Source organism: Nothobranchius furzeri, chromosome 17 (genome assembly GCF_043380555.1).
Source record: "Nothobranchius furzeri strain GRZ-AD chromosome 17, NfurGRZ-RIMD1, whole genome shotgun sequence".
NCBI classification, from domain to species: Eukaryota; Metazoa; Chordata; class Actinopteri; order Cyprinodontiformes; family Nothobranchiidae; genus Nothobranchius; species Nothobranchius furzeri.
The window spans coordinates 34,274,815-34,505,080 of NC_091757.1; the positions used below are offsets into that span (position 1 = coordinate 34,274,815).

Below are 230,266 nucleotides of genomic sequence, written 5' to 3' on the forward strand. Positions count from 1 at the left end.
CGCCGCTCCTGCACATTTTCTGTAAATAAAAGAACAGCCCTTCTGTTTTCTCTTCACTTTTATAAATGTAGATATGTGGGAAACTACAGAGATAATTTAACTAGCATCTTCAAATACAAACTACTTTCATTTACTAACATCAGTGATTACAAAATTACCCGAGCATCTGTGAAAAACGATAAAGTAAAAATGCAGATTGGGAAAAAGTCTAAATACTATCAACAGAAACATTAATCTTCAGGAAGTGAGCTACTGCTCTCCTGAACCTGACTGATAACCAGGAAGCTCTCTGTGGTTGTTTGCTCTCTCACACACCACCTCTTTGGAACATCTCTGGAAAATGTCACGCCTGCAGCGGATGTGCGAAAGTGTGACAAAACAAACGCATGATTCTCCTTCATCTGGGCACAAAGGTGTCAAGGCCACATTCGGTGCCCTGAGCCAGGTTGCTTATTGGCCGGGGATGCATCGAGACATCTCAGACTACATCCAGATCTGTTTGGTTTGCTGTCAGTTTCAACCAACTAACCCCATTCACAGAGCTCCTCTTCAGAGCAGGGGGCCGTCCACACCCTGGTCGGACCTGCAATTCCATTGGGTGGGGCCCCTGACCAAGTCCAGCCGAGGTAACAAATACTTCTTGACCGTGACCTGTGCATTCACCAAATGGGTTAAATGTTTGCCAGCACCTAATGACACGGCTCAAACAACTGCTATTCTTTTGATGAACCACATCTTCCCCCGGTTCGGTCTCCCTGCACGTGTTAACTCAGATAGGGGAACTCACTTCACCTCTGGGGTGCTGGAACATCTTTGGTGGATGATGGGTGTCAAGGCCAATTTTCTCATTGGTTATCAGCCCCAATCTTCCGGCCAGGTGGAACGAATGAACCGCACTGTTGTCTGCATGTTAAAGAAACACGTGTCCTCTAATCACACAGACTGGGATGTGAAGCTTCCTTTGGTCCTTATGGCCATACAGGCCACTCCTCATGAGTCTACAGGTGTCTCCCTGTTTGAAATGATGACGGGTAGACAAATGACCCTGCCTCTTCACCTGCTGTATCAGTCAGTTCAACCCGCTCCGGCTTACACTAACGAGCAGTATTTGCAGGACCTGAAGAACCATCTGCCTGCAGCGTTTTCTTTTGCACAGACAAATCTGGAGAAATCAGCTGAGGGCAGGAAGGCTTATTATGATCAGAAGGCCTCACATTCTGAACTCAACGTGGGTGATGAGGCCTGGTTCTACATCTTCTTCGTCTTCGTCTTCATCTTCCTCCGCTTATCCGGGTCCGGGTCGCGGGGGCAGCATCCCAATTAGGGAGCTCCAGGCCATCCTCTCCCCGGCCTTGTCCACCAGCTCCTCCGGCAGGACCCCAAGGCGTTCCCGGACCAGATTGGAGATGTAACCTCTCCAACGTGTCCTGGGTCGACCCGGGGGCCTTCTGCCGGCAGGACATGCCCGAAACACCTCCCCGGGGAGGCGTCCAGGAGGCATCCTGACCAGATGCCCAAACCACCTCAACTGGCTCCTTTCGATCCGGAGGAGCAGCGGTTCTACTCCGAGTCCCTCCCGAATGTCCGAGCTCCTCACCCTATCTCTAAGGCTGAGCCCGGCCACCCTACGGAGGAAACTCATTTCGGCCGCTTGTATCCGCGATCTCGTTCTTTCGGTCATTACCCAAAGCTCATGACCATAGGTGAGGATTGGGACGTAGATCGACCGGTAAATCGAGAGCCTGGCTTTCTGGCTCAGCTCCCTCTTCACCACGACAGATCGGCTCAGCGTCCACATCACTGCAGACGCCGAACCAATCCGCCTGTCGATCTCCCGATCCCTCCTACCCTCACTCGTGAACAAGACCCCGAGATACTTAAACTCCTCCACTTGAGGAAGGACCTCTCCCCCGACCCGGAGGTGGCAAGCCACCCTTTTCCGGTCGAGAACCATGGTCTCAGATTTGGAGGTGCTGATCCTCATCCCAGCCGCTTCACATTCGGCCGCGAACCTACCCAGCAAGAGCTGAAGGTCAGAGCTGGATGAAGCTAGGAGGACCACATCATCCGCAAAAAGCAGAGACGAGATTCTCCTGCCACCAAACTCGACACACTCCACACCACGGCTGCGTCTAGAAATTCTGTCCATAAAAGTGATGAACAGAACCGGTGACAAAGGGCAGCCCTGGCGGAGTCCAACCCTCACTGGGAACAGGTCCGACTTACTACCGGCTATGCGGACCAAACTCACGCTCCTCTGGTAAAGGGACTGAATGGCCCTTAACAGAAAGCCACCCACCCCATACTCCTGGAGCGTCCCCCACAGGGTGCCCCTGGGGACACGGTCATAAGCCTTCTCCAAATCCACAAAGCACATGTGGATTGGTTGGGCAAACTCCCATGCCCCCTCCATCACCCTTGCAAGGGTATAGAGCTGGTCCACAGTTCCACGGCCAGGACGAAAACCACATTGCTCCTCCTCTATCTGAGATTCAACTATCGATCGGACCCTCCTCTCCAGTACCTTGGCGTAGACCTTTCCAGGGAGGCTGAGGAGTGTGATCCCCCTATAGTTGGAACACACCCTCAGGTCACCCTTCTTAAAGATGGGGACCACCACCCCGGTCTGCCACTCCCTAGGAACTGCCCCCGATGACCACAAAATGTTGTAGAGACGTGTCAACCATGACAGCCCTACAACATCCATAGCCTTGAGATACCCAGGACGAACCTCATCCGCCCCCGGGGCTCCGCTGCTGTGTAGTTGTTTGACTACCTCAGCAACTTCTGCCCCCGAGATCGGACAGTCCATCCCCAGGCCTCCCAGCTCTGGTTCCTCCTCGGAATGCGCATTGGTGGGATTGAGGAGCTCCTCAAAGTATTCCTTCCACCATCCGACTATAGCCTCAGTTGACGTCAGCAGCTCCCCATGCCCACTGTAAACAGTGTGAGCGAGTTGCTGCCTTCCTCTCCTGAGGCGCCGGACAGTTTGCCAGAACCTCTTTGGAGCCGATCGATAGTCTTTCTCCATGGCCTCACCAAACTCCTCCCACGCCCGAGATTTTGCCTCGGCAACTGCCACTGCTGCACCCCGCTTGGCTATCCGGTACCTGTCTGCTGCCTCCGGAGACCCACAGACCAGCCACGCCCTGTAGGCCTCCTTCTTCAGCCTGACGGCTCCCCGAACCTCTGGTGTCCACCAGCGGGTACGGGGGTTGCCACCACGACTGGCACCGGCCACCTTACGACCACAGCTAGCAACAGCCGCCTCGACAATCGCAGAGTGGAACAAGGCCCACTCGGACTCAATGTCCCCCACTGCTCTCGGGACGTGGTCAAAGCTCTGCCGGAGGTGGGAGTTGAAGACCGTCTTGACAGGTTCTTCTGCCAGGCGTTCCCAGCAGACCCTCACTATGCGTTTGGGTCTGCCAGGTCTACGCGGCATGTTCCCTTGCCATCTGATCCAACTCACCACCAGGTGGTGATCAGTTGACAGCTCCGCCCCTCTCTTCACTCGGGTGTCCAAAACATACGGCCGCAGGTCAGATGATACGACTACAAAATCTATCATCGACCTGTGACCTAGGCTGCCCTGGTACCAAGTGTACCGGTGGGCATCCTTATGTTCGAACATGGTGTTCGTCATGGCCAAACTGCGGCTTGCACAGAAGTCCAATAACAAAACACCGCTCGAGTTCAGATTAGGTGGGCCGTTCCTCCCAATCACACCCATCCAGGTCAAGCTGTCATTGCCCACGTGAGCATTGAAGTCCCCCAGCAGGACAATGGAGTCCCCTGATGGAGCACTATCTAGCACTCGTCCCAGGGACTCCAAAAAGGGTGGGTACGCTGAACTGATATTTGGCCCATAAGCACAAACAACAGTCAGGACCCGTTCCCCGACCCGAAGGCGCAAGGAAGCTACCCTCTTGTCCCCCGGGGTAAACCCCAACACACAGGCAGAGAGTCTCGGGGCTAACAAAAAGCCAACCCCAGCCCTCCGCCTCTCACCCGGAGCAACTCCAGCAAAGTAGAGTGTCCAACCCCTCTCCAGGTCTCGGGTTCCAGAGCCAATGCAATGTGTCGAGGTGAGTCCGACTATATCTAGCCGGTACCGCTCAACCTCTGCCACAAGCTCCGGCTCCTTCCCCGCCAGCGAGGTGACGTTCCATGTCCCAAAAACTAGTTTTCTTGTCTGGGGATTGGACCGCCAAGGCTCCCGCCTTGGTCTCCCACCCGATTCGCATTGCACCGGACCCTTCATGTTCCTCCTGCGGGTGGTGGGTCCACAGTTGGACGAGCCCATGTATCCGGTTCGGGCTGGGCCCGGCCGGGCCCCATGGGCAAAAGCCCGGCCACCAGGCGCTCGCTCACGGGCCCCAACCCCAGGCCTGGCTCCAGGGTGGGACCCCGGTAACCCTCCGGGCCGGGTACTCCGACTCTTCGTTTTAACCGCCATGAAAGATCCTTCGAACCGTTCTTTGTCTCACCCTTCACCTAAGACCAATTTGTCATGGGAGACCCTACCAGGGGCACTAAGTGCCCCAGACAACATAGCTCCTAGGATCATTAGGGCACTCAAACTCCTCCACCACGATAAGGTGACGGTTCAAGGAGGAGTTGTTCTACATCTTTGCTCTCACCCGGAGCAACTCCAGCAAAGTAGAGTGTCCAACCCCTCTCCAGGTCTCGGGTTCCAGAGCCAATGCAATGTGTTGAGGTGAGTCCGACTAATTCCGGTCACACAAAAGCAACCTCTGGTAAACTGGCTAAGAAACTTTTGCCGAAGTGGTCCGGTCCATGCCGGATAGCTGAAAAACTCTCCGGTCGTGTATCAGGTCAAGATCACCGAAGGAAACAAAGATCTCATTTATAAGTGGGTCCACAGAAATCAGATCAAATTACACAAGGGTTCCGCCAATGTGGATGACGCTACCACCCATAAATCTGATGACCAAAACCGAGTCAACTCAAAAGGGGGGTGAATTTTCCATCCGCTCTCGCTCGGTTCTCTGTTTCAGGTCCCACAAGTTCTGTTGTGTGTGTGTGTGTGTGTGTGTGTGTGTGTGTGTGTGTGTGTGTGTGTGTGTGTGTGTGTGTGTGTGTGTGTGTGTGTGTGTGTGTGTGTGTGTAAAATTCATGTCTAAACGTGACATACAGACTCGGATGACTCTGTTGTGGTTCTGCTGTGTTCATAGCAGTTAACAGTGAGTAACTCCACTAACTGTTATGTTTACTCCAAATTCAATTATCATTTATTTTTCAATTCCTAGTGATTTAGATAATTTTGCAATTTTTAAACACTAAAAGACTGATTTGAGTCCATTTTATACTTCATTTTATCTACTAATCTCTAATTCCCACTGTGGTATATTCACATATAGGTTTGATTACTAACACTGATTTACATTTAAGTGTTTCATCTTCTTTATATTACTAGTAACTATATTATTGATTCATTTACAGAAAAGTTCACAGATATATTTCTGCATTATTTCATTACAGCTGATTTCTTTTCATCATTTCTGTTATTATCAATTTTATTTAGATTTTACCAGTTATGGCCTACAGATTATTTAGCCTTCTGTTTTGATAACATTTTTGCTCCAAGCGTTGATTTTCCTTAAACATATTATAGGGTTATGGTCATTTTGTTCTTTTTGCAACACTTTTCCTGTACACGTAGTTTACTGCAGCCATTTCTCTCACCTGAACTTCGTTCACATAATCTGCTTCACATAGCACATATAGGCACATATAGTGCTAGGTTTATTTTTGTTTGTCAGCTTGCATCAGACCCAGTCTATGTGTGTCTACATTGAAATGCCTTTGTCTGCTCTTCTCCCCTGGGTTCGCCTGTGGCCCTCGCTTCCTGGGAGGACCTCTCTCCACCATCGCCTGATTCAGCTGCCTGCTGCCTGGGGGTTCGGTTCGTGTGGGTCTGGACGTCCTGTGGTTCCTGCCGTGCTTACGGGAGCCTGGACCGTTCCCTGATCATCTGTTTCCTTTCCTGAGGATCCTGATAAGTGGATTACTTATTTTTTTAAGTTTGAGGAGCTACATTGACTATTCTCCGGTGTGGGGGGGTTGCTTTTCTCACTCCAGGGACCTTTGCCTGGAAACTAACCTGCGCTTCCTCAACTGAGTCCCTAGGGCCTCTGACTTGTTCCAACGACCCGTGGTTTCTGCCAGTACCCCGTGTCCTTGGAAAGGGGGGTTCTGTCACGTCCAGCAATGGTCAGTTTTAGGTACAGTCTGACCTTTCAACATCTATTCAACATCTGGTCAGAAAGGAGACACAACACTGCATGTGTTCCCTTTAAATGAGCCTGCCTTCATACCAGCTGGGACTCACAGACTCTGCAAGTCTGAAAAATAAACAATAACTTTCTTTCCCAAGGTCCCATCTGGTTGCGTCCACAGAAGGAAGAATTCCAGCTCGAATCAATTGCTAAATTCAAGAATCGTCATCGTCGTCTTCCTCCGCTTATCCAGGTCCGGGTCGCGGGGGCAGCATTCCAACTAGGGAGCTCCAGACCGTCCTCTCCCCGGCCTTCTCCACCAGCTCCTCCGGCAGGACCCCAAGGCGTTCCCGGACCAGATTGGAGATGTAACCTCTCCAACGTGTCCTGGGTCGACCTGGGGGCCTCCTGCCGGCAGGACATGACCGAAACACCTCCCCAGGGAGGCGTCCAGCAGGAGGCATCCTGACCAGATGCCCAAACCACCTCAACTGGCTCCTTTCGATCCGGAGGAGCAGCGGTTCTACTCCGAGTCCCTCCCGAATGTCCGAGCTCCTCACCCTATCTTTAAGGCTGAGCCCGGCCACCCTACGGAGGAAACTCATTTCGGCCGCTTGTATCCGCGATCTCGTTCTTTCGGTCATTACCCAAAGCTCATGACCATAGGTGAGGATTGGGACGTAGATCGACCGGTAAATCGAGAGCCTGGATTTCTGGCTCAGCTCCCTCTTCACCACGACAGATCAGCTCAGCGTCCGCATCACTGCAGACGCTGAACCAGTCCGCCTGTCAATCTCCCGATCCCTCCTACCCTCACTCGTGAACAAGACCCCGAGATACTTAAACTCCTCCACTTGAGGTAGGACCTCTCCCCCGACCTGGAGTTGGCAAGCCACCCTTTTCCGGTCGAGAACCATGGTCTCAGATTTGGAGGTGCATTCAAGAATGATTTCTTAAATCAATAAGAACTTCTTCCATGACTTATAATCTAGATATTCATTCAATAAACATTTGTTTATTGCTACTTACAATCATTATATTGTAATGAAATGCTTCATTAATCTGTGTTCAATAATTGTCATGTTATGTCTACAGAGACTGCCATGTGTTCAACATGTTTAGACAACGAGGTCCTCACACCTGCACTCACACAATAACAAGTAAGGTTAAGTTAAACTCCAACACATAGAGACTTTTAAACCAGCCAGAACATCCTGTATCATGAAGGCATTTTTCTGAGTTGTCTTGGTAACATTTCTCAAACTTGTCAGCCTCTGATTGGCTGTGCAAGTCATAACATCAAAACCTTAAAACTGGATCATCTTGAGTGATTCAACAGTTCTAGAGAATCCCTCAGACCGGCCATCTGTAGTAAACCTATTTAACCGTCAAAGATTGACACGTCGTCAACACCTTTTTTGCAAAGCTGGTGAGCAAACAGTTCCTGCAGAAACAAAACTGATATTGTTAGACTCCTTAAGAGTCCGCCAGACGCACAGTTACATCCAGCTGTTGTGACGACAAGACATCTCTGGACTGAAGAGTTGGTACCACGGCTTTCTACAGCCCTCCGGTGCCAGAGATCAGCCGACCCCTGCGACTTTCAGATCCACCAAGAGGGTCTCTCAAAAACAGGTGAAGTAGACATGACAGATTGCGTCTGATGTTCTTCTGATGATAACAACTTTATAGCTTAGAGCAAACCAAATTCTTTTCACCAGAACTCGGCTTTCTTAGATAAGGAAGCTCTGACTGACATCACATTCTCACATAGGTTCCTTCATCACGTTTAGTTACATCCACTCACAGTAAATGCTTAGTTAACTAGTCATGTTTTAATTGTTTGCAAAATAAATTCTCACTTTTATAAAACTGACCCTTTCTTGAAATAACACAAAGTGTGGTTAATCACTGAAAACGCAAAGAACCTAGATCTTCTGAATTAAAAGGACTTTACGGAGTTTTGAATTTTTAAGCGCGCGATTGCCCCCTCAGGCCAAAAGCGTAACGGCAGCTTCAATAGGAGGCTCGTGCACGAGGCGCGCATGCTGTACGTGCACACTCCTGAACGAAAATAACAGCTGAGACAGTCCCTTGTGTGTGTGTGTGTGTGTGTGTGTGTGTGTGTGTGTGTGTGTGTGTGTGTGTGTGTGTGTGTGTGTGTGTGGCCTGGAGAACAGATGACAGGAGAACGCACAGCTAATTAATTAAATAATTTGGTTCTGTACCTTTCTCTTCAGCACAGCCGACAAAGGTTTATGATGGGTCAGTCTCCCTGCATGCTCAGATCATTCCCTTCCCTTGCTTGAAAAATTGTTCCAAAATGAAAGTTGAACCCACATCTTTTTTATCTGTGAATTCAATGCCGTTCAGCGAGTCTCAAATAAAAATTGGGCAACTTACTGTAAAACATATACCATTAATGTAAAAAAGAAATTCTAAAACAGCTATGTTTACGTCCAGAGTCAAACCCAGGTCTTCTGCACGAGAGCCCGAAGCCTTACTAGGCGAGCTAAAGCACCAGTGGCATTTCCTGTGTCTGTAACATTTATATGCTTGATGACAGCTGAAACAACATTCAAAGAACGGTTCGTAAACGCGCATGAAGCAGCCTGCTCGAACCGAGCAGCTCTCTTTTTCTGTGATTTTACAATAAAATGGGCAATCACAGTAAAAATGCCAGGGCTCATTCTACAGGACCAGGGCATTGCAGGAGAATGTATGAAGAAGAAATTTATTATTTCTATACATGTTTTGGCTGTCAAACTTCCATAATGCCCCTTTAAACCTAGAATCTTCTGATAATTACAATAAAGACCTTGCAGGTTGATATTTTATATTTATATATCATATTACATCTTCCTGGTCATAACAAATAAAATCATCAATTTGCCTACACTACACATCTGTCCCTAGTTCCATCATGTTTAATGCAAAACCCAGCATAATCTGCTTTGCCATAATTATCTTTGATCTTTTTTTAATACCATTTTTGCCAGTGTTTCAATAATTTTGTTTTGTATATTGTGAGATGCGTATTTTGCATTTTCTGGGACGTGTTTGTTTATTTCATTAAAGCTGGAGTCTTTGGCCAGTGTGTAGTCAACCATTTTTAAGAACAGTTCTGCAGAGAAATCATCACCACAGGAGCTTTCCACAGTTCATTTACTGCTAGGAACTGAACTACTTCTCCAATTGTTTTTACATGGTATCTGTTTTTTCTTTTCGATTTGAGAAGCAGCACCCGACGAGCCGCCTTCTGCCGCTAGTGCCTTAGCACTGTTGCTAGGTCTAGAAACTAGAAACCTACGCATGTCGACTCGGTTCACTTCAAAAACAAAAGAAGAGAACGAGGCAAACTAAAACCTTGAGAAAGAGTAACCAAATAATTCCAGTGACCGACAGCAGAAGAAAACTTCAACCAGTGGCTGAGCTCAGATAACAACAGTGCGTCTCTGTGTTCTGCTGCTGACTGTCTGGGAGCGTGTGAAGCGAGTGGCACGACAGAGAACGAAGTGCAGTGGCTGGCCACACCCTCCCTATGCATCAACCAATCAGCAGCTACTTTGAATGAGAGAGCGAGAGAGGAGGGCACTCTGACCCTTTTTCATCAAATCTTTTCAAATTTGGGATTTCTACATGTCATCGCATTTTTTGGGGGGGGGGGGGGGGGCAGTCACTATTTTTAGGGGGGCATTGCCCCTCCTTGCCCATGCCTACATCTGGGCCTGTTTGGGGTGACTTGCTCTTTAACATCAACAAAACCAAAGAGGTCGTAGTGGACTTTCGGAAGCAGCCTGACTTGCTCATTCTGTTGGGCAACAGTTGAGAGTGTACTGGCATACTCCATTTCTGTGTGCTGGCTGTCAGCAGCAGACAAAAATAGTCTTCAGAGGGTCAGCAGCAGAAAAGGTCATCAGCTGCTCACTCCCACTCCTGGACTCAACCTCCACCCAAAGGTGTCGGAGCAACGACTTTTATTACTGACTTGTTTGAAGCCTTTTAGCTAGCCGGGTTTTTCCACTTTGACTCCCCACAGTTCACCAGATCTAACGCTGTAGAGCCTATAAAGTTGTATTTGTGTTTTTAGCTTAGTGCTGGTTTTTGAGAAAAAATGAATCACAAGAGAAAGTTTTTTTTGCTAACAATAAAATACCACAGTTTAATCTTTGAAAGAATTTACAGGAAGTGTTTTTACTGAGAAACTATCCCTTCTTCTCCTCGTTCGTTTCCTTAATACTGATATTCGCAAGAAATAAAAAAGCATTTACGATTTTGTTTCCAGCTTCTTTGTGATAAGTCATAGAAGATGGCACAAATTATTTATTCAGAACTTTTTAGCAAAATCCCACAACCGCACGTGTCCTTGTTGCCAACGCTAAAATGCTATTGTTTTATTTGCAGGAATAGCTGAATAGAATATACTTTATTACTTTCATAACAGGAAGTGTTTTAGTGTGTTTCCACTCCTCCTTCTTCTCCGTTTTCTTCTTAATATTAATATTCACAAGAAGTAAATAAAAAAGATTTTTACAGCTACATTGTGGGAATAAGAGGCAAAATGTTCTTGACCAGAAACAAAGTGAGGTTCTCAATTGGCTCCACTAGAGGGCGCTAACATCACCTCACACATTTCACGTCAATAAAAACTCTGAAGCCTTTTTTTGAAAGCTTGGGTTTTTATTTTGATCTCACACAACCATAAATAAAGTTTTATTTGTTTTTAGCTTAGCTTCAAATTTATCAAGATATGTTTAAGATGGATTATAATTAAACGTGTGTTCGTTTGTCGTTTCATAGTTTTCACACAAAACTATTCCCGTATAGAACGTCTTATCGATACAAAATTCGGTGTTAATGATCTGCTTTATGTTTGTTTTTCCTCCCCAAATGTTTAGTGTATGCGTAAAGTGACGCAGTACAACGCACGCGAGCAAATGTTGTTGCGCTGTGCGCTTGATTTTCTTCCCGACGTATCTGTGTGGGCGGTTACTTGAATGTTGACAGGTAAACGTTAGCAGGGCTTAGCATGATTTTGAGATATTATGGCGAAGAGACTGTCTCCCGTGGCAGATGATATGAGGGCAGCAGCTAAGTTTGCTTCAAAAGATAGAGCAACGGACATATTAATGAACGTATTTGTTGTTTAAAGTGGCGTAGTGATATTTGCTAGTAGTGGACGTTGCTAGTCTCGGCGCTAGCTGCGTTAGCCTGCCCCTGCTTAAGGCTACAAAACCGTCGGCTTCAGCTGAACTTCAGCCCTTCACAAATGTCCGACATCGCCGAGATGAGTCTGCCGGCTGAGTGGGGAGACGACGAGCGAATGAACTTTCTGTTCTCGGAGTTCAAGGAGAACCGAGACGTAAACACCACAGACTGGGACAGTAAGATGGACTTCTGGGTGGCTTTGATCCTGAAGAGCTGCAGGGAGCGCGGCTCTGTGCTGGTCAACCTGCAGGGCCTCCACAAGACCTTCCGGAGGAAAGAGAAGTCCCCCCTGGGCTTGTCAACAATCATCCAGTCCATGGCCAGGTAACTGTGGGTGTCAGCGGTGTGGCTGTTGGCTGTCAGGTCCCCTTCTAATGCCTGTGTCTTACCTTTGGACAGGTGTGGGAAGATCCAGAGGGAGCCGGAGTTTGCTGCTTCTGTGGACTGTGGGTGGGTGTCCTGGAGTGTGGGCATGCTGCTGGTGAAACCTCTTAAGTGGACCTTCTCCACTCTCCTAGGAGGTGGCCGGGTGCCTCTGGAAGAGTCTTTTGTTGTTCTTGAACTAGTGAAGGTGTGTGTGTGTTTCAGGGTTTGATTTCTGTACACCTTGGTCACCCAGCTGGAAAAAGGTGTTCACTTTCGCAGAGCTTTCCTGTTTTTACCTTTTTGTCACACTTAAATGTTTCAGATCAGACAACAACAACAATAGTCTGTGTGAATGCAGAATGCAGCTTTCAAATGATGATTTAATTTATCAAAACCAATCTGGCCCTATCTGGAAAAGTAAGCGAAACCTGAAAACTAGCTATAACTCCAGTTAGTGGTTGTAACAAGTCTCTCACACCATGGGAGGAGCTTTGTTGACTGATGCTTTTCAGCATGAAAGGTCATTTATGGCCTTGTCCTGTAGCGCCCTTGAGCTGAAGGGGACATACCGACAGACCTTTTCCTTCAGGAGTTTCTGGTGGAGAACTGGATTTATGGTTCCATCAGTTACCAAAGTTATCCTGAAGCAGCAACAACAAATCATCATGTTACTTCCACACCAGATGGAACGGGACACACACCTTCCAGAAAGTTTCACTTTTGTTTTATCGGGCCACAGAACATGTTTGGGATCATCCAGATGTTCTTCTGCCTCTGCATGGTTTTGAGTCAGCAGATGTTTCTGCTTTAGATCTCTCCTACGTAGGTAGCAGTTAGTTTTTCTCACAGGGCAAGGTTGGTGAGAGTATATTTTTCTCTTCTAATAAACAAAATCACCATTTAAAACTGCAGCTTGAGTGTGGCAATAAAAGCCAAATAGTAGAAATATGTAAGGAGGTGAAAACGTTTAAAGCACAAACCAAGTCAGCAGTTTTTGTTAAGAGTTGGTTCAGAGTTCAGCACTTCAATTCTAACCTGTTTTCGGCGCAATACATTACATTTGATCATCTGTTAGATTTTTAAATGGTTTTCCAGGAGAAAGCAGCAGAACTACTCGGGGTTTACCAGAGCAGTGAGTATTCCAGCTGCCCTGTCGTGTCATTTCAAGAGCTCTGTAGTCTCTCTTCTGACATCTGTGCTGATGAGAGCACACTCTGCATGGCGCTCCTGCAGCTGCAGAAGGACAAGCAGGTCATAGTTTCCTTACATGAAGGAGAGAAGGTAAATCTGTCACTGTGAATACAACTGTTTTCATAAGAATGCAGGAATTATTATTGTTATTATTATTTTGTTCTGCAGATTGTTAAATTCTGTCAGCCGGGACAGGAGCGTGTGTCTGCTCTTGGTGATGTGGACATTGGCGTCTACCAGCTGCAGCTCAGTGAAAAGCTGCTGGGGGAACGCGTGCAGAAGCTGAGCCTGGAGGCTGACCGGTACGATATGGACGCAAACCTCAATCAGGCATTTGTCCGCATGTCATATGTTTGATTGTTTTTTAGATCAAATGGATGAACTGAATTCAGTGCTACACTGACCTGCTCTCACTCAGAATCATTTACACGCAGGTGCCGAGAGGAGGCCAGACTTCTGCTGCGGGAGGGGAAGAAGTCACAGGTTATTAACGACGCTGCGTTTACAAACAGAAATAAGGATGTAACCGAATGCATCTGAGTAGTTTGTTCATGTGGTCCTCCATCTGTGTGCAAGGCGCTGAGGTGTTTGAGAGGCTGCAAGAGGCTAGAACAGAGAGCAGACAGCCTGCTGGCCAAGTTAGAGACGATCAGGGGGATTCTGGACCGGATCGCTCAGTCCCAGACTGATAAGATGGTAAAGAGCTGCATTTACAGTCCCGCCCACAGCGGTGTCGTCTAATGTTGATAACTAAGGGTTCTGCTGGGTGTGTATGTAGGTAGTGCAGGCGTATCAGGCTGGAGTGGCCGCCCTCAGGCTCTCTCTAAAAGACGTGACTGTGGAACGTGCAGAGTGCCTCGTGGATCAAATACAGGAGGTGTGCGCATGTTATTTTAATGGTTAATCATCTCTTCTATTTATTCTGAGTTTTTTTTCTACATTACAAACAGCTATGTGACACTCAGGATGAGGTGAACCAAACTATTTCCAGCGGTGTGACAGCTGCAGGTACGTGTCTGTGTTTATCCGTAACCTACCCGTAAACATCCCAGTGTTGGCTTCTGATGCTTTTGTCTTTTAGACGAAGGCATGGACGAGTTGGAGGAAGAGCTGAAGTCTTTGTTAGATGAGTCGAAGCCAGATTTTGTGTCCGGTTTTCCCACGGTTCCGACAAAGGTTCTGGGACCCTCCAGCGATCTGGTACTCGGCTCTCTTCCCGCCGTACCTCACGGCAGCTTGAACACTTCCACTGGCGAGCTGGAGGACGAGCTGAATCGGTTAACTCTGACAGATTCAGGTTGGACACGTTCCCATTCCTGTTTCTCTCCCTACCAAGCCCTTGGGGTTAACCTGATCAACTTTCTGCTTTCAGGCTTCCAGCAGAAGAAAGTGAAGTCACCAGAGAAGAGACTGGAGCCTGCCCAGTGACGGTCAGCGGAGATATGATGGCTCTGGAGATCTCCTTCAGTTAGCTTTCAAAGTCCATATGTTTCCATTCAAGTAAAAAATATCCCTTAATAATTGAAATCAGGGTCAAAACAAAGCACCTTATCTGCTTTTAATTAATAAGTGAATACATTTACTGTGGAGGCATGCTAAGTCAGACTTTTAAAAGTATAAACTGCACATTAATTATACTTTTACTCCAAAAACAGGAAGACTGTTACTGAGCCTGACAGGAAAACAACCAAATTAAAGGTTCATAGTTAATATTTGTTTCTGTATGTCAGACAGATGTGTAAAAGTGGCCTTGTGAACTGTACATAAAACCTAAATAGTTAAGAGAATGCCAAAAGATTGATTTAAACTGGGTGTGTCTGTGCGTCTCACCTGTGAGAACTTAGAAACCTCCCTGAGGACAAGTTCATCAAACATGTTTGTCCAAATAAAATGTATTTAAATCCCTTCCTGCTTGGTGTTCTTGCACTGCCTCAGTCGAGCGCCTCTATCAGAGCTCTGTAAGGAGGCAATTACATTTATGTAGAATGTCACCGCTGTCATAATGTTGGTTTCTTCTGGTATTAGAAACAAATCTCCAATGATTTATTCTAGTAAATAAATAAAAGCAACTATAATGCCCTCCTGGTGTTATGCCTGTTTTAGTTGTGAGTATTAAAGTCACACTAGGTTACAATTGTGCATTAGTGACCTTAGATTTCTGAATCTATTTTAATCAGAGGGACCTCTACTGGCTGCTGGTGGATTTACTGTCTGATGAGATTCACCCTCATGCAGACTTTTATTAGCAGGGTCTGAGGTGATCCGAAGATACTCGAGTATTTACCTGGATGATGCTGAATAATCTGACCGGAAAAGGGTGGCTTGCCAACTCTGGGTCAGGAGAGAGGTCCTACCTCAAGTGGAGGAGTTTAAGTATCTCGGGGTCTTGTTCACGAGTGAGGGTAGGAGGGATCGGGAGATCGACAGGCGGATTGGTTCAGCGTCTGCAGTGATGCGGACGATGAGCCGATCTGTCGTGGTGAAGAGGGAGCTGAGCCAGAAAGCCAGGCTCTCGATTTACCGGTCGATCTACGTCCCAATCCTCACCTATGGTCATGAGCTTTGGGTAATGACCGAAAGAACGAGATCGCGGATACAAGCGGCCGAAATGAGTTTCCTCCATAGGGTGGCCGGGCTCAGCCTCAGAGATAGGGTGAGGAGCTCGGACATTCGGGAGGGACTCGGAGTAGAACCGCTGCTCCCCCGGATCGAAAGGAGTCAGTTGAGGTGGTTTGGGTATCTGGTCAGGATGCCTCCTGCTGGACGCCTCCCTGGGGAGGTGTTTCGGGCATGTCCTGCCGGCAGGAGGCCCCCGGGTCGACCCAGGACACGTCAGAGAGGTTACATCTCCAATCTGGTCCGGGAACGCCTTGGGGTCCTGCCGGAGGAGCTGGTGGAGAAGGCCGGGGAGAGGACGGTCTGGAGCTCCCTAGTTGGGATGCTGCGACCCGGACCCGGATAAGCGGAGGAAGACGACGACGACAATGCTGAATAAATGCATCATTACAGGCAGACTCATGTGGAAGAAGCTTATTTTCACTGCAGCACAAATCGTCACCGGTGGATTGTGACCTAAAGCTCTGCATCTGTATAAAGATTTAAATGATCACATTTAATGTGTGTGTGTGTGTGTGGGAGCTGGCTAGGGTCCTCGAAGGAAACAGTCTGGGAACCACTGACCTAAGGGACTGAATCATGGATGGATCGGCTCATATGGATGAATATACACAAGAACATTCTTGATTAAAATAATAAAGTAGCAGCTGCTTTTGCAATTCTGGCTAGTTTTCACCAATATGGCTGATAAGCAATCATTTAAAATGTGGAACAAATACGAGCTAATGCCTCCATATCTGATCTGGAAGCAGCTACCGATTGCACAACTAAATGGACAGCACCCTGATGAAAACCCTTCAGTACTGGGTTTTCTCCAGCAACTTCAGACACGTCCGGTTTCTACCAGCAGATGATCGGCTCCATGCTAAAGGTCATCTCCTTATTTTATCTTTGTTTTGATAGTTACCTATCAATCGCAGTGACATGGTTATTTTACTGTGGACGCTTAAAGATGTTGATGCAAATCCCACAAAGGGGTTCTGTTAGTTTTCATCCCATGCAAAACAATCCAAACGTTTTTGTTAAACTTGTTAAAAAAAGACAAGTAATCAAATCAGAAATGTTATAAAAAGCATTGCTTTATTATATCGATGACATGTCATCTTATTGTGAAAAGCAGGCTATTAAGAGACGTAATCACACTGGCGGTGCAGTACCTACAGAGTATCTGAGCTGCTGTGTTTTCTATCTTCTTCTATATGAAACAATAATTTAAAAAAGAAATCATTAGAAATTCACAGCCTTTCAAAATGACAATATCACAAAATCCTGGTAAAGCAGCCTTTTAAAAATGCCCTTGTATGACAAACGGCATCAGTGGATTTTGTTTCAGCCAAAGTCAAAATCTCCCATCAAACTTCATCATTTTTCTCACACTCACACGCACACACACTCGTACACAAAGTTCATCGTCAGTTCATTTAGCATTAACACACATCTGCTGGTTTCCTCCAGTCAGCAAAGGAAACGTTCAAACCGGCACCCTGGAAAAGTTCAATTGTACATGATGCAGCCTCTACCTACGGTTATATGATACAGACATCAGGAGCAGACGGACATTCTAGGAGGTTCAGCTTCGTTACCCTAAGCAGCTGCAGACATGGTGCAACACTGCCTTGGCGTGTTCAGCCTCGTTGAAAAGATGGAGATATGTAACGTCCTCACAGCTGACCGTTACGGCAGGCACTGATGCAGATATTTGGCTGGGAATTAGTCGTGTGCTCCACAAACGACAAAAACAAAAGAGAGGAAAATGCAAAGATGTGTATAGTACAATCTGAACAGTTGAGACACATTTGGCATGCTTTACTGTGAATTAGGGAATAAAAAAACTCCTGGAACAGCACAAAATGATATATTTGTTTATAACGCAGTGTTGCATCAAAAGCAGGCTACACAGTGGGTCAGGCTCCGTAATGTTCATGTGGTCTACTTTGTTTACACTAGGATCAGATGCATAAACAATGCATGCACACAAAACCCACACATACATAAAAATGCTGTTTCTGTATGGAAGACTGCAGCGTGCATCATTCATCAGTGGCTCATGGTTTTAGAGCCATCCTCATCGTAAACGTGAAAATGATCTGTGTGAATGGGGGTGGGTGGCTGTCGGGTGACTTTGGAAGACCTTGTTAGAGACCTCAAAGCGAACAGTGAATGGAGGATTTAACAACAGCCACAAATCATCTCCGTTTAGAGAGTCAGAGAGAAAGTCAAGCGACTGGCTGCGAACAACAGCATGTACAACTCAAACCTGACGAAGCTCACAGTGCACACGCCCCAGAGCTTCACCACCAGGCACTCATTAGCACAAGCAGTGTGGAAGATTTTGGTTTCAGTCACACTTTTCAAATGAATACGATTTGTCCTGTTCAGGTCAGAGCTGTAGAAGACTCGGGAATCGGTATGAATCGGTGCATCTTTAGTTCAGTCACAACAAAGTCAGGATCTCACCGAGCTGGAGACACAATATTGTGGGAAAGAGTGTAAATCTTCATTTGGACTCAAACTGATGCGGTACACACCACACGTCTGTGTTGCACCTGATGAGGACATAACAGCAGCAAACAGTTTGTGACATTCGTACTAACGCTCCTGTCCCAACTCAGCCATAGTGTTCCACTTATGTCGTTTTACCTTCTACCGCGTTTCCAACTGCTTCAAAGGTCTGCTCACATTTCCTGCACTGTGCGCCTCGAGGAAACGAGATGTGTTCGATGCAGCCTCGACACGTCTGTCAATGTTTTCCAGTGAGGTACAGCCATCATACGCCTGCTTATACATCTGTGGTTATTTACACCAAAGAAGCCTTGTTAAGTGTTTTCAGCTGACTGGTGCAAAAGCAAAGCAGTGCAAAAGTTCCTTACGTTCCTAGATCGGCTCTCCTGACTAGCTCTTAGCTTCTCTCTTCTTTCTCCCAGCTGTTCTAACAGCTGTCTACTGCAGGTAAGACACCGGCTCTTCACAACTACTCCACAAAGTCGGAACCATCCATCCGAGGTTGGAACCATTAATGAAAGACTGTTGGATCTTGGCTCGTGTGCAGCTTCAGACTTTGAAAAGTAGGAGTTGCCAGATTCCTTCGTTCACCTTCCCATTTATCCTGAATCAACTCAAATCCTATTGATTTTCAACTCCTATTTTTATGTGTAGTTAGTTGTTTTTATGTGCAAATAATAAAATCTGGATATCGGTGTTCATTCACAAAAAGAACAAAAACTAGAAAAGAAAGGAAAATGTTTTTGTGCAAATTTATAAATCATCAACAATATTGAATATAAGAACTACAGAGTTTTATGCATCTGGTCCTAGGTGTGTGACTGCGTTCACATCTTAAACTGTCCTGTCAGCTCCAGAGTGCTTCTGCACAACCTTGTCCTCGTTGACCTGGTCCACAGCCAGGGTCTCCAGCTCTGCTTGCATGGCAACAGGAGGGGTGCTGTGTGAGATCCGATGAGCCACTCCCACGTGAGCTCTGTGCTGACGATCCCGAGCCGGGCTGTGGCGGGGACTTGCTGTAGCACCTAGAGGAGGGATGGGGGAGCGATCCGAGCTGATTGGAGGGATGACGGCAGGTCGCTCACGCACCACCTGTGGTTCTGGAGACTTTCTGCCTGCCTGCAGGAATGGCGTAGGGTCAGGCATGGCATCAACAGTTTCTCGTAGAACCAGCCGCCTGCCGTCCGGGCCCAGGCGGTATACCTCGGTCAGCTCTGGGTGAAGAGGCTGGGAGAGGCTCTTCTTCATGCGGCGGCGAGGCGTTTCAGGCTGCTTGTCTTTAGCGGGTGGAGGCGTGGGTTTGTAGGAGGAGATGGGGCTGACATTAGGACTTGCCTCAGAAGAACTGCCAGCTAAAAGCTTTTTTTTTGTAGCATGAAGTTGTGAGGTAAGGTAGGCGATGGTGCTGGCTCTTTGCTCCAGCTCTCCAGACAAAACAGCCAACTTATGGCTCTTCATCTTAAGCTCCTCCAGATACTTCTTCTCCCTCTCTTTGATGGTGTTTTCCAGAACAGAGATCATGGCATTCTTTTGCTCCAGGTCCCTGAGCAGCTCTGTGTTCTCTTCCTCCTTCTTCTTCAGCTGGGCCTCCAGCTCCTCACACCTCCTTTGCAGCTCCCTGCATCGTTCTTCACTGCTGTCTGAACACACAATCAAAACAAAACCACAGATGTTGCATACATGTAATAAAAACAGCACATCCAGGTCTAGACCTGGACCTGTCCCCACAGCCTTTCACCTCATGAGTTTTAAAGTGATATCGCTTTATGGTAAAAAAAAAAAAAAACGATGGATGTTTATCTGTTTTGGTCAAAACGTCAAACTGTGATGTTTTAAGTGCAGTGCTTTCTAAAATGTAAACTCTAGTGTGACCGATTTCCTTCATCAGTATATAAAACAGACAGTCAGCTGATGGAGACGGTGTGGTCTGGTGGAGACCCATTTACAGCAAGCAGAGAGCTTCTGTCTCACATTACAGCTATGCAGAGAACCACACCTAACCCCCACCTTATTGCAGTGTGAACACACACACACACACACGCGCACACACACACACACACACACACACACACACACACACACACACACACACACACACACACGCACGCACGCACGCACACACACACAGTATTGTATAAGAAACATGGAGCATATGTGTATTAAGCACACAGGAGACTTTTTTTTCCTTCTCCACTATACGTTTCACTTCTTAAACTCAGAATCCAATCAAACAAAAGGATGATGTTAAAATGAGTATTGCATTATCCAGAGGGGGTGCATCTGCAGCCCAGCTGGCGGCTGTGCATTAGTGCTGTGACAGATAATCTCATTTCCTGCACTCAAATCTCTCAGATGTCCCATGCCAACATGAATGGAGGCCTGAAGAATATGGATCCAGTACAGCTCTGTGGAAAGTCCTAGAACACTGGTGATCTTGCTGTGCTGTAACTGGGCCTGAGGCGGACCAACGATATCACATTAGGTGTGTGTGATCTTTAACTAAAACAAAGTCAAACTGAACGTTTCTCACACATCAGAAGAAGGATGGAGGGTGACAGCGCTCACAGCCAGACAGCCATCAGTTACCGCTAGCATCAGATTAAATCATTAATAAGACAAAAGTGATTCCAGTTTTTGTGCCTTTGTTCCCTCCAGACAATTCCTGCCTCCAACATAGGCTCGTATAACCACCTACTCACCAGCACTAGGGCTGCTTGGGCTAAAAAATCACAACAGAAATTATATTGGTCATTAATCTTTAACTCAGAATGCTGCAGTCATAAAACGCCCCCAACATCCACAGAAAGGCTCACTCTGCAGTGCGCGCACACACACACACACACACACACACACACACACACACACACACACACACACACACACACACACACACACACACACACACACACACACACACACACACACACACACACACACACACACACACACACACACACAGCCATCTTTATTTTCTCTGATTTAAAATTTCAGGAAAGGAAGTGTGAAACTTTGACCTTGTGAAGGGAAGACCAGTGAGAGCATGCTTGCCAAGCTGAATGTGAAAATTAGAATATGTTCCACAGATTGTTTGGAGCCTAAATTAAAATTAACAGAACAGCCCCAACCAGCAACCTTCATCATATTTATTAGAAATAAAGTGATAAAATCTATAGACTCTGAAGAAACTAACTAAAAAGTTACTTTTGCTTATAAATACATTCACACCTTTTTATTTCTAAGGATTTTTCCTGCAGTGTCAAAAATTGTGATGCGTATCACGTATGTTTGTCAGTAACACTACTGAGTGTTATACTATTAGGCCAGCGATAAATACATCTGAAGAGTTTTCTTCATCAATTAGGAAAAAGTAGGTGTTTGCCAGTCTGTGTGTGTGTGTGTGTGTGTGTGTGTGTGTGTGTGTGTGTGTGTGTGTGTGTGTGTGTGTGTGTGTGTGTGTGTGTGTGTGTGTGTAACAGCATGAGCTCACCTGAGGGGTCGGAACTTCTCACAGTGAGCTCATACGTCAGGTCTGTGATGAGGAAAGATGAAAGTTACTCACATGTTACAGGAAGTTGGAAAAGCTCAGCTATCAAACACAAACCTCCTCAGACAGGAGCAACTCTATGTTTTGAATGAAAATAATCAGTGTTTTTATATATCAAAGTAATAATTATGTTGCAAATTATCAAAGGAGTTCTAGAATGTCCCAGTTTACCACCCAGGTAAACCAAGCCAGAGCTGACCTGTGCACTGCTGCTGTAGCCTGCGGATCTCTGTGTGCAGCCCCTTCAGTGTGCTAGCATGGTCCTGCTGCAGGAAAAGCAGGTTTTTCTGTGCGCTGTGCAGCTGGTTTTCCAGTGTAACATCGACAGAAGCCATGATGGTTTAAGTTCAGACCAACGACGACTCAGAACCTTGACATGGAGATGAAAGAAAGAGCAAAAAGATGAAAGGAAAAGAGAGTGTTAAACGTCAAGAAGACATGTTGTTAGCTCTCTCCTATTCAGGAAAGGCACCCTCGGTTTTTCTTTATATAAATAGGAATTGTAAATGGTTGTGCTACCAGAGTGTTCAGCAAGACACTCAAAACACATCCCATTTAAAAGGGACGAGCCCTGATCACACCACAGCACATGACTAATGCAACCCCCAACTGTCTCCACCTCTGGGCTCAGGAGCATCCCCATCATCCCAGAACAAAGGGCCCAACATGGTGACCCACCCTAACCCTAACACACAGAATGGGCTAGAACAGCCCTGATCCATGACCTGTGTCTCTCCCTCGTCACCTGAAGACACACGCCTCATCATAGCTGCAGCAGATGAGCTCACAAAGGATTCTTGTAATTACCTGAACAGTGATTTAATCATAAACGTGTATTTCATAAAGAATTTAAACTTTTTATTTCACAAAGACAGCCCTTCCTGCCACACAAAGATTCCATTTAGGATTTAAAACTTGACAAGTAACTATAATCTCAAAGCTTAATGTCCAGGGTGAGTATTCATACCTTCCTGTCTTCACAAGATGCCCTTGTCTCCTTCACAAAACCACAAAAATAAAGATTCTCTAAGTCCAATGATCTCAACCCTGTCAGACTCCACTATCAGAGAATGCACATTGATCCATGCATAACGCCCCTCCGCTGTAGAGACGCCTCTCTCTGCATACATAAAACATCCCAGAGCGTCTCACTCTTACATCATCAGCTCACTTACATGAATAATACATCCCATGACACCTGGCAGAACATGCTCTGTAGTCTCAAGGGTAGTCCAAGCATTTTTTACAACTTTGAGAGGAGAAGTAAAGACACGCTTTTACTGAAACCCAGAGTGGTATGAACAAATGCAGCCAGTCGTATGTCAGAAAGGGGAGGGGATAATCTATTATTGATGAGTAATGTGGAGCCCTTCCGGTAAACCCTGAGCTGCAAGCATATCTGTCATCCCACCGCTTTCCTAGAATAGCTCAGAAAGCTTTCCACTTGCAAAGACATGACCTCAAACAACTTCACCGCCAACATGCCAGTATTCTTTAATGGGGACACATGCAAAGAATAGAGGACAACTTCAGTGATTTTAAAGCAAACATGAAAAGAGAAACAGTACCATGTAAGATGCCCATTTTCTTATTTGTTCTTAAAATGCGGTTGTCTAATTATGATTTTATTAATTAAGTGAAAAGTTATCCAAATCAGCCAGGCCCTATGCATGAAAAGTAAACTTAGCTGGTTGTAACACTGTGGACCAGTAGGTGGAGCCGCTCAGAGGGTAGAGCCAATCAGAAGAGTGGGACTTTGATCCCATCGTTCCCGCTACATGTCAAAAAGTCATCGGTGAAGACCGAACCCCATAAAGCCACCTCAATCTTCAAATTAGGGGTGTTGGTGTGATGGTGAATGCAACTTGTTTAACCCTCCCACTGTCCTAATGGGTGTGACCCCACAAGGAAAGTGTACCATTGAACAGGGTTGATGGTTTATCCCTTGGGTCCATGTGGCAGGGGTGAGGAGTGAGCACCACCTCACCCCTGCCACGTGGACCTCAAGGGATAAACCATCAATCCTGCTCAATGGTCAACTTTCCTCTCTGGGTCACACCCATTAGGACAGTGGGAGGGTTAAAGGCACACTTAGCAGTTTTGCTTGCTTTTAGCACCCTCTAGAGTCCGTTATTAATTCACTGTGGTGGAACCTAAAGTGAAACTTATCTCCTCGCTGTGCATTTGTCTTTTTAACACCTTCATGTAACTGCTGAAATGTCTCCTCGGCCTTCATTAGTGTCTACAGGACTGAGTCATCACTAAATCAAACAAATCAGCTGTGTTCATAATCTAAAACATGCAGGAAGCATGCCAGAAGCAGACTCCAGCTTCACCATGCCAATTCCACTGCACTTCACAGCTCCCTCCACCAGTAGGGAGCAGACTGGCAACTCTGAAGTTGCAAGTGTGGTATTCTGGTCACAGTGAGCAGTGGGGTCTGAGGTAATTTTCATTACCTTGTAAAGCAGGGGTAAAAAAATTTGAGAATACTGGCCTGTTATAATTAACAGGCTTCTGCAGTGCCTGGTGAGCTGCTGCATAGGTGACTCAACCACTGAATCAAGTGTGTTGGAGCAGAGAAACCACTAAGACATGCTGGACACCGGCCTTCCAGGCCTGGAATTGAATACCCCTGCAGCAAAGGGTAATTTTAGCACAAACACTCAAAAAATATTTTTAAATATGAAAAGGTTGCATTGTATCACTTAAAGTGGTTGGAGAGGCTACAAAAACACTCAGTTTATTGACCATTCAACACCTTTGGAGGCTGTCAAGCATCCGTGATAATTGGTAATGACTCCATGTCATCACTGTGAACGACTTTTGCAGAATTGTTCTGATTCAGAAACAGAGTTTTGCAGCACAAATGGTCTATTTAGTGCCAACAGCCAGACATTATCCCGTCAATAAGTGAAATCGTCACTTGAAAATGCATTTTGTCTTCACTTAGGTTATCTTTGACTGCTACTGAAATGTGTTTGCTGACATGAAATATTTAAGTGTGAGGAAAATGCAGAAGCATTTGTGAGAAGGTGAATACTTTTCACATCTCTGTACACCATCAGCATTTCCTCATAGGGAGTATAAATAATCTATGAACTGCAGCAGCATGAAACATTAGCAAGCAGCTTCACAACAAGTCTTTTAACTTCCTGTAATGAAGCCGAGGCTTTTGCAATAATAAAACGTGCATCCTGCATCCTTAGAGATAGATCACATTGTAAAATACTACTGAGTTTTTCTTCTTCTTGTGCATTTGTGGAACAGATGTTGGGTAACAGAAACCCTGTAAGGCTGGGAAAACACGAAACCACAATCCTCTCAACAACAAAAACTATAAAACAGTGACAATTTAAGGCTGACATTGGGATTAGGACGTTGCAAACACGGGTGAGGGAAGGGACGAGTCATGCTTTAAATTCAGCACCTGCAATGCGGACAGCACCCTGACATAAAACCGTTCCTGACAAGTAGCTCCCAGAGGACTGTTGTTTCATACGGGTCTGTTCATGAATGCAGCAGCATCACTCTGACCCTAAATCCTTCACCGTGATCAAATAATACATTAATATATCTAAACCCGAGCCTGGTGCCTAGACAACGACGAAACGTAAGAGGCCATCTGTGCGCTTAGAGGGGTCGTTACAATAGCTGCCTTGCAGCTAGCTATCCGGGTTCCCAGAGCTAGCAGAGATCAACACACTTACAGGAATGGACAAGGCACAGCTAAACCGGGTCTGTGAAATCATTCAGCAGATAAAGATTTTAATAGATTACTTGCAGAACTGCGCACATATTAGTGGCTGTACGTTAACATCTGAGGTAAATATGTGCTTATACAACAATTCGTAGGTGAATGCCTCCACAGTCAGCAGCTGTCGAACCTGCCGATTTGAAAATGACTAATTTAACAACAAGAAAACAAATGACGTGAGCAACTACACATTTCAATAATGGCGTTTTAACTGTCACCAAATTAAGTGTTGTGTTCATACAGGTGAGATACGCTGTGACGCTGTTAACAGTGGCTAGCTTGATAGCTAATGCGGTTCTACAGCATAACATCACACAGACGCCTACCTGAAAGCTAGTGCAGTTGATAAAACGCCGAATGTTGTCGACGAAGACGAGCAGCAGCAGCTAAAAGCAGGTTACACAGCAGGGCATGTCGGGGATGCTGCGAAACGCTCGTGAGGGTCGGTGAGGGTGGCTGTGTGTCGATTCTCCCTGGGCTACTAGGCAAAATAAAGCGATGCACCATGGGAAGCCAGGGCAAACAGGCAGACTTATCTAAAGATATTCAGACGCCATTATTACCTCTGTCCCATCACATTGATGGTTACGATAAAAATGTTACAGTTTAGATAGAAAGAAAGAAAAACTATTAGAACCTTAAATGCGTTGAAGTGCGAAACGTTCCGAGTGAGATACCGTTTGTCGGGGATAAACGTCGTCACCATAGCAACACACTATCGGGGTTGCGCCATCTAGCGATAGTGTTGGAAACTGCAAGGCTTTACTGTAAAGACTGGCATGGGCGGAGATCTTGGGGGGTGGGGGGGTGGACAAGGGGGGACACGACCCGGGTTGTGTGGATATATATATATATATATATATATATATATATATATATATATATAACTGTGTTATGCTGTGTTTCTAGGGCCCAAATGAAACAGCAAGAGCAGCATTTGTTTGATATGTTTCTTCAAATCAGTTTTCAATGAAAACAAACCTTTAATTAGTTTATCAGTTTATTTAATTAAAGGATAATTTTTTTACCATTTATTAGTTTGCGAGTGATTATTTCCTTATATAAAATAAAAAGTGTTATGGAAATCAACCTGGCCTAATTTGAAAAAGTATTTATTTATTTATTTAGTCTATCAGTGGTGGAATGCAACAAAGTACAAGTATTCAGTTACTGTACTTAAGTACTCATTCTAGACAATAAACACAATCCCAGAATACTTCTTATCCACCATAAACAACATTTTAAACCGTACATCCAATTCACTTCAGAAAAACCCCTCAAATGCTCTCTGTGAAGAATTTCCAGCCCACTTCAGAGGGAAGGTAGACACCATCAGAAGGTATATTTTATCCTCCTTAAGTAATAAGGTTTTAGATAAATCTAAATGGGTGTCTATACCAGAAGAAACACTGGACAGTTTTATCCTGGTCGAAGCTGAGACTCTTGATAACGTTTTCTCCTTAGTGAGAACCACCACATGTGTTCTGGACCCAATTCCAACTTCATTTTTTAAACAAATCTATGGATCTTTTAGCATTGAGATTTTAACTCTGATGAATTGCTCCCTCCAGACAGGGGTCTTACCTGCTGCCTTTAAAGGGCGGTGGTGAGGCCCCTGTTGAAGAGCAATTTAGATTTTAATGATTTAAACAATTATTGACCGGTATATAACATACTGTTTTAAAGCAAATTTTTAGAAAAGTTGGTTTAAAATCAACTAAATGATTTTATAAACACTCATAATGTCCTAGAGAACGTTGAGTCTGATTTTAGGGTGAACCACAGCACAGAGACGGCCCTTTTGAAGATGATTTTAGATTGAATTGTGACAAACGGAAGGCAACTGTGTTGGTTCTAACTTCTACTGGATCTAAGTGCTGCCTTCGATACAGTAGATCACACTATTCTTTTAAGTCGTTTAAAACAGATCACCCTCTCTGGTGCTGTCCACAGATGGTTCACATCCTACCTCACAGACAGGACTTTTATGGTGAATTTAGATACCTGTTCCTCGAGGGTCCATTGGATTACATGTGGTGTGCCCCAGGGTTCAATTTTAGGCCCATGGCTTTTTAACCTTTATATGCTTCCTCTTGGCGGGGTCATCAGGAGACATGGAGTCAATTTTCACTGTTATGCTGATGATACAGTTGTACATCTCCATGCCTCCTGATGACTCTTGGCCAATGGATGCACTTTTTAACTGCATTTTAGACATCAAATCCTGGATGGCAGAGAACTTTCTCCAGCTCAACCAGGACAAAACTGAAGTTTTAGTCATTGGTCCTCCTGAGGCCCAAACTTTTACCGAAATTACAATCTTTGTCTTTTAATCCTTGTGAACAAGTGAAGAACCTGGGTGTGATTTTTGACTCTGAGTTGACTCTTATCTCTCACATTAAAAACATCACAAAAATAGGTTTTTATCATCTAAAGAACATCACCAGAGTCCGCCCTATTCTCTCTCTGGCCAATACGGAGATGCTGATGCATGCTTTTATCACCAGTAGAATAGACTACTGTAACGCCCTGCTTTCTGGTCGTCCTAAATAGAGCATCTCAGGTTTACAACTTCTTCAAAATTCGGTGGCACGTGTCCTGACGAAGACCAGGAGGCGGGAGCATATTACATTGGCTCCCCGTATGTTTCTGGATCAATTTTAAGGTTCTTCTGATGGTTTTTAAGTGTCTTCATGGTCTTTGGCCTTCTCATCTCTAAGAACTGCTTTTACCACATGAACCCTCACGGCCTCTGCACTCATCTGGCAGGCGTCTGCTGGTCATCCCTAAAGTCAGAACACACACTCATGGCGTGTCATGTTCTGGTTTAGTTTTCAGACCCAGGACATTCAGAATCATACACGGAGACTGGATGAAAGGAATAAACAATATTTATTAGAAAAGGGTAACTGAAGGAGCGCCGTCAACGTGAGGCGAGGGTCAGAGTGAGGTCAAAGTGTGGAGGTTGGTTAGGGGATAGTGGAGGACGAGGAGGGTGGTCAGGCCTGAAGTGAGGGTTGGGCTCAAGAGGGGAATCCAGATGAGCGAGGGTGAGAAGCTGAGAGAGGGGCGGTCAGGTTGAGCGGGGAAACGTGGTCCAGTGAGATGATCCGTGGTTTATGGCTGACGAGGTGGTGATGGCGAGGATACCTGAAGACAGGGAACAGGAATTATAAATATGCAAAAGCTCAAGACAAGTGCAGAGATTTCTAGTACTCGAGAGTTGGCTTGTGATCTCAGGTTGGTGTACCAAAGTGAGCAATCATCCGGCGAGGTGATGTCATCTCCCTGCTCCTTTTACACACCAACTAGATGACAGATTGGCTGCAGCTGCCTGCTGCACAGTGCCACTCACCTGCAAATAAGCACTCAGAGGTCATGAATGAACCACTCACCTCAGACCATGACACGACGAGGCGTCCTTCCAGTATCATGGCCCTCGCCTCTGGAATGAGCTGCCGGAGGACCTCAGGGCCGCAGAGAGCATTGATGTTTTTAAGTCCAGGCTCAAGACCCACCTATTTAGGTTAGCTTTTATCTAATTATTTATTATAGTTTTATTTCTCATTTTACATGACTATGTTTTATTGCTTGCGTTGCATGTTTTATATCATTATATTTTAGCACAGTTTCATTATTTAATAATATTATAATTTTACTGTCCATAAGATTTAATTTATTATTTATTTTCTTACTTTTGTCATTTATATTAGCTCTATTTCCTCTGTAGGGGCTCTCTGCCCGGGGGGCGGTGGTCGACTGTTGCTTCCTGGGCGCTCTGAGGTGGGGGGTCTATGCTCCCCCTCCTCTGAGTACTCTGGCTTAGTTGCTGTGGAAGACCTGATGCTGCCAGGTCAGACGGCTCCTCTGATGGCATTTCCTTGCCTTACCATACTTGGCTCATCTGGACTCAGTCAAATACAAATTTTTACTGGTGTGTGTGTGTGTGTGTGTGTGTGTGTGTGTGTGTGTGTGTGTGTGTGTGTGTGTGTGTGTGTGTGTGTGTGTGTGTGTGTGTGTGTGTGTGTGTTAATGTTTAAACTGTTATGGGAATTTGGGGTCATTTTAATTCTGTAAAGCACTTTGCTTGAAAAGTGCTTTATAAATAAAATCTGATTGATTGATTGATTACATTTTTCTTTATCTATACTGTGTCCTGTTGTACACATATGGCAGGTCAAGACAGTTAAACTTACTTATCTACACTTTTTATTTTATTTACACTTTTATTTTATTTTAAGTTAATTTGGAAACACCTTCATGCACAACACGTGTGAATGTTACTTGAATACTTTTACTTTTTTACTTGTAAGTACATTTGGAAATTCTTACTTAAACAATTTTACTCACGTTTCTTACTCCTTCGATACTTTCACTTTTACGTAAGACATTTTCAACCCCTTGGCTATACTTTTTCATGTGGAAAAAAACAAATCAAGCACTTCTTCCACTACTGTCTAACACTAACATTTGTTTAGGATTCTACTTGTGACTTTCACATGTCCTGTCTGTCTCTCAACCAGTCACAACCTGTCTGCTCCCCACAAGGTGGACAAATCCCAGCTCTCTGACTTTCTTCAAGCCTCTGCTGGATGTTTCTGTGCCAACACTGAGGCGAGCCTCATCAGTGTTTCTGATTTGATTTTCTTCTTTTCTGTTTCTGCAGGTAAGTTACAATCAGGATGTGGGCTAAACTCATCATTACTGAGAGTACCTTTGAGAGAGCCTTTTGCTCTTCATAAGGGTCATGAAATGGTAAAGAAAAACCTGATGCAGGTATTTATTTATTTGTTAATTTACTTGTTCATCTATTTTCTGTTATTTTTTATTTATTTGTTCATCTTTTTTCTTTTATTATTTATGAATTTAATCATCTTGGTACAAAGGTATGAGTGAGGTTCACTTGGGCAGAAACCCAAAGTGTTTGATGACGACGATGATGATGATGATGATGATGATGATGATGATGATGATGATGATGATGATGATGAATAAGCTGTGCAGATCCATCAGGGATTTTAGGAGTTTGGGTGGGAAGTGAACTGGAGAACCCAGAGATAACCCTCCATGCATCACAGAGACAGAAATGATTTGATCAGGTGATCTTTTTTCAAAGACAGAACCCTTGCTGTGCTGCAGGGTTTTTGTTTGTGTTGGTCCTTTTCCTTTCAGCAGAGAGAAATGCATCCAGCTGACTGATGTTGGTCACAGCTGATGTTTGTGCTGTAATCAGCTGATGCCTCCTACCCTGCAGGTCACCTGCTTCCTTCTCTTGCTCTGCTTTCTGAGCTCTAAACTGGGTTTTGAGTTGCTCCACTTCTTGTTTTATACTGGTTATTAAATGGTCGTGTCTCTGATGACAGTCCTGCACCAGACTCTGTGCTCTGGTCAAAGCAGGCATCCTCCTCCTTGTGTTGATGTAAATGTATCCAGCTGCTTCCTTAACTCATCATGCTGCTCCTCAAGAGCAGCATCCTCCTCTTCCTTTGAGTGGAGCTGGTCTGACTGTTGACCCGAAGCTGCAGTCGGTGGGGTCTGTGCAGCTGGAGGAGGTTGGTCCATCTCATTGCTTTGTGGCTACCTCAGTGATTTCAGGAAGCACAGCAGAGATTCTGGGTTGTTGGCTGAAGGTCTGAGCTGTTGGTGCTTCAGCTGTGTCTCTGGACAAGGTTTCAGGGATTGATGCTGCAGCTCAGCACCTTTAAGGTCTCCGTGGCAGTGGAGGGGAACGAATGTACCTGAGAATGGGCTCAGATTGTGTTTCTGCAGATGTTTCAGGACTTTGTTGGACTGGGGTTTGAAGAGTTGTTTCTTCTACTTTGCCCTCAGGAATCTTTTTAGGCCTCTGTGTCGGTTGTTCTTGATCTCTCACAGATCTCACTCACATGCTTTTGCAGCTTGAGCAGAAATGCTGGTTTCTAGAATTTTAGGTTCATCTGTTGGAGTTTTAGGCTGTTTTGTGACTTCTTTTTTGCTGAAATTTGGAAATTCTTCATCAAGCAGACTTTTTCCAAGGTTGGACTCGTCTGCTGCAATCAAAAATTAAATTGAAGGAAACTGTCTGCATTAGGTGCTGGAAATAAAATCCCTTCGTGCTGATTTAAACTACGTATTTTCAGTCTTACAGTAACTCAGACACTTCTGTAGATTTTATTTCAGTCTGGGCCATTTATGACTTTTTAAACTCTGTAGTTAAATAATTGTTTTTCAGGTAATCCGTAGGAAAGGACCTTCGAAATGCAGATTAGTTCACTGAACTCACATGTCTAACCAGGAATACATAAAACTGGACAGCAGAGAGCAGTGTTGCACTTCTACTGCTGGTTAACATTAGAGGCTGGTTCAGGAGTAAAGGTCTCCTAAAGGAGAACACTTTAGAAAACCTTCAAAAACAAGGAGTCTTCAGTTTTGATAAATCCACACATCAATTAAAACAATCAATGAATCCTGATAAATCAAAATATGTAGACAGAAAATTCAGAATTATGAGCATGCATCTTTGGGCCTGGTAAGCCATCCTGTCATGCAGAGCAAAATCATTTAGCTTTGGCAAATGACGGTCTAGACTCTAGGCTTAGCTTCGGCTCTCAGGTACAGTTGCATGAAATGTTCTGCTGCGGGAATTTTTTCATGCACTTGTGAGAAATATCTTCAGTGAATCTGTTTTCTAACAAAGATTGCATTATGCAAAGAAAAACTCAGATTAAGATTTAGTAATATTGATAGCTTTCTGGGTTCACCTTTCAGAAATACCCAGAAAAGTCATTTGGGTTGTTTCTGTGTTTCAATATTTAATCTCAGATCTAAATTTTCAGGAGTAAAAATTGATTTTTGTCTGATCTGTGACACTTTTATCAGCACATTTGTGACTGAGCTTCCTCTGAACTCTGAGTCTAAAGTCGTACCAACCTGTAAAAACAGAGACCCTTTCATTCCTGCCCCAAATATCCTGATAAATTACTTCTGGCCTGAGAAATCCCACGTGATGCAGGTTCAGTGTAAATCAATACAAACTAAAAACAAAAGCATTTCTTTTCATTCCCAACCTGAAAACCAGCCTCTTGAGTCTGTGGAGTAAATGGAGTTATTGTTCTCCAGAAATGGTCTTTCATCTCTACCTGTCTTTGTCCTGTTAGCAGCACAGATTCAATTCTTCGCTTCTATTTACCTTTAGTGATTCTGGCACACTTCCCGGCTGCAGCCCGGGAGCAGGGAAGTTATTCTTGCTCAAACAGAAGGGAGTTGAAAAATAAATCTCCAAACAGGATCCTGTGAGATTTGCTGAGCGTGCACCATAACCATATTTCACAACAGGTAGTTAAATTAGCTCACTGAAAAGGACCAACCCAATAAAAGAAGCAGGTTTGAGTTTGTCTAACAAGGAACTCTGGTTGGAATCAAACTGAGAAAAGCCCTTCACACACGGACCAGAGCTTCTCAGGTGTGCACAGTCAGATTTCCTTTAACAACCTGGCAGCATTCATAAAAATGTCTCTCCCGAGCCCGCTGCTGCCATACAGATGAGGGTGCTGGACGCCTTGGAAAAGCAATAAGAGAGAGCTATTAAACTGCTATTTCTTTTACAACGTTTTGGCACAAAATCACAAATTACTGAGATCCAGAAGAATGAATTTATGCCATTCATGAATGTGTGTCTCTGGTAAAGCTGCTGGATTGCGAACAGATAAAATCACAAGTGAAATGCGGGCACATGGAGCTGTTTTACTGCCGCTGCTCTGTCACACTGCCAGCACAAACACTTCTCAGGTTGTAACAGTTTTACAGTTGTTATACTGGAATTGGCAAGGAAAGAGCAGCTAAAACTCTGAAAAGCTAATTTAATTTTCCCAGACCTTCATTTTTTTGTTCTTATTTGTCTGACCAAAGAAAAACAGTCATCAACGTATATCGTTTACAGCAGCCTGCAAGTGTTGACTTAATAGTTTCTACTACTGTGAATTACGAAGCAAGTCAAAGATGTGTCGCATTTCTGTTATAGTCCAGGCAAGATGAATCTATTGTTTAAAACTTCTGATGTTAATTTAGATGTTTTTCACATTATTTATTTGTTGTAGAGATAGCCCTGTCTATATTAAAGGTACAATATAAAGAAATTATACGGCTAACTATTCACAAAACAGTCGAATGTCTCAATCGTGTTAGAAGGAAGGTTATTGAAACTGATTTCCTTCTCAGCTGGCTGGAGGGTTGGTGGCCAAAGAGGGATGTAGTCTTTGTTTTCGATCTGTCCCGAGTCCTGCATACTTCCTGGTTCCAGGGCCAATCATATGTGAGCCCGCGGGGTTGCCAAGACTGGCAACAAAAAGTAGCAGCGTTGAGCAAAGAATGTTAGCCAGTAACAGAAACAAGCCACAGCTTATTGTTTGTTCACGAGGGAGGGAAAGCTGAAGCAGCAGATGGATGGGAGGATTGGTGCTGCTTCTGCAGTGATACGTGCGTTTTACTGATCAGTTGTGGTGAAGAGGGAGCTGAGCCAGAATGCAAAGCTCTCAATTTACCAGTCGATCTACGTTCCTACCCTCACCAATTGTCTCGAGCTTTGGGGAGTGACTGAGGTAGTGTAGAGATAGGGTGAGAAGCTCGGTCATCCAGGAGGGGCTTAGTAGTAGATACGCTGCTCCTCCACATGGAGAGAAATCAGTTGAGGTGGCTTGTTCATCTGGTCAGAATGCCTCCTGGACGCCTCCCTGGGGAGGTTTTCCAGGCACCTCCGACCTGCTCTGTCTCCTGTTGGGGGCAGAGTTTGAGATACCCCCACCCCCACCTCCTGGTTCCTTGTCTTACCTGCACATAGGAGAGCTGTGGCTGCAAACCCCGGTCATCCTGGGTGTTTTCATGTGTTGGTTGTTTGCTCTTTGACAGGTTATGCTGAAATGTAATTTAGTTGTACCGAGGCGCTGGTTCAGTGACGATGAAGTGATTCTGAAGTGGCCGGGGAGAAGGTAGTGTAGGCCTTTCTGCTTAGGCTGCTGCCCCCGCGACCCGACCCTGGATAAGTGAAAGAAAATGGATGAACGGACTCACCTTCACTTGTCACCTAGAATCCTCTGGCACTGATCCGTAAGAGGCAACAGTTGCTCAGAGCGGACTTGTTTATTTTGATACATCAACTGCAGTACCCACATTTGACCACAGGATGCCGTTCTTACTTCATGCACCTTTAATTTACTGATAAACCACTGATAATTAGAGAATAATGGCTTCATAAGGCAAATAGAAACACACATAGTCCTAAAACAAAATATTTAAAAAACTGTTTTAATATTTAACTTCCTCAAATGTGTTCCTGCACATAAGGAGATATGTTTTGCTTTTACAGTATTTGTGCATTGTAGGAAAATCATTTTGACTAAAATTGCTATAAGAACGTACAGAACTTTCTCCCATGAAGCCATTTGAATATAAATAAAAGCATGTGTCAAAAATATCTTGGATTAAAGGTTATTTCAACAGAAATCAGCAACTCTGACTCAACTTGCTACTGACCAAACATTTTACATTTACTAGCCGACACCACCAAGGTGAACACAGAGAGGAAATTAGAGCCAACGTATCCTGACGGGCAGACCTGCTATGGAGGCATTTCTCCACCTCTGCCAGAATCTCTCTGCCTGCTCTCTAATGAGGCTGGACTGCAGGAAACGCTGCTTTCTCTGCCGTTTAAAAGTTAATACATCTGGCTTTTATTTCTCACAGTCCAGGAAGAGCAGTGTACTCATTTAACACATTTAAACACTAAATCACTACAATTTTTAATACAAATTTTGGATCAAGTTTGAAACTAAAATAAATAATTTAGTAAAGTTCTACATTATTTTAACAGACATCATCTGAAAAATATCTAAATATGTTTAAACTTACAGTAAATTATGATCTATGACCATACTTTTAATGGATAAAGCAATTAAAGTTTATTCTGTGAACATTCAGCGTAAGTTACCACAGCCTGCTCGTCAGCCAGTGAGCATTTCTCAAAAGCAGACGTTCCTTTCTTGGATTCAGAACCGTCATAAAATCCTCTGAGCTCTTGTTTCAGCCACCTCAGCTGTTAACTCTGCACCACCATGATTGCTGCTCCATGATCCAGCTCAAATATTCTCTGTTTTTCCAGAGACGGAGGAAACTGGCTGCAGGTTTCCCCTGTTTGAAGGAGAAATATTTCATTTGTTCTGCTGACTCGCTCATTTCTTGTGCCAGCGTTTGTCCACCCTTAAACTACTGATGGAGAATGCAAAATAAAAAGGTTCTCAGAACACTTAACAGCAGAAACAGCTGAACATCTGCCATAAACAAGCACCTGCAGGTTTAAATGGACTCTATCATTCCGCCCATATGGAGAGAGAATGCTGGAAGCCACATCCACATGCATGACATTCCCACAATCCTGGCTGCAGAGAATCCCAGCTAACACCACACTTTTCCAATCTATTGTCAGCCAGCTGGTTGACAATCATGTGAATTTATAAAAGAGAGCAAACTCAGACCATCAGCTCATGTTTGTGGAAACAAATCAGTGTTCTGAACTAATCTTAGGAAAAAAAAGACGCGTCGAGGACAAAACAGCATAAAGGACATTTAAAAAGCAGTTCTGTCCAAATGAATGGGACAGTGTTGTGTTTTGTGTTCACAACAGATCACATGAACAAACCAGTGGGTTAAAGAAGTAATATGCACTCATCGGCCACTTTATTAGATCCACCTTATAGTACCAGGTTGAACCCCCTTTTGCCTTCAGAGCTGCCTTAAACCTTTGTGGCTATCATGCTCTGTGCTGAACTCACCATCCTTGTCTGATCTTTGTTTGCAGGTGGGCGTGTCCGGAGAGCTCCGCTGTGTCTAATCAGCTCATCAGCGGTCAGGGGATTTAAGGAGCGGCGGGACAACTCGCCAGTGCCGGATGATACTCAGTCTTGGGTAATTTCTAGACCCCTGATCTTTCCTGAAAAACAACCAGTATCTGTTTGCATGCCCGTTCTTGCCCTTCTGGCCATTACAGTTTTTCTCAATTGTTCACACACATTTTCTGGTACTTGAGACAAAATGACCACAACATGTAACCAATTCACCAACCCCCTTAACCGATTCTGCTAAACTACAAGCACAATTCCTGCTTTGCACTCAAATTGCAAATCTAAAACACACTTTTTGCAAAACACTACACACAGTTCTCTGCTGTTGGCACAATTTTCATGCAGAAAATATCTTGTTTTCACAAGGAACACACTGCTATTCAAATATGCACACGGACTCATCACAAGGGCAAACGCCCGTCACACAGTTTCACAATCAGCAATCAGAGCTTTAGCATAAAAAGGCAACAGGTGAGCTCTTCTGTTTTGGAGCAATGGATGCCAACATTGGAAACAGAGGCAGAGCCAGAGGAGTGAGAGTAAGGGAACATCACAATGTGTGCAGCGCTTGGCTACCATGGCATCATCCATCACCGAATGCTACCCTTGACCCCTACAACTCCGCCCATCTGATCACATTCCTGGACACCCTACACAACACACTCATTCCACCAGATCAGGTAGATGGTCCAGAACAGCCCAGGTACGTTGTCATTTGGGACAACGTAAGTTTCCATAGGGCTGCTGTGGTCCGTAACTGGTTCAATGGCCACCCACGCTTCTTAGTTGTTTATCTCCCTCCATATTCTCCATTCCTCAATCCCAGTGAGGAATTTTTTTCAGCCTGGAGATGGAAGGTGCATGACTGACAGCCACAAACCCGTATACCTCTTCTCCAAGCTATGGAGGACGCATGTGGAGATATAGCAGCTGATTCTTTTCATGGCTGGAATCGCCATGCTAGGAGATATTTCCCCCGCTGCTTGGCCAGGGAAGACATTGCTTGTGATGTGGATGAGGCGCTGTGGCCAGACCGCAACAGAAGAGAGGATGCAGCATAGTTTTCTTTTTTACTGTAACTGTATACAGTACATTCTTCTGTTGGATGTAGTGTATGTGTGCAATTTTGTGTTGGTTGGAAATGGGACATACATTGTGTACAATGTTTTGCGGGGAAAATAAAATAATTTTTACCATGTATTTGTGTGTTCCGAGTGCAAAAACAATATTCTGAAATATTTTACAACACATGCATGTATATACTGTCTGTAGTAGGTATAACACTGAACCAAAAAGGCTTAAGTCATTATGATGAATGGAGAAGAAGAGTTTTCCATTCATCATAGTGTTTTACATTGAGCACATAAGTGTTCTGCTGATTCTCATAAATGGGATCTCAGCCAAGGGAGTGGACTCATTTATAGTTTAGCCTTACAACACAGACATGAATAAATTATGGTACCCAAACATCCTCCCAGAGTGACTCCTCTAAATCATTATGAACAGTTCGGTGATGAACGATGTATTTTCCAGCATGGGGGAGCTCCGTGTCATGACACTACAGTCAGAGTAAGCAGTTTGGTCTAATGAAATATCAAAATTTGGGTCAACTTTGGACCAGAAGTTGACTGCCAACATGTTGGAGTTGATCTGCAGAGGTAGTAAAAAATAAGGACCAACAAGACAAAAATTGACTCTGCATAAATGTGTGAAACTATCAGTGATCAGAAGATCAACAATGCCATCACCGACCGCAGGTGTTCTAGCTTGTGGTGTGACAGAGTGTCACTCTAGAGTCTAGAGGGATCAAAGTAAATAAACAGCTGCTGTTTATGGACTTTAGTGTCTGTGTGATCTCTGATGGCCTCAGGCCCACTGCAGTCAAGCTGAGCTACTCATCTTTTAGTGGAGAACTCCAAATAAAACAGCGCCGCTAAGCCAAGCAAAACCCACTACAGAACTATTTCCCACCATCTGTGTGGCCAGACAAAATACAAGGAAACCATTTGTCTCAGCCTTACCAGATCAAGAAACACTAGATCAGTGAGATTGATGAAAAGAGCCAATCAACATACTGTCAGGACTCTTCCTAAAGCTGCCCACTTCCTCTGTGGGGAAAAGTGAAAAGCTTCACCTTTAGCCTCACGCCTGTCCAAGCCGCTTCAGAAGCTCGGCGCAGACAGGGTATGTCTCAGGAATCTGTCTGAACTCAAAGCATTTGCTGTGCAGCTCGTGTCTTTTATTTTCTTCCCACCATTTGAGTCAGACGCACTTCCCCTTGTAGCGACAACATCCTGTGTTTCCTACACGGTTACAAGACCTTCCAAGTTCTTTGTCAGGTATTCTGCTCTTGTGCTGCAGTGACTTGCTGCCAGGATCTCCCAGAGACTTTCACTGCCCAGGAATGTTAGCAACAGGGACATCTCCCTTTTGAGAGGCTGCAGAAGCAGGGTCCTCAGGGCCTCATGGAGGGGACAGTGCTTGACTGTCCTCTTTTATGGAGTACAGAAGAAGAACACAGGACACTCTCACCCAGCTGCTCAAATGGAAATCCAACACGGGCTGGACTCTGAGAGCAGTCGGCACAGGAAAGCCACGGATTACAGCCTCCACTCCCACAGTATCCTCAGTCACACCACCGCCATCCTTGGCTGTCTGTCAAATCCCTCTCTGCAACTAATAAAGTAAAACCCTTTGATTGTCTCAGAGTGAAGGAAACAGTCCAAATGTGAAAACAAAGAAACTGTTTATGTTACTGTTCTTGATCAGATTTTTTGTTATAATTTCCACAACAGCTTTAACAGCCAGTCAATGCTGAGCCGAGGTTCTGCAGCAGAATCCTCCTGTGCACATTCTGCTGTTTAGTGGCAAATGTGTGTGAGTTTCATTTCAGAACATTCTTTCCATGCCGTACTTTCATTCAGCCTCTGATACTCATGAAACACCAGACAGCGCCACTGCGTGTGCAACGAAAACAGTATGTATCTGCCACTTAGAACGACACTGTGCCAAAATCACTCAATCAACCACATTTTGGTTGACTGATTGCCTTTTTTGATTTGAACACAAATTAACCTGCATTTTGCACACATGAGCTGTATTTTTTTTAGCTCTGGTAGATGGTGTATCTCTTCTCTGCTGTACGTAAGTAAAAAATGAAATGAACAGACACACCTTTACATAAATCGCTACAAGAGAACCAGAGCTCCTGGTGATTCAAGTGCTTGGCAGCATCTCCCAGATTTAGCAGGAGCGAGTGACACCGTTCTGACTTGCACCTCGAAATACCTGAGAGCAATACTAAAAAATAGCGATGAAGCACAATCTTATGGAGAAATTGTGATGCAAAAACACATTCTGAAGAATAAAGATTCCAGCTGACATGGGGTGCAGCCACAGCGGGGTCTGTGAAACCCTGCTGAGAGTGGGCATAGGAGGAGAATAGAGAGAAGACCTACCGGTGGATGTATGGATGGATGATTGTTTAGGTGGATGGATGGATGGATGGATGGATGGATGGCTGGATGGATGGATGGATGGATGGATGGCTGGATGGATGGATGGATGGATGGATGGCTGGATGGATGGATGGATGGATGGATGGCTGGATGGATGGATGGACGGACGGACGGACAGATGGATGGGTGGTTGTTTAGGTGGATGGATGGTTGTAACGTTGTTTAGGTGGATGGATGGATAAATAGTTGTTTAGGTGGATGGATGGATGGATGGTTGTTTAGGTGGGTGGTTGGATAGATGGATAAATAGATGTTTAGGTGGATGGATGGATGGATGGATGGATGGATGGATGGATGGATGGATGGATGGATGGACGGATGGATGGATGGGTGGTTGTTTAGGTGGATGGATGGATGGATGGATGGATGGATGGACGGACGGACGGATGGATGGGTGGTTGTTTAGGTGGATGGATGGATGTAACGTTGTTTAGGTGGGTGGATGGATGGATAAATAATTGTTTAGGTGGATGGATGGATGGATGGATGGATATATAGATGGATGGATGGTTGTTTAGGTGGGTGGTTGGATAGATGGATAAATAGATGTTTAGGTGGATGGATGGATGGATGGATGGATGGATGGATGGATGGACGGACGGACGGATGGATGGGTGGTTGTTTAGGTGGATGGATGTAACGTTGTTTAGGTGGGTGGATGGATGGATAAATAGTTGTTGAGGTGGATGGATGGATGGATGGATGGTTGTTTAGGTGGGTGGTTGGATAGATGGATAAATAGATGTTTAGGTGGATGGATGGATGGATGGATGGATGGATGGATGGATGGATGGATGGATGGACGGACGGACGGATGGGTGGTTGTTTAGGTGGATGGATGTAACGTTGTTTAGGTGGGTGGATGGATGGATAAATAGTTGTTTAGGTGGATGGATGGATGGATGGATGGTTGTTTAGGTGGGTGGTTGGATAGATGGATAAATAGATGTTTAGGTGGATGGATGGATGGATGGATGGATGGATGGATGGATGGATGGATGGACGGACGGATGGGTGGTTGTTTAGTTGGATGTATGGATGGATGGATGGATGGTTGTTTAGGTGGATGGATGGATGGATGGATGGATGGATGGATGGTTGTTTAGGTGGATGGATGGATGGATGGACGGATGGATGGGTGGTTGTTTAGGTGGGTGGATGGATGGATGGAAGGTTGTTTAGGTGGGTGGATGGATGGATGGTTGTTTAGGTGGATGGATGGATGGATGGATGGTTGTTTAGGTGGGTGGATGGATGGATGGATGGATGGTTGTTTAGGTGGATGGATGGATGGATGGTTGTTTAGGTGGGTGGATGGATGGATGGATGGTTGTTTAGGTGGGTGGATGGATGGATGGTTGTTTAGGTGGATGGATGGATGGATGGATGGTTGTTTAGGTGGGTGGATGGATGGATGGATGGTTGTTTAGGTGGATGGATGGATGGATGGTTGTTTAGGTGGATGGATGGATGGATGGATGGATGGATGGACGGACGGATGGGTGGTTGTTTAGGTGGGTGGATGGATGGATGGATGGATGGATGGATGGACGGATGGATGGATGGATGGATGGATGGACGGACGGATGGGTGGTTGTTTAGGTGGATGGGTGGATAGATGGTTGTTTAGGTGGATGGATGGATGGATGGATGGATGGATGGATGGACGGACGGATGGGTGGTTGTTTAGGTGGGTGGATGGATGGATGGTTGTTTAGGTGGATGGATGGATGGATGGATGGATGGATGGACGGACGGATGGGTGGTTGTTTAGGTGGGTGGATGGATGGATGGATGGATGGATGGATGGATGGACGGATGGATGGATGGATGGATGGATGGACGGACGGATGGGTGGTTGTTTAGGTGGATGGGTGGATAGATGGTTGTTTAGGTGGATGGATGGATGGATGGATGGATGGATGGACGGACGGATGGGTGGTTGTTTAGGTGGGTGGATGGATGGGTGGTTGTTTAGGTGGGTGGATGGATGGATGGTTGTTTAGGTGGATGGATGGATGGATGGATGGATGGATGGATTGAGTCTATAAAGTGAAGTTTTACCAAATACAACAGTGAATCTGCCACAACTGATATGTTAAAATTGTAACTGTACTTCAAGCGCTGCTTCTGAATTGTGGCTCAAGATATCCATTTCAACAACAAACTAATGAAAGTGGCCTGGATGAAAAGGAATGACTTTTATAGTCAATTGTTGTAATCAAGGAAATTTTGTAACTCTCACCTGTCCACAGGTATTTACTCCATGCCTCATGATCTATCTGCTCCAGCTGTCTCAGATCTGAAGAGTTCCTTCTCCAGATGTTCAACAGGTTTTCGATCAGGGATCTTGGAAGATCTCTTCCAGGGTTTGGTTCAGATCCATTGTTGGTGTTTCTAGCTGTGTGTGTGTTGAGTCTTTGTCTGTAAGAGAAACAACGACCTGAGGCTGAGACCAAGCTTTCTGCACTTCAGGATGTCTTGATAGTATCATTGGACCCTGACCAGATGCAGCAAAGCAGAACCAGAACAGAAATGCACCTTATCATATTAAGTGAAGTTCTTTTCTTTGCATTCTATATTCTTGTCTGTCTGATGTTTGCAGCTTACAGGTGAAACAAAAAGCAGAAGAAAATGGAATCAGACCATTTTTAGGGTAACAGTGAAGTTGGTGTATTTGTTCACGTTCCTGGCAGCTGAAGCTCCTGCTGGCAGGTTGTCCCATGTCTGTTAGCCCTCCCAGCTTCATGTTTATATTTTGGGTTTCTCTCCTTCTACCTCCTTGTCCAAATATTTTCCAATGCCACTAAAGAATTTCCTAATGTTGTTGAAGCAGTGGAGCGATCATATTCAATGAGCAGAAACGTGGTTTTTCCCCTTTCAGCTGATACCTTCTGAAGAGTCTACTCAGCATTTTCCTATCTTTCCTTTCATCCTACTGCTGATCCCCAAACTAACTGTATCTTATTGTAGGACTGTACGGCGGTACTGAAGCATAAACACAAATAAATGACTTGTTTCTTTAACCCACTAAGAAAAATCTCTTCAGGATCAACTTGAATAATTTCTGTGTCGAGCTGACAAGCTATGGCTAAAAATAAATGTGTGGTGTAATGCAGGGCTTCCTTCAGGACTATTTGGTTTTCTTCCAGGTGGGCTTTGAGTGGGTCTGGAGGGGCCCCGTCCTTAGCCAAGTAAAACTCCTGCATTTTTTAGACATAAACAAACAAAAGCCACACAGTCTGGTCATGATGAGGCAGTGAAGGTGTAAACCAAATGACCGGAGTTTGGAGAAAAGTCTCACAGAGGTTTAGACATCACTCAGATCAGATAAAGACTTGGTTTCTGTCTATAAACATTAAATAAAGTTAAGTCTTTAATTTTATCTAATAAAAGTGCTGCAACGTGCTGGTTGCTCAGCAAGAAGCAGCTTTGTCTCACAGCAAGGAGGTTGCAGGTTCAAATCCCAACTGTGGGTGTTAGCATGCTCTCCCCATGCTTGCATGGGTTTTATCCTGGGGCTCCAGCTGACCAGCTGACCAATAACATGCACGTTAGGTAAGTTGTCTATGGTTGCCTGTCTCTGTGTGTCCCTCTGATGGACATGTGGCCTGTCCAGGTTGTCCTCCACCTCTCTCCTGGTGACTGCCGGAGTAAGACAGCGGCTCCCTGTGACTCTAATGAAGAATAAGTGGTTTTGACAATGAGGGGATGAGGAACAATTAAAAGACAAGGATAATCTGAGAAAATACAACATGCAGTTTTTTGTATAAAGAAAAAAAAGTCGGTCCAAACCAACCTGACAGTTTGTAAAAAATGTTAAAGTTATTCTCGTTAAACCATATGATTAACCAGATTATAGAACAACATGAATGAGGCTAAAAGATATCAAAAAGCAACACATCATGCCTCTTTCTGACGAAGAACAAAACTACCCAGAACAACATCTAAATTTCTGCATGCCTCACTTGGTTCAAGTTAAGCTCAGCTGGAGGCATTCAGCAATTAGAATTTTGAATCTTTGAGTATTTCAGTGTTGTGTTTTCTTGTTTACTCTTTATTATCTTCTCTTCTCCTTTTTTGCTCCTATTGTTTTTGTAATTGCTGCTGTGAAACCAAAATTTGCCAATTGTGGGACAATAAAGGGATTTTCTATTCTATTCTTGTCATGTTCTGTGGGGGAGATGGCAGACCATGTGTGGTGGTGGGTTTCAGGAGGCAGAAGAGCAGGCAAACGGATGAAAAAATAAAAATATGTTTAATTGTAGACTGGGAGCGACAGGACAAACAAACATGCACAAACGACAATGATCCGACAACTGACAGGAGCAAAGAGGGAGGTATATATACACAAGGGAATCAGGAACACATGGGCAGAGTAATGAGGGACAGGTGAGAACAATAAGGTTAATCAAGGGCAGGAGAGACACAGACAGGGAGGCTGGGGCGGATCATGACAATTCTATTCTATTCTATTCTAAATTACACCCTGGGAGAGTTCCAAGGAGAAAACCAAACCTCAAAACTGTCAAAGAACATCTTGATGGTTCCCAAGGAGATGGATAGATCACGGAAGTTATGTTTCTGGAGGAAATGCAAATCTACTTTTCAGAAAAACATCACAGCAACAATGAAACACGGTGGTGTTGGTGTGATGGTCTGGGGCTGCTTCATGACGTGGACCACTTGCTAAAATTGATGGAACCACGACTTCTATTCTCTAGCGGAAAATCCTAAATGAGAAAATCTGACCCTCAGTTTGTCACTTATGTATTTATGAGATTTGTTCCCACACCAACATACAGTCAAGGCCGGATTATAATATGGGCAAACTGGGCACAGCCACAAGGGGGCCCACGCGAGCAGCAGTCTTTTTTATGTATTTATTTTTTTGTGCAGCAGTCTTAACGTTGGAGAAACAAGTTGACAAGTAATTAAAAACATTTTCTAAGTTAACACACATTTCTTTTAACAACGGTAGTTTCTGCATCTTTACTGTTCCCCAGCTCCTTCAGCCCTCTCCCCCCTCCCCCTGCGCAGCAGCCGCAAACTCACTGATGTGCCTGCAGCCTCTCAGAGTCCCTGCTGAGTGCTGATCTAAACATTGAAAGAATCATTTCATTTTCTGTTCCTCACTTCTGATTATTTTCAGTTGTGTCTGTTTCTTGCAACCACCAGGTACAAAAACGAGTTTGTTTTTTATTAGACTATTTTTCTGTCCTGTCTGTTAGTTATCTTCCTGCATCACCTCTCAATCCTAAAGAAAAACTGCCACCTGGCTTCATATTTTTTTCACCTCATGAGTTACCTTTGAACTGCAGTTAAAAATGATCTACTGACCGCAAAAATAGCGGGAGTGCGCGCCGTGTGCGGGCCGCACCGGTGAGGTGAATTCACCAGAGGAGAAAACGGATGATGCGCCCACTCCACAGCAGCGAAATGCATCAGGCACAAATAAAAGACAGAAAGCATGAAAGGATATGAGCCGACATGAACGATCGCGTGTTAACTGTTTCTGAGGTGGCGACACTTTGAGAATGTTACTGTGGCCGTGCTCAGGACGATCAGAGCTCTGCGCTAGGGGTTGTATCAACTAGTCGACTTCACTGCTCTGTAGTGACTTTTTATGACTTTCATCGACTAGTCGCTGTCACGTGATAATGATCGAGAAGATGCAGTCCTTGGAAAAGACAGCAGGTGACGAGCCCCTGTGCGTCGGGAGGCGATGAGCTGTGCCAGAGCGTCGGCATCTGACGCCCGCCGTAAAACGGACATTTGACCGAATTGTGAGCTTTACTCTCTTGCAATTTAACCTTCCCCTCACCCCCATCCTAACCTTAACCAGCTTGCGCATGCAAAGCTCTGTTGGTTGACGTGCTCCAGACATCTGCGTCCTGAGCACGGCCATAGTAATATTATCAAATTAGGTGTCACCACCTCAAAAACAAATTTAACACACTATCGTTCATGTTGGCTCATTTCCTTTTATGTTTTGTCTTTTATTTGTGCCTGATGTCCTGTTTGGAGGAAGGCGTCTAACCCAAGACATGTAGAACACAACACAGACCAAGAACGGCGTAAAAATAAAAATAATTTTATTTAGTGAGAAGGAAACTGAGGATGCACAGAATTGTCTGTGGCTGCTACTGCTACGGGAGCTCTGCATCTGAAGGAGGGAGAACACTGGTGAGCAAAAGCTTAGTTCCTGAAGTCCATTTCTAATCAGAGTAGTTCAGCAGAACTTACAGTAGGACGTGAGTTGCTGGCTGGAGGAGGGGGCAGGTTGAAAGCCGGGGGGAGAACAAACACAGGAATCCTGAAGGAGGGGATAAATCCAGAGTCAGCTCCTGGCGGTTAGCAAAAATTCCAAAATCTAAAATACCAAGAGCAAAAACACTACAAGTAACATTAATCCTAGAGATCCTAGAGATAAACTCGAGTGGCTGAGTACTACCAAGCTGAGGCAATCTTCTGGCGTTGAATTGTGTCCTCCATCCACCTTAAGTAGGAAACACCACGCTGATTGCTGATCAGAAACAGCTGGGCACTCCCTCTCCTGGCAAGAGACTCAAAGATGTTAAGGTGAATGAGGAGTACTCACCCCGGCTCATGACACCGGACGAGTTTCGCTGCTGTGGAGCGGGCGCATCACCTGTTATGTCCTCCGGTGACGCACCTCACTGATGCGGCAGGCGCGCAGCACGCAGTCCGCTGTTTTTGCGGTCGGTAGATCTTTTAGAACTGCAGTTCAAAGGTAACTCATAAGGTGAATATATATGAAGGCAGGTAGCAGTTTCTCTTTAGGATTGAGAGGAGATGCAGGAAGATAATAAACAGAGACAAGACATAAAAATAGTCAAATAAAAACAAGTTAGTTTTTGTACCTGGTGGTTGTAACAAACATACACCATTGAAGGTAATCAGAAGATAGGAACAGAAAATGAAATAATTGTGCCCAGGGGCCACTGCAATGATAATCCGGCCCTGCATACAGTGTAATGTTTTTATCGTAATAAATAAAGGAAACTGTGACTTTGTGACCAAGTAAACAAGTCTAAAAATAATAGTTGTTATTGAGCATGAATTATATATTTTTATATATGAATCTTTGACTTGTTTAGCAAAATCTTTGAAAATATCAGATAAATTATATTTCAAAGTCAAAAATTTACTAAATTTGAAACCATCAAAAAAAGTGATTATCTGTGTATACCACAAAATAAAATTTGAAATGCATGATAAACTTATTTTACAAATGTTTCTTTTGTGACTAATAAATAACTTCTTTAGCATCAAAGACTCATTAGAATTCTTGTCTTTAGGCACATTCTCACTTTTCCCACACTGACTGTCCACTGTTATGCTGACGATACTCAGTTATATTTATCCATTAACCCTGATGAACCTAATCGGTTAGGGAGTTTACAGCCCTGTCTTGAAGACATAAAAAAATTGGATGACTTTAAACGTTCGGCTTTTAAATTAAGTCGAGACGGAAGTTCTCATCTTTGGACTGGAACTTCAGAAAAGGAAATTGCTTAGCCAATCACCTGACCTGAATGGCATTACATTAATCTCCAAGAACAAAGTAAGGAACCTTGGTGTTATCTTTGATCAGGACATGTCTTTCAAATCCCATGTTAAACAGGTTTGTAGGATTTCCTTTTTCCACCTTAGGAATATTGCTAAGATTAGAAGCATCCTTTCCAGGAGTGATGCTGAAAAACTAGTTCATGCATTTATTACATGAAGACTGGATTACTGTAATTCATTACTCTCAGGAAGTCCACAGAATGTAGTTAAAAGTCTTCAGCTTGTCCACAATGCTGCAGCTAGAGTTCTGATGAGAATTAAAAAGAGAGATCATATCTCTCCTGTCTTATCTTCCCTACGTTGGCAGCCTGTTAAATTCATAATAGATTTTGAGATCCTTCTTCTCACATATAAAGCTCTTAATAATCCAGCTCCATCATACATTGGTGATCTGGTTGTTCTATATGTTCCTAACAAAGCATTTCACTCTCAGACTGCAGGTTTACTGGTGGTTCCCAGAATATCTAAAAATAGGATGGGAGGCAGATCTTTAAGCTATCAGGCTCTTCTCTTGTAGAACCAGCTGCCAACTTTAGTCTATGAGGCAGACACCCTGTCTACTTTTAAAACATTTTTATTTGATAAGGTCTGTGGTTAAAATCTGATGTTTGCCTAGATCTGGACAAGTGGGGGAGTAGAGGGAGGTGGAGTGTACAGTCGGTAAAGACGACTCTCCCTTGCCCTGCCTTCAACATGCCTCCATCTAAAAGGCTAGGTTATCCAGAGTTATCTCTGTAGTTATGCTGCTATAGGCTTAGACTGCTGAGGACATACTGGCTGCCAGCAAAGACAACAACATTTCATCATGGGGAAGAGGTGGAAATGAACAAACTAGATTTACTTGCATTACTGTAATTAAGCAGCCTTTTTGTGTATTTACACTTTTTCAATCATTTTTAAAGTCTGTTCTTTTACTTTACTTTTTAAGAATTGTACTTCAGTACATTTTCAATCATATTCATCACTGAGTAAAAAAATTATAGGCTTAATAATAAATTTCAATATTGCACAGCATCGGAACAGAAAGAGAGACACCTGCATGAGAGCCGTGTCTCACCCATGGGGGGTGTACACTTTTTTTATAATGAGGACATTAAACAGCCACACTTTTAGTTAAAAATCTCCAGTGCAGTCCCTGTGATGCAATCACTGTTTACACCCTCTCTCCCTCCCTCTCCTGTTGGTTGAAACCCACACCTTTGCACACCGGTGTTTCATCAGTACTCTGCTCAGTTTGGCAGCCGGACTCGGTTCTGTCTTTGAAATGTGTTTCCCCAACTGTTCTGCACGCTAGCGTCAACAGAACATTTAGCGCTTCTTACCGACTGATTCCCTGTGTGGTCTGCTGATAGAGCAGAAGACCTGCAGCCTCTGTGAGTTTAAACATCTTGTTTGTGCAAATCAACACTTACAGTAATACTGGAGCTAATTCAGGTGTAAACATTGTGCTCCATCCCTGTGTGTGTTTATCAACTCAGAATCTGCTTCTTGATGCCACAGATATGTGAAGATTTAGCCAGTTTGTTTTACCCAAGAATGAGAATAAATTATTACAAAAGCAGTTAAAATTAAAGTAAGTAGTAATTCAAATGATTTTAAAATAATGCTGTGTGTGTGTGAGTGCGTGCGCACGCGCGTGTGTGTGTGTGTGTGTGTGTGTGCGTGCGTGCACGCAAGCTAGCGTTTTGGTTTTGCACTTAGCTGTAGCCATCCTTATGCTGGCAAAAAGAAAGTGACTAAGTAACTTTTACTTTGAGTACATTTTATTTATGATACGTTTAACTTTTACTTGAGTAAAAATTTTGGCTAATACTTTCACTTGTACTTGAGTAAAACTTTTGAACATATCGGTACTCGTACTTAAGTAGGACATTCTAGTGCTCTTTCCACCTCTGACCAGGGCATTTCAGCCTTTTTTTCTTTTTGATAAATATGGTAAAAATGTTTCAGCGGGACGACAGTGAAAGGTCTGTGGAAGAGTATAAACTGTGGAACTGGGGGTAATATTTGTGTGCACAGCTGGCACTTTTAAGTATATTTACATCTGCATGCTTGACAGATTTGACTTCGCAGTGAACAGCTCTCGGACTGAAGGGTGGCTGCTCTGGAATGTTTCAAATACAGACTATTGTATTTGTCTTTCTCTTTAAACCCTGTTTTTATATGCTTGTTTGTTCAACCGCTGTTTAATTAGGTGAATAAGCACTAAATAAAGTCTTTTTTTAGCCTGTTCAGTGACCTGTTTTCACCTTCATAGGGCCATGAGTTGTTAAAAGGTGTGATTAACTGAACAAAAAAAAAAACCTTCTCGTGTGCTCCAGTTAAGGAATATTTGATTTCTGCAGCTCTTGATCTTTATTAGAGTGCTAATAAATTGTCTGATAAAATGTTTTTAAATATTTTTCTCTAGAATCCTCTCATGCTACACAATGATTTGTGTTTTCAAAATAAAAGCCTCCCAATCAAGCAGCAGTTATTAACACGCTTAATAAACCACTTTACTACTGTTTCTCTTTACAAGTTTCCCTCAAAGAGAAAAAAGAAATATGTCGCGATGGGCTTCACCCATCCAAGCCTTGGGAAAATCTTGCAGAAATGAAAGACATGTTTTACGAGAACAAGCAGTCCTAACAGACAAGCTGTCAGGACGTTTCTGCACATGCAGGAAAACTGCAATCAGCGTCAAAACAGCTGGTAAAGTTTACAGGCCTGTAGAGAGGTTTTCATACATGAAAAGATGCAAACGTAAAAAATAAAAATGTGGGGTCATGCATGACATTTAAGGACTGGATTAGACAGGCACAGGGGAGAGGCAACAGGAAAAATCACATTTTCATATTTGAGATCACAAAGAGAGTGAACTAGTAAAAACATTTATGCGCTGTGGTAAAGCTGTTATGAAGCTGTTAAAATCCCAACAAACGGGTGCCAGTCAAGACGCTGGCAAACATCTAGCTCTTATGGACAAGGATTTAACTCTCTAACGTCGGTTCTTTTAGTACAAACAAAAACAAACAGTTATTTACTAATAAACCCTTTGTTGCGGAAATAATGACCCGTTACACACATGCTGCTTCTGTCCTCTCTGTTAGCTGGCCTCCGGTATGACTGGGACGCTCTCTCTCTCCTCTGATCCAGGCCAGACCCACTGACCTGACTGTAGAACTGTTTCTTTTACTTCCTTCAGGGGCCTGGAGGCCTTTGTCCCTGTTGGTCCATCATCTACATTAGAGTTAACGGCAGGAAGTAAAATTCTCCTGAATGACACTGCTGATGTAAAACAATAAGAAGCAGAACCACAGCGAGTGTTCTGAGGAGAGTCCTTGTTCAGACTCGGACAGGAGAGTTACGGCATCTCGTTCCAAGATGGTCAGCAGAATTTGTGTTATTGTTCTTGTTGCCTACACTAGAAGAAGAAGAAGAAGAAGAAGATATAATTTCTATAGCGCCTCTCAAGATAAAAATCACGAGGCGCTTCACAAAAACAAAAAATAAAAAAATGTAAAAATATTAAAAAAGCATTTAGAAAATGTATAAAATATATTTAAAATGAGCAAAAATAAGTAATTGCAATTTTAAAGAAAAAAATGTTAAGAAAGAGAGAGAGTGAACAGGAAAGAGGGAAATCAGTGGATCCTGAGGAAGGTGGAATAGGTGGGGAGAGCAGAATAAAGAGAGAGTGGTGAAGAAGGTCATACTAGCTCAGTGTGTGGTTTTTAGACTCAAACAGCACTTTTATGCTTTAATAGTGAACACCTATTTGAGTTTGACTTCAGATGTGGGAGGCGATGCCATTTTGGCTCTCTCCCACCCTCACCCACCCCCTGTATGTTTTTACAGGTGCTCATGTGATGTATGTGTTAAAGCTCCTAAATAATTGAGCACTGACCCACTGCTGCCTCTCTCCTGAGCAGTGAGACTAGGACGCTGAACAACAAACAGACCAGGAGCCATCAGAGGGTGTCTGGGACAGGTAAACCACATTTCTGGAGTTCACTCAGTTTCTGATTTGACAGAGAGACAGAATAAGCAACAATAAATAAATGTTCCAACTCGTTAAAGCTTGCCCTCACTGTAAGTTGAATCATAATAATGTCACTGCAAAATAACATTATCGGCCAAAGGAGTGGGCATCACATTTTAATAGACCTTTGAAGTTTTTTTTACACATAATGGGATGTAACCTGTGTGTGTGTGTGTGTGTGTGTGTGTGTGTGTGTGTGTGTGTGTGTGTGTGTGTGTGTGTGTGTGTGTGTGTGTGTGTGTGTGTGTGTGTGTGTGTGTGTGTGTGTGTGTGTGTTATGTAAGAGCTCTTAAGGGTTTAGATGTCTAGATTATAAACAAATTTCTACATTAAACATCTGAAGTAGAACTGGAATAGTTCATCACACAGTGATGACTAAATGCTGACATGAGATGTTTGTACTTTTTTTTATCTCTTCCAGCTGCTCCTGTGTGTGTACGGTTGATGAAATATGTATAAAACTTTAGGTTATGCATGTAACCACCGTTCCCTTTCAGTCGATTCACTCTGCACAATGAAGGTACTACGAGATTTATCGAAACGGCTCGTGAGTAGCTGTCAAACCTGGCCTGAGATTGCAACCTAAGATGGCAAGTCAGATCCAGCAGAGAGAACCGCAGGGGCCACTGAAGGGGCCAAAACATCCAAGCGGTAAGATGTGGGGTGTGGCCCAGCTTGCAGCTGAGCAAATGTAACCAACTGAAACACCTTTAAACAGCGCCCAAGAAGCAGCCACACCTCTAGTAGAGTGTGCTCTGACACCTAGGGGCAGCTGGGAGCACGTGACGCTGTAACACAGGGAAATGGCCTCCACAATCCAATGAGAAAGTCTTTGCTTTGACAAAGCTTTCTCCATGGAGGGTTTAGTAAAACACACAAACAGTTGGTCCGTTATTCTGATACTCCGAGTGCAATCTATATAGGCCTGCAGAGCACGAACCGGGCACAGACAATGCAGTCTCCTCTGCTCCTCAGAGGCAAAAGGAGGACTATGGAAGCCCGAAAGCTCTATGGTCATGGAACTGTAGTTGAGCGGGAAGACCTTAGGCAAATATGCAGCATTCGGATGCAGAAAGGCCCTAGCTCCATCTGATGACATTTTCAGACAGGAAGGGTGAACTGAAAGAGCATGACGGTTTCCCTCCCTTTTAGCCAATACAAGGGCTAAGAGCAGTGCTGTCTTGTAAGACAGAAGCTTCGTGCTGATCGAGTGGAGCATGCTCTTGAGCTCTGAATAGTATTCACCACAGCCGGGGGAAGACCTTTAGCTAACAGGTTGGACCTTTCAATAGGCAGGCCTGCAGCTTCCACAGATGTGGGCAAGGGTGCGTTTTTGTGCCTGTGACAGAAGGTCCTGTCTGAAGGGGAGCTTCCATGGGGGGGCTATCATCAGACTGATGATCTCCATGTACCAAGACTTTGTGGGCCACTGAGGAACCACCAAAATCAGAGACCTGCTCGACCTGCGCACTCTCTCCAGTACTGCTGGAATCAGTTCCACCAGCGGAAAAGCGTAGAGGAGAACGTTGGGCCAAGGGTGCGCCAGAGCATCCGATCCCATTGGAGCAGTCTGATCCGTCAGAGAAAAGAACAGGGAACAGTGTGTGTTTACGCTTGACGCAAACAGATCCACTACTGCCCTGCCAAACCTCAGCCAGATCTGGGACACCACCTCGGGGTGGAGCCTCCATTCCTTTGACAGAGGTCCGCCCCTGGAGAGCAAGTCTGCCCTGTGGTTGAGGTACCCGGGGACATAAGATGCTCTGAGAGACAGGAGATTCAGATTGCACCAGTGCAGCAATGTGTGGGTCAGATTCAGTAGAGGAAGAGAGCGTGTTCCTCCCTGTCTGTTTACATATGACACCACAGTTGTGTTGTCTGTGCGCACCAGCACATGATGTCTTCTCAGGTGACGACTGAAGTGTTTCAAGGCCAGAAACACAGTTCCAGAAAGTTGATATAAAACCTTGACTGGGTCGAGGACCATACCACCCTCACTGCTAAACCCCCACACAGAGCTCCCCAGCCTCTGAGGGAAGCATCTGTGGTCACCACTATGTGTTCTGACACCCTCCCGGGCTTGAACGTGGGAAAGTACCCGTGTAGTGTGAGCTTCTGCCTGTGTTCTGGAACTCGCTGCTAGAGCCCAGTCGTCTAGGTAAGCGAGGATCCAGATGCCCTCCTCCCTGAGAGGGGCTAGTGCGGCTTCCACAGATTTCGAAAATGTGCGGGGCGCTAGAGCTAACCCAAAAGGCAGAACCATGTACTTGTAGGCCTTCTCTTCGAAAGGAAAGCGCAGGAACCACCTGTGATCAGGAGGGATTCCCATATGGAAATAAGCATCTGTGAGATCGATTGTAGTAAACCAATCTCCGGGACTGGCTGTATCCAGTAGCTGTTTGAGTGTTAGCATTTTGAATCTGTACGTGCGCAGATACTTGTTTAACACATGCAGATCCAAAATAGGGCGAAGTCTGCCCCCCTTTTTCGGGACAACAAAGTAGCGGCTGTACCAACCTTTGTGTCTTCGACAGGGACCGCTCAAATAGCTCCTTTCAACAGTAGAGTCTGAATTTCCTCCCGTAACACGACCGCAGCGTCGGTATTTACACATGTCTGCACAACTGAGAGGAATATGGGTGGTTTGACCAGGAACTGCGGTCGGTAACCCATGGCAACCGTGCGCTCGACCCAGGGGGACACTGCACATGCTCGCCAGAGGTGAAGTTTCTCCGCGAGGCAACTGCTCAGCGCCCTGGTGGGGGAGCTGCTGCTCTCTAGCGGAAAGGGAGGCTTTCTGAACATCATGTCTGCCACCGGAGGAAAGCTGTGTTCTCCAGCAGAGCGGGAGAACACAGCTTTTCCCGCTCCCACAGAGGCCGATTGCAGACAGGATTTGATGTGAAAATTGAGCTGTCGTTCACCAGCGGGGCCAATTTGAGAAGCATTGTAGAGACACATTGCATCCACGCATTGTCGAGTGCAAACAGCAGTCTTTATTACATTGTGTGCATGGGGGTGGTAAACAAAGTCTATTTGGACTGTGGGGTTGAACTGTGGCTGAACCGGTCCGTTTCAACCACAGAAAACTGGGATTTTGTTGTCCAACAGGGTCCAAAACCCGAACAAGGCCAGTCCCCGGATCAGGACGACTGAGGTTTCCTCTGGCGACTCACAGAGCATTTCTGCGAGTCCCCAGGAGGGCCTTTACTCCAGGCGTAGTGGCGAGGAGGGAATGACGGGGTCCGAGCTGGGACCAAGCCCTTCGTTGCCGCTTGACAGGCTGTCCTCTGAGTTAGAGGAGGAGAGGTCAGGTTCTTCCTGTCAGACCCAGGTGCCGTGCGCCACCCTTCCCATCTGGGGATGATGGAGCGTAGCGCTTCAGTCTGTTTTCGCTGGGCCTCGAACTTTGTCTGAATAGCATTGAGGGACTGTCCAAACAGACCACTGGGTGAAACAGGCTCGTCCAGGTAGTTAGCCCTGTCCCTGTCGGGGACATTAGAAAGGGTCAGCCACAAGTGTCTCTGGGCCACTACAGTTGAGGCCATACCTCTTCCCAACAGCAGAGCGATGCCTCGGGCAGCTCGCAGAATGTAGTCTGACGTGACCCGTATCTCATTGATGAGGGGGGTCAGTGGGCTGTCGGGTGGGACCCTTGCTCCAAGGTCCACCAGGCAAAGTGCTTGAATGCTCTGGAGCATGGTGGAAGAGCTGAGAACGCAGGCAGTGGAAGCCTGTGCGCGGTAAATCTTCTCCAATTGTGCAGCTGAGAAGTGGCATGACTTGGAGGGTAGATTAGCTTGTCCATTAACTCCGTTATTGCAGGTCGGGGCCAGGTAAGCCGCGAGAGAGGGCTCCATCGGAGGGAGGTTAACCAATCCCGCCATTTCTGTGCCGTCGAGGTCCAAAAACTGACCATAACCCAGGACCGTGGTGCAGGAGGATAGCAGCTTGGCCCAGGATGCCGTGAGCTCCGGGTACAGTGGCAGAAAGTTCTTTACCGCCGCTGGTTCCAAGGGGAGGTAAAATCCAGAGAAGCGGGACCTCTTTTGTGCAGGTGGAGGAGCGGGCCAGTCCACTTCTAGCCTCCCCGCTGCACGCCGGCAGAGCGGGAGAAAAGAAGTATCATCTCGCAGCTCGGAGGCTGAAGTAGCGGCCGGAGCAGAACACTCCACCGCCGAGAGGACCTCCTCGTCCTCGAGTAAGTCCTGACCGTCGGGGCAAATGTCCAAAATGTCTCCTTCATCCTCTGCCAGAGGAGGAAACTGAGAAGCCTCTAGGTCTGGTCTGGTTAAATTGTCCGCCATCTCCATCTGATCTGCCCAGCTAGTAGCGGGGACATCGATCACTAGGCTGTCCACGTCAGGGCCGGGCGAAGCCGGGGCCGAACGGGAAAGCGTGGGGCCCTGCTGCGAAACTGCAGCGTCTCCCAGGAGACGTTGTAGGAGCTTCACGTGTCATTCGAGCGTGGGACAGCGGAGTTGGCGACAGAACTCGCACGCCTCCGGGTCCACAAGCGCTCTCCTGGCGTGGAGAATTCCCAGACAAACCAGGCACGCTTTGTGTAGGTCCTTCCCATGAAGAAAGAATCCACAGCCCTGGGGACAGGGGCGCGAAGCGGCTTTCCGTGAAGCGATGTCCAACAAGGTGCTCATTGGGAGACACCCAGCAGAGCGAAGCAGAGAACCTAAAGAGCCCAAAAAGACAGCGCTCGGTGGGTAGGAATGCTAGCCATAAGGCAGTAGAGTCCAGTCAGTGAGCGGTTAAGCTATCTTTTAATAGCGCAGCTAATTGTCAGATGTGTAGTCAGCGAGGTGAAGAGCGTAAGAACTGAGGAATGACAGTGACGCGGTTGCCTATGAGTGGAGGGCGGGGCCTCCATGCCGCGTTACTTTCAATTGCCTTACAGGCATGATTAAATGTGTCTTCAGCCAGGCCACATGAGGGCGTGATGTCCCATAGTACCTTCGTTGTACTGAGTGAATCAACTGAAAGGGAACCAGCTCAGTAGAGGGGTTTCTACTAAATAGACTGATTAAAGATGAATAAAGTTCTGGACCTGCAGTCTAGATTAGTGTTGTTCTGCAGCAGGCCTGAGGGAGGATAACTAGTGAGAGCAGACCAGCGTGCAGGAGGTGCCTTGCACGTGTCTTTGCATCTTTAATGTGACTCTGTGGTCAGTGGGCATCATGTCTCTGCATTAAACCCAAACAGGCCACTAGGTGTCTCCTCCTGCTAAAATTGAGTTCCAGGTTTCTGCTCCACATTCTTCAGAAACACTTTGTGGATTCTAGTTTATTGTCAAAGTGCACGTCATTTATCATAGCCCCAAAGTAAAACAAGTTTGTGCTAGTCCCCTAAAGAACATCTTATAAAATATAAGCCTGTAATCTCACTTTTATCAGATGGAACTCAAAAATGCATGAAATACCAACATTCTCTTAAAATATAACCAGTTCACCTGAACGCAGTTTCAGCACAACCAAAAAGACTTTGATCTTAAAGATTATTTACATCCTTCCCTGAATCCAGTCACATACAATCGTTTGTGTTTGTAAAAACAAGCTGAAAGACAAACACACCGAAAGCAAGTGAATCTCAAACAGAGACGGATCCACAGCCAGCTTCAGGTTGTCTCGGCTGCATGTGTCAGGAGTAAACTCAGGCTGCTTCATGTTCATTAGTCCACTTGTATGATGGATTGTCTCCATCTCTCTAACCTTCTGGGCTTCTTTGTTGCTGATCTTAGTGAACTGATTGGACCAATCATAACCAAACCTTCAACTCAAGGTACTTCAAAGGTGAACAAGTAAGGTTCTGCAGGCTTTGTGTTCTGACTGAGTTGGGCGGTGTAGAGAGCCTGTCCCTCTTTCAGCTTTCTGCTCAGCCGTTTTAAGACCTCTGCTGTTTGTTAATGATGTAAATCACCTGACAGCAGCCAGGCTGGGCGGGTGGTCCCCACACCTGAAGGCTGACGAGACGATGAGGTGGATTGCTCTTAGTGATGGCTGCAGCAGAGGAGGAAACAGTGGCTTATTGCTGCAAAGTTATTTTGTTCTACCGCTTCTACACCCTCCCACCCCACCTCCCACACACACGTTCTGGAACAAAGCCAAGCATTTTGGGTGTGTGCCTGCAGCACACTGCACTAAACAGCAGTATTCTTCCATTTTGGCTTGCTTGTCAGAAATAAAATTAGGGATGGGCTCAGAAAATGATTGGTGGGACTTTAGGTCCGGGTTAACTCCCTCTGACCTACAAACGCTACAGCTTGTCCACAAAGGGAGTGGGCCGACACATCGCTGTGGTGCAGTGATTGCTTGGAAAAGAAAATCAAAGCTAACATTTATTGTATTGTTGTTTCTTTGGTACTGTAAGTATGTAACAGCAGCTCTATGAGATGAGGAGAATTCAGCCGTTTTTCATGCCTTGGATTTCATTTCACCAAACTCCTCCAGCCCGTCAAAGACAGATGCTCCTCATCTCAGCTGATTACCTGATGGATTTTTCATTAGTTTCATTTTAAAACATCTGGTCACCACATTTCTGATGGGGTTTATCAGTGCAGTAATCAATACTAGCTCCGGTGCTGCAGCAGAGGGAGGTCTGGATCGTCTTCGCTGAAGCTAACGCTTCCAAAAGTGTCTCCTAAAAATTGGAGGCAGCTGCTGGGATCCAGACATGCATCTCACAGTTTGAATGTTTATATTTTAATTTAGTTGAATATTTTGTTTATTGCAACCTTGTCACAACCCTTCCTGCAGCCTTCTGAGGTAACATGTTGTTGGAAGTGTTGTAGGAGTGTGAATAGATCCCTGGCGGCTGCTGAAGCTTGGATTTTGCGTCTGGGGCTACGAGCAGGGCTTCTTCCTGTCTCACACAGGATGTGGGGTATCCTGTCCAGCAGCAGCAGAGGAGGATTCTGGGCTTCAAAGGCAGGAGGAAGTGATGAAAGGATGGACATCCTAAGAGATCTGTATATGATGTTGGCAGATTTCATCACATGAGCCAGAAGTTATATGTTTTATTAAATGAACTTCATAGGAGACTGGACTCAAATCAAACTTTGACATTTCAGATGTTCTCTACACAACAGCTTCTATTGGAAATGTCGCTCTTGTCCTTACAGTGTTCTCAAGTGGGTTCAGCATCCTCCCACGGACCCTTGTTCTATTTACAAGTGAGGGGGCTGTGTGAAAGAGGACTTGAGAAGTATGTGCAGTTGGCCGTTGCACTGGCATCTGAGTCATGACAGCCAACTAGGAATGTGCAACGAGGCTCAAAAACTCTCCGACAAGCAGACGGGATGAGTGGAGACAAAGCAGAAGGGAAAGACTTCATTGACCGTGACTTTTGAAAAGCGCTGCACAGGCCTGGGATATCTTAGATCAAAGGATGATTCTGGGAGGTGTGCTGAAGAAATTGAGTAATTATCACTTTGAAGGTGAAACGTCTTTGCTTGCATTTGTCGTAAAACCTTTTCCTGGCCACATGTGTTTGGCATTACTCGTCCTGTTCCCCACATTGGTTAAGTCCTTTTAGGACCACCATGGGGGCATTTTAGAATGAGGCCTGAGAAAGAAGAAAGTCTATTTATAGACCAGAATCACAACAGGCTGTTGCTGATTAGTCAGGTTTGTGACACAGGCGCTGTACAGTGAAACACACGTCATTGGCTAAAGCTAAACAGGAAGTAACACAAAATATCAAAGTATCTCCTAACAGAGAAGCCCAAACAACACTCTCAGCCAGCTGGACAATCTCCTCTGATATGACCTAAAGATGTTCCTGGGCCAGCCTTCTTCTTCTGCATAAAGTGTTATGGCGGTTGGCATGCAACATCAAGGTGCATTACTGCCACCTACCGGAGTGGAGGGTGGAAGCTAAATACCACCAAATGCCAAATACCCAAAGAATTTAAAGTAAACAACCAAAATTATATTAATACTAACAGCTAAAGTAAATAAAAATTATCATTTAAAAATGAATAAATAGATAAACCTGGGCCAGCCTTGAGTCAATCTTGGGGCCTACTACCAGAAGGACATGCCTGAAACACCTCCCCTGAAAGGTTTCTAGGAGGAATCTAAATAAGACACTTAGGCTCAACCCCAATACTCGCACTTCCACCCTTGCACCCTTCAATTTCTCATTCCAGTCCAGGGGTGCGGAAGTCGACCACTCTCCTTTTGCACTCTTGACCCGCACTTTGCCAAGTCCATGGCCGTGTTCGAGATGAGCCAGATTAGATCACCGATGATCGGCGCGCAGTGCTTGCCGGTTAGATTTGTGTCTGACTTGATACCGACTTACTCTGATGTCATGCATACGTAGGCAACGATTACCTCGTGAGGCAGCCGCAGATTTTGGAACAAGGCGCTGCAGTTGCTCTCCACGAGCTGCAAAACCTAGGGCATGACGGGGAATGCCTGGCGCTCACCTGATCTAAGATCTGATTGGTTCACATTTTGATCCAAACATCCGGTGGCATAATGCCAAATGTTAGTTGGTCATAAGTATTCTGTAAATCATGTTACGCTGATGATGACAACTATATAGTACAAAAGGAGAAATGTGACTCGTTTTCTTTTGTCACGTTTCCTTTGAGCACACTAAAAATCTACAGCTACACCTTTATTTATTGCAGTCATGTCTTCATTCGCTCATGCCTACAATATATAATATCCACAAGCATGTGAGGATGTGTTTAAATTGCCAACAGGCATCAGAATAAAAATAAAAAATTAAAAAAATATGAACGCTAACGCGATATCTTCATCCATCGTCACCCGCAAGCTACATGTAGGGAATGATAAATGATCCGCACTTGTATAGCACCTCTCAGAGTAAGGACTCCAAAGCGCTTTACACTACAGTGTATCATTCATCCATTCACACACACATTCACACACTGGTGGTGATGAGCTACGATGTAGCCACAGCTGCCCTGGGGTGCACTGACAGAGGGGAGGCTGCCAAGCACAGGCTCCGCCGGTCCCTCTGACCACCACCAGCAGGCAACGTAGGTTAAGTGTCTTGCCCAAGGACACAACAGCAGAACTCTCTGTCCGAAGCCGGGATCGAACCTGCAACCTTCCGATTACTGGACAACCCGCTCAACCCGTTGAGCTACTGCTGCCCATGGAAATCTGTCCAATGTAAACGCCACTCCCCCTGCTGGGATGGTTGAAGATTGTGAGAGCTGTGCGGTGGGTTAGTGGTGTGTTCTTTCCACAGGAGAGCTGAGCGGCTTGGCAGAATCCAGTGCTGGAGCTTTTGCAGCGGCGGATAGAGTAGCGGCCACACCTGGGGAGACGGACGTCCAAACAGTGAAGACCTGGAGAGGAGAACTTGGATGTATGAATCGACGAGGAACTTCCTGGGTCTTTCAAAGATGCGGAAGAGATTGCTGCAAGGAACAGAGAGAATCCCAGGTGAGTACTTGGCATGAAGGGAAGTACAACTAGAGAGCATGTGGTCAGTTTACCACTCCATTAACGGAATCAGCTGACGTCCGTCTGGTGGTTCCACTCCATGTTCCACTCTTAAATACAGCCGCATTGATGGGGTAATTGGTTCCAGTTGGGACCGCTCGGCACCTGGCAAAGGAGAGGAACAGCTCCACCTGCTGGATCCTGACGAGCTCAACTCGAACAAGGCCCATGTTGACGCGGACTTGGGCTAAGTGCATTGCCCACAATCCATTGCTGCGTGGGAACTTTGAGAAGAAGGCAGAACAATGGCTCAAATGCCTTTTCTGAAAATATGTGTTTCAAATGAAAGAAGTTCATTTTAAGGCAATTAGTGACGTTCCTTCATGCTCTGAATGTTTTACACTAAGAATTATTGTGAAAAACAGGAAATAAAAATTTTATCAAGAAATTGTTTGTTTTAAAGTTGTTAATAAAGGTTAATAAAAATAATTAACTAGCACAAACAGCGACCGGCATGTGTTGCGGTTGATGACGCAATGCTCACTGTCCCAATTCGGCAAATACTTGCACACTTGTGTCCTGCGCACTCGAAGCCTTACTGTGCGCTTCCCCCATGTGCACTTTGCTGAAGAGCGTAGGTCGCAGTGCGAGTACTGGAATTGGGTTTTTATAGATAAAGTGGAGCAGGAACATAAGTAAAACAATCACTCACAGGTTTGTTTTTCTCATCTGACTCAGGATTTTATGTCTTTTTGTAGAAGTTTTGTTTGTTCCAAATCGATCCGACTCCATTTAGTTTATCATATTAGTCCTAGCCTTACGAGAGGGCTCCACACCTTCCCTCCTGTGCTAGATGGATTGTCATGATCACATCACAGTGCCAGCTACAGGCCTGGAGTAGTTACTGCAGCTGTTGGGTTGTATAAATATTAATATACTAAATATTTATATTTAGATAAGATAATAAAAAGCAAGATTTGCTATTTAACTTAGTGATATATTGACAACTGCATATATCAGTATTTATTTGGGCAAAAATATGACTAGTTCAAAGAATAATAATGGATTAGTTTTATGAAATGCTTTTCTCATATCAGCTGTAACGTGTGAATATGTGATTTACGAGTGCATTGAATGAGTGAATGAAGTCAGTAGACTCCTCTTCAGAGATCTGCAGTCAAAGCATTTGGTATAAATACAGAAGAAATACTGTGTAGAATAAGCTGGACTCGGCCAGAGTTAAATACTAAGTAATAATATGTCTTTTCATTTCTTGTTCCAAAATCCGCTAATGTCATGTGGTGCGACTTGGCGACTTGGCTGGGTTCTGGTTATTTTTGCGGCTCGGACTTGGAGGGATTTTCACAGCAGCTAAAACTTTAGGATAACAAAATCCTCCTTGTGATCATCCTGGATCCTAACAGGGTGTCAACATGTCTCTGAAGAATGTGCTGAGCTCCACTCTGACTGGAAGGACCCCTCAGGGGTGTGTGTGTGTGTGTGTGTGGGTGGGGGGTGGGGGGGTGTCTCTACCTGTGTGAGAGTGGTTTGTGATGAGTCACATGGACCACAGTATGAAGGCTGATTCTTACTAGCAGTGTTCTTGTCTCCAACCATAAAGAATGACACCCGTGCTACTTTGACCACTGGTTTCCACGAGGCTGTTGGATTTCTAAGACCACTGTGGGTGACGATGGCAGAGGAGTGAAGGGTCCACCCTGTAACTGGAGTGGCAGGTTCAAGCCCCGTCTGTTGCAGTCGTTGTGTCCTTGGGCAAGATGCTCAGCCGGCCTTGCCTGCTGTTGGTGGTCGGAGGGTGGTCAGCGTACCCCAGGGCAGCTGTGGCTATGATGTAGATTATCACCACCAGTGCATGAATGTGTGTGTGCTTTGGGTGGATGACTGTGTTGTAAAGTGCTTTGGGGGTTGTGGAATCCTAAAAGGGGCTTTATTAAATGCAGGCCCTTTACAATCTCAACTTAATGACTTTCTAGTTTGAACGGTTTCATTCCTTAACCCAGTTCCTCTTGTTCAGGTCTCTGGGCTGGTGGTGGGGAACATCCGAGACAGGTCAGTAGTCCCACACAAGGCTCTTTGTGGATTCATTACAGTCAAACACCAAAACTATTCTGCAAGAATGCTTTTGTGCAGCCATGAAAAAGGTACCCAGCTGCAAGAATGTTCTATTCTACCAAGAAAACAAACAACATTGTATCTTTTACCCTGCAGAGAAACAGTCAATATTTATTTATTTTGGTCGACCCACTGATTTACTTCCTGGAACAACAATGCTTTTGAGAAATATAAATTTTGCTTTTAAGAAAGGGTATTCAGCATAATATGCTTTGATCAAGTATCCAGTGGCTGCAGACGTTGGGCTATTCACAGTCTTAGTCTTGTTGGACTTATCTGCAGCTTTTGACACTGTTGGTCTAATGAAGAGACTTGGTGGTGATCTCTGGAGCTGTTCTAGCTCAGATCAAACCTTTCTACTTAATATTTCAGTGTCTGTATGAACAGAATTGTGTCAGACACTCCAAATCAGCTCTCCGAGGCACCCCAAGGTTCTATTTTGGGTTCACACACTTTTACAATAAGCACATATTAAGACATTAGACATATTTCATGATATTGCTTTTTTTCTATTCAGATGGCATTAAGCTGATCTATTATTCCAGAGTTCTGAGTTCTTTAAACTGTCTAGATGACTTAAGTGTCTTTTTAACGCGATGAACTCCAAGCTGATCCCTCAAATTCTAACAGCTCCTGAGACCTGATCTGGAACCAGATCACTTTCCAGTCCCTTTGTGCCCTGACTGTAGAAGAGACTTATTTTGTTTTGGCTCAATATTTAGTCTTGAAGACGGTCTTATTCAAGTTTGCTTCAACTTAAGATAGTTAAAAATGTATTTACAGTATAATTTACTTAAAATTATCTGTATTATTTCATTTTAGTCATCATGTTTTAATTTGAACATCTGTTTTTGCGAGGACTGATTTTATCAGTGAAGGGTGCAGTGTAAATATACTTACTGGCTTATTTAGCATCATGTAACATCTTAGTCCTGCTTCTGGAAACTGGGAGTGAAATTTGTAGGCTTGACTTTGTTTAGCAGCTGTTGCCCAGAGCAGCAGCCGTTCCTGCCTCTGTGGAGCCTTCACAAGCCAAGCCAGCCCACACTGCAGGAGGACAAATAGCACAGTGAACTTGCTGGACCGTCCTGCTTGGTGACACAAATCGGTCACAGAACAACTGGAATAATACAGTTTTTGTTGTTTTAGCAGGGAAAAACCTTCACCGGAGTCTCATTTTCATAGATTCCACTTGGTGCATGAACCCACTTTGTCCATCATGATGAAGATGAAGGTGCTTTCACTCAGATGGAAAAGCAGACGAGGACAGTTATTGTCTCAAAGGGAAATGTGCTGTCAAGGATGCTGCAGCGGAAAGACAAAAGGGCCATTTCACAGGCCCAACAGGAGCATGTGTGCAGCACATGGTGAAGCTTGCACTAAGTGAGAGCCACGGGCTGGAGAGGCCCACACAGACTTGGCTGCAAACAACCACCAAACATTGCTCACACACGCACACGCATCACCATTTCTAAGATTCACACAATAACTTAGGCTTACAGGTGTTACTCGATGCATGCACGTGATTGTAAGTGCATGTGGTGATAAGGCAGATCTGGTACCGGCGTGTGAAAGTGTTGCAGAACACCCACGGAGCTCAGAGAGCTCATTATATCTAATTGCCTAATGTAGCACAAGAGGAAATGCTAAGCTGTCATTCAGACAACCAACACAGACACAGCCCCTCCTGCACACCTCCTGTTTTCCACATCTACAAACCTTGGCTCCCTTTGAGCACCTCATCCTTAACTGCTGCTCGTCTGAATGTTTGAAGGCCAACTCCAGAGCCCAGAGCTCTCTGTAAAATGACTGAGAGGCTGTTGGAGTTGATCTGCGCTGGCGTGGACTCAGACTGCTGAGGCTGCTTTATTCAGCTGTGGGGGTTTCCCCCTTGCTGTGGTATTGATGGAATCCTAAAGATGTTTAGAGCCAGATGAGAAAGAAAAGAGGCAAGGAGGCAGTCTGCTGCATGCCCCACACAGGGCCTTCAACATGCACGAGCTCTCTCAGGCCTCACAAAGCTGAGGAGCACGTGTCCAGACGTTCAGGAATGCAAAAATAAGAGCAAATCCTCCCAGACCTTTAAAATAAATCAACAACAGTAATTTACAATGTTTTGTGTGCTCAGAGAGACAAACTTATATTTGACACTGGAGCTATGCTGCTAACCAGTCCTCCTTGGAAAAAGGAGAAGGTCTCAGTGGTGTTAGAAAAAAATTTGCCTAAAATCTGCTGAACAAAATGATTTGTTAGCATGCTGCGAGGTCCTGTGGCTCACACAAGGACACTGATCACCCTCCCAAACATTTTCAGACTTTTAGAAACTTTCTTTAGAAACTCCATCATGAATGTTGTTTACAAGTTGTTGCTAACAAATGAGACAGCCCAGTGAAATAGGGACTAAAGCTTCAAAAATACCAGCTAATTACACTCAAAAATCTTCTTTTACCATATTGATAAACAAATATACAGATTGTCTCCTAAGTCCAGTAAAAATCAGACATGAGCTTCTGCACACTAGGGCTGTAGTCCTATTGATTTATAGACATGCACCTGTAATGTGGTTAAACGCTGAGTCATCTCAAACTGGTTTTAAATGCTCATATAGTATTAGTATTAGTATTATTAGTATTGTTAGCATTGTATTGGGACACGTATCGCATCCACAGACCAGCCATGCTCAACTCTACAGCACACCATGACATGTATGTGGTGCAACAACTCACTTAAGCTTTGAACGTGTCTAAGTGGGAATGCTGCAACGTTTACTCCATATTTAATTGTACAAATACAAACAGGCATTAGCTTCTACTCATACTTATATTAAAAGGGATTTGGTCCCTCTGAGCACTATTATTGGGTTATTTTAACTGGAAAATGTCTTAATAAAGTAACAAAAAGATTAAACTTTTCTTTGCCATCCCAATGGCTGCTTTACTTCCCCCTTTAATCTTCTAGACACTCTCCTCTCCTTCCATCTGCTCTTTGTCTTCCCAGAGAAAAGCTCTGGACGGACAGGAAGTGAGTCGTTCCTAGGTGTTTATTGTCCTAATGTCAGATAATTAGCATTGTAGACACCAAGCACAAAGTCGAGGGCATCAGAGCTCAGGAGTCTGGACTGTATATTTGTTTTAAAAGTGAGGGATGTGACAATGCTGAGTGAGATGAACAGCAGCGACTATCCTCCAGTCGTGCCTGTGCTCCTCGTTACACTTCTTCCTGACTGACTTCCTGCAGTCATTTAGAAATTACGTGGTTTGAGTCAAGTTTGGTGCAGGCATTTATCTGTCTCCTCCACTTGAGATAAAACCTTTCTCAGCTAAGTCCTGAGCTCTCTTAAGAGCTTTACCATGGACACACTGCAGCAAACAGCCTGCACATGGCACCCTCGCTACCTGGGAACTAAAAAGGGGAAAGTTAATGAGTGAGAGTGTGTGTTCTTCTTCTGTAAAACGCCTTGCAGAGCAGTTTAAAGTTATCTTTCTTCACAGCAGCAGAGAACAGGAGGCTGCAGGAATGTGCTCTGTCCACAAACAGGCAAGGGGAAAACAGCAGTGGAGAAAGCTGCAGCACAAAGTTACACAGAACATACGTTAGAGCTGCATCAAAGTAAAACTGTTCGTTTTTTTTGTTTCATTTTAGATATCCTTTATTTGTGTTTAGACACCCTAACCCCACACACTTGTTGCTGATCTGTAATCAGCTCACCTGTTGGTCATCCTGCAGTGCCCCCACCCCTCCCCCACCCCCAATATACTACCTGCACTCACTGGCTGTGTTCAGATCAGTGTCTGAGTACTTCTAAGGCTCATTTAAAGGCTGATTACTCTGATGCAACTAAGGCGGTCTAAACTCAAATGTGACCCATAAATGCTCCCTCCAGGATTTGTTGTATCCTTCATGGCCCAGCCGTGCGCTGAACACATTTGAATACATTTGCATGTTAAGCTAACTTCAATGTCAGTTTACTCACATTTGAATACATTTGCAATCCAGAGAAGATCGTCCTACCTACAGTCAGACATGGTGGTGGTAGTGTGATGGTATGGAGCTGCTTTGCTTTGCTCCAGGACCACTTTTTGTAACTGACGGAACTATGAACTCTGTTCTCTAGCAGAACATCCTGATTTCAAAGATGCTCACATGCCTCCATCCTGAAGAATTAGTCCAGCATTCACTAGGTTTGACAGTCTTTTTGCTATTTTAGTTGTCTGAGCTTTGTGACAGGGTTGGTTAAGTTGAAAGTCACCTAAAGGTTAAGTTGATGCTCTGAATGCTTTATTAAACATTATGAAGAGTCTGCACGTTTACGTTTTCTTCAAACAAGCGTGGACTGACATGACGATGGGTTTATAAACCAACTCAGAATGGTTCGTTCCCATGGTTTTGGTGGTATTATAAAGTAGCACAAACATGAAGCCCAACATGCCCAGAGAGCAAAAGTGGCCACAATCAACAGGAGCCAAGGAATGGTCTGTCCTATTAGGCACAAAACTGCTCCAGTGGACGCTGTGAGCGACCCAGTACAGTAACCAACTGCAGAGCAGAACTGTTTCTGTTTCTCCTCTCTAAAATTAAAGCCGTTTGTCCTTTTGAAAAAATGCAGAGTGGGAGTGACAGAGTTTAGGAGCAGAGCAGATTAGTTACACCAGGAGAAGCCAAAAGAGAGCCAGACATTCAGAAGGAAAAATAAAAACAAAGGCATGAAGACTTGTTGGGACATTTATTTTCATTCTCAATAATAAAAAACAACACATAACAAAAACTATGCAGCTACATTCTGATGTAAATATGTTTGATTTTGCAGTAAAGGGACACAAATCTGAGTGGTGACTGGGCTGCTGCCAAAGGTTACAAATCCATCGCTTTAAGCTGCTGTGAGAAGGAAAAATCCCCAGATGGGGCCACACAGCATCAGGCAGTTAGCATGGCATCAGCAGAGACTCTTAACAGAGTTAGAGCTGCAGTGGTCCTGATGAGGACCAGTTCTGGGAGAGCTGCTTGACAATTCCTGTAAATGAAGACGACAGATTCAGCTGTATGGGAGAGGCAGGAAAAGCCCTGCCATCTTCTCAGTGTGACACTAATCAGGAAAATCTCCCTCAGCTGGAGAACTTGAGAAACCACAAAACGTCTGGAAGGAGCTGACTCCAGAGTACGGTATATGCAGCGATGAAGCTTTGGCTTCATTCTGAGCGCAGAAACGTTGGTGATGGGCTCCTCTAGATAAGAGAACTGATTACTGTAAATATACACTCCAGTGTTCTGACGGTTCTCCTCATGGGAACTAATCTGTAACATGAGAGTCATCACTTACAGACCTCTGAATGTTGGAGCTGAACTGGCCCCGTGTGTGTTTGGGAACAGCAGTATTAAAATATGATTCTAATTTTTCATCAGTCATCTGTTTCCTATATGCAGACGCTGCTGATTATTAACTATATGAAGAGGAAATGGCAGGCTGTGGAGATGAGAGGCAGGAAAAACAGGAAAATAAACAAATGCTCCTCGGGCAATTAGAGGACAGAAATATGCAATAAATTACCTCCTGTCGCACGTTTCAGTTGAGATTTCTGCTCAAATCCAACGGCTGTCTTCAGAAGTCATTTGCACTTTCATAATGTTTGGATTAAGTGCAGTTTGTCATCTTTTTTGGGGGCTGGAAAACCAGGATAAACACAGAGGGAGAGCTTCCTCCGTGTTTACTCTAAGATGGAAACAAATGCATGTTTGTGGGCCACTTAGGGCAGTAATTTACTCAATCCCTGTGAGATTCATAGGAATGGTTAAAGCAAAAATGTGGTAGAGGAGGTTAAAGTCATGCTGAAAGTCAGCAGCAAGACACGGGAAAGGCTTTCAGTGACCTGGTCCTTCCATCCATCCATCCATCCATCCATCCACCCACCCATCCATCCATCCATCCATCCATCCATCCCTCACCCACCCATCCATCCACCCATCCATCCATTCAGTTCAATTCAATTCAATTTTATTTATATAGCGCCAAATCACGACAAGAGTCATCTCAAGGCACTTCACATAATAAACATTCCAATTCAGGTCAGTTCATTAAGCCAATCAGAAATAATGTTTCCTATATAAGGAACCCAGCAAATTGCATCAAGTCACTGACTAGTGTCAGTGACTTTACAGCAATCCTCATACTAAGCAAGCATAAAGCGACAGTGGAGAGGAAAACTCCCTTTTAACAGGAAGAAACCTCCAGAGAATCTTGGCTCAGTATAAGCAGCCATCCTCCACGACTCACTGGGGATCGAGAAGACAGAGCAGACACACACACACACACACACACACACACACACACACACACACACACACACACACACACACACTAAACATATATGGTTACAATGTGATGTCTTAGTAAATATTCTATTTGGTGAAAGATAAACTTTATTGTATTTATCCTAGTGGATCTATAATTAAACGGATAAACTAATATTAGCACATCCGACGTCAAGGAAAGCAAAAAGTTATTATCAGGAGAGGGAGAATGTTTAAGTGGTTAGCAGCAGTGTGCTAGCCGATGACCCCCTCCATGAGGCCACCACAGCTCAGCAGAACATCATTGTAGCTTCTTCTGGGGAGAAAAACACTTACAGAGAAAATAAAGTTAGCAACTGAAATTGCACAAAATAGTACAGTTAAAGAGCAAATTGTAGAAGAAAGCAGTAGAGTGTGGAAAGTGGTCAGCGTATCCTCCAGCAGTCTAAGCCTATAGCAGCATAACTACAGAGACAACTCTGCATAATCTATCCTATTTAGATGGAGGCATGTTGGAGGCGGGGCAAGGGAGAGCCGTCTTTACAGACTGTACACTCCACCTCCCTCTACTCCCCCACTTGTCCATCCATCCATCCATCCATCCATCCATCATCCATCCTCCTGGGGCTTCCCAAGATGTTCCCAGGACCAAGAAGGACATGGATGCATTTATTTGAAGTAGAAAAGAGATGCATAGACATACTTCAATGTTGTCACTGAGATAGAAAACAAAGATTTCAAAGTATTTTTGTGAATAAATTACATTTTGAAACTTATTGATAAATTATGGTCCCTAAAGCAACCGTAACTGAATTGCCATTAATTATATTGTAATGATTATTCACTAAAAATCTGAAAATCTTAAAGGAGATGTTGGCAGTGTGCGGCTCCAACAGAGTACCTGGGATTTTGTTCTTTTAGCCAAAACTCTGCAAGGATGAATATCGGGTCATCCTGAATCTGAGGCTGGAAACAATCATTTGAAACAAATATCTTTGATTTCATAATCAATATTTGAGATTAAAGCAATGATCAGAACCAGGAACCGTTCAATCAGCTGATTGCAAAATAGGCTTTCTCTGAAGAGGACCTCTAAAATCATTCTCCACAAGCTGCCGACTAAAGGAGTTATTACAGCTGCTTCTTTTCCATCTCTGCAGCACAAACCATTTCCTTCTCTCATACTACATTACAGTACTGTGACCTGCCCTTAGTTGCTCTGGAAAAATGTTACAAAATCTCCTGGAAGACCGTGATCTGACAATCCGACCAAACGTCCGCTCTCACGGTTGCACCGGACAGGCTGCTGTTGACAAAGGAATATGAGGATGTACTGAAGTCCGCCTCTCTCCCATCCTTATAAACGGATCAAGTTCCAAGTAAATCACTAAGTCCTGGTTGACTCCACAGCTGTCAGCAACAGGTGATTTCCTACTGCTGAAAACATCAGACAACCTATCTCCACATTAGACAAACGGAACCTCTGCTGATAGACGGTGGAATAATGGAGCTGCTCTCGTGCACCCCGCGGTGTAGAGTTCCTAATATGACATCGATCTGAAACATCGGACTGTGTTTCTTCTGGAACTTTAAAGCAAACGGCTAAATCCAATTGAGGAACTTTGTTTCCATCTATTTACTGACAGCTGTGCTACATGTGGATGAAGAGGTTTGTTGTGACCTGTCTGAGCAGAAGAAGGTGTTGCATCAAATGCAGCACACAGTTTTTCACAGAAGTAAATATAAATGATGCACGTGTATGTTTGCATCACTTCTGAAGTTGTTGTACAATCTAAACTAACAAAAATCAGACTCAATTCTTGCTGAAAACAATGATATGGGACTAGACAGGAAATCACACATGGTTTCAGTGTAAACCCTCCAGTAATTTTCAAAATAAAAGACTATTGCAGCCATGCAATATCATATCTCTGTAGATAACATCAATAGAAGTGACCTAACCGCTTATTTCCTCCCTACATCGTTCCAGAAGTGCTGCGGTGTGTTTTCATGACTTACTGGGCTCGACACACGGGAGGCGCAGTGTGTGTGTGTGTGTGTGTGTGTGTGTGTGTGTGTGTGTGTGTGTGTGTGTGTGTGTGTGTGTGTGTGTGTGTGTGTGTGTGTGTGTGTGTGTGTGTGTGTGTGTGTGTGTGTGTGTGCTCTGTCTTCTTGATCCCCAGTGAGTCGTGGAGGATGGCTGCTTATACTGAGCCAGGATCCTCTGGAGGTTTCTTCCTGTTAAAAGGGAGTTTTCCTCTCCACTGTCGCTTTATGCTTGCTTAGTATGAGGATTGCTGTAAAGTCACTGACACTAGTCAGTGACTTGATGCAATTTGCTGCGTTCCTTATACAGGAAACATTATTTCTGATTGGCTTAATGAACTGACCTGGATTGGAATGCTTATTATGTGAAGTGCCTTGAGACGACTCTTGTCGTGATTTTGGCGCTATATAAATAAACTTGAATTGAATTGAATTAAAACAGAGCTAACTCTTCCCTTCCAGTCAAAAAGATAATTATTAACAGAAGAAATGCCAACTATGAGGTGTGTGTGTGTGTGTGTGTGTGTGTGTGTGTGTGTGTGTGTGTGTGTGTGTGCGTGCGTGCGTGCGTGTGTGTGTGTGTGTGTGTGTGTGTGTGTGAAACTGTGTTTGCACTTCACAGACTTCTTATCTTTAATGTAAACTCAGAGGGAAACCTAATCTCTCTCTCACCTTGAATCTGTGTGTGACAATGCTAACGGAAGGCCCAAACACACACACACACACACACACACACACACACACACACAAGGTTTTTTTTATTTTAGGGACTGTAGAGGCTTGATTTGTTGTCTGTATTCGTTTCCCAGTCTGCTCTCATTTGCACCACCCTGCCACACTCATCTAATCAACATATTATTTACTGATCTTCTGGTCTTCTGTTTGATGCAGGATACATTTATTCCACTCTCCTTAAGCATTTTATCTCTGAGTCCTGCTTGTGCAGATACTTTTTTCTTTCTTTTGTACGCCTCAGCAGCAGGCAGTTCCAGTAGATCTCAGAGGCTGCTGCTCTGATTTTGCTGCATGCAAAGAGAAACACATGGGTGTGGTAATAAAAGTCCAAAACTCACAGTAGGCTGGGAGTTAATTTTAGCTCACTGGAGCTGTCAACTAGTAGGAAGGCTCAGCAACACACATAGAGGGACAGAGAGCATGTAGCATGTTGCAGAGACATGATGGCTCGCTTTCTAATTCAGAAATACTTCAGCAATCCCAGAGGGAAGCTCAGTGTTTCTCTCAGCATCGGGTGCACTAAGCAACTATCAGGGTTCTTGTTGCCTTCTCTCTCCATGCAGGGAGGTTTGAACCAGGAGGTCACCATCCTACAAATTTATTATCTGGGATTATCTGACCTTCATCACTGGAAGAGACGAGGAGTTGGACTTTTCCCTACATTCCTGCCCTCTTTTTATGGAGGCAACAGTCCAGCAGATTCATCCTTTTTCTTCGTTCTTTCTTATGAGACACAAACACCAGGAGAAGGGGTTTATCTAAAAAAAAATCCAAACATTTTAGTCGTTGCAGTAATTTGCATAAAAACTGGATCTTTAAAGAAAAGTGGATCTAGTGAAACTGCTGGCAGCATACTGTTTCTCCACAGCAGCCAAGCTTGTGGGGTGAAAATGTGTTTGCTCAGAGCCAAAGTGTAATAGCAAGTTCTGTACCAACTTGAAATAAATAAAATGAAAGAATTCTGAGCCAGAAACCATCCTGGTCCCAGAAAGAAGCATTTGCCCAGTGTTTGGGTTTGTGGGATGTCAGTGGCGGTGAGGACTCCAGCTCTCTGGTGAAACACACTTGGGCTCATTATGCATGGCAGCGGTGAGGATGTTTATGAAGTTTGTTTTTTCTCTTGCTTTACTTTTCTCTTTCCCCAAATGTCACTTTCTCCCTCTCTCTCTCCACGTCCCTGGTGCTGACGCGACAGAGCAGAGGCAGTACGAGGTGTCTACCTAAGAGTTTGTAGGTCGAGTCTGAAACCCAACACTGGCACCAGGAGTCACTTTCCACATGACTCAAATGCCCACCAACAGCTTTGTGCCACTCGGTCGCAGGACTGAGCTGGGACAGGGGGTCAGGATGGAAGGCTTTGAGCCAGGGGGAGGACCCCCCACTTGTGTTGCTTACATAACTTCAGAAACTGTAGGAGGGCATTACTCAAGGCACTCCGTCAAAGTCCATCTCTGCCTGTTTGATTAGTAGAGTGGTTAGACTGTCAGGTGGACTCCAAAATGACCTTTCACAAACCTCCACAGCCCCCTAGGCTCCCTCTCTCTCTCCCAGACCGAGGGTTTGGTTTCAGCAGAGCCACGCTGGATGAGTGACGGAAAAGGAATGAACAAGCAGAATGGTTGGTGCTCTTCCTGGTTGGAGGAGCTTCTGGACTGTGTTCTTGTGCAGTTTTACTACAGATCGTTTGTAATAAACTTCACCATTGAGGTCCGAGTGAATGTTTGAGACTCTTATTGTGAAGGACTGAAGGAAGTTATTGGATTTCAGCTTTAGATGTTGCTGCAAAAACCCAGAACCTTGTCTTCATCAGCGGCCCTGATACTTTATCAGACACATGAATTACTGATGGAAAGTTGTCTGCTTTCTCTCTTCATGATTTCCACCTGCTTCTCTCTAGATGTTCTTGTGTATTTCTTCGCCAGTCACCAAAATCTGTGCTGGTCACCAGAACGGTGGTCCTCCATACTGGATCATATCCGGGTGAGTTCTGCTTCAGGTTATATTCCTGGATGCAGTGATGCCCTGTTCTGAATAACAGACCTGCCCGAACCCATGTAGCTGCTTTGACAATGAGCTCTCATGGAGTTCTGTCTCAGGGTTCAAAGGTCACAAGCTTGTATCCGTGGTTCCTGTTTTTAGTCCTCATGTGGTGAGATTTTCTCAGAAATATTTTTACAAGAATGTTATGTTGGTAATAACTTAGGACTGTGAAGCTGCTTCTGCCTGTTTTGCTGCAGCCTTCCACAGAATTAAAAGTGCCTATTAGCTGACTCTTGGAAAATAAAAAGAGAAAAACAAAAGAGGGTTAGAATAAAATTTTTATTTTTATTATTTCATGCATTTATTTTTGATGTTTTTTCCTGCAGCTTTTCCCTTTCTTTCCCTACACCACCAGCAGGTCCCTGAGGTCCAGTGACCAAAGCCTACTGGTTGTGCAGCGCACCAGGCTAAAGACCAAAGGTGACAGATCATTTGCTGCTGTAGCCCCCAGACTCTGGACCTCTCTCCCCCTGAGCCTGAGATCAGTGGACTCAGTGGTCTCCTTTAAAAGCAGCAGAAAACTCACCTGTTGAGGCTTTGGTGTGACTTCCTGTTCATCCTCTCCTTCCTCACTGGCTTCTTTCAGGCTGCTGTTTCTGTCAGTCCTGTCTTTTTCAAGCTCTTGTGCTTTAATTTTTTTTGACTTTTTTTATTTTAAGTTTTTCCCTTTTCTCCCATTTTTCATTATGACCTTTTTCAATTATTCATTTTTGTTGTTCTTGTGAAGTATCTCATGACTTTATCTTGAAGGGTGCTTTACAAAAAAAGTGTTTCTTCTTTATTTTTGCCAAATGTCAGTCTCACGTAGAGCAGCAGTCTGTCCACAGCCCGGAGCTGCTCTCCACCTCCATACAAGCGCTCAGCGAGTGGAAAAGGTTTACTTCTCTTACAATATAAAACATGTCTGCACAGGGGAAAGAAACTGACAGTTACTCATGAAGCATGTTGTAAATTAAGCTTTTATTGTGATAAATCTAAAAACAGTCTGTTTCCCTGAAACACGAGGTCAACACGGTTCCTCGGTTAAGGTAAGATGGCTGATTTCAGGCCAATCAGTGGAGGTGGGCACTCGACCTGAGCCATTTTATTTATGACAGCTTTAGTTTCAGACATCATTACTGGAGCAAATCAAAAGATCCAGAAGTAAAAGCAGCAATAAGTCAACAACTCCACACAAAGAGTTGTGCAACTGCTGCCAACCAGCCCGGGGCGGCACTCCGAAACCGTACATCGATGGTCTGCTCAGTTTTTTGATTTGTGAAGGTTTTAGAGGGGAGCAGAGCTGCCTGTGTGCTCTTGTGCCACAGCAGTGATCAATCAACCTATCAAAGATCTGACAGACGCCATGTGTAGAGCAGCACAGAAAGACGGGGGAACCTACATCATCGTTCCGCCATAATCTCCTTACTTCGGTGGATGCATCAGGCTAATAAAAGTTCTCATTGCTTTTTTTGTGTGGAAGTTTAAGGGTTAACAGAAATCATCTGATTTTCCTGATGTTGACGTTTCACAAATGAAAAGTTTTGCAAGAAGAATGGAAACAAAAGAAGTGAATATAGTAGAAATGATTACAGCAGACCTGTTAATTGTTCATTTCTAATCTTGTAATGATGTGTGTTCTTGTAGATAATCAACACAGCTGAACCACAACTTCATGTGTTCAGAGCTGTTTGATTTAATCAGACTTGATGATTCATCTGTTATACAGATGATCACAGCAGCTCCCGTGTCCGTGGAGCCATTCTCACCTCCAGAGGAACATCATGTCCACCACGGCCGAGAGCCAAATCTTCTGAATGACTGTGTCCAAGAGCTGCGATAACAGCTCCCTTGTGACGTTTGTCATAGACACAGGCGGCGCTCCTCCACCCCCATCTAAGGTGTGACACCCCCTTGCTTCAGCAGTCCTGGACATGTTGGCAGAAATCTGCTCCAAAGGCAGGAACCACATCAAAGCATGTGAGCGGGGCCACAGCACCCCCGTGCACCAGGTTGTTACTCTCCTCTAAAGGTTAATTACAGATGGGACTCTGAGTCTGAAACCCCAGTCAGGCAGAAACAGAAAAAAAATAAACAGACCAATCAATCAGTGCATTGCTAAGTTACACCCCTGTGTTGTGGGTTGTAGGTGAGTTAATGTCTCGCCCAGAAAAGAGCCTCGACAGCCCTTCAGAATCCAATCAGGCACATTACATGCTTGATGGGGTTACAGAAGGCTAAAGAGCTTTACGACGAGCACAAAGAAAGCAGACTCCTTGTTGAGTTTGTAGCTCGAACAAAACAAGTTCATCTTGTGGCATCTGGGGTTGCTGTAGTGAACAGTAACACACAACGCCACCTGGGGAGTTACATCCCAGGAAATAAAAACACACAGGTCCACTCTACAGATCAGGCAGGAGACGTGGTCTGACCAATAACATGCTTTTATTAAAATATAAAAGAAAAAGAAAAGAGACTAAATTAACCTGAACAGGCTGAAGCTTACCAGGGTCCAATTCGGCCAACCCAAAAATACACACCAAATCAAACTAAAGTCACCCATCACAGTGCCATGCATTCAGGAGGTGCACGGTGAAGGAACACACACACACACAGACAAACACACACACACACACACATACGTGAAAAACGCCCGCCACCAAGGCCGATGGTTCCACACTGGGAGCAAATAGCCTGCAATAAAAGAAAGAAACTGTTAAAAACAAAACTAACAAGCAGTTGGCTAAACAAATTATAAAAAGATGGACAGCCTGCTAGCTCACCATCCAGGAGTTGCAGGCTGTCTAAAATAAATAAAAATATAATTAAATAATTTATTTTAAAAGAGCAATCAGTCTCGCTCAGATGCGTGCCAGACGTGCACCACGCAAAGCAAAGAGCTAAACAGCTCGAAAGTTCTTGCTGCTGGAGAAACCGGAGAGGGGGTCCTCCTCGAACCTGAGTGGAGTCCCACTACAGTCTATTCTAGGAGGTGACGTCATTGGCTGCCGTGGATCCGATCTGGTATAGGTCAAGCGGGACTGGCTGCTGTCACATCCAAGCACCCGCACGCCAGGCGATGCCGGGAGCTCGTTTTCTCTAATCGTGGGAGCCAGGAACTAATCATAAATATCCGGAGAAGGAAAACAGCAGAGTCTTAGACGTTGGTTTGCCCACCTGAGCCGGCGAAACATGGGTACGTCCCAGAGCTGATTGGTCAGACAACAGCCACCAAGTTTGCTCTGAGAGTTCCAAGCTCTGCCACATACACGACTGGCCCAACAACCCGGAAGTAAACGCCAAGTTTAGTGAGAGGTTGATCACCTGAGGGAACAAACCCCTGCCCTTAAACCGGGTGCCCTCAACAGGTGATTGGTTAAGCAGCATCCACCAGCTGCAAACGATCAACCTGCGACATCCTACCCCCACAACTTGAATCGACGCCCCGACAACTCACCTAACTGATGCCCGCAATCTAGACCCACGGTCTGAACAAAGTCAAAACCGTACTCGATACCTGAGCAGGAATAGTGGTGGCCCGTTGTCCCAAACCCCCTGCTGGCCTAGGAAGGTGGTGGACATCGGTGAGCTGGCCTGCAGTAGACCTTTGAGATCGTCGCACTTCTGGTGCACTTACTGCTGGGCCAAACACTGGTACCGTAGCCGCCAGAATCACCTCCTCTCTCATTACCTCTGGGATTGCCTGTCCAGTTAGCTCTGCTGCAATTACTGGCATGGTACCTCGTTCTGGGGACTGAGGCCCCCAGCTCAGAAAACCCCCATCTTCCAGATCAGCATATGAGGACTCATCCTCTGATTTTCTTGTTACCGACTTCCGTTCTGGACCATTTGAAGAGGTCTCACAGTACAGGCTGGAAGACCAGTTAGAAGGGCATTGCAGTAATCGAGGTGGGAGATGAGGGTAGATTGCACCAGGAGCTGGGTGGTATGTTGTGTTAGGTATGGTCTGATCTTTCGTATGTTATACAGCGCAAAGCGGCATGAACGAGCAACAGAGGCAACATGATCTTTAAAGGTCAGGTGTTCATCAATCACAACACCCAAATTTCGAACTGCCTTTGAAGGAGCCAGGAAGTTATTTTGGATTGAGATATTGTGCTGCATGGATGGTTTTGCTGGGATGACAAGCAGTTCAGTTTTAAAGAGGTTGAGCTGGAGATGGTGGGATTTCATCCATTTTGATATGTCAGAGAGACAGTTTGATATTCGTGCAGAGACAGTGTGGTCGTCCGGTGGAAATGACAGATAGACCTGGGTGTCGTCTGCATAGCAATGGTAGGAGAAACCATGTGATCGAATGATCTCACCTAGTGAGGTGGTGTATATGGCAAGAGGAAGAGGTCCTAGTACAGAGCCCTTGGGGACTCCTGTGGCAAGATGGTGCATGGTAGAGGATTGTCCAAGCCAAGATACACTGACTGATAATCCTGTGAGGTACGATTCAAACCAGGCGTGTGCTTTCTCTGTGATGCCCATGCTAGAGAGTGTGGACAAAAGGAAGCCATGGTTGACAGTGTCAAATGCAGCCGATAAGTCGAGCAGGATAAGCACTGAGGATTTGGCAGTCACACTAGCTTCTTTTAAGGATTCAGTCACTGCTAACAGAGCAGTTTCAGTGGAGTGGCCCTTTTTGAACCCAGATTGGTAAGGGTCAAGCAGACAGTTTTGTGAGAGGTATTCTGTGATCTGCTTGAAAGACACCCTTTCAATGATTTTGGACAGAAAAGGGAGGAGAGAGATAGGTCGGTAGTTCTCCATATGATTTGGAGGAAGAGATGTTTTTTTTTATCAGCGGTTTAACCTGAGCATGCTTGCAAGAGGTGGGAAATGTACCGGATGTCAGTGAAGCGTTGGTCACATGTGTGACTGCTGCGGCTACTATAGAAGCAATAGCTACGAGCAGCTTAGTCGGAATGGGGTCGAGTGGGCATGTAGCAGGGCGGCTGCACGTGAGAAGCTTGGACACAGTTCTCAGTGAGAGGGGAAAAAGAGGAAGAGGGTGAGACTGAGAGGATCTAGCAGGTCTAGTGGCTAAAGAGCACAAGTTGTTAAGACAAGAGCAGAGTGTGGAGCAGAGTGACTCGGTGGCATCATTCACTTCATAAGCAGAGAATGTGCTGAGAGATGGAAGAGTGGAGGCAACAAGAGAGGAGAAGTGGTTGGGTGCCAGATTGCGGAGGTTGCTGTGGAATGAGACCATTGGGGAGGAAGCAGTGGACCACCCTTGTAGAGTCGTGCTGAAATGGATGAAGTAATGATCGGAAAGATGCAGCGGTGTGACAGAGATTGTGTCTATGGCACAGTTTCTGGTGAAAATGAGGTCAAGTGCTTTTCCATCTTTGTGAGTTGGAGGACTTTGTACTAGTTTTAGATCAAATGATGACATGAGTCACAGGAAAACTGATGAGCTGGGATTGTCCAGGTGAATATTCATGTCTCCAAGGACCGTTGTGGGACAGTTGTGCTCAGGAATGGAGGAGAGCAGGGTGTTGAGTGCATCAAGAAAGTCTACGAGCTGACCTGGTTGGCGATATTTGACAACCAAAAAGAATTTTTTCGGTACAGTTACCTGGATGGCATGGTATTCAAAGCAGTTGTATTTAGTGACGGGTAGCAACTGTACATCCATTTGTTGGAAATCAACATGCCCGTTCCACCACCTCGGCCAGATGCATAAGAAGTGTGGGAGAAAGTGTGGTTAACTGAGAGAGCAGATGGGGTAGCATTGTCATATGTTTTGATCCAGGTCTCAGTGAGAGCCAGTGCATCGAGTGACAGGTGGTTTGCAAATACGGTAATGAAGTCTGCTTTGTTTACAGCCGACTGGCAGTTCCAAAGTCCCATAGACAGGTGGATGTCTTCGGGGGAGTTGGTTTTAGCGAGTGGAGGTTTTGAAGGTTGCGAAAGCGGTTTGCTGTGTGGGACCTTCCTCTGAAGCCAGTGATCACAGATATAGGATAATGGCACATTTTGCAAGGTGTCGATGGAGCAGCATCTGGGTCGAGTTTGTTTGCTCTGTGTACCTGCTCTGTGGACACGTGCAGGTAGACAGGTATGTCTTTACCCCGGAGTGTCTTCACACCGGAGGGGCTGAGACACAAGGTCTGATGCTTCCACTTCAGTTATGCCACCAAACCTATGCTGTGCTACTATTTGGAAACAGGTGTTCATGCAGCAGCTGATTGCATTGGTTGAGACCTAGAGCTCCTGATGAGTGTTTTCAGGGAAGGGAGAAACAGCTCGTTCACAGCCCCTGATTGCACTTATTGTTTTCAGTTGGCCCAAACCGGAGCTTCTAGACAACAGGATTACCCACAGATGAGTTTCCTTCTCTTCCCCAATGGAAGATAGTGCAAAGCAAAAGTTTAAGAAGACAAAAACAAGCACTAACAGACACTCAAGACCCTTTGGTGCAGATTCAAGTGTCATACGGGCAAAGCTGGGGTTTATTGTGTTTTCCTTTCCAGTGTTTAGTGTGTTTTTTCCTTCCAGTGTGGTGCAGTTTTAGTGTGTATTCTTTTTATTTAGTTTTATTGCATGGGTGCTTTTATTTTGAAAAACCCAGGCAGCTGGGAGGATGTGTGATTTTATTTTGACAAGCTTGGACAGATGACATCTGGACCTGGGCAATTATCTGCACCGGTGGAAGATTAGGAGTGGTTCTTCGGTGGAGACGGCGGCAGAGAGTGGAGGGATGCCGGGTGAAAGGATGCCGATTGTCTGTAACGAGGCTCCATGGAGATGCGGGCAGAGTATTTCTCTGCCCTGGTGTGTGAGTAGTGGCCTTTGACAAGGTGTGACCCGCCGGTGTGTGATCGAGCAGTGAGTGCCGTTTAAATTCACTGACAGGCAGACCCTCGATGGAGGAGGACGACGGCGTGGTGCGGTGAGGCGGCCGAGCCAGTGATTGATCTGCAGGAGGAGATGAGCAATCGAGGAAAACGGCGGTGCGGCAGACAAGCGTCCTGAAGGAGGAGGTGTGACAAGGCCAGGGGACCAAGAAGGACAGTTCTGTGGAAGAGGAATCCGCCCCGCAGCATCCAGATAAGGCTGCAGTCTCTCACCGGGCCTACAGTAGTACCGGTAACTGTTTTATCGACTGACTTAAGACTTTTTAGTCATGTTTTAGTTAGTTACTTTGAATAAACCCTGGTGCGGTGGCTAAACGGCAGATTCCTTTGGTCTTTGGCAGTCGCTCTTAACTTTACCTGGTGTAAACCTTGGGTGGGATTTTGTATTCTCTCGTCATAGTGTAGCCTACCTACCCGGTAGTAAGGTGCCACATTTGGTGTTGTCGGCAGGACCAGGCTTTGAGAGCAGCAGTTGGAGCCAAATAAATTGACCATGATGATGCCTGTTAACCCGTGGGCCCCTTGGCTTCCAAAATTTAAAGGACATGGGGAGGACTTAAAATACTGTGACTGGAAGGAACAGCTAACCGGGTTACTAGGGACACAGGAGTTGGCAGAACCCAGGAAGGTTGATATTGTATTGGGGTGCTGGCTGGGGAAGCCAAATGTCAGGTTAGTGTTTTGGAAGAGAATGAAAAAGATCAAGTTTGTAAAATCCTTAACTATTTAGATTTCTTGTATGGAGACTGCACTCCTATCTCGGTGTTAAGGTCTCAGTTTTTCGGTTGCACCCAGAAGCCAAGTGAGACTGTATCGTCTTTTATTTTGAGGTTGCGTGAGCTACATTGTAGGTTGCGGCGACATGACCCCGACGACTCCCCCTCAGATGTAGCCTTACAGGACCAGCTGTTGTTGGGGCTACAGGAGGGTCCCCTGGCTCAGGCCTTAAAGGTTTATTCTCACCGCAACCCTGAGGAGGATTTTGCTGCTATCTGTCAGGAGGCACTATTGCTCGATGCGGAGTTCAGGAACACGCCGACTGAGGCGACATGTTCGGCTGTGAGTAACCCATGTGCTTCCCCCAAATCATCACAGGGACCTGGCTGGAAGGAGGCTCTAAAGAGGGAGATTATGGAGGACGTGAAGGCGCAGATGGGAGAGATTACCCAGGAATTGGTGAGGGAGGTTAAATCACTTCTCCAACCCGGAGCAGTTGCTCCACAACCCTCAAGGTTTGAGAGGGAGAAGCGGCGGCCCACATCATATGCCAACTACCGGGATGCACAAGGTAGACCAATCTGCCACATATGTAGATGTCCAGGCCACATAGCCAGGTTCTGTAGGGAGCCAAATGCTTCACCGCCTCCTTTAAACTAACCATCCCTGCTGCTGAGGTCCGGGGGGCAGGGGTGGCTGATTCACCACCAGAAGGGAAAGGGGCCACTGATACATTTGTTGGACAAAGTCCTACCATAGGGATAACCATTGAGGGAGTGCAGCTCCAGGGGTTACCGGATACGGGTTCCCAAGTAACTTTAATGCAACAGAGTTTCCTAGGAAAATATTTTACTGGAATTAAACCTGAGAAGACTCCTGTATTCTTCCAATTGAGAGCAGCCAATGGATTAGAGATCCCCTATACTGGCTATGCAGTGTTGGACTTTGAAGCGAAGGGCATTAGCATACCTGGGCGGGGCATTATTATTGTAAAGGATGAACATTATACACACCCGCTCATTATAGGCATGAACATTGTGACTGCTTGCTGGAAGGCCCTGTTTACGAGTTCCGCAGAGGCCGCCTCCTGCCCATCACCGTTAAAGCATCAGAAGGCCTGGAAGGACACCTTCGCAACCTGCAGGCGTATCGAAGCCACTATGGCCGAGGATGGGCTGTTTGGATTTGTGCGGCCAGCCTGTCGGGGCCATATAAAAGTCCCACTGAGAAGTGAGATGCTAGTTTGGGGCTGGACGCGGAGGGGCCCATGAGGAGCAGACTACTGTGCCCTGTTGGACACGACATCAGAAACCAGTAAAGTGGGTGTGGCCAGGACATTGGCCACTGTAAAAAATGTCAGAATCCCTGTGTGTTTTTGCAACCCCCACCCTTACAGTCTGTTTATTGGCTGGTACGAGAAACTGGGAAAGCTGTACCACATAGACGAGATGGATGTTCACGGACCTCGTGGGTTGAGCCTGTCCCTGGAGGAGGACGGAGCTGTTGAAGTGACGTTGGTAGACACAACAGTGCATACAGAACAAAGTGAGCTTCCACAAGAGGTGAGAGATCTAACTAACCGACCAGATTTGTCTGAAGACCAACAGGAGGAGTTGAGTGCCTTGCTACAGAAGTGGGAAAAAGTTTTTGCTAAGTATGATGAAGACTTTGGGCGGACAGAGGCCATAAAACATCAAATCCACACTGGTGAGGCAGCATCTATTAGGGAGCGATATCGACCTCTCCCTCCCCTCATGTACAAAGAGGTGAAATCCCTGTTGTCAGATATGCTGGAGAGGGGAGTGATTAGAGAGAGCTAGCCCCTGGGCTGCACCCATAGTCCTGGTGAAGAAAAAGGACAACAGTTGGAGATTCTGTGTTGATTATAGGAAACTGAACGCAGTAACTCATAAAGAGGCCTTTCCTTTGCCTAGGATAGAGGAGACTCTGACCAGTCTGAACCGAGCAGAGTGGTTTTCTACCCTTGACCTGGCCAGTGGGTACTGGCAGGTCGAAATGGATCCCCAGGACAAGGAGAAGACTGCTTTCACCACTCCACTTGGGTTGTTTGAATTTGAACGCATGCCGTTCGGATTGTGTAATGCCCCCGCCACTTTCCAGTGACTTATGCAGCAGTGTTTAAGTGGTCAGATGGCAGAGTCACTGTTGGTGTACTTAGACTGCATCATTATTTACTCACCCAATTTCTCCTCTCACCTACAGCATCTGGACGAGGTATTCCAAAGGCTGTGGCAGCACGGATTGAAGCTACAGCTGGAAAAGTGTAAACTTCTGCAACGTGAGGTGAAATTTTTGGGCCACGTGGTAGACCAAAGAGGGGTGAGACCTGACCCAGATTAGATCTCGGCAGTGAGGGACTGGCCGCCCCCTCTATTGTGCGACAAGTGCGGGCCTTTTTGGGACTGGCTGGCTACTACAGACGCTTTGTAGCTGGGTTTGCAAAAATTGCCCGGCCGCTGAACGCACTACTGGCTGGCGCCCCTATCAACAAGTGGATGGAGACCCGGGCGATACAATGGTCCCCTGAGTACCAAGTGGCCTTTGACACACTGAAGACAGCACTTACCCAGGCCCCAGTCCTGGCATACGCTGACTATTCATTGCCATTCATTTTGTATACAGACGCAAGTAATCAGGGTTTGGGAGCAGTGTTGGCTCAAGTACAAACGGGACAGGAGCGTGTCATAGCCTATGCCAGCCGTAGCTTACACCCAGCTGAGTGCAACGACGCAAATTATAGCTCCTTCAAATTGGAGCTTTTGGCATTCAAGTGGGCAGTAACTGAGAAGTTGAAGGATTATCTGACTGGTGCAACGTTCTCTGTGTATACTGACGATAATCCTGTTGCCCATCTGCAGACAGCCCGCCTGGGGGAAACAGAACAGTGCTGGGTTGCTCAGCTTGCCTCCTTTAACTACAACATCAAGTATCGCCCAGGTAAAAGCAACAAAAATGCTGAGGTCTTGTCCAGGTTCCCAGTGACCACCTCGGATGGTGAACCCGCCGATGCGGAGGCTGCATTTTCAGTAGCGGTGGAGCTCACCCCTGAGAGAGGGGAAGTGAAGATTGGGCTGATGGTGAATGGGAACTAGTTCAAGTCTATGACCCCAACATCCAAGTGGTTAAAGGTTATATGGACCGACAAATAAGACCCCGGAGAGTAGAACGACAAGCTATGTCCTGCACAGCCCAGAAGTTGCTACAGAAACAGAAGAGGCTTGTGAATAAGGGCAATTTACTGTGCCGGAGGGTGATTGAGCCCCGCACTAATAAAGAGCTCTACCAGATTGTATGCCCCAGTTCTCGACATAGAGAGGTTTGGATGAGAATCCACGAGGCAGCTGCCCATGCTACTGTGGACCGGACCCTGGCCCAGATCAGACAAAAATTCTACTGGCCGGACCAAGAGGGGGAGGTACGTCGTTTCCACCAGGGTTGTGTCGCCTGTAGTTTGCAAAGAGAGAAGGTAGTATTGAGGGCTCCTTTGAACCCTGTGGTGGTGTCCTATCCCTTAGAAGTGATAGGTTTAGACTTCTTATCGCTTGGTTGGCCTGCTGATGTTTTTCAAAAAAATACTTGTCACTACAGATCTCTTCACCCGGTTTGCTTGGGCCATTCCTACCAGAGATCAGACGGCGCAGACCACAGTGAGGGCACTGTGGACGCATGTAATTCAGCCTTTTGGCTGTCCAGCCCATTTCCATTCAGATTGAGGCCCTAACTTTGAGTCTGCTTTAATGAAGCAGGTCTGCAACACCTATGGTGTGACCAAGAGTCGCACAACGCCTTACCACCCAGCAGGGAATGGTGGTACAGAACGGTTCAACCAGACATTGCTAGGCATGTTAGCCTGAGCACATTGCTGAGTTGGTACATGCGTATAACAACACAACACACTTCTCCACCGGTTATGCACCCTCTTTTCTCATGTTTGGCAGGCATTTGAGACTTCCGGTAGATCTCGAACTGGGGGTTGGCCCCCAAGAGGCATGTCACGAGCTGAGTGGGTGGGTAAATGAGCACCAGCGGAGACTTTCCACTACTTATAGTATAGCGGGGCGAAAGATGAGTGAGCCAGCTTCTCAGTCGAAACAGTACTATGATAAGAAGGTCAAGACCATGCCGCTGCTGCCAGGAGAACGAGTGTGGGTGCGGGAGAGGAACAGGCAGGGGCGAGGGAAACTGTGTAAATGGTGGGGAAATGACCCCTATGTGATTTTGGACAAGGTGGGAGAGACAGGGGTGGTTTATCGGGTGCAACCTGAAAAAGGTGGTCACCAGTAGACGGTGCATAGGAATGCATTAAAGCCGTGTGCAGCACCCCCGTAGACATTTAACCACCAGTAGCAGAGCCTGAAGCAGACCCTCAAGGGCTTCTAGAGACTCTAAAGTTGCTGGAACCATTGTTCTATGGGTTTCTTCCTATGGCTCTGCCCAGGCCTCCTCAAGATGGACCACAGGAAGCAGTGCGACGCTCCACACAGCCTAATTTTGGCAAACCACCAGACAGGTATGGGGATTGAACTGTTCACGTCGCAGGGACTGACAACGTCAAGAAGTGGGGGGATGTCATACGGGCAAAGTTGGGGTTTATTGTGTATTCCCTTCCAGTGTTTAGTGTGTTTTTTCCTTTCAGTGTGTTGTAGTTTTAGTGTGTATTCTTTTTATTTAGTTTTATTGCATGAGTGCTTTTATTCTGAAAAACCCAGGAAGCTGGGAGGATGTGTGATTTTATTTTGACAAGCTCGGACAGATGACATCTGGACCTGGGCAATTATCTGCACCGGTGGAAGATTAGGAGTGGTTCTTCGGTGGAGACAGCGGCAGAGAGTGGAGGGTTGCCGGGTGAAAGGATGCCGATTGTCTGTAACGAGGCTCCATGGAGATGCGGGCAGAGTATTTCTCTGCCCTGGTGTGTGAGTAGTGGCCTGTGACAAGGTGTGACCCACCGGTGTGTGATCGAGCAGTGAGTGCCGTTTAAATTCACTGACAGGCGGACCCTCGATGGAGGAGGACGACGGCGTGGTGCGGTGATGCGGCCGAGCCAGTGATTGATCTGCAGAAGGAGGCGAGCGATGAAGGACAACGGCGGCGCAGCAGACAAGCTTCCTGAAGGAGGAGGCGAGCGATCGAGGAAAATGGCGGTGCGGCAGACAAGCGTCCCGAAGGAGGAGGTGTGACAAGGCTGGGGATCCAAGAAGGACGGTTCTGTGGAAGAGGAATCTGCCCCGCAGTGTCCAGATAAAGTTGTAGTCTCTCACCGGGCCTAGTACCGGTAACTGTTTTATCGACTGACTTAAGGCTTTTTAGTGATGTTTTAATTAGTTACTTTGAATAAACCCTGGTGCGGTGATTAAACGATGGATTCCTTTGGTCTTTGGCAGTCGCTCTCAACTTTACCTGGTGTAATGCTTGGGTGAGATTTTGTATTCTTTTGTCATAGAGTGTAGCCTACCTACCTGGTAGTAAGGTGCCACACAAGTCTGTTTGAAAGTGCTTGCAGTTGCTTTTTAAGCTTTGCTTCAGGTGAGAGGACAGCCCACCTAGATCACCTGATGAGTGTTTTCAGGGAGTGGAGAAGCAGCTCGTTCACAGCCCCTGATTGCACTTATTGTTTTCAGTTGGCCCAAACCGGAGCTACTAGACAACAGGATTACCCACAGATGAGTTTCCTTCTTTTTCCCAAGGGAAGATAGTGCAAACAAAAGTTTAAGAAGACAAAAACACGTACTAACAGACACTCAAGGCCCTTCGGTGCAGATTCAAGTCTTGATGACACCTCTGGAGGGCCGGAACCCCTGGCTCGGGGCCTGCAACACTGGGAGCTGGTTAAACAAGGCCAGACCATACTGGCCAAAACACTCATTGTAGCATTTCTGAATTATATTCATTCATATAATGTCAGCACGGCCAGGAGTTCCTCCCGGAGGGTCCTTAACCACCAGTACACCACAGCTGCTCAGTGACCTGCCACAAAGCTCCACGTCCAGCTCCAGATAGCCAGTGTAAGTGATAGTCAATCCATTAGCAGCCTTAAGCTGCAGCCAGTGACAGGACTTCAATTGGTCTATCCCCCAAGACTCAAAATGCTACCGGAAAAATCCCTCTGTGACTGTCGATACCATGGAACCAGTATTCAACAAACACGAAACCAGTATCCCCCCATTTTTACATCCACATGAGGGCACTCTGCAACCAACTTAGAGACACCCACCAGATCATCTGTCATCAGTCCCGAGCCAGTAGCTGCACCCCCCCCAAACTGTGGCTCTGCAGCTCGGCGGGCACTAGTTTTTCGACTGTCCACCAGGTGGCAGTGTGGGCTGAGTGGCCTGGGGATGGTTGACCCACACCCCATCACACTCACAAGCAAAATGTCCTACTTGTTGACCCCGGCGGCACACTATGGGGCCCCTATTCATGGGGCGAGGCTTTTTCTTAACGGTCTACAGGGAAGGAATGCTTTAAGTGAGTTTATTTATTTGGTCTTGCTGGACCTTTAATAGCTCTTTTAACTCACTCAACTCAGCAGCTTGGGATGGATCAACTCCTGCCGGTGGACACTGCACCCCACATTGGAGATCTAACACCTGGGGGATTAAAGGCCTGCAGCCGCTAACACCTCCCATCAAACCCTCACGCTCCCACCGGATTGCCTCAGCTCTCACCTCCAATAGTGTAGCCGTGGCCATCCACCTCACAAACTGTTTCAACTCACGATGCAGGGACCCGTTTCTTGCATGTTCAATGAACTGGTCCCTTAGCAACACCTCAGCATTAGTCATTCCGCTGGGGCATAGGCGTCATTTTAACCGGGGACGCCGGGGACATGTCCCCGGCAAAATTTGTGATTGGCAGCTGTGTCCCCCCCACTTTCAAAAACGCCTGCTGATGAGGATTTTTGTTTTACCAGCTCAGATCTTATCCAGGGGTCGGCACCCTGTTCCCATCAAAGAACCATTATTACCCGTTTCCCACGGTAATTTTGGACGGACCTTAATAAGCAGTGACTTAAGTGAAGCAGGCAGGTCGCGCTAGAAAATTTCGTTTAAAAAGATGTCATAAATGTGTTCCCCCGTCATTTTTATTACTAAAATATGAAGTAAAAACTCACAATTTAATTTTCATTCATTTGTCATTAATATGTAGTCTACACCCGTGCGTTAAGTGGACCATCTTCCAGTAAACGCACAGCATCCAGTCCACCTCTCCAAATGCATAAAATGTGCATCAGCCGCTAGTTAGGCGCGCGCGCACCATCATCTGATCAGCCCAGACAAGAGCAGAGCGACTAGAGAAAGACTAGAGGATAATTGTGTCTGGATGTGGATGGAGATTACATTTTACAGCAGCCTGATCATCATTTAAATACGTAAACCATCACCTGTCTTCTAGTCCACGCTATCAGCATTATTTTATATTTTAATTGGTGTGTGTGTGTGTGTGTGTGTGTGTGTGTGTGTGTGTGTGTGTGTGTGTGTGTGTGTGTGTGTGAGTGAGTGAGTGAGTGAGTGAGTGAGTGAGTGAGTGAGTGAGTGAGTGAGTGTGTGTGTGTGTGTTTTCCACTTCAAACACTGGTCTAACCAACCAGACCAGCGTGTCCAGTAACACATTAATGTTACAATTAAACAGTTTCACTTCATGTAGGCTAGGAACATTTCACCTGCCGTGGCCCGACCGCTTCTGCTCCACATAAACTTTGTGCGTGATCAAATGTCTCTACGCTTCATGCGGAAGACGGGAACAAGCGCTGTTCAGCCAAAGTTTCATAATTTCATAAAAAGAACATTTTCCAAGTGACACATCCCTCAGAGAGACCGGGTTTCCAGAACGCTTCAGTGGGAGGAAATCATCGCATGCGCGTGGTTCTGCACTGCGCTGCACTGCGAACCCCAGATCTTCAGCTCACTGTCCACCGGGGGCGCTCCGAGCCGCGCTGAACACAGTGTCCAGTATAAAGAGCTCTGATGTTCTGATGGGAATATTTTACCTCCGCGTGTGCGTTAACGATTAAAATGTCAGCTCATACATGAGCATCCGTGTGCGTCGGGGTAATTTTTTCAAACCAAGCAACATCCTTGAGTACATCTGTCAAAATAAACAGTCAAATGGAAATATATGTAACCTGCCGTTTAACTGTTTTGCCTTCCTGTGAAGATTGTTGCAAAGAGAAACAATTAAACTTGATTAACCTCAGAGCCACGCAGAGAACCATGGAGTGCGCATGCGGGAAGATTCCTCCCACTGAAGCGAGTGTTTTCCAAACCCTGTCTCTCAGAGAGACTTGTCACTTAGAAAATGTTCCCTGATGATGAAACTTTGGCTGAATAGCGCTTGTTCCTGGCTCCAATGTGGCGACACATCCAGGAGCCGTCTGAGGAGAAGCCCAGAATCTCACATCCTCTTCAGCTCATAAAGTGCCTATATGATTACGCACAAGCGTGACCGGTCAACCACCGCAGACCGGGTTGGACCTGTTCAGGTTTACGCAGACAATCTTTACATTTAGAATTGGCATACAGGTGTAAAATTAATGCAGTAAAATATAAAGCATTTTATTTAAATATCCATTTATTATTTTACAAGCACAGAGAGTTGCATCAGATGGATGGAAGAGCCGCATGCGGCTCCAGAGCCGCGGATTGCCGACCCCTGTGCTAGCCTACTTTATTGTCCCCAGCAATTTTTAAACCCCACTCAAGTGTATGGTTATTGTCCCCAGCAATTCTGAAAACAAACTGACGCCCTTGCGCTGGGGGCCTGTTGCTCTACAGCAGCCATAACATAAGACACATTAGTGCTAGGGAGAACTCTTGGAGTGTCTCCCCCTCTTGCTGACTCCGTGAGAAAAACGCCTCCTGCAAAGCAACATAGGAGTCAGTGCACCCATACAGCTCCTGCAAAATAGTGGTTATTTTAGCTGGGTCCTCCCTATCACCCCAAGGGCGAAACTTTATCTCCTTACAAGCCTCCTCACTCAGGTGGTCAAACATAAAATATGCCATGGTCAACCCCAGGCACATGACGCACTCTCATGCACGCCTGCACTTCCCCAAGCCACTCAGGTAACCCCATGCCCCCTTTTCCACTAAAAACTGGGCACTTATTGTTAAAGAGCAATCGGTCTCACTCGGATCCATACCAGACGTGCGCCATGCACAGCAAAGAGCTAAACAGCTCAAAGTTCTTGCTGCTGGAGAAACCGGAGAGGTGGTCCTCCTTGGACTTGGTTAAGCAGCATCCCCCAGCTGCAAACGATCACCCTGCTACATGGGGGTAAATAGCTGGGGGGCAGAGGTGTGACAAAGAAGAAAGTGTAGAGGGGGGATGATGGAGGGATGCCATCCCATCCTGAGCCTCGGCTTGTCTGAGAGGCGACGGAGAGGTTTGGTGTCTGTGGCAGCTCTCATCGGTGCTATGAATAGACCGCTATTTGTGTTTGTGCAACCGAATCCTGGCCTGTTTACCGAGAGTGTCCCGGATAAATGCTGCCCTCCGCCAGCGCTGCATCAGAAACCCATTCCTTAAATCATTTCTTTACATCTTCCATTTAAAACAGTGTTATCTTTTGAATGCGACCCTCTACACGCTGTCACACTGGGGCAGCCATGCTGTTTCAATTCCCATTGTGGTTACTTTAAACAGGCCACAGAATATATGTGTTCAGGGCTCAAACTCTCAGGTCTGTTTGCTTCTCTAACTCCCCCAAACCTGCAGAAACCACTTCTGTTTCTTCTAATAAGGCCCAGAGAAGCAAAGAGAATCATCAGCAGAGCCCTGCAGTACCCCTCAGTCTGTTCCAGTATGGAGCACAGGCGTGTCTAATTGCCTGTGTGTGTGTGTGTGTGTGTGTGTGTGTGTGTGTGTGTGTGTGTGTGTGTGTGTGTGTGTGTGTGTGTGTGTGTGTGTGTGTGTGTGTGAGTGTGTGCGCGCGCGCCGGTTGAACTGAAGAGTGAGTCCCTTACAGAGCACCAAAAGCAGCCTCACGTGGTTTTAATGCTTCCTGCTTGTTGTTTTATGTGTCTCCATTAAACAGTCACATGCTGTCAATTCACGCATGTGAAGCGAACAACGTAAATAAACAAAAACAGCTGAGTCCAGTTAGACTGAGTCTAAAGGAGACAAATCAATGCATTAATCAATGGAGACGTGGACATCGTTGCTGCAGACGTTCAATGCTGCAAACCTAGTTAGGACTCAAAGGTCCGTTGGTGCCTTCAGAGACTGGGGGTGGAATCCATTTGTACTTTTGATGTCAGGAGAGGAGCGGGGTGTGACCCGGTGACATGTGGCGGGCTGGATGGTGCAGGTGTCAGGTTTGTGTGCGTGAGCCACAGTCTGTGACACCCTAACCGAATAGTAGTGTGTGTGTTTGTGTGTGTGTTTGCATTCATCCAACACATTGATTCTCTCCCATACCTCCCTCTAGGCTTGTGCTTGCACGTTTAGGTGAGTGCTAAACCGTCAGACCTCCAGCTGTTAACTGGTTTGCAGTTGTTTTTTTTATCAGAAATATATCTACGCGTTTAGGTTCTACAGACGTCTTTAAAAGCTGGTTAAGAGTTAGGTGGTAAAAACATGGTCTCTTCTAGTTCTGACATCTGAACACAAATACGAAAGTCCTGTGAGCAGAAAAAGGAGAATCAAAATATATTTTTTATCTGCAGCAGTACTTTTCTGTAGGTTTTGTTTATGGTTCTGATAAATTAGGAAAATAAAGGTCCTGGAGCAAGTTTCAGGATCTTGAGAAATATATATTGTTGCATGCTTTGTGCTCTTGCAGCGTTGAAAGACAAAACTAAGAGATTATTGTTAATATATGAAACTATTCAGATAAATTGTCCTTTTAATATATTTCAATAGAAAAATGAAACTGAGCTTTATAAGGGGAGAATAAGGAAATGATTTCACCAGCAGAAAAAAGTAAAACATTTAGAGACCCTTAAGACATGAACAAGTGTAGTTTTGTTCTAAATCTATGGAGCATTAAAAAGCAGTTTCTTCTGTAGAATTCTGCAACTTAAGAACACAATTATAATAAACCTCTGTGGTGTATGGAGCTAGGATTGGGACAATATTCAATGTAACTTGTACCAAGTTTTGTACCAGTAATAAAGAAAATGTGATTGTGAAGACAAGTAATTATTTTATATTTTTCAGTTAACTCATTCACTGCCATTGACGACTAAAGTCGTCATTTGCATTTTTTTTACTGTTTGAGCATCAGAACGAGCCCCCGCGCTGAGAACAAACATCTCAGCCCTGAAGCCGATCTTCATCCGCATACGTCACATGATCAGGAAGCAGACCATCCATGTATTAGGAGGTCGTTTTGGGCCGTTCCTGTAAAAAAAGTGAGGCGCGAACCGGAAAAGCGTCTGCCGATCACAATTCAACAACGGATTATGAAAGAACGGATAAAGCTCGAAACACACGGATTCTTCCTGACGTAAGAGGTGAGTCTCCGCTTTGATTTGGTTGTTTTGGCATCGGCATCATCCTAGCGCGCAACGTTCTGTGACTCTTAAAAAAACTGTAAAAATGGTGAGAAATGCTGGCAGCGAAGGCCGTTAGTGATCAGGAAACGGCTGGCAGTGAATGAGTTAGTAACACTGAGTGCAACAAACTGCTGAAGCATGAGACAAACAGGATTACGAACGTTAGAAGATATGTTGTTCTGTTTTGTGTACTCAAGTAATAAGAATAGAATTACGATATTTCAAGAATAGTAGTCAAACAACAACTTTAAAAAATTAGACATTTCCATAAAACTGCTCATTTCCACTTGTTTTATAATATTAGCATTTGCAATTTTGTTATTAAGGAATGACAAGAAATAAGAATTAATAACATAACTATCAATAAATGACTGGTAAAGAGTAACTAAAACAAAAATCTTATGTAACCATTAAAGGTTAAACTGTGTTGTGTCCATCTTCATGTTTTCATAGTGGCTGAGTGGAGAGCTGACCAGAAACAACGGTGGTGACAAAACCCAGTTGGGTCTGTGATGGGGTGATGCACGCCTGGAGTGATTGCCATCTCATCCACAGTAAGCACACACTCTCTTTCCATCTCTGTCAGATTTTTAACCTTGAAACTGAGCATGTCACACACCTCTCCTAACACACCTGGTTCCAGTTTAATGGGCTGCATTTGTCTTTGCAGGGTTCTAACATCAGGCAGAGGGATACTCATGTCCTGAAGAATCCTGCAGCCTGTTGAACCCACTGAAAAACGGAGCTGTACGGCCTTTTTGATTGTCTGTTTACTCCATTTAATGCCTCTTGTGTTTTTCATGCCTTTTTGATTTTCTATTTCCTCCCTTAGGTTATCCAGCTGGGTTCCCTGGTTGCATCGCCTGTTCCTGTCATGACTCCCAATCTTTCACCCTCCTCAGCCTTCATGCAGCAAACCTGGTCTCCTCATCAAGTCCCAGCCAAGCCCTGTTTCCCTGACAACCACAATCTACTTCATTCATTCCACCTGTTCCGGTCATCAACTCATCCTCCACACCTGGTTACTCTGCTATTTAAACCCCAGCCAGCTCTTCATCATTGCCAGATTATTGAAAGCCTTGCAAGTAAATCTTCCAGCCTTCCACCCTGCCTGACCTCAGCCTCCGGACCTCGTTTTTTCACTCCTGACCCCTGCTTTGTATTCTGCCTGCCATTTCTACCTTCCCCTGTCTCCGACTCTGTCTCCCACTCTGTCTCCAGCCTCTCCCACCTCGGGTAAACTTCGCCAAGAATAAAAGATTTTTTATCTATTTTTACTGTGTTTGGCGTCTTCACGGGTCTTCTGAGTTCTGTTCGTGACAGTTCCTTTCTCCTCCTGGCCCTGACGCCGGCTCCTCATGGCTTCCTGGGATGTCCCCCTCATGTCCCCCCTCACTTTCCCTCATCTCATTTTCCTCACTGCTGCTGCTGCTTTCCTCATTCTCTGAATTTATAGTGGCACTGTTAGAATAAAGAATCATTTTTAAATAAAATAAATACAAATATCTAATATTTCAAAAGATTCGTACCACAGTTTACTTGAGTACAATATGTGTGGTCACTGGATCAACATGCAGTGGTTCTGCTGTACTTCACTGCGGGATCCTTCCTCCTCCTTTGTTCAGGGTGATGAACAAACAGCATCAGCCCTGAGTCTCACCTTGCCTTTCCTAGTCTTTATAAACTGTCCCTCCTCAAAATGTGCCTGTAGAGTGGTGTATTAGTTTATTTCCTGCCAAATTTAACAGTTTAATTGCAGCCTTGTGCAGTTGAGAGCAAAACATGTAGAGCCTTGATAGAAAACATTTGAGAGTGCACGTTAAACTCACCGCACACAGCTTTTTGTTATTGTGATCTCTGGTCATGGTGAGGTTGCTCCTGCTGACTTGAGCCAACCATTTTCTTCTTCTCTCTGCGTCTTTGGGGAAGCCATAATTCTGATTCCTCCCTCAGACTGACTGCTATATGCAGCGCAGCCAACCATGTTAGATATTCTACCTAGAAAGGGATCATTAAAATACTATTTTTGTACATATAGAAATATTGAACTGAACCAAAAATATAGAGATGTAAAATTACATTTCAAAATTTTATCCAACCCTAAAATTAGTCATTTCAAATTTTAACCCACGGACAAATTTTGTTTCAGTAATAATCAAAATAAAGTTATTCAAAAGAGTTTCGTTAGGTCTTGAGTACATTGCTCAAATTTATTGATTCAGCTTATTTGTGCATATGTAATGACTAAACATAATGTTGGTAAAATGCTTTATTAAAAATGCTATTATACATGTTGTATAAGTTTGGTGTTCATTTTTTTCACAGTTAGCACTATTTTTATCTACTGTGATGAACCACACAGTTTTACTGAAGTTTTCTTTGTAATGTTGCTATAGAAGCCAGATAAACTGGGTTATAGATGTACTGTCTTCACATAAAAATGTAAAGTAATGATTGTAAAATGTATTCTACTGAACATAATAGATCATCATTCAAAGCATAAACAGCTACATATTTTCTTCAAGGTAAGCTGGAGCTGAATTCTAGCTTTCAATAAACACTTTAAAATGGATATTACAACTTGAGTTTAGGGCTTCTTGTAGGACTTAAAGTTATTAAATATGCTTATATTAGAGCAGTGTGTTGCATTACTACATCAAATGTATTGCTACAGTATAGTAATGTATGTGGTCTAAATGTGTTCTACAGTGTGTTAGGACTGTCGTATTCCTGTAATGTAGAACAGTCACGGGTGTTTGTCTTCCTACAAATGCTCAGAAAAATATAAATAGGCTACTTTGTGAAGGAGTTAGGACATAATATATAATATAATATATAATATTATTCAGTAATTACCACAAATCGCCAGGGGAAATGTGATTATATTAAATTTTTGTGATTTGTCCCACCATACGCCGTTCAAACTGACGTACGGCGCTGGGATGTTTGGAACTGAGAGCTCCATAAACCACGTGACCGCGAGTCAGCGAGTTCAAAGAGTGTCGTAACGCTCTCTTTCTACAGCTCTAACAGAACCCTGCCCTCCTCTCCCAATGATTGGACAGGAATTCGAGAAACGTGATTGGTAGCTAAGACTCGTGCTCGCATTGGTTCCACCCAAGTTCCTCCCACTGACGCTAGGATTGAGACAAAATGATTCGTAACACTGTAGATTTGAGGTTTGTACCTGTAGAATGAAATGTGTGTTTTGAGAGTTTTGATTTCAAACATGTACATTGATTCTTTTATTTTTGGAAGTCTGCTAGTTAAAAACCAAAAGTTTCATGTTTCTGAATGAATGTGTGATGTTACAAAATGAGTAGTAAATATACAAAATAAAAGTTTGATTTTACAAATAAGAAATACATGCACAAAATGAAAATTTCCTGTTACAAAACAAGAAATACAAGTACAAATTGAGAATTACAAGTTAGAAAACTAAAGTTACAAGTTAGGAATCCAAAGTTACGTGTCATGAAACATGTTCCAAGTTACAAAACTTGGTACAAGTTACATTGAATACTGTCCTAATCCTAGCTCCATAGTGGTAGATATTTATAGGTTTGTATTTTCTAATTGGATTCTTGCTGCATGAATTTTGAGTACAATGATTAAAGGAAAAAGATGCATGATAATAAATGTTAACACAAAAGCATGAATGATATTTTTACACAGTTGTATCTGACTTTTTAAGGACAAAATAATGAGTAACAAATATGAATGTTTAAGTTTTCACAAACCATGATTCATCTGTCATCGTACCCAACAGAGGAAAATTAGTTCTGCAGAAAAAATCTTGCATTTGCAAATGTGTTTATAGATTTTACCACAAAACAAGTTTTTTGTGGTCTTCTAATGCTGGTTTCTGTTGTGGATTCATGATTGAAATTTTTTTTACACTGATAAAACGTCACATTTGAGCACGAGGAGGCCAGTAGAACTGATCCAGAATATGAACACCAGTCAACATCTCATTAGTTCACCACGGCTCACAGGAAAAGCTTCTGTAAGCTTTGAGAAATCAGAACTTTTATAAAAGGATCAGACATCCTAACTGAGATAAAACATTTATGATCATCTCTTCTAAATCATGTTTTAATCCAAGGTTCTGGTTCTGGTCTGACTGACATAAAGAACAGCAGTGGTCTCTCTGCAGACTTCCTGTTGATCATCACGTCTTCAGCTCTGTTGGGATCATTTGATGTTCTACACGCGGCCGTAAACCTCTTTCAACTGTAGCTGAAGGAGAGACTTCAGGGGCTTGGCAGGAGGAGAGGGATGCCTTTAAACACGTCTATCAGCAGCATCAGCAGTAAATCTTCATCATGTTTATAACCTCTTGGTGCTGAAGGAGAACAGGAGCAAGAACGTCTCTATTAAAAATCCACTCTGACGTTTCACTCAGTCCATCCTGCATCCCAATCAATGTACGGTTTTATGGTGTAAGGAGACGTTTTTACTGTTTATTTTTTAAAGATGAAGAAAAACATTTAATCTTGTTAGATTTTCTGACCTTTGAGCTGTAGATTTGGTGCTTTTGAGTCTTTTCCAGCTGGACCCCCACTGGAAGTTAGCAGCACATCCTCCTGTCCCCAGAAATATTTATGAGGACTTTAACTTACGCAGAACGTGCAAATCAAGCATCAACATGTCCATCAGAATTGACTGTTTTACCTGTCAGGAAAAACACCCACTAAAAAGTGACTCATGTACTGTTTCTGCAAACCAGCAAAATGAGAGAAAATTGCTGAGTAGCCACCAAAGAGGAGTGGGTTCATCAATGTGAACTCTGCATGTATCTCTCTCCGCTTGAAGCTCGCCCGGCCATGATACCGCTCAATCTGTCAGCAGCCGTCTGCAGGGCAGGAGCTCCCATCGCTTCAGGTTACAGCTGAAAGGCTGCTCCTCACTAACAGCAAAACACAGTTGCACACATGTGGTGCAGATGAGAGCAACTAAAACAACAATAAGACACCCACATGACCAAAAAGCCCACAATCCCACTGCAGCCATAAGTCCCTTCTAGTTTTTAATCAGCTGAGGAGGAAAAAAGAACCTCTGAAACCAAAAGCTGCAGAGTAACCTCATTAGAGCTTTTCCAGTAGAGTATGCAGAGTGGCGTTTAAGAACTCACATCTAATTCTGTTCAACATTGAACTTTAGAGCTGTAGTTGGAGCTCCGCCCAGCTTGGTGTCTGTTGTGGTAATTGTGCTTTGTGGAGGATAAAAGCAGAGACAAATGACTAGAAACACATCCCTGCTAACGCCTTCTCTCCAGCAGACCCCAACTCAACACAACATGCAAACATGGGTTGCAAAGCTCAACCATGCAAGAATGTTCCTGTGAGGTCCCTCTTCTGACAGTCAGAGGATGATCCCTGCACCCAGCACCCAGCTCACCTGTTAACCCCACTGGTAGGGTGTGTGTGTATGTGTGTGTGTTTCTGTGTGTCCTTGCATGCATATGTGTAAGTGTGTGCACGCACACATGCGTGTGAGTGTATGTGTGTGTTTTTGTGTGTGCGTGCGTGCATGTGTGCAAGAATATGTGGGTGTGTGCGAAGTGTGTGCATGTGTGTCTGTGTGCATTTTTGTGTTAGTGTGCATGTGCGTGAGTGCGCGCGCGCGTGTGTGTGTGTGTGTGTGTGTGTGTGTGTGTGTGTGTGTGTGTGTGTGTGTGTGTGTGTGTGTGTGTGTGTGTGTGTGTGTGTGTGTGTTAGGGGTTGCATGACTTAATTTTTTTTAAGTCGACAGTCAAGTAATGAAAATCGAGTCGACTTCGACTAGTCGTTGATGACGTCGTACACGGAGTTTTTGACAATTAAAATTGCGCCCACATTTTCTAAGTTAACACATCTCTTTTAATAACGGTTGTTTCTGCATCCTACTTCAGCCATCTCCCCCCTCCCCCTGCACAGCAGCCGCAAACTCACTGATGCATCTGCAGCCTCTCGGAGTTCCTGCTGCTCTAAACATTAAAATAATTATTTCATTTTCTGTTCCTCACTTCTGATTACCTTCAGTGGTGTCTGTTTGTTGCAACCACCAGGTACAAAAACTAACTTGTTTTTATTTGACTATTTTTCTGTCCTGCCTGTTTATTATCTTCCTGCATCTCCTCTCAATCCTAAAATAACACTGCTACCTGGGTTCATATATATTCACCTTATGAGTTACCTTTGAACTGCAGTTCTAAAAGATCTACCGACCGCAGAAACAGCAGAATGCGCGCTGCTCGCCGGCCGACTACAACGGGACCGTTTTTGCTGTGGAGTTCGTGCCGGAGCGGAGCGGAGATAGTGGAATCTTGGGGTGCGTCACCGGAGAACAAAACAGGTGATGCGCCTCGCTCCGCAGCAGCGAAACGCATCAGGCACAAATAACAGACAGAAAACTTGAAAGGAAATGAGCCGACATAAACGATCATGTGTTTAATTTGATTTTGAGGAGGTGACACCTGATTTGGTGGTGCTCAGGATGCAGATGTCTGGAGCGCGTCAACGATCAGAGCTTTGCATGCGCAAACTGGTTAAGATTAGGATGGTGGTGAGGGGAAGGTAAAATTGCAAGAGGGAAAAGGTCACAGTTTGGTTAAATGTCCGTTTTACCGCCGGTGTCAGTAACGACGCTCTGGCACAGCGCGTCGCCTCTGCCTCCCGATGCAGGGGCTCATCGCCTGCTGGAGGACTGCATCTTGTCAGTCATTATCACGTGACAGCGACTAGTCGACTAGTTCATACAACCCCTAGTGTGTGTGTGTGTGTGTGTGTGTGCACGTCATATTCTTTTCTTTTCTTCACTTTCCACACTCTACTGCTTTCTTCTACAGTCTGCTCTTTAACTGTACTATTTTGTGCAATTTCAGCTGCTAACTTTATTTTCTCTGTAAGTGTTTTTCTCCCCAGAAGAAGCGACAATGATGTTCTGCTGAGCTGTGGTGGCCTCATGGAGGGGGCCATCGACTAGCACACTGCTGCTAACCACTAATACATTCTCTTTCTCCTGATAATAACTTTTTGCTTTCCTTGACGTCGGATGTGCTAATATTAGTTTATCCGTTTAATTATAGATCCACTAGGATAAATACAATAAAGTTTATCTTTCACCAAATAGAATATTTACTAAGACATCACAATATAACTGTAGACACATTACTTGTGTGTGTGTGTGTGTGTGTGTGTGTGTGTGTGTGTGTGTGTGTGTGTGTGTGTGTGTGTGTGTGTGTGTGTGTGTGTGTGTGTGTGTGTGTGTGTGTGTGTGTGTGTGTGTGTCTGCTCTGTCTTCTCGATCCCCAGTGAGTCGTGGAGGATGGCTGCTTATACTGAGCCAGGATTCTCTGGAGGTTTCTTCCTGTTAAAAGGGAGTTTTCCTCTCCACTGTCGCTTTATGCTTGCTTGGTATGAGGATTGCTGGGTTCCTTATATAGGAAACATTATTTCTGATTGGCTTAATGAACTGACCTGAATTGGAATGTTTATTATGTGAAGTGCCTTGAGACGACTCTTGTCGTGATTTGGCGCTATATAAATAAACTTGAATTGAATTCACTGACTAAAGAAAACAAAATATATTATAAATGCTGCGATTGTCCAAACCCACAGTTACCGTCTGCTCACACAGCTTCAGATAAAATATTATTTCTGAAACACTAAATGTTTACTGTACAGAAGAATCTCTTCTAGTGTTCCCAGCTCACGACTCGCCCTGCTTTACTTTTCCAGCAAACTCTCATCTTTGTTAATCAGATCAAACACAAAGCAGCAGATTCACACATCTACATACCCGAGGAGCTGCCTGGGTGTTTATACTAAGTCTGTGTGCCGGAGCACCATTTCATTCAGCCTAACAAGCTGTGGCAGGAGTTTCTGCTGTGGCACTGAAATACAGCACAGCCTCTGTGTGTGTGTGTGTCTGTGTGCTGTGCTGTGCTGTGTGTGTGCACGTGTGTGTGTGTGTGTACGTGTGTGTGTGTGTGCAGGTTGAGACACATAAATCTAAACACAGCCTGTTTACCCACAGCTGTGTTGAGCAACAGCTCAGAGGTGTATCCTTGTACAGCCTGAGGCCAGACGGCCTCTGTCAGCATGTGTCACTGCAGACAGCTCTGACTCCACCAGCACCGCCACACTTTGTAATCATTTTATAGTCTGTGTCTGACTTTTTTAAAAGGTGTCCACGTCCGGGTCGAGCTGGTGTAGAACGGGATGACGAGGTTAAAACTCCTCAGAAGAATTTTCTTTTCTAACGTGTTTGCTGGGCAGCGAGTGTGTTTGATGTTTGCCAGCACGCTCACCTGCAGCTGGAGAACATAATGAAAACAGGCACATGGACATTAACCAACATGACTATCTTCTGATGTAGCTGCCACAGAGGTCAGGAGATCAGAGGAGGAGCGTGTCAGAGGAACATTTCGTTGAAAAGTGTTGTTATTTTGAGTGAGGCAGAATGAAAGGATGAGTAAATGAGTGAAACTGAGTGGCTGCAGGGACTGAGACAGGTGACACATTAACTGGAGGACAAATGCAGGTAAAGTCATGCTTGTGTGTCAGCGAGGTTCACACGGGAGAAGGTTTTAACTTCTGGAGTATTTAAAAAGGAGATTTGTGGGTTTATTTCTTTTGAATCTCATGTGATCTTCCCTAAACCTCCACAGATGTTTTCAGCAAATACAGTAAAACCGTATGAAAACCCCCAAATCTCTAAACCTTTTCAACAGCTGCTTTACTCCTGGTAACTCATTCAATCCCAGAAGGATCATTTGTGTTTCTTAGAAACCAGAAGAAAGTCATCACCGACCCAAAGAATGTCATTAAAGCTCATAATGATCCAATCAGACTTAGACAATGCTGTTTCTAGGCAGAATTTTAGAATAAATCTGTGTGAAACTGGGTTATTATTGGCTGTCTAGCTAGTGATTGATAGTAAAACTCTGTTTTGATTGAGTAAAGTTCAGGATGAGTGGAGCATGGATCATTTCTGCAAGGTGTAAAATGGCTCTGACATAATTTAGCTGATCTAGAACCAGTTTTTTTTTCTTGATAGAAAGCAAGAGTGTTTGATGAGTATTGTGGGATGGGTGGCTGTTCAGAGCCCTAATCCAGATAAGCAGAAGATGCCGATCGCTTCATTTAAAGGTGTGGTTCACTCTTTTAATCAATCTAATCTAATGTTGACTCGGCAAAGATGGAGAGGAAACAAATCAAGCCGCGGTTTTGTCACCAGAGTGAAACAAATCACGTCCACAGCAGATCCTCTGGCCTCTGAGGTGCAGGTAGCTCATGAACCCTCCACCTGAGCGTAACAGCCTCGTTCAGCCTGGACTTCCTGTTGTGATTTCTTTTTTTTTTCTACCTTTCATGCTTGGAGAGAAAATGGGTCTGTGCTAACACTGATTGCTTTTGACAGAGGCACTGAGACTGATTACAGGCGCTCAACACAGCATGTAGCGTCGTACCCAGTAAGTACGAAGAATTTGGCACAACTCTGTCTAAACGCACAGATCATCTGGTTTTTGTTATTTCACCACAAACCAGCGACTTTCTCACAGTGAAAAAGACCCAAACAGATAAGTGGCCATCACACAGATTAAACTAGGCCAACTCACTTAACCGGACCTTCCAAGGGGATTAAAATTAAATCAAAAGAGTAGAAAACTCGCTCAAACCCAACGTCTCTTAGAGAAATATTTATTTTGTGCTTTGAAAAGAATCATCAGTCATTAAACTGTGATCGCTAAAAGGTCTTCACATCAGTCGTTCAAAATAAAGCTCGCATGCTGGCTGGAGCATGCAAACATAACACACACACACACACACACACACACACACACACACACACACACACACACACACACACACTGAAGATGGGGGATTTTTTTCATCGCCATTCGGGTCAAAGCAGACATGGGTGGTCCCCGCTTGTCATTACATCCCCACAGGCAAACCCAAAGCACCATGGGAGATGTGGAGTACAAGACGTGCTGTCAGTCTGACAGGAGCACAGATGTCTGGGAGGAGGAAGAGGAGGAACAGATTTTGTGGCACTGAAGAGGAAGTTAGCTTGATAAAGCTTACAGGTCTGTGATAATAAACATTATTTATCTTTGTTGAACTCCTGCTTTAGTCTCTGATTTAGTGTCCTACCTGCACTGCACACAGGGACAGTCAGACCCCCCCCCCCCCCCAAACCCTTACCTTTGACCTCCTCTGCTGCTGTGACCTTTCCTGTCATTAGATTATTGGTTGAGCTTCTCTGTGAACGTCGATCATTGCACAAAGCACATATTATATCTGATAATCTGGTCTTTCATGGCTTTGGTGCACTTCCTGGTATTAGTCTGACAGAATTGTGACTCAGGGACGAACGACCAACTTCTCACAAAGACAAAGATTATCTCTGTTCCTTGTTTACTTTAGCAGAACACGGATCAATATAAAGCCTGATGCAGAGCTGAGCAGTAAAACTGGATCTCACCGTCCCACAGTACACAATAGCCATGTTTACCTACTGACTCTTCATACTGAAGGGTAAATGTCAGAGGAAGCAGCCAACAGGTGAATCACTCTGATTACAGCTGAGAGTGAACAAGCTGCTAGCATGCGAAGCCAACAGCTGTGGAGCCTCGGGGAGTCAGGAGGTCATGGCGTGTGCAGGCTGCAGCCATCTGAGGAGGACGGTCCAGAGAGGAAAATACATGGGAAAGTACTGGGTACTGGTATGTGTCAGGTATGATAAAATACACAGTACCTGCAGTGAACAGGATAAGTATTAAACCACTCACCCAGTAGGTACCTTAGTAAATACCCAATACCTACTCTGTGCATACTTCAGTAAGTGCCTAATACACACCTTATACAGGTAAGTAATTACTGGATACATATATTGACCAACTCTCTGCATACCACTGCACAGACAACTACCCCTGCACTGTGGTATTTCTGACTGTAGATCTGAGTCTCTTTGAGCTCCTAGAGATCCTCACCATGAGGAGAACCACTGATGACCAATCTGCAGCTTCTGGTCCAAACCACTGACATGCATCATGTAGAGCTTAGAACAAAACATCCGGTCTCATGGTTCAAAGGCTTGTTTCAGAATGAAGTTTTTAAAGGTATTTATAAGTACTGGAGGCAGCTTTGCTTCTCTTCTTGTCAGGAGTTGTGGCCAGTTGTAGCTCATAGACATTCTTTTATTTATGGGGTCTATTTTAGAGCAGGAGGTATCTCAGCATGAGGGAACCCAGCTGTGGTGCAGCTGTTCGGTGATTGGCTGAGCAGTTCTGGCCATACCAGAATATGTATTCTGGATAAATAAAAGTAAAACAAGCTATCTAGACCAACAAAACAGAAATTAAACCCAACCTGATTGCTACCAGACTTTTAGAATTAGGAAATCACTTCAACCAGACAATACAAAGTGGGCTAAACGATCTCAGAAAGTAACACGTCTAGGCCTCGTTCTAAAGAAATTCAAGAACAAAAGAACCCAGAGCGACATCTTAAGGACAGCAGGCCTTGGTTCAGGTTAAGGTCAGAGGTCATGATTCAGCAAGAATGAAGACATTGGGGCGCCCTGTGGGAGTTCCATGACTTAAACCTCATTTGAAGGCAAACAACACAAAGTCCAACATAAAAAAATAATCCTCAAGCTCTTTTGAGAAAATATTCTGTGGACCAGAGACAAAAAATGAAATTTCAGTTCAGTCTGTGTCCCGATTCGTCTGGATGAAAACTAACACTGCATTTCAGTACGGTGGTGGTAGTGTGATGGTCTGGACGCTCTGCTGCTTCAGGTTCTGGACCACTTGCTGTAACTGATGAAGAAGAAATGTTTGAGCTTTGCCCTTAAACAGGCTGTTCATGCCGAAACATCCTCCAATGTGGCTGAATTAGTGGGTCTAAATTATACAGCAACGTGAGAGACTCGTTACCACAACCCCCTGGACCCCAGCTGCTGTCTCCTGGGCTGTTACAACCAGGAAGCAGGTCAGAAAAGTTCACGCTTTATCTTAAAATGCCACGCTGGTTTGGATAGCTTCCTGTCTGAACATTTTGTGTTGACTTAGATTGTCTGACATTAAAATCTGTTTGCTGAGCTGAAACATTTAAGGGTGGCACAATAGCAGGAATAAACTGAGCATGCAGTGTCAGGATGTAACCTGATAGACAACTGATGGTTTGTAATTAGAAACTTGTGGTTGTGTTGGTGCTTTTATTTTTCCTCTCTCTTTTATCTTTTGTTTACATTTTTTTATCTTTTAACTTTTTCACTTTTGTATCATTTTGATCTTTTGATCTATTTTATAAAGTAGATAAATCTGCAGCATCAGACCATCTATCTGTGCAGTTCTGGTGGTGACAGATAGGTTTGCAGGGTCTTCTCCATCTCCACACATCAAAACCAGATGTTTCCAGGCTCCAGAGAGGTGAGGCTCCTGGAGATCTGGGTGACACATTAGAAATGTGCCGGGCTCATCCATCATCTGCTCAGAGCTGGCTCTACACTGACAGAGGGGCGACAGTGTAAAAGCTGGAGAATGGTCACCTATCTGTGAGAAGGAGAAGACTCCATGTCTGAGAGTCTGAAGAGGAGTGTTGTGTGCGGAAACGCTCCCGCCGCGTCAAAAACAACCTTCCTGCCAGAACTGGCTTCTCTGTGGTTTGTTTACACTGAGAGCTATTCCAGACAGCAGGTGCACACGCCGGCGTGCACGGTGAGCACACGCCTCCAGGAGGTATGTGGGCCGTGTGGCGAGAACACAAACTAGAAACAATTGCGAGAGCACGTACTTCGTTCTGCTGCATCCAAAAAAACAGTCACACCTGCGTCAGCTCGCTGCACACAGCTGCCCAAGAGAGGCTGGGAGAAAGAGCTGCAGCTCTTCAGCTGATCACTAAAGTGTGTGTGTGTGTGTGTGTGTGTGTGTGTGTGTGTGTGTGTGTGTGTGTGTGTGTGTGTGTGTGTGTGAGCTTCTGACTCTACGCAAACACATTTGTACACTCGTGCTTTTTGTTTGTGCTTGAGAGAGATGTGAGGAATGATCGCTCCATGAAGGGGAAGGATGATGGAGCAGTAAAAAATGAATCATCAGTAGACGGTGTGAACCCCCCCCCCCCCCCCCCCCCCCGTGACTGTCTCAGAACCTCCTGGGACCTGAAAGCTCTCAGCAACAGAACTGTCATTGCAGAACTATTCAGTCAACCAATGCAAATGGTAAAGGTGTGTGTTCTGGCATCCATAATGGAAAGGTCATTGGTCAGACATGCAGTGTCAAAGTAACTCTGCTGGAGGAGTGGGAGGTATATAAAATGGATATGCAGGAGTCATGCTAAAGCATTAATGTGCAGACTGCTGCAAGAATAATCCGACTTCCTGCACATGATGAACAAGGAGCGGAAGACTCATGTTTCTTTTAAAATGACTCCAGTCACAACATTTATGTTTTCAGTCGTTTCGAAGAGTTTTTCTATGTAACAGTTGTGAATATTAACCATTGTAGCTGTTAGGAAGTGCCATAGTGTTTTCATCTTTCACTGCCTGCAGCTTCTGCCACCAAAAATCCAGCATGGAGTCACTTCCAGAGTTCTTTGGGTTCTTCTCCAAGGCTGTGTTTGAGCACCTCTTCCCTTTGGCACGCTCACAAACATGCTCATCATCTGAATCACGGCGTGTTAAAGCTAATCTGTACCAGATCTCCACACTGATCCCTCGGATGCCGGAGGATCAGCATGATGGGCTGTTTAAGATGGACACAAAGAGAGAAAAACACACCTGATGCAGGGGAAGGCAGTAAAACGTTGCTGTTGCTGCTGCTTCCTCCACACAATAACAAAGTTTTTAGCAAACCCAGCTACAGCTGCACACAAGATAGGCCTTTAGGATTATGCAGAAAGCAACCGCAAACACAGAGATATCCAAGGATGTGTAAGAACCAAAAAACAAAAAAAAAAACATCATGTGATCTTCAGGCAGTTTGTGGTAATCACCATGGAGAGCTGGTAGACCATCAAACGTTCAATCAACCAGTTCTCTGCTGCCTTTTATTTACCCTCTGATTCTCTTTTGGCAGAGCGGATGTGGTCTCAGCAGCAACAAGAGCAGGTAGTGTGTGTGTGTGTGTGTGTGTGTGTGTGCGCGCGCGTGTGTTTGTGTGTGTGTGTGTGTGTGTGTGTGTGTGTGTGTGTGTGTGTGTGTGTGTGTGTGTGTGTGTGTGTGTGTGCATATAGCGACAGAACTCATCTGGCTGTTGGTGGATGGAGAGTGTTCCACCCATCTCCACCCAGTCCTGAAATACACCAGACTGGTTACACACACACACACACACACGCGCACACACACACACACACACACACACACACACACACACACACACACACACACACACACACACACACACACACACACACACACACACACACACACACACTCATGCTCAGAGAAATCTCTTAATCTCACTCTTATTGTCTTCTGATTGTTGAGACAAAGCTAAATGTGCTCAACCAAAGCTTCTGATTCAGCACACGTTATTTTCCTGCTGTGAATGAACAGAACAACTCCAATCACGAGGAGGATGTTTCACACTAAACATTCTGGTGTTTGATTTGGACAATTTGGTGACAGTGTGGTAGGATTCAGAAGGTTATTGTTTACAATTTCAGGGTCAAAGCTCACAGTCAGAGAGACCTAATCAACACGAGCTAATGACCAGTGCTTCAGAATGGTGAATGGTGAAGAATGGTGAGCACAGTCAGAGTCAGCCCACAGACCAGCACCAAAGACCTACAACATCATCTTGCTGCAGATGGAGTCGCTGTGCATCTTTCAACTATTTGGTGCACTTTACACAAGGAGATGCTGCATGTGAGAGTGATGCAGAGGAAGCCTTTTCTCCACCCACAGCACAAACAGCTGCTTGAGGTTTGCTAAAGCACATCTGGACAAGTCAGCTTCATTGTGGAATAAGGTGCTGTGGACTGATGAAACTAAAGTGGAGTTATCTGGGCATAACAAGGGGCGTTATGCATGGAGGAAAAAGAACACAACATTCCTAGACAAACCCCTGCTACCTACAGTAAAACATGGTGGTGGTTCCATCATGCTGTGGGCTGTGTAGCCAGTGCAGGGACTGGGAATCTTGTTAAAGTTGAGGGATGCATGGATTCCACTCAATATCAGCAGATTCTGGAGACCAACGTCCAGGAATCAGTGACAAAGCTGAAGCTGCACCAGGGATGGATCTTTCAACAAGACAGTGACCTTAAATCTACTAAGGCATTTATGCAGAGGAACAAGTAGAAAGTTCTGGAATGACCATCTCAGTCCCCAGACCTGAATGTTATTGAAATTCTGTATGTGGTGTGAGTTAAAGAGAGCTGCCCATGCTCAGAAGTCATCAGAATTCTCAAATATCAGTGCGCGCGCGTGTGTGTGTGTGTGTGTGTGTGTGTGTGTGTGTGCGCGCGCGTGCATGCGTGTCCAGTTTGATATATTTAACTAAATGTTTTATCGCAAAAACCAACGATTTATACAGGAAAATCCTAAAGGCTGCCCAAACTTCCGCTCCCCATGACCCCTTTAAAGGACAATAGTAGGTTGTTCATTTGTTGTTGTTGCTGTTTTAAAGTAAAAAGGTTTGACTCAGTAACAGCTGTGGGACATTCAGACGTCTACATTATGTATTCTGAATGTTGTTTATTAGAATAATAAAGGTTCTCAGTATGGTTTTTGTTTATTATAACAGGTAAATATGGATCATCTGTTGGATTATATAATCTGGAGAGTTTGAGGAGAGACGTGCTCGCCCCTGTCGGTCGTGCGTGGAAACGATCCAGCTCGTGAGGGGCGGGGCCAGAGCCAGGTACCAAAAAAAAATCAGTATCTGGATTATGAGGAAGGCGCTCTCCAGCAGGAGCGCACACACGCTCCAGCCGCAGAGAGAAGAGGAGTTCTAGCTCAGATCGGAACCAGACTTTGTTTTTCGGGACATTTTTTGCGCCGTTGAATCTAAAAACCTTCATCTGAGTCCGAGAGGATTTACTAAATCTATCCCAGACGCGTCTCGGGATTAAAGATCTCACCCCGCAGGTAGACCGGAGAAATACAAACTCGGTGGTTTTTTATGTTTGTTTGTTTGTTTTTTGTCTTAAACCATCTTTTTCTCGTGGTTTTTCCTCTTTTGTCTTCTTACAGGATTTGAAAAGAAGACTCTGGAAAACTCACAGGACTGTTTCTTCCAGAGAAAAGACTAAAGGGAGAAACCTTCTCAGAGCGACTTTGATCATCTGAGCCGTCCCAGAGATGGTGGGGCATTTACATTTACAAGCGATGGATGAAAGTCTGAAAGGAAAGAACAGGGAAGGGCTGCTCGACAGTCCGGATTCGGGCTTGCCCCCCAGTCCCAGTCCGCCTTTCTGCTCTATGTCTCCGGCTCTGACCGGCTGCTCAACGCCCGTGGAGAGCGCTGCTGGCGTGGATAAGGACAGCAGCAAGGAGGGCAAACTGGTGAGTGTGTGACTGCGTTTAACTCTGAGCTGCTGAAGGCAAACGCACACGGAGCTGAGTATCTGAGCAGAACCAGATCCCAGTTCAGCTCCTCTACCATAACATCTGGAAGCTTTCTGACTCTGAGCGGAATTTAGACCTCTGATGGTGATGATGCGTTCTCATCAGCTGCTCCAGGAGGTCTGTGGGTCAGCTGATGGCCCACACAGAGGTCCGGTGTCCCCCAGGGGTCAGTTCTAGGGTTCTGGTTCATGTTGATTAAAAAGCTGGTTGATCCCACCCTGGGTCATGAGATGATCTAGATCTCCAGAAAAGCCACTGGAATATTCTCACAATGATCCATAGTCCTAAACAGGTCTAAGAGTAAATCTGTCATTTAGAGGAGTTATGTGGGTCACAGGTCTTTGCTGGTGTCAATGCTAAAAACGTCTAGCCTGACCAGCCAGCCCCATGCTTCCTTATAGTTCTCAGTGTAGATTTAATCAGAGGAAGAGTCTGGCAGGCCGGCTAAAAACTACTGAATGATAAAAACCTTTTACAGGAATCTTCTGGAACCCGTTTGAAGGAGCAGGTTGGAGTTCAGCCCCAACCTGCTAGACTTGTTTCTTTTACATGATGCAGTCTCCTAAAGGGATTATCTGACACGCTGACGCGTGTTTCTTTCCTAAATGTCAATAATGCATCCTGAATGGCCTCAGTTTGGAGAAACAGTGTTTACGCTAATGAAAGGTCCGAAACAGAACAAGACCAAAGAAACGAGCAGTTGTCTCAAATCCACTCCAGTCTCTGTGTGTTTGGTAAGCTTTTACACACATCACGTTCACGTTACACTTATTTAAAAGCTTGAATGTGACCGGTGTAGCATAGGAGAAGGCCGTGTAATGCAAAGGTTATAACAAATGTCATAACCTTTGCATACATGATGCTACACCAGCATCTAAAAAAGCACTCTGGTGGATCCAGGGGTCAGATTACAACAACAACTAGAGGTCCTGAAAAATAATCAATTCAAGTCTGAATCAGGATTCTTATTTATAAAGGTTCAGAATCGATTCCAAGAACTCAAATATTTGGCATGTTACAGGTTTGAGATGCACTTTTGTCTGTTTTTTAATCTTTGTTAGGAGAGTCAGTACTCAGTTTACTTTTGTGGTCCCATAAATTGAGATGATTTATGTTTGAATCTGCTGATAAGAGGGCACTTGAATGTAATTTTTTCCATACTCAGAAATTTGAGATATTCTCATATTTATTTTCTAAGTTGATAAATGAGTACTCAGGATTACTCGTGTAACTTGTTTCTACACATGAAAAACTTGACCGTATTACTTCCAAAGCTACTGTTAGGTAACTACAGATTAGTTATATTTTACAAGGTAAGCAAAATAAATGTTGCCTTTTGGTCAAAAGATTACTTCTGTTTACAGTTTTAGAATCACTTTAATTTACATTGTAAATTTGCATTTTTGGAGCATGACCAGTTTAAAGTCAAATAAAAATGTCTCATAGCTTCAACTAACTCGTACAACAAAGTAGTTCATCCTGGAGCTGACACTCTTTGTTAATACTGATTGTGAATCGATTTAAATTGAGAATCGAGAATCGATTCTAAATCGAATCAGCACCCCAAGAATCGGAATCGAATCAAATCGTGCGTTGCTCTAAGATTCGCATCCCTAACAACAACAACAATAATAATAATAATTACCAAAAAGAAACATGTGCAAAATATAAATGTGTAATGGTTGGTTTTGCACCAGGCCAGGTGATATAAAACCAAAGATGGCTCAGGGATGTGTTCTGTGTTAACTCCATTTGTTTAACTGCTGTTCAGGAAGCTGACCTGAATCATGTAGAATGTAACTAATAAACCCACCCTTCAACCTTCTCGTATTTCTGATAAGAAACAACAACATTTTTCTGATGCTATCAGATGTTCAAGGAACCAAAAACGTTTAAACTATCCCCCAAACCTTAGGCAAACATCTACCACATCCAGTGTACAAAGCAGCACCTTGTAGATCAGGTGGAATAAAAGCTCCTCTCTCGGTGACGACCCAGAGTCCTGTTTGGCTACTTAGTGCGACGCTTTTATGAAATCTTAGTGATCTTTTTGCATGAGCTCCTTTAAACCTGCAGCATATTCCTGGGAAGACGTGTGCTAACAACAATTCACATAGTTCACCTTGATGTAGTTTCAGTTAGCTGGAAACGGTAACAGAAAAATAACAGGATTTGAATATTTTCCACCAGAAAAATGAGTGATTTATGGTAATTTGGTGCACTTTTTTCCTTCTGAGGAGACATACATTTTAATGACACCTCCTGCTGTGACCTGTGTGTCACACACTGCAGGGCTGATTGGAGTGAAAACTGTATCCAGGTCACTCCCAGTTTCCAAAGAGCATGTCTGTGCAGGCCGGAGTGGTTTGTAATGAGTCTGAAGGAGGCCTCGGCTTGGAGCTGCAGCGCCGGCAGCTGAACCCATCCGCTGAACAGGAGAAGTTCTCCGATGTTCTGCGTCAGTTTTAGATTAATCCTCATCTGAGCTTGTGTTTGTTAAAAAAAACATCCAACAGCTGAAGGATGTGTCACATTTGAGTGTTTGGGTTTGAGTAGCTGTTGCACAAGTGTCTAAAGAGCTTAACTTGTAAATTAAACACAGATGAACTCTCAGACCTGTGCAGATGCAGGAGAATCGTGTTTTCACCTGATTTTAACTCTTAAAAGGGAGATCTGTGGTTGTGATGTGTCCAGTTCAAGGAGGTGGCTGAGCTGTTGGTAGAGCAGGCAGTCCGGCTACACGGGCCTCTCTGTGTGAGACGGATCCACTCCCATCAACTTCCCTATAAACACAGGATGTAAAGTCCGAGGCCGAACAGCCGGCAGCTGGAATCTCTCTCTGCAGATCTGCGTTGTGCATTGTGTGGTTTGATCGGCTGCAGACTGTTTTTTCTTCTGGGTAGAAATGTGCTTCCAGGCAGGTTTACACTTTGTCTGCTTGTTGGGGGTGGGGGTTGTTTTCCAGAGCTCTCTGAATAGAAATACCTGGAATGCTCTCTGTTCTGGAGCGGAGGAGGAAAGCCGATCACACACTCGTACCGCCTGTCCAGGTCGCCGTGGCCTGCAGATACAGCTCAATCCTAACTCGCTGCTGCGTGAGTTCAGAGTCGCCGTGGTGATGGCGAGTTTGAATGGGCCGCTATCTTGGCCTGCTCCTGCCCGTCCTCGTGTGGCGTGTGCAGTCAGACTGCAGCGTGTGACAGCCTCCTGTGCTGCAGCTGTGGTGCTGCTCAGTCACAGCTGGGGTTCCACCAATGGTGTCTGTGTTGGACAACGTGGGACAGTATGGGACAAATGCAGAGAGGACACCTGATAAACGGATCATTATTAGCAATAGACCCAACATCACTACATCTAAACAGAGTTTGGATCTTTTAAAGTTTATTCTGACTTCTGATGCGATTTGAACAGCTTCAGTTTGGAGAAACATAGAATATGGAGCAGTATTTTAGGCTGAAAGTCAGAGCTCAGATCTAGGACACCTGGCTGCAAGTCAAAAACCACAAGGATTAGCTTAGTGTTGTGCTCAGTGACCAGGTTAACTTTACGTTAGCTAGACAAGCTAACATCGATCTATTCCTCTACATTCTAATGCCGTAGCTACATGCTCGCTAACCGTGACTGACCAGTAACTGAACTGTGGCTGAGATACAGACCAGCAGAATGCCTGTAAAGGCTTTGCATATGCAAGGCAGCCATATTGGATTCTGAGATGCTGATCAAAAATCTCAGCCTTTAAAATACCTTAGTCTGAAATGATCAAATTAGCGGGAATCATTTTTTTTAATCTATTCTGACTAGAAGTTAGCTCAGTCTGATGAGAATTATTTCCTGTTTCTCCAAACTGAGGTTGTTCAGTGGTTCACAGGAATTTAAATGTCAAAATATTCATACGAATCCAACATCTCCTGACAGCCTGATCTGATGAGTCTGCATCAAATATCGATGGGATTTAGTTTGTTACTCTCGTTTTAATCTCAAAGTCTAGAAGAGAATAATAATGAATGCAGATTATTTTAGCTGCTGCTACTTTTTCTGTCTGGCAGGCATTTTTAATTTGAGAAGGAATGTGTTTACTGGTGCTCTATTTCTGTTTTTGTGGTAGGATCCTTGTTATCTGCTGGGATCAGCACCAGTGGTTCCTCTGAAACGTTTCCAATGGGTGTCAGAAAGCAGTAAAGCCCTTCACCTCGACTAACCTGCGTTTGACCCACGTGTGTCTGTTAATGTCATTTATATGTTAAATAAGAATGTTATTTAATGCAAAAACAAATATCCTTCAATGTCAGACGTGTGTGTGCGCGTGTCATGGATTAGGTTATCTTCAGACAGAAGCAGGGAGGTTTCCTACAGAGATTGTTATTTTCAGATTATGACCTCTGTGCTCTCCTCCTCACAGCTGCCCTACCTGCTGCTGAACTGTGCAGGAAGTGACCCAAAGACCCGCATGCACCCCGTCTTCTTTGGAGAAAGCATCAAGGTCAACCCCAGACCAGAGCAGGAAATCAAGTAAGAGATCCTATTGGACCAGCATGCTCCTCTAATCATGGTCCAGATTCCTAAACGCTTGTCTCCTTTGTTCCAGATGTTCCTCAGAGGTCAAGTACGACTCAGACAAGCATTACAGAGACCAGGTGCTCTGCGCCTCCGTTCCCACACCCACCTCCTTCAGTGAGACAGTGGTGGCGGTGCAAAACTGCACTTGGAGGAGCTACAAGACGCAGGTGTACCTGGAGCCCCGTCAAAAGCCCGTCAGATACCAGAGCACCACCATCATCTACCCAAAGCACGCCAAGAACACTTACCGCACCACACTCAGCTACAACGCCACCAGCTCCCGCCGCTGGTTCGTCTCCACGGTGCAGCTGGAGTCCAGCGAGGACACAAGTCCCTGCATCATCTACACGGAGAACCTGTAGGGTCCTGACAGGAAAGGACCCCATCGTGACCCAGGAGGCTCCTGTGTGTGTGTTAACTCTAACCGTTTCACCGGAGTGCTGCAGCTTCAAAGGAGCCGTTCAAATCTGCACATCAGTGGTCTCAAGTCTTATTTAATGTCAGAGCGGACTCAGCTGGAGCATCTGCTCTCCTGCAGGCTCAGCTTCCCATCAGAGGATTTCAGCACAAACTCTCTGTTGCACCTGAACTCGTCACAGTAAACTCTCTCAGTGCTGCCTCTGAAATAAGTGGACCAAAAAAAAGAATCATGTTTCCTGTTAGAGAGGAGGACGTCTACAGATCAAGTCATAAAGCTTCTAAACAGGTTTCCTTCGGTTTAGTTTGGAGGAGTTGCAAAGCAAAAGGTTGGGAGGATTGAAAATAGTTTTATTTATTAGAATGGGAGACAGTCATTAATCTAGAGTGTGTCTCGTTTCTGTGGTTAGAATAAAAGAGGAATAACAATAGAAAACACTCCTGAAATTTAACCTTTAGGTTAGGTTTAGAGATCTGTCGTGTTTTCAGATTTGATCCAGCATGGATCTAATCCCCTCATAATCCTAAATTTTTACGAAACCCAATTAAATGTTTGTGCAGAATATTCATTCTTTTCTGACCTTTTTTTTCTCTTGCATCTAAAACTAAATAATTGAAGTTGCTGAAACAGCAAAAAGAAAACTTTACTTGGGATTTTGTCTGCAGATGTGTTTCTGTTTTTTATTTTTCCCGCTGAGATTTGGCACACTTGTTCGTGTTTTGTATTTTAAGAGCCCTTTGGGTTCGGTGAGGGTCAGGGCCGAGATGGTGGGAGAGCTGGAGACTAGTAAGTACAACAGAAGGTACTGGGAATGAGAATCTGATGAGTTTCTGATGGTTTTGGATGTGAAATGTCAGAAGATGAGAGGAAGTTGGTGATTTTTAAAATTCCTTTGGTGGGTTTGTCTTCCAACACTTGATTTTGTAAAATACTTCCTGTTGTATATGTGGCATTGAGGCATTCTGTGATTCTCTTTATATTTTTGTATGTCAATCATTGTTCCTGCTCTGATCAGAGGTTATTATTTAAGAAGATTTATATCCTAAACAAATAAAAAATATGCTCTAGTTTTTTTTTGTGGACTTGTTGCTTTAGGTTTCATTTTAGTTTTCACATGAACAAAATTATATCAGAGCTAAAAATCCGAAAGTAAACCTGTGAATAAATGAATGAAACTTTTCCTGATGGAGTGGCTTGGGAGCCCCTCCCCCACTCAGGCCAATCAGCCTGCATGCACAGGCATTAAATATCAGCCTGCAACTAAAATAACAGCAGCCCCTGCAGCCAGCGTGGGTGCAGACCTCTGGATCGGTGCCCTGATTTCTGTCCACAGCGGCTCACATCATTCAGCAGGGCTGGATGGGAGCGAGGCGCTTAAGAAGGCCTGGTTCAACTGCAAACGTTCAACTGGAGCTGATGTTTTAGCTCCAACATGAACACAAGCTGTAGGATGAAGGGAAGCATTCTGCATTTCTCTGCAACGCGAGGTGGATTTGTGAAGTTACGCTGACAGAACCTGGTCCAGATGTTTAAAAAAACAATAAATAGTTAAATGCAAAAAGAAATGTTGAAGTAAACATTGAGGTTAAAATGAACATTCCTTTTAAGTGTTCACTAAATTCATGATACGAACAGTGTTCTGTGTGTGTGTAGCACGTCCGGTTCGTTTATAGAACTGGTGAATCTGGATGCAAATCTAATCTAAAACAGGACTCATGAATGTTCCAGGTGAGTGACTAACATGACCTCGGTGCCCCCTGCTGGTGGTTTACCCACATTACTCCATTCTGACCCAAAAGACCGGACTCTGAGACCGTGACTGGCAATAAGCTTTTTATTTAAACATTAAGGCAGTGTCTTTTTTTGTTGACGTTTTTCATTTTTACACTGCTATCCACAAAGCTTGCTGGTGGGCATGTAGAACTTTAACAATGTGAATATTTCTTTTCATAATACCAACCTCAAAGCAAGCCACATAAATATTTACATCTCTTCAATTGTATATACAATCCTTGCTATAATACAGTGGGTTATAATAAAAAAAAAATATATGCACAAAAATGGTTGAACGATGTGTCTTTTCTCCCCAGCTACAGTTGGACAGTCCAGGAATCAACGTTGTCCTTTAAGGTTTGAACGATTCTAACGACACGGCTGAGCGATGAAAAACACGTTAAAAACAAAAGAATGGACGTTAAAAATACATTTCATTGTACTTTTAAAAACCACGTGAGTTCAGGGAACAGCTGGATATGGCTTTGTCTGTTTAGTGTCACATTCTTACATTTCAGCAGTGGGAGGGAAAGGATTTACATAGAGAGCCATGGCTGTGTTTCTGCCTTTGACGACGGTGAAGTGACAAACCCTCCTGTGGTCCTAAGAAAGGAGCTAAAACACAGCTGAGATGAGCCGACAGCAGGTAAGGCATTCTGGATGCTTCACCAAGGGCGCGCGGGGAGAGGAGGTAGTCCTATAACAGTCATGTCTGTGTTGTGGTTTAAAAAAGAGCCAGAGATGGATCAGAGGTGCTCCTCTCGTCAGATTACACAAAAAGCGGCCTTTGAAATACTGCATGAAAATGTGAGAACATGTCACATAAAACCAGCAGAACGTCTCGCTCTGGACTTCCTCCGAGCCACGCCGACAAACAAGGTGCAATGAAGAACACTTAAAGTCGTCTGTATGGCCTTTTGGAGAGGGGTGACGAGTCAGACCAGCAGAAAGGGGACGCTGGGATTGGATTTTATATTTTAGACATCTGTGTGTGGAAACTTCAGCACTCGGGGACAAAAGGAAAACTTGTGCGTCAGTTACCTTATATGCGTAAAATAAATGGCACTTAACACTAAGAGCTCAGGACTGTACAAGATCTGCCAGGATGAGGAGGGGAGCTGCAGCAGCCCCCGGGACAACTAAAGGTCAGAGGTCAAACCGTCAAACCAGCTCCTAGCTGAGACGGACACCAGGGGTCAGAGACAGATGGCTTGTTTCTATCCCCTCTTTAGCGTGAGGGAACTCGGAGCCACTCACGTCAACCTGATTGTCTTTCTGAGAGTGGCGGCGCTGAAGCCCACGAGCAACTGGACCAGAACCAGTTAAGGAGAACAGCGGAGTTGTGTGCTCCGCCTCCACCTGCAGACGGATGTTTAGTAAAAATGCCACCGAGAACAGACCGACAGCTAAGTGCTCAATATTGGAAAACCGCTTCAACAAACACAGACGTGATTCATAAACAGTGAGAAATGTCACTTGTCTCAGTGCCATCCACCTGGCGAACCCCCCCACCCACCCCCGTTAACACAACATCAGCAATGAACCGCTAGTTTACCCTGTAAACCAATGATATGACACCCCGTTAGCCTCGCCCCTCCCACACACACGATCTCAGCCCCTTAACCCGCCCCCAAAAAAGAACCAAACAAAAAGATACATCTTTGAAGATAACAGACAACAAATGACACCATCAAAAGTTCACCACCAAAATGTACTAAAGGTCACCAAACACGGGACCAAACCGGCAGAGTTCAGAGGAAAAGAACGAACCAAAACCAGAGAAACCTCCTGTAGTGGTAGCAGGCCGCCTGCACCCGCAGGTCACGGTGAAATACACACACACACCCGGGTTCAGGTCCATGCATCAGCCGTCCCCTCCATAAGCACAGCACCCCCCAGGGTCACAGGTCAACCAGTCTGTGCTGATAAGGCCAGTGAGGAAAAGCAGTAGAGCAGAAAGACGAGTGATTTGTCCTTCAGAGTCCTGGAGTGCAAACACAAACGGAGCAGCAGAGTTCCACCTCATCACTCCTACTGGAGACGTGTGTGTGTGTGTGTGTGTGTGTGTGTGTGTGTGTGTGTGTGTGTGTGTGTGGTTAGTGGGTCCTGTCGTGACGTGGCTTTTCTGGTCACTCGCTGTCAGACAGAGTCTCGTACTGAGACATGAGCAGAGGTTTGGGTTCCTCGTCCCAGGAGCGAGCGTGTCCAGAACCGGACATTGGACCCTGTCCCCCCTGTGAGACAGAGGAGGGGGAATGGGCTGAAACCGTCCCGCTGTGGAAACGCATGGTCAGCGGGTTACACAGAATGGGGGTTGGAGTTGAACCTGCAACACACACACAAACAAAACGGTTAGGATGAGCCTGACGCGTCTCCATCAGCCCACAGAGGACCGGACGGGGTCAGAAGGCATCTCAGACCTGCAGACAAGGGTCGGTCCTCCCACACTCGGTTGGTTAGAGGAGTTCGTCTGTTGCAGTCTCCCTCAGAATGAACCGAGGACACAGATGAAGGTCTTTCACTGCCGGACTGACCCGGTCCTGGAGACTTGGCCTTACGCCCGTTAGAGCGCCCACTGCTCTTGGACGGCTTTGATCCACCTGTGGACAGGAACCCAAACGGATGACAAAGCCTTCTGGGACTTCTGAGTTGATCTCTGGTAGAAAGTTTATAAGCGGACTTTGAATAAAAACTGATGAGAAAATTGATTTCTGAAACCTTGACAGACTAAAACAACCCCAGCAGGTGTCAGTTAGATTCTAGCTAGTATCTCACTGGGCGTGTCCAGGACCCCTCCTTTATGGGTTTTGTGAATCAAGAGCATGTGAGACAGCTTTGCGAGTGGTTGAGAAGTAATTAGGACACACGAGAATACAGAGCTCAGCATAAACGAGTACACCCCTTTAAAAGTACAAATTTAATCAGTGAACAAAAAAACTATTTCCAGAATGTTCTCAAGGCTGGGTTTTATTGAACACTTGTTTAACTCCATAACATGAAGTTAAGGTTAATAATATAACTTAGATCACACAATCTTCTGTTTTACCAAAACTGGTTGAAGCAACAATGAACACACCCCACGGCAAAAAATACTACACACTACTTTGTATGACCACCGTGATTTTAAAGAACAGCAACAAGTCTTCTAGACATGGAATGAACAAGATGGCGCCATGTTACAACATCAATCTTGCTCCTTTCTTCAAGAGGAACCTCTTTTAGAGCCTGGATGCTGGATGGAGAGCGATGCTCCACTTGCTGCTTCAGAATTCTCCACAATGTGTTTGAGTTCAGGTCTGGAGACACACTTGGCCATTCAGTCACCTTCACCCTGTTCTTCAGAAATGCAGCAGTAGCTTTAGATGTGTTTTGGATCATTGTCATGTTGGAAAAGTGCAGAACGGCCAAGTACACAGAGTGATGGCAGCATCTTCTTCTTCAGTATAGGGCAGTACATTGTTGAGTTCATGATACCAGCAGCAGCACTTATGCAGGCCCACATCAGGACACAGCCTGAGCCATCACCATGCTTCACTATAGGCACCATGCATTTCTCTTTGAAATCCTCACCTTCACGACGCCACACAGTTTTGAAACCATTAGTTCCAAAAACAGTAATCTTTGTCTCACCCCCCCCCCCTTCTTTCTTACATTTTTGGATCACTTTTGCTGCAGTATTCTCACTGATATGGGAAGCTTTGCTGATCAGCCCTCAACTTTTTAATGTAAAGAAATGATTTCCTTTCTAACATTTTACGACATCTCTCTTCCATGTGGAGCCGTTGCTGACGGCATGAAATGAGGAGGGCTTTTCTGCTCTTGTTCCGCCTTTCCCAGGATCCACTGATTTCCCTCTTTCCTATTCATTTTCTCTCTCCCTTTCCTTACGTTTTATTTTTTATTCACAATTTATATTTTTTATCATATTTTAAATCATTAGACATTTTTTTCTTCTTAATTCTTTTTTGTTTTTGTGAAGCGCCTCGTGATTTTTATCTTGAGAGACGCTATATAAAAGATCTTTCTTTTCTTTGTTAAGTAATGCCCTTTTATAGTCACCTGTCTGCTGGACACCTCTTAAATGAATCCTTACGACTCACCTGTGGCTTCATGCCCGTTCATTTGAATCTAGTGGCTTTTCTCCTAAGACTATAATTGAGGTGTGCTCATTTTTGCAACATGGGCTTGAATTGATTTGTTAGGAAAATCACTTTTTTTTGCAAATGAACAAATCCTGCTTGCAGTCAATGACCCACTTATGTGGGAGTATTGTGTAGTGTGGTATCTCATAGAAAATGTAGATTCTGAAGGGAAACTAAAGGTTTTCTGACTAATGTAGTGGGGTGTACTCATTTATGCTGAGCACTGTAGATTACTACAACCCCCCCCCCCCCCCCCCTTTACTAAAGGGTTCCCAGTGAAGCAGCACCTTGTGAGAGTGAGTCCTCAAGCCGTCCATCAGCAGAGACACCAGAACCTGGCAGGTTGGTGGTGCTGGAGGGTGAGCGCTCCTCAGATGAATCATCATACTTCCCCATCAGGGCCTTTCTGATGATGGCCTCCAGGCCGATGGAGTTCCCAGGTGTCTCTGGGGCAGGGTGGCTGCGCACATTCACAGTTCCTGAAAGCAGAAGCAGAGTGAAAAGTTCCCTCTTAGAGAATCCACATCTACCTGTAAATCAGCTCAACTGAGTGCATCTGCTACTGACACATCTCACCCGTTTGTAGATCCACCCAGAGTAAACCATTAACTAGATCACCATTTTAACAGCTTACCTGCAGTCGTGGACGCTGGCATGTTGAAGATTTCTGTTCCAGGCTGTCCAGCATCTGAAACCATTGGCAGAGAAATCAGATCAACCTCTCGTTTTTCTTAGTTTGAATCCTTCCTGTGATGATGTCACACTCACTGAATTCCCCGTCATTTCCAACCACAGTCATCTTCTTGATCATCTCCTGCTTCTTGGACTTGACGATAGCCGAGGTGTTTTCCGTCAGCTTGCTGAAGAATGCTGGAGGCTGAGCGGCGTTGGGGGGGGAGCGGGAGCCCAGCCTGCCATGGGGGAAAGCAGGGTTTAGACGTCTAGCGAACATTATGAAGCTTAAACTCAGACGTGTGTGTGTGTGTGTGTTTTACAGACAGGTATGTTTCACACTGACCTGTGGGAACCAGGGACCAGTGGCTATAATTTAAAATCCTTTGCTGTAATAAACCAGTTTAAACCTGTCGGCTCTTCTGCCAACATCTGAAAACTAACCTGAACACATCTGAAAACTAACCTGAACTCACAAATGTCAGATATGACTTTAATGTGTTTGCTCTCTAAACAAACGACCTGAATGCTGAGTAAAAGTCGTCTCACGGGAATCCCCGGTTCGACAGACTTACCCCTGGTCCCCCTGCTCGCTGGGGTAGGAGGCCCCTTCCTGGATGTCAGGATCTGAGCCGGCTCCAGGAGGAGACACCGGTTCGATGCCGTCAGAAACATTGATGGGTGAAGACTTGGACTGAGGGGGAGACCTGGAACACCAAAAAAAGTCAGAATTAGGTAGCTATCCAATAAAAACACACTCCACTGTGGTAAAACGTAGTTATAAGCCTCTTCAGAGAGACGTAAAACCAGAAACATCAGTGAGAGGAAGTGATGGGGTTGTGGCTCCTACCGATCTCTGTTGCACTCCCCACCCAGACCCTCTGGATAGCGGGGGCCGCGGGCAGATTCCTGGGAAGTGGACAGGAGCTGGGAGGCACTGGGTGGACGAGTCAAGTCTAGGATAGGAGAGCTGTGGTAGCTTTGCTGTTGCTTGCTCTGCCTGGTGTAGTCGTTAGTGATCACCTCCTGTTAACAGCAGAAACAAGCGTTTACATCACACACACACACACACACGCACACACACGTGCACACACACACGCACACACACACACACACACACACACGCACACCTGCACACACACACACACATGCGCACACACACACGCGCACACACACACACACGCGCACACACACACACACATATGCACACACACACACACACACACGCAGTCACCAGCTGATCTGTGGGACTTACACTGATGTGCTGCGCCAGAGTCACCACCCTTTGGCTGCCTTTGACACAGGGGGACTGGGGCTGCTGTCCTGGAGACAATCTCTCCTCTGAGGGGGGGCGGTAGAGACCGTGTTGCGGAACTGAGTCAAACACACACACACACACACACACATTAATGTTAATAAACAGGACCTTGAAGAAAACTAATAATGGCTTTAAAATAAATGATTGCTAGCTGCATGTTTGAGTCTAGAACATAACAGAGAACATCCAGACTCTTGCACAGAAGTTTCCTCTGAGAGGAGGATGATGTAAACAACGTGCGGAGGGCTGGGCCATCTACAGACTCAACCAGAGTAGACAAGCCCCGCTCACAGGGAACCCTACGCTATCATTTCTGTTAGCTTGCAGCAAAATAAGAACCCGAGTTTCTTTCATTGCCTCACATTCTCCTAAAGAGCCCGTGGTCTTTGACTGGAGTGTGTGAATGAGTGAGAAAAGCTAAGTGATGATGAAGGTAGAAAAACAAGCTTCCTGTGATGTGAGGTTAGCATGCACCCTACAGCATCATAAACACACTCTGTAAGAAAAAAACAAATAAGTCAGACCCAGATGTTTGATCAAGAGAAAAGCTCTGAGAGCTTTCAGAGTGGAAAACAGAAAAATAAATCGGTATTGTTACAGAGCCGCTGCCAGCAGGAACGTGCAGAGAAGTTGTAGAGGCATGCAACAATCAGTGTTCAAACTAAAAAACTCCATTTTGTTATTTTTTTTTATTGTAGTTTTCATTTGTTACGAGGACTAATTGTTTTTTTGTGCCAAGGCAGGATGGGTACGGGTGTGCTGAGTAACTTCTCACACCCGCCGGTGAATAATTATACTGCTAACATGGCTTCCTTTTGTAAAACACTGTCTACTGTGTTAAGATTGGTAAATTATTTCATGAAACAGTCATTTGGCTGTTGTGCTGCTTTACTCTTGAAAATCTGTTAAACACTGAGCCAAAGTATGTGTGCAGAAGATCAGTCAGGTGACAGAAAAGCATCCTTTGGCTTCCCGTTGATCCCAACGGTCTGAGATTTAAAAGGAACAAGAGAGATGACGGATGCCGCGTGATCACCTCAGACAGACAAGCAGTAAGCAAGCCTCTGCCTTAACGCCCCACTAGCTTCAGCTACCTTAAAGGACACCCAGGATCTTCTAAATGAAAATGTTAGGGTTTGGCGAGTTAAACCTCGTAAATGCTTGATCAGCCTTATACCCCCCCCCCCGCGCCCTGTAATTGGATCGGGTCTAACTGTGGAAACCAGGTGAACGATTACCCAGAGTGCACCCTTGGTGGTCTTTAAGTTTGTGCAGAAAAGTTAATAACAAATCTGGGGGAAAGAAACAAATTGCAGCTCTGAAATAAAAAGTAGATGAATTGAGCTGATTAAATAAAGTCAATCACCACAGCTACAACAGGCCACAGGCTGACGAGGTACAGTCTGGGTGATGAGGGGGACCCCTAGGATCCAGAGTGTCCCACCATCAGTGGCTGCTGGGAACAAGCGAACCCGTCTCTAGCATCCCTGTCTCATTAGAAATTTCATGCATAATAACTATGAAGTTGGCTGCAGCCATGGTGGTCTTACCGAGCGACCGGAGCTCTTGTTCCTGAGTGGACATCAGTTTGTTTTGAGTTTTTTCTCTACTAGGTGTGCCACCTTCCTCACGGCCAGAGGAGCTGCCCGACTGAGGAGGAGGCAGGTGTTGGGGGCGGACTGAAGGCGGGGGATAGGAACTGGGATATATTCCTCCTGGGTTGGGGCTGGACAACTTGGGGTCAGATTTACCGGAGGCCCCGTGCTGCTCCTGCGCGTGTTTGAGCAGACTCCCCCGAGGTTTGCCTCCATCGCGGCTCGGCTCTTTGGCTACACTCGAGTCCATGGCAGGTGTGTAGCCTTCAGGGGGCACACCTGTCTTTGGGAAGGAACCAGGGTAACCTTGGTAGGGGGATGAGCGTATGGGCATGGACCTGACGGGACGACCAGTACACATTAAAAACAACAATGACTCATAGATAAATATGTCAGAACAGTGAGAAGTTTACCGTAACACAGATGAGTGCTCGCTGACAGAAATGCTTTTGCCTCCCGTGTGCAGAACGCTTGGCCTCTGCTGGACGTTGTCCTGAGTTCGAGGAGACACGGGGGAGGGCTGGTGGCTGTAGGGCTGGGATGCAGGTCTGCTGCTGCTGCTGGACAAGCCTGCTTCTGTACCTGAGAAACACAGACTCATGAGATTCTACAACCAGAAACGTCTTTCATCACATTCCAGGTAAGCTGCTGATGCAGGAAAGCAGATGAATGTCAATCTCTGTGACACCTGGGCGCCAGATGGGGGCGTGCTCCACGTTGCCTAGTGTCCCGCCCTTCTCTCTGTCCCGATCACGGTCTCTCTCTCTCTCCCGTTCCCGTTCTCTTTCCCGATCCTTTTCCCGCTCTCTGTCTTGTTCTCTTTCCCGGTCCCGTTCTCGCTCCCTCTCCCGATCTCTTTCCCGCTCACGCTCCGAAGAGGACAAGGACGTACTTTGCATTTTGTTTATGTGCGAGGGTCCAACTGAAAAGGAAAAAAAGTTAGACTGCAAAGCAGTAAAGAAGAACGCTGCTGATAGACGATATAGACGAAAGGCACCTGGGGAGATTGGCGAGGTGTTATAAGGTCTTCCTGGGAATGCGGCACTTGTCCCAGGGATGTAAGTGATGCGATCCATTGGGGAGCTGGCTGCCCCTGCCGGGGGAGGGACCATGACAGGTAAATGTGGCACCTGAGAAAGATCGATGATCCCTGGAGGGAAGAAGGAAGAAAACGAATGAGAATCACCCAACATCTGGTCCAGATGTGCTCTTCTAAATGACCACTAAACAACGATCACTCCACAAATATGGCATCATGTCAAAACAGAGAAGACCAGATGAATAACTATTATGAAACAAACAAAAGATCATCTGAGTTTTAAAACAACTTCAGAACAGATTCAGTCCTTCTGGTTTGAGGGTGAACAAACAACTGGTTCCAGCTCTAGAAATGCTCCTATCCTACAGAGTGACGGTCTAAGCTAAGAAAACAAAAATGTACGAGGACATCCAAATATGAACTTTTTTCTAACCAACCCTTGTAAAAGCCAGACAGTGGGAATGTGTTAATAACCAACTGTAGCTCAGAATTGGCTTCTTGCATCCGATCATAAAAAAACATCAAGTGCCTTTGCAATCTGGGTCCAACAGTTACAAACAGAAGTAGATCTGTGCCTTCAGATCCCCGCTTTTAAAAAAACACCAAGTCAATGACTCGTGCAGAACAAACACCTCATGTTAGAAAATGTAATTCTGACTCCCTGTGCCAACTTTTACACAGCTGTACTTTCAGATTATGGACTAAAACATGTAAACATGTCTTACCCTGGCTCTAATTCAACTTTCTGTTAGCCTAAGCTAGCTGAAGCACAAAAGAAACGGTCATGAGTTTTACCGCGTGAGGCTACGGAGTAGGACAGGGGCAGTGTCTGGTCTCGCGGGGTCAGGCCTCTGAGCAGGTCTGAGCGCTGGGCGGCCATGGCAGCAGCTGCAGGCCACTGGTGCATCTGCTGCGATGTGATGTAGTCGTTGAAAAGAGTCTGGCGGTTCTCCAGTGCGGCCGTGTCAGGATAGCCACGGATGAGGTAGGGGTAATGGTGGGGATAGGCTGGATTAGGAGTTAGGTGGCGAGGCAGGTAGTAGGCTGCAGGGTATGAGGAGTAAAGCAACTCATTTACACTAAAACATTCAATAACAGCTCCAGCCTAAATGAACGTTAGTTATAACTCATCTATAAATTATCTCACAGTGTCAAACTGAAGCTTTAGTTTAACTAGACAGAACCAACAACCACCAATGCCGCAGCGAGCGTTCAGGCTTTGAGGCAAGCCCAGTATTAGACTCTGGATGTACCTGGGTCGATCGGGATGCCGCGGGGCAGAGCTGTAGGATCAAAAGCTATAGGGATGGGACGGTACATGTCGGGAGCTCCGAGGCCCTGCAGCAGACGCTCGTAGGTCTGTGGATCTGCCACACCTGGGAGGGGTGATTTGGTGGCACTCATCTCTCTGGGAGACGGGGTGGTTTTACGCTCCTGAGGAGGATTCTTTCCAGAACCTGGAGGTGAGAAGACAAGAACTTTCTGTACTTTGTAGGATGAGGGGTGAGGGGTTCACTTAGTTCTTTAATGGACAAATTCTATCCCAAACAGTGAATTAATTAAAAAAATCTGAAATCGTCTTTTATGATTCGGCAACACGTTTATTTTATTTTTCAATAAAACCTCAGTCTGGGCTGTGTGAGGTCAACTCACCCTCGTGCTGCCTTTGGCCTGCCTCCCTGGGCAGCGGAGAGCCGCGGAGCGAGGGTCCTGCGTAAGGAGTCCTCAGGCTGCTTTTGTCCTCGTAGTTCATGGGACTATGATGGGCTTTGACCCCCTGCTCCGACCCCAGGGTGAGTGGGGAAGAGCGGGTTATTGAGCTTGCCGTGCTGACCACCGCGCTGGGCCGACCTTTAGGCCCCTCCTCGTATCGACCCCTCTCAGAGCGCATTTCCAGGAGGGGGGCAGGGCTGTGGTAGGATCGTGGCGAGCTGGCTATAATGGAGCGGACATCATGGCGTTTCCCTGAACCAGCTGCGTCCTGCTTTACAGCGTTTCCAGAAGAGAGAGAGAGAGAGAGAGAGAGACAGAAATGAATCGACTAAGAAGGACTACTGGCTGGATAACCTCCATAAGTTGCATTATCAGGTGTGTACCGATGATATGATCGTGTCCTTGGTAGGCTGTCGGGGTTCATTGCTTGGAATGAGGTGGATGGAGCGTCTTCCCTCCTTCACAGTGGGCACGACGGTGTCTCTGCTTTTCAGTGGATCAGACAGAGAACTGACCCCGCGAGGTGGAGACGCCTCTCGCTTCATAAGCTTAGTGTCCCTCCTCAAGTAGCCATCCTGTGACTCTAGATGACGAGGTATGCCTGAAATGGAAAGAAAATAAGATTTATACAGGAATAAAAATTCCAACAACATCTGAAATTAACGACACATTTTGGGGCCTCCTACCTTGTGAGATGGAGCCTCGGATGTGATGAGCATCTTTGTAGGGTGTGTGGTGTGGACTGTCCCGGTCATGAGGCATGGCTCGACCAATCAGACCTGACACACAAGTTGATTGTCACATTTAAGACTTCAGTCAAAACATTTAAGTTAGTGTTTGTGCAAAATATCTAAAAGTACAAAATCAGGGGTCATTTATGGACCTGCCCGTTAGGTCGGGTCCTTCCTCAACCACCAAGACACGAACAGAGCGGCTGTGAATCTAGCCTTTATTTTTGCTACCACCCACATCTGAACGTATGTCCTGTCACCTAGCAACCGTGAGGGCCCAAACAGAAGAGAAAACTTAGCAGTAACACATGAAGAAGTACGAGACTGCCATTTGGGTACTTTTGACAATAAATATATTAAAAACTCAAATAACCGCTTTGCCGTTAAACTCTTTTCTCACTCAGTCAGCCATTATTACATCTCTACTGGGATAACCTTCGACAATAAGGAATCAACAGCCCCATTCTTGAAATTCTCGAGAACACAATGTCTAATTAGGTCATGTCTTACCTTCACAGTTGGCTGCAGACAGAGAGTCCCTAATAGGCAGACCCCTGCTTCCCTCCATGACATCATAGGAGCGCTTTAGGCTCAACATTTCCCCCGACTGCCCTGAGCCTCGACCCTCATCTTTGGGGTTCTGAGACGGCGGACCTACATATGACAGAAACACGTTAAGGCTGAGAGAGCAACAGCTAACGTGAATGGTTTCAAAAATCCTTACTCGTACGGGTTACTAAACATCTTAAGAAGCTACTACGGCTGATGTACTCACGGTCGTATGTGAGGATGTGTCCACTGGTACCCTCGTAGACCACGTGTCCTTTAGCCAGAGCCTCATCCCTCTCAGCTCTGCTGGAACTGTCCTCTGTGATTAGACGTGTTATGGTTCCCTTAAGCAGCACATCAGCTGGTGTCCCCTGTTGCAATAATGAGAAAAGAAATCAGCCATGATCTTATAATCATGAAGAGGTCTGATCGGGACTGTGACTGGGTCACCGGAGATCACATCGCCACCTGCTGACTCCATTAACAAACCTTTTTACTGTCAAACTGGGCGATTGACATCCTTTAATGGGTTTGCTCGTTTATAGTGACGTTTTTTTTCCACTGAAACATAGTTTTTCATGTTCTGCTCTGAAATCCTCTGAAACACTCGTCTCTGCCTTCAAATTTAAATGTGTCTTATTAACAGAAAAACTACAGCCACCTGGGTTGCAGAGGGATGTGGAAACGCTCAGACCTTACTTTATCCATAATTTCATCTACGGCAGGATCTTAGATATAATAAAGATCTACCAATAAACATTCAGATAAAACACAGGTAAACAAACACTAATTAAACATAAAACTAACATTTTCTAAGTGATGAGTCATGTGACACAAACATGAACAGACAGAGCTGCTATAAAAGCAGAAAAGAGCTGCAACAGACACTTGAATTACCAAATAGTGAACAAAATGAGGTGAAAAAAAATTAGTTTTTGTTTTTTAATCAAGCGTTAATGTTTGAAAATAGAACTGTACAAACGGCTGTGGATGCAGCATCAGAGAGTATCCAGTAACTGGAAACAATGGAGACATTTTATGACACCTGTGTGTTTTTATCAGCTTGGAACTAAAATAGGAACTGAAACAGAATTTGAGTTGAACAATCCTATTTACAGGGACCTTCGACATTCTCTTTTGAAGGATGAATTTTTATTGGAGCCATAAGATAGAAAAGTAGAATTAAATTAGATGAGTCAAAGAAACCAGAACACAATATAAAGTCTGTATCTTTAGAGCCCCCAGTGCTGATTGGATGTTGCAGAAGTTGATAATGACAACAATCATAGCATCTGTACACAAAGCAGCTGAGTAGTCAGGAGCACCTTTACACACTGATATGATGTATAGGTGACAAACAGGATGTTAATTTTAGTAGTAAACTGTAAAACAGATATCCAGCACATTAAGAGAAGGAATAAAATAACTAAAAGACCTAGACCCATAAGAAGCAGCGCTGTAATCACCTGGGTGGAGGTAGATAACAGGAAGATTACTTTAAACCTCGAATCACTTCTACTGTGTGCATGAGTCAGACTTCCAGTGACTGGTTAAGAGGTGACTGCGTGAGTGAAGCTGAGAGAAAAAGAAATGGTGTAGCTGCACAGAGCATCTGCTAGCTGTAGTCTTTTCTGAAAAGGATGAGCAAGGTGTGTTTACAAAATCAAAAGACAACGACTAAAGTCCTCCACAAATACTTAACAAAAATAACGCATCACTGCCACATCCAAATAACGTGCGCGCGCGCACACACACACACACACACACACACACACACACACATCTAGATGCTAGTTAATAACAGGACAGATGACATTTGACCATCCATGTGTGTTTAGTGACCGACGGCCTTCCCTGCTCTCGTTTCCTCTCCTCTGCCAGTTGGATGTGAAATTAGAGCGGGCATATCAGTGACTGACTTTAGCCAGCATCTAAAGTACTCAGATAAATAAAAGAGGGAACAGATGCGGTACAGTGTGTACCTGTTGCTACGACAACAGAGCCATTCAGAGCTGCGGTTATGTCACACAGCCACAGAAATCTAGCAGCTGCAGGCAGCGCTTCGTTTGCCTCCTGACCTCTCACCAGCTCTGCTGCTCCTATGGGTGAACACTCGTATGCAAACAAGCGGTTACATTTGAGTGCTTGGTGTTGTGTGTTCAGGGGCCAAAGACTGCATCGGGTTTTGGGAGACTAGAGTAAACCATTAGAAAGTGTGGGGGAGTTTTAGCCCAGTTTGATCCTTACAGTTTTCAGTGTTGGTTTCAGTTCAGCATCAGTCAGCGGGTTTGTGGTGAATCACATTAACCTTCCTCTACTGCAACTCAATGACAGACATAGGAGAAAACATTGTCTAGAGCTAACGGGACCTGTAGAGAGTACCTTAGGTGCACGTTTGAAGGAATTTCAAGCATTAGAGAGGTTTTTAAGACTAAGAGAAAAGAGGAAGTGACGAGTTTACCAGCTGTCTGTTTTTAACACACACTACTCATATTTGTCTGCCGTCAGCAGAATAGCTGTAATGCTTCAGGCTTCACCACTCACTACAGCATCAGACACCATCAAGCTAAAAGCGTCTTAGAGAGACAAATTAACAACTCCAACACATTGTGAGTCTCACAGGTTCAACACAGAAGACTCTTTATGTCCATAGATGGAGTCTAAATGCAAACAGGAGTCACTATGCTGAACTCACCTGTGTAATGGAGCCCCCTCGGTAAGGAATAGCTGAGTCAGGATGGATTCTAGTCCCTGGGATGCCTTTAGTGATGCTACCTCCCTGGACGCCTAGAAACATAAAAGAAATAATAAAGAAAACAATCCCAGACATAAAAAGAAACATCAAAACTGTAGTATAAACCCTTTAAGGTGTGGTCAACTTGTTTAATCAATACATTTGCAGTGGCTTCTAGTAGGAATGAATGCTTTGTGACTTGTATTCTGGGTTCAAAAAGCCCTAGTGTGCCTGTTTCAGGAACTAGAAGTGAGCCAGATCAGAGGAGTGCTTCAGACGGCAGGATTTGGACTCTTATTTCCTGATATTTGGACATCTCACTTCTGACTGGATAACAGCAACACAACTCTACCAATGACTCTGTTTGCTCTGCAACGTGGATGTTTTATCTCCACGGATAACACAAGCTTGGAGGAGCTTCTGCCATGTGGTGGAGTCGCTAATGCTAATGGTTAGCTTCTACTGGTTGAAACATTCGCTGCTGTTTCCTGGACGTTAAACCAACAACAGCCTTCCCCTTCACGAGTCAAAATGGGTGAGTTCATGAATATTAAGTGACAGTGTGACGTAGATCTGTCAGGCTTTCCTAATCCTAGAGTTTTGCTGTCTATTTTCTCTCAGAAGCTAATGCAGGAGATAGTTGTAGGAGACTATTTTCATGTTCAGCCTGCATGAAAAACTCAAGAGTGACTGATTATAATCAGAAATAATCATAAAAAATAGTGTTTTCTTTCAGTGTTCCACACCTTTGTGTTCTCTAAGAGCTCACACATAGATTTTAGTTTCACATCCTCTAAAGCCCTGTCAGATTAGACTAATAAACTAAAGTCACTTCTGATTTAGGCTGAAATTTAGGTTTAGCTTGATCCACTCAGAAACCACCAGGGTACTAAAAAAATACTTTTTTTTATTTCAAAGAAAACTGAAAAAGAAAAGTGATTGAATTGTATTAACCCATGGGGTAAGGGATCGTAACTGGGAGAAAATAGAATAACAAATATAATAAATTAAGAATTGTGAATTGAGACAGAATACAGATGACTTAACGTAGCTCCAAAGCAACTAAACAGATTGCTGAACTGAGGTAATAAGAGAAACCTCTGAAGCATTTACCACGTCCAGATGAACCATCATGAGCTGCTCCCTGGGATGACAGATTATCAGCCTGGGAGGAGGAACTGTGAGGGGACAACTGCTCCCGCTTTACCACCGGGAAACTTCCTGCTGAGCAGCAGAGACAATGAGACAGACGGGTCCCAGATCAGATGATGACATCACAGTTCAGATGAATGTTAAATGATTTAGGAAAAACTACTGATGGTCTGAGACAGTTTTACTCACCCCCTTTCTTCTCCATCCAAGATAACCCCATGGATGTGGGGGGCATCTTGGTGTGGTCCAACCCATGAGCCGGACTGTGCAACTGCACAGGGGTACCCTGAAAAACACACATGCCCTCTGGATGATTAAACAGCGGAAGTTATACAAATAAAACTCCTGCTACTAAACATGACTAAAAGACAAAAAGATAAGAGACTTAAACTGTTTATCTACAATAAAACAACCCATCTCCACTGCCTGACCTGTGTGATGGAGCCTCCTGGCTTGCTGGAAGAAATGAGTGGTGGAGGCTCAGGCATGGTCAGGGGCCTCACTGCTGCTAACCTCACACTATCCTGGGGTAGGCCGGAGAGTGAGGGGTGGCCGGCAGGCTGGAACGCTGGAAGACAAAGGCGTTGTGAATAATTTAGGAACGATTAGAAAGAGTAGAGCAGACAGAAAGGATTACTCACGGCTGAAGTTGAGCAGGTGCTGGTCGTGGCTGATCTTGGCCATGTCTCGTGAGGACATGGGGTATGGAGAGAGACCTGGGTGAACCAGGTTTGAGGCCCTCGGGTCATCAGGGCCCAGTGTCTGCTTCTTGAGGTCACCGTGTGGAGAAAATGATCTAGACTTTTCTGTAAAATCCAATACATGGAAGCAGTCAGAACCAAGTTGATGCTAGATGTTAGATTCCAGAAGCCATTTGTGTAAACTGCTGCTGCACCACTGAAATGACCTCTTTACTGAATGTCTTTAGACATAAGGAAGTCCTCGTCGCCTTACAGCTCTAGTGGAAACCAAATATGAGACAGAATCCTCTCAGAATCTCTACAGTGTGTGCAGACGCACCCCCTACACACACAACACCAACATCATGCCCAAGTACTATAATTTCAGTGTTAAGAGTTTTGCCAGTTTTTTTTTTCTTCCATTTTTCTTGTAGGAAACTTGAGTTAACTGCTGCTGTTGGTCAGGAAGAACACCTCTCTTCATCTGGACTGCACATTCACCTTCCACGAGCTCACCCTAAGTCCACTGAACTAGACTCTGCTCCCTTCTGGGTCAACGGCAATACCAGGACATTTATCAGCTCCCTCGCTGCGAGTGTCCCAGAAACACTGCAAGCACTAAACCCCAGAGATGAGACTCAAGGTCAGAGCTGGCAGGAAAGACCTACTAAGTAAAACTAGATCAGGCGGTTCTAAAACTGCATGCTGGGGGATTCAGCTTGCTAATCATATCACCCTTCTCTTATCTGGTATTAGGAAATCCATTTCACAAAGACTGAACCATGCAGACAAATGTGGTTGTGTCCATTGGGGATCTGAGGAATATGCTGAATGGAAGATTAATTTATGGAGACGATCACCTGCATTTGAAACTTGACCAGCTGAATGAGTCTGTAAGATAAGAGCATACCATCTTTTTCGCTGATGGAGGGGCTACGGGAGCGAATGTGGGGGCTGGTGCTGATAAGAGCCTCCCGGTCTCTGTTGGCCTGAGGGGTATAAGGCTGCTGTTTGCCCGGCTGGCCTAAGAGCTGCTGATGTTTGACTTCCTGGGAGGACTCCCCATGAGCCATGGTGATCTGTTCCTGGTACAACGCCAGGGCATGGTGGGGCTGCACGGCCTTCCCACTCCCACCCCGCTGACTGCCCTGCACAGAGGCCTCTGGTGTCTACACAGATGAAAGGGGGAAAAGAGGGTTACATACATGCAACACATAAAACAAACCCATCTCTATGAGGAGTTGACATATGGTTAGCCACATGCACTATCTGATCAACACGATAGAAACTACACAGCTCTTCTTTCTTGCTAAGCTAACGTTTCACTAATCCCTAGCGTCTCATTTTTTCTTCCTCCATCATCATCCTCCATCTGGTTACCTTAAACAAATATGACTTCACAGTTTTATCTGCTGAACTGCTCCTTATGTAAGCAGAGAGATGGGGACAGCATGGATGACTATGGCAAAAGAAAAGTGGGGATGTGTTGCTGTTTGGAGTGTTTATTTTTTACACTAAACAGTGTGAAAGACCATTTCTGAAGCTAAAATTCAAAATTTCCTTAGAAAACAAAACATCCAAAAAGATCCTTAAGAAAAACTCACAATAGGTGGTATGGTGGCAGCTCTTTGCTTGAGCCGCTTTAGATCAAAGGGCTTCTGCATGGCAGATGAAATGACCCCATCATGAGAGTAGTTCAGTAGGCTCGGCCTCGGAGAAGACATTCTGCAAACACACAGAAACATCTCAGTGGAAGCATTTCCTGTTTACTGCCTTTGCAAACCAAAGGGGTACCTCGTCATTTAAAACAAGGAGCTTTAGATTGTTTCTCTGACTCCCTGAAACCAAACCGGACAATAAAAGTGGGAAGAGAAGAAGTCCAGTCAGTGATAAAACCCTGCAGAACCTTCTAAGTGATAAACAATCAGAACAAGAGGCAGTCTAAAATGTTCAGAAGCAACCTGGTGTTGAAAAAGAGGAGTTATTTTCATCACCACTCTGGTAACCGTGTGCTAGGCTAGCTAATATTAAATCATTAGCTAAGTCATCAATGGATGATGTCATCACCACTACAGCTAAAGCAACTACAAACATGAGACGAAAACCCTTCAGGGCTACGATTTGTTATATGTGGATAAAATGACTGTAATAAAACATTATTATACAGACTAGCACTAACCCACGGGTCTCCGAAATAAGAAAAAAGTGAACGCACGTCAATCTATAAAAGCTATTTCTAATATCATTTGTTACGTGTCATGGAGCTCAAATATGATGTCCGTGGATTTTAAGGACACATTTTGATGGCAAGAAAGCGCTTTTTTAAAACAGCGGCAAAAGTTATTTTAGACGTAAAGGACTACAAATGTTCGCCTCATCGAGCCAGACACGGAGAAGAGGAGAAGTTTAGTTTAGCGAGCTGCAAATCCTACTTCCAGGATGACAGAAGGAGCATTAAAAGTGGGGAAAACCAGAAGAGATGCTGCAGTAACGTCATATATGCAATGTCTGACTTGTAGTCATTTTGTTTACAAATTTTTATGAGCTAACAAATCTCAAAGTATATGACAAACATGTTGAAAACACATTTTATTTTCATTTAAATTCAAGTACAATATATGTGTTTCAGGGCCAAGTGGATAGGAAATAGCTTTTTCAGTTCCATTAACTCCCAATTAGTAATGCACCAATATGAAAATTTTGGACCGATACCCAAATCCGATATGAAGATCACCGTTATGGCCGATAACCGATATTTGCTGATACTGATAGACTGACATTAATGCTTCTAAAAGCAGCAGATTTTGTATAGAATGAAAATTATTAAAGCTGAATTTACATGGTTATGTGTACACACACACACACACACACACACACACACACACACACACACACACACACACACACACACACACACACACACACACTTACGATTCTGAGATGATTACAATCACTGTCACATGACTAAAGAAATACACACCACGCCCCTTACTCTCTGAAACTGGTAAACAAAAAGAAACAAGATGGAAAAAATATTGCTTGTTACCATCGGCCCAGTTTTATATATTGGGCCGATACCAATATGTTAAGAAATGAATGACATCTGCCGATAGCGATATTGATGCAGATATATTGTGCATCCCTACTTCCAATAATTTTTCTTTGTTCCTGAGACCCCTGAACTGACCAGAAGAGAAAACGTAAGCTCACTATTCTGTAATGGGAGGAAAATTAAGTCAGGTTTGGAGTTTGGGATTGTGCTAATTGTGTTTATGTCACTGATTTCTTTGTTCTTTAATTCATTCAAAGCCAACATATAGCACAAAAAAGCCATTTTATAGTCAAACTGTAGAGGAAAGCAGACGTGTGCGTGTGTGTGTGTGTGTGTGTGTGTGTGTGTGTGTGTGTGTGTGTGTGTGTGTATGTGTGCGTGTGTATGTGTGCGTGTGTGTGTGTGTGTGTGTGTGTGTGTGTGTGTGTGTGTGTGTGTGTGTGTGTGTGTGTGTAAGAACTTGAAGCTGTGGTGAAGAATAACAAGCAAAGAATGAACAATGTTGTGCCTCAGGTCTACTAAAAACACACAGCATACATTCATTCAAAGACACTTTGGTGCATGTTGCACAAGAATATGTAGGCGCACACATGCACACACACATGCATACACACATGCGCATAAGCACACATACACACATGCACTTTATACACACTCCTCCCCTCCAATTGTTTGCTTTGGCACAGAGGGCAACATTTCCCTCCGCTCTGCCAGTACATGCAGTCTGCTGTCATGGAAAAAAAATTGAACAAACAGCGTGCTAACAGGACTAATCACTCCTCCCACGCACTTTGACACCCATTTGTTCTGGCCTCATTCACACACACACACACACACACACACACACACACACACACACACACACACACACACACACACACACACGCACGCGCACACACGCACGTGCACACACACACACACCCGCACACACACACTCACAAAACATACACTAATGGTAAATATATGTTTCATTCATACAGAAAAAAGAAAATCCCTGCTCGATAGAAAGAGCAATCTGTGGCGTGCACACGCTCGCACACGGACATGCGCGCGCACACACACACACACACACACAAGTGGTTTGACAAATATGGCTCCACTGCTGTACAGTGTAGCTAGGCAACTAATACCACTTCAAAACCCTCCCAGCTTTGTTTCCTACTGTTTGCTGTGGTAGACCAGAGAAGTAGGACAACAAAAAGGAAACTCAAAAAGCAAAAAGCCCTTTGACACAAATAATCAGCGAGGCCAAATTACGTCAGCAGTGAAAATCTGCAGAAGAGACTGGAACAGTCTTAAATCACTCAAGCTGCTACTTCTAACAGGGACATTTACCTGTTTTTGTCTGTGTTGTCAGTCTCCTCCACTTCGTCTGCGCTGCACGTGGCACTAGAGTCGCTGTCCCCATGAGAACCTGTTTTGGTTGCATGCTCCTTCTTGGAGGTCTTGGTGCAGCTTTTAATGTCTTCTTTCTCTTCTGCTGGAGGTTTTTTATCTGCAGCATCGCTGGGCGACACCGACTGCTCCTTGTTGGGCTCTCCTGCCTCAGTCTTTGTCTCAGTCTTAACAGCTGAATCCACCTCCTCCTTGACAGGAGGCTTCTCGTTCTCTGCCTGACCCATGTCTGACTGGGCCTCCTCCTTCACCCCGGCGTTGGAGCTGCTCTTAGACCTGCTTGAGCCTTCTTCTTTGGCCTTGCTGTCCTCAGACGAGTGTGGCGAGGGCAAGCTGTCTGTGTCGGAGCTGTGGTTGGCTCCACCTGGTAGAGACACGAGATAGGAGAGACACTGATCAGGTCTTGTACTGTAAATCATTTCATGTCCTTTTTACTCCACAAACTCCATCTGCTAGACCAGATTATTCACAGTGCCAGCCTGTTGACTAATCAGGTTTCAGCCTGCAATAAGGGGGAACATAAAACCAATTGGGATGATGAATGTAATCTCCAGAGGATTCAATGGTCAACTGTGGAATACAGCATATGCAGAATGTCTATGTAAACAAACTAGCGGGCTTTCCATCCCACCTTTAGTCTAGCTGCAGATTCCACTCTCCAACACAAAGTTCATCTAACGAAGCTAAAGTTAGCAGCTTATACACGGACATCTATGGATGGACGTAACTAATCCCTTTATTGGGTCAAAGGTTTAACTACGCTGAGCTGATTGAATCTTTTAACTTGCTATTTCAAGACAATAATATAAGGATAACAGGAATTATTTGAGCCTGATTTGGTTGCCAGGATGGGGTTTCCTGGTATTTTCTGAAGTGTTTTTTTAAGTTTTGTGGGTCCATCTTTTAAAAATCAGTTAAACATTAATGTTGAAAAGACGACCTGTGGGATAGGTTAAAGAAAGTTGGATTCCTGGGACTGACTTACCTTCTCCATCCTCAGGGGCTTCCTCTTCATTACAGCTGGCTCCTGATCCCTCCATCTCCTCCTCCTCTGCAGCGTATGCAGCACTGGCCTCCTCATTCTGGGAGGTTTTTCCCCTTCGACGGGCCTTTCGTTCCTTTTCCTGGGTCAGAACAAGCACATTCTTAATAAAATAAACCACAGTGATCGTCACATTCCAAAGAAAACTAGAAACAATCTTCCAGCACAACGACGTAGAAGACATTTAAATCATTTTTATTTAAATTAGCATCAGCAGGCAGAGCTCCAACTGCTTACAGATTTCATTTTATGCTGCTGCAGGATCTCGTCCAGTTTCTGTCTCTTCTTGTAGTTGAAGTAAAAGTTTTTGCACTGTGACACGGTTTTGGATCCCACCATCTTGGCGATGGCGGACCAATTCCTACCATACTGGAGAAGGCCTGGAAATAGGAAGTGGACAGGTGGAAGGGTTAGGCGTCGGCAGGAGTAAACCAGACACAGATGAACAGAACTGCAGTCTGAGAGTTCAACTTGCTGCAAAGACTGAATTTTGCATCATAAACTGTTGAAATGATGGAGGGATCTCCATCATCTCACTATACAGATGTCAGATATGCAGCGCAGCCTGTTAGCTGTGTGTGACGAGGCCATCCTCCCAGCAGCAGAGTGACCTTAAACTGCCTTCACACAGACAAAGAACAGGAGCAGAAAAAACCAGAGGAATGATGCTGTAGGTGGACCGTCAGTCATACAAATGACATCACTGACTCCCACCCTCTGGGGGTCACTCTGTGTCATATTCTAACTGAATCTGATGTGACCCAGTTCCAAGAAACCCAAGCCCTTTACCCAGCCAAGCACATGATTGTGTCTTACACAAGAGTCAACAGGCACCCGCTGGGCCAGAGCTGTGATAGATCAACCTGTCATGAAACACACACACACACACACACACACACACACACACACACACACACACACACACACACACACACACACACACACACACACACACACATGCAGAGTGTGTGCATGCTAACAGAAGAGATGTAAAGCGGTAGTGAGAAAGCAAAAATGCCCCCCTCGTGGAGTCTGCTGTTAGCCAAAGGCAGCTCATTTACCAGTGTGTGTTGTAAGAGGCTTAGTCTACACCACCCACTTGTTTCCTGTGCCAGCCTGACAGGTCCTGGCAACAGGACAGCTTCTTGAAAGGTTGTTTGGGGGGATGGGGGGATGGTTGTGGGAAGTGTTATTAACAGGCACAGAGCCAACATGTCTTGGGATAACCTTGGACACGAGTTCAGAGGTCTCTGCATCTCATTGCTTAATGGAAGTTGTAAGATGAGGAGAACTCCGAGCTTCGGGGGGACAGCTGTTTGCAGCTCAGCGATTTAATATTTATCTCTAAAGCTCGGCGATTGTGGAGGTTATTACAAGCTGCACCAATAAAAGGTTTAATTTCTGCAACACAGCTCAAAATTTGTTTCTTTTTCTTCCCATCTATACAGATACTCATATTTGAGACAACAAGACATAAAACTATCTGCCATAATGATGATGAATTCATAAAACAGCATACGCCAACACTCGTCCAAACAGCAACAAAGAAAAACATTTACAGAAACTAGCAAAAACAACATCATTCACAGTCATCATTTAAATAATGCTGGAATAACGAGCTGCCAAAACAAGTGTGTTGCTCTAAACATCTGAGCTTCAGATGATGCACACCTATGACCAATTAAATGTTCAGATGGAAGAAGGTTTTCTCTCTGAAGCTGAAGTAATCACTGGTGCCAGAACAAGCGTCGGTAGAAAAGCCTGTCCAGGAAGGAAACTCCCTCAGAGACACACGCAAGCACCTATCAACAGGAGACACACACTCCCTAACTTGACTAACCATACCTGTTCACTAAATCACACTCAGATTTAAACACACAAGCCTTGCAGCATGCTGTGCAGCTCAAGTCTAACCACACAAGTCATTAACCGAAAGTCAAAGGTCACTTTGTTATAAAACCTAGCAGCCAACCGTTTATTCCATCATGTGCAAACTAATAAAGGCTTGGTCCCAAGCTGGTGGACTCAGGGAGTTAGTAGCTGGAGAAATACACATGGGGCAATCATCCAATAAGCAGCAGCCATACTGAAACGGGTGGTAACTTCACACCCAATCACAACACTGCACTCCCAATAGCTCCTCCCAGAGAAAGTCCAATCAACACCTGGCGCAGCCTGAAAGTTGTTGTTCCTGTCTGTCACATGCCTGTCACTTCAGCCGTCGTTTTGTGGCCCTGCTCCGGATAACGCTATCACTCCGTCTGATCTCTAGAGGGCCAGCCAGGAAGCTCTTCTGGGCCGGGCCTTCCGATCCGGAGCAGAGGAGGTGAAAACAGCCCAGTCTTGGCGCTCTTCCTGCCAGCTGACTTGATACTTGAACTGGTGTTAGGTTGACATACTCCAAAGCGGCACATGCTCCAGGCCTCTCCCCTCCTTTCCCTTTCACCGTGTCCTTCCTGCGCTTCGGTAAGTGCTGGTGTGTTCTCCGACGCGTCTCTCCCCAATGGCGGTCGTCTGAGAAGACTTCCACAGGAAAGTGGGACTGTGGGGCGGCGCTATGTGCTCAGCCTTTCTCTCCCTCATCTGATCTCTCTTCTATCTTTTTTTCTCCTCCCTCCCTTTTTCCGTCAGTCTGTCCCTCCCCCTGCCTGACTCTGCCAGCAGGCACAGCGGCACGCACGCACACACACACACACACACACACATATGCATGAGTGAGTACAAACTCGCTGGAACCCCCCCTCTCTGTCTCTCTTGTTAATACTCTTGCACACAGACACAAACACACATTCAAGCAGTCCAAGAGTAAACAGAGAGCAGCGAGGGAGAGGACAGAGATAGAGAAAGAGCATGGCCACCGAGCCAGAGAGACAATGGAGAAAGGGAAAGGGAAGGATTCAGAAGTAGAGAGCAAGCACCGAGAGCAGAGAGGGAGTTGATGTTGATATCATGAGAAAGCATAAAGGCTTTCACATTTTTCCTGACTGACCTGCTTTTCATCTTGAATGTGACCTCTCCGGTTTATAACAACACAGAGTGAGGGGGGAGAGAAAGTGGCTGGGGAAAATGAGGCATTTGCCAAATCTTCCACAGCTCCTGCCAATATGGGCCGTCGCCATCTCCCGACCCTGAGACAGGAGCGAGAGGTGGAGCAACAGCAGAGGAGATAATACAGCAGCCTCTACCTGCTGCTCCTTTAAATGGGCTCCTCCTGCAAACAGTGCAGGGACCATTATCCAGCTGCCTGGCTGCACCCGAGCAAAGCCTGGCAGATTAGTGCACTTACATAAACCCTCGCCAAAAAGTACAGCACATGCAACCAAACAGCACGGACACGATGCACACAAGCGCCTCCTTTACAGCACATTCTGGACATGTACACACACACACACACGCACGCACGCACGCACGCACGCGCACACACACACACACACACACACACACACACACACACACACACAGTGGGGGATGCACACAAGTTAAACACTGAAGCTTCCAAAGTCTGGCCGTCTGCTGTCGGAGTGCAGCGGCCTCATCGATGCTAGGGTGCTGATGTCCTGCCAAGTGCTATAATGCCATTATTCAGATCTGGTTGGCTCATGGGATAAATACAATACCATCAGAACACTGGAGCCTCCTTAAAACATCTACATATGGAGCACATGTCATTAAGATCACCTGAACAAGCTGAGGGGTTGTTTTGGACAGAGAGTGGAGCGTGTGGTGAACGGGTGAAAACACAGAGCAGCCTCCTCCTTCAGCCTGACTGGATTGAAGCAGCAGTTCTGTTTTTATGGTTACATAAGCCTTCATAGAAACCCTGCTTCGGCTGGGCTGGCAGGCTAATCCTCTGCGATGGAGTGCCCCACTAATCCCGCGGCAGGAGTAAGGAACTGAAGACATTAACCGGAGAAAGGAACTGAAGACATTAACCAGGATTACTACACAGGACCGTGTTCTAGCAAGGCCACGGCCAGTTATCGCAACATAACCTCCTCTCACACACACGAAAATGTCTGCTTATGCAAAACCTTTAAGTAGAACACACTAAACAAAGTAGAGGAACATGGCTTGCAAAGGGCAGGACATATAGAGCCACAGACCTGGTGACACAGTGTTCACAAAATGCTGCTTCCTGCAGTGAAGATGTGCCAATATTCAGAATTTTGTTCTTGACATCACGATAACGATACATTTAATAACAGATGAGATAAACGGGGGAACAATCAGACGTGTAGTGTGCAGAAGAAATGTCCACATGTGAGGATTCATTCAATCAGTAACTGGGGCTAATGCACCACAGGTAACCAGATAAAACCCAGTCATGCTGCTGCTGCTGCTGCTGCTAGGAAAACAGGCAGAATGTCAGTGACCTCAACAAATCAGCCATAGACCTCTGGGTAATCTTCAGTCAAGAGACAATAAACAGCCTGAGTTAATGACTGCTGCATTTGCAGGGCTGGCTGATAAGAGGCAGACTTTACGACCTCTTTGATAGAGGACAAGCTGCCTTGACCCACAGAGACGAGGAAACGGCTCCAAAGAGCAACAAATACCTTCCAGGCAGACTAAAAAATGCATGCAGAGACACAACCCAGCAGCACGTGGTGGCTGCCGCCTCACTAACAGGAAGTTACACCCGCATCAGTTCCTTTTGTATTCAAACAGCGCCTACGCTGCTAATGTTCTTTAATTTCATAACTGTGCTGCTCATTCAATGAACCAAAGCTACTTCACTCACACACACAAAGTTCACTTAGCTTTACCTTTCTTGGCAGTTTCCATCTCTTCTTCAGTCCAGCGAGAGCTCTCATTCATTTCCAGATTGACTGTCAAAAAAATAGAGAACCACCAAGTTAGAGAAGGTAGGAGGAGGCGGGGGAGTGGGCAGCTGTCACAAAGTCAGTTAGGGAGTGACTGACAGAAAGAAAGGAGGGGAGACATAAATTGAAGAAGAAAAATACATAAAAGAGTTGGGGGCAGGGCGGCTTGTGCTGTTTGCCGGTGAAGTACTGCAGCACGGGTTGCTAAGGACTGTTTGTTGGAGGAAGAAGGAAATCCAAGGAGAGAAGTCAGTTAATGATTATAGACATAACAACTGGCTTCTGTCCCTGCACAGGGACACAATGGAGCAGGAGCACTGATGTGTCCTCTATAGGACCTGTGAAGGGCACAGGGGGACGGTTAGCAAGTCTACCAGCTGGAGAACAAACGGTGGCGGGGTGGGACTGCTGGGCCCCTACAGCCCCCGTCACCTGGGGATTCCCTGTGTCGCAGGAACAAATGTAGTGTGCACACACAACTGCTGACGCATCAAAGTCCTATCCTGGCTTAAAGCAGGAATGTTCATGTAGACATGGCTGAATTACCATCAAAGGAAAAAGGAAAAGGAGACCCAAGAAAAGGAACTCTGCCACCAGTGAAAACAAGTCCGTAAGTAATACCGGCGTGTTTTACTTCTCCTCTCTGACTCCACTCTAAGAGATGAAGTCTAAACGCAGAGCTTTACTCCTATCATGTAATTTATGTGTGTAAATAAAGGTAGTGAACGCAGGACGAGTGGTGCAGACAGGAATGAGGACAAAGGAACAACAGTGCACTCTTGTGGTGAGGGACAGGAGGCTACTGTTCCACCAAAAGGGACCAAAGGTACACATCCCAGTGTTTCCCCTAGGAATTTTTCCAGCTGTGGTGGTGGGTGGGTGGGTGGGGGTGGTGGTGGTGGTGGTGGGGGGGGGTTATGACACGTCTCACCTTTATGTTAATATTGTTTTATTTGATGCACTCAGCTTTGAACTGCACTAATCCAGCAACTGCTGCATTTTAATAACTAGTATTAAAGGTGAATACACCAATATTTGCACAAGAATAATTTTTGTTTTAAACTCTCAGTGACACACTTTGCAGGGGGGATTTGGCATTTAATTTTCTTGGCGTCTGGAAAAACATCTCTTTTTGCCCCCCTTTATTTGACTTTCTGCCCCCTTTATTTTGGTCCAAGATCATTACTGGGCTGGCCCTATTAAACACGTTCTACACCCCTGCTTAGTAGACTTAATGAAGTATTTTTAAGCCAGAATAAAAATGACTGAAACACAAATTTACATATTTGGCATTATTGACCAATATCTTTGATTTAATGTACTTGTTAAGAATATCAAGATGCATTACAGTGAACATTATAATAAAGTACATTTTTCTAGAGCAGAGAGGAGAGACAACCCATAGAAGCACTGATTTGATCTCATTTCAGAGAAAAATAGAACAGGTCAGATGCATCTAATAAATAATATTACTAACAAACGCAGGAATCTGTTTCTTTGCTTCATTGTTCTGGTGCTGAAAATATCACTAATGCGGATCAAAGGAGATACACAGATGAACACACCTTATTATTTGGGAATTAGTGGGCGTGGTTTACATCAATAGGGCTGCAACAACGAATCGATAAAATCGATTATTAAAAGCGTTGGCAACGAATTGCGTCATCGATTCGTTGTGTTGTGTCCGACCGGAGCGGAGGCAGTGACCGACGCATGCATGAGCCGTTTTCAGTTCCGTCTTGTCAAATGCACCACGTACGTTACGAAAAAAGTAACTTTAAATATTAAACCAAAAGAGGCGAGCTGAAGAAAACCTAGGGAGTACTGAAGAAACGTGAGCAACAGTGAAGCAATCATAGAGAGATCCGTTACTGTGTGTGTGTGTGTGTGTGTGTGTGTGTGTGTGTGTGTGTGTGTGTGCGTGCGTGGGCCGGAGCGGTTTTGTGTGTAGGGAGGGGCAGGCACTCCATGTGACTGGCCAATCACAGAGCGTGAAGGCAGACAGTTACCCAATGAGGATTTTTCTTCAGCACGATTACAGATATTTACGCCTATGTAAGGGAAACACTGCATCCTCCTAGGTTATCAGTTCATTTCTCTGGTCAAATGCAAAGAAGGAAAATGCTTTTATTTGTTAGCCATTTTCTAATGTTACCAAGTAGCTTTATATTAAAGCAGGTTCTCACAGAGCTTTTTTATACACACACATCTAAAATCGACCCACATAAACTGGTAGCCTTTATCCTAGTTTACATATACGTTAGGAATTGTGCGTTCCACTCTGCTATGGTAGGGGGCGACATGCATCCTTTCATGTCTCTTCTGGTTACCTATAGCGACACACAAAGAGTAAAAAAAAAAAAAAAACACTGGTGGGAATGAAGCAGATGAAGTAAAAACAGGATATGCAAAATTGCCGAAGTAATGGACAACAACGCTGTAGCACAGCTTATTTGGTATGTGCTGTTTGTGTTAAGTCCGGGCCAGACAGAGCGTTTTCCCGCCATCCTAGACAAATCTCTCATCGTGAACAGAATCGTGACAAAAATGGTGAACGCAGTGTTTCCCCTACATAGCGCCACGACTACAATATCTAAACTACTTTTGTGAAGTTTGCCAACACCAGCTTTTTTGTTAGAAAAACAAAAACACACCCTGGCTAACCCGATGTTTATGGAGTGTTGTGCTAAATTTAGGACAGACAGGTGATATGGACGAAACAGATCGGTCTCACACTAACCAAGCTCGTTGTTGAGCGGTGGTGTGGTGGTCTCCTCTCCTTCACTGGTCATAGAGCGGGTAACACGGCCTTTACGGCGGCCCTGGCTGTTAGCGGTGCGTCTCCCCTTGACAGCCACTGCAGGCTCTTTGTCCTCTGCATCCTCTCCAGAAGTATCATCCCTGTATTTAAGGAAAGTCATCACAATTAGCAGAAAAATAAAGAAAACTGCAGCTAATAAAGTGTGCATTTGCCTGTGATGTTAGCAAACACCTCATAAACCACTAAATGGATTTTAATGGAACTCTTAGAAGGTCTTAACTGCATGAACATCTACAACTGATTACATCCGAGTCAACCCCATTCAATATGGCCGCCACAGCTAATCTACTGCAGCAAATACAAAAACGGATACAACTTTATCAGTTCAGAGCTAAAACGACATGTGGAAGATGCTCTGAATCATTCACCACACAAACCAAGTGTCAACTGATTATGTGGATGGGGTTGTGTGTGAGATTACACACATCTAGAAAATGGTCAATAGTTTAGGTCAACTTTCTGACTCTGAATTTACTGTTTTCTCATCTGTGAGACATGATCTTCAAAAATGAAAATAAATAGAGGATTGAAATATTTCACAGTGTAAGGAATATATATAGTATAGGCTTCACTATATGAAGTCAATGACCAATTATATTTTTAGGATATCCTAATGTTTCGAGATAATCCTTTATCTATTCTTGACATAAAAACATCTTAGTTTTCAACTCAGACTCGAAATATTTCAGTTATGTGCTTAATCTTCAGGTTATGCATAATAAATAAATATTGCTGCACAATATGTCAAGAAAGTATCACTATTGCAATGGCATCCTAAAAACAACCGCTGACCTTAACTGCATGCAGAAAATACATGTATTTGGCATTCAGATGGACTCCTACTACAGATATTTTGACTACTGAGTGTCAAAATATGGATAATATCCACAAACTATCTCACAAGTTAACTTTTTTTGCTCATAAACTGAGAAAAAAAATCAAACAATAATCAATGATTTTTAATATGAATGGATTACTTTAGCCCTTTGCTAACATGCTAATTGACCTAGTGTCATGTGCACCAGGCATAATGAAGATCTGGGCCCTCATTCATTCATCAAACGTTCATAGAAACTGTCCAAAGTTCCATCCTACAAATGAAATTTAGAATGTTCGTATGAATGGCCAAAATTCTGATTTAAGAAACAAGTCAGGACCACTCATACGCACATTCCTCCACAGCCGATTGTTGAGAAATCTCACCTGTACATACCTTGGAGCTTGTGTCCGTTCACAGTCATTTACATACTGTTAGCGGCTGAATTGCTGATTTGCGATCATGTGATCAGATCGGAGCGTCCCTGAATGTAATTATTAGTAAATGCCCAAGCCAAATATAACTATGGGTAAGTAACCATAACCCTCACATGCTTGGTGCTGATTGGCTCAAACACTGCAGTGGTTTTGGTGCAAACAACCTAAAAACAGCGAGGTTTGCGTGCATTTAAATGGTTTCTGTGACTTGTGAGACAATGCGAGTCTGCACCATATACCAACATTCTTCCATTCCTTTTATTCTCAAGGATAATTTATTGAATGTCAGCAAAATGGCATGCCTGGAGATAGCCACTGAGTTTGAACCTCTTTGCTCTTTCATTCATCTTCCTCCTACTCTATTAATCTTGCTGAGGGGAGCTAGAAGAGCTCTAAATATAGGCGAGCCAGCTGTGCCAGGGGTGACAGGCAGGCAGCAGGGAGTGCAAAGAGTCACAGCGTCCCCAGGCTTTGTCTTAGAGCAGGGAAGCAGCAGGCAATGGTTCATCATCATCTTTTCCTTTACCAACCCAGCTGCTTATAAATATGAGCTGTTATTGCTTGAAACAACTGTAGCGTGCAGCCTCAGTTAACAACATAATACAGGGCTTGAACAAATGCATGGATTCTCACACACACACACACACACACACACACGCACACACGCACGCACACACACACACACACACACACACACACACACACACACACACACACACACACACACTCATATGTAAGTTTTTCACAGGCAACAAAAAGCAGCTAAGATTCCATCTGTTGTTTTGCATCCTTTGTTGACTTTCTGCTTTAAAACACCCCCCTGAGATTAATTTACCCACCCGCCCACCCACCCACCCAAACAAACACACACACTCTCCCATACACACTGACATTTCAAAGTGACAGCCACTTTAATTACAATGCTTATTCTTTGACATCAAAACAACACAGATCCTAAAAAAAACCCATGAGTTTGATATTGAGTGTCTTATTGGGTAGAATGAAACAGCGTTTCAGTGGATGTGGGAAACATTTTCACTCAGCTCTTCCCCCTTAGGCTGTGTCTGATTTTCTAATGAATCATCCCTACGGTACACAAATCTTTGCCAAATAAAATAAAAAAAAAAAAAATATATATATATATATATATATATATATATATATAAAACAACTGCTTACTTCATTCCATCTTCTTTGTCCTCGGTTTCATTTTTCTCTTCATCCCGCTCTGCTTCCTTCTCCTTTTCCTCCTTCTCCTTGTCCTCCTGGCTGCTCCTGCTTACTTGTTGCTGCTGCTGCTGCTGCTGACCGTGCTGCATTTAAACAGTAACAAGGTACTTTACTTCACAGATAATCACAAATAACACAGAATAATATCAAATAAAGTGTGTTGGAGCTAATCAGTGGTAAATACACTATCTGTCTCTTCTGTTAAGTCCAAATAAAATGACGCTGGACCACTTTTACTTTGGATTATAGAATATATTTATTGTGATTTGCCTTTGAAATGTCTGAAATGTCCATTATTATCTTGGACAATGCTCAAGCAATCAGGGAGGAAGAAAGATTTTTAACAGATTTAAACCCTGAAGCAATCCCAACGCTCCGTCGGGTTTGTATATTAGAACCAATGCATGGTGGGAAAATCCCCTAATGAGCCTCTCTTCCTACCCTGATGTACTCATCTCTCTGGAATAATGTAGGTCTGAGTTTTCTTTGCTGATTGAAAGTCTTCAGAATTTCAACAGTTGAATATTTCAAACACTTTATCCAAATATTTTTTCAGATTGCTAATATTTTAGACTTTTTCCAACCACATTTTCCCTGGCAGGTTCACTGCTTTACAGTGAGTCACTGCTGAACCAAATCAATCACTGATGACTTTTTTATCCCTGTAGAAACTTTGACTTCTTTTACTAAATAAAAATCTAGGTGTTGGTGTTTGTTCGATGCAGAGTAGCAACAGTTTTCTCCAGACACACAGACTGAGCAGACACTTTCTAAAGGACATTTAGGACGTCACTGCAGACATCAGAACTTTTGTGTGACTGGGATTTTCCCCGCTGCAGCTAAAAAAAAGGTTTGTTATCACAAATAAAATCAGAGTTCCACTTGTTTCAAATCCAGAACATGGTTCAATATAAAGAGGGGAAAAAAATCCCACTGATTATCAGCTGAGGTCAAATGTAACAGGATATGAAAGTTCAAAATGCAGCAGCAGATTTCTACTGTGTAGCTGCAGCTCTTTAAGCACCCAGAACCACTTCCTTACCAGCTTCCTGCTAGTCTGGGCATTTAGGGTTAGGGCTCAGAAGACTGCAAACACAACCAGACCTTAAATACGGACTCAAGATCAATTCACTCCTGCACTTACTTCCAGAAAACACGGGAATGAAAAGCATACGCCAACAAACTAGAGAGAAATGACACGTAGACACTGGGAATTAAGTCGTCTTCTTTTCTTAGAATTCTTTAACATCCTTCGCCTCTTTTTAAAGAAAACAAATGAGTCACATGATATTTTTGTCTCACATGATTCAGACGCATTTACCTTTCCAAGAATCAGCCGAACAGTCTCCAAAGTAAAGATCTGCTGGGTGTCTTAACATGTAAAAATAAAAATACCTCACAAACTGCCAGAGCTGAGTCTAATCATCTGATTCTGTCTCGATATACGTGATGCACTTTCTGTTCCTCCCTGAGTCCATTCTTCTGTTGGATTAGAGAGCCAGAGTCACATGGAGAAGAAACACTGAACCATACCTGGCTTCTTCCTCGGCGCCTGATGTTCCTTCGCACTATGTTCTTGTAGTTCTCATTCTTTTTGGTCAGGTAGTAAAAGAGGACACACTCTGCCACCGTCTGAAACATAGAATCAAATGTCACTTTTCACCTCCTATGAAGGCAGGATGACTCAGAACAAAGAAACATCACACCATACCTTCCTCTCTAGGAACGACGCAATCAGGCCAAAGTTTTTGGGATGCTGGATGAACCTGTGGGAGAAGAACAAAGCTGGTCTGATGACTTGTTTACAGGGACGCTCCACGGAAGAAAAAGACTTTGGTGCTGTAATAACAATCATATAAACATCCACACAGAGTTAACTTTTTAAAAGTGCCGTATGATATGCTATGAAAACCCACAGCTGTCACTTATGCAGATGTTCCATCTGAGGAGGAGACTGAAGCTCTTTGTGTGTGGGAATCCTGAAAGTCATCAGTTTTACAGTGAGGTCCTGATTTGATTTTGCGGCGCTACCCGACCTCTCTCAATTCTCACGAAAGGGTAAGATTCACTTCCTTATTTACAACTCAATGACCCTTTACTGATTACTCAAACATCACTGGATGTGAGCCAGAGATTGGCTAAGAAGAAGCTGTCAAGCTATTAGTCCAGCAAAGGTTAGTGGAATAAATAAAATTAGATTAATAAATAAGTTAAATAAATAATAAAGGTTGGATTCAGCTTACTTTTCTCTGAAAGTGTCCTTCTCCTGCTCGCTCCACATATTCATAACCTGCCGATCCTTGTAAACCTTCATGGGGTCGTCCATGAGTCCATTCATGTTGATAAACTTGATGCGTTGCTGCTCAGCGTCGAACAGCATCGGAGGGATGACCGCCAGCTGTCGCATCTGCTTCTCTGTGTTCTAGTGGACACGCATGTCGCATGGAGGAGAAAAAGAAACCAAAATCCTGGAGTAAGTGGACTGGTCTCAGCTAAGAAACTGCATCAGTCTATAAACACACACACACACACACACACGCGCACACACACACATACACACACGCGCACACACACACATACGCACGCGCGCGCACACACACACGCACACACACACACACACGTATGCAGAGCTAAAAAAGGTGGATGTTATTTAAATTCTTTAAATAAGACAAATATAGTAAACTCAACTCTTTCTTGTTTTACGTACAGAGAATAAATCATAAAATTGTTTACACAACAATGAGATGTGATGTCTTTCATTTCACTGTAAAGGAATGTGTGTGTGTGTGTGTGTGTGTGTGTGTGTGTGTGTGTGTGTGTGTGCGTGTGCGTGTGCGTGTGTGTGTGTTTAATCTTTTGCACACAAGCAGATTAAAAAGAAAATATCCATTTGACCTTTGCATTAATACAAACCACACAGAGATGGCCCAATAACCTTGTTTACACAGCTGTGGTTTGGTGAGTCAAAAATAAAAAAAACGTTGAAACATTTAGTAATATTTGTGTAAAATGCTGACATTGGGTCGCAAAACCCTAAAATATAGCCGACATCGCCCAGCTCTGCCCTGGCTCAATCTAAACACAGATCCTCTTCAGTTTAGCAGCTTAAATCTAATAAAGAAAGATTTTGCTATTTAAACATTGAGAGGTTTCTATTGGATGGCGATAAATGAAAGACGCTGTTGTATTAAAGTCGGAGAATAAATAAAGCCTTTTGAATGATCACAGTGTGAGAAAGTGATCTGAATTCATTTAAATGGATCTTTATATTGAGCATGAACGTTGGACATAGAGGTAAAATAAATGGTTCCGTTTTTTCTATTTGAACCCGACTTCCTTCTCCAGACCCAGCTGTCATTTTTATCTACTTAACTTTTATTTGTGAGAAGTCCAAAGCAACACAAAAGCTGATGATGCATCTCATGATTCCACACATGCTCTCATGATCCCAAACATCTGCTACGACACTCACTCTTACAAAACTTTTATGAATGAGCTTTATTCTTTAGACGTTTTTAAATTGTTTACTAATGTTTTAGTGATATTTTTACTGTGAAAGGTGCCACATAACTAAAATGTACTTATTCAAGTGGCAGTGCCTGTTCTCGGGCTTTCCTCTACATTCCATTTTTGGTTCTTTTTTAAAACACAGGAAAGGTTTCTCTTTACCTTGCTGACAGTTTCGTTTGCGTCTGCAAACATCCTCTACATGTCGTATCATTTTAGAAGCTCATTTCCAGCTGTAAATATCTATTTATTATAGGTTTTGTTTCTGCCCCTAAATGAATCATGGCTCATTCTGCCTCTGATCTGGAACATTTCCAGTTCAGCAAAAACAACGATGCATCTTTTACGTTTAACCAAGGGTGTCCAAACCTTTTAACAAATGAGCCGATATGTTTGCGTTGATGGTAATTTTTGTCCATGCCCACTCCTCAAAATGGTCCAAAATAGGATTTACTTTTTTAATCTGAGCATAAAATATATATCAAATAAAAGGTATCTCTACATGAAAAACCTGCTGGAGAGACTGTTTCAATGGTCTAGAAATAAGGGTGTGTACAAAACCAGTCCAAGGGCCACAAACGGCCCCCGGGCCACACGTTGGACGTGTCTATTTAATCCTGATTCATTTACTGAATTTCCTGACCATCCTGGGCTTCATTTTAATTTCCCGCAGCCCTGAATGCCAGTTTTCTCTACCAAACCTGCATTTAAAAGGCTGTTGTTGAGAAAACAGATCACTGAACAGGTTCTGATGAGTCGGGACTTTGGTCTGTCCGTCTGTGTTTATGGTATTAGAGTTAGGACAGCGTCTGAATGCTGTGCTGCGATTACTGGTCAGAAGGACTTGTGCTTTCTACCAAACATGAGCTCTACAGCTGTGGTGCCAGACTGCTCATTAGCTCAGATGACAGCTACAATGCTTGTTGTTCTTCATCTTGAGGGAATGACTGCACCGCGGTTCACCACTGCATGAGGCTATAGTGTTGAATAAACATGAATTCAGTGCCAGCCCTGGCAGAGAAAGGTAATGTCAGTGATAACTAACAGGAAGAGCTCACCTCGTGCTCTGATATCCCATCAATGATTTCAGAGACCTCATGTTCGCTGCGGGCAGCAGATGAGGTCAGGCCTCCTCCTCCTCGCTGCCCAACGCGACTGCAGAAGTAAAAACAGATGACTCGTTACTGATAACTACACACACAGTGACTAAGCTACTAATGAAAAATGTTCAGAGATGCTTTCCAACAGCAGTGGTAATAAGACAAACACAAGGATTGAATCAGCTGAGAGCCAACAACGTTATCCCACCTCTGCATTCGCTCCTGCATCTCCCTCTGCTTGCGGATTTCAGGGAACTGTTTCTCATAGTACTCCCGCACCTTGCTCTCCTTGGCTCGGCGCCGTGGGTTGTTTTCAATGCGCTCTACTTTCTTCTCCCAGGCCTCCATTAGCTGGTCATAGCGCTGACAAAACTTCTGCTCCTGATAGAAGCAGAAAAAGATCTCGTCTATGGCAAAACAAAGACCAGCGTGATCTGTTTCAGCCCTTATTTTACCTAGAGAAGCATCAGTAATGAAGAAAACCTGCAGATGAGTAACTTAATTACTGATTGCAGCTTTATCAGAAGCTCCGTTAAGGACAGCCTTGAACCAAAGACCTTCCATACAGAAAGTCCATGTTATTTTTTTAAATCTTTCTCACAGGCAGCTTGTAAAGCATCCCATTAATCCTGGTGGAGACACGACCCTCAGTGGGCTCGTAAACCACGAGGCGATGTCTCCCCACATGGAACTACCACTCCCACCTAGACACAACACGAACGAGCAGCAGACGGACTTTAAAACAGGTGTTGGGTTTGAGCTATTCTTCCCCACATAAACCCCATAACACATAAAAGTTTAGTATTTTCTGATTAAGGATTTCTAGGTTTAATAGATTAATAATGGTTTTCAATGACGTTTGCAGCCGAGTTCTTTGTCTCCGTCTGAGTCACTGCGAGGCAAGACCAGACCGATGCTGTGCTGGTCTCATTGTGGCGTTTGGCTCACAACAGACATAACATTATTCTTTCACATGACAGCATGAGAAATCTCTTCTATTTGTTTTTCTACAGCTGTCGCTTCCCCAAGGCACCGTGCAAGTACTGACAACGGATCATGCCCAGAGCTTTTTCCTTTTCTCCCTCCTCTCTGGCACGTCTAAAATGGACACTCACTTCAAGGAGCAGCTGGCCCAATTTCACACAAGTCATCTGTCATGGGCAGAGTCCCAGCTGAGAGTCACAAATGGAGTTTTCTACTTACCCACTGCTTACGAGCATGATTCCTTCTTTTGAAATACAAGATGAGCTTCTTCCTCATGGCCTGGTTTCTGCAATAAGAAAAGAAAAGTGAAGAGATGAAGAGATGGGACCGATGGATGAACAACCTAATGTATTTAAGGCAAGAACATCCTAAAAAAACATCAGACGACACTTAAGGCTTTATGGCATTTGTTACATTTTTTATCCAAATCTATGATGAAAAGCTTAAAGCACACACTCTCTACCCTCAGCACTATGCAAGCTACACTCCTTTGCCTTATGAATAAAACACAAACAAGCTCACTTTACACTCTCACATAAACACAAACAATGCAGGTCCTTGACTGCAGCCGCTCGATAAACTCAATCTCTCTTCGGGGTGGAAAGGAGAGTCAAACTTATAAAACTTGTCTGTGCTGGGAACAGCCAGACACGCAGCTTCAAATAAAGGTCAGGGCCAGTAATCTCCTAAGGCGGCCACTCGGTTTGTCTTTTTCTTTCCTGCAAGACAGGGTTTTATTCCTGACACTTAATCTGTCAGCTGTAAGGTCATGTTCTCCCCTGATTAATGTAATCTTACTCTACATTAGACACCTCAGCTGAGCTGCAGGTTTCCTCCGGACACAGGCGAGGACAGACGGAGACTTCTTCTTGTGTATGAACAAAATTTGCAGATGTCAAGATAACAGTGATGGTCTAGGAGAGATAAACATGTGCTGTGACCTTTTGCTTTTAAAACAAGCTGTAAGATGATAAAGTTGAATCTAAAAAGCTCGCCTCTGACCTACATAAACAGCCACATACAGACGATGCTGAGCTGGAAAAGTAATGGTAAGAAATTCATCTGCACACACTGGATGTTCATAAATTAAGTTATAATGGGTGAGAACTGATTTGGAAAGGCAAAAACGGGCCTGTCAGAGTGGAGCTCTTTTAACACAGAGATGGTATTGTCCTCTGCAGACCAGATGGCAAAAGCCAAGATTAGCAGCCCTGTAACCCAACAAGAGCTTCCCTTTGTCCTGCTCCAAGGCCGGGCCGTTTCTGAGATATTGGAGAACATTGTAATTTGACATAATACCTCTAAAACATGATGGCTCTAAGATTCATTATAGGCATACTTGTGACAGATGTTCTCCAGCGGTACGGCCACTCTGAGCAAAAGCTCCAACTTCAAAGCCTGAATTTTCCCTCACAGCATCTGCATGAGCCAGGGAACTTGGCACATTTATCATCAGCTTACTTAACCGTGTGTGTGTGTGTGTGCGCGCGCGCGTGCGTGCGTGTGTGTGTGTGTGTGTGTGTGTGTGTACAGGAGATGAAATGGGATGGCCACTGAGAAATCCACAGAGATATTAGGTAGTCATCTGTGTAGACAGGGATGAATGCCAAAGTTATCAAACAGTTAACAACACAAAGGAGTTAACTGTGCTCGGTTGAACTGACACACTGGTGTTTAATAACACACACACAAAGGAGGAGTGAGAGAACTTTTCAGTTAATTACTTTGAGGCAATAATATTGATCAAACAGCGTAGGGATCAAAGACAGTGAGGACAGCAGAGTGCAGCTAATAGGTCAGACACATCTTGTGGTATGCCTCTGAGCCTAAACCACAGTGCCAGTGCTACTAGAACCTTCTACTGCCTTTTGATGAATCTCATAAGCCCCACTGACAGACGCTGCTGTCTAGCTGTCATCTCCCTGCTCTTCCTCGATGCAGATATCCACTAACATAAGAAAATAATACAGTGTACTGATTGAACCCTTGCTCTAAGATGATTCCTGCAGGTAATAAAAGTATTTGCCACTAAAATATTTTGTCAATGGGGGGCACATTCTGTCACATTTACAAAACCAGAAGTTAGACCTAATTTTATCTGAAATAAACATTTATTTTAGAAATCACAACCTTAAAGAGAACGCCAGCAATAACTGAACTCGATGTGCCAGAAACAGATATTCAGTTATTGAATTTAAAGGGTCTCTATATAACACATGAAACTTTGTGGCTCAAGATAGACCAGGAACCCTGATAAATCTCCGTAATAAAGTCCTATAATGGGAACACTGGTTTGTCTCGCTCATTGGCCAGGACATGGATATTAAATGAATATTAAGTGTCGTGAACAACCCTGCCATAGCCTGCTGTAACAAGCGCTAACAACAAGCTAGTGCTAACACAAGCCAACAGATGCTAAATAAGCCACAAAGTATATAGATTCACACTGTTGTACCAAATCGTATTAATTAGAAGAAGCAACAAAGCCAGGTCACCATCACATTTTGCTGCCTCATTTAGCTCCATCAATCTAGTGTAGGTCATGCCAATGTTTACGCTGGTTTTAGCTCTTTCCTTCGCCTGCAAAGACATTACTCTCTTACTATTAATTCCAGGCTCTGCCACGATGCCAACCAGAATGAAGCAAATCACTACTTTTTCTACTTTGTGTGCTTTTTATAGACGGTCAACAAACTGAAAATGCTAGCCTAGCTATCAGCTGAATAAACAGCTAACAGCCTTAAAGCAGGTATAGAGCTCCCCCTAGTGAACCTACCTGTCTCACAACTGCTAAGTGTGGCTTCTGGTCAGCAGAGTGAAGTTGGTAATGTTTCTAGCTACAAAATCACTGAAACCAACTTTTATAGGAATAAGTGTTAAAACTCTTTGGTGTGATTTAGCAAATTAATTCATAGGTCACACACATACTCTGAGCTACTGGAGTGAATTTCACACCAATATCATTTATTTTAGAGCTAGATTGTGTCTATTAAAAATAATACAGAGGGAGGCATCATTAATTTTTTACTTTACTGATTTATTGACTTTTTCATGCAGATCTTTGTATCACTCAGTAGATTTTCTCAAATGAACCATACATTTCATTCCTTACTATAATAGACACTTGGGGAGTATTCAGTGTATAACACATAACATTTAAATACAATTATCAGACCTCCAACTTGGTGTCTTTAAATGTATGGTGCTGACATCCCTCTTCTGGCATTGTCCACCTGCTTGTCCACGTGGCAGGGGTGAGGAGTGAGCACCACCTCCCTACTGCCACGTGGGCCTTAAGGGATCAACCCTACTCAACCTTTCCTGGAGGGGTCACCCGATAGGATAGTGAAGGGGGGGGGGGGGGGGGTATGGGTTGATCAGAAATCCTGAATCTCTGTTTACATACACACCAACTGAAATGATCCAATCATGCTGTGAGTTTATAAGCACCAAGTATTCAATCAGATTAAATAGGTTGAGAAAGCGCAGAGTTGTCTTTCCCAGAAAATAAACATTGTAAACAAACTTCATGAAACGAAAATGAAAACATAAAACATAAATTACAATTCTTCTTGCTTTCCTGATTCATTTAATTAATTGAATGTTTTTATTTTGCTCATATAAGTTACATTTTCTTCAGTGAATAACTGCAGATTTATGCTTTGCGGCGTTTTATTGTTGACGATATTAAAGTAAGGGAGGGTCTGCCTCTTGATCAGCTGGTCCGCGGGTCTGGGGGTGTTCAGAGTGATGTTTTATACCGAGCTCTGTTGTGGTTTATTCTTAATAAAATATGATAATCAGCTGAAACTGTTGAGAAAATTTGGTTCTAACTAAATAGCAGGAGATGTTCAGAAAGTTTGGAAGCCTGTGTTCATCATGTGTTCATAAACGAACCGTGTTAGCGTGCTTTTAGATAGTCACCCAGAATATTTAACTGAGGACGTTTTTCTACTCAACATCAGCCTCCTTAAACTCAAACCAGGCCTGTTTAACCCATGTTACCCAGTCTTCTTTACGCGCACGCCTCCATCCACCTGCTGCAGAAACAGCTGCTGCAAACCCTGCAATGAATCTGCGTGTTTCCAGTACAGACTTAAACATGTTTGTCGAATAATTTGTGCAATAATCAGATTTTTATTTTACTTCCACAAAATGCAAGTTCTGGATATTACTGAAACTGGGACGGCTTGTCATCATATTTAAAAGCCGGCGCTACTTAATTAGGCTGTCATTTTTTTAGGCAGGTAGTCCAGATGACAGCGGGGAAGCTTGCTAGCTGTTGCACACATGCACAGAGGGCATTATTTTACTCCTACAACCTGAAGGGCTGTGTAAATGCACGTCAATCAAAATGATGATGGAACAAAACCACCTCTCTCAATTGGATTGAAATTTCACTCTGATCGGGCCGAATTGGATCAGAATATTCCGATTAACATGTTTACATGCAGAATTTTAGATCTGATTGGGCGTTCAATCCGATTAATTGTGCCCATGTAAATGTGGCTAAGGTTATCAAAGCTGCCAGGCTGTGAGTTATCACGAGCCCACAGATCTTATTTCAATAACCAAGTTTTACACTTGACCATCAACAATGGATGTAAATGCATTCTCACTTAAGACTATCGGCTCTCAAAGCAGTGTCTAAATGCTCACAAACATTTAGATGCGACACAGAGCTCAAACTATTATGCTGTTGGTTTAAAAAAGCAGGAATGTGACCAGTTATTGGAAGCCAGGGAGCAGAAAGAAATTGACACACTGAATTTAAAACATTTGTCTTAAACTGATAAAATGCGCTCTAGCGACAGGGAAGCGCTCTTGTCAGCACACAGACAATGCACGCTGCAGCTGCATGCCAGTAAATCCAAGAAGCAGCAGCGTCATTACTTTTTAGCTTCTGTGAGACGGGCAGAAATTTGCATTTTGAGCATAAATTTCATCCAGTTTTGTGAATGAAAGATCACTCCATGTCCCATCAAGTTTTAGTCACCAAAGGGATAATTTGTGCTTGTCAACGTCTCAATTTTGTTATGAGTTAAAGAGGCAGCGACAAAATAATTTTTTTATCGTACAGTATCCAGATATGAAACCTATGGATCTATCTGGCCTTCATTCAAAATTTGAATGAAACTTTTTTTGTGGCCATTACAACATTACTAATTTAGATTAGAAAGCAGGTCAGACATGGCACAGTCTCTTTGGTATGCTACACCAGATGACTCAAGCCGCCATTATTCAACAACAACAATGTTCATGTAGTTTTAGATTCTAGGACACCTGAAATGGTTGGCCTTCCCAAAGCAGTTGTGTCTGCTGTCAACACGTGCAATCACATGTGACTGCTGTCTGAAGTCTACTTGAGATTTTACAGTACCCCTTTTTTTAAGAGATTGTTTCCATGACGATGCGAGACTCTTGAAACAAAGTTAGACCGTTGGTTGTAAACATGGACATTTGCAGATGACTGCCATGTGTTATGATCATTATTACAATGCAGCTGTTAAGAGATGTCATGATATTTATGCTTGATACAAATTTACATTAATTAATTACTATTGTAGCCGGTATGTTACAGATCAACATGTCCTCTACTAACAGGTATGCAGCGGTAGGTGGATATCATGTCATAAAGCCTATGAAATCAACTCTGTGGTTTTAAAGGTTTTTCATCACAGGACAGATTTCCGTCTTTGTTAGACAATCCGATTGAAAATGGCTACCAAAGTTAATCAGAATTAGCAAACACAAAAATGTCTATAAATCAGGTGTCACTGTTGCCGAGTCATTCACAACACTGCTAACAGTGAGTCATCCCATCTGTCTGATATCTAATGAAACCCTAAATGGATCTTTAAAGGTGCAATTGGTAGAAACTACACAGTGAAATAACCACAAAACAGCCTAATCGTGTTGGAGGTAGGGTTACGCCGGGGACACACCGGCCGCGGAAGCGCCGCGAAGCGAATCGCTCACGAAATTCGGCTGCTGCTCGCCGCTCCTCAGTTCAGATCAGATGCGCCCCAGTCGAGGCGCGCCTCGGCTCAGCTGTAGTTTATCTTTTAAACACTTGGTGTCCTCCATTTCCTCTCTGCCTCTGTCTGTGTGTGTGTGTGTGTGTGTGTGTGTGTGTGTGTGTGTGTGTGTGTGTGTGTGTGTGTGTGTGTGTGTGTGTGTGTGTGTGTGTGTGTGTGTGTGTGTGTGTGTGTGTGTGTGTGTGTGTGTGTGTGTGTGTGTGTGTGTGTGTGTGTGTGTGTGTGTGTGTGTGTGTGTGTGTGTGTGTGTGTGTGTGTGTGTGTGTGTGTGTGTGTGTGTGTGTGTGTGTGTGTGTGTGTGTGTGTGTGTGTGTGTGTGTGTGTGTGTGTGTGTGTGTGTGTGTGTGTGTGTGTGTGTGTGTGTGTGTGTGTGTGTGTGTGTGTGTGTGTGTGTGTGTGTGTGTGTGTGTGTGTGTGTGTGTGTGTGTGTGTGTGTGTGTGTGTGTGTGTGTGTGTGTGTGTGTGTGTGTGTGTGTGTGTGTGTGTGTGTGTGTGTGTGTGTGTGTGTGTGTGTGTGTGTGTGTGTGTGTGTGTGTGTGTGTGTGTGTGTGTGTGTGTGTGTGTGTGTGTGTGTGTGTGTGTGTGTGTGTGTGTGTGTGTGTGTGTGTGTGTGTGTGTGTGTGTGTGTGTGTGTGTCAGTTGAATCTCTTGGAACCCGCTCCAATTCTGCAGCTGTATCCTAGCAGTTTCTTCTGAAATGGGTACGTAAATAATCATGTTTTTCGGGGGTCGTACATCTCCTTGTGTTTCTCAACTTCCATAATTAATTTAAAGTCATCCATCTTAACTGCTTGCCTCAGACTTTCTGCCTCTCTGTCCTGTTTGCTCCGGTGAAAAGACACCCCAAACCACACACCCCTTCACGTGGTCACACACGCACACAAGTTCGATGTGTGTGTGAGTGTGGTTTTTCTGCGGTGTCTGATTACGAACACATTTGACTATTGCAGAATTTTATTTTGAAATGCTTTATTTTGTTAACTTTACCGGCCTGCCTCTTATGTCTAGGTTTGACTTCCTGCCAGAATTGACGCGATTCACCCGCGGCTCGCGAAAAAAATAGAGCCGACGCCGAAATGATCGCTGCACGGCGCGGGCTGGAGCGCCGGCACGAGGTGCTTCGCGGCGCTTCAGCGGCCCATGTGGTCTATAGAATAGCTTTACAAGGGCGCCGAATGAAGGCGGTCCCATTTTCGCGGTGCTTCCGCGGCCAGTGTGTCCCCGGCGTTATACTGAAACAGATTTCATTCTCGGGGTGGGGTTGGGGGTTAACAATGCTAACGGTGAATTAAAAGTAAAAAAGTAAAGTAAAAATAGCTGAAGCTACTTTTTCTATTACCAACAACTAGATATTACTGTGAAATGTATTTGTGAAGTGAATAGTGAGTCAATTGTGGCATTTTACTTCCTTTAATGAGTCATTCAGAGCTATAAGAGCAAGGAGCTATAAGAGCAAGCTAACAAGACGGCAAACATAAGCAATTCCAGTAAAACCAAAGACAAACTACTGTAACAAGTGAAGAAAGTGCTCCCTGCCGTAACAAACTCAAGCGCGCTAACACCAGCTATGACAATGTATTTATCTACTTATCAACATCATGTTTGACTCAGCTTATCATCCAAATTCTTCTGGTGCTGATACATAACTGGTAACAGCCATGAAACTCATGAAACAGGAGTGAGAAAGTGATATTTTTGCTTAACAAATGGACCGTAGAAGCTACATGTGACCACAGGATGTCAGTCTAACAAAATGCCCTTTTATACAGTCTCTGAAAATAATCGTTAGATTTAAAACTGATTTAACCATTAGGGATAAACCAATCCAAGATGGCCGCCACAGCTAATTAACCTTAGCCAACACAGAAATGGCTGTAACAACTATGAGGATACCGAGCTAACACCAGACACTCTGAATGCAGACCATGTCGAGGCCTTTTCACTAAACAATCAGACTGATCTATCATCACATTTAGTACACCTGAGCAGGCGTTGTGAAGGACCCAATAAAACAAAAGAGAAAACCATGTACAGCATTTCAAACTAACATGTTTACACATTCCAGCAGTTGTATGCAGCTTTTGCACATTTTTGTGTTTCACCAATTTCTCAATGAACTACGGTTGAGTCGCAGAGGAAAGTCACTCACAGAAGCAGGACAACTCTGAAAAATGGGCTTGATTAATATGAGACAGAGGTTTTGTGGGAACTTGAGGTGTCAGGAGTAATTGCTGAGGTTTGGCCAATGTCATACTAAAGGATGATTTCACATTCAATATTACAAATGAATGCCAGTCGCTGCTCCTTGCAATGATGAGCAGAACAGCTGGAATATAAAGTTTGTGGCAGAGGGAATGTGCAGCAACTACAGAGCAAAGAGCTGCTATAACCAACAAGAACCCTAAACCATGCTTTAAAAAGATTTAAATCACCATTTATATCATCTGACAATCAGCAACAAATTCAGTTTACCTGGTGCACAGTCTGAAATAGTTATCCCTCTAGCATGATGGCTGCTTTAAATGAGTCTTTTACTCCTAAAGATTCAGCAAAATTCTAACTGAACAGTCACACATGAATTCCTATAGAGACTTAATTATTTCAGCAGTTTCTAAGTTATACTAGTGGATATATGCTAGTAAATGTAAACAGATCAGGGCCTAGAGTGTTGAACTCACATTTTGATGTTGTCATGGTACTGTTTGGTGTCAGAAGGCTGATTGTACAGAGGCTGGAGACACAGAAGAAATCAAAAGATTAAAAATCAGCCATATTTTTTACTACAACAAACAATGAGATGACAGACAAAGACTCGCTCTAACTCAGACCAAAATAACTAATAAGAATCAGTTATTAGGGTCTAAATCTATCCGAGGAGAACATATCCACTGCACCAGTAAAATCAGCTCGTTTAAATAAAGAGACAGTAATAAAATCACAGATTAAAGTGTTCACTCACCAGTTCCACCCTGGGTCCCAGTCCCTCCAGTATCCTGTGAGCCTCTTCTGCCTTTTTCTAGAGAGAGAAGAAAAACAGAAGTAGTACACTGGGCTGCAAGAACCTGTGCCATCACCACGGCAACGCCGATCACTAGGGCTACACCACAGCCTGCTGCATAGGTGGAGGGCTGGATGAAGAGATGGATGTACTGACTATTATTAGAGCTTTTAACTCAAGCTGGGCCCCAGCTCCTTGCCTCAGCTGCCTCTCGTCTCTCCCCAGAAAAAAATGAAAGAACGATTACTCACCTCCCTAAGGCAGAGAGAGGTTAGAGAGGGACAGAGAGAGAGGGAGAGAACAGGCAGGCAGGAAAGCAAGTGGCTGCTGGAGTGGTGGTGGGTCTACACAGCAACAACAGAATGGTTGCTGTGTAGATGGGGCGTTACGCTGGGCAGCAACAAGTCCTGTCTGTGTCTTCAGAGGACACTTCTGTTCATTTGCTCCTTAAAACACTAATATTTAGCTCCCACACACAACACATCCCTCTAAATGTTCCCTTATTCAATCCACTGTGTACACGCTCAGCTTCATCTGTCAAACAACGCCTGCTCGCCGATACGCCACACACTCTGTTCCTTTCCATTTTAGTTCATTTTTCTCAGTAGACACTGTAAAGTGACCCGGGCTGATGCACTCTGCTTATGTAGTCTTACTTTAACGCTGATGTGTTTGTTTTCTCTTCCTGATAAAGAACAAACAGGAACTGGTTTATACACAACTCCTGCAAACGGAATAAACTACCAAGAGCTTTAGGATTAAACACATTTCCACAACTTGATCCTCCAGGTGAAAACTTTTTAACTCCAGCTGAAGACAAAAGGAAGATCTGAGCTTCAGGTGTGCTCATGCCGTACATATCCTTCAAATGCAAACACAGCTCCTCATCAGTGAGGAGGTGTAACAGGATGAGGAGGATTGCCTCAGAGAGCTCGCTCATAACAGCAGCACTTAATGAGCAGCAATTATTAAAAGCAGACTTTCATCCTCTGAGAGCGGGGAGCCTCAGGGAGTTCATATCATTTCCTAGCTGTGATACTTTGATGGCTGATTTGAAAACAAAACTGCATGATGCTGACCTCAAAACTCAGCCAGTATGACTCGACAGGAAATACGTTAAATTACACGCTTAGAAATAAAGAGGTGTTACAGAGTACAGGGATCGGTGGTTTAAACCACCCTCCCACACACACACACACACACACATCTTTAAAAAGTCATGGGGAGAGGCTGGCTGTGATATTTCAATCATGCCCCCCCTGTGGTAGCACACAGAGCTGCTACTGTGGCGGGGCACCACGACTGTTTGTGTGACAACACACTAAAACACCAACCACAGGGATTGTGGGAAGAAAACCAAATCAAGGAAAAGCCACTCTAACCCAAAATGATCACACTGTGATCTCAAGAAGTTTGTCTCCTCATGTGTTCATGTCTGTTACGACTAACTCTGAACAGAGCGAACACGAGTCGGGCGAGTTGAGCTGTCTCTGGGCTAGACGACAGGCTGTCAGTGTAAATGTGGCTGCAGCCCTGCTTGTAAGAGCTGGTGACTGTGAGCCTGCAGGGGACAGATGGCAGCGTAGAGGCTGATTATAGCCACACATCTAGACATACATGTGAATGAACTGGATAATCACAAATGTCAACAGTAAAAATCCATAAAGGTCACGATATATAGGTTAAACGGTGTAAGAATTGAGTTAAACAAAAGCTTGACCAGAAAAAAAGAAGTTTTGATTGTGAGTCTGGATGGCTTGGAGGCCAGAGGGCATCCTCATGTAAGTCTGAGAAAAGTGTTCGAGAGGTCAGACCACCGAGTCGAGTCACTCTTCAACCCATTCCATCTGGGTTGTTCCACAGGAAGCCTGATCTATGCAGCAGGATGCCAGTGGAAGTCACGTCCTGCTCATCTTAAAGAGGTTTTTGATTCACGTCAGTGGATCTGCAGCTGTTTCTGTGCTAGTTAGATACATGGTACATGAGACATGGTATCCTGCTGAATGAAACTCAATCACAGTGTTCTCTAGGTTCTCTACCTTCAGCAAAGTCCAACGTGTTTTGTTTACTTCATTCTGAGGCTGTCCTTGTGTGTGTAATGAGAAGGTTTAAAGTTTTACATGAAAGGCTCCCAGCTGAGTTTTATGATTGATATGAGAAGTGGAACAGTAAAAGGGCTTCCTGTTGCACGTCTAACCACTAGGGGGGACTTAGAGAACTATCACTCCCATCATCCATTACAGTTTTATTTCTAACACCTTAACAGCATAAAGTCACTACAGCATTAAGGACTAACACTTTCCACTGACCTCAGAGGGGCTGTTTATCTCTTTATGAGAGGATGATCAATGCAACAGTTGAAAAAACAGGTTAGGGTTTGTGTCGGTGTAAAAGTGAGTCACCTTCTTCTGTGTGCATGTTTTTCTGAGTCTACGTGTGATTCATCGTGCCTGTTTTGATGACCTTTGGTAGCATATTCTTCCAGGCAAGATTTCTGCATTGCCTGACTGTAGAGTGTAGAAGGATCTGGTATGACAGGAATCCCTTTTGACACGCTTTGGTTGATTTTGTTGTTGTGAATTTAATAAACCGAGTAAAAATAGATCCAAGATCTTGGAGTTGAAGTCTGTAGTTCTACTAAACAAACTACGCTAAATGTTGACATTTGGTCCTGCTGCCTCCAATAAATGGAAAGAACACTATTTGGCTCTACTCGCTGCATAAAAAGTAAAACTGTGCTGGAGAAACCAAACTGAAAGGTGGCAGTATTTGGATAAAAGGTTTGAACGTGAGTCTTCCACTGACCCGGTTCTCATCGTAGATGATCTGCACCAGGCTGCGATGTTTGGCCTCACTGGGGGGAGGAGAAATGGGCCGTTCAGGCTCGTGGGGCTTTGCGGCTTCCTCCTCCAGCTGTTGCTGTGATAAACACAAGGAATTTAAAACTCTGTTAGAAGGTAATTACTTCAATTTATCTAAGCTATTTTGAAGATCCACGTTGATATTTTTATTATAAATGGTGAGATGATAATCTTTACATGATAACCCCTAAACAAAACAGAATAATAACTAGATACGCTTATAGATCCAAAGCAAGCATGCTTACAGGGCAAAAACAACTAAATGCTATTATTTAACTTTTATACAAACAAGCCACTAAGTCTGACAAGCTGAATGTAGCTAGTTTATTAGCCAGGTAACGGGCTTATTGTGAGCTGTTTTATGAGACTGACAGATACAGTTACAGCTGGTTTGGGATGTAAACACAACTTTATTGCGTTTGCCCATGACATCTTAAAACACAGAAAAAAAAAACATCTTCCAGACAATCAATATGGTTATAACGTCCTCTGCTGCAGGTTAAAGCTCCATCTGAACCAGTGATAGTCAGAGTGGCTTTCAAATTTTAACTGTTCTTCTAATGAAGTTGATGTAACAGCATGTAAATAAACAAGTCCTTTGCATATATGAGAGCAGACCTGCTCATACAGGTTTTGCTGAACGCTGTATGCAGTCAGCTGTAGCGGTATGGCTGGGAGATGAGTGGTTTTGCAGTAACAAACCTCCAACATAATTCTACTCCCTCAGGGAAGCTGTTATTTATAGCCTCATATATTTTCAACTGACGTTTCTCCTAAATAAAAAAGCCAAAGAGGAGAGGAAAGAAGCGAGGGATGCAGAGCCCTGAAAGAGTGACCGTACATAATCGTGGCACACCCACCAACAAATGGCCACAAACTGGCTGGCCACAAAATTATCATGAAAACAGAACAGTGGGTGTTTTTATGCCTCCAACACTATTTTGTGAAGTAGCCTTTGTTTCGATGATTCTTTAATGACGACCAGCTAAATATCTTAGGGCTGCTAAACTAAAACTGAGGAAAGAGGAATACATGAACAGAAAGACTCCTACAAATAATAGGGAGTATAAATAACCCTTGCTCATATGTGAAAGTATCACCAGATTTATTTGAGCACAAACCTGTTTTTTGCGAAGTTTGCAGATCTGCTGCTCCACCATGCTGATCTCCCGGTCCACACGTTCCATATTCTGGACCAGTTCCTCCTTGGAGAAGCGAGCAGGAACTAGATCCAAGTCAGCATCCATATGGATCGGGCTCACAGGAGAGATGGGCTCTAGCTTCCCAATGGCACTGCCACGCTCCTGCAAACCACCAACAGACAGAAAATGTTGAACACAGGGTTACTAATCAGACCAGGGCTGAAGGATTTTACGAAAAGATAGAATTTAGATTTTTCTGACATAATTTGTGATTTCAATTTCAGATTTGAAACGATTGTCTTCAAATCGAGCTTTACTACAAAGTACAAATAATATTTACAGTCATGAAAGTGACATCCTACCACCAAAACATCACAAGCTATTACTTTAACTAAGCAACAATACAAACTAAAGGTAAGAATTGTTTTCAAGTGTCTTTAAGTAGAAATGTGCACGCAGTTTCCCTAGCATTGTTTCACCGAGGTGGGTCGCTTCATGGTTTTCTCTCCCAACCAAACCAAACCAAAAACTGCTTTAACACAGAATGACGATGCATTTTACATGCCTACTATGAATGATCATAACCCTGCATTGGTTTGCCTCATCACAAAAATTCAAACAGTTTTGATAGAAGAGAAGTTGAACTTTGTCCTAATAGCTTTATTAGGGGAAACCTCTTTCCTGTTACAGGAAGCAGGTGAATCAGAATCAGAAAAGGTTTATTGCCATTGTCAGTGAACAAACAATTCACAAACTAGGAACTTGCTTTGGTACTAATGTGCTACATATAACATGAACACATAATAAGATTAAAAATAGAATAAAATAGAATAAAACTTTCAGCTATAAAAATGGCAATTAATGGTAACAAGGCCGATAACGTGACGCTGTGTCGAGTACAGAAGACCAGCATGGTTGTGTGAATCAGCCCCTCTGCTCCACACTCACCAATGTGTCAAGAGAGGGACAGAAAATGAGTGACAGGTGACCACAGCCATAAATACAGAAACAAAAAAACGTCCCAATGTGCAGCTCAGGGGGAACCTTGATAGCGGCCCGCCACGGCTGAAATCCCAGCACCACGCCTACAAGATCCCACGTTTTTTGGGGTTTTTTTGCGCCGTTTCCCGAAGAAGCAGCGGGAACTACTCTGTTGTTGCTTGTGATCACAGCCGGTGTCGGTACAGGATCTGCTCGGGTGCAGGATCGGCTCGGGGTCCTTCGACTGCCGATGACGTCAAAGTAGTTGATTGGCTGAACATGAAGCTTACGGAAGTTACGTTATCACGTTATGATTTTGATTGGTCAGAACAAATTTGCGGTCGTAGTCTTAGCAGTTGTAGTCCTGTAGTACAAAAATCAACACTTTTTGGAGAAAATATGTTTGAATTTCTAAAGGAAATGTAAAATATAAGCAAATGATAAACGGTGACCCTCAAAAGCTCTTGATGTTGATGAAATGGGGCAAAATAAAATATAAGAACTTTATTGAAACACACCAAGCAATACTTTGAGTCAAAGAATGTATTTAAGATAACAACTAAGGAAATATACAGACGAACTCCACATTAATACAAACAGATGTGGCTTCACATATAAGGACTGTTCTATTTTTTTGTCAGTCCGATGTTGGTTTTATGCAGTTTCACATTCTTTACAAAACAAAGATAATGTGGCGTTTTATTAACAAATTACAATTATAAAGAAAACATTTAGGTGTTAACAAACAAGAATTTATTAACAAAACTGCGAATGTCTTTCCAAAACGTATGTGTGAAAGCTGAGTAGATTTGCAGTAATGTGACGTCATCAGCAGTCGAGGGACCCCGAGCCGATCCTGCACCCGAGCAGATCCTGTACCGACACCGGCAGGCAGCAAGGAGGAGGAGGCAGGGCTGGGTGGTTGCAGCTAGGGATGAGCCGGATACTCATTTCAGACTAGTATCCGGTACGGATAAAGCATTTTTGACGAATACGAGCATGAAGCGTGTAAAACTCGTAAATACCTGTAATTGTGCTGAAGGAAAATCCTCATTGGGTAACTGACTGTCTTCACGCTCTGTGATTGGCCAGTCACATAGAGCGCCCGCCCCTCCCTACACACAAAACTGCAGCCCAGTCCGTCCGGCCCATCCATCCATCCATCCATCCATCCATCCATCCACCCACACACACCCACCCACCCACCCACACCCACACACACACAGCCAGTAACGGATCTCTCTGTGATTGCTTCACTGTTGCTCACGTTTCTTCAGTACTCCCCATGTTTTCTTCAGCTGGCCTAATATTTAAAGTTATTTTTTTCGTAACGTACGTGGTGCATTGACAAGACAAAGCTGAAAAAGGCTCGTGCATGCGTCGGTCACTGCCTCCGCTCCGGTCAGGTTATTTATTTTATTATTTTAACTCTCTCCCTCTCACGCGCACACCTTAATCAACATTGTTTTGTTTAACTGTGTGTGGGAAAAATGCAAACAACGTTAGGAAAAAGTCAGTTTAATCAAATAGTTTAATCAAACGTTTTTAATAGGGCCAGCCCAGTAATGATCTTGGACCAAAATAAAGGGGGGCAGAAGGAGATGTTTTTCTAGATGCCAAGAAAATTTAAATGCCAAACCACCCCTGCAAAGTGTGTCACTGAGAGTTTAAAACAAAAATTATTCTTGTGCAAAGATTGGTGTATTCACCTTTAATACTAGTTATTAAAATGCAGCAGTTGCTGGACTGGTGCAGTTCAAAGCTGAGCGCATCAAATAAAACAGTATTAAAATAAAGGTGAGACGTGTCAAAATCCCCATCTCCCCCCACCTGTACAAGTAGTCAGGGCACATGATCAATCAGGTCACAGTGACAGGACGCTCACAATGTCACAGACGCATGACATTCTGTCTCAATCTGTCCCCCTGCTGATATTCTGCATTCTGTTTTCTGCGCTTCAGGCTGTGTGTGTGTGTGTGTGTGTGTGCGTGCGAGTGCGTGTGTGTGTGTGCGTGTGGGGGGTCTTGTTCTGTGTGAAAATGAAGCAGTACAAGTGATAATGCTGCAGGATTTCATAATTTTATCCTTCTCAGCAGCAGCACTGCAGGTGCTCTCCATGTCCAAAATGTGCGTAAGCCAGGTCCTTAGTCAACTTTAAATTGCGCAAATTTTTTCGCTAAGTTTTCTTTCATAAATCCCAAGGTTTGCGTGGAAAGTTGCTTACGCAGTTTTCCGACCCCGTTTTGTGCGTAAGCGAGCTTGATAAATGAGGCCCCTGATCCTTAACAAATTAGTGTGTGTGCTCCAGCCTGGGTTTTGTTCTGCGTTATTTTTAAACATCTGAAATAAAGGTTATGTAAGTGGGCTAATCTGGACTAGACAAGCAGCGCTACAGCCCCGTAGACCTGCTGTGACTGAAAATGTCTGCGCCAGAGGATGGCAGCCCCAGGTTCCCAAGGCCAGTGAATCACCATAGGAAGAAACACACACACACACACACACACACGCACGCACGCACACACACACACACACACAATTTCCAAAATAGTTAAGTTGCTTCTAGGATGTTTTGACTTTGTCTAGTTTGATGACCCTAGATGTAAATAAAAGTGCTGCTAGCCTTATTTCTAGTCAAAAGCTCAGTAGGCCAAAAATGTCTCCCAAGAACAAATACAAATACAAGATGTTTTATTTGCATTTAAGATCATTAAAGAGCCACTTTCTAGCAGCAGGGAACAGGCGGAGAGTGGAAACCATCAGAAACATCATGATGTGTTTTACAAGCCAAGATCCCTCTGATCTTTAATACACTCACCGAGTTCTGATCTCTAACAGCAACGCAGCAGCTTAACAAGTCTGACACCTGTGACATTGTGTGACTAGGTCACAGAATGACTCGTGTGTAGGTAACAGCTGCCTTGTCTCCAACAGCCATGTTAACATTTCAAACACTTACTGTCCAGAACTAAGCTTCATTCATGTTTCTGGCTTTTGGATCCCAGGCAGATTTAGTCCTTGTGTTCATGCCAGCATTGATGTTTATCTTGTTTAGACATCAGGCAATGATAAAGACAGATACACAATAAAACAAAGACTAAAACAGACATGTGGAAGAAGCATCATTAATGTCAGATGAGTTTAACAGTTGAGAAAAGATCGACCTTAAACCAACTCAGTTAGACGACAGTTCTTGTTCATTTTGTAAACATAGGTAGATTTATTACAATAAAAACCTTTTCAAAACCTAATTTAAATAAAGTAAACCTATGAATACACACTTCACTGGTGACAGCCAACATGCTACGTGATGATTAACCAATAAAAGGCAGCAGTTTATTAAGATAACTGTGTATGACAGTTTCAAGGCAACAATTATTTGACTGGGTTTAACCCAACCTATAATGGAGCACTGTAAGCGATCTGCAGTACACGAGTCCTGCTACAAGCAGCAGCTTTGTCTGGTAATTCTGGCTCCTTCCCTTTGTTTCCTGACACTGTTTGGTCCTTCAGTCCTTCCTTTTCCTTTTACCCCATTAACTGTGTCTCTCTACACTTGCCCTTTCCTCTTGTACAGTTAACCCAGCCTTCGAACTGTGTTCTTGCTCTGCGTGTTAAACTTATGCAACGGGTTTCCAGCTCTTGGTGCTTTGAGAGAAAGCACGGGCATTTCTGAACATTCTTCTAGCCTCTGTGTACCCCAGTCATTAGTGTATCTATTTACTATTCTGTGGCTGCTGGCCTCCCCAGGCAGTTTGAGGTACTCCGTCATGTCAGGAGCACCTGCTAAACAGCAGCTCTACTCTGCAGCCAAGCCGTTTTGATCTGATGTTTCACCCTCAGTCATTTCAAATCTAGGTCAGCTCTATTATTAATTGACATTTCACAACTCCTTTAGTTTTCCCACTGCTTCTCACTGAGATCCAGCTCAGCTTTAGAGCAGATCCCCCCTCTACCCCCCTGCTTGCGGCACGTCACTCCAGATCAACCAAATTTAAAATGATTTTTTTTTGTTTTTGTGAAAATATTAAAACCATAAATCACATTCCTAAGAATATACAACTAAGGCTGCAGCTATTAAATATTCTATTGAATCCTCTGTCGATTATTCAAATATTCTATTTGACGCCGTTTCAAGTGAAACCAGACTGATCTGCTGCTAAAAATATGAAAATAAAACAACAAAATTCTAAACGGTTCAATAATGTGTATTACATTGGTGTTGTCTAGTTCCCTCTTTCTCATCTGATATTTATAGTTAATTATTATTTTATGGAAAAATTTGACCTACATTTCAGTATTTTAGGTTTGTATTAATATCACTAATACTAGTCAATATAACATATCTAAATGTATCCACATTTGATCAGTAGAATTTAGTAATTTCATTACCAGGAAATGCTAATAACGTTTAATTTCTACTGGCAACAATGTCATTGCGGCATATCTATTTTACTATGTATAGGTAGGCAACAAAAACCAGTCTAAATTGTAATAAAAGATAGAAGTGTTTGTGAATTATATGCTACAACGGCTTGCCATACCCTGCTGTGTGTGGACTCGTAGCAACAACCGGACTCCAGGTAGCGTTCAGGCTGTGATGCACACATCTAATGAAGCTTTGAATCATTAAATAACGATATAAGGAATTTATTGCATCGAACCTTCGATGATTCTTTTCAGCCATAATTACAATCTTATAATTTCTTAAAAGTAAAGGCTCAATGTCGATACTAAAGCTCCTAACCAAGTGGGCCGAGGCATTTCCTTCATGACCATTTTAACACACTTTACACTAACTCAGACTACATAAATGATGTATTTAACCATAAGCCTTTCTGACCTTTGACATATCCTCAGCCCCGCCCAGAGGTAATGGCTGCCGATGAGACGAAGTCCTCACCAGAGACTCTGGTCCCATGTCCAAACGAGGACGCTTGATCTCTGCATAGTCCACCTCTGATTGGCTGGGGGGCTCTGGCAAGTAGATGTGCTCAAAGCGGATGTGCTGATCTTGTCCCCTGAAAATAAAACAAAAAATAAAAATGATCAAAAACAATATAGATCTGTTTATAGTAAATGGGGAGCATTTAGAAATACATGTAGCAGTCTTTTGTAAAGGTATAGCACAGTTTTAAAAGTCCACGTTGGTGCAGTTTAAAAGTCTCTTCATGTTTTGATGTGGTTGTATAAAACTCGAGCTCCTCCTCTACCTGCTGCTGTGAGCCAACACACAGACAATGGCCCAGAATTCCCCTAAACTTCTGTCTCTGTTACATAAAGAAACTAAAGTCTGCTTCACTTTTGTTGTTCAAACAGCCGTGGCTCGACTACCAAAGGAGCAACACACGTCTCTTTTTAAGGTCCTTCAGCTATTACACATTTTTAACAAGCTACAAGAGCATCTGCGCAGCTTGTGATGACCAAAAACATTTGCTCAAAACTACTTTCTGTCCTTAAAAAGTATGATTGTAATGGATTTTAGTTCAAGCACTTTCTTTTAATAAACTGAAGACCTTTCAAAATTCTGAAAAAATACCATCTAAACTACCTTAAAACAAAAATGGTTAACCAACAAATGTCCATCAGCCTTCGGTTTCTGTTGATGCATCACAACAGACACACACCATTTCGTTAACAATAAAGACTAATGAAACAGAGATGACTGCATGCGTTGTTAGTATCTACGCTGTCTGCCTTCAGTGGTGGAGTTATTGTGGCTTACTGAGGCATAGATCACACATCCATGTTGTCTTTGCGGTCTGTTCAAGTGAATTTTTATTTTTGCCCCCGACACAAACAACTAGTAGACACAGCAGAGGGTTTATGCTACTGGGGGTTCTTGACATCAGTCTGGTTTGTCATGGCCTTAAAAAAATCTGGCAGGAGGGGATTCTCCATAACGTAATGGGATTTAGTCATGATCAGCTGTGTGTACACATCCGCTTCGTTTTCCTCATTTTAAAATATACACTATAGCTACTAATAAGAAGTCTTAGCACCTAATCAGTCGACAGATTAACATTAACTGCATCCAAACTTTAGATGTGGATCATTTCATTAGCCCATCAGTTAATGGTCTCACCCTTGATATTTAAGAGAATGATCTTTTCCACATCTAGTCAGAGACGGATGCCAGAGTGATTTTGCTGCCAGTGGATTTTGAAAAGACAGAAAACACAACCATAATTACTGGTTTAGACCCACAATTACAGCACATTTGGTTTCTCTGTAGGAAAAAAATACATGGAGCCCATCTTAGTCAAAAGTACAACAATTCGTCAGAATTTTACAGTAAATTAATCACAAAACAGTCTGTTTAATCGTGTGTGTGTGTGTGTGTGTGTGTGTGTGTGAACTGCTTGTTCTTGCTCTCTCACACTCAAACTATTAAGAATTTTGTGTTTTCCTCACATTTGGCTTGTATTTCAATTAAAATATCTTCAGCTTTATTATTTTATGAGAATATCTGTGTTGTGTTGTTGGAAAAAATAATCATAACACAGCATAATTACTTGAAATGTTTTGAACATGAAATGTTTTTTAAATTGCATTCCATACATTTTAGAAACATTTGATCATTTATGACAAATTTGCTTAAAACTATGACGTGGACAGCCACTTTCCTAGTTTCTGGCTAATCACCCTGCTTCCACGTCTCAGGATGTCAGCACAAAGCATCCAGGTGCTTCAGGCATCAGCTGCAGCTCAAAGACAAGGTGTGTGATTTAGAGATTAAATGAAGATAAACTGAGTAATACCCAGATACCCTAACCAAGACAGAAATATTTAGCTGCTAGAGGCAGGTTTGTTTGTTTTTCTTCCTTTTCTTCCTCCGTGCTTTACTGCAAGGCAGCACGAGACAAAAATGTTTGCTTGTCAGCTTTTTTAAAAACCCCATGCATGTTTTTAATTTTCAGTTATATGTAAGGGTGTAACAGTACGCTAAAACCATATTCGGTTCGGCTCGGTTCAGTGTTTTGAAGGGCTTGGTTTGATAAATTTTTGGTAAATTATTATTATTATATTTATTTATTTAATAATATCTGAAGTGGTTCCTATAGTGAGCAGAACCAGGTGTCATCACAGGCTGCTGATCTAGCATGATGTCTTTAATTATTTCTCTACAGGCTCCACAGCAGCAGCGACAGCCAGCTGGTTTGATCCGCTCTGAAAGGCCTTCATCAGAATTTGCAGATAACATTTTTAAATGGAGATCGGGCGTGTGCAGCCATCATGCATCACTCAATACAGCGTCCGTGTGGATACTCGCCTAGGAATGTTTATTCGCTGTACTTAAGTCACGCAAATAAAAATTCATTATTTAATGGAAAAAATAAACCGAAACGTATGCAAGTGGACCGAACCGAACAGGCCAAACGGTTTACTTTCTTTAATGAGTCTGCCAGAAATATAAAAGCAAGCCAACAACCAAACTTCCTCTAATGCTAGAGGCATACTAGCATAAAACATGTAGCAAGTGTTTCCTACCATAAAGCACCCAAGAGTGCTAACACCATATATAACGATGTATTTATCTAATCAAATTACTGTGTGACTCGCCTTTGCTTGTTATCTAAACTCTTCTGGTGCTGATCCATAACTGGCCACTGCCATGAAACTCACAGAACAAAAGTAAGAGTGACTTTTTGTTTAGAGAAACACACTGCAGTACCCAAATATGAATACAGGAGGTCAATCTTACTTCCTTCTTGCACCTTTAAGTAAAATGGTGAGGTGGTGGTTTAATAGTGTTTCACACCTGCAGAGTTTAGTCTGCTCAAATCAAACCCTGGTTAATTCTCCCTGTAGTTTGCTGGGCTGTGATCGCTGTGTAGGCAACTCCGGTCCCAGAGAGCCACTATCCTGCATGTGTTAAGAGGTTCAACACACCTGATGTTAATAAACACACGACTAACGGGCTTCTGCAGAGATTGATGAGCTGCTGAATAGGTGAATCAACTGTGATGAAGCAGGGAAACAACTAAAACATGCTGGATAGAGGTTCTCAAGCACCAGGTTTGCCTACCCCTGCATTAGGTCGAGGAACGACAGAAGTGTGCTTCTCAGCAAGGTTCCAAACAAACTCGGTCCATTTCTTCAAAACCCAGATTGTAAATGAGATTAATACCCCTCAGACAACCAAGACCACCCAGCATTTAGACAAGACTAGCATCTGTTTATTCTAAAAAAGCTCATCTAAAATGGTGATGGGAGTTTTGAGGAAAGAAACGGATCATGTGTTTCATTAAGAAGCAGCTGAAACGTTAAATTAAATTAAAGCAGAGTTCAGTTATTACGCCCATAGTGTGACTACTCCCCCAATGCAATTTTCTCACTCATTCAGAGGAATACTTCCTCATCCCCATTGAGGGCTGGCACTTGCATAATCACATCATCAAGCTGCCAGCCCCCCCTCACCCCTCTCTGCCTCCAGGGAGTGTGCAGAATAATCTGGCCCCTGGAGAGGTTTTGTCTAGAGGATGAGACAAAGACGTGTTTAGTAGCGGGGGCAAAGATTGTAAATGAAGAGTCGGGGGTGGGGGCACAGAAATCCTCATAACTTCCCCTAACAGCTCCACTACGTTCTTACTGGCTTGGGCCCATTATTACGGGAACACAGATGACGTGTGCAGAGAGCTGCCTGTTATTGTGAAAGCACCACAGTGTGTGTGTGTGTGTGTGTGTGTGTGTGTGTGTGTGCGTGCGTGCGTGCGTGCGTGCGTGCGTGCGTGCGTGTGAAAAGCGGGAACAACATATGAAGCCTGGTTTAAAACACATCACCACAGAAATCTGAAATAAGGGTCAAGTTTGTATCCATAGATTGTACAAACAAAACACAGAGATGCCATTTTTTCCCAACAGGTATGTTTATCTGATTTAAGGAGCTGAAAAATACACAAATGCATTTCCTCCAGTTGCACCAGAAAATGTTAAGTAGCTTTTCTTCCTTCTTGTGCTCGACATAACGTGAAACACTCTCCTTTTCTTCCGAAACTGGGCTGATTTCAGATGAATGTGAAGAGGACTGAACATAGCAGGAGGATGAAACAAATGAGAAGAGCGGTAGTGATTACTCTGTTATGGGGTTCTGAGCTGTAATTAGGGTATATTTAGAGCATTAGTAGAAAAGCATAATTCTAGTTTGCCTGTGTAGAGACAAAAAGTACATGAAGGAGACCAGCATTGCTAAGAAACTGATAACATTATCCTGGAAGAAATGTGCAGTTTTGTGGAAACAATCCTGAGACTGCTGCAAAAGGAGTGACTGATGAGAAGACAAGAACATATCGAAGCAGAGAATAGGCTGAAAGAGTGCCAGGGCCAGACTTACACTATTCAGACTTTGAATGAAAATGCAGAATGTGGCCTTCAGTTTGGATCCTATCCTCTAAAGCAATTGTGAAGGCCTGATATATTCAACTGAAAGACTCCCCACCCCCTCCGACGACTAGCAAGATCAGGGCTTTTATTCGGTCTTCACAAAGAAATATGGGTTAACTGCAGTCTTCATCTGTGATATGATGGCTGTCTCTTATCTACACAAAAACAAATTCACATTACTGCTGGAAAAGTTTAGAGAGGGCATCTGTCCTGCAGATGAACGGTGTGTCATCTCTGACAGGCTGCCAAAGCACAAGCGATTGAAATGTGTCAGTAAATAAGGAGCTGGTGGGTAGCATTTGAAATATGGTGTGTTTATTTGTGTATCAGGTCATGACCCAGTGGTTACACGCTGTGGACTAGGCTAACGACCATTAAACACGGCTAAAGCAGACCCTTGTGTTTTAGAAAGCAGACAATAATCCTTTCTGACTGATGTCCAAAGACATGCAACATTCCCACACTGCTGCAGAGTCACTCCACCATCTGCTGTCAGCTGTTCTACCTCCAGAACATCTCACAATGGCCACGTTTACATGTGCATATTTAATCGGATTGAATGCCCAATCAGATCGAAAATTCTGCATGTAAACATGTCAATCGGAATATTCTGATCCGATTCGGCCCGATCGGATTGAAATTTCAATCCGATTGAGAGAGGTGGTTTATCCCGTTCATCATTCCGATTGACGTGCATGTACACAGCCATTCGGATTGTTGGGGTAAAATAATGCCCACTGCGCATGTGTGCAACAGCGAGCGGGCCTCTCCGCTGTCATTTGGACTGCCTGACTTCAAAAATGACGGCGTAATTAACGAGCAGCGGCTTTTGAATCCGATGACAAGCCGTCCCCGTTTCAGTAATATTTAATTCAGAACTTGCATTTTGTGGAAGTAAAATAAAAATCTGATTATTGCACAAATCATTCGACAAACATGTTCAAATCTGTACTGGAAATACGCAGGTTTATTGCAGGGGTTGCAGCGCACGGATCCCCGTTTCTGTCAGCTTTGAACGCAGCAGCTTCTGCAGCAGGTGATGGAGACGCGCTTGTAAAGAACACAGGATAATGTGGGTTTTACGGACCTGATTGGAGGTTGATGTTGGGTAGGAAAACGTCCTCGGTTAAATACTCTGGACAACAGTAAAGTCCGTGTTAAAAGCACGTAAACGCAGATGACCTAAGATGCGGTTCGTTAATGATGAACACAGGCTTCTAAACTCTCTGAACATCTTCTGTTATTTTGTTTGAACAGATTTTTCTCAACAGTTCCAGCTGATTGTCACATGTTATTAATAATAAGCCACAACAGAGCTCAGTAATAAAACATGAGTCTAAACCCCCCCCCCCCCCCCCCCCCCCCCGCAGCACAGCTGTCACTTCAGACCCGCGGACCAGCTGATCAAGAGGCAGCGACATAACCCTCTCTTATTTTAATCAACAATAAAATGCAGCAAAGCATATATCTGCAGTTATTCACTGAAGAAAACGTAACTTCTATGAGCTAAATAAAAATATTAAATTGAATAAATGGACCAGGAAAGTAGGGAAGAATAGTTATTTCTGTTTTTACATTTTTCACTTTGTTCCATGGCGTTTGTTTACAATTTTTCTTTCGGAAAGGCAACTCTGCGCATGCTCAACCTATTTAATCGGATTAAATGCTTGGTGCATATATTCGCACGGCATGACCGGATCATTTCAGTTCGTGTCCATGTGAACAGAGATTCGGAAATTCCGATCAACCAAGATTTCAATCGGATTGAGGAAATTTGGCTCATGTAAACGCAGCTAATGACTCAGCCCTGAGAGGCAGCTACTATTCTACACCTGACACACAATGGGTCTGACTAATACCTGAAAGATCATTCTGAACTGCTAACATGTTTTACCACAATAACACCTGCCACAACAATCAGCTGATGAGAAATACATAGACTTATTTTCTTAAGTTCATATTACAACGATCTATCGTTTAGAGCTGCTCGTCAAATCTCTTTCTCCAAAAGACATTTCTGTAACAGGTAACCGGGTTTTGGTAAACATGAGTCTCTAGAGACAAAGTGATATTCTTGCATTCATTTGTCTGATTTATTGTTTGTTTATTGAAGATGGAAAAACTCTTCAAGCCCCATTGCCCTGCAGAACCGTTTAACACAACATTATAAAGGGAAAAGCTTGCGGCTGCCAATTACATAAGGATTACTGTGGGAGAGGGTTTACAGGCAGAGGCTTTAGCAGAATATTGCTGCAGCACACAAATGCAAACTGGATGATGCGTTTATGTAGCACGCTCTGACCCTCAGCTGCTCCAACTAAACACTCAGTAATTTATTGAAGCAGCAATACTAGCATCCCACAAAACCTTGGTGATTCAATTCTACTTGTTTTTTCTTACTTTTGATAGAAAGCACATATCCACAGAAACATTATATTAAAAACAAAGCAATAACACAAATAAGCATGGTGCTTTTAAATCTAAACGGACTATTTCATGCAAAAGCCACTTTTGAAGATTTCACCATGTTGTGTTGTTAAGAAAAACACCCCAAAGACGTTTTTGGCTTCGTGCATGCATTCTATTCTCTGAGCTTCACCTTCCCTTCAGCCCTGCTAAGTCAATGCAAACAGCTAGATGGAACAGGCTTGTATCATCATGTACCACCACTCTAGCCTGGCCAGCCTGGTAATGCTCCTATTAAAATAACCCCACCCCCTCAGAATTCTAACCAAGCCAATCAGCGCTGAGCAACGTACGTGCGATGCTCAGATTCTTATAAACAACAAAGATGGCGTCTTCATATGGACAGGGGTGGACATTAACTTCAAAACCAACCGGCCAGCCGGGCCGGTAACTCTGAATATTTACCGGCCCTGCCAAGAATCTACCGGCCCCGCTGGTCAGCTGCCAAAACGAGTCAAAATAACAACTGAACCGTTTTAAACGTAATAAACCTTTATTTTGTACACATTCACAAACATAACGTATTCAAGTTTGAATTTGTTTGTTCCCTCAACAAAACACGATTTTGTCGTCGCATACTTCCGGCATACAACGCAGTACATCACCAACTCCGCTTTGCTGTATTCGAGCCATTGACTGTGTTCGAGATGAGCCAGTTCTGCGCAAATTAGACCAGCGGTGATCAGCGAGCAGTGCATGCCGGTTAGATTTGTGTCCGACTTGACGCCGACTTGCTCTGACGTCATGCATACGTAGGCAACGATAACCTCGTGAGATCAAGGTGGCCGCAGATTTTGGAGCAAGGCGCTGCAGTTGCTCTCCCTCGGCTGCAAAACCTAGGGGATGACGGGAAACGCCTGGCTCTCACCTGATCTAAGATCTGATTGGTTCACATTTTGATCCAAACATCCGGTGGTAGAACATGAAATGATAGTTGGTCACATGTATTCTGTAAATCATGTTATGTTGATGATGACAACTATATAGGCCATAAAGAGAAATGTGATTTGTTTTCTTGTCACGTTTCCTATGAGCACACTGAAGCTGCAGCTGATAACCTTTACTTATTATTACAGTCATGTCTTCATATACAATATATGATATCCACAAGCATGCGAGGATGTGTTTCAGCTGCTAACAGGCACCAGAATTAAAATTGAACAAGTGTGAACGCTCACGCGATATCTTCAGCCATCATCACCCCCGAGCTACACATGTAGGGAAATCTGTCCGGCTTTCAGCCCCTCCCCCTGCTGCTTCCATCTGCTCTCGTCTGTTTTCCAGGCGAGGCGCAGCTCAACTCGAACACGGCCATTCTCTGCGCCTCCCGTCTTCTTTAAACCGCCAAGAATCGTTCCACCTATGCACACGCTTCTCTGCTTCATACCGTTTCGAACTGTCTCACTTCTCCTCACCAGTTTTAAAGCGTTTTGCCGGAGATTTCATCAAGAAATCCCATCCCTGTGGCGGCGGCAACTCCCTGCGTGCTTGTGTGTTTCTAGCGTGGTTCCACTTCGTCTTTAATAGTGAACTTATAGTTCACGTGACTATAACTAGAATGGTGCAGTACGTAGGGATGGGTACCGAATTCGGTACTTTTTAAGGTACCGACCGAATTCCATAGTACCGACCGAGCACCGATTCACGTCATTTCAAACGGTGCCTCGTTTTGGTACCCGTCCATCCTAACGAGAACTTGCCAAGACAGCTGCGCATGCGCAGGAGCGTTTTGTCGTCGCTTGCTGTGAACCAGTTGTAAACAGAGCAGCATGGTAGAGAGAACGCATGCTAAAGCTTGGGTCCACTTCACTAAATGTGATGGGTAACTGGATGATGAAACCAGCGACAACTATCTAAGTGAGACATCCTCATCTTAATCTGCTCCGGTAGGTAAATATAATTAGCTTGATATATTAGCTTCCGTTTCGCTAATGGTGCGTTGGCTTTCTCCTCGGAAATTCTAACTTCCCAGGAAAAATCAAATGAAAAAGGACGGCAAAAGGAATGAAGATACACAGTAAATTTAGTTCACAGTAAAGATGTTTGCTTCAGTTTAATTATCAGCTTATAAAATTACAAGGGCAATGTTAAAATACAAACAGTTGTATGTTATTTATCGTGATATTTATCAAATATTGTTATATATTGAGAAAAATATATATTTAATTATAAAAGAGAATTAAAATAATAAACACTCAAAAGTATCGAAAATTGGTACCGTTAAGTACCGGTATCGATTCGTAGGTACCGGTAATTAGTACCGGATCGATTCAAAAGTCAAAGGTACCCATCCCTAGCAGTACGTGCACGAATCGTACAAGTGCAGTACGTGGCTAGAGGCGCGCAGGTTCACGCGCGCGAAATGAAAACGGCAGCTTCCTACAGGGCGAGGCCATGATGTAGGTGAAAGCCGGTGTGTAAATGACAAATAAGGCTTGGGCGCCACCCGGGTGGTGAGTCACCAAGTATTTACCGCCCGACGAGAAAATTTAGCGCCACTGGCGCTCGGGCGCTTTAAAGGTCCACCCCTGATGGAAGAAATAAAATGCCACAAACTGAGCACTTGAATTTTCTATTTGAGAGCAATTTAAGAATAAGATTTTGTATCATTGCTCTCAAAACTTGTAATGCTTGCACTCAAAATGTCTGCTTTCTTTCAAATATACACTGTTCTCCTGCAAATCGTTGTTTCTGCGCTCAGATTTTAACCTTCTTACACTGGTATTGTCTTCCCAAGTGAAAACTTTTTCACTGCACGGATCAAAACTGCTCCCACAAGTCTGTTCCCTACTCTCACGGATTATTTCTGCTCTCTCTCAAAACTTGGAAGTATAATCTCCTAGCAACCGCTCAGCCAATAGGAGAACTGTATGGAACGTCTTGGGGTTCGCTCGATTTTAAAGCGAGTTATCCCATAGATATGAAAACATAGACGCCCAATTGGGCACTGGAACAGTTTTTCATAATCTGACCCGCTGTGCCGCTAAAGATAGGGATCGGGTTCCATTTTTGCCACGAGCCACTTCTATGCCTTGTCAATTCCTGCTGTAAACATACCGTGTCCTGGGTCTACCTTTAGGTCTCCTCCTGGTTGGACGTGCCCAGAAAACCTCACCAGGGAGGCGTCCAGGAGGCATCCTGACCAGATGCCCGAGCCACCTCAACTGGCTCCTCTCGATGTGGAGGAGCAGCGGGTCTACTTCGAGCCCCTCCCGGATGACCGAGCTTCTCACCCCATCTCTAAGGGAGAGCCCAGCCACTCTTCGGAGAAAACTCATGTCGGCCGCTTGTATCCGCAATCTCGTTCTTTCGGTAACTACCCAAAGCTCATGACCATAGGTGAGGGTAGGAACGTAGATCGACCGGTAAATCGAGAGCTTCGCCTTCTAACTCAGCTCTCTCTTCACCACGACAGACCAGTACAACTCCCGCATCACTGCAGATGCAGCACCAATCCGCCTATCGATCTCAAGCTCCAGTTTTCCCTCACTCGTGAACAAGACCCCGAGATACTTAAACTCCTCCACTTGGGGCAGGACCTCATCCCTGACCCGGAGAAGGCATTCTACCCTTTTCTGAATCAGGACCATGGTCTCAGATTTAGAGGAGCTGATTCTCATCCCAGCTGCTTCAAACTCGGCTGCGAACTGCTCCAGCGAAAGCTGAAGATCACATTCTGATGAAGCCAACAGGACCACATCATCCGCAAAAAGCAGAGACCTGATCCTCAGGCCACCAAAACAGATGCCCTCCACACCTTGGCTGCGCCTTAATGGTTATGAACAGAATCAGTGACAAGGGGCAGCCATGGTGGAGTCCAACTCCCACAGGGAATGAGCCCGATTTACTGCCGGCAATGCGGACCAAGCTCTGACATCGGTCATACAGGGACCTAACAGCCCGTATCAGAGGGCCTGGTACCCCATACTCCCGGAGCCACAGGGTCCGCCCCAGGGACGCGGTCAAACGCCTTCTCCAAATCCACGAAACACATGTAGACTGGTTGGGCAAATAAAATCATGAGGTGCTTCACAAAAACAAAAAAAATGTAAAAATATAAAAACAAATTTAGAAAATGATTAAAAATATATTTGAAATGAGCAAAAAAATAAGACAATTGTGATTAAAAATGTATACAAAGAGAGAGAGTGAATAGGAAAGAGGGAAATCAGTGGATCCTGAGGAAGGTGGAATAGGTAGGGAGAGCAGAACAAGGAGAGGGTGATGAAGGTCACACAAAAGCCAGCCTGAACATGCAAGTCTTCAGCTGCTTTTTAAAGACCACTGAGTCCACTGATCTCAGGCTCAGGGGGAGAGAGTTCCAGAGTCTGGGGGCCACAGCAGCAAATGATCTGTCACCTTTGGTCTTTAGCCTGGTGCGCTGCACAACTAGTAGGCTTTGATCACTGGACCTCAGGGACCTGCTGGGGGTGTAGGGACTAAGAAGATCACCCATGTAAAATGGTGCTTGTCCATGTAAGGCCCTATAGACCAGAACCAGGATCTTGAAATGAACCCTGAAGTTGACGGCAGCCAATGAAGCTGGAGGAGATGCCGGGTGATGTGGGTGTGTTTGGAGGACTTGGTCAGAAGCCGAGCACAGGCATTCTGAACCACCTGTAGACGGTTCAGGGAGGTTCTGCTCAGACACGTGAAAAGAGAGTTACAGTAGCCTAAGCATGAGGAGATGAAGGTGTGGATAACTGTCTCAAGTTCAGAGCGGGACAGAATGGGACTCAGCTTAGCAACGTTCCTGAGATGGAAGAAGGAAGAGCGAACAAGAGAACTGACATGAGAATCCAGGGTGAGAGCTGGGTCAAAGGTCATGCCAAGATTCCTGACGGAAGGTTTGGTGTGAGTAGCAAGCTGACCAAGAGAGTCTCTGACTTTGGGAACCAGCTTGTCTGGGGCACAGATGAGGATCTCAGTCTTATCTTCATTCAGCTGAAGAAAGCTCCCAGCCATCCAGGTTTTGATAGTCTAAGCAGGTGTGTAACAGCTGCAGCTTAGACATCTCATAGGGCTTAAAGGAGATGTACAGTTGGATGTCATCTGTGTAAAGATGGTAGGAGATTCCTTTGAAGGAGCTCAGGATGTGCTGAAGAGGAAGCAGATAGAGGAGGAAGAGCAGAGGCCCCAGCACAAAACCTTGTGGGACACCATGGGTAAGAGAGGTGGTGGAGGACCTAAACTTGGAGACGGCCACAGAAAAGGGGCTGCGCAGTGGCGCAGTGGTTAGAGCTGTTGCCTTGCAGCAAGAAGGTCCTGGGTTCGCTTCCCGTCCTGGGATCTTTCTGCATGGAGTTTGCATGTTCTCCCTGTGCATGCGTGGGTTCTCTCCGGGTACTCCGGCTTCCTCCCACAGTCCAAAAACATGACTGTTAGGTTGATCGGTCTGTCCAAATTATCCTTAGGTGTGAGTGTGTGTGTGCATGATGATTGTTTGTCCTGTGTGTCTCTGCTTGCCCTGTGATGGACTGGCACTTTGTCCAGGGTGTACCCCGCCTGATTGCCCATTGACCGCTGGAGATAGGCATCATCCTAGCGTGCAACATTCTGTGACTCTTAAAAAGGATTTATGGGTTGATAAAATGTCTCAAGAAAATAACATATGCAACATACAACATGTGCAACATAACATGGGTTATATTGTAATCATTAATGGGCCTATCTTGCTGTAAAAGGTTTAAAACAGAATGATGCATCCATCCATCCATTTTCTATACCCACTTGTCCATGCAGGGCCACAGGGTGCTGGTGCCTATCTCCTGCGATTGGCAATGCATTTCGTCATTGACTTGTTGTGTTGTGCAACTTTTTTTCGTGTCGTGCAACCTTTATTTAACAGTCAATGTGCGCAGCTTATGTGTAGGAGGCAACAGAGCAGACCAAGGCAGATCAGAACGAGAGAGAAAACCGATGTTTTGATGAGGAAAGACACACTTGGAACAGAATCTAGATGGTGTGGAGGAAAACAGAGAAACCAGCAAAGACACAAAGGCAGAAACGGTTTAGGCTCATAAGCGCAACTACAGGCAGATTAGCTAATGCTACCGGGTAGCACGCTCACGATAAAATGGGGTTCCGAAAAAACTTGATGGTCGTGAAACTAAGAACATCTAAACTTTACAAGCGGAAGAAGAGACCTCACCATCCTGTTTATTCTTAGCTGTCTGCAACGCTGGAGCAGAACCACTGTCAGGTTCAAGTCTGCTCGGCTAAACACCTCTTCAGGATGATGGCAAGCCACTGTAGCATATAATGCACAAACGCGTCTGTCTGTGAACATAATTTAAACTGGATTTTTGCCAAACTGTACATAATAATTAAGTCACCATTACAATTTTAGCAGTAGAAATTAAATGTTACTAGTATTTCCACTTTTGAGCACTTTGAGTTACACTTCTTGTATGAAAAGGGCTTTATAAATAAAGTTTAATTGGATTTGATTTGAATTTTCCCGTTCAATCTGATTAATCGAGTCGAGACCCCACCTGATTCATCGATGATCTAAATAATCATTTGTTGCAACCCTAGTTTGGACTGCTGCTGACAAATCGCAAATGGTTTTTGCGTGGGAGTTTCTAAAATGTCTCAAATTATTTATGAGGGTTCTCAGTTCCCTTTAAAGCCATGAGTTCTTGTTGTACCTTTTTGAACATGTTAAAAAAATGCAGAATAATGTTTTTCTTAAAGTGCAATCTCTGCAGCTAGGATCTCAATTTAGCTTCTGTGAATTAAAGAAATGAGACAACTTTGAGAAAGGTATGATTTAATTTGAAATAAAATGAGTCAGCTAACATCTTGGGACATAATTATGAAACTTTGAGAGTAAACTGTGACAAGAAAATGGGTCAGATGATTGTTAGCAGTTTCCTCCCTCATCCATTAATGAAATTTCTGTGTTAAATGACCGATTTAGTGTGATCCTAACTGAAAATTCAGTTCTAACAAGCATGTGTCTCCATCTAGTTGAGGCCAGTGAGACACTGACTCAAAGAAATCATCATAAATTTAGGAATGGAGCTCCAACCTTTCATTCCCTGGCTGGAATTCTGAGAGTAAGGAAGGTCGGCGTCGGTGGGGTTGGGCCAGGTGCGAGCTGTAGTCCCTGGCATGGTGAGTGTGGTAGTCGACCAGTCCCACGTCCTAAAACATAGAAACACAGCATGTTTGAGCTTATTAGAGACACAAAGGTCACAGTAATACCATCTCTTACTAAATTTTTATTTAAATATATAATTCTGGAACAACATTTTCATAGTTTCCTGCATGGTTTCTCTTGTAATATAAGATGCTACTGTAGCCCGCGTCCCTGCTTATGGAGGATTGACGCCCATCAAACCTCATTGTCTCCAGCAATTAATGACAAGTGGCGGTGGCAGGTGCAGCTGTGGGGATTCTGTGGGGGAAAGCCTTGAATTCTCCTGCCAGGCAACAACAAAGTAAGCTCAGCAAACACTGGAGGTCACTGAAGGCACCTTAAGTTCAGCTAGAGGTCTGCTCTTTGAAGCAGACAGCTTTGTCCCTGGTGTGTGGAAGAATGTAATCTTCATAATTGGGGAATGTTGGTTGAAATAATGAGGAAGGCCTTAATGCAACTCCACAACAACAGCATGAACTTTAAACTCAAACATCTAATGAGGAAACCGTTCCAGAGCACCACTTTGTAACCTGGGAATGCTTCTGCTGAATGAACATAGAAGAGAGCGAGCTGGTCTTGGTTTGAGGCTACAGCAGCCTGAGGTGCACCTTATCTACAAGATAATTCCCCAATACAGGTGGTTCCTCTAAATGCATCTAGTGCAAAGCCTCTTACCGGGTGTGCCCGTTGCAGCTGCAGCGGTAAGGTAACAGGGTTTGGCAGGTGCCGTGCATCCACAGCTCTCCGGCCATGAGGCACAGGCTGGGGATGGGAGGACATGCTGGCACAGCCGCTTCCTCTACAGGCAGGAAGAGGATGTGGCTGTGAAGCAGACGCCGTGCATTATCGGCCGCGTCTCTTAGCCTGCAACCTGTGAGTAGAGGAGGACAAAAAGGTAAAAATTAGATTTTATTTAAGCAGCGTCAGTGAAAATATCGTAGCAGGGAAATAATCAATGTAATTGCTTAGAAGTAGAGGAACAATTGAGTGTTTTCTGGCTAGCACCTCCAGAGTACCTAGAGGCTAGAGTGTGTGTGGCTGTCTACTCCGGAAATCAGAAAATCCTCAGCTCCTTGCCACAGCTGCTCCCCCCTCCATTGCTTCGACTATAAGAGTAAGCCGCTGCACCTGCTAGACTCAACCCCCACTCTGCCGCTTGCTGAATAGCCCACTGTCCTCAAACTGAGAACTCACACACAGATATCAGCCAAGGAAGCCCGCAACTGGGTACAAATCTGTTAGAGGCAAGATATGTTTGCTCTAAATCATCTCATCTAAACCTAAGCACAGAGACTTATATGAAACAACCCTAGATATGACGAGACAAAGGTATGTGACGAGGAAAATGTTAAACAAATAAGTGGTCTAAAATTATACTGGACACGCAAATCAGGGCACAAAAGACACAGGAATCAGCTGTAGCCCAGCTCAAAGACTATGGTCTAAAGTTGGAAACGTTTAAGCGTCAAAGGTTTTCTTTGTTCATCTCCACTAAATGTACATTCTTATTTAATAGCTTTGCCTTCTGGACCAAATTTAATTTACACATTTGCCGACTCGTAAACACACACAGATCCTTAACCCTGTGTAGTAATCTCAAATCCATGTTGCTAAAATAAAATAATGATGTTAGCTTGGCTGAGCACCTACTGGTGGGGACATTTACATGGATTTCTTGGATTATTTGCGAGTGCAGCAGCTAGCTGTAGCACCGTAAACACAGCCCAGGGCGTTTCTGAGGGAACTGTCCAACATTTCTGCCAGAATAACCAAGTTGTTGTGCATAGGTTTATTTTTAACAGCATAAATATAACAACAATTGTTTGAGATAACAGTTATCATTTACTAACTGCAATCCACTTTGGACTTGACCACACTCGGACTAGCCTTTTGCTTGCCAACCTTGTTAGAACAAATGCATTTGTGCAAACTGAGGTCATTAAAATAACAGCAGGTAAGATTAACTATTCATAAACATTCCACAGATCCCCCACTTTAACATAACTATTTCTATAATTTAAACAAGTATCTTGTTACTTTTATTAGATTTCTTATCATCTAACTGACAATGCATCCTTAATGTCAACAGGAACTGAAATCAGCAACACCGTCTTAACCTGATTATCACAAGAACAGAAAACCAGAGGCTGGGTCTCAGTAATTCTGTCTCTTCAGAAGATTTTTGCTGATGGATCATTTTAAATCACCAAACATATTCACATTTTATTATTTAGCTGTATGTGGTTAAACTTTACTGAACACGTGAATAAGATAAAGAAAAAACTTATGTTAAAAGATAAGTTGAATTCCACAAGCTGTAAGAAGTTTATCGGTGTCTAGTATGACCAGGTGACATCAGGGCAGTTATTCTTCTGATTTAGTCAACAGAGAGATCAGAAACCTTGTTTCTCTGGATCTAGCTAGAGAAACTGGATTCTGACTGTTCAGATTTTAGCAACAAGTAAAGCACAAAACCAGAAACAGAGCAGCAGAAATGTAGATTAAAGATCGTTGTTTTCAGCTGAAATAGTTTTAATTTGAGAAGGAAATTTTAAAATCAGGTCAATCCTGATTACTGTGTCTGAGATCTCTTTGTGCCTAACCAAATGCCTCCTGGACCACAAGAAAAACTACTTTCAGATAGAAGTCAGTTAGGGCTTAAACGAATACTCGAATAATTTGATTAAATCAATTGAAACAAATAGTCAACTTTTATTTTGTAAATCGACACTTCATTTATGTTCACTTCCGGGTTATACATTCTCCTTCCAGTTATTTTACAACAAGCGTGCTTGTTCTGCTAATGCAGCTCTAACCGATCATACAGTTAGAAGACCAAGCAACGGAGTGAATGCAAAAGGCATGACGACACCCAGAGAAAACCCCAAAAAGTTTCCAAAGTGTGGGAATAATTCAAACTCAAGCTGATGGACAAGACCACTAGCTTAGTGCTAAGATAGCATTGCACTAAGGTAATGAAAAAGAAAGAAAGAAAACAATCTTTTATATAGCGCCTCTTAACTCATTCACTGCCAATGAAGACTAAAGTCGTCATTTGCATGTTTTTACTGTGTGGGCATCGGAACGAGCCCCCGCACTGTGAGAAAAAACATCTCAGCTCTAAAGCCAATCTTCATCCACATATGTCACACATCACGTGATCAAGAAGCAGAGAATCCATGTGTTAGGAGATCGTTTTGGGCTGCTGCTGTAAAACAAAAAGTGAGGCGCAAACCAGAAAAGCTTCTGCCGATCACATTTCAACAACGGATTACGAAGGAACGGATAATGCTCAAAACGCGCAGATTCTTCCTGATGTAAGAGGTGATTCTACGATTTGTTTTGGTTGTTTTGGCGTCGACATCATCCTAGAGTGCAACATTCTGTGACTCTTAAAAAAACAGTAAAAATGGTGAGAAACGCTGGCAGCGAAGGGCTTTACCGATCAGGAAGGAGCATAGGTAGGGATGGTAAAAGTTAGCTGATACCAGGAACCAATACCAATGCAGTTGCTTGAAAATGGCTTCACTGTAACTTGTCATTTAGATATATACACATCATCAGATACACATCATCACCACCTCACCCTCTAAAACAAACACACAGAGACAAGACTGAAAAAATATTGGTTGTTAATATCGGCACAGCTTTACTTATGGGAACGACACAGATTTGTTAAAAAATCGTTAACATCTGCCAATACCGATATTGATGCCAATTTATTGTTCATCCCTAATATTTAGTCAACAGTTTGATGGCAAAAACTGCTCATTTAAAACAAACATTAAATTTACAGAAACACTTCTGCCATGACAAAAAAACTACCTTTCACTCATATCAGTTAGTGGATATAATTTAGTATTTAGCATTTATGCCAGGTCAGCTACTTCTGTAGTTGGTTAATAAACTTTCATTGTTTCTAACTGCAACATGTTAATCTGTTTAAACCAGAAGAAATGAACACTTGAAAACACTAAAAGGTACACCCCTTGTTGCGCCGGTATGTATAACGTAAGACAAAAGCTAATGTGCCGGTCTCCACTGGCTGACAGGTGTGGTTTATTTTTTTCCTATAACACAAAGAGAGGCACTTTCTACCCTTCTCCTTCCTGCTCAACTGTCACAAACACAAATTGTCACTTGACTGCAGTTACGCAAAAGGCTCTATTACGAAAGGCTGAACATGGCTCTGGCTTTAAGACACAGAGCAGCTCTGTAAACACAGAGGCCATGAGATGGGAAAAACATTGCTGAAAGTCTCTGTAATTGTGATCTGTAGTCTGAAATATTTTCCCCAGACTAGTCAAAGCTGATGTCAGAGCAGTCAGAACTAAGATCGTAAGGGAATTAGAAATGATCCCTGATTAAATATTCAGTAAGAAGGAAAAAAAAGATATATTTAAAGAATATGCATAATTCTCAACAATGGGAAGAATAAGAGGAGTCAGATGTGTCATTCTTCTTAGCAGCTGCCCTCTGATGACTGTCCAGCCCAAAGAAGTTCCTCTAAGATGGATGAAAACAAGTCTGAACAGTCACAAGATCCATGGAGGGCCAACAATTCTAAATCAAGACGAAAGGACCGAATCAATGAAAAAGATCTGACATCAACTTTGAGGTGAATGGGGCCTTCCAGACAAGAGGCTAAACACATGCGCTGGCACTGCTACAGACACCCACAGGCAGGTCTGTGGCTCGCTGCCAACACTGCAAATGAACTCAGTCACCTCCCTCCCTTGCTCTACTCGCCTCTGTTCTATTTTGCTCTCGCCTTTTCCACAGAGTAGAGGGCCTCAGCCTTCGCTGGTGCAAGCCAATATTTCATCCGTTTACCCCCCACCCTCCCACTCCATTTTAGGAATGGCTGTGGAAATACTAGCACAAAGCACACAGACAGCTTCCAGCCTGCCAAGAGGAGCAGGAGGCACACTTCAAACAACAGCATAGTTCCACTGACATAAACAGTAAATCAAATCTCTGTCTAGTACGACTTGGTAGCTTCACAGTCGAGCTCTAAAAGAAATGGATTCAAAAGTAAGAAGGCCTCGTTGTTTACCATCCATGTTCAGAATAACTAAACAGAACTCCACATCAGGTGGTTCTATTTCTGAGCTGGTTTTTAACTAAATAAATCAGTAAGAAAAGGTGATCTCTGTTAGGCATAAACAGGAACGAGTGCCAACGGTGCATCTAATCAGTTCCTATTCAACGCAGAAGAACTACTACAGGTTTAAAATCAGATGACCTCTTTCTAAAAAAAAAACTGAAAATGTGTTTAAAAGATTAAACACCAAACATTCACATCCACTCAAATATGCACATTATGTCTATTTTGTCAATTAAAACAGTCAATAAGACACTGAAACTATTCTAATTGTGCAAATACCTTGAATAACCTCCAAAAGTTTACATTTTGGTTCATAAAAAGTCTGTCTTGGTCTTTTTTCATAGGTATCATCAATTATGGGCGACGGTGGCACAGGAGTTAAGTGCTCGCCCCGTAATCGGAAGGTCGCAGGTTCGAGCCCCGCTCAGTCTGTCGCTGTCGTTGTGTCCTTGGGCAAGACACTTAACCCACGTTGCCTGCTGGTAGTGGTCGGAGGGACCGGTGGCGCCAGTGCTCGGCAGCCTCGCCTCTGTCAGTGCGCCCCAGGGCAGCTGTGGCTACATCGTAGCTCATCCCCACCAGGGTGTGAATGTGTGTGTGAATGGGTGAATGACTGATTTGTGTTGTAAAGCGCCTTGGGGGGTTCCAGGACTCTAGAAGGCGCTATATCAAATACAGGCCATTTACCATTTATTCTTCAGTACTTTTGCAGATGACGACTGCTTTTATCTCCATTCATTATCAGTCTTTCAACTGATAATTTTTGTTATTTTTAATCTTTTTAATTATTCAGGCATAAAAATATTCAAAAGGTGTTTCTTCTAAAGGGGGAGTTTATGGTTAATCGAGCATTAAATTAAATGTTTTCAATAATCAGTGAAACAAATTTAGGAAAACGTGCACCCTCCCAGCTGTAGCTAGAAACCAGCCTGCAGTCCCCTCTTTAAATGGGAGAACCAGCACTCCGGGCTGCCTGAATGTGTGATGCTCCCTCATCTTGTTCACCTGATGAAGATATATTTCAGTAGAAAAACTTGATCTTGTGTCCTCGACCTAATAACACTCCTCATTTTAAGCAGATTGCTTGATGTGTTTTATTGGACCGGTACAAGAACTGACCATTAGATTAAAAACTGTAATCCTAAATTCAACTCAATTCTATTCTATTCTATTCAAAAACACTATTAATCCCAGAGGGAAATTGATTCAGAAAAATCCAAAAGTAAACTAAAAAACCTGAAGTCTTTCAGAAGCCTGGGAAATGACTGAATAAGACCACTTCAACTTTTCCTGGAAAATCTGATTTAATGAAAACAAGATGTAATAAAATTTAGATTATGTAGAATATTTTGCTCCATACCATATACAACAGATGACTATTTTCCAGGGATGCACAAAGTAAATCGGTTAATTGCTGTTAATGTTATAATCAGGTAAAATAATTTTGCCCGGTTACCTGCTTCAAGTACTTCTGCTGCGTTATGATGTAATATATTTTGTGCCACTAGAGGGTGCAAGAGTGCCGCTATCAAATTGGTTTCCGGTTAACCAGCTATTAACCGTTGAGGAGCATAAATAGCCGGTTAAATACATTTTGGAAAACGTGCATCTCCACAATTTTCATTCACTGGTATTGGAAAAAATACACAAACATTACAAATTAGATACTTTGAAGCAAATTGTCGCAAAATAGGGCTGTCACGGTAACCGCAAAAATGAAATATCGCAATATGAAGAAACCCACCACGCTGCATCATGGGCCACCGCGATTACTGAACTTGATTCAACTCAATGATGCATGTTGAGAAGGATGGCTGCACTGGTATCAAAACGAAACGTTACTTCGCTCCTTTCGGAGCACTTTGGTTTTCAGTACGTCAGCTGCTGCGCAGCCAGAGTCCTTGGCCGACACAGAGCTGCCACCAGCGGCAAAAAATAAATAAATAAATAAACGCTCGGAGACCTGCTGAAGTCCCGGACAAGCACTGCTTCTGCAACTGTCCCGAAGAGAGTTTGAGCTGAGCTGGAGCTCACTCGCTACCTGCAGGAGGAATGCATCCACCCTAAAGAAACACCCCTGACATGGTGGAGCAACAACCGGGAGAGATTCCCTTTGCTCGCCAGTCGCACGCAAGTACGTGTGTGTGCGTTAGTGCAACGAGCGCACCATCCGAGAGGATTTTCAGCGTTGCTGGAAATGTCGCCACCCCTCTCAGATCCTCTCTCAAACCGTATATGGTTAACATGCTGGTTTTCCTTGTGGGTAACAAGGACATGACCGAGCTATAAATCACCGTCATTCGTGTGTGTGAAAGTGAAATGATAGTGCCCTGCGCCCGGTACATGTAATTTTTTATGCTTGATTTTAAACAACTAAACAAAATGGGGACTTGTTTCTTATTTGTTAGATGCAGCAGCCAAATTTGCATTTAAAAGTTTAACCTTCTCCTGAATTTTGTTGTTTTTAAGTTCAGTCGGACTCCGACTGTCGGAGAAACAAACGTTACTGCGATCTGTGTTGTTACTGCCCTTTGATCTGCATTCAGTAAAGTGTTATAAAAGAAGGCACGGCAATTTTTTACCTTTTTTAAATGTGAAAACATTATGTTTAGATAGTACTGCAATAAAAAAAAGTGCTGCAATAATATCGCACACCGCAATATTAAGCCACCCTGAATCACCGCAGGGGGAATTCCTCAACCGCGACAGCCCTATCGCCAAAAGGATGAATGCAAAATAAATACTTTGTAATTATCCACTGCTTAGCATTAAATTGATGATAAAACTAGGTAATTTTTAGGATGTCATAACAGGCAAGTGCAGATCTTAAATACGAGGAATGTTTCTGAATTAACTCACAAATTCACTATAGAAAACTGTCTGGGTGCATTTTCATACTTATTTTCGGTAAATATTATCCTCTGTACAAACATAAATTCATTGAACCAGTAGTTCAAAAAGCGTACTTAAAGAGTGGGGGCAAACTATTGTGTGTGTTGGGGCGTTAACCAGCTATTACATTTTTATTGCAAAAATATGCAGCTGCACCTGCTTCTGTTTTAGCAGCAAAACAACAAACTGCATGCATGCAGTTTCTCAGTGACTTTAAAACATCACCTCCACCATAAAACTTTTTCTGATGCTCCAAATACAGAAAAACATCCTTTACCAGGGTTTTTTGAATAAATAAAAAATATCAGAAAATAAGTTTAAATGTTAAATAATAGTTAACATCACTTAAATGCAACAGCAAACTCTCCCATTGCTACTGAACATTTTCTCCACTTATGTGGTTCTGATATAAGGCTGTTGCTGCAATTGGGAAGTGAACTGTGCTGGGCCAAACTAGGAGAATATTAAGATTTTCTGAGGGAAAGAGAAAAACAATTGTCTACCTTTCAGAAGAGGAACTGGCAAAAAAAACTACATGGAAAATATGTGAAAACGTTTGTTTTTAACCCCAAATTGAACAAGTTTACCTAGATCTTAAAAAGCAGCTCAGATGATGAAACTGCAACTATGATTCTGATTAGAGCTGAAACAACTAATCGATTTAATCGATTATAATCGATTATTAAAATAGTTAACAACTTTTTTAGTCATCGATTAGTTGTTTAATAATCATATTTTACCGCATAAAGTCTATTTTTTACCACAATCTGACATCGGTTACAATCTGTTAAATTTGCCGCCAGTGTGTGGCAGTAATGAGCCACTGATCTACCAGTGGGGCCGTAGAAGAAGAAATTAGCCAATAAGTGCCCTCGGTTTTCATGACGTATCACGTTACTGACGCGCATCTTGCTGTGATAGATGGCGGATCAACAACAAATACGGAAGAAAAATAGAAGCAACAAAACAAGAGAAACCCCGGACAAAAACCTCACGAGTATGGGAGCACTTCACTAGATGCCTTGAAAAGACCGGTGACCTACAAAATATGCAAAAACCATGGCACGACGGAAGCACGACGTCCCTAAGTGAACATTTGAGACGAAAACGTGGGGGCTGATGCAGCAGAGGAATGTCCGGTAAGTAACAGAAAATAAACAAGCTAACGCAGAACACATTTGGGACTTAGTGTTAGCTGAGTTCGTTATAGTGGATGTTAAACATGTTTTTTTTTTTTTTTTTTGCCGCGTCAGTTTACGGTGTTCTACTTCTGATTGACTAGATGCAATCGTGAATCTCCTCCGTGTTGTGAATCATGCACTTGCCAAATTTAGCACGTCTGTTTATAAGAATGTTCTCGTTAAGAGAAAAACGGCACAAACCCATAACTGTGTTCCTCATTCAAAAAAGGACAACTCCGCGGAGAAAAATATACAGACGAGCTGTGTCCAGGTGAATATAACGCGGCATAGTTGTACGCTTTCAATTTTTAAATACAGGAGAAATTCAGAAAGTCCTTTTTTTAACTATTAAAAGGCTGTTTTACTATCTAACGCTGTAAAACGCCTCACAACACATTTTTGTCAAAATAAATGATCACTGTATATTGTTAATTAATTCAAATAATGTAATATTGATTTAGTGTTGTAGTGTGTGTGCTGCTTTATTTTATATGTGTACTTAATTCAGTTTATTTGCGTTTCTTATGCAGAAAAAAACAAGCAACGATGGACAACTACATGGGGAACAAGACACTCACCCCCAGCAATGCATACCACTTACAAACTCTATTCCAGATTCTACATTATTTTTTATGGAATTTACCTCTTATATTTTGATGCCAAAAAATTATTCTGGACTGATATTTTGCACTGTTTAGCTCATTTTACACTGCTGACTGTGGTCATGTGCAATAAAATAGATTGCAGTCAACTGCACAATTCTCTTATGTTTTTCTTTTTCTTAACTGAAATGTATTCATCACTTGTATAGGTTAAATAGCTAAACAATAACAAACCGATTAATCGATTAATCGAAAAAAATAATCGACAGATTAATCGATTATGAAAATAATCGTTAGTGGCAGCCCTAATTCTGATAACAAGCTAACAAATTGAACTAGTTCCTCTTAAGATAACTGGCTAGCAGAGCTTCTGACTGACAGTTTATGTGCAGCTGCAAATCAACTATCCTGAATAACAAGGTTATAAAAGCTCATAAATGAAAATTCACTTTGATGTGTGGGGGAACTTTTCCAGGCCCTCTTTAGCAGGGTGGGACTGGGAGGAGAGTGCTGTAGCCTTTTAGCTGGATCTAACCGGAGCCTGGGGCTAACGTCACCACCCGGTGGAACACTAGCGACATGACGGTAGGTGGGTTGGTTCAACGGCACGTGTCGGAGTCAGCGCGGTTACTATCAGCTGCTTAACGACACCGAGCGGACTCACGTTCACGTTTGAAAGCAGCGCTGATTCCAGAAACCTCAGCACAAAGTGCGTTCGTTAATCTGAGCCAGCATGACAAACAAGGGAAGCGAGCGGCAGCGGAAAGCAGGAAGCGGAGATAGTGGAATTTTGGGGTAAGGGTCTACGTAGGGGGCGGGCGTATTACGTGAACGGACCCATCTGATTGGCCGCATATCAGAGGGGCTACATTTGATTGGTCAAATAATACTTCCGCGTAAAAAACAGAGCTGGTTTACAAAAAGTTGATGTATGACACGGATGGAAATGTTTGAACCAAACATTTTTCGCCGTTTTTGACGTGTTTTGCGATAGGCCTATCGCACGTTCTGTTATCGCGATGACGATAATTTTTCGATATATTGTGCAGCCCTATTTGAAAGCGTGCATCCCTAGTAATAATTCTGACAGTTGAAGTAACTTATAACAAAAGAAAACTTGCCTTTGTAAATCAAACTGAATAGGAATAAAGAACAGTAAATACTACACTGTTAGGTAAGAGATAAAGGTGGTGTGGCAGCGTGTGCTGACAGATTGGGAAAATTCCTAAACTTTGCATTTCGGATGCATTTAGGCGGTGTTGTTTCAGCTAACCTTTTTGCCATAACTGACCATTTTTAGCTTTTCCTTTGAGGTCACTCAACAATTACTTTGTTTTTTGTTTTGAATGAAGAGTAAACAAACAAGTGCATTATCTGAACCGATGTGTTGAGTAGGGCTGCAACAAACGATTATTTGGATAATCGATGAATCGGATGGGGTCTCGACACGATTAATCGATTAATCGGATTACATGGGGAAATTTTTAAAAACTGCTAGGGAAACGTTATTTCTCTCCTTCCTTCACTTTATTTAACACAACATTATTAGAAAACAGTTCAATAGCAGAAAAACAACATGCCATCACCTAAATTGCCTTATAAGGTGTATAGACAGAGACCCTAAGCTACATCTATCTGTGACCTAAAATGCTTGGTCCAAGTTAAACAGCTTTAGGGCAATTCTCATCTGTTTTGTTTGATCTCATCTGTTGACATTTATTATAACTGGGGATGTCAAACAACTAATTTTTAAATGTAATTAAACATAGGCTGTGAATTAATCAAAATTGATCACTATTTCCAAAAATGACTGAAAAAATACCAAATAAAACAAAAGTAAATGAATGCCATCCTCCTTGTTATGATGCCCTGGGCAACTGCCATAAAGTCACCTCAAGAAATGCTGCTGATCATTCCAATTATCCCAAATAGACTCACATTAGGCCACATGAAAGCAACTGAACCCAAAAATATATTAACCAGTATATAACTGCACTCTCACACACCATGCCTGCAGCAACAGTTAGGACTCCTCCCTCCCTTTTAAAAGTGTTTTTGCTTCCGAGGACATTGTGGTTGTAAAAGCACATGCTAGTAGTCTGGCCCCGGTGTGATCAACCAGTTTCTGCGGGAATGTGACGGCGGAACCAGGGCCAGATTAACACTTTGTTGTACCTTGGGCAACAATATTCAAGGGCTCCATCATCACGACCCAAGGATCACCATAATGTGGTCACATACAGAATATTTTACTGTAATATGCGGTAAATATACTCAATACTTGAATGCCTGACAACACGTAACCCGCCCAGAGTAACCTTTGACCCACTTCGTGTGGACTGACCAATGAGGAGAGGGTCTTAACTTGAGGCCCTCTCTTCATTGGTCAGTCTGCATGAGACTGACTCTCAACTGACGTTCAGTCATAGGCAGCGAAGCGTCTCTGTGCAGCGCAAAAGCCCAGGTGGACAGTTTGTTTAATAGGGTGACCATATTTCCATTTCCAAACAAGAGGACAGGGGATCTGTGCCTATGACGTCACACTATGGCAACGCCACACAAACCATGTTGGGACCCATTTTTTGTAAGAACTAAATTAATATCAGATTCTGCCAATAAAAGGGCTCTAAAACAATTCATATGTAAATATTTTGCATATTTAATGCAAAATCTCATTTTTCTGCTTTAGTGCTGCAACAAGGTTTTATTAATAATAAATTATTATAGCTTTTGTTTTACTACAGCATCGGTAAGCTTCCTGTGCACAGATCATTAAGGATGCTTGTTTCAGCTGTGAGATTAGACGATAGGATCAATGAAAAAATGAGTTGTCCCACACTCCATGGAAACTTTCAGAGAATCCACAAATAGTGGCTTTCAAATAGTTTTGTTACTTTTTGCAAGTTTAGAAAAGAAGCAGATGAGACAGCATGTCTGATAATTTAGTTTTTCATCTGATAAAATTAGAACATGTCAGTAATGTCTGAGGGGCTTTTATAAACACCGTATAACGAACACTACTGGAGAGGGTATGAACTACACAGAGGCTTCTGGGGAGCTAGTTATGGGGGGGGGGGGCTTGGCCCCCAAAATGTCTTGAAACGGCCCTGGGTGTGTGACTGAGTTTTGAACGTGATCTGAATTGTATCAGATGTATAAATATGACATGTGTATAATTTATTGTTTTTTACTGGTAAAAATGTGTAGTGGAGATAAATCTACCTACATTTTACTTTTCAACACTGTTTTGTTTTCTTGTTTTTATTTAACTATTTTCCTGTACTCTGTCTCTCATCTTCCTGCATCTCCTCTTAATTCTCCAGAAAATCTGTTGCCTGGATTCTTACCTTTTCACCTCCTCAGTTACTTTTGAGCAGATCAAAGGGATCTCCTGACCGCAAAGCGCAGAGCACGTTTTCGATGCTGTGTGAGGTGACATCACCACAGCACAGGTGATGAGCTCCGCAGTAGCGCGCTTCAGGCACAAATAAGACAGAAAATAGAGAACATGTGCAGACATGAACGATCGTGTGCCAATTATAGTTTTTTGGTTGCGCCACTTTGAGAATGGACCGTGCGCTGGAAGCAGCTGCCTGGATCGCTGCGCAACAATGCGCTGTGCCGCTCTCTGCTCAAAAGAGTCCAAAAATGATATAATATAGAAAACTTTTTTCCGGCTCCCCTGATGTGTAGGATATACAGCTCCCCCATAATTCGATCCCTGCTCCTGGATGAAAAGCCGGACATTTTCATCAATACAAGAACCCGCAGTCCGGACGCCCGGACAGAGTGAAAAGTGGACAAGTCCGGGGAAAACGGAATGTACGGTAACCATAGTCCTCATAAAGCGGTAAATTATAGATACAGTATTGTGCTCGTGCCCTGGGCCCTTTAGAGTTCGTGGGCCCTGGGCAATTGCCCAGTTAATCCGGCCTTGGGCGGAACCGGTTCGCAGCAGTGCGAACCTCGCGCTGATCTGCCGGCTCTCCCTCGCGCTGATCTGACTTGCTCTGCGCGCAACGGCGGGCGGGAAGAGGGGGGGGGGCCGCTTTTGGAAAAGTTGTGCGACACAACGAATCGATGACGCAATTCGTTGCCAACGCTTTTAGTAATCGATTTTCATCGAATTTATCGATTCGTTTTTGCAGCCCTAGTGTTGAGCCTTAAGAGGTACAGCGTGGTGCAGCTGATCCAATAAAATGAGCATGTGGATGTCTGCTGTGGCACGCACATACACACACACACACACACTTACAATTTGTATCTGACACTTCAGATCCGACCCAAATTACTTCAACTATAACAGGTGGAATTTCAGTTAAAATCTGGAAAGAATAATAATGACAACAGAGGGGAAATATAATAGGCAAAAGATTCAGATGGGCAACAAACAGGAGTTTATGAAAGCGTGCCCTAGAGAGCAGAGCTGATGTGAGGAGGGACTGCAAGCCTAGGAATGTGGCACCCTGTCAGGCCTCATAAGGATTTATCTCCCTGGAGCCTCATTACAGAAGGACCCTGGCAAAGGGGGCTCAAGCTTGCCTGCCCTCTTCTTTCACTCAACCTAGACCTCAGTAGTGAGCTTCCCAGCCACATTAAAACAGACATAAACCACCCGTTGTCCAGATGTCCAGTCGGGCTATAATTTGCGATCTGAAAAGCTCTTGAATTTTGTTACACCGCACATGAGAACAGAATTAGGGAAGAAATCGTTTACTTATCAAGCTCCAAGTTCCTGGTCAGAGGCCCAGGTATTTTTAAACATGAACTCGGTGACTCACATTTCTTGAAAATTATTCGTGATCGCGTAAACACTCAGACAGAAAGCTGCTTGTGTTTTACTACTGTGAGTAATTACTGATAACTTTCGTGGGCTAAAATTAATATAGATACCTTGATGATTGTGTATTTAAGTATCTTTGTTTTTGTGTCACTGTTAATGTCGTTGTCGTAGATTTTTGTAAGGGCTTCCCCTTGTTTTAATATGTAGTTGAATTTTTAGATCTGTACTGTATGTTTCAGTATGCATATGCAGCATTCACATTGCACCTCTTGGCCAGGTCACCTTTGCAAAAAAGGTTCTAATCTCAATGGGTCTTACCAGGTTAAATAAAGGTGGTGAATGAATGAATGATTTTAAAAACAGCAGTTTTAATCTAAAAGCTAAGAAGGTCATGTTCCTGTTGTACAACAAACCAAACATGTCACCAAGATTTTACAGAGATAATACATCAAGTTATTATTTTACTAAATGTTATCGTGGTTTTCCTACCAGCATCCATGCAGTTTTATCAGAGGCAAAGCTTTTGCTGTGTTCTTGGTAAATCTCTGACCTTCAGCATTTATCAGTAGCTGCAGACTGCTTCACTCCCAAACTTGACCTTATTCCATATCAGACCAGATTAAAGAGTGAAAAATTAAACTATGGAAGCTTCAGTAATGGTTTCAGAGATTATAAGAGTTGTTCAGCCGATATTTGTACAATATTGTTTAAAGGAGTGAAACCCTGAAAAAACATATTTAAATTTAAATTATAATCGGTCATTGAGTTTTTCAGGCAGGCTGAACATAAAAATTGTCTCCTACTAGGGTTGTCACGGTAACCGATGTAGCGGTAAACCCCGGTAAAAAAAGTTGACAATAATAATAACCGTCTTGTTTTTTAAAAAATATATTATCTCGGTGGATTACCTTGGCTGCGGTGTAGGCGTGGTGACCCTTACCAGCCACCGTATCATCTGCTGAAGTTGCCGGCGGCACACGCGCACTTTGTTGTTTACAGCCAAAACTTTCTTGAAGCTAAAGCTGAAATAATGGTCAAAGGAGGAGACGGCAACACTCAGGACATTTATTATCCCTCAAAGAAGACAAAGTGGGAAGTACGGGCATTTTTTGGATATTTGAAGAATGCCGAGGGACAGTTGATAGAAGATGGCTATCCTCTTTGCAGCACGTGCAGAAAAAGTGTCTGTGAAAGGCAGCAACGCTTCAAATCTCATGACACATCTGCGTGACCATCTCCCACAACTCTACAGTCAACGCAAGGCAAGCTAACGTTAGCATTTTAGCTCAAATGCGTGATCCGAGGATTTGGGTTGAGGGAGAATGCAACGAGTCACTATATAAAGCAGCCGCAGCACCGCTACCTGCATATAAACCGTGTCGCGGACACCCCATGTTGAAATGACGCTATGCATTACGGGGCTCCCAGGGGCAGATAAGAGTTGGTCTCTCTCCGAGAATAATTATGAATTTAACAATGATTACTGCCTGATGACATTTTCCCACATCTGCAAAGCTCACAGGAAGGACACAAACCGAGGACAATATTTTCCTGATATTGGGTTTATTACTCAAGTAAGGGTAAAAAAAGTATCTGATTAGAAGGCTACTTGAGTACTGAGTATCATCTGATCTAATATTTTTAAAATGATGACATCAAACAGACAAAAAATAAGACGATATGGGCAAATATTGGAATTTTAAAGACTAAAGAGGAAAAATGTAAACAAATAAACAACATAATTACAAAATAACACATTTTAGGCAAAAGTTAAGACACAAACCGAGTATAATATTTTCCTGATATACAGGGTTTATTTAGAAAATGTAACATGTTTAAAAATATACCGCGATAATACCAAAAACCGTGATAATTTTGGTCACAATAACCGTGAGGTTAAATTTTCTCACAGTGACAACCCTATCTCCTACACCTATCTCATGGATTAGCTTCTGAAAGAAAATAAACTGTAAAAAGCCTGACAGATCTACATCACACTGTCACTTAAAGGTGCAGTATGTAAGACTATAGTGAGAATATTACAGTGAGAAAATCCCGAAAGAGCCTAATGTTTCACTCATTTTGGAAGGAAGGTTATATTAAAACATATTTCATATTCAGCTGGCTGTGGGGATTGTCAGTTTTTCTCCTTTCAAAAAAAAGGAAGGAGCAACGTAACTACTGTTTACCATCAGTGAGTGTGGGGTTGCCGTGTCTCCTGCGAGCTAATACTGCAGTGCAGACAATTTTAATTTGACGAAGCTCCAGATTTGTTTAAAGTGGCACCACATTTCACCACAGTATGTCATTTTTACTTTATTTCTACATTTACTTCATTTCTACATAACGCACCTTTATCATTCATGAACTCCCCACAAACAACATGGTGGGGATTTTTCTTTCGGTGGTAGAATCTTGTTACCCACAACCATTAAGTTTTTTTCTGAACTCCACTTGATCGAGAGCGTGCTACGCGTTAGCTTAGCATTAGCTAATAGTGTGCCAGTAAAATGTGTTCAGACTGTGGTGTGCACATTTAACAAAGCTTGTAATCAGTAAAGAATGAATCAAGGAATTGAATTAATCAAATCATTCGATGATTTGTTTCAGCCCTAATCCCAAGCTTGCGGTCTCCACCACTTTTGAAGGATAGTTAAAAATTTAAGCATGTCTCCGTCTTCCTCTGAGAGCCTGCTGGAGAGCCCTTACACAGATGCATAATGATGTTAGGGCTGCCATGATTAGTCGACTCGTCATGACAATGTCGACAAATAAAATAGTAGATTAATTTAATAGTCGACACGTTGTTTATTTTATAAACATCTCGCCTGCTGTGGCACATTCGACAGTTGCTTACTGCCTCTCTGCTCAGCCCTGTGGCTCAGCCGCCGCTTTAGCGCCAAAGCGCAGGAGCAGTAGTGGTGGCCATCCAAATTAACCTTTGTCACCAGAGAAAGAAAACATGGCAAGTCTGCAACAAAGTTCGAAAGTTAGGGAGCATTATACAAAGAAAAAATGACAAAGAGTCGCTGCGATAAGTTTAACTCTTGTTAGCTGGTAACATCAACAGAAAGCTACTTGTATTCACAGCTGTAGCAACACCAGTAGTGGTGGCGATTTTATTACCTTTAGAACACGTTTATATGTCATGTATTTTTGCTCTAATTTCAAACACTAATGATTTATTTCATCCCGCTACGTTACAGTGTTAAAGTGCTCCTCTTCAATGGACGAGTTTGCTACGTGCACACCTCAGCAAGCTAACGTCCTGACCGAGGCCATTGTGAGCATGTTGGTTGTGAGACTCCTGTCCATGGTCGGTGAGCAAGGTTTCAAAGAGATGATCAAGCAGCTCAACCCAGGATACCATGACAACTATCTACCAGGTCGATCCCATTTCACTACCAAGATGGAAAAGAAATATGAAACAACCTTTAAGCTGTGTGTGTGTGTTTCTGTTTTATTTTAAAGCATAAAAAATTTGAATTCTTATTTATTTTTAGACCCTAAAAGGTCTTGCCTACACTACCTCTGAGCTACTGCTCTTGCACAACCTCTCGGTCTCTCAGATCAGCTGACCAGTTGTTGTTAGAGGTGTCCAGGATGAATGGAAAGCTCTGGAGGGAGGGATCAGGATTTAGTGGTTCTGGCAAAACTGAGGAACGCACTCCAGTTACAGATCAGAAAGTCTGACTCACCAGATAGTTTTGTTTTTAAAGAGCTACAGATGAACAACCCATTTCACTGTAAAAAGTACAAACAGCCAATAGGTCCATCATAACAAGCTGGATGATGCCACAAACCCATCTCACTCAATATTACTTGACACAGATTTCAATTGTTCAGTCGTGCATGAAAAACTCACAAAACACAATGAAAGAAAAAAGAGGAAATCCAAGCAGGAGAGCCAGTAAATTTAGCAAGGCGGTCTGTTTAAATTACAAACAGCAGGAAGTAGTTTCAACTACTGTGGTGATCTCTAACTCAAAATTAAAAACAGGCAGCTTCGAGACACGTTTAGAGAACACTCAACACCCTAGGGCCTAGACCAAGTGAACGTTACCCAAGCTCAACTTTCACAAAGGAAATCTGTTGTCACCAGCAACTGAAGTGTGTGAGGAGAGTTAACTCTGACAGCCAGAATCCAGCATGGTAAAGGATGCAGTCACCGCTTTTAACCACAACCCACCCAACCTCTCCCCCAGAGTCTCACAGTACACCACTTCCACAATAACATCAACATTGGGAAAACACAATGAAAAATTCCATCTCTGCTCTTGCACATCAATGGCGAAGTTTCTTTTCACACAACAAAATGAAATAAATGTGTTAAATATCTTGTTTTGCTGAATTCCGATATACAATATATATCTTAATATTTTTCCTCCTGTAAAATATTTAAAAGTTAACTCACTTCAAACTATCTTGAGAAAAAAAAAATATATATATATATATATATATATATATATATATATATATATATATATATATTAGGGATGAGCGAGTACACCACTATTTGTATCCGTATCTGAACTCGGAGTGGGCGTGGCCTAACCCAGAAATGGGTGTAGTTTAACCAATATGTTATTTTAAGTCTGATCAGAAGTTGCTATGTGTATTGTTTATTTGAAAACTATTTACAGAGCAGCCTCAGAGTTGAGATTAAATGTTTTTGATCACAATAGTAAAGGAACTATTACAGAACACGTTTTTCAATAAAATCAGAACATTAATATTTAAGTGCATGAATTAAGAGAGAGAGAGAGAGAGAGAGAGAGAGAGAGAAGAAAGAAAGAGAGAAGAGAGAGGAGAGAGAGAGAGAGAGAGAGAGAGAGAGAGAAGAAAAGATCTTTTCTATAGCGCCTCTCAAGATAAAAATCACGGGGCGCTTCACAAAAACCAAACATGTAAAATAGAAAAAAAGAATTTAGAAAATGATTAAAATATATTTAAAATGAGCAAAAAATAAGACAATTGTGATTAAAAAATGTAAAGAAAGAGAAAGAGAGTGAATAGGAAAGAGGGAGTGGATCCTGAGGGAGGAGAGAGAGAGAGAAAAAAAAAACAACCGGAGCGGAGATAGTGACTGACGCATCACAAGCCGTTTTCAGCTCTGTCTTGTCAAATGCACCACGTACGTTACGAAAAATTTAACTTTAAATATCTTTAAAGTAACTTTAAAAAGAGGCGAACTGAAGAAAACCTAGGGAGTACTGAAGAAACATGAGCAACAGTGTAGCAAGCACAGAGAGATCCGTTACTGTGTGTGTGTGTGTGTGTGTGTGTGTGTGTGTGTGTGTGTGTGTGTGCGTGCGTGCGTGCGTGCGTGCGTGCGTGCGTGCGTGCGTGCGTGCATTAGGGATGCACCGATCAGGTTTTTTGCTGCCGATCACCGATACCGATATCAAAGAATGCTGATCACCGATACCGATCACCGATACCGATCACGTGGATTGGCCAGAAATTTCTACAACATTATAATGAGTGCTACAAACTACATAATCTGGGAATAAAGGAAATGTAACCTAATCTAAAATGGTCTGTATTAGGATTGTCATGGTGTGAAAATTTAACCTCACGGTTATTGTGACCAAAATTATCACGGTTTTCGGTATTATCGCGGTATTTTTTTTTAAACGTGCTACATTTTCACACAATTAAATAGAGCTGAGGAAAATAATCAAATAATCGATGCATCGGGATGCGGACATAAACGATTCTGCATCGTAGAAGAGTACGCCATAATCGATTATAGTGGAATGTAGTTTTGTTTTTTTAACGGCAGTACCAACGCTGCATCCAAATCTGTCAAAGTGAGCGTCCTCCACATTTACCTCCGCCTTAATGTGGTACTGCAGGGCTGAGCCTAGAGTTGTAACCTGAGACTGAACCGGAACCGAATCAGCCCGACCGGTTCTGTTGGATTTGGGCCGTGAATTAAGTTAATTGAGCGGGTTGTCGTGCGGCGCGCTCCGCTCGCTCGATCAGCGACCGAGAGAGAGAGAGAGAGAGAGAGACTGTCTGCTCACACAAAAGAGACGATCGGAGGACGCTCCTCCAAACCGATGCTCCAAACACGCGTTATTTTCCTAATTTAATTATTATTTCTCCTGGAAGCGCTCAGTCAGACTGCTTGTTGTAATGTATGGAGATCCGGTCTTGGGGAGGGGGCGGGGTCAGTGACGGCGGCTGCAGCGTGATCGTCTGTCTCTTTTATTTAGGGACACGGAGAAATTAAAAGGAGAGAGAAATAGAAGATAGAAGTTCTTGTTCCACTTTATTCTTTTGTAGGGCTGCAACAACGAATCGATAAATTCGATGAAAATCGATTACTAAAAGCGTTGGCAACGAATTGCGTCATCGATTCGTTGTGTCGCACAACTCTTCCAAAAGCGCCCCCCCCCCCCCCTTCCCGAATCCCGTCCGCCGTTGCGCGCAGACCAGAGCAAGTCAGATCAGCACGAGGGAGAGCCGCAGATCAGCGCGAGGGAGAGCCGCAGATCAGCGCGAGGGAGAGCCGCAGATCAGCGCGAGTGAGAGCCGGCAGATCAGCGCGAGGGAGAGCCGCAGATCAGCGCGAGGGAGAGCCGCAGATCAGCGCGAGGGAGAGCCGCAGATCAGCGCGAGGGAAAGCCGGCAGATCAGCGCGAGGGAGAGCCGCAGATCAGCGCAAGGGAGAGCCGCAGATCAGCGCGAGGTAGAGCCGGCAGATCAGCGCGAGGGAGAGCCGCAGATCAGCGCGAGGGAGAGCCGGCAGATCAGCGCGAGGGAGAGCCGGTAGCGGCAGATCAGCTCGAGGGAGAGCCGGCAGACTTGCGCTGCTGCGAACCGGTTCCGCATTGTTGCACAGCGATCCAGGCAGCTGCTTCCAGCGCACGGTCCATTCTCAAAGTGGCGCAACCAAAAAACTATAATTAGCACACGATCGTTCATGTCCGCACATATTCTCTATTTTCTGTCTTATTTGTGCCTGAAGCTCGCTACTGCGGAGCTCATCACCTGTGCTGTGGTGATGTCACCTCACGCAGCATCGAAAACGCGCTCTGCGCTTTTCGGTCAGGAGATCCCTTTGACCTGCTCAAAAGTAACTGATGAGGTGAAAAGGTAAGAATCCAGGCAACAGATTTTCTGGAGAATTAAGAGGAGATGCAGGAAGATGAGAGACAGACAGGACAGGAAAATAGTTCAATAAAAACAAGAAAACAAAACAAAGTGTTGAAAAGTCAAATGTAGGTAGATTTATCTCCACTACACGTTTTTACCAGTAAAAAACAATAAGTTATACACATGTCATATTTATACATCTGATACAATTCAGATCACCTTCAAAACTCAGTCACACACCCAGGGCCGTTTTGGGGGCCAAGGCAAAATGCCCCCCCCCCCCAATAACTGGGCTCCCCAGAAGCCTCTGTGTAATTCATGCCCTCTCCAGTAGTGTTAGTTATATGGTGTTTATAAAAGCCCCTCAGACATTACTGACATGTTCTAATATTATCAGATGAAAAACTAAATTATCAGACATGCTGTCTCATCTGCTTCTTTTATAAACTTGCAAAAAGTAACAAAACCATTTGAAAGCCACTATTTGTGGATTCTCTGAAAGTTTCCATGGAGTGTGTGACTAGTTATTTTTTCATTGATCCTATCGTCTAATCTCACAGCTGAAACAAGCATCCTTAATAATCTGTGCACAGGAAGCTTACCGATGCTGTAGTAAAACAAAAGGTATAATAATTTATTATTAATAAAACCTTGTTGCAGCACTAAAGCAGAAAAATTTGATTTTGCATTAAAAAAAATAAAAAGCAATTATCTCACATCTTCTATTTATCGATGAAAACAAATCAATATAAAATAATCGTGATGCATCGGGATATCGAATCGAATTGAATCGTTGACCCAATAATCGTAATCGAATCGAATCGGGAGACAAGTGAAGATTCACACCTCTACAATTAAACAAAACCTGTATGTCAGGAAAATATTGTCCTCAGTTTGTGTCTAAATTTTGCCTAAAATGTGTTATTTTGTAATTATGTTGTTTATTTGTTTACATTTTTCCACTTTAGTCTTTAAAATACCAATATTTGCCCATAACTTCGTATTTTATGTCTGTTTGATGTCATCATTTAAAAATATTAGATCAGATGATACTCAGTACTCAAGTAGCCTTCTAATCAGATACTTTTTTTTTAACCCTTACTTGAGCAATCCGTATTTCAGGAAAATATTGTCCTCGGTTTGTGTCCTTCCAGTGAGCTTTGCAGGTTTGGGAAAATGTCATCAGGCAGTAATCATTGTTAAATTCATAATTATTCCCGGAGAGAGACCAACTCTTATCTGCCCCTGGGAGCCCCGTAATGCATAGCGTCATTTCAACATGGCGGTGTCCGCGACACGGTTTATATGCAGGTAGCGGCGCTGCGGCTGCTTTATATAGCGACTCGTTGCATTCTCCCTCAACCCAAATCCTCGGATCACGCATTTTAACTCAAACACTAACGTTAGCTTGCCTTGCGTTGACTGTAGAGTTGTGGGTGATGGTCACGCAGATGTGTCATGGGATTTGAAGCGTTGCTGCCTTTCACAGACACTTTTTCTGCTCGTGCTGCAAACAGGATAGCCGCCCGTCTTCTATCAACTCCCTCGGCATTCTTCAAATATCTAAAATATGCCCGTACTTCCGACTTTGTCTTCTTTGAGGGATAATAAATGTCCTCCTGAGTGTTGCCGTCTCCTCCTTTGACCATTATTTCAGCTTTAGCTTCAAGAAAGTTTTGTTGTAAACAAAGCGTGTATGTGCCGCCGGCAACTTCTGCAGATGATACGGTGGCTGGTAAGGGTCACCGCGCCTACACCGCAGCCACGGTAAACCCACCAAGATAATATAGTTTTTTTTAAAACAAGACGGTTATTATTGTTTTTACCGGGGTTTAGCGCTACACTGGTTACCGTGACAACCCTACCTGATCGGTTTGCTTTGATCTATTTTGAAAATTCCGATCAAAACCGATAGGGGCGCTATCGGCCGATTACGATCAAATGCCGATCCATCGGTGCATCCCTAGCGTGCATACGTGCTTGGATGGACCGGACGCGGACTGAGCTCCCGGTGCAGAGTTGTGTATGTTGGGAGGGGATCTCTATTTGACTGGCCAATCACAGAGGGTGAAGACAGTCAGTTACCCAATGAGGATTTTCCCTCAGCACGTTTACAGATATTTACGAGTTTTACTCGTTTCATGCTCGTACTCGTCAAAAATGCTTTATCCGTACTGGATACTCGTCTGAAACGAGTATCCGGCTCATCCCTAATATATATATATATATATATATATATATATATATATATATATATATATATATATATATATACATATATATATAAATGAGTAGATTAAATGCATAAAAATGTATTGATTCTTGTCAAACTTTAACCTTAGTACCTATTCTCTGGTACAACAGTCTGTTAACACACACACACAGTTGAGAGCTAGAAGTGTATCAAATGTCCCACAGGCACTTTTAAATTATATATTTATAACTAATGTAAATTTATTTACATTTCATCTACAGGTGGGCCATATCGAATATTTCTTGCCCAGAGGAAAAAAATCTATTATGTTAAACTAAATGTATGATGATGTAATTGCATCTACTGAAGATCACATGGGTCATGCACCATGGAGTTATTAGTTATTAGGGCAAACATGGCTGGAACCTAACAGTATTGACTTATAACAGCAATTATACTGTAATGACTCAGAGTCTCTGGATGCTCTTTTGGGAGTATTATTTTCGGGCTACTGTTGCCGTAACCCACGCCTGACAAACGCTTAACTTTTTCAACAAAATTGCTCGTAACGGAGTATTTAATAGCATAGCAAACCACAGCGGAACAACATTTCTCAGCTGTTGAGCTTGCCTTCAAAATAAAACATTAACCCTATAGTTTACTATTCAAACCCTTGTTTGAGGTAATTTGGCCACTCCGGCTATCTGTAGATGTTTCCTGATTACATGGGGGAGGGATTAAACAGAAATCTGTTGGCCTTGAACAGCCCCAAATAATTAAAAACCATGCATGAGCACCTTAGAAGGGAGCATGTCATGGCGGAGAACGAAGAGTTGCCTCTGTAAGCTCTGTACCTCTTGTTAGCTTAACATCAACAGAGTGTTATTTGTATTCATAGGTGTAGCAACAACAGTAGCAATGGTGATTTTATTACCTTTAGAACATGTATGTATGTTATATTTGCTCTAATGTTACAAATGCTAATGATACATTTTATCCCGCTACGTTATGGTGTTAATAAACTAGGGATGTCCCGTTCCAATATCGATATCAGCCCAAAAACACTATCGGATTTTCTCGGACTGCAATCTCTGATATTAGCAGTACGTTCTGCTTTAAATTCCATTCCAACAATTCTATCCATCACCGCCCAGATCCAGCATGCAAAGTCCACGTGATCAGAACAGTGTGTGCTAGCAAAGTAGCAAGGAACAATATCGGCCATGTGGCTGTATTTTTTGGTAAAATCCAAAAAAGACAGTTTGGCTCAGTGCAACACTGTCGTGCACAAATTTATCGGCATCATATCAGAAGTGAAAAAAGTTGTATTGGGACATCTCTATAAAAAACACTCCTCTTCAATGGACGATAAATGATGATAAATGACCCGCACTTGTGTAGCACCTCTCAGAGTAAGGACTCCAAAGCACTTTACACTACAATGTATCATTCATTCATTCACACACACATTCACACACTGATGATGATGAGTTACGATGTAGTCACAGCTGCCCTGGGGCACACTGACAGAGGCGAGGCTGCCGAGCACAGCCGCCACCTGCCCCTCCGATCATCACCAGCACGAGTTTTTCAAAACCAAAACTGACTATTTTAGTTGGATACATTTATTAGCACAAATCATTTTTGTGTGCAATTTACTTTTGGTTTTATGTAGGGATTCACGCTTACCAATATTTCTTTAACCGGTTATTGACGCCCCTTAACAGTTAATAGCTGGTTAACCGGTAACCAACCAACCAAAACTCAGTTCAGTTTGCTGCGCCATGGTCTGCCAGGCTCAGCGCTTTGATGTGAGGCTTATTGTGCTCCAAGAACAAAATAACTAAGAATAAACTGCTCCAACGTTGCCTTGTTGTTGACCGCTTTGTGTTTGAGCACACTTTTTTGGTCATTGACAAGCTCATTTCTTCTTCTGCCGTCCATCATGATGGAGACAAATAACTCTGAATCAATTTAAAATGTTAATAATCTAATTTGTAAAGAGTAACACGATGTAGAGGAACTTAAAGCAGACAACAAAAGTACACTAAAGCATGGAAATGCAGCCGGTTTTACAAGTTTCACTCGTGTGCAATAAGCATGGAGCATGAGTCATTCCTGAAATAACTGTGCATCATACTAGTGAACACAGAGACAGAGACTCTCCTCTCTGCTGTTTTATTTTGGTAAATAAAGTCATATTAATGCATAAACATATAAATATATATTATGGACTCGGGGGCGTGCATGAGCATGCACAGTGAGTAGACGTGTCTTCCACAGCTCCTGCTGAATACTACTAAAATGACTTATTTTGGACCCCCTAACCGGTCAGAGACTGGTGGGTTAATGTGTAAGGGACTTTACCAGCTCATGAGTAGATGAATGTCTCCCAAACGACAGTCGGTGAAAGCTGCAACGTGAGGCGACTCCAATAACTCCTCGGCTAGCATAGAAACAGATGCTAATGCTAACAGCATGGAGACGCTAGCTGAGGCCGTTACTGCGGTGCAGGCCTCCATCGATTCGTTCCGTGAGGAAAACAGGGCGGCTATCGCTTGTCTTCATTCAATTCTGAGTGTGTATGGTCAACGAATTACCGACGTGGAGGAAGGACTGAACGAGGTTGACAAGAGGCTAAATACTATGGAGGTTTCCCAAACGTCACTAGCCAAGCAGAACGAGGCACTGAGGGAGAAGGTGATGTATTTGGAAAATTACACGAGACTGCAAAATATGAGTCTTGGGAATTCCAGAGAATGCGGAAGGGCCTCGACCGACAGAATTCATCGCCAAACTACTTACTGATGTGTTTGGTGAAGATATCTTTGAGAGGCCACTGTCGATAGATAGAGCCCACAGGAGCCTGGTCTCTAAACCAGCAGATGGCGACAACAGACCATGGCCCTTTATGGTCAAACTCCACCACTTTCAAACCAAAGAGCTGATCCTGCGCCTCGCCAGACAGAAGGGCCAACTCTTATTCAACGGATCCAGATTTCACATTTTTCCTGACTACAGCCCAGATGTCAACAAACCACGCTCTGCCTTCTCCGAGTCCAAAGAGAAGCTCCACTCGGCAAATATCAAGTTCGGCCTTTATTACCCTTCCACTCTGCAGTTTACGCACAAAGGGAAGCGCATGAGGTTTACCGATCCCGCGGAGGCGCTGACCTACATAAGCAATAATGTCTATGCTGCGGACGGAGGCCCCGCCTCGCACACTACAGAGGGTGGCGACTGAGGTAATGTTAATGAGGTGATCAATGACTCGGACAATTATTAGAAGGAGAGGGGGAGGGAAAGGAAGGGAGGAGAGAAAGAGAAGAGGGGGGAAAACGAGTTGTATTGTCGGTTCTGATCAGTATTATTAGTAGTGTTTAGTATTTTCTGACATTTATTCTCTGTAGCACTTTATTTGCTATTATTACTGCTACTAATCTTGTTTTTTTCTTTTTTTTCCTCCTCTTATTTTTTGTACTTGTTTACACTTTTTAAAAAAGTGAAAGAATATCACAACTTGTTCGAAGACCTGTTAGAGGGGTTCATTAACGGTTCATATACATAACTCTGCGGGTAGTATGCAAATGCAGGTTTGCAGTAGTTCAAAGTTTTTTTGGGGGGATAGCCTTTTAGAGGCCTGTTTAAGTGTTTTATGTTGTAACTATGTGGCTCTTGTTCTAGATTCTTTTTGTGCACTCATGGGATTCTGTTTTTTATATAATTTTAATAGGGGAGTAACATATATACTGGAGTCGACTGGCTCTAATGGCTCAGAGTAATTCTAATCTTATCCCAAGTAAAGATTACTTGAAAATTATAAGTTGGAATGTGAAGGGTTTAAATCAGGCTATCAAGAGAAAAAGGTTTTTTTCTCATTTTCAACATCTTAGGGCTGGTATTGCTTTTCTACAGGAAACCCACCTTCAAAAGCGAGACCAGACTAAAATTCACAGAGAATGGGTGGGGCAACTGTTTCATTCACAATTTAACAGCAAAGGTAAGGGAGTAGCAATACTCATTCACAACAATATTCCCTTTGTTGTATCAGATACCATCCTGGATCCAAATGGTAGATATGTAATTGTTGTGGGACAGCTGTTTCAACTTCGCTTAGTATTGGTCAATATCTATGGTCCAAATTTTGACGATGAGAATTTTTTAAAGAAACTGTTCAGCTGTATCCCCAGTCTGGATAGTCATCATTTGATTATGGCTGGAGATTACAACTTGGTGATAAATTCAGTGCTAGATCGCTCCTCTGAGTCTGTACATAGACCATCTAAATCGCTGCAAACGGTCCAGTCTTTTATAGACACACACAAACTTATAGACCCTTGGAGATTTAAAAATCCTATCAAAAGAGAATATTCATATTACTCTAATGTGCACAAGTCATTTTCCAGAATAGATTTTTTCTTGGTTGCTCCCTATTTGCTTAGTGACATTATAGAATGAAAATATGACACAATTATTATTTCGGACCATGCCCCGGTTAGTATTAAGATGACTCCTCCCACTCAGAGGAATAAATGGACCTGGCAGCTTGACACACTCTTGTTGGCAGATTCAGACTTTGTAAAGTTTATTAAAGAACAAATAGACTTCTTTCTACAGATAAATAGGACAGATGGGATCTCAGCCTCAACCCTATGGGAGACACTTAAAGCATATCTCAGGGGGCAGATTATTTCCCGCTCTGCTTATATTAGGAAAATGAATTACAAAAAGATTGAGGAATTATCCTTGGAAGTCGAGGCCCTGGATGGACTTATGTCTGGGTCTCCAACCCCTGATTTGATTAAGAAGAGAGTGAGCTTACAAACTGAAATCAATGTTTTAACCACCACCCAAGCGGAGAGACTTATCTTGAAATCCTAATGTAGATTCTATGAAGATGGAGATAAACCGTCCAAATTACTAGACAGTCAGCTCCGCCAGAAAGTGGCATCCCGTGTTATTTAGCAAATTACTATCCCTGATAGCTCTCTAACAGAACAACATCAGACTATCAATAATCGCTTCAAGGAATTCTACTCTGAATTATACTCCTCACATTCAACATCTGCCCACGATAAATTTGATGCTTTCTTTTCTAATCTGAATATTCCTACGATCGACACAGAATCTAAAGCGTTATTGGAACATAATCTGACGGTAGAAGAAATTCATAATGCAATAATGTCCCTATATATATATATATATATATATATATATAGCCATGCCCTGATGTGGGGGCTGGGTGGTGCATCAACATGGTCGGGACATAGAAGGGGGTGTGCGGCTAAATAAGTTTGGGAACCGCTGGTGTAGATTAGGGCTGCAACAACGAATCGATAAATTCGATGAAAATCGATTACTAAAAGCGTTGGCAACGAATTGCGTCATCGATTCGTTGTGTCGCACAACTCTTCCAAAAGCGCCCCCCCTTCCCGCCCGCCGTTGTGCGCAGACCAGAGCAAGTCAGATCAGCGCGAGGGAGAGCCGCAGATCAGCGCGAGGGAGAGCCGCAGATCAGCGCGAGGGAGAGCCGCAGATCAGCGCGAGGGAGAGCCGAAGATCAGCGCGAGGGAGAGCCGGTACCGGCAGATCAGCGCGAGGGAGAGCCGGCAGACTTGCGCTGCTGCGAACCGGTTCCGCATTGTTGCGCAGCGATCCAGGCAGCTGCTTCCAGCGCACGGTCCATTCTCAAAGTGGTGCAACCAAAAACCTATAATTAGCACACGATCGTTCATGTCCGCACATGTTCTCTATTTTCTGTCTTATTTGTGCCTGAAGCGCGCTACTGCGGAGCTCATCACCTGTGCTGTGGTGATGTCACCTCACTGACGCAGCATCGAAAACGCGCTCTGCGCTTTTTGGTCAGGAGATCCCTTTGACCTGCTCAAAAGTAACTGATGAGGTGAAAAGGTAAGAATCCAGGCAACAGATTTTCTGGAGAATTAAGAGGAGATGCAGGAAGATGAGAGACAGACAGGACAGGAAAATAGTTCAATAAAAACAAGAAAACAAAACAAAGTGTTGAAAAGTAAAATGTAGGTAGATTTATCTCCACTACACGTTTTTACCAGTAAAAAACAATAAGTTATACACATGTCATATGTATACATCTGATACAATTCAGATCACCTTCAAAACTCAGTCACACACCCAGGGCCGTTTCAAGACATTTTGGGGGCCAAGGCTAAATACCCCCCCCCCCACACACACACACACACACACCCAAATAACTGGGCTCCCCAGAAGCCTCTGTGTAATTCATGCCCTTTCCAGTAGTGTTAGTTATATGGTGTTTATAAAAGCCCCTCAGACATTACTGACATGTTCTAATTTTATCAGATGAAAAACTAAATTATCAGACATGCTGTCTCATCTGCTTCTTTTCTAAACTTGCAAAAAGTAACAAAACCATTTGAAAGCCACTATTTGTGGATTCTCTGAAAGTTTCCATGGAGTGTGTGACAACTTATTTTTTCATTGATCCTATCGTCTAATCTCACAGCTGAAACAAGCATCCTTAATAATCTGTGCACAGGAAGCTTACCGATGCTGTAGTAAAACAAAAGGTATAATAATTTATTATTAATAAAACCTTGTTGCAGCACTAAAGCAGAAAAATGAGATTTTGCATTAAATATGCAAAATATTTACATATGAATTGTTTTAGAGCCCTTTTATTGGCAGAATCTGATATTAATTTAGTTCTTACAAAAAATGGGTCCCAACATGGTTTGTGTGGCGTTGCCATAGTGTGACGTCATAGGCACAGATCCCCTGTCCTCTTGTTTGGAAATGGAAATATGGTCACCCTACATTAAACAAACTGTCCACCCGGGCTTTTGCACTGCACAGAGACGCTTCGCTGCCTACGACTGAACGTCAGTTGAGAGTCAGTCTCATGCAGACTGACCAATGAAGAGAGGGCCTCAAGTTAAGACCCTCTCCTCATTGGTCAGTCCACACGAGGTGGGTCAAAGGTTACTCTGGGCGGGTTACGTGTTGTCAGGCATTCAAGTATTGAGTATATTTACTGCATATTACAGTAAAATATTCTGTATGTGACCACATTATGGTGATCCTTGGGTCGTGATGATGGAGCCCTTGAATATTGTTGCCCAGGGTACAACAAAGTGTTAATCTGGCCCTGGTTCCGCCGTCACATTCCCGCAGAAACTGGTTGATCACACCGGGGCCAGACTACTAGCATGTGGTTTTACAACCACAATGTCCTCAGAAGCAAAAACGCTTTTAAAAGGGAGGGAGGAGTCCTAACTGTTGCTGCAGGCGTGTTGTGTGAGAGTGCAGTTATATACTGGTTAATATATTTTTGGGTTCAGTTGCTTTCATGTGGCCTAATGTGAGTCTATTTGGGATCATTGGAATGATCAGCAGCATTTCTTGATGTGACTTTATGGCAGCTGCCCAGGGCATCATCGCAAGGAGGATGGCATTCATTTACTTTTGTTTTATTTGGTATTTTTTCAGTCATTTTTGGAAATAGTGATCAATTTTGATTAATTCACAGCCTATGTTTAATTACATTTAAAATAAATGTCAACAGATGAGATCAAACAAAACAGATGAGAATTGCCCTTAAGCTGTTTAACTTGGACCAAGCATTTTAGGTCACAGATAGATGTAGCTTAGGGTCTCTGTCTATACACCTTATAAGACAATTTAGGTGATGGCATGTTGTTTTTCTGCTATTGAACTGTTTTCTAATAATGTTGTGTTAAATAAAGTGAAGGAAGGAGAGAAATAACGTTTCCCTAGCAGTTTTTAAAAAATTCCCCATGTAATCCGATTAATCGATTAATCGTGTCGAGACCCCATCCGATTAATCGATTATCCAAGTAATTGTTTGTTGCAGCCCTAGTGTAGATGATATTAAACAATCGTCTAAGATTAAAACACAAATGTCGACCCAGGATGAACTACATCTGATCCCCCAAAACGATATTAGGAAGAACTGTCTCAAGTCTAGTGCAATGGCCTTTGAGGACACTTTGCCATCAGGATTTGTTAAGCTTATCGGTTTTCTTAAAGCAGGAACGTTTAACCAGAGCTCTCTCCTTTCTTCTGCTCTGCGTAAACCTGAACTGGTCACCTACTTGTGCGTAATCAAATGTCTATAGGGAAAAGATGGAAAAGCTATAGCCATGAGGTTCCCTTTTGTCTCAGACAGACTTATCGCTGTTTTATGGTGTGGCTGAATCTGCAATCCGCTGCCATGCGGACTGGAATAACAAATGCTGCAGTAACATGAGTTGTGGTCAGGTTCATGACTGGCTCCACTGACTGGAGCGGACTCGGATTTCATACGTCATCCCAAAATAGAAGCTAATATCTTAATTTGACCTTGAATGAAAAATGTTATTATAAAACCTCTTAAAAGTTTTTTTTATCACGGAGGAGGCAGCGCTCATTTCTGCCTTCAGTCTGACGGCGCGTGTGCTTATTGAATCTGTGTGTGTGTGTGTGTGTGTGTGTGTGTGTGTGTGTGTGTGTGTGTGCGGCACAGCTCCATGAGCCGCGCCAGTCACCGCGTCTCGTTATTGGCGCTATTTAAACCAATGTTGTAAGATTACTTCTGCCCAGCCCAGATGTGCTTACATGTGCACTCGTGAGCCGTGGTTCCGCTGGAACGCGTCTGACCTCTGACAGACGCACTCTGAACTTCAGATCTTCAGCGCGCTGTTAATAGCCTGACACATTTAGAATGCTGTCCCACAGTCAGTGTGCTAATATAATAATGCTAAAATGCTCAGAAGGGAATCATTTCTTGATTTATTTTGTTACATCCACAATGTTCTTTGTGTGAGGTTTACAATGTCAGAACACCTGCATGAGACAGGGTGTTAATTACAATCTGCCAGAATGACTCACTACCTTCAGATTTCTCCAAGATCGTTGAAAATGAGCAAATACGGAACATGTGCAGCCAGAGCGCTGAAGCTCGGCGCATTGTTATTATGAAGCTAGGGCACATGCGGAGGACACACACGCATGCGCGCGCAAAATATACTTGTTTTCAATTACATTTATTGGGCCCACTTACTTTTTCTTAGGCCCACCCACAAATGAGTTTCTGACTACGCTAATGGTGACATATGACAAGACTTCTCTGAGCTCCTAGCGGCAGCTCACTTAGGGAATACCTGATGTACATTGATTCTGGCACTTCATCCCTAGAAGCAGTAATATCACTTGAAGCCGAAAAGGCGTTTAAACGTATCGAGTGGGATTACCTTTTCCATACACTTAGCAGGTTTAGTTTTGGTCCTAACTTTACTCAACTTGTCAAGCTCATCTACACGAGTCCAGCTGCTTCTGTTAATACTAATGGGTTGTCATCTGATTTCTTCCCTCTTAGAGGGACTAAACAGGGAGACCCAATAAGCCCCTTGCTTTTCATCTTGGCTATAGAACCACTCGCTATAGCTTTAAAAAGTAATAACACTATACAAGGCATCTCACGTGGTGGCCTAACCCACACTGTCTTGCTCTACGCGGATGATTTGTTATTATATGTCACCAATCCCATTACCTTTGTCCAGGAAGTCCTCAGAACATTGCGGAAATTTGGAAGGATATCCGGATATAAATTAAATCTTACTAACAGCGAATACTTCCCAATTAGCAGCAATGCTAGAGAGTACCCCAATCTTCCATTTAGGTTGTAAACGGAGTCCTTCACTTATTTAGGAGGTAAAGTTGCAAAATCCTACTCAAGTTTGTTTAGAAGTAATCTTATTCCTTTGTTAGATCAGTGCAAACAAGAAGTTCAAAGATGGGTGAGTTTGCTATATCGCTTATTGGGGGAACAAATTCTGTTAAGATGACTATTGTACCAAAATTCTTATATTTATTTCAAGCACTGCCTGTGTATATACCACAACCTTTCTTCAAAACATTTAATCAAATTAGGGCTGCACGATATTAGGAAAACCTGCGATATTCGATAACAGTGCTTAATATTGTGATATCGATATTACTCGCGATAAATGAACAAATACTTAAGTATGCAGTGTTGATGTCGTCTGGCGTGTGATGTCTGCTCTGGGTTCACACCAAACAAAAACTAATGCATGAATTCCATTACAACATAACATTTTTATTGCAAAAATATGCAGCTGCACCTGCTACTGTATTAGCAGCAAAACAACAAACTGCATGCATGCAGTTTCTCAGTGACTTTAAAACATCGCCACCACCATAAAACTTTTTCTGATGCTCCAAATACAGAAAAACATCCTTTACCAGGGTTTTTTGAATAAATAAAAATAGCAGAAAATAAATTTAAATGTTAAATAATAGTTAGCATCACTTAAATGCAACAGCAAATTCTCACATTGCTACTGAGCATTTTCTCTACTTATGTGGTTATGATATAAGGCTGTTGCTATAATTGGGAAGTGAAGTGTGCTGGGCCAAACTAGGAGAAAATTAAGATTTTCGGAGGGACAGAGAAAAACAATTGTCTACCTTTCAGAAGAGGAACTGGCAAAAAAAACTACATGGAAAATATGTGAAAATGTTTGTTTTTAACCCCAAATTGAACAAGTTTACCTAGCTCTTAAAAAGCAGCTCAGATGATGAAACTGCAGCTATGATTCTGATAACAAGCTAACAAATTGAACTAGTTCCTCTTAAGATAACTGGCTAGCAGAGCTTCTGACTGACAGTTTATGTCCAGCAGCAAATCAACTATCCTGATTAACAAGGTTATAAAAGCTCATAAATGAAAAATCACTTTGATGTGTGGGGGAACTTTTCCAGGTCCTCTTTAGCAGGGTGGGACTGGGAGGAGAGTGCTGTAGCCTTTTAGCTGGAAGCTAGCTGGAGCCTGGGGCTAACGTCACCACCCGGTGGAACACCAGCGACATGGAGGTAGGTGGGTTGGTTCACCCGCACGTGTCGGAGTCAGCCCGGTTATTATCAGCTGCTTAACGACACCGAGCGGAGTCACGTTCACGTTTGAAAGCAGCGCTGATTCCAGAAACCTCAGCACAAAGTGCGTTCGTTGCTTTGAGCCAGCATGACGAACAAGGGAACGGCGCTGTTAACTCAGTTCGGGTGTTGCGTTCAACCCATCCTAAGGGTCTATGTAGGGGGCGGGCGTATTATGTGAACGGACCCATCTGATTGGCCGCATATCAGAAGGACTACATTTGATTGGTTAAATAACACTTCCGCGTAAAAAACAGAGCTGGTTTACAAAAAGCTGATGTATGACACGGATGGAAATGTTTGAACCAAACATTTATCGCCGTTTTTGACGTGCTTTGCGATGGGCCTATCGCACGTCCTGTTATCGCGATGACGATAATTTTTCGATATATTGTGCAGCCCTAATATATATATATATATATATATTAGGGCTGCTCGATTATGGCAAAAATAATAATCACAATTATTGTGACTGAAATTGAGATCTCGATTATTTAAGACAATTTTTCAATTTATGTAAATTTTAATTGTTTTTATTCTGTCATAAAATTGCTCAGGGCACAATCAGGACAAAATTAAATAAGAAACAAGATGATCACTAAAATAATTCCTGATTCCCAGTATAAAAAGACCAATATACTTACAGCTCATAGTAATAATAATATACCGTAAATCCTCTAATACAGGCCCGGGCCTGTATTTGACCCAAGCTCATCAAGCTCCAGGCCTTTATTGGAAGGAGGGCCAGTATTAGAGGCAGGCCTCTATTTCTATTTGAGCAAAATGAACTAATGGTTCGCTGGAGTTTTTGACAATTAAAATTGCGCCCACATTTTCAAAGTTAAACACATTTCTTTTAACAACGGTAGTTCCTGCTTCAGTCCTCTCCCCCCTCCCCCTGATCAGCAGCCGCAAACTCACTGATGCGCCTGCAGCCTCTCGGAGTTCCTGCTGCTCTAAACATTAAAATAATTATTTCATTTTCTGTTCCTCACTTCTGATGACCTTCAATGGTGTCTGTTTGTTGCAACCACCATTTACAAAAACTAACTTGTTTTTATTTGACTATTTTTCTCTCCTGCATGTTTATTATCTTCCTGCATCTCCTCTCAATCCTAAAGAGAAACTGCTACCTGGCTTCATATATATTCACCTCATGAGTTACCTTTGAACTGCAGTTCTAAAAGATCTATCGACCGCAAAAACAGCGGAGCGCTCGCTGTTTGGCGGCTGTATCAGTGATCAGTGCGTCGGAGGACAAGGTGATGCGCGCAGCGCCCCACTCCACAGCATGCAGCGAAACGCATCAGGCGCAAATAAAAGACAGAAAACATTAAAGGAAATGAACTGACATGAACGATCGCGTGTTAAATTAGTTTTTTAGGTGGCGACACCTGATTGTTACTGTGGCCGTGCTCAGGAGGCAGATCTACCGACCGCGAAAACAGCTGAGCGCTCCCTGCTGTGATCTGTGCGTCGGAGGACAAGTTGATGCGCCCCGCTCCACAGCAGCGATACACATCAGGCGCAACTAAAAGACAGAAAACATTAAAGGAAATGAACCGACATGAACGATCGCGTGTCAGTACCTACGGTCCGGCACAGCGCGTTGCTGATCACAGAGAATGTGATCATACGATAATTCAATAGGGAGCGTGGTTTCACAGACGCGGAAGTGAGAGCGTCGGTGAAACGCCGGCTGATCTAGGAAACCCCCGAGCGTTCGAGCGTCAACGAAGTGACACGGAAATGCCGGGCTTTCCAGAAGTAAGTAAGATAACTTACTATGAGCTGATAGTTCGTTGGATTGATCGGTAGGTTGGAAACTCTGATCGTGAATCTGAAGAAACGATGACTGAGTGGTGAGCTGGAAAGGCGACTTCCGTTTATAGCCGCGGTTTGTGACGTAGGTGCGACGTGAAGGGAATCCCCGCGAGGGGCATGCTGGGAGTCCCTACTTCGCGGATTTTCACCTATCGCGGCCAGGTCTGGAACGCATCTACCGCGATAAACGAGGGATTACTGTAGTTCATACAACCCCTACTGCTGCTCTCCAGAGTGTTCTGCAGCATAATCAGCACGTTCTCTTTGAACTTGATAGTGTAATGACCTGGTTGGGGTTGTAAGCCAGGTGCATTCTGGGTATTGTGTTATATGTGTTTCCTACCGTTCTGCTGGTTCCTATGTGCTGATTTGCGTGTTGTGTGAGTGTTATGTAAGCCACAGGGAAGGTGATGTGTGTTCTGTGGAGCGGGTTGAATTAGCATGGTTAACTGACACCGTGACTCTGTGTGGTAGGAGCGTGATAGAGGATCGTGTCCGAAGCTTTACAAAGCGTTGAAGAAAAAGCCTAAAATAGGTCTGCGTGAACTTCTACTGCCTCTTGCTGGTTCATTTGGGGACTACAACCCTGCCGCTGGGTCGCTCGTACTTACTTGTTACCACATTCCATCCGGCCACAATAAGAGACCGGCCATTATTTGCCTCCGCTGACTCCGACACCGGCCAGAATTGGAGACCCGGCCTTTAATTGAATACCGGCCTGTATTAGAGGATTTACGGTATATACCCAAGGGATATAGACCTTGGTTTAACTCATTTAAGTCTAACCAGTACAGACACAAATACCAATATCTTGCAAATACTGACAGCAAGAATTATACAGTGGCATTTATAACAAACAAATGCAAATAACTTGACGTTCACAAAATGTTGCATAACATTTATTTAGTCATGTCAAGGTGCTGTAGGAGCGTGCACTAGCACCGTGTCCTCAGAGAGATTAGTTATTATTTATCAGCGTGAGGAACTTATTTCTATCTATTCTACCTTATTTATAAACTATTTATTTACAGGTCCATCAGTTAATGTAATAATTGTCCCAACCACAGCTGCACCCCCCACTCCCAACCCAGTCTCACAGCAATCGAGCAAGCTGCACGTGTGTTCAGCGCGCCGCACGCGCACATTTAGTCGTTTTTATCGGCTCAGGAGCCTGCAGGTATGGTGTGTGTGACACTCACTCTGGTTAGTCCAACAGGAAGCCGGCTCTGAGAGCTGTTTCTGTAGCGACCGACACATCACTACATCATTCCCTTTCCTAATGTCCTGAAGAACGATCCGGAGCGCAGGTGGAGTGTTTAGCTAACCTGCAGGAAATGTCGACGACAGTTATCCAGAAAGTTGCTAAGGGTCACCAGGGATGTTTCTCAGGTGGTCGCCAGGTACTTTTAGGATTAAAAAAGTCAAGAAGGGGGTCTGAAAAGCTGTTACAAATAGCGTCAAAGTCGCTAAGTTGGCAACACTGTAGGGAGGAGCGCTTCATTTGCAACTCAGGGCAGCGCAAGTGGGAGGAACAAATAATCGGCTCGTTTTGTTTTCATAATCGTTCAAAACTCAGATCGTAATTGGGATTAAAATTTGATTAATTGAGCAGCCCTAATATATATATATATATATATATATATATATATATATATATATATATATATATATATATATATATATATATATATAATGAACCCATTATTAACCTAAATTAAAGGCAAAAATTGGACATGTCCTGTAGGTTTTCAGTATTTTAAAGATTATGTCAGCATCACCGTTTTTTTTCCTGTTGGTAGTTTGTCGTCCCCGCCCCCCCGACAACTAGTTCTCCATTCTGAGCGCCAAGAAATAAAACTGATAAGTGCACTTGTCTATTGAAGTGACCTACTTCCTCTGCACTGCTACTTGATTATTCAAGAGCTTTGAAATGTTCTTCTGTATGGCAACCCGAGAGCCTCTGTTTGTCACTCATGATAGCCGCGTCACAGATCTTCTATTTATGCCTGAGAGTGTGTGTGTATATTGTGACTGTGTGCATGAGAGTGCATTGCCAAGATTTTATGCCCGTACACATGTCGATGTTATTACACCGACTTCAATTTGATACAGCAGGTTGGACTTCTAGCTGAGTAACCGACAGGAACATTTTAGCCATTCAGACATTAGATGGATCAGACCAGAGCTTTTGATGTTCAGATGCATCTCGAGGGCTGAACAGAGCCATGATTGATTACGCGGACATGTCAGGACAAGCGCATTTTAGCCGTCAACATGAGAAGCTTGTAAATGAACCTTTATACCTTTTACAGTCACCCTTACTTTCTCTGCCTAGTCAACAGTTCTGGGGTGTGTGCCCTTGGCTGCCACAACTAGAACGCTTTAATATGTAGTAACATAAAAATAACTGCTGTAGCACACATTCCTGTTAGAAAGCTAATCAGAGAGATAAATGCTAGCCACAGCTGTAGCCAAAACACAAACAAGAGTAATGTCCTGAAACATGCTGTCATCTGCATTGCGTAACAGAGTCAAGTAAATCACTTACCACAGAGCCATGTCTAATCTCTGCTAAGCTGGCGTTTGGCTCCTATTTATTTAGTTTGAATATGGGTGGCTGCTTTTAATAGCAACCTCTCTTTAGATCTATCAAAACAGAGCGCCTTGTGAATATTACAAGGATAGGCTTGAATCAATTACCAATACCACACAACACTACATGCAAACAAAGAAGTGTGACATGTTGAATTAATGTTGTTTTAAACAAAAAATTGAGAGTGATCTCTTAACTAACATCTAAACATAAATTAATATTCACCAGCTAGTTACCTCTGGCCATTTTCTTATTGTGGGTACTAATCTAAACTATGACTCAACATACACAAATGAAAACAGAATAGTTTCTGCGGGGCATAACACTGTGACAGATGACTCGAGACCCCATCAACCTCTTGACCAGCAGGCCCAACAAACCCAACCCTTTACTCTTTGAAGACTGCATTTGAACAACAAAAACTGGATTTTTTTGAAAGATGAAGACAAAGCCCTGAAGCTGTAGGCTAGTAGCTAGTTGGGAGGTCAGCACTAGTTGTGCATGAGCAAACATAACAGACATTTTATTTAAACTGGCATGTAAATTTTCAATTTTTGCTTTAAAAAGGAAAATGTAACCTGCCCATTGACCTGATTTCAGGAAAATCTCCTGTTTAATGGTGCTGTGTGTGTATTTTTGAGGCACAGCAACAGACTGGTCATGCTGAATTTCAAAGTTCAACCACACTTGAGTCACATTTAACATTCACCACAAACTAAACCCAGACGGTGCAGTCTCCCAGCATGCACGAGCCTGACTGAATTCAAGTTGTATTTATAAAAATAAAGCATAAATAGATGTGCAATCCTCTGAATAAACTGCTTACCTTCTCACTTGTATCTAAATAAAAATCCAACACATTCTGCCCATCTATTGCTGAAATAAAGCACAAAAACCCTCAAATGTTTGATAAAAAACCTTGAAAATGTCTTAATAGTTAAAAATCTGTTGAAATGTTTCATACAAATGAATTATACTGAGCAGACCAAAGCGGGAGAATAAAGGTAGACTATTCCAATCTTTATTCTAACTTTCTTATTCAAACAAGTCAAATATTTAGTTACATTTACTATATTTTTATTTAAACATACTGACTCTCTCCTGTGAGGAGAAAAAATGTTTGAGTCGATTATTATTAAGTATTCCCATTGGATGCCAAGCTTAATATGATTTCACATCTGGAATTTGAACAAATCAAAATAACTTCAGGGAAACCCAACCATTTTGTAAAGCACTAGAGAAATATCTGACACTTCTAATTCAAATACTAAATTAAATGAAAGTCCTCTCATAGCTAAACGTTAACTGCAGATCATTAAACTTCTACTTGTTCTCACACGAAAAAACAAAGCAATAATCACCAAAGCCTCTATAGGCACTGTCCAACTCTTTAATTAAATAATGCTGAAATATTACCCAAATTAAAAAACTACATCTCAATGTGTTGGCAAAGCTGGAGTCAAAATCAGAAATGATTAAATCATAAAACAAGCCACTAATGTGATGTTGATCTAACCTGGCATTTTACACTAGGACAGCGGTAAAGAACATGATTCTGTAATAAACATAAAATTTGTTATAAAAAACGTGGTTTTACTTGTCACAAGATGGATAAGACATGGATGTTGCTTTGCTTTTTTAAGCAGTTATAACAGTTTCTAGAACAGAAACACAAGTGCTTTACTTCAAAGGGTGAAACTGGAACAGGAAGAGTTATGGTTGAACAGTCAAGTGCATTTTTTTCCAGTTTTGTGTGAGTTAGATCATTACTTTGACAAAAGATCTGCTGACAGAAGTCTGTTTTCTTTTCTAGCTCTAGAGAAGGAAGAGTTAGACACCACAAAACAGAACCGTGTGTGTGTGTGTGTGTGTGTGTGTGTGTGAGAGAGAGAGAGAGAGAGAGAGAGTGAGACAAGCAGCAACAACTGTGGTTACTACTTGTTTCCTTGGTAACAGATGGCATGAACTTTAAATGGGTGGCATCAAAGTCTCTGTCATACAAATCTTGACTTTATAAAATCCTCCACCACATAAATAAATATTATTTAGACAGATCACTCAGAGGGAACCGATCATTAAAGTTAACTCACTGGCCCGTTTACTTCTGTCTTCTATAACTTGATTTAGAACTATGTATTGTCATAAGTCACGACCTATCACCTTTCCGATAAGGAACCTGTTTGTAACCCATTTAACTTTAACCACCAATAAAACAGATTAAATTGACTTGGGTAGGATTTGTGTTTACAAACTCGAGCTGAATGCTTTGTGTATAGACACGTTAGCAAGCCTAGTGGGTTAAGTACCCAATAAAACACACAGAAACATAACAGAAATTTGACATTAGGTGGTTGCGGTGCGTGATGGTATTATTTAATCAATTTTATGTGTTTGAAAGGTAAAGGCGCCTGTTTTGGTTAACTCTATTTAAGAACACAAGCGTTAGCTATTCGGCTAGCCCGCTAGCTATTAGCTAGGTTAGCTTAGCCATGTAGCACGTGTTTCTAGTCTTTAAAATTAACAAACTAGCTGATAATAGACAACTAACTGTAAATACCGTTGCGACTGGAGTAACCAGCTAGTTCGATGTTAGAATATTTTATTTATAATGGGTAAGATGGATAACGAGAGGTAACGTTTGGATTCGAACAGGTCAATACTGCTATGTGTTTGTTTTCCAAAGAATAGTCGGACCCCGTCATCCAACAACAGAGCAGACCCCCAAAACCAACGGACAGCCAGCAGTGGAAGCTAACTAACCTTAGCGGAGGGGCAGGAGAAACCATTCGGTGTCGGTAACCGTTCAGCAACCAGCGTCCCAATCCTCAGACAATCGATTCAAAGTCGCTCAAAGATATTATCGCTTCGACTGAATGTCTCGCCCCAGAATTAATCCACAAGAAAGTGTTTTCGTTTTTCATTTGCTCCGCTAGCGGTTTTTTAGCGGTGTCGTTCCTGATCTTGCACTATACAGTGGTCTGATGCTACTCCCTGCAGCCACTGCTGCCAAGACCATTGCGGGCTTGAACCGCCTCTCTGGCTCCCCATTGGTCCGCCGAGCCCTGGCCCCGCCTACTCACTCAGAGACCACACATCCCAAAAGTCAGTCAGACTCATGGTTTAGTGTCCAAAAAACTGTTATCAGATCATTCTCAGCTGCTGGCTCACAGAAGTTAATATCTCTCATTTTTCTTTCTTCCAGTATTTATTTGCAACACAAACATTTCAATGCTTTGTTAATGCTTTAATAAATCCTTTGGATCCTATAAGATAAACAGCACAGTTCTTTTTCTGTTGTTGATTTTAACATTTCCACATTTTTAACCTTAAATCTTTAATTCAGAGAAATATGAAAAGGAAAATTGGACAGCCAGAGGAACTAAAGCCCTATAAGTGGATTTTAGAAAGCTTTCTAATAAATATCTTAAATTGTAGAGTAATTTTCATATATTTGAAAGTGCAAATCACTCTTGTGAGGACATCACAGCTCTTACATAGTCCTGCAGCAAATACTCCTTAGATTAAAAAAGCATGGTCCTTTACTGCAAATAAGGAGTTTACTATGGAATGCTGTCCCGCAAATATCAATAAACAGTTTAGGAAGTAGAAGCATGCCCTACAACACTGTAATCCTCACCCTTTGTTTTATTTCTTTCCTCACACATGAACAATCCACCAAATCTGTTCCGAGCTGAACCCAGGGGTCAACTCAAGTATCAGCCCTCCAGGAAGTCAACATCTGTGTTCCTTAATTCCCACGGAGAAGTACAAGCTGTGAATACACTGACTTAACATTGAAGGATAGTTTTTTGGGAGATCACAGCACCCCATGCTGTGCAGATAGTTGATGAAGCCAGTGCTCTGCAAATGGTCTGAAACCTTTGTCTTGTACAACTCACAGCTGTGTGTGTGTGTGTGTGTGTGTGTGTGTGTGTGTGTGTGTGTGTGTGTGTGTGTGTGTGTGTGTGTGTGTGTGTGTGTGTGTGTGT

At 43.8% G+C, this 230,266-nt stretch overlaps 4 protein-coding genes and 1 long non-coding RNA gene across 11 annotated transcripts; 3 read left to right on the forward strand and 2 right to left on the reverse strand.

The window, feature by feature from the left end:
* The first annotated feature begins 11,282 nt into the window (after positions 1 to 11,282).
* chmp7 (charged multivesicular body protein 7) lies at positions 11,283 to 14,913 on the forward strand. The gene is made up of 10 exons (XM_015972089.3): positions 11,283 to 11,774; positions 11,850 to 12,021; positions 12,912 to 13,097; positions 13,176 to 13,309; positions 13,442 to 13,490; positions 13,584 to 13,703; positions 13,786 to 13,884; positions 13,958 to 14,015; positions 14,089 to 14,304; positions 14,380 to 14,913. Exons 1-10 carry the CDS (start codon positions 11,512 to 11,514, stop codon positions 14,433 to 14,435), a joined length of 1,353 nt encoding a protein of 450 aa, XP_015827575.3. The 5' UTR covers positions 11,283 to 11,511; the 3' UTR covers positions 14,436 to 14,913.
* Positions 14,914 to 18,738: 3,825 nt separating this feature from the next.
* ccdc92 (coiled-coil domain containing 92) lies at positions 18,739 to 26,167 on the reverse strand. 4 transcript variants are annotated; one of them, XM_015972091.3, is made up of 4 exons: positions 26,064 to 26,167; positions 21,869 to 22,039; positions 21,613 to 21,654; positions 18,739 to 19,765 (listed from the first exon to the last, which is right to left on the reverse strand). In XM_015972091.3, exons 2-4 carry the CDS (start codon positions 22,002 to 22,004, stop codon positions 18,960 to 18,962), a joined length of 984 nt encoding a protein of 327 aa, XP_015827577.1. In that variant the 5' UTR covers positions 22,005 to 22,039; positions 26,064 to 26,167; the 3' UTR covers positions 18,739 to 18,959. The 4 variants fall into 4 exon arrangements, with proteins under 4 accessions (XP_015827577.1, XP_015827576.1, XP_054587293.1 ...); XM_015972090.3 differs by lacking the exon at positions 26,064 to 26,167 and adding an exon at positions 25,753 to 25,892; XM_054731318.2 differs by lacking the exon at positions 26,064 to 26,167 and adding an exon at positions 22,845 to 22,976.
* Positions 26,168 to 109,117: 82,950 nt separating this feature from the next.
* Positions 109,118 to 114,906, forward strand: rflna (refilin A). The gene is made up of 4 exons (XM_015972097.3): positions 109,118 to 109,275; positions 109,381 to 109,692; positions 114,155 to 114,264; positions 114,341 to 114,906. Exons 2-4 carry the CDS (start codon positions 109,489 to 109,491, stop codon positions 114,672 to 114,674), a joined length of 648 nt encoding a protein of 215 aa, XP_015827583.1. The 5' UTR covers positions 109,118 to 109,275; positions 109,381 to 109,488; the 3' UTR covers positions 114,675 to 114,906.
* Positions 114,907 to 118,471: 3,565 nt separating this feature from the next.
* Positions 118,472 to 229,265, reverse strand: ncor2 (nuclear receptor corepressor 2). 4 transcript variants are annotated; one of them, XM_015972096.3, is made up of 46 exons: positions 229,038 to 229,265; positions 187,723 to 187,918; positions 186,937 to 187,052; positions 172,957 to 173,074; positions 167,055 to 167,237; positions 165,878 to 165,991; positions 163,034 to 163,090; positions 162,753 to 162,805; positions 154,256 to 154,322; positions 153,261 to 153,433; positions 153,011 to 153,107; positions 150,689 to 150,867; positions 150,157 to 150,211; positions 149,979 to 150,077; positions 148,395 to 148,528; positions 145,881 to 146,041; positions 143,084 to 143,146; positions 138,555 to 138,697; positions 138,261 to 138,399; positions 137,216 to 137,639; positions 134,433 to 134,553; positions 133,739 to 133,997; positions 132,790 to 132,954; positions 132,580 to 132,716; positions 132,338 to 132,434; positions 132,110 to 132,220; positions 130,958 to 131,049; positions 128,489 to 128,633; positions 128,224 to 128,367; positions 127,669 to 127,761; positions 127,366 to 127,583; positions 126,923 to 127,253; positions 126,523 to 126,726; positions 126,065 to 126,313; positions 125,228 to 125,380; positions 124,919 to 125,152; positions 124,644 to 124,812; positions 124,186 to 124,568; positions 122,573 to 122,691; positions 122,168 to 122,343; positions 121,893 to 122,024; positions 121,414 to 121,556; positions 121,280 to 121,333; positions 120,933 to 121,124; positions 118,924 to 119,103; positions 118,472 to 118,829 (listed from the first exon to the last, which is right to left on the reverse strand). In XM_015972096.3, the coding sequence occupies exons 2-46, from the start codon at positions 187,825 to 187,827 to the stop codon at positions 118,633 to 118,635; spliced, it is 6,978 nt and encodes a 2,325-aa protein (XP_015827582.3). In that variant the 5' UTR covers positions 187,828 to 187,918; positions 229,038 to 229,265; the 3' UTR covers positions 118,472 to 118,632. The 4 variants fall into 4 exon arrangements, with proteins under 4 accessions (XP_015827582.3, XP_015827579.3, XP_015827581.3 ...); XM_015972093.3 differs by having other exon boundaries at positions 132,110 to 132,217; positions 172,897 to 173,074; XM_015972095.3 differs by having other exon boundaries at positions 126,923 to 127,250; positions 172,897 to 173,074.
* On the forward strand, positions 196,008 to 196,986 carry LOC139063756 (uncharacterized). The gene is made up of 2 exons (XR_011517108.1): positions 196,008 to 196,185; positions 196,758 to 196,986. It is a non-coding gene; the product is annotated as an uncharacterized lncRNA (long non-coding RNA).
* Positions 229,266 to 230,266: the final 1,001 nt, after the last annotated feature.

What these genes read in the sequence shown, in the direction of transcription:
- ccdc92 (XM_015972091.3), bottom strand. Translation starts at nt 22,004, where the DNA reads ATGGCTTCTGTCGATGTTACACTGGAAAACCAGCTGCACAGCGCACAG. An exon ending in GCTACAGCAGCAGTGCACAG is followed by an intron (nt 21,655 to 21,868) that starts GTCAGCTCTGGC and finishes TCCTCATCACAG; the next exon opens with ACCTGACGTATGAGCTCACT. An exon ending in GAGAAGTTCCGACCCCTCAG is followed by an intron (nt 19,766 to 21,612) that starts GTGAGCTCATGC and finishes TTGTGTGTTCAG; the next exon opens with ACAGCAGTGAAGAACGATGC.
- chmp7 (XM_015972089.3), top strand. Translation starts at nt 11,512, where the DNA reads ATGTCCGACATCGCCGAGATGAGTCTGCCGGCTGAGTGGGGAGACGAC. An exon ending in CTGAGCCTGGAGGCTGACCG is followed by an intron (nt 13,310 to 13,441) that starts GTACGATATGGA and finishes ATTTACACGCAG; the next exon opens with GTGCCGAGAGGAGGCCAGAC. An exon ending in AGTCCCAGACTGATAAGATG is followed by an intron (nt 13,704 to 13,785) that starts GTAAAGAGCTGC and finishes GTGTGTATGTAG; the next exon opens with GTAGTGCAGGCGTATCAGGC.
- ncor2 (XM_015972092.3), bottom strand. Translation starts at nt 187,827, where the DNA reads ATGTCCTCCCATCCCCAGCCTGTGCCTCATGGCCGGAGAGCTGTGGAT. An exon ending in GACAAAGAAGATGGAATGAA is followed by an intron (nt 146,042 to 148,394) that starts GTAAGCAGTTGT and finishes CCTTAAATACAG; the next exon opens with GGATGATACTTCTGGAGAGG. An exon ending in AGGCCAAAGGCAGCACGAGG is followed by an intron (nt 126,727 to 126,922) that starts GTGAGTTGACCT and finishes TCTCACCTCCAG; the next exon opens with GTTCTGGAAAGAATCCTCCT.
- rflna (XM_015972097.3), top strand. Translation starts at nt 109,489, where the DNA reads ATGGTGGGGCATTTACATTTACAAGCGATGGATGAAAGTCTGAAAGGA. An exon ending in GCAGCAAGGAGGGCAAACTG is followed by an intron (nt 109,693 to 114,154) that starts GTGAGTGTGTGA and finishes TCCTCCTCACAG; the next exon opens with CTGCCCTACCTGCTGCTGAA. An exon ending in AGACCAGAGCAGGAAATCAA is followed by an intron (nt 114,265 to 114,340) that starts GTAAGAGATCCT and finishes CCTTTGTTCCAG; the next exon opens with ATGTTCCTCAGAGGTCAAGT.